Source organism: Ranitomeya imitator, chromosome 2 (assembly GCF_032444005.1).
Source record: "Ranitomeya imitator isolate aRanImi1 chromosome 2, aRanImi1.pri, whole genome shotgun sequence".
In the NCBI taxonomy this organism is placed as follows: Eukaryota; Metazoa; Chordata; class Amphibia; order Anura; family Dendrobatidae; genus Ranitomeya; species Ranitomeya imitator.
The window spans coordinates 791,178,607-791,466,964 of NC_091283.1; the positions used below are offsets into that span (position 1 = coordinate 791,178,607).

Consider the following 288,358-nt stretch of genomic DNA (forward strand, 5'->3'; position numbering starts at 1 on the left):
CACAGCATCTTTGGAACCGGACCGCCGCCTGCAGCGCCGAGGAGATCGGGACGTCAGAGAGTGAGTATATCATTATTTTTAACATTACTATTGATGCTGCATATTGCTGCATATGCAGCATCAATAGTAGGAGTAAATCCCGCAGCGGAACCCGCAACACAAACCGCAATAAATCTGCAGGGATAACCGCAGCGGGTTTGCCCTGCAGATTTATCAAATCCGCTGCGGGAAAACCCGCGGGAGAACCCGCAGCACCCTTCCTAGGTGTGAACATAGTCTTATTCTCTAAATGCTTTCTTTTCGTCACTTATTGCGCCCCTTACAGCTCTATTTAGCCATATTGGTTTCCTCCTATTTCTGGTATGTTTATTCCCATACAGTATATACTGTGCACAGGTCCTGTCTGGGATGCTAATAAACGTCTCCCATTTTCTTTGTGTATTTTTGTGTCTCAGGATATCGTCCCAGTTAATTGCACCAAGATCCTCTCTCATCCGTTGGAAATTTGCCCTCCTGAAGTTTAGTGTCCGTGTAACCCCTCTATTACACATCTTATTAAAGGATACATGAAAACTTATTATTTTGTGATCGCTATTTCCCAAGTGACCCCCCAACCCTTATATTTGATATGCAGTCTGGCCTGTTGGTTAATATTAGGTCTAGCAGTGCCCCCCTCCTTGTTGGGTCCTGAACCAATTGTGAAAGGTAATTGTCTCTCATAGTTGTCAAAAACCGATTACCTTTGCTGGAACTGCAGGTTTCTGTTCCCCAATGTATTTCAGGGTAGTTGAAGTCCCCCATAATAATGACTTCTCCTTGAGTCGCAGCTTCATCTATTTTCTTTACGAGGATATTCTCCATTGCTTCCATTATTTTTGGAGATTTATAACAAACCCCTATCAGTAATTTATTATTTTTCCCCCTCCCCTTATCTCCACCCACAGGGACTCTACATTTTCATTAGATTCACCTATATTATCACGCAGGATGGGTTTTAAGGATGATTTTACATATAGACACACCCCTCCCCCTCGCCTATCCATTCGGTCATTTCTGAACAGACTATAGCCCTGCAAGTTAACAGCCCAGTCATGGCTCTCATCCAGCCACGTTTCAGATATCCCTACCATGTCATAATTATGCTCCAACAACATTAGTTCTAATTCCTCCATTTTGTTGGCGAGGCTTCTGGCATTAGTATACTTGCACTTGATGTTCCTCTCTGTACCTCTTTCTTAAATTATTAACTATTCTAACCCCACCGCTCATGCCACCGCCACCCTCATTTTCCTTATTTGTGCCCAGGACTCTATCTGCACTATCTTCCCCTCCTATAAATTGAATACCCCCCCCCCCCAATCCCTAGTTTAAACACTCCTCCAACCTTCTAGCCATTTTCTCCCCCAGCACAGCTGCGCCTTCCCCATTGAAGTGCAGCCCGTCCCTAGCATAGAGCCCATAGCCAACTGAGAAGTCGGCCCAGTTCTGCAGGAACCCAAACCCCTCCTTCCTACACCAATTCTTGAGCCACTTATTAACCTCCCTAATCTCCCGTGGCACGTGGTACAGGCAGTGTTTCGGAAAATACCACGTTGGAGGACCTTGCTTTCAGCTTGCAGCCTAATTCCCTGAAATCATCTTTAAGGACCTTCCACCTACCTGTAACTTTGTCATTAGTGCCAATGTGCACCATGACCGCTGGGTCCTCACCAGCCCCTCCCAGTAATCTGTCCACCCGATCAGCGATGTGTCGGACTCGAGCGCCAGGAAGGCAGCACACCGTTCGACAATCCCTGTCTTTGTGACAGATTGCCCTATCTGTTCCCCTAATAATTGAGTCCCCCACTACCAGCACCTGTCTGGCCTGCCCTCCTATTTCCCTCCTTACTGGAGCAGTCACTCCTCCGGCTTTCAGAGGACATGCCTGGCTGCAGCAGTGCTACCCCTGTACTGGCACCCCCCTCATCTGCCAACTTAGCAAACTTATTGGGCTGTTCCAGACCAGGACTAGCCTCCCTGGCACTCTTCCCTCTACCCCGCTTCCTAACTGTCACCCAGCTTGCTACTTCACCGTCCTGTAGCTCCGTACCATCCCCCTCTCATCTGTCCCATTGAGCGTCTGCTCCGTGAGCAGAAGACTCCTTTCCATATTGTCTATGGATCTCAGTGCTGCCAGCTGCACATTTAGATCCAGAATCTGGGCTTCCAATTGCACAACGTGCTCACATCTCGCATAGCAGTATGCACCCTCGATCGGCTGCTCAAGGACTGCATACATGTGGCAAGATGTGCACTGGATGGCATTAACAAGAGTGGGGCACATTTCCTAATGGGGATTGCACCAGACAAAAGCTTTAAATAAAAATAAATACAAAGTATTAATAAAATACAGACAGCAATTCCTCCCTTGGAAACTCCCTGACTCCAAACTCGCTGAATCACAAGTCACACTTACCGCCGTCCACGCTTACGCTCAGGTCACACTCAGCTCGCTCACACTCGCTAAGCTGAAGATTTATAGATTATTATTTATTCTTTTTCTTTTCCCCCTCAGCTGCAATCCACCTTGCTGCTCAAAGCACTTCCAAAAAGGTGCCTCTGATTTCACAGGGGCTTTTGTTTTATTGTATTTGTATTCTGAATAAAAATCCAACCTTGGAGGTATTCTGTCATATGGCAATATAAAGTTGTCTATGTGGCTCTGTATATTTGTGGCTTGTATGTAACAACTGGTTGTTGAATTCTGTATCTGTCATTGATTTTATGTACTCATCTTTTACTGATTTTCTGCCATGTGTTCATTATTTCTATATTCACACCACAAAAGAAAGTAAACATTTGTAGTATTCTTCTCTGAAGTTCTATATCATTTATTTAGTTATTGAAATGTAACACAACTTTTTCCAAAATCTTTCTAGTATCTGCATTTGTTAGTAGAATCAACCCTTCTAAACCGTCCATACGGACATACTGGTCAAAGTAGGATGTATCAAATGATGCCCTGATAATCCGATTCTCATATACAAATAAGCTGAAAAAGATTTACTAAATAGTTAAAAGAAAGCAAAAACTATTTGCTCCCTTGACTACCATAGGTTCTTTTTAATAAACATTCTTTATTTCATTCTTTATTATTATTTTTTTTTTAAATTATTATTTTTTTTTTTTTTTAATTCTAACTTCTTTTAGGCTGCTAAGAAAGCTGGGGTGCCTGAAGACCTGGCTAAAAAACTAATGACCACAATCACCTCACCAGAAATCAAGAATAAGCTGAAGGAGACAACAGACAAAGCTTTGACATATGGGGTAATTATGATGTTGTTTTTTCCTCTTTGTAAAGATACCACAATGTCCAAATTTTAGTACCTAGTACCGTATATTCTCGAGTAGAAGCCGAAACCCCTAATTTTGCCACAAAAAACTGGGAAAACTTATTGACTCGAATATAAGCCTAGGGTGGAAAATGCAGCAGCTACTGGTAAATGTCAAAAATAAAAATAGATACCAATAAAAGTAAAATTAATTGAGACATCAGTAGGTTAAGTGTTTTTGAATATCCATATTGAATCAGGAGCCCCATGTAATGCTCCATACAGTTCATGATGGGCCCCATATAATGTTCCATACAAAATACACCCCATATAATGCTCCATACAGTTCATGATGGGCCCCATAAGATGTTCCATACAAAATACACCCCATATAATGCTCCATACAGTTTATGATGGCCCCATAAGATGCTCCATACAAAATACGCCCCATATAATGCTCCATACAGTTTATGATGGGCCCCATAAGATGTTCCATACAAAATACGCCCCATATAATGCTGCACAAATGCGGATTATGACCTCATAAGATGCTTCATACAGACATTTGCCCCATATAATGCTGCGCAAATGCGGATTATGCCCCATAAGATGCTCCATACAGATATCTGCCCCATATAATGCTGCACATGGCCCCATAAGATGCTCCATACAGATATTTGCCCCATAAGATGCTCCATACAGTCATTTGCCCCACATGCTGTTGCTGCAATAAAAAAAAAAAAAAATCACATACTCACCTCTCGTCGCTGAAGCCCCCGGCACTTGCTGTATTCACCTGCTCCGCATTCCAGAGTCGACCGCCGCTGTGTCTTCCCCGTCCTCCGCACTGACTGTTCAGGCAGGGGGCGGCGCACACTAATCGCGTCACCGCGCCCTCTGACCTGAGCGTCAGTGCAGAGGATGCAGAAGACGCAGCGGCGTCTGGCGACGGTGGAACGGGGAGCAGGTGAATATCGCGCACTGCTTATACTCACCTGCTCCTGGCGCGGTACCTGCATCCCCGGTGCTGACAGCTTCTTCCTGTATTGAGCAGTCACATGGTACCGCTCATTACAGTAATGAATATGCGGCTCCACCCCTATGGGAGTGGGGTCCATATTGATTACTGTAATGAGCGGTACCATGTAACCGCTCACTACAGGAAGAGGCTGCCAGCGCTGGGGAACCAGGGACTGCGCCAGGAGCAGGTGAGTATACTTAGACAGCCGCGACTCCACCTCCCCTGCCGACCCCTGGGTATGACTCTAGTATAAGCCGAGAGGGGCAATTTCAGCCTAAGAAAATGGGCAGAAATTTTCGGCTTATACTTGAGTATATTACGGTATTTTGATAATGTTTATATCTATGTATGGGATACTGCTATGTCTTTTTTTTTATTGTTTTTTTTTTCCCCTGTTTTTAAGCTGTATAAAATACTGTATAAAATATATGAAGAAACCACCAGCCACACACAAAGCTGTCTAAAAGTCATACATATGTGCCTACACCATGACTATACCTTGACAGAGTGTGATATGTGCCTTTGAAGTCTAGGGCCACATTTGAGGCCCCCGTACATTATTACTAGTGATGATCGAATATACTCGTTACTTGAGGTTTCTCTAGCACGCTTGGGTGTCCTCCGAGTATCTTTTAGTGCTCGGAGATTTAGTTTTTATTGCCGCAGCTGAATGATTTACAGCTATTAGCCAGCATAAGTACATGTGGGGATTCCCTAGCAACCAGGCAACCCCCACATGTACTTATGCTGGCTAACAGATGGAAATCATTCAGCTGCGGCAATAAAAACGAAAACTCCGAGCACAAAAAAATACTTGGAGGACCCCCGAGCGTGCTCGAGAAATCTTGAGTAACGAGTATATTCGCTCGCTCATCACTAATTATCACTTGTATAGAGCATGGCTTACCTTGGAGCTGCGGTGAGTCAGAACCATACTCTATACAAGTTATACTTAATATTCCTCTTACAACTTTTCAACATTTGGTTTGTTGGTTCCTTTCTGGTTTCATTGTTCGCATGAAATTCTGCTGCCTCTGTTATAAAGTCAGTGCTTTCCTTTGCTAGCCATGGCCAGATGTAAAGAACACAGACCTGATTGCATTATGTCTATATAGTATAACGTGACATTTATATTTTATCCTCCATCCATTAATGTGTTGTGTTTTTTTTCTTTCATTGCTGTGCAGGCTTTCGGAATGCCCACTATAGTGGCTCATATAAATCAAAAGCCACAATTGTTTTTTGGATCTGATCGGTATGAAATTTTAGCTCATCAGCTGGGTCAGTATAATCCGTACTAAGTATCTTTTGCTGTTTTTTTTTTTTTCATCTTGATGTAGTGAATGTACCATGTGATTAAATATATTGCACATGTATGTTTTATTGGCCGGCTTGTCACTCATTGTTCCACTGCTGTATAGCAGCTTTTTACATATTTTACAATATAAATAAACATTATTTTGCTTCAGATTACCACTATAGCCGCAAGTAAATCACTTTTAAATGTGAAGATATCCTAATAATGTCACTTGTTATAAACATACTCACATACTGTATATGCAGTGTCTGTATATAAATTGGTCATACAACTACTGCTGTAACTAGTGATGACCGAGTATACTCGTTGCTCATTTTTTCCTGAGCTCGCTCGGGGGTCCTCCGAGTATTTGTAAGTGCTCGGAGATTTAGTTTTTGTTGACGCAGCTGAATGATTTACATCTGTTAGCCAGGCTGAGAACATGTGGGGATTGCCTGGTTGCTAGGGAATCCCCACATGTAGTCAAGCTCGCTAATGGCTATAAATCATTTAGCTGCCGCGATGAAAACTAAGTCTCCGAACACTAACAAATACTCGGAGGACACCCGAACGAGCTCAGGAAATCTCGAGCGACGAGTATACTCGCTCATCACTAGCTGTAACATAAACCTAAATAAAGATGTTATATCACCCCCTACTGGCAATAAGGAAAATTACACCATAGTTAAAATTCCATTATGGCTTTTCAACATGAGTTTAATCACTGCAAGGAGAAATAATCTGTTGTGTGAACTTACCTTAACCCCTTCATGACCTTGGGATTTTTTCGTTTTTCCGTGTTCGTTTTTCACTCCCCTCCTTCCCAGAGCCATAACTTTTTTATTTTTCCGTCAATTTGGCCATGTGAGGGCTTATTTTTTGCGGGACGAGTTGTACTTTTGAACGACATCATTGGTTTTACCATGTCGTGTACTAGAAAACGGGAAAAAAATTCCAAGTGCGGTGAAATTGCAAATAAAGTGCAATTCCACACTTGTTTTTTGTTTGGCTTTTTTGCTAGGTTTACTAAATGCTAAAACTGACTTGACATTATGATTCTCCAGGTCAGTACGAGTTCATAGACACCTAACATGACTAGGTTATTTGTTACCTAAGTGGTGAAAAAAAATTCCAAACTTTGCTAAAAAAATAAAATAAAATTGCGCCATTTTCCAATACTCGTAACGTCTCCATTTTTCATGATCTGGGGTCGGTTGAGGGCTTATTTTTTGCATGCCGAGATGACGTTTTTAATGATCGCATTCTGGTGCAGATACGTTCTTTTGATCGCCTTTTATTGCATTTTAATGCAATGTCGCGGCGACCAAAAAAACGTAATTCTGGCGTTTCGAATTTTTTTCTCGCTACGCCGTTTAGCGATCAGGTTAATGCTTTTTTTTAATTGATAGATCGGGCGATTCTGAACGCGGCAATACCAAATATGTGTAGATTTGATTTTTTTTTTTATTGATTTATTTTGATTGGGGCGAAAGGGGGGTGATTTAAACTTCTATATTTTTTTTTATTTTTTTCACTTTTTTTTTTTCACTTTTTTTTTTTACTTTTGCCATGCTTCAATAGCCTCCATGGGAGGCTAGAAGCAGGCACAGCACGATCGGCTCTGCTACGTAGTAGCGATCTTATGTTCGCTGCTATGTAGCAGAAAATCAGGTGTGCTGTGAGCGCCGACCACAGGGTGGCGCTCACAGCTACCGGCGATCAGTAACCATAGAGGTCTCAAGGACCTCTATGGTTACCATTCTGAAGCATCGCCGACCTCCGATCATGTGACGGGGGCCGGCGATGCCGTCATTTCCGGACGCCCGGCCGGATGCGGTAGTTAAATGCCGCTGTCTGCATTTGACAGCGGCATTTAACTAGTTAATAGGCGCGGGCAGATCGCGATTCTGTCCGCGCCTATTACAGGCACATGTCAGCTGTTCAAAACAGCTGACATGTCCCGGCTTTGATGCGGGCTCACCACCGGAGCCTGCATCAAAGCAGGGGATCTGACCTCGGACGTACTATCCCGTCCGAGGTCAGAAAGGGGTTAACACTAGAAAACACTCAATGTCTTTTTCTTTTTTTCCCAGGTGAAAAATGGCTGGGTCCTGTGCCACCAAAATCCCACCTGTGATGACCTCTTGGATCGGAAGTAGTAAAGGCGGAGATACCAATGTTGTATTACTGGTTTCTACACATATAATGTGCTCTTATAATTCCTCTTACTGTAGTGAATGTATAAGTAAACTGTGCACAGGTTGGAGTCGCCACCAAAGCTGGATGTTGTTACAAAGATGGACCATAAAGTGTTAAGGACCTATAGCTACCACCTTTTCTGCCTTAATAAAGTCAGTCTATGTATTTGCAGTGTCATGGCTTCTCTGTGCCTGTAAAGGTCTGTAAGGTCACATCGCCTTGTTCTGCATGATGAAAATTATTAATACAGTTCATGTGGTTTTGTCATAAGTGTGTTTTCATGAAAGAAGATAATTATAATGCCGCATGTATTAAGCGGTTTGCACAGAGTCTTTCCATACTGTCCGACCTGACAACGTTTCCATGATCTGCTTCTCCAAGCTGCATATATATTGATTTCCTCTTCACCTCCACTAAGTTGGTTGAATGTATCATAAGGCTAGTTTCCCACAATGAGTTTTTTGTGGATTTTTTTTTTCTTTGTGTCGCAGCATTTATGCGCCTTAAGTTATTTGCTTTTTTTCCTCTTCATTGCATTTTCGAGTGCACATTTGATACTGCGGTTTTTGTCTCTTTTTTTGGTATGTCATGTTTATAAATTAAACAGCATCGTTGTGGAGGCTTCCTAGTATTTGGCTTTAACCCCTTTACCCCCAAGGGTGGTTTGCACGTCAGTGACCAGGCCAATTTTTACAATTCTGACCACTGTCCCTTTATGAGGTTATAACTCTGGAACGCTTCAACGGATCCTGGTGATTGTGACATGGTTTTCTTGTGACATATTGTACTTCATGCTAGTGGTAAAATTTCTTTGCTGTTACCTGCGTTTATTTGTGAAAAAAAAAACGGAAATATGGCGAAAATTTAAATCACAGAGATATGTCACACAAAATACTTAATAAGTAACATTTCCCACATGTCCCCTTTACATCAGCACAATTTTGGAACCCAAATTTTTTTTGTTAGGGAGTTATAAGGGTTCAAAGTTGGCCATCAATTTCTCATTTTTACAACACCATTTTTTTAGGGACCACATCTCATTTGAAGTCACTTTGAGGGGTCTATATGATAGAAAATACCCAAGTGTGACACCATTCTAAAAACTGCACCCCTCACTGTGCTCAAAACCACATTCAAGAAGTTTATTAACCCTTCAGGTGTTTCACAGGAATTTTTGAAATGTTTAAAAAAAAAAATGAACATTTAACTTTTTTTCACAAAAAATTTACTTCAGCTCCAATTTGTTTTATTTTACCAAGGGTAACAGGAGAAATTGGACCCCAAAAGTTGTTGTACAATTTGTCCTGAGTACGCGGATACCCCATATGTGGGGGTTTACCATTGTTTGGGCGCATGGCAGAACTCAGAAGAGAAGGAGCGCCGTTTGACTTTTCAATGTAAAATTGACTGGAATTGAGATGGACACCATGTCGCATTTGGAGAGCCCCTGATGTGCCTAAACATTGAAACCCCCCATAAGTGACACCATTTTGGAAAGTAGACCCCCTAAGGAACTTGTATAGATGTGTTGTGAGAACTTTGCACCCCCAAGTGTTTCACTACAGTTTATAAAGTGAAAATAAAAAATCTTTTTTTTTTTTTTCCACAAAAATTATTTTTTAGCCCCCAGTTTTGTATTTTCCCAAGGGTAACAGGGGAAATTGGACACCAAAAGTTGTTGTCCAATTTGTCCTGTGTACGCTGATACCTCATATGTGGGGGGGAACCATCGTTTCGGCTCATGGCAGAGCTTGGAAGGGAAGGAGCTCCGTTTGGAATGCAGACTTAGATGGATTGGTCTGCAGGCATCACATTGCGTTTGCAGAGCCCCTGATGTACCTAAACAGTAGAAACCCCCCACAAGTGACCCCATATTGGAAACTAGACCCCCCAAGGAACTTATCTAGATGTGTTGTCAGAACTTTGAACCTACAAGTATTTCACTACAGTTTATAACACAGCGCCGTGAAAATAAAAAATCTTTTTCTTTTCCACACAAGTTTTTTAGCCCCCGGTTTTGTATTTTCCCAAGGGTAACAGGAGAAATTGGACCCCAAAAGTTGTTGTCCTATTTGTCCTGAGTACGCTGATACCCCATATATTTGGGTAAACCCCTGTTTGGGCGCACGGGAGAGCTGGGAAGGGAAGGAGCACTGTTTTACTTTTTCAACGCAGAATTGGCAGGAATTTAGATCGGATGCCATGTTGCTTTCTTTATCGCCTCTCATTGGGGGACACAGGAACCATGGGTGTATGCTGCTGCCACTATGAGGCTGACACTACGCAAATAAAAAAGTTAGCTTCTCCTCTGCAGTGTACACCCCACCGACTGGCATTATACTCTTCAGTTTAGCTTAGTGTCAGTAGGAGGTGGACACGGGTCTTTCATTAGACCCTTATCTACCTCAATGTGCGTCGTTTCTTTTCAGGTTTTTCCGGAGGGATACAGGGTGAACAGTCACACCTGTAGTCCCACAAGGCGGACTATGAGTACGGCGTGTACTGCCACCCCGTATCCTCATAGATCCCTCTCCAGGACCAAGAGCCTAGCACACAAGCGTGCTCAGAAGTCCGGTCCTGGCTCCATCCCCCACCCACTTGCCCACCAGAGCCTGTCGGTTGGAGGAGACGAGGACGTCCACCACCAGCTCCCATGGACGTCTGATACCTTCCCCAAGGTTTGAGGTTAGTAACGGACAGCGTGGGATGATTTAGGTGAGTATACTTCCCGGGGGTCCCTTGTTTTCAGTTTTCCAGGCCACTTTTTTGGCCTGGTCGGCGTGCCTTAATGGGGTCCCAGTACTCAGCAGGGGTCCTCGCAGCACCTTTCCCCATTCTCTGCGCGGTGGTCCGGTCTGGCGCGGCGGTTTTTCTGCCAGCCGTGCTACCTTTCCTGCACCTAGCACCACCGCGGCCCCCCGGCGGTCGCCTTTTCTTCATAATTCAGGCCCCAGCTTCCTCCGGGGCCTACTTGCGGCGGCCGTCTTCTCTGACATCAGCCTGCGGCAGCGCCCTCTCCTCTCCCCTTTCTAGGCGGCGGCCTCGCTAGCTGCCGCACCGCTCACCTTCCAGCCGATTAGCGCTGGCACCGCGGCCTTTTCCTCCGGTCGCCGGCTCCTACCTCTACTCGGCGGGCTTTTTCCCCGCCGAACATCCCCACCTCGGCACGAGGCGTTGCTCCGCCCACCGACGCCATCTTTGTACTCCTGGCACGCACGTCCCTGAAATCGGTGTGCTGCAGGGGCTTACTGGGGGTTCGGATTTACCTGGCTGGACTGCTGCACATCCAGAAGGGAAAAGCGTTCCCTCCAACCTTCCCTGAGGGACCACGACCTGGGCTGCGTCTTCCGTCTGCCATTTCGTCAACCGTGAGTGGCTCTGCAACTGCAGACTTACCTCTGCTCCCACTGTCCCCTAACCCTCTGACATTCTCTTCAGACCTTTTCCTCAGGTCAGTTCTCTACACTCTGTCAGGCCCGATTGTTCCCACCTCCCAGGATCCCCCTGCCGATCCGCCCGAGAGTGATACCCCCATCCCTGGCTGGGCTTCCTCTCTGTCACAATCGGTGGCCAATCTAACACGGGTTTTTCAAACTCTGGTTTCTGTGCTGGATCGATTATCTCCGCAGACCCCCGCAGTAGCTAGCGGGTCGCAGGAGCCTCCGTCCGAGCCCTCCATGACAAGCCACAAAGGTCCAGACAGGAACGACGGTCTGAGTCCTCTTCCCGCTCCATCTCGCCACACGGTCCTCCTCTGCGGTCGGCGTCCTCCCGATCCTCCTCCCCTGAGTCAGGCGAGGCGTTCTCTGATGTGCCCTCGGAGGATATTTCGGAGCTGGATTCTAACCAAATCGCCACCATGAGGGATATGGTCCAGAATCTCATTGGAGCTGTAAACCAGACCTGTGGCATCAAGGATCCCTCTACGGAACCCGCAGATCAGGTGGTTTCGTTTAGACGGGCTAAATCACCTCCCAAGTTTTTTGCTCCTCATCCTGAATTTGAGGAAATCATGTCCAGAGAGAGCGAATCCGACCAGACGTTTTCAGAGGGGAAAACGCCTGGGTGTGTTATAACCTTTTTCTCCTGAACTTAGCGCCAATTGGACGGTCTCTCCCGGTGGATCCCCCTGTTTCCAGGCTGTCCACCAACATGGTGCTTCCACTGTCACACGGAGCATCACTGAAGGATTCTAACGAAAAGAGTTATAGAATCCTTTGCGAAGTCAGCCTTTGAACCGGCTGCAGCGGCTCTATGCCCAGCCTTTGCTTCCACTTGGGTTTCAAAATCCATTTCCAAATGGGCCAAAGAACTTCGCCGAGATATCCTGGACGGGGCACCTCCCGTGCAACTGGCAGAGCTTGCCAACCAGATTTCCCACGCTGATGAATATCTGCGTCTTGTGCGGCTCAGGCGTCCAGCAACGCTGTTGCCATCCGCAGGACCGTTTGGGTCAAGGCCTGGCAGGCGGACTTATCTTCCAAAAAGTCCCCTTACCAGTCTGCCCTTCCAAGGCTCTCGTCTCTTTGGTTCCAAGCTGGACCAAATAATTAAGGACGCCACCGGGGGTATAAGTTCTCTTCTCCCCCAGGCTAAACCTTGTCGCCCTCCCCCTAGACGGCAATTCCGATCCTTTCTGCCTTTTCGTCGCTTCGCGGCGTCAAACTCTCTTTCCCAGCAACAACAGAGGCCACAGGCACGTCAGGAGAAGAAAGCGTCATCCTTTAGGCCCACTCCGTCCTGGTGTCCTCGCTACTCCCAGGGTAGATCCTCCAGGCCCAGGGCTGGAAGATCCTCCTCGGCATGACTCTCGGCAAGATCCCAGCCCACCTCTCAGGTTGGGCGGCCGTCTTCTCTTCTTCAGAGACGTGTGGATCTCCGCAGTGGAGGATGCATGGGTCAGGGAAGTTGTATCCCGTGGATACAAGATACACTTTGTTTCTCGACCCCGGGATCGTTTCTTCGAATCCCGACCTCCAAGTGATCCCGCTCTAGTTTCGGGTTTCTTCACAGCCAAAGCCGGGGTAATCGTTCCCGTCCCAGAAAAAGAACGGTTCACAGGTTTCTACTCAAACCTTTTTGTGGTACCGGAAAAAGACGGCAAGGTTCGCCCCATTCTGGACCTCAAATTGCTGAACAGGAGGGTTTGTCTGAGACACTTCGGGATGGAATCCCTTTGTTCAGTAATGGCTTCCATGGAGGCTCAGGAATTTCTGTGTTCCACGGATATTCGGGACGCCTACCTCCATGTTCCGATATTCCCGGGACATCACCGATACCTGCGCTTTGCAGTGCTTCAGGAACATTTTCAGTTCGTCGCCCTGCCGTTCGGTCTACCAACCGCCCCAAGAGTTTTCACGAAGCTCATGGCGGCGCTGTTGGCAGTCTTGAGGGTCAGAGGCCTGGTTCTGTTTCCATACCTCGACGACATGCTCATCAAGGCTCCGTCTTTTTCTCAGGCCCGCCAAAGCCTGTCGATCGTTCTCGACACCCTAGCCCGCTTCGGCTGGCTGGTCAACCTGAAGAAGTCATGCCTTATTACTTCTCAGCGCATCATATTTCTGGGCATGCTCTTCGACACTCGTCACACCAAGGTCTTTCTTCCCGAAGACAAGAGATCCATCCTTCGTCGGGACATACGCATGCTCCAAGGCCTTCGGTCTCCCTCCTTCCTATCGGCCATGAAGATTTTGGGGAGGATGGTAGCAACATTGGAAGCGATTTCTTTCGCCCAGTTTCTCTCGGGACCTCTCCAGCAAGCCATCCTGTCTCACTGGGAGAGGTCTGTCTTCTACCTGGACCGCCCGATTTGACTTTCTGCCTGGGTCAAACGGTCTCTCAACTGGTGGCTCACGTCACCTCATGTCTCCCAGGGCAGGTCTTTCCTTCCAGTTCACTGGCAAGTGGTGACGACGGATGCCAGCCTGCTCGGCTGGGGCGCAGTGTTTCGCAACCTGACGGTTTAGGGCCGTTGGTCGCCGCAGGAGTCAACGTCAATCAATGTCCTCGAGATCCGGGCCATTTTTCTATTCGCCACGACAGCACCCACTAGAGAGAGGGGATCCGCCCCTAGGAACAGGAAACCTACAGAGAGATAAAAGGGGCGGCCCCCCCTCGCTCCTCAGTTGGTTTCCTCGATCTGGCCTATGCTTTCCCTCCATGGAATCTATTACCTATAGTAATAAGAAAAATAAGGGAGGAGGGCGCAAAAGTTCTTTTGATAGCCCCATTTTGGCCCATGAGGCCATGGTTCTCATGGCTGAGGGCAATGTCAGTGTCAGATCCATGGATTCTGCCTCAGTCCAAGGACCTGCTCTCTCAAGGTCCATTCCTCCATCCTCAGGCAAAGGGCATGAACTTAACTGCCTAGAGTTTGAGAGGCGGTTACTAAATCTCAGGGGGTTTTCTAATGGGTTAATCGATACTCTTATGAAGAGCAGAAAACCTTCAACTACCAGGATTTATGTTAGAATTTGGAGGAAATTCCTTCAATTTCATACTACACAATTTTCCTCTGAGATTCCTATATTTGCAATGTTAGAATTTCTACAAAAAGGGCTGGAATTAGGGCTCTCCGTGAGCACTCTGAAGGTGCAGGTTTCAGCATTAGGAGCTCTTTTTAATCATAACATTTAATACAGGAGAAAAAAAGGAGCTTACAGATATAAAGTATAAAAACTACAAAATTTTATTAAGATACTAACAAACACATACTAACAAATACACACATAGAAATAAAATAAGGACACTAAGAACCATCCCTATCCCCCATCTAATCCAAGGAGTAATGTGATATACACAAACGGTAGAGGAAAAGACCGTGTGCCTATATGGACAATGGGTCAATGTAAGCCATAAACCTCACAGAAGTACATATGAGGTACAGGATAGCAGCACAAGTAGCGCTGAATAGTACTATCCTAAAAGCGATCCAAAGTCCAGGGCATACTAACAAGAGATCTACCAGACTGCCAGTAATATAACTGCCACTGGCGTAAGGAAAGCAGTACAGATAATCTCCAGTGGTCCCTCTTACCCCGGTATAGAGATGGATAACGTTAGGCGAGACCCCCGACACACGTTTCGCTCCAGCGATCTGTTAGCTTTCTCAAGGGGAAGTGTCCGTACTCCACCACAACAAGCCTTATATCCACTGTTTCCGGTCACATGAGGAGCACGTGACCCGGAAATCAGCAGGGACTGCCAATACACGGCGCATGCGTCAATAACCCCCGGCGCCGCAACCAAAGACTTACTAAGAAAAAGGACTAAGATCTGGTGGAATCATGCTTTTCTAGATAGATATTTACAAAAGGGGTTAATCCCCAGGGGTCTTCGGGTGCAAGTGTTCCCCTCGTTCCCGGTAGAAGATGCCAGTATTAGGGAGAGATGGGAGCAATGCGCGAGTAAATGCTCTATGGGCTTCATGGAGATCCTTAAGGAGATGAATTCGGTCTCCATTAGAGAAATTGAGAGCGAAATTGATGCTCTGCAAACTTTAATTAAAAAGGATTTGTCTAGTGAAGCCCTAAGCAAATTTAATAATGAAGTGGAGGTTGAGGTCCAGAAATGGGTGGAGGATATACAGCAAATTAAGTCTAAGAAATTTCAACGAGACATCAACGACAAACAGACAAACAAGATGTATAAATGGAGAAGTGGGAATGAACGATCTCGCCCATACTACAGGAATGAGTCAAGATCAAGGTCCCGATCTACATCCTATAAATCCTCCACATCCATGGATGGTAGGCATACATCTCAAAAGGGCACCCATGGAGGGGAGAAAGAGGACCCCCAAATTAGTGTAAGAATGACTACGAGACAAAACACCAAAAAGGGCCAAATGGGCAAACAATCGGACGGTCGAGGTCATCAAGGGGGGCTTCAGGTAATAAATTTGTCAAACCATGTCCTCTCTGAGAGCCAATTGAGTGTATTAAGTAGAGGCTTATCATTTTCACCTACTAATGGGTTTAATTTTTTTACAGCCTTGAAAGATTTACACCTTTTCTCACGTAAATTGATTCTCAAAAAATTGCACTCAAGAGGTGGACAGGGATCAGACGTTCTGGACTGCACTGAGGGGGAGGCCCTCCGGGTTTTGGAGGAGCTTTTGGAGGAGCAATCGGCTCCTGGAAAAGGTGAGTTCCCACCGGCTATTCTTCCTAAATCCACGAGGTTTCCCCCTTTGTCTTTGTGCCCCGCAGTGGAGGTGTTTACTAAATTAGTGATGGAGGATTTTAGGGAGCTCTCCACAAGGAGGCGTTTTGATAATCTTACATTTAAAGAAAGGGAGGCTATCAAACAGCTTCAGTCCCTTGGTGATGTGGTATTCAAGGCCGCAGACAAAGGGGGAAACATCGTGGTGTGGCCGGTGGAGATGTACGAAAAAGAGGCCTCTAAACAACTGCGTAATGCTAGCGTTTATTCCAGGCTTTCCCATAATCCGGTGGCCTCCTTCTCGGTGCAGTTACAGGTTATCCTTGACAGGGCCTTCGAGGAGGGAACAATTAGCAAGAAGGTTTTAGATGGTTTGAAGGTCAAATTCCCAAAAGTACCGACATTTTACCTTCTTCCGAAAGTCCACAAAGACCGAGTCAACCCTCCGGGACGTCCTATTGTTTCTGGGATACAGGGGCTATGTGACCCGATATGTAAATTTGTTGATTTCTACCTTAAGAATCTGGTGGAAACACTTCCATCATTTGTCAAGGACACAACGGACGTCCTGGCGAGGGTTGACGGAGTCTCTGTGGACCAGGACGTCCTATTGGTTACAGCGGACGTAGAGGCCCTGTATACGTGCATCGATCACACCGATGGACTACGGGCGGCCCGTTTTTTCCTGGAGGCCTCCGACCTGGACGGCCCATTGTGTGAGCTTATCCTCGAGCTGCTGGAATTCGTTCTGACGCATAATTTTTTTACTTTTAAAGATTGTTTTTATCATCAGAAACGCGGCGCAGCCATGGGGGCGGCCTGTGCGCCAGCTTACGCCAACCTCTTTCTGGGGTTTTGGGAGAGGTTGGTGTTTGGTGGTGCTGGGGGGGAGGCCGCCGACCATGTGCTGTGCTGGTGGCGTTATATTGATGATGTTTTATTTTTATGGCGTGGAACGGAACAGCAGCTCGGGGATTTTATGACTGTGCTCAATACTAATACGTTTAATATCAGATTAACCTATAAGTGTGACCCCCGTGAGATTGACTTTCTGGACATACTCCTGAGGGTAGGGGATGATCAACTTATAGCGACAGAGGTTTTTCGAAAAACCACGGCGGTTAATGCTTTGGTTCATGCTACCTCAGGGCACAGTCAAGCCACAATTAGGGGCGTCCCGGTCGGACAATTCCTCCGGGTTAGGCGGATCTGCTCGGATGATCACACTTTTGAACGTCAGGCTAGTGATTTAAAAACACGTTTTGAACAGCGGGGATATAGCCATCGGTGTGTGAGATATGGGTATAACAGGGCCAAAAACACCCCACGTAATCGGTTGTTATATTCAAAAAAGGCAAAAGGGACAGATGAATCAATACGATTCATATCTGAATTCAATCACGAGTGGGACAGTATACGTACCATTTTGAATAAACATTGGCGGATTCTTAGCACTGAGCCCTCCTTGAGTCCCTTCCTGTCCGATCACCCTTTGATGACCCCGAGGAGGGCAAGAAATTTAAAAGATCTTCTGGTTAAGAGCCATTACGTGGCCCCTGTGACTTCTCCTTTCGGTTCAGTACACCGCACCTTGGGATGCTACACGTGTGGACACTGTGCTGCCTGCGCCAATATCCTGCGCAGTTCCTCATTCTCCTCAGCAGACGGCAAAAGAAATTTTGAAATTAGACATTTTATATCTTGCAGTAGCAAAAACGTTATCTATTATGCTACTTGCAGCTGTCATTTAATTTATATTGGCTTAACATCACGCGAGTTGAGAGTGAGGGTGAGGGAGCACGTGCGGGACATTGGCGCGGCCAGGACGGCAGAGGATGTCTCCCAATTAAAAACTATACCAAAACACTTTTATAAATATCATGATTGTAATCCGAGTGAGTTTATGGTAAGGGGGATAGACCTTGTCCACACGGGCATACGAGGTGGCAATATCAAACAACTTCTTGCCCAACGAGAGCTTAGATGGATTGTGACTTTGGGCACCACCAGACCAGGGGGCCTCAATGAAGCTCTTAATTTTGCCCCGTTCTTGTAGCCCATAGTTAGATCTGTTTCTCCCCTTTGTTATAAGGTGTCTGCTTCACCTTTTTTATGTTCTTTTTAAATATTGTGTGTAACTTGTGCCTTTTTCCTGTTTATTATAGTCTTCTATATGATGCCCTTCGTATCCTCTGAATACTTCAACCACACACCGGCATGCAGAAGCTTCTCCTACAGATCTATTATGTGTTCTCTATATTATTGGATACTGTGTTTATGTATATTGTCATGTGATAGCAGTTTTGGGTCTTTATACTGTCATTGTATTTGTATCGGTACTGGTATTATATGTTATGCCTTCTGCGGTGGTGGGGTTTGGGTCTGCAGTGCGCGTGCGGACTTTCCCTCCTGGCTCCGCCCCTCCTTGGTCCGGCCGCTTGGCGTCCTCGGCCGGTGACTGGGTGTCATGGTTACTCCATGCTCCCATTCACTCGGCGTTGGAGGCTGGCCGGGCGGGGTGGTTGCGGCGCCGGGGGTTATTGACGCATGCGCCGTGTATTGGCAGTCCCTGCTGATTTCCGGGTCACGTGCTCCTCATGTGACCGGAAACAGTGGATATAAGGCTTGTTGTGGTGGAGTACGGACACTTCCCCTTGAGAAAGCTAACAGATCGCTGGAGCGAAACGTGCGTCGGGGGTCTCGCCTAACGTTATCCATCTCTATACCGGGGTAAGAGGGACCACTGGAGATTATCTGTACTGCTTTCCTTACGCCAGTGGCAGTTATATTACTGGCAGTCTGGTAGATCTCTTGTTAGTATGCCCTGGACTTTGGATCGCTTTTAGGATAGTACTATTCAGCGCTACTTGTGCTGCTATCCTGTACCTCATATGTACTTCTGTGAGGTTTATGGCTTACATTGACCCATTGTCCATATAGGCACACGGTCTTTTCCTCTACCGTTTGTGTATATCACATTACTCCTTGGATTAGATGGGGGATAGGGATGGTTCTTAGTGTCCTTATTTTATTTCTATGTGTGTATTTGTTAGTATGTGTTTGTTAGTATCTTAATAAAATTTTGTAGTTTTTATACTTTATATCTGTAAGCTCCTTTTTTTCTCCTGTATTAGATATTGCCGTTTGGAGCAGGATTTGGTAGTGCTCAGGACATGGTTTCTGGACACTCTACAATATGAGCCTGGGTTTATGTATATTAATCATAACATTGCAGGAAATAAATGGATATCCCGGTTTATATCCGCTTGTGAAAGATCAAAACCAATTAACATTCCTCGGGTTCCTCAGTGGGATCTTTCGATAGTTTTAAATGCATTAACACAACCACCTTTTGAGCCTCTCCATACAGCCTCACTAAAGAATATTTCTTTGAAGACAGTTTTGTTAGTGGCGTTAGTCTCTGAGAAGAGTGAGCGATCTCCATGCATTATCTATAGATCCTCCCTTTTTAACGGTAACATCAGATAGGATACTTTTAAAAACAGATCCTTGTTATCTCCCTAAGGTGGCTTCTACCTTTCATAGATCCCAGGAGATCTTGTTACCCACCTTTTATGAGAACCACTCAACTCCAGAAGAAGAAAGACTTCACACCCTAGATGTAAAAAGGTCTGTCCTAGCCTATTTAGAGAGAACTAGGGACTGGAGGAAGAGTAGGGCTCTCTTTGTGTCTTTCCAGGGTAAAACCAAGGGTGCCGGAGTCACAAAGAACACATTATCTCGCTGGATCAGAGAGGCCATAATCTTGGCGTATAAAGCTGGAGGGAAAGATCCTCCAATGCATGTGGGAGCGCACTCTACAAGAGCCTTGTCGACTTCCTGGGCAGAAAGGGCGAATGTGCCAATAGACCTTATATGTAAGGCTGCAACTTGGTCTTCACCAAATACCTTCTATAAGCATTATAGATTAGATCTATCCTCTGCTTCTGATCTAACTTTTGGTGTATCGGTCCTTGACTCAGTAAACCCACCCAGTCTATAGTCTCTGCAATTCTCTCTAGTGGGTGCTGTCGTGGCGAATAGAAAATACCGGATTACGTACCGGTAATGCTCTTTTATAGAGCCCACGACAGCACCCGTTCACATCCCTCCCTTTTCTGTATATATTTGCACATGGTGCTTGTTTGGTGAGATGTAAATATTAGAAAGATGTAGCATGAAGTTGTAAATATGTGTATATATATAATGACATACCAGAACTGACCATATATTATGACCATATTAAAGGGAAAACTCGAAAAAGCTATAAAGAAAACATGAGAAAACCAAGAGTCTTTAAATCCTAAAGTATAAACAAATACTAATAATAATGAAAAAATGTCCAAGAAAAATAATAACTATCAAAATATCTTTAATAATACTGCAAAAACACACAAAGGACATAAAAGAGACATACAATACAATACAAAAAGATTATATAATTGGATAGGTCTAATGAACAATAATGCAAACTGGCGGAGGGTAATCAATTTCACATAAGAGGGAGAGCAAGGTACTCAAAAAAATATATATACAATCAATCCCAGCAATAATATATGTAAGCTGGAAAGCACAAGTGTGCATAGATACTGAAACAAAAGAGTGACCATACACTAACCCTCATATCATGTGGGAAAGACACACCAGGGATCACAGGGGCCACTCTATAATAGTATAAGCCATGTGGCAGGGAGATCAAACCCCCATGACTCACAGGGTACCTGTGCGGTGGGTGTTCGGCTTCTCGTGGTAAGACACATGCAACTTTGTACATATGCGTACTATTGGCACTTTTATTCGGGGAGTCATGGGGGTTTGATCTCCCTGCCACATGGCTTATACTATTATAGAGTGGCCCCTGTGATCCCTGGTGTGTCTTTCCCACATGATATGAGGGTTAGTGTATGGTCACTCTTTTGTTTCAGTATCTATGCACACTTGTGCTTTCCAGCTTACATATATTATTGCTGGGATTGATTGTATATATATTTTTTTGAGTACCTTGCTCTCCCTCTTATGTGAAATTGATTACCCTCCGCCAGTTTGCATTATTGTTCATTAGACCTATCCAATTATATAATCTTTTTGTATTGTATTGTATGTCTCTTTTATGTCCTTTGTGTGTTTTTGCAGTATTATTAAAGATATTTTGATAGTTATTATTTTTCTTGGACATTTTTTCATTATTATTAGTATTTGTTTATACTTTAGGATTTAAAGACTCTTGGTTTTCTCATGTTTTCTTCATGTGTATATATATGTATATACTTGGACCTGTTAACTAAAACTTGGCGGCGGTTCCTCCTATTCTCTGTAAAACAACTGAGGAGCGAGGGGGGGCCGCCCCTTTTATCTCTCTGTAGGTTTCCTGTTCCTAGGGGCGGATCCCCTCTCTCTAGTGGGTGCTGTCGTGGGCTCTATAAAAGAGCATTACCGGTACGTAATCCGGTATTTTTTTTTCTTTCCCTTCATCTCTGGGAAAGGATTCTCAGGGGCCTTCCAATCCGAATCCAGGCGGACAATGCCACGGTGGTGGCATATGTCAACCATCTAGGGGGGACTCGGAGTTTCTTGGCCTTGGCCGAAGTATCCAAGATCCTCCTCTGGGCAGAGTAAAACGGTTCCGGGGTTATCTGCGGTGCATATACCCGGCGTGGACAATTGGGCCGCCGACTTCCTCAGACGCAAGGGTCTCACGGCAGGGGAATGGTCCTTGCATCCGGAGGTCTTCCATCAGATTTGTCTTCGATGGGGGACTCCGGACATGGACCTCACGGCGTCTCGAATGAACAGGAAGGTTCCGCAGTTCGTCTCCAGGTCTCGCGATCCTCTTGCAGTGGGCGTCGACGCTCTGGCCATTCCTTGGTCACAGTTTGTGCTGCCCTACCTGTTCCCGCCCTTTCCGCTTTGATCTTTTTCAACAGTTTGGGAAGTAATGGAAGGGGTGCCGGTCATTCTGATCGCCCCGGTTTGGCCCAGGAGAGCTTGGTTCGCGGAGCTCGTCAATCTTCTCGCGGACGCTCCCTGGCGCCTTCCACACAGGCCCGATCTGCCACCCGAATTCTCGGTTGCTCAGTTCAACGGCGTTGCTGTTGGGACTGCAGTTCTAAGAGCGTCCGGTCTTTCGGACCGGGTGACTCACGCCATGATTCAGGCTCGGAAGCCTTCGTCTTCCAGGGCCTATTATCGTACCTGGAAGGTTTACTTCTGTTGGTGCGAGTCCAACCGCGTTTCATCTATGTCCTTTTCCCTGCCTTCCATTTTGGCCTTCCTTCAGGCAGGACTGGGTTCAGGCCTAGCTCTTAGTTCCCTGAAGGGCCAAGTCTCTGCTCTTTCCATCCTTTTTCAGAAGACTTTTGCCTCCCGACCACAGGTTAAGACCTTCCTTCAAGGAGTAGCACACGCTGTCCCTCTGTACAGGGCCCTTGTGGATTCATGGGATTTAAACCTGGTCCTGGACGTTCTGAGGGTTTCCCCCTTTGAGCCTCTCAGAACTGACATGGGAATCTCCCTATCTTGGAAGGTGGCCTTTCTTGTGGACAGTTCTTCTATCCGCCGCGTTTCCGAGTTGGCGGCCCTCTCTTGCCGTCCTCCGTTCTTGGTCATTCTCCAGGACAAGGTGGTCCTCAGGCCTCCGCCTTCCTTCCTTCCTAAGGTGGCGTTCTACCTTCTTTTTGTCCAGCTCCGACTCATCCCCTGGAGTGATCGTTGAACAAGCTGGACCTCGTCACGGCAGTGAGGATCTACCTGGATAGAACGTCCACTTTCCGGAAGACTGATTCTCTTTTCGTCATGCCTGATGGCACGCACAGAGGCCAATCGGCTTCTAAGGTGACTATTGCTCGCTGGATCAGAACGGCAATGCTGGAGGCTTAACGGGTCAAGAACAGAGTGCTCCCTCCTGGGATCAAGGCTCACTCTACCCGGGCTGTCGACGCCTCCTGGGCGGTGCACCACAGTGCTTCCGCCCTACAGCTTTGCAAAGCGGCAACCTGATCTTCCATCCACATGTTCGCCAAAATTTACAAGGTCCATACCTACGCTTCGGCGGACGCCTGCCGAGGCGGAAGGATCTTGCAGGTGGCAGTGGTCAGTCCTCTGACCTGATGGAAGTCTGTTTTTCCCGCCCTGGGGACTGCTTTGGGACGTCCCATGGTTCCTGTGTCCCCCAATGAGAGGCGATAAAGAAAACAGGATTTTTGGTTGCTTACCGTAAAATCTGTTTCTTGGAGCCTCCATTGGGGGACACAGCACCCTCCCAATGTTTCTCAGTTCCTGTTGGTTGTTGTTCTATGACTGTCCTCACGTTTACAGTTCTTAAGTTTGTGGTTATGGTTTTCAACCTTGTTATTTTTTCTCCTACTGCTTTCTCACTAACTGAAGAGTATAATGCCAGTCGGTGGGGTGTACACTGCAGAGGAGGAGCTAACTTTTTTATTTGCATAGTGTCAGCCTCCTAGTGGCAGCAGCATACACCCCATGGTTCCTGTGTCCCCCAATGGAGGCTCCAAGAATCAGATTTTACGGTAAGCAACCAAAAATCCTGTTTTTGGAGAGCCCCTGATGTGCCTAAATAGTGGAAACCCCCAATTCTAACTGAAACCCAAACACACCCCTAATCCCAACCGTAAATGTAATCCAAACCCTAACTTTAGCCTCAACCCTAATGGGAAAATGGAAATAAATACATTTTTAAAAATTTTATCTTTCCCTAACTACGGGGGTGATGAAGGGGGGTTTGATTTACCTTTTTAGCGGATTTATATGATTGGCACATGTCACACACTAAAAGACGCTTTTTATTGCAAAAAATAGTTTTTGCGTCTCAGCATTTTGATAGCTATAATTTTTCCATATTTTGGTCCACAGAGTCATGTGAGGTCTTGTTTTTTGTGGGACGAGTTGACGTTTTTATTGGTACCATTTTCGGGCACGTGACATTTTGTGATCGCTTTTTATTCCGATTTTTGTGAGGTAGAATGAACAAAAACCAGATATTCATGAATTTCTTTTGGGGGGGCGCTTATACCGTTCCACATTTTATTCTTCGGGTCAGTAGGATGACAGCAATACCTCATTTATATCATTTTTTTATGTTTTGGCACTTTTATACCATAAAAACTAGCTTATATAAAAAATTATTATTTTTGCATCGCTTTATTCTGAGGACTATAACTTTTTTATTTTTTCGTTGATGACGCTGTACAGTGGCTCGTTTTTGTGGGACAAGATGACGTTTTCAGCGGTACCATGGTTATTTATATCCGTCTTTTTGATCGTGTGTTATTCCACTTTTTGTTTGGAGGTATGATAGTAAAGCGTCGTTTTTTGCCTCGTTTTTTACGGATGTGGCGATACTAAATATGTGTACTTTTATTGTTTTGTTTTCTTTAATTAGATAAAGAAATGTATTTATTGGAGCAATATTTTTTTTTCTTTATTTAGGAATTTTTTTTTTCTTTTTACACTTGTAAATATTTTTTTTTTACATTGCCCCGGGAGGGACATCACATTAAAATGACAGATCGCTGATCTGACACTTTGCAGTGCACTGTGTCAGATCAGCGATCACACAGGCACTGCAGGGAGGCTACCCGGCGCCTGATCTGAGCAGGCGCTTGAAAGCCACCTCCCGCAGCCATTTTGCATCCGGGCCTGCAGGGAGGGGGAGGTAGGAGACCCTCGGAGCAACGCGATCACATCGCGTTGCTCCGAAGGTCTCAGGGAAGCACACAGGGAGCCCCCTCCCTGCGCGATGCTTCCCTTTGCCGCCGGAACGCTGCGATCATGTTTGATCGCAGTGTTCCGGGGGTTAATGTGCCGGGAGCTGTCCTGGATGTCTGTAATAATCAGCTGACGCCCTCACGGGGGGAGCGCGGCTGATCGCCTATGGCGTACTATCCCGTCACTGGGAATTAAGTATCAGGTCACCTCGACGGGATAGTAGTTCATAGTGGATTAAGGGGTTAACAAACCTTTATATAATTGTGCAGTTTCCCTTATTCTTGACCTGTTGTTGCATTTTTTACATGTGAATTCTCTGCATTTAATGTAATTATATGGGAAAAATCGGCACTAAAACTCAGCGCTGCCATACGAGAAATCGACATGTTGTAGATTTCAAACACATTACAGGTCAGTTTTATGGTGTGTGTGTTAAAAAAACAAACAGTGGGGTGCGAGTTCTATGAATTGGGTTCATACCAGAAACCTAGTGTCCAGTGCTGAACTCCAAACACTGTCTTTCCCAGACGTTTGTTTTCCTGTTCGGTTTGGTCCCAAATAAAGTTTGTGGAAAGGCTGCAGCCAATCAAAATGCTTTTAGGCTGTGGGCACTTCTGGAGCCATAACAGCCATGCCATGCACAACTCGTGAGCTGGCCTGTATAAACACCGGATCACAGATGATGGGCGCCATTGTGCTTTGTCTTACATAGGGACGAGGAAGCTGCTCAAGTGAGGGACAGTGTGAAAAAAATAATTTTTAAAAACGGCTTGGGGTCCCCTGTATTTTTAATAGCCTTATAAAAAATTAAAAAGAAAGCGATCAAAAAATGTTGCATGCCAGAAAATCTCGTCCCACAAATAAAAAAGCCTTCACATGACTCGGTCTGCAGAAATAGAAAAGTTATAGCTCTCAAAATATGTCAGTAAGGCTATGTTCACATTTGCGTTGTTGGGCACAGTGTCGTCGACGCAACCAACAACGCATATACACAACGCTGCGTTTTTTGACCCATGCGTTGACATAAACTAGTAATGTTCATGAATTTTGGCGCAGGGAAAACGCTACAAGTAGCATCGTCCGCGCCCTGTCTGGTGCGTCAAATTGACGCATGCGTCGTAAAACGCAATACAACGCATACCGGCGCATGTCCATGCGCCCCCATGTTAAAGATAGGGGCGCATGACGCATGCGTTGGTATGCGTCGACGCTGCGCCCAACAACGCAAATGTGAACGTGGCCTAAGGCTCGGTGCACATTTATCATGTGCTCTATGCTGAACACTTACAGTGGGGTTTCCGTGTAAATCTCTGAAATATGTGATTCAGACTGGACCCCCAACGGAATATTCTCTTTAATGATGGAGACCTATACAGTGGGTATGGGAAGTATTCAGACCCCTTTAAATTTTTCACTCTGTTTCATTGCAGCCATTTGGTAAATTCAAAAAAAGTTTTTTTTTTCTCACTAGTGTTCACTCTGCACCCCATCTTGACTGGAAAAAAAAAACAAATGTAGAAATTTTTGCAAATTTAAAAAAAAACTGAAGTATCACATGGTCATAAGTATTCAGACCCTTTGCGCAGTATTGAGTAGAAGCACCTTTTGAGCTAGTACAGCCATGAGTCTTCTTGGGAATGATGCAACACGTTTTTCACACCTGGATTTGGGGATCCTCTGCCATTCTTCCTCTCCAGTTCTGTCAGGTTGGATGGTGAATGTTGGTGGACAGCCATTTTCAGGTCTCTCCAGAGATGCTCAGTTGGGTTTAGGTCACGGCTCTGGCTGGGCCAGTCAAGAATGGTCACAGACTTGTTCTGAAGCCACTCTGTTATTATTTTAGCTGTGTGCTTAGGGTTATTGTCTTGTTGGAAGGTGAACCTTCGGCCAAGTCTGAGGTCTAGAGCACTTTGAAAGAACTTTTCATCCAGGATATCTCTGTACTTGGCCGCATTTATGTTTCCTTCAGTGGCAACCAGTCGTCCTGTCCCTGCAGCTGAAAAACACCCCCATAGCATGATGCTGCCACCACCTGAATACTTATGACCATGTGATATTTCAGTTTTTCTTTTTTAATAAATTTGCAAAAATGTTTACATTTCTCCTTCGCCACATTGGGGGACACAGGACCATGGGTGTATGCTTCTGCCAGTAGGAGGCTGATACTAAGTGAATACAAAAAAGTTAGCTCCTCCCCTGCAGTATGCACCTCCCCTGCAGTATACATCACCCACTGGCTATAGAGGGAACCAGTTCATGCTTAGTGTCCGTAGGAGGCACACGGGGTCTGCTATTCAGACTATACTTTTTATTTTATTCCTTTTAATTTTTTTCTACAAGGAAGAAGCATCGGACCCTTTCACGGGGCCGATCTCTCCCAATCAACAACAGGCAAGCACGGGGAGTGTCGCCTCCCCGTATCCTCTCCTGCAATGCAAGTCAGGCCTTCAGGGCACTGGTCTCCCCGCACAAGCAACAGATGGGAACATGGACTGTCACCTCCATGTACCCCCTTGTGAGCCAGGCTACAGCCGGATACAGCCCTGTTCCATCCTAGGGGAGCGAACCCTTAGGATGCACAGAAGCTCCTATGGTGTCCATGCTGCTCCCACTGCACCAACACTGATACAACAGCGGCGCTGCATGGAGCTGGACGGTCCCTTTCCACCTCCCCCATAGAAGGGGACGGTGGATAAGAGGGTCCCTGCACCGTCCATTTCTTACCTGCAATCCAGGCTCTGCAGTAAGCAACGCCTTCCATCCAGGCTCTGCAGTTAGTTGAGGACCCGGAGGGGGGGAAGGGGCTCCGTTAGCGCTTCGTGGGTCTGGTCGCGTTTCTTGGCAGGGCGCCGCTAATTTAGTCCCCGGCTGCGGCCTCTGCTAGGCTGCAAGCCCGGTTGGTAGCTCCACCCACAAACGTGCGAGTGCGCCGGTGGTACCGCCCACCTTCCTGGCGCTTCTTATTCTTCAGGAGAAGCGATTTTCTACTCGGCAGCCATCTTACATGGAGCTGGCAAATCACAGGAGGACAGGACTGCACCGAACGGCCTTGACTCAGTTCCACGACCTGGCATGTTCCTACCTAAGACTTCCAAAAAGGCCACCGACACACATACAGTGTTTTTCACCTCAGCTCTGCAAAACGTGATACCAAATGCGCTCAGGAGCCTCCTGCTGCTACCGATCCTGTGACTAGTCCCCCTGAGTGGGTTGCATCCTTATCACAGTCCATGGCTTCCTTAACCAAGGCCATTGAGTCCCTTCAGGATGCCTCCAGGATAGGGGACACTGATCTGCCTGTCTCAGAGGATTCCCCTACATCTCGGGAACTGTTGGCCTGCAGGGTGTCATGATCCCAATGGCAGGGGATCACTAAAGGACAAGCACAGATACAAACAAGCTCTAGGGCGATGGAACCTGAGCTGACCGCGACCCTGAACCTAACACACAAATAAAAGTAGCCGGGGAACGTGCCTACGATGATCCTAGACGTCTCGCTCCAGCCGAAGATCTAACTTCCCCTATTAGAAGAAACACAGACCTCTCTTGCCTCCAGAGAAATCCCCCACAGAAATAGCAGCCCCCCACATATAATGACGGTGAAATGAGAGGAAAGCACATACGCAGTATGAAAACAGTTTCAGCAAAATGAGGCCCGCTAAAGCTAGATAGCAGAGGATACAAAAGTGAACTGCTCGGTCAGCGAAAAACCCTTCAAAAAACCATCCTGAAATTACTTGAACTCATGTGCCAACTCATGGTACATGAGGAGCAATTTCAGCCCACTAGAGCAACCAGCAGCAAGAATCACATATCTGCAGGCTGGACTAAAAACCAAATAAAGCAAAACACCAAAACAGGAAAATCAAAACTTAGCTTGACCAGAAGGTTCTAGGAGCAGGGAGCAGAGGTAACAAGACACACTGGATACATTGATAACCGGCGAGGAAATGCCAGCAAAGCCAGGTTAAATAGGAAACTCCCATATGCTGATGGAACAGGTGGAACCCAGAAACCCAGGAAAGACAAGTCACCCAGTACCATCAGCAACCACCAGAGGGAGCCCAAAAACAGAACTCACAACAGCAGGGGCCGTCCCTGCTTAAAGCAAACACAGGCATCAAGGAAATGGATGCATAGCATGTCTCCCAGGCCCTCTGGCACCTCGTCATCCATTAGCTCCGTTTCTCGCTCTCCCTCTCCAGTGATTGATAGCGAACAAGCCTCTGAGTACGAGTCTGAAGGGCCCCTTGTCTTAGAATCTCTGGGTTACCAGACAACAATAGCTAGTGTCATAGAAGCCATCGACCAGACCTTGCAGGTTAGCGAAGAACCTGCTTCTGCACGCGCAGATGATGCGGTGTCCTTTAAAAGGGCTAAACTTCCTCATAGGGTGTTTGCCAATCACCCTGAGTTCCAGGACATAGTTCGGCGCCACAGATTGCGGCCAGACAAACGCTTTGCAGGACAGAAGTCCTTGAGGCCAGATATCCTTTCCCATCTGACCTCCGCAAACAATGTGCAGAATCCCCTCCAGTGGATCTTCCTGTGTCCCGATTGGCTCTCCAAAACTCTTCTGTCCTTGCCTGATGGATCCTCCATCAGGGATCCCACGGATCGCCTAACCGACAGCCTTGCCCGTTCTGTTTTCAAGGCATGAGGTTCTGCACTTGCTCCCTCCTTTGCAGCAACATGGGTAGTTAAAGCCATGGTATCCTGGGCAGATTCTCTGTATAAGACTATACAAAAGAGTAATCTTCCCCTGGAGATATCAGAGCTGGCAAATCAGATTTCTTTGGCCAGGGACTATGTGGTAAATGCATCCATAGATGCGGCTAAGGGCTCTTTCACACTTCCGTTGTTTGGCCACCGTCGCAATGCGTCGGATTGGAGAAAAACGCATCCTGCAAAGTTGCCCACAGAATGCGTTTTTTCCCCATAGACTTGCATTAGCGACACATTGCGCCGTATGGCCATACATTGCATGCGTCGTCCACTGGATGCATCGGGTTATGGCGGCCCGTCGTCTCGAAAAAACATTCAAGGGAACGTTTTTTCGTACGTAGCATCCTGCAATTTGGACTGCGCATGCCTGGGCGGAGATCGCTATCTCCTCCCCGGGACTTTAGAATGAGCAGCGGACGTGTTGAAAAACTGCGTCCGCTGCTCACGTTTGGCACAATTTCACCAACGTCCGTCGGTACGTCGCACCGACGCTTTGTGATGGCCGAGTACCGACGGAAGTGTGAAAGAAGCCTAATTGCGCTGCGCTTGCGGCTTCAAACGCAGTAGCTATCAGAAGAGCGCTATGGCTCAGGGACTCGCGAGCTGACTAGAGTTGCTGTCCTTTTCCTCTCTAAAGAGGCTGAACTCTTAAGAGCACAGGACTGATCTTTGCTAATCTCCTCCTATCTAGAACTCCATTTTCCAAGCAGTAGGAGCTGTATAACATCATGGTAAATACAGTCCTGGGATGTCTTTGTCTTGTTGCTTAGCAGCAGCTGATTGAAGGACATAAACCACCTCATGTGAGACTGGTCATAAAAGTCTGTCAGTTGTCAAATATAGTATAAAGAAAAGCTTACCCGTTACTAGGATCTTATTGTGAGGCTAAGATATCTTTCATGTAGCTGTACAACATCATATGAAACAGGAGTGAATACAAAAATGCACAAACACCAGCCATACAGTTGTGCTCAAAAGTTTTCCTTCCCCCGGCAGAATTTTTGCTTTCTTGGGCTTTTTTTCAGAGAATATGAATGATAACACCAAAACTTTTTCTCCACTCATGGTTAGTGGTTGGGTGAAGCCATTTATTGTCAAACTACTGTGTTTTCTCTTTTTAAATCATAACTATGAGTGGAGATAGTTTTGAATGTTATCATTGAAGTTTTGGTGCTATCATTCATATTCTCTGTATGAGTTTACGAGAATTACCTGATAAAATCAGTTTACCCCCTTGGAAAAGCATCCTTTATTTTTCTTTATTCCTATCATGAACTTGAATATTTAACATGCTAGTTGAGGCCTTTACAATCTGAGCTGGAGCTCTTGAGTTGTTTGTAATTTCTCTGAACTTTGCACGGTTTGATATTGTGAATTTGCTGGGACGTCCACTCCTGGGAAGATTGTAAAATGTCTTGAATGTTTTCCTCTTCTGAATATAATCTTTCTCACTGCAGTATGATGTTTAATCTGTCTCTATTAAGGATAAAGTAACTAAATTTCCAGAAATGGCGGAACTAGAGTCCGATGTATTCTGCTGCAAAATTTGGACCTGAGCCCTCCCCCCGGATGTTGGTTAGATGTATGAGCCCTTAGTAGCTTTCTAAATCCTATAAAGACATTCACTCCCCTCCCTTTTTCATTATGTAGTAATGGACCCCTTCCTGGTATATGTCCCACATCCTGGGTCCCTTCCTGGTATGTATGTCTCCGATCCTGGGCCCCTTTCCTGGTATATATGTTTCCCATCCTAATATAAATGTCTCTTATCTTGTGCCCATCCTGGTATACAACCTCTGGCAAAAATTCTGGAATCACCGGCCTTGGAGGATGTTCATTCAGTTGTTTTAATTTTGTGGTAAAAAAGCAGATCACAGACATGGCACAAAACTAAAGTAATTTCAAATGGCAACTTTCTGGCTTTAGGAAACACTAAAAGAAATCAAGAATAAAAAATGTGGTAGTCAGCAATGGTTACTTTTTTAACCAAGCGTAGGGGAAAAATTATGGAGTCACTCAATTCTGAGGAAAAAATTACGGAATCACCCTGTAAATTTTCATACCAAAAAAGAACACCTGCCTCAAATTAGATCTGCTCGTTAGTCTGCATCTAAAAAGCAGTGATCACACCTTGGAGAGCTGCTGCACCAAGTGGACTGACATGAATCATGGCTCCAACACGAGAGTTGTCAATTGAAACAAAAGTGAGGATTATCAAACTCTTAAAAGAGAGTAAATCATCTCGCAATGTTGCAAAAGATGTTGGTTGTTCACAGTCAGCTGTGTCAAAAATCGCGACCAAATTCAAACAACATGGGAAGGTTGTTAAAGGCAAACATACTGGTAGACCAGGGAAGACATTAAAGCGTCAAGACCGGAAACTTAAAGCAATATGTCTCCAAAACAGGAAATGCACAACAAAACAAATGAGGAACGAATGGATGGAAACTGAAGTCAACGTCTGTGACTGAACTGCAAGAAACAGCCTAAAGGAAATGGGATTTACATACAGAAAAGCTAAACGAAAGCCATCATTAACACCTAAACAGAAAAAAACAAGGTTACAATGGGCTAAGGAAAAGCAAACGTGGACTGTAGATGACTGGATGAAAGTCATATTCAGTGATGAATCACGAATCTGCATTGGACAAGGTAATGATGCTGGAACTTTTGTTTGGTGCCGTTCCAATGAGATTTATAAAGATGACTGCCTGAAGAGAACATGCAAATTTCCACAGTCATTGATGATATGGGGCTGCATGTCAGGTAAAGGCACTGGGGAGATGGCTGTCATTAGATCTTCAATAAATGCACAAGTTTATGTTGATATTTTGAACACTTTTCTTATCTAATCAATTGAAAGGATGTTTGGGGATGATTAAATCATTTTTCAAGATGATAATGCATCCTGACATAGAGCAAAAACTGTGAAAACATTCCGTGAAAAAAGACACATAAGGTCAATGTCATGGCCTGCAAATAGTCCGGATCTCAATCCAATTGAAAATCTTTGGTGGAAGTTGAAGAAAATGGTCCATGACAAGGCTCCAACCTGCAGAGCTGATCTGGCAACAGCAATCAGAGAAACTTGGAGCCAATTGATGAAGAGCACTCTATGACACTTTTTAAGTCCAGGCCTCGGAGACTGCAAGCTGTTATAAAAGTCAGAGGTGGTGCAACAAAATACTAGTGATGTTTCGGAGTGTTTTTTTGTTTTTCATGATTTCATAATTTTTTCCTCAGAACTGAGTGATTCCATAATTTTTCCCCTATGCTTGATTAAAAAAAAGTAACCATTACTGACTACCACATTTTTTGTTCTTGATTTCTTTTAGGGTTTCTTAAAGCCAGAAAGTTGCCATTTGAAATGACTTTAGTTTTGTGCCATGTCTGTGATCTGCTTTTTTCTACAAAATTAAACAATTGAATGAACATCCTCCAAGGATGATGATTCCATAATTTTTGCCAGGGGTTGTATATGTCCCTCATCCTAGTAAATATGGCTCCCATCCTGGACCCATCATGGCATATATGTCCCCCATCCTGGTATATACAGTGGGGAAAATAAGTATTTGATACACTGCAGATTTTGCAAGTTTTCCCACCCACAAAGAATGTAGAGGTCTGTAATTTTTATCGTAGGTACACTTCAACTGTGAGACAGAATCTAAAAATAAAAACTAGGAAATCACATTGTATGACTTTTACATAATTATTTCATGTACTAAAATTCAATTTAATTATTTGATCTTCTACCAACCAGCAAGAAGTCTGGCTGCACAGTCCTGTTAGTTTTTCTTTATGAAGCCCTCCTACTCAGCACTCATTACCTGTATTAATTGCACCTGTTTGAACTTAACACCTGTATAAAAGACACCTGTCCACACACACAATCAATCACACTCCAACCTCTCCACCTTGGCCAAGACCAAAGAGCTGTCTAAGGACACCAGTGACAAAATTGAACACCTGCATGTAACTGGGATGGGCTACGGGACAATAGGCAAGCATCTTGGTGAGAAAGAAACAATTGTTGGCACAATTAGAAAATGGAAGAAACACAAGATGACTGTCAATCTTCCTTGGTCTGGGTTTCCATTCAAGATCTTGCCTTGTGGGTAAGGCCTCCTTAACACGTTCTTGGGATTCATGTATATGAAAAACCATTACAGGTGAGGTTCTTGTCCTTGTGTACATATGTGATATTTGTATGACATTCGTGTATCCGTCTGTTTTCCGTGTGTCACATCCGTGTGCCATGTATCGGCACCTGGGAAAAGCAGTACAGTTCACGCTGATCCCAAGTGCCGCCTGCTGAAGGCAGCTGTCATCCCAGGGCAAGTGGGAAGAGTGAGGCTAAGCATCAGATTTTGCACATCTTATGGCTGCTCCAATTCTGGGGCGGCTGAGGTTTGATGTTGGTAGTCTTGGAGAACGCAATATCTCTGACCCCTTCACAGCCTATTAATATCAACCCACAGCTGTCTGTTTAGTCTTTGCTGGTCTGAACTTGTAGGGGGACCCTACATCATTTTTTTTCTGGGATCCCCCGTAAATTCACCAGGAAAGGCTAAGCAAACAGCTGTGAGCTGTTATTAATATATAACAATATAAAACAAATAGTAAAAATAAAATGCCCTCAGAAAGCAGCACTGTGCTTTTTTCATGCCTACAGTACTACTAATTTACTGGCCTGATCGTATAGTAATATACGGTAGTAATGATTGTATTTGAAACCATTAGGGATGCTAAGGGTATATTTACACCGAGTTTATTTTTGTGGTGGAAAAATCATCTGCTAATATTAAGCAATAAATTTATCAGCCAAATCAAAACCATTGAGATCCTAGAACAGCACAAAAACCGAAAGAAGAAAGATCCCTAAAATATAACTTAATGAATCAAGTTAAAAAATGGAATCTGTTTTGTTTTTTGACCATCCGCCATCTTGTTGTGGTTTTCTGGCTGCTGGTCTTTTTCCCCTGGTGCTGGGTTGTCTTAGGTCAGGTGATTGTATCACCCTTTATTACCCAGCACCTGCCTCCCATTCCTTGCTGGACAACAGTGTTAATCCGCTTGAGTTCTGGCTAGGTGCTTTGATAGCTTTCTGTGTTTCATATTGTGCAGTTCTGGTATCTCTGGTTCTGCTTAGAGTTGAGCGACCTTGACCTTTTTAGAGTCGAGCCGGGTTTTGCGAAACCCGACTATGTCCAAAGTCGGGTCGAGTGAAATCGGCCGATTATGACGTAAAGTCGGGATCGACCGAAACACGAAACCCAATGCAAGTCAATGGGGCAGCATAGTCGGCAGTGAGTGGGGGCCAGGAAAACACCTAGAGTGGCCATTTTAATGTCAAAACCATCCATTCTTCTTAATGAAGCTTGTCAAGCGTAATTTACCTTATAATAATTGGAAGGCATTTGAAATTGGGGGTCATTTGGCTAAAGTTGTGGGGGGTAGGGCTGGTTCAAGTAATTAGTGGGCCCAGGAAATCTGGACCACGTCACGGCAGTGGAGCAGGGAGAGGTAAGTATTTCAACTTTGCAAGTGCTGTGAACCTGAGCAAGCAGGGGGGGCCCACTCGTTGGCATTGGCACTGGCACAGGGCCCCTCAAAGTACAGCGGTGTGTTTGCACGGCGGGGGCGCCTCCCACCGGCAGCAACACTTTTGCGTACTATGAGAGGCCCTGTGCCAGTGACGTCGCCAACTAGTATTCCTCCCCCCACCTGATGAAGGAACCTGCACTTTCATCTGCACCTTCCTCTTTGTCCCCGTGTAAGGTGGTATGGTATGCGGGAAGAGCAACCTGACTTTCAGCAGGGTCACAATGTTGTTGTGTAGCGTGCACGGGGAATGTTGCGTTATGGGTCAATGTACCAGCAGACTCATCTATCACTGGCTGGGCAATGGGCACGATGAAGTGGAAACACAGATATAGGCCCAAAGAAGAAAGTGGGCTAAATGCAGTTCAAAATTGGTAACACAGGAATAACCAGGGGGCATTGCAGTGGAGGACAACTGGAATGAGAGGCTGACACAGAGAGTAGGGCCAAATCAGTAAGTAGTCGAAATGCAGTTCAAAATTGGCAACCGTAGTAAACAGGCGGCACAGCTTTGTTCAGTGGAGGAGAACAGCAAGGAGTGGCAGACACCGATAGTAGGCCCCAAACCAACTAGTACGCCAAATGCAGTTGTTCCATTTAACCACAATTTAATGAGAGCCTGAAGATAGAAGCTCAGGAAAGGCAACCTGGGGAACACCTTGGAGTGTAACACACCATCTCTCTCCACCCCATACCCATTTTGTATGGCCTAATGCAGTGTACTTTTCTACAACTACTAAACGAGAGTCGGAAGACCGAAGCAATGGCAAGGAAACCTGGGGAACACCTTAGAGTGTAACACACCCTCTCTCTACACCCCATACCCAATTTGAAGGCCTAATGCAGTGTAGTTTCCAAGAACTACTAAACGAGAGCCGGAAGATCGAAGCTCAGGAAAGGCAACCTGGGGAACACCTTGGAGTGTAACACACCCTCTCGCTACACCCCATACCCAATTTGAAGGCCTAATGCAGCGTAGTTTCCAACAACTACTAAACGAGAGCCGGAAGATCGAAGCTCAGGAAAGGCAACCTGGGGAACACCTTGGAGTGGAACACACCATCTCTCTACACCCCATACCCAATTTGAAGGCCTAATGCAGAGTAGTTTCCAAGAACTACTAAACGAGAGCCGGAAGATCGAAGCTCAGGAAAGGCAACCTGGGGAACACCTTGGAGTGTAACACAACGTCTCTCTACACGACGGAAGGGCTGATTCTTAGGAAGGAAGGCTGTTGGAAATAAGCATTGCGCGTCCGAGGGTGATTATATTCTTATTAGGTATATACTCACCCTCGGACGCGCCCTGCTTCTTTATTTGGAATGAATGTTTATTTGCAATGTGGTGTTGACTTTCTCTATTATTTTGGTAATTAATGATTTTATTATTTTCATTATTTTGCATCTTCTCGGCAATAATATAAAGAAGACGCGACAGGACAACACTCGGTGGATGCCATATGTGTGTTTTCAATTTAAAAAAACTTTCAGTTAACTACTTGCAGGAGAAAGTAATTGTAGCTGGTGGCCATTTTTAGTACTGTACCAGATTAGAGTTGTGTGTTTGTTTTTAATGTTAAAATGTCTGCATTTGATATCTCACCAGTATTTTCTTTTTTATAAGCAAAATACTTATTTTTATATTTTCTGATGTTGGTTCCAGGGGTACACGGCCAGCAGTGCCCTGGTCAGTGTAGTAGTAGTTGAAAGAATGGACCGCAGACAGGCATCGAAGGCCTAAAATAATAACACATGGCTGTAGGCAATTTTAAATTGGTTCCAGGGGTACACGGACAGCAGTGGTGTGGTCAGTGGAGGCCTAGTGGAAGGAGTGACCGCAGACAGGCATCGAAGGCCTAAAATAATAACACATGGCTGTAGGCAATTTTAAATTGGTTCCAGGGGTACACGGACAGCAGTGGTGTGGTCAGTGGAGGCCTAGTGGAAGGAGTGACCGCAGACAGGCATCGAAGGCCTAAAATAATAACACATGGCTGTAGGCAATTTTAAATTGGTTCCAGGGGTACACGGGCAGCAGTGACCTGGTCAGTGTAGTAGTAGTTGAAAGAATGGACCGCAGACAGGCATCGAAGGCCTAAAATAAAAAAATTGGGCTGGCTGTAGGCAATTTTAAATTGGTTCCAGGGGTACACGGGCAGCAGTGACCTGGTCAGTGTAGTAGTAGTTGAAAGAATGGACCGCAGACAGGCATCGAAGGCCTAAAATAAAAAAATTGGGCTGGCTGTAGGCAATTTTAAATTGGTTCCAGGGGTACACGGGCAGCAGTGGTGTGGTCAGTGGAGGCCTAGTGGAAGGAGTGACCGCAGACAGGCATCGAAGGCCTAACATAACAAACTTGGGCTGGCTGTAGGCACTTTTAAATTGGTTCCAGGGGTACACGGGCAGCAGTGGTCTGGTCAGTGGAAGTCTAGTGGAAGGAGTGACCGCAGACAGGCATCGAAGGCCTAAAATAATAACACATGGCTGTAGGCAATTTTAAATTGGTTCCAGGGGTACACGGACAGCAGTGGTGTGGTCAGTGGAGGCCTAGTGGAAGGAGTGACCGCAGACAGGCATCGAAGGCCTAAAATAATAACACATGGCTGTAGGCAATTTTAAATTGGTTCCAGGGGTACACGGACAGCAGTGGTGTGGTCAGTGGAGGCCTAGTGGAAGGAGTGACCGCAGACAGGCATCGAAGGCCTAAAATAATAACACATGGCTGTAGGCAATTTTAAATTGGTTCCAGGGGTACACGGGCAGCAGTGACCTGGTCAGTGTAGTAGTAGTTGAAAGAATGGACCGCAGACAGGCATCGAAGGCCTAAAATAAAAAAATTGGGCTGGCTGTAGGCAATTTTAAATTGGTTCCAGGGGTACACGGGCAGCAGTGGTGTGGTCAGTGGAGGCCTAGTGGAAGGAGTGACCGCAGACAGGCATCGAAGGCCTAACATAACAAACTTGGGCTGGCTGTAGGCACTTTTAAATTGGTTCCAGGGGTACACGGGCAGCAGTGGTCTGGTCAGTGGAAGTCTAGTGGAAGGAGTGACCGCAGACAGGCATCGAAGGCCTAAAATAATAACACATGGCTGTAGGCAATTTTAAATTGGTTCCAGGGGTACACGGACAGCAGTGGTGTGGTCAGTGGAGGCCTAGTGGAAGGAGTGACCGCAGACAGGCATCGAAGGCCTAAAATAATAACACATGGCTGTAGGCAATTTTAAATTGGTTCCAGGGGTACACGGACAGCAGTGGTGTGGTCAGTGGAGGCCTAGTGGAAGGAGTGACCGCAGACAGGCATCGAAGGCCTAAAATAATAACACATGGCTGTAGGCAATTTTAAATTGGTTCCAGGGGTACACGGGCAGCAGTGACCTGGTCAGTGTAGTAGTAGTTGAAAGAATGGACCGCAGACAGGCATCGAAGGCCTAAAATAAAAAAATTGGGCTGGCTGTAGGCAATTTTAAATTGGTTCCAGGGGTACACGGGCAGCAGTGACCTGGTCAGTGTAGTAGTAGTTGAAAGAATGGACCGCAGACAGGCATCGAAGGCCTAAAATAAAAAAATTGGGCTGGCTGTAGGCAATTTTAAATTGGTTCCAGGGGTACACGGGCAGCAGTGGTGTGGTCAGTGGAGGCCTAGTGGAAGGAGTGACCGCAGACAGGCATCGAAGGCCTAAAATAATAACACATGGCTGTAGGCAATTTTAAATTGGTTCCAGGGGTACACGGGCAGCAGTGACCTGGTCAGTGTAGTAGTAGTTGAAAGAATGGACCGCAGACAGGCATCGAAGGCCTAAAATAAAAAAATTGGGCTGGCTGTAGGCAATTTTAAATTGGTTCCAGGGGTACACGGGCAGCAGTGGTGTGGTCAGTGGAGGCCTAGTGGAAGGAGTGACCGCAGACAGGCATCGAAGGCCTAAAATAATAACACATGGCTGTAGGCACTTTTAAATTGGTTCCAGGGGTACACGGGCAGCAGTGGTCTGGTCAGTGGAAGTCTAGTGGAAGGAGTGACCGCAGACAGGCTTCGAAGGCCTAACATAACAAAATTGGGCTGGCTGTAGGCACTTTAAATTGGTTCCAGGGGTACATGGGCAGCAGTGTATGGTCAGTGGAAGTCTAGTGGAAGGAGTGACGGCAGACAGTCTTCGAAGGCCTAACATAACAAAATTGGGCTGACTGTAGGCACTTTTAAATTGGTTCCAGGGTAACACGGCCAGCAGTGGCCTGGTCAGTGTAGTAGTTGTAGAAAGAAGGGACCGCAGACAGGCTTCGAAGGCCTAACATAACAAAAATGTCAAAACAATGGTATTGTCAGTGCCAGGCATTGAAGGATGTCAGCGGCTAGACTACACATTGGTGAAGCTGTGAGAGATAATTTTGCTAGTGGTAGAGCACTGTTTGAGCTGGGGGGGGGAACTGTCTTGTGGCCGGCGGTACAGGCACAGGGCCCCTCATATTACAACGGTGTGTCTGACGTTGGGTGCGCACCACCACCGCCAGAGACACTTTATTGTACTATGAGGGACCCAGTGGCAGTGCCGTCGACCAAAAGCGGCCACACCCACCTCTTCAGACAAACAGCACTCTCAAGGGTCCAAGCGCAAAGTGGCGATAGCACGGCCCCGTGTGGGGAGTTTGGCCATTTCGTGAGGTGGAAACATGTCGTATGCTGGACAATCAGGTGAAGAAAATTACGAGATTGGAAAAGTCATTCAGAATAGTCCACAGGCAAGACCTTTTCATAGGAAAGCTAGGTGTCAGCCGGGCAGGGTGGGGCAAAAGATTTTGAAATCCAGTTGTGGTTCATTTTAATGAAGGTTAGATCATCTACATTTTGGGTAGCCAGACGAGTCCTTTTTTCTGTTAGTATTGAACCTGCAGCACTGAATACTCTTTCTGATAGGACACTAGCTGCCGGGCAAGCAAGCTCCTGCAATGCATATTCTGCCAATTCTGGCCAGGTGTCTAATTTGGATGCCCAGTAATCAAATGGGAATGACGGTTGAGGGAGAACGTCGATAAGGGATGAAAAATAGTTTGTAACCATACTGGACAAATGTTGTCTCCTGTCACTTTGAATTGATGCTGCAGTACCTGTCCTGTCTGCGGTCATAGAAAAATCACTCCACAACCTGGTCAGAAAACCCCTCTGTCCAACGCCACTTCTGATTTCTGCCCCTCTAACACCTCTGGTCTGCTGGCCCCTGGAGCTCGTGTGAGAACGATCACGGGCGCTGTGTGCAGGGAATGCCAGAAGCAAACGGTCAACAAGAGTTGATTGTTTTGTTGCTAATATTAGTTCCAAGTTCTCATGTGGCATAATATTTTGCAATTTGCCTTTATAGCGAGGATCAAGGAGGCAGGCCAACCAGTAATCGTCATCGTTCATCATTTTTGTAATGCGTGTGTCCCTTTTGAGGATACGCAAGGCATAATCCGCCATGTGGGCCAAAGTTCCCGTTGTCAAATCTGCGGTTGTGCTTGGTTGAGGGGCAGTTGCAGGCAAATCTACGTCACTTGTGTCCCTCAAAAAACCAGAACCCGGCCTTGCCACGCCACCAATTTCCCGTGCCCCCGGGAAAGCTTCCTCATTAAAAATATACTCATCCCCATCATCCTCCTCATCCTCCACCTCCTCTTCGCCCGGTACCTCGTCATGTACACTGCCCTGACCAGACAATCGCTGACTGTCATCAAGGCTTTCCTCTTCCTCTGGTGCAGACGCCTGATCCTTTATGTGCGTCAAACTTTGCATCAGCAGACGCATTAGGGGGATGCTCATGCTTATTATGGCGTTGTCTGCACTAACCAGCCGTGTGCATTCCTCAAAACACTGAAGGACTTGACACATGTCTTGAATCTTCGACCACTGCACACCTGACAACTCCATGTCTGCCATCCTACTGCCTGCCCGTGTATGTGTATCCTCCCACAAAAACATAACAGCCCGCCTCTGTTCGCACAGTCTCTGAAGCATGTGCAGTGTTGAGTTCCACCTTGTTGCAACGTCTATGATTAGGCGATGCTGGGGAAGGTTCAAAGAACGCTGATAGGTCTGCATACGGCTGGAGTGTACAGGCGAACGGCGGATATGTGCGCAAAGTCCACGCACTTTGAGGAGCAGGTCGGATAACCCCGGATAACTTTTCAGGAAGCACTGCACCACCAGGTTTAAGGTGTGAGCCAGGCAAGGAATGTGTTTCAGTTGGGAAAGGGAGATGGCAGCCATGAAATTCCTTCCGTTATCACTCACTACCTTGCCTGCCTCAAGATCTACAGTGCCCAGCCACGACTGCGTTTCTTGCTGCAAGAACTCGGACAGAACTTCCGCGGTGTGTCTATTGTCGCCCAAACACTTCATAGCCAATACAGCCTGCTGACGTATGCCAGTAGCTGCCCCATAATGGGAGACCTGGTGTGCAACAGTGGCAGGTGCGGATGGAGTGTTTGTGCGACTGCGGTCTGTGGACGAGCTCTTGCTTCTGCAGGAGGACGAGGAGGAGGAGGAGGAGGGGGTGCGAACGGCTACAGACAACTGTTTACTAGACCGTGGGCTAGGCAGAACTGTCCCAAACTTGCTGTCCCCTGTGGACCCTGAATCCACCACATTTACCCAGTGTGCCGTGATGGACACGTAACGTCCCTGGCCATGCCTACTGGTCCATGCATCTGTTGTCAGGTGCACCTTTGTGCTCACAGATTGCCTGAGTGCATGGACGATGCGCTCTTTAACATGCTGGTGGAGGGCTGGGATGGCTTTTCTGGAAAAAAAGTGTCGACTGGGTAGCTCGTAGCGTGGTACAGCGTAGTCCATCAGGTCTTTGAAAGCTTCGCTTTCAACTAACCGGTAGGGCATCATCTCTAACGAGATTAGTCTAGCTATGTGGGCGTTCAAACCCTGTGTACGCGGATGCGAGGCTAAGTATTTCCTTTTTCTAACCATAGTCTCATGTAGGGTGAGCTGGACTGGAGAGCTGGAGATCGTGGAACTAGCGGGGGTGCCGGTGGACATGGCAGACTGAGAGACGGTGGGAGATGGTATTGTTGCCGCCGGTGCCCTAGATGCAGTGTTTCCTACTACGAAACTGGTGATTCCCTGACCCTGACTGCTTTGGCCTGGCAAAGATACCTGCACAGATACAGCAGGTGGTGCGCTAAATGGTGGTCCTACACTGCCGGAAGGGATGTTGCGTTGATGACTAGCTTCATTGGCCGAGGGTGCAACAACCTTAAGGGACGTTTGGTAGTTAGTCCAAGCTTTCAAATGCATGGTGGTTAAATGTCTATGCATGCAACTAGTATTGAGACTTTTCAGATTCTGACCTCTGCTTAAGGAAGTAGAACATTTTTGACAGATGACTTTGCGCTGATCAATTGGATGTTGTTTAAAAAAATGCCAGACTGCACTCTTTCTAGCATCGGATACCTTTTCAGGCATTGCAGACTGAGCTTTAACCGGATGGCCACGCTGTCCTCCACCAGGTTTTGGCTTTGCCACGCGTTTTGGGCAAGATACGGGCCCGGCAGATGGAACCTGTGGCGATGTTGATGCCTGCTGCGGCCCCTCCTCCTCCTCTGCTTCAGAACTGCTGCCGCCTGCACCCTGTTCCCCCAATGGCTGCCAATCGGGGTCAAGAACTGGGTCATCTAATAACTCTTCTTGTACCTCCTGCGCAACTTCGTCTGTGTCACCGTGTCGTTCGGTGGTATAGCGTTCGTGATGGGGCAACATAGTCTCATCAGGGTCTGATTCTTGATCAGCACCCTGCGAGGGCAATGTTGTGGTCTGAGTCAAAGGACCAGCATAGTAGTCTGGCTGTGGCTGTGCGTCAGTGCACTCCATGTCAGATTCAATTTGTAATGGGCATGGACTGTTAACTGCTTCACTTTCTAAGCCAGGGACGGTATGTGTAAAGAGCTCCATGGAGTAACCCGTTGTGTCGCCTGCTGCATTCTTCTCTGTTGTTGTTTTTGCTGAAGAGGACAAGGAAGTGACTTGTCCCTGACCGTGAACATCCACTAACGACGCGCTGCTTTTACTTTTACCAGTTTCACGAGATGAGGCAAAAGAGCTAGAGGCTGAGTCAGCAAGATAAGCCAAAACTTGCTCTTGCTGCTCCGGCTTTAAAAGCGGTTTTCCTAATCCCAGAAAAGGGAGCGTTCGAGGCCTTGTGTAGCCGGACGACGAACCTGGCTCCACAGCTCCAGACTTAGGTGCAATATTTTTTCCCCCACGACCACCTGATGCTCCACCACTACCACTACCCTCATTACCAGCTGACAATGAACGCCCCCGGCCACGACCTCTTCCACTAGACTTCCTCATTGTTTTAAAAACGTAACCAAACTAACGTTATTTGTTGCAGTCACACAACTTACACGGTGAGCTATAACTTCTGTATGATTTAGCTACCCCTTTACAGGTTGGTGAGACCACAGCGAAAATCAGGCCCAATGTTACACACTCTTTTTTTGGTGGCTGCAAATTAGAGAGATGCCCCACACGCAGGACTGTCACTGAAGCACAAATGTTAATATTAATGTCACACTATTATTTTTTTTTTATTTTTATTTTTTTCAGGAACACTTTAGAAACCCCCCAAAAAAAAAAAAATAGATTTTTGCAGGGAGAATTTAGAAAACAAATGTAACAAACTATATGCTTTCTATGGGCCACTGAGTGAGAGATGACGCACACAGGAATCAGGAGTGGCACACAAGCCCAGAGGCCAATATTTTTCTACCAATGATTGATGGAGTTATTTTCTCTGGTAGATTTTGGAACCCAAATCAAGGAAAAAAAATGTAGGCTTTCTATGGACCACAATTGGAGAGAGAGAGAGAGAGAGATGGCACACCCAGGAGTCAAGACTGGCACACAAGCAGAAAGGCCAATATTAATCTCCCACTGTTTTTTTTGGTTGTTTTTTTTTTTTTTTTTTTCAGGGAGACTTTAGAAAAAAAAATAATAAAAAAAATATGATTTTATCAGGAAGAATTTAGAAACCAAATAAAATAAAATGATTTTTTCAGGGAGAATTTAGAAAACAAATAAAACCAAAAATAGGCGTTCTATGGCCCACTGACTGAGAGATGACGCACCCAGGAGTCAAGACTGGCACACAAGCAGAAAGGCCAATATTAATCTCCCACTGTTTTTTTTGGTTGTTTTTTTTTTTTTTTTTTTCAGGGAGACTTTAGAAAAAAAAATAATAAAAAAAATATGATTTTATCAGGAAGAATTTAGAAACCAAATAAAATAAAATGATTTTTTCAGGGAGAATTTAGAAAACAAATAAAACCAAAAATAGGCGTTCTATGGCCCACTGACTGAGAGATGACGCACCCAGGAGTCAAGACTGGCACACAAGCAGAAAGGCCAATATTAATCTCCCACTGTTTTTTTTGGTTGTTTTTTTTTTTTTTTTTTCAGGGAGACTTTAGAAAAAAAAATAATAAAAAAAATATGATTTTATCAGGAAGAATTTAGAAACCAAATAAAATAAAATGATTTTTTCAGGGAGAATTTATAAAACAAATAAAACCAAAAATAGGCGTTCTATGGCCCACTGACTGAGAGATGACGCACCCAGGAGTCAAGACTGGCACACAAGCAGAAAGGCCAATATTAATCTCCCACTGTTTTTTTTTTTTTTTTTCAGGGAGACTTTAGAAAAAAAAATAATAAAAAAAATATGATTTTATCAGGAAGAATTTAGAAACCAAATAAAATAAAATAATTTTTTCAGGGAGAATTTAGAAAACAAATAAAACCAAAAATAGGCGTTCTATGGCCCACTGACTGAGAGATGACGCACACAGGAGTCAGGAGTGGCACACAAACCCAGAGGCCAATATTTTTCTACCAATGATTGATGTAGTTATTTTCTCTGGTAGATTTTAGAACCCAAATCAAGGAAAAAAAATATAGGCTTTCTATGGACCACAATTGGAGAGAGAGAGAGAGAGAGAGAGAGAGAGAGAGAGAGAGAGATGGCACACCCAGGAGTCAAGACTGGCACACAAGCAGAAAGGCCAATATTAATCTCCCACTGTTTTTTTGGTTGTTTTTTTTTTTTTTTTTTTTCAGGGAGACTTTAGAAATAAAAATAATAAAAAAAATATGATTTTATCAGGAAGAATTTAGAAACCAAATAAAATAAAATGATTTTTTCAGGGAGAATTTAGAAAACAAATAAAACCAAAAATATGCGTTCTATGGCCCACTGACTGAGAGAGAGAGAGAGATGGAACGCTTAGTACTGGCACACAAGCCCAAAGGGCAATATTAATCTCCCTTTTTTTTTCCAGGGAGAATTTCTGAAACCCAAAAAAAAAATAAAATAGGCTTTCTATGGCCCACTATTTGTGAGAGAGATGGGACGCTCAGGACTGGCACAGATGGCACGCTCAGGACTGGCACAGAAGCCCAGAGGCCAATATTAATCTCCCTTTTTTTCTGGGAGAATTTATAAAACCAAAAAAATATTTAAATAGGCTTTCTATGGCCCACTATTTGTGAGAGAGATGGCACGCTCAGGACTGGCACAGATGGCACGCTCACAACTGGCACAGAAGCCCAGAGGCCAATATTAATCTCCCTTTTTTTCTGGGAGAATTTATAAAACCAAAAAAATATTTAAATAGGCTTTCTATGGCCCACTATTTGTGAGAGAGATGGCACGCTCAGGACTGGCACAGATGGCACGCTCACAACTGGCACACAAGCCCAGAGGCCAATATTAATCTCCCTTTTTTCAGGGAAAATTTATAAAACCAAAAAAAAAATTAAATAGGCTTTCTATGGCCCACTATTTGTGAGAGAGATGGCACGCTCAGGACTGGCACAGATGGCACGCTCACAACTGGCACACAAGCCCAGAGGCCAATATTAATCTCCCTTTTTTCAGGGAAAATTTATAAAACCAAAAAAAAAATTAAATAGGCTTTCTATGGCCCACTATTTGTGAGAGAGATGGGACGCTCAGGACTGGCACAGATGGCACGCTCAGGACTGGCACAGAAGCCCAGAGGCCAATATTAATCTCCCTTTTTTTCAGGGAGAATTTATAAAACCCAAAAAAAAATAAAATAGGCTTTCTATGGCCCACTATTTGTGAGAGAGATGGCACACTCAGGACTGGCACACAAGCCCAAAGGCCAATATTAATCTCCCACTGTATTTTTATCAGGGAGAATTTATACACCCCACAAAAAAAAATACAGAAAAATGAAAAGGCTTTCTATGGCCCACTATGTGAGAGAGATGGCACACACAGGGATGGCACTCTAGCAGAAATGCCAAATTGCCAATCTTAATCTCCCACCAAAAAAAAAAAAAAAAAAAAAACAGGGAATGTCCTACAATTACTATCTCCCTGCCTGCAGTAATCTCAGCCAGGTATGGCAGGCAGCTACTATCTCCCTGCCTGCAGTAATCTCAGCCAGGTATGGCAGGCAGCAATAAGGAGTGGACTGATGCACAAATGAAATAAAAAGTGTGGACAAACAAAAAAGATAGCTGTGCAGAAAGGAAGGAACAAGAGGATTTGTGCTTTGAAAAAAGCAGTTGGTTTGCACAGCGGCGTACACACAGCAATGCAGCTATCAGGGAGCCTTCTAGGGCAGCCCAATGAGCTACAGCGCTGAGGGGAAAAAAAAAAAAAAAAAAAATTCCACTGTCCCTGCACACCGAGGGTGGTGTTGGACAGTGCAAATCGCTGCAGCACAAGCGGTTTTGTGGTTAATGGACCCTGCCTAACGCTATCCCTGCTTCTGACAAAGCGGCAGCAACCTCTCCCTAAGCTCAGATCAGCAGCAGTAAGATGGCGGTCGGCGGGAACGCCTCTTTATAGCCCCTGTGACGTCGCAGACAGCAAGCCAATCACTGCAATGCCCTTCTCTAAGATGGTGGGGACCAGGACCTATGTCATCACGCTGCCCACACTCTGCGTTTACCTTCATTGGCTGAGAAATGGCGCTTTTCGCGTCATTGAAACGCGACTTTGGCGCGAAAGTCGCGTACCGCATGGCCGACCCCGCACAGGGGTCGGATCGGGTTTCATGAAACCCCGACTTAGCCAAAAGTCGGCGACTTTTGAAAATGTTCGACCCGTTTCGCTCAACCCTAGTTCTGCTATCTTTAGTTTCTGTTTTCAGTTGGTTTCTGCAGCCATCTCCAAAATTGGAGGTAAAGCAACAAATATAAATAGATTACCATAGGGAAAAATGTATCTTAATAGTGTGTCCTATTGTGCCCTGCGGGTCCACTGTACTGACCCCTGCCTGGCAGCGGAGGTTGGTACCCTAAGTTTCAGCAGTAGGCGCCCCCACTCAACGACGGCTTGCCCTAATATCCTTACAAATCCCTATGGTAACTAGAATTGTGTCCCAATACACCCATTGCCCAAAGAAAAACAAGCAAAAAATACAAAAAATTTGGAAAAACAAAAAATAATTAAATAGAGGGGATATTTGATCCTTAATATAGAGGCTATAATAGATAATTTACCTCTAAATATCCCTATTGAAACTCAAATGTCTAAATGCAGTCTGGGCAAATAGATTGTAAAAAGATGTGCATTTGTCCTAGTACTTAATAATAAAAAGAGATGGACGGGGCTCTGCAATAAACGACCCTTTAGCTATACATTATCCATAAAAGGGCTACACAGAATCACAGTTAAAGTAGCATCTGATGTGCATAGTATGGTACAATGAACTTGCATTCTTTTGAGCTATAATGGGTAACAGTTGTAGCGGAGATAGCCATCCACATAAAGTCACCGGTCAGACTCTATAAAGATTGTACTTTTCAACATCATAATACATAGTAGTGTCAAGGACAGGGCTCCGCAAAACCACAGCTCTTTAACCATGTATTGTCCATAATAGGGTTTCATACATAATCTTATAACGTATAGTAAATAGTTGTAATGATGTTTAATTCATATATATAGTGCAATGATCATATACTCATCTGTGCTGTATTGCACCACCTCCAAGGCAGAGATCACCGTCCGACCTGAGCCACCAGTGAGCTTCATATAGGAATGACAGCCCTAACAATGCCCAATGCGTACTGTCAGTCGGACTGACTGACCTTCATTTCTTAAAGTAATGATGGCCACTTGTTTTTCTTTACTTAGCAGCTTTTCTTCTTGCCATAATACAAGTTCTAACAGTCTATTCAGTAGGACTATCAGATGTGTATCCACCAGACTTCTGCACAACACAACTGATGGTCCCAACTACATTTATAAGGCAAGAAATTCCACTTATTAAACCTGACAGGGCACACCTGTGAAGTGAAAACCATTCCCGGTGACTACCTCTTGAAGCTTATCAAGAGAATGCCAAGAGTGTGCAAAGCAGTCATCAAAGCAAAAGGTGGCTACTTTGAAGAACCTAGAATATAAGACATAATTTCAGTTGTTTCACACTTTTTTGTTAAGTATATAATTCCACATGTGCTAATTCATAGTTTTGATGCCTTCAGTGTGAATGTACAGTTTTCATAGTCATGAAAATACAGAAAAATCTTCAAATGAGAAGGTGTGTTCAAACTTTAGGTCTATACTGTACATACCGATAATTTTTTTTTACTTACATTTTTTCACGTAAAAAAATAAAATATTTTTATCTTTTTTTTTAAACAATAAAAGGCCAATATTGTTTAAAAAGTAGCTGCTATTTGCTTACTACATAGAAAATAATAGTTCCCTATTGGACACAAAAAAATATGTAAAATTCAATTTAATAGAAAAATGTAAAAATTATTTGAACGTGAAAAATGGCACTGGTCATTGCAACATGAAATGTTTCCCGAGGCAAGAAAAACCCTTTAGCTAGCATTCATCTTACAAAAGATAAGATGGCAGATAAAAAAAGTTATCTGGCATGGTAGCTAATTCCAAAGTGACTTCGAAAATTGCTGTGGTGCAACATAAGACAGGAATAAATCATACTACTCAAACTGCCGGTGAGTAATCACATGGCATGTCTCTTTAAGAAAGGAGAGATGACGATGGGTGGACATTCCCCACCATATAAAAGACACTGAAGGGCCATTTTTAGGTCAGTAAGATCAGTGACAGAAAGAGAACAAGACCGATCGAGGAAAGAGATCCCTCGAACTACCATCTGCAATCCTCCCTGCCTCTCCTTCCCTCCTCTCCCAACACCATTTAGCAGGGAACAGAACAATAAGGATTCACAGTCATGAGCGAAGGAACAGCTGAAGAACCAAAGCCCAAAACTCCAGGGACTGAACCAAGTGCGGCTGCCCCTGGTGCAGGCGAAGTGGAGAGGACAGTGCTAGGTGAGTATTGTAAACTAATTCTGCAGTAGTGTGAACTCACACCGCCCTACAACATGTTGATTTTACAACAAAACAAATGAGGAACGAATGGGTGGAAACTGGAGTCAACGTCTGTGACTGAACTGCAAGAAACCGCCTAAAGCAGGGGTCTCCAACTCCAGTCCTCAAGGCCCACCAACAGGTCATGTTTTCAGGATTTCCTTAGTCTTGCCCAGGTAATAATTGCATCACCTGTGCAATGCAAAGGAAATCCTGAAAACATGACCTGTTGGTGGGCCTTGAGGACTGGAGTTGGGGACCCCTGGCCTAAAGGAAATGGGATTTACATACAGAAAAGCTAAACGAAAGCCATCATTACCACCTAAACAGAAAATAACAAGGTTACAATGGGCTAAGGAAAAGCAATCGTGGTCTGTGGATGACTGGATGAAAGTCATATTCAGTGATGAATCGTGAATCTGTATTGGGCAAGGTGATGATGCTGGAACTTTTGTTTGGTGCCGTTCCAATGAGATTTATAAAGATGACTGCCTGAAGAGAACATGCAAATGTCCACAGTCATTGATGATATGGGGCTGCATGTCAGGTAAAGGCACTGGGGAGATGGCTGTCATTACATCTTAAATAAATGCACAAGTTTATGTTGATATTTTGGACACTTTTCTTATCCAATCAATTGAAAGGATGTTTGGGGATGATTAAATCATTTTTCAAGATGATATTTCATCCTGCCATAGAACAAAAATTGTGAAAACATTCCGTGAAAAAGACACATAAGGTCAATGTCATGGCCTGCAATTAGTCCGGATCTCAATCCAATTGAAAATCTTTGGTGGAAGTTGAAGAAAATGGTCCATGACAAGGCTCCAACCTGCAAAGCTGATCTGGCAACAGCAATCAGAGAAAGTTGGAGCCAGATTGATGAAGAGTCCTGTGTGACACTCATTAAGTCCATGCCTCAGAGACTGCAAGCTGTTATAAAAGTCAGAGGTGGTGCAACAAAATACTAGTGATGTTTCGGAGTGTTTTTTTGTTTTTGTTTTTCATGATTTCATAATTTTTTCCTCAGAACTGAGTGATTCCATAATTTTTCCCCTATGCTTGATTAAAAAAAAGTAACCATTACTGACTACCACATTTTTTGTTCTTGATTTCTTTTAGGGTTTCTTAAAGCCAGAAAGTTGCCATTTGAAATGACTTTAGTTTTGTGCCATGTCTGTGATCTGCTTTTTTCTACAAAATTAAACAATTGAATGAACATCCTCCAAGGATGATGATTCCATAATTTTTGCCAGGGGTTGTATATGTCCCTCATCCTAGTAAATATGGCTCCCATCCTGGACCCATGATGGCATATATGTCTCCCATCCTGGTATATACAGTGGGGAAAATAAGTATTTGATACACTGCAGATTTTGCAAGTTTTCCCACCCACAAAGAATGTAGAGGTCTGTAATTTTTATCGTAGGTACACTTCAACTGTGAGACAGAATCTAAAAATAAAAACTAGGAAATCACATTGTATGACTTTTACATAATTATTTCATGTACTAAAATGCAATTTAATTATTTCATCTTCTACCAACCAGCAAGAAGTCTGGCTGTCACAGCCCTATTAGTTTTTCTTTATGAAGCCCTCCTATTCAGCACTCATTACCTGTATTAATTGCACCTGTTTGAACTTAACACCTGTATAAAAGACACCTGTCCACACACACAATCAATCACACTCCAACCTCTCCACCTTGGCCAAGACCGAAGAGCTGTCTAAGGACACCAGTGACAAAATTGAACACCTGCATATAACTGGGATGGGCTACGGGACAATAGGCAAGCATCTTGGTGAGAAAGCAACAATTGTTGGCACAATTAGAAAATGGAAGAAACACAAGATGACTGTCAATCTTCCTTGGTCTGGGTTTCCATTCAAGATCTTGCCTTGTGGGTAAGGCCTCCTTAACACGTTCTTGGGATTCATGTATATAAAAAACCATTACAGGTGAGGTTCTTGTCCGTGTGTACATATGTGATATTTGTATGACATTCGTGTATCCATCTGTTTTCCGTGTGTCACATCCGTGTGCCATGTTTCGCACCTGGGAAAAGCAGTACAGTTCACGCTGATCCCAAGTGCCGCCTGCTGAAGGCAGCTGTCATCCCAGGGCAAGTGGGAAGAGTGAGGCTAAGCACCAGATTTTGCACATCCTATGGCTGCTCCAATTCTGGGGCGGCTGAGGTTTGATGTTGGTAGTCTTGGAGAACGCAATATCTCTGACCCCTTCACAGCCTATTAATATCAACCCACAGCTGTCTGTTTAGTCTTTGCTGGTCTGAACTTGTAGGGGGACCCTACATCATTTTTTTTCTGGGATCCCCCGTAAATTCACCAGGAAAGGCTAAGCAAACGGCTGTGAGCTGTTATTAATATATAACAATATAAAACAAATAGTAAAAATAAAATGCCCTCAGAAAACAGCACTGTGCTTTTTTCATGCCTACAGTACTACTAATTTACTGGCCTGATCATATAGTAATATACGGTAGTAATGATTGTATTTGAAACCATTAGGGATGCTAAGGGTATATTTACACCGAGTTTATTTTTGTGGTGGAAAAATCATCTGCTAATATTAAGTAATAAATTTATCAGCCAAATCAAAACCATTGAGATCCTAGAACAGCACAAAAACCGAAAGAAGAAAGATCCCTAAAATATAACTTAATGAATCAAGTTAAAAAATGGAATCTGTTTTGTTTTTTGACCATCCGCCATCTTGTTGTGGTTTTCTGGCTGCTGGTCTTTTTCCCCTGGTGCTGGGTTGTCTTAGGTCAGGTGATTGTATCACCCTTTATTACCCAGCACCTGCCTCCCATTCCTTGCTGGACAACAGTGTTAATCCGCTTGAGTTCTGGCTAGGTGCTTTGATAGCTTTCTGTGTTTGATATTGTGCAGCTCTGTTATCTCTGGTTCTGCTATCTTTAGTTTCTGTTTTCAGTTGGTTTCTGCAGCCATCTCCAAAATTAGAGGTAAAGCAACAAATATAAATAGATTACCATAGGGAAAAATGTATCTTAATAGTGTGTCCTATTGTGCCCTGCGGGTCCACTGTACTGACCCCTGCCTGGCAGCGGAGGTTGGTACCCTAAGTTTCAGCAGTAGGCGCCCCCACTCAACGACGGCTTGCCCTAATATCCTTACAAATCCCTATGGTAACTAGAATTGTGTCCCAATACACCCATTGCCCAAAGAAAAACAAGCAAAAAATACAAAAAATTTGGAAAAACAAAAAATAATTAAATAGAGGGGATATTTGATCCTTAATATAGAGGCTATAATAGATAATTTACCTCTAAATATCCCTATTGAAACTCAAATGTCTAAATGCAGTCTGGGCAAATAGATTGTAAAAAGATGTGCATTTGTCCTAGTACTTAATAATAAAAAGAGATGGACGGGGCTCTGCAATAAACGACCCTTTAGCTATACATTATCCATAAAAGGGCTACACAGAATCACAGTTAAAGTAGCATCTGATGTGCATAGTATGGTACAATGAACTTGCATTCTTTTGAGCTATAATGGGTAACAGTTGTAGCGGAGATAGCCATCCACATAAAGTCACCGGTCAGACTCTATAAAGATTGTACTTTTCAACATCATAATACATAGTAGTGTCAAGGACAGGGCTCCGCAAAACCACAGCTCTTTAACCATGTATTGTCCATAATAGGGTTTCATACATAATCTTATAACGTATAGTAAATAGTTGTAATGATGTTTAATTCATATATATAGTGCAATGATCATATACTCATCTGTGCTGTATTGCACCACCTCCAAGGCAGAGATCACCGTCCGACCTGAGCCACCAGTGAGCTTCATATAGGAATGACAGCCCTAACAATGCCCAATGCGTACTGTCAGTCGGACTGACTGACCTTCATTTCTTAAAGTAATGATGGCCACTTGTTTTTCTTTACTTAGCAGCTTTTCTTCTTGCCATAATACAAGTTCTAACAGTCTATTCAGTAGGACTATCAGATGTGTATCCACCAGACTTCTGCACAACACAACTGATGGTCCCAACCACATTTATAAGGCAAGAAATTCCACTTATTAAACCTGACAGGGCACACCTGTGAAGTGAAAACCATTCCCGGTGACTACCTCTTGAAGCTTATCAAGAGAATGCCAAGAGTGTGCAAAGTAGTCATCAAAGCAAAAGGTGGCTACTTTGAAGAACCTAGAATATAAGACATAATTTCAGTTGTTTCACACTTTTTTGTTAAGTATATAATTCCACATGTGCTAATTCATAGTTTTGATGCCTTCAGTGTGAATGTACAGTTTTCATAGTCATGAAAATACAGAAAAATCTTCAAATGAGAAGGTGTGTTCAAACTTTAGGTCTATACTGTACATACCGATAATTTTTTTTTACTTACATTTTTTCACGTAAAAAAATAAAATATTTTTATCTTTTTTTTAAACAATAAAAGGCCAATATTGTTTAAAAAGTAGCTGCTATTTGCTTACTACATAGAAAATAATAGTTCCCTATTGGACACAAAAAAATATGTAAAATTCAATTTAATAGAAAAATGTAAAAATTATTTGAACGTGAAAAATGGCACTGGTCATTGCAACATGAAATGTTTCCCGAGGCAAGAAAAACCCTTTAGCTAGCATTCATCTTACAAAAGATAAGATGGCAGATAAAAAAAGTTATCTGGCATGGTAGCTAATTCCAAAGTGACTTCGAAAATTGCTGTGGTGCAACATAAGACAGGAATAAATCATACTACTCAAACTGCCGGTGAGTAATCACATGGCATGTCTCTTTAAGAAAGGAGAGATGACGATGGGTGGACATTCCCCACCATATAAAAGACACTGAAGGGCCATTTTTAGGTCAGTAAGATCAGTGACAGAAAGAGAACAAGACCGATCGAGGAAAGAGATCCCTCGAACTACCATCTGCAATCCTCCCTGCCTCTCCTTCCCTCCTCTCCCAACACCATTTAGCAGGGAACAGAACAATAAGGATTCACAGTCATGAGCGAAGGAACAGCTGAAGAACCAAAGCCCAAAACTCCAGGGACTGAACCAAGTGCGGCTGCCCCTGGTGCAGGCGAAGTGGAGAGGACAGTGCTAGGTGAGTATTGTGAACTAATTCTGCAGTAGTGTGAACTCACCGCCCTACAACATGTTGATTTTCCAGAATGTGCTCTCTCTATTGTGAATTAATTACCTAATGTTCCTGTTATGGGCTATTTCTGGTCTGGATGAATCCCATCTGTTCATCTACTCCCTGATAATATTTCACATGTTACCAAGCATAGTCATGAATGAGACGTGAAGAAGACCTTTTTCTATATTATATCACCATCGGTCTTGTGTTACGTTATTATACAGCTTTACCATACTTGTTAGAACATATCTGCACATTCAACCATATAATACCCTATCAATTAAAATGTACTAATATTTTAGCTGTACACATACCCACCAAACAGAAAGAGCTCTGAGCTAAAGGTATAAACATATCTTTAGATTTGGGAATACTATGGTACTATGAGTTTGAAATTACACTTTTTTTTTTCCAGCAACGAAAGTCCAAGGGACGGTTAAATGGTTCAATGTAAGGAATGGCTATGGATTCATAAATCGGTAAGCTTTCAATCAAAACTAAAATATATTTGTCTATTTCTTAGATTAATATACACATTAAAGGTTTTTTGATCGCTGGGTGTTTGACCGGTGGAGACCCCTAATCTTCCTGAGGACAGGGTTCCTCCCATCTGAATAGAGTGAAGGTCAAGCATGTCCACCTCCCCTCCATTCATTATCAATGCAAGTGGCACAGAGCTATCCCTGGCTGTCCCATTACTCTTGTACACATGAGAGCATTACAGCCTCACACAACCTGCTGTGTTACGGCGAGATCATGTCTCTTTGGTTCTACTATACCTTTGTATGACTTAGATTTCATGAGGAGGCATGCAGTGCTATGTATTCTGTCGGATTCCCTAAATAATTGGTGACATGTTTTGGACACCACATAGAGCACCATATGATAAGACTTGGAATACCTATGGCTCGGTAGTACAGAGCTGCAGGGATTTCATGTGCCTCTGTATAGCCACAATACACACGGCACAGTCCGAATGAAGCCTAAAACTTGGGTACAAAATGTTCACTTGACCGAATTGTTGGAGTATTTTCTGATCCATATTACAGCCACAATTCCCAGTCTGACCATTGGTCTACTGACCCAAACTAACTGTATCATAGGCATAAAATATTCAGTTGGTTCAGGCCATGACATCCGCATTCAAACGAGGAATTGCAGTCATAATATGGACAAAAAATGCAGTCAAACCTCTGCCGTGTGAGTCTTACCTTATCCACAAGGTAGGTCAGAGGGATATGATTGGTGCAGGTTTGACCTCCGGGACCCCATATGATCACAAGAACAAGAACTGAGGCACTAAAGTCCCCAATGTGGCATTAGAGAGCATGTGTAACCACTACTCCATTAATTGTGTGTAATGCCTATATACTCACTTATATAGCGCCAATAATTCTACAGCGCTTTACACTTATCAGTGGAGCAGAGGTCTGAAATGTTCACTAGTGCTTCATTCACACACTGGAATTTGCAGCCCTGGTACTCGCATTTAGCGGGCTTTCAGTGATCATACCCCCACCAATCATACTTTAGAAGTCTGGCCTATGAATAGGTGATACATATTATTTATAGGACAACCCCTTTAAAGAAAAATCAGATATCTTGGATCGCATAGGTTGCACATAAAGGAATATAATATAAATACAAAGAAATGTTGGGCAGATGGTCTCTAATCTTTGACCATAGTTCTGAATTAGTCAAATATCCAATTAAAGTCTAACTACTCATATAATAGTTAAGCAGAATAGTTTCAAAATATTTCCTTAATGTAATGTTTGTTGCTGCTATTGTTGAGTAAAGCGGAAAGGAAATCCGGGAATATTGGTAAATGATTCAAAAGGTGAAGGGAAGGAATTTTTTCCCCAATGTGGAGCTTAGTGTTTTCCGCATGGGTTTTTTTTTTGCCTTCCTCTGGATCAACATGTTAAGATATGGGTTGAACTAGATGGACTTAAAGTCTTCCTTCAACCTTAAATACTATGTTACGATGTTACCTTCTGCTGAGTCCAATAGTAGAGAAAACACACATCCGCACTGCTCAAAGGTCCAACTCAGTGACCGTATTATAATATCGGTCTAGCACCACAGAAAGTGATACTGGCTGTATGAATCCTTTACACCTGAATCAACGGGGTGCTGCTGCCAGGAAAAATGTGTGCAGAATCCAAATGGCAAAAAAGAAAAAGTAGGCGCGCACTTACCCTGTTGCGGTGAATATCACTTTATTAGGACATATAAACAAACAAACATATAAACAACGGGTCCCGTTGAAGTGCCGTAGAGCACGAAACGATCGTTGTCCGTGGCTGACCCTATCCCTCCCTGCTATCCGTTTGTTTATATGTCCTAATAAAGTGATATTCACCGCAACAGGGTAAGTGCGCGCCTACTTTTTCTTTTTTACCTTCTGCTGACTATGCTTATAATAACACATCTATTAGCTCAAGAAGAGTGTTTGTTGCCTCAAGAACCTGCAATTTCTTACATTCTTATCTAGGCTCTCACTGTTCATGTGGAAGGCACTGATCTGAGCTGAGCAACCTCTCTCACCATTAGGATGGTTTATCCAGAATTGCAGACACATATGGGCCCTGGGGCAAAAGAGAGAAGTGGGGTGGGAAGGTTCCATCAGATTACTAATGATGAGTGAACATGCTCTGATGATAACATCTTATCAGAGCATGCTCGGGTGTTATCCGAGCATCTGTCAGTGCTCGTATATTATGTTCAAGTCCCTGCGGTTGCATGATTTGCGGCTGTTAGACAGCCTGAACATACGTGAAGATTGCCTGTTTGTTATGCAATCCCCATAAGTGTTGAGGCTGTCTAACAGCCGCACATTATGCAGCTGCAGGGACTTGAGCATAATATATGAGCGCTGCCAGATGCTTGGATAACACCCGAGCATGCTCTGATAAGAAGTTATCTGAGCACGTTCGCTCATCACTACAGATTACCAATATTATAAAAAGACCCATGATAGTGGGTTCCCTGTTGGAGACTTTGCATTGCGGTCCACAAGCTTCAAGTTATTCCACTGCCCATCACCTTACTATTTTATCTTTACATCTCTCAATAGAACTGTGTAATATTTTTCTAATTTGCTGTTATCTTTCTAGAAATGACACCAAAGAAGATGTCTTTGTCCACCAGGTGAGATGTGAAACAATCCTTTGTAAGAGTGTGAGGGTATAACAAAGGTATTATGAAAGGTTTAAGGAAGCCGGAGGGTATGTTCACACGTAGGAAGGGGGCTGCGGGTTTCCCCGCAGCGGATTTGATAAATCTGCAGGGCAAACCCACTGCGGTTATCCCTGCAGATTTATCGCGGTTTGTGTTGCGGGTTCCGCTGCGGGTTTATCCTGCACTGGTTTTACTATTGATGCTGCATATGCAGCATCAATAGTAATGTTAAAAATAATAAAAATAATGATATACTCACCCTCTGACATCCCGATCTCCTCGGCGCTGCAGGCGGCAGTCCGGTTCCAGAGATGCTATGCGAGAAGGACCTTCGTGACGTCACGGTCATGTGACCGCGACGTCACCGCAGGTCCTGCTCGCATAGCAAACCTGAGACCGGACGGCCGCGTGCAGCGCTGGGAGGTGAGTATATCATTATCTTTTATTTTAATTCTTTTTTTTGTTTACACAAATATGGTTCCCGGGGCCTGGAGGAGAGTCTCCTCTCCTCCACCCCGGGTACCACCCACACATTATCCGCTTACTTCCCGCATGGTAGGCACAGCCCCATGTGGGAAGTAAGCGGATCAATGCATTCCTATGGGTGCAGAACCGCCGCGATTCTGCACAAAGAAGTGACATGCTGCGGGTTGTAAAACGCTGCGTTCCCGCGCGGTTTTTCCCGCAGCGGTTTGCGGTTTCCATAGGGTTTACATGTTACTGTAAACGCAATGGAAACTGCAGCGGACCCGCAGCTGCAAAATCGCCGCGGTTCCACGGTAAAAACAGCAAAATGTGAACATGGCCTAAACCTAAGCATAAGCATTTCCAGCAATCCATATTCAGGAAAGTGATCTACAACAGCCCTGTTACGGCTTGTTCAGACGACGTGTTCTGTTCCTGTTAAAATTGGATAGCACACAGACTAATATTCTGTAGGGCTGTTCAGATGACAGCTCTTTCACACAGACCAGGTATCCGTATGAAAAAAAATTGCAGCATGAACTAGTCTCTTCCTTATTTTGGATGAGACTCGCCTATTGAAGTATATATGGATCGTTCACATTGCATCTGTTATTTACTGACACATTGCAAATACTAACAAAGGAAACTGTATTTGGCCTTGCAATTTTTTTTAACTGGTGATATATAAAAACCTATGACATACAGATGTCATATAGGTGCAAAAAATGGGCAAACTGATGGCACATGGATGCAATATAGATGACAATATGGATGAAAATTATCAATTTGTTCTGGATGAAAATTCAACGATTTTTCATGCTCATCTGATCCTGACCTTAAAAACATATATATATTTTTTCATGACTTTGTCTTTGCCTAAATCCAATTACACTGGTACTATATTGTTTTTTTGTATCTTTATCTACAAATCCCCGGAATGTTCTATGGTTAGAGTAATGATTGATGTGTCGCTGACTTCATCCTTTCTGGATCGGCGTTTAGTGCTGATGAGTTAAAATAGAACACCATCCGCTGCCAGGTCTGTCAAAATGTAACTTGAGAAAGTCACTAACACTGAGAGGGCAGTGAAGGGTCAATTGGAGGAATCAATGGGACAAACTTGTCTGAATAGTAGTAAACTCACCTTTGATGGCCAGAAAGACCCCAGACAATTCATCATCATCGCGAGAGACTGTGGACCAGTGGAATGACAATGCCATTTATTTGTATGACAGCGCACTTTGCTTACCTTGGTAATGAGCAGTCTGGGTGACTGGAGGGGCTCCAACTTTCAAGTAGTGTTTCATTCCATTCGATGGCACTGAGCCTGTTATTGCTACCGTCCTATGTAGCGGCACCTGTTCCCTTCACACACTGCCTGGTGCCTAGCACAGCAAAAGCGCTGATGAGGTGAACTTCATAGTCTGAGTTTTATGATGAAGCGGGGTCATCATCTTCCCCTGTGGTGTCACTCATCTTATTTAAAACTACTTGTCTTCACACTACATTGTTCGTGAAGATTAATTATACATATGAATAGTATGAAGAAATACAATATACAGTGGTGTTCAAGGCCGGAGTATACAAGTCAATCGTCTAACGGCATCCACCAAATAGTGGACTAGTTAAATAAGATGCTCGGAGTACACATACTCCTCTCTCCCCATTGAAAACACATGGCTGAGACGAGTGTTTGTATGTATAGGGATATCACGGGAGATAGGTGTCGGGTGAATGGGCCTTCAGCTGACATATGGTATCTAAGGTTAATGGCACAAAAAGGAATTAAAATCAAATGTTCTATCTCCCGGCACTGCTAGCTAGATAACATAATCGAGCATGCTATGGTTATCTCCCAATTACCACAGGATTGTATGAAGTTAATAAAGGGAACCTGTCAGTCGAATCATGGTGCCCAAACTACGGGCAAGTATGTTTTTCTCTGAAACACTCCAGGATTTCAAAGAAAAGATAGTATGAAGAGCTGGCCGTGAATCACAGGAAAAGATTAGCCAATTTTAGCCTAGCAGCCAGACGGCTTCTCCCTGCACTGCTCTAGTTGATTGATATACCACATACTTCTTCCATACGTGTACATCAGGAAGGACTTGTCAATCATCTAAAACAGTGTGGGGAGAAGCCAACTGAGGGCAGCACTGGGCGAGTCTTGTCTTTTCTTGTGGTTCCTGGTTGACTCATCAAACTGCTTCCTCTGAATCTCCAGTGTGTTTCCGACTCTGATTCCTGCTACCCGAGGTTTGGGGAGCATGAATCGACTGACAGGTTCCCTTTGAAATTCATGCCCTAAATTAGATTGGCATTGGGTCTTGTCATCATCAGTGACATATAGTGAGAATCTAATAACCATTTATAGTTTTACGTATAAACTTTGACATTGCTAGTAGAAAAATCGCCAAATCGGTCTCAAATAATCATGACCCTCCTATAATGGTTAATGGCAGCGTAAAGTGAAGGCTACTAGTCTGAGTAGTAAGCAGTTTTTGTAACGTCTCTATGTGACCACAATGGACCTGAATGGAGGTTATTATAAGGGCTGAAGCAACATTTCATGACCTTGAATACTAGGATTTTTTTCTATTAACTCACCCATTATGTCAAATGTTTATACTCCGAGAATTGGTCTTAATTATAGTTGAGCAAAATGATTCACAGAACATTGGTCCAGTCGAGACATTGGTGTTACGTGGCTGCCAGGCCAGAGCCCTGCGAACCTCTTCTTCCCCGCTAGCATCCCCGGTGTCTCTACTGATTTAGTAGGCCTGCATGACGTTATTTCTGCGACATTGTGGATCTTTTTGCTCAACACTAGTTTTAGGCCTCATTCACACGTCATTATTTTTGATCAATATTTCATTATTGTTTGTATGTCAAAACCAGGAGTGGAACTTACAGAGAAAAACTATAATTAAAAGATTGAAACTTGTCCTGTGTTTTGGGGACACTCCTGACGTTGGTATACAAATACTAAAGAAATACTGATCAAAAATTCTGATGTGCTAATGACACATTTGTATACATTTTTGTAAAATGTCATGTGTTCTATTTTACAGACCGCAATCAAGAAAAATAATCCTCGCAAATACCTGCGGAGCGTAGGGGATGGAGAGGTGGTGGAGTTTGATGTTGTTGCTGGGGAAAAGGTAAATCACTCTGTGTGTTTGTTTTAAAAATGTGCAATATTCACAGGACATGTAACATAATCAGAGGTATAAGAAGTAGACAAAACTTTATTTTTCTAATCAAAAAGATTTTTTTCTTGATTTGTTCCGTTCAGCTGTTCAGCTGTTACAGTTTATTCCATGCAAAGATTCTTTAGGCCCTTCTTTGCTGCGCTGTTGCAGCTATGGTAGACAGGGGAACAAGTGATTGTGTGTGATCTGACATTTATAACCTCACACAGTGGCTAAGTGATAAATCTTTATGGCCACCTAAACACCCCTTTAAGTGCTGTATTAACATGATTCATAACTCCATTAATCTGCAGTATGTTTTCAAAACTAATTTTTTAGGGCGCCGAAGCAGCTAATGTAACAGGCCCAAAAGGAGCTCCTGTCCAGGGTAGTCGTTATGCTGCTGATCGCCGTAGATATCGCCGCGGTTATTATGGACGCAGAAGAGGACCTTCAAGAGAGGTATAGGTGATAATAGTTGTGTTTTTGTTTTTTATTTTATATTTTTTAATAGTGTGTGTGAATATATCCTATTTACTAGGATACACAAATGAAACCTAATTTTTTTTTCTTATAATTAACGCTTTACAATACAAATTGTTACTATATGATGCATATGTGGGCACTGCAAATATACGCTGCACTGAAATATTGATTACGGCAATGAAGTTTAGTTGTATCCCAGTTCACTATTTCCAACGTATTGGTGGTTCAGGTAATATAGTAACGGCCAAACGACAAAACAAAAAAAAACACAAATGAAGCTATAGAGTTGTCCAATATTGTAGATATTTACATGCCATTCCACTCATTAGGCCTCCTTCACAGGTCCGTATAAAACATGTGCCTAAATAAATGGTACCGGTGTCAGCAGCGTCATCATTGTTTTTCCAGAATGAATAAAGAAAGAATTACCGGTAAATTACAAAGTTTTCCTATACTTTGCAATGTTAAACACGGACAGAACATGGATGGCAGACGGAATGCTTACTGATGCCATCCGTGTCCTGTACTTGTTTTCACGGACTCATAGACTTGTATTTGGCTCTTGTCATCCGTGCTGACGGTAAAAAATAGACATGTCTTCGTGTGTTTTGCACGAACACATGGTCTGTTTAAAAACATTGACATGTGCATAGCACCGTAGGTTATGGGAATGTGTGATATCCGTGAAAAAAACAGATATGACAAATACTGGAAAGACAAACGTGTGAACGAGGCCTTAATAAATTTCTGCAAGATTTTCTCTTTCATGGCTGACTGCCCACGGTATACACCTGAGCTGCCACATATACATAATGTGAGTTAAATTAATAAACAGAACAGGTAAACTAATGGAGCTGATATAGATGTCATAGCGCTAACGTTTAAATGACTGTGAGTCGTGTCTTCTTGGAAATGAACGAGTAGATTAAAAAAATTAACCACAGCAGCTGCTGTTGTTGAAAGTCTAAATTTGTCTCAGTCTGTGTGAGAAGTAGAAACAGATGCTCCGGATTATAAGGGAAAAAAGGAGCGTGAAAGCACAGTCAACTTCAGCAACTCAGATTACAAACACACCTGTCTGTCATGCCCACAATGACTGGTCATGTTTAAAGGGCTGGGGAAGTGCTGGATGGTCAAGCCCATCTAATACTACATCCATATTTAGAAATAATTGTGGATATGAATAATCTTTCTATATATGTACTCATGTTTGACAGCTTGTCAAGTTGGATCTTCGAAGAAATTTTGATCTTTCTAGTATCAAGGAATATTGTCACGACACAGCTGTTGGGTGACCCGGGACCAGGGTCTCCTTTCCTGTCCCTAACACTAGGGGGTGCCCTAGATCACCCTGCTCCCCGGGATACTTCAGATGGCGAAGATGCCGGGGCCTTCGCCCTTGCCTTATCTCCTAAGTTAGCTCTCCATTTGTTCTCTTCCCCCACCCAGGGAAGAGGGAGCGCTACTGTGTACCACAGCACACCAACTCGACAAACAGGGCAACACAGACAAGGGTCAACAGAAAACTCCAGATATACAAACTATTCACTCACATATAACAGAGGAATCCACTGGGGTGTGCAGGAAGGGGAAAAAAAGAAAATGGAGAAGGGTAAGGAATTACCACATGTACAAACCAAGCAACAGTCACTAATAACTCCCCCCAACTCTCCTTCTCATACCAACTCTTTTTCCACTATTAGCCATACAGCAATAAAACTAACTGTCGAGGATTAGTAACAGAGCCCAGATTATATAGGAGAAAAGAAGTGGCTAACCGAGCACAGCTGAGCACAGGGATTTCCAACTTGGAACTAACCAATGTTTTGCCAGAAGAAATAAACACATTTAATATGTGCTTCTTCTCAGCGCCGGAGTAGGAGCAATCAGACGCTGCGGTCTTATTACTCCACACTGTCGCGGTAGCCCCATGACAAATATATTGATGCTAGAATGTAAACTATTTTAAAAGACCCATTCTGTGAAAACTTTTCTTCATATTCCAAACTCCATCTAGACGAAATCTGATGGCTGGCCATGACTGTTTATTGCCATAAAAAGAGGGGGATACGTGGCTGCCACACACCTTTATTGCATTTATGTCTGGTTTGAGCAAAGAATTGACAATAACAACATTGACAATCCTTGTTTCATCCAACAGAACACAGTAGGCTTCATAATAACTATGACGTTGCAGGCGAATTAGGGCAAGTGGTGACAAAATCTAACATTTATGCACAGCTGGATCAAGATTAATCGAAGTTCCAGAGAAAGAAATTAGTGCCTCCAACCCATTAACAGTGTCCTCCTCGATTAATCTTGATCCAGCTCATTTTCAGAGAAACCAGTCGTTTCAATTTTCCAATATAGTTTGGGGAATTAAATCTCAACTCCTGATATTGGTTGGATACTACAATGTTGTATTAATGAAATTATGTTATTTTCTTTTTACATAACACAATACTGTACAAATGTATAAGATAGCCTTTTACCATACTACAGGGAGGTGACGGTGAGATCAAAGACGGTGTCCTTGAAGCAAACCAAACCCAGCAACCACTTCGCCAGCCAACCAACTACAGAGCAAGGTTTCGTAGGTAGGTTCTTCAAAGTATTAATTTGTATTTTTATTATTAACTAATTATTATTATATTATAGTAATTTATTTTCTATTAAAGTGTCTGGTGTTCTGAATAAAACTCCAATGGTCATGATAGCCAAATAATATTAGCTCATTAATATTGTAATTCTCTTCCAAATACTAATTACTGAATAATGCTATATAATATTTCCATTTCCATGAGACTAGATTCTGACAATTCAGCAAATTATTAGAGTTTATTGGAGTTAATTGCATCAAATTAATAAAAGTGTGCGAGCCTCTGGTGCATTTTGGGCTAAAGAAAGTAAAATCATTTGCACAACAAATTTTCTGCATTTAGAAAATGAGAAAGTTACTGAACATGTCCCTTCACACTTTTCTCACCGTGCACCATAATTTAGAACTTTTTTACACCTGATGAAAATTGATAGACCTTTTCATCTGATGGATACCTTTAAATTATCATTCTAGTTATTTTTTAGTTCATTCTCTAATTTATACACTGTTGCCTTAGTTTGTTTTCCCTTTGAATGTTCATTAAAATGTATGTATTCCTTACATTCAATTAAGTCATGTGATTTCATTTTGATCCTCTAGGAATTATATACCTTTACGTTCTCTCAAGCGAGACACTATCTCAGTCTGGGATGAGGGATAGAAACTCCTATCCTAGTTACAGATGATGATTAGACAGCTCCTATGTAAATCTCTGTTACATTTCTAAATAAATCTTTTTACTAACGACATTGTAGATGGGATTCTAGGTAAAATATGTGTTTTAATGATCACGCATAACTTTGCAGGGCAATAAAAGCCAAACTGGATTGTATAATATTACCAAAAGACCTAAATAAGCTGGCCACTGGGCAAAAAATGTAACTGATGAATAGTAATGTTGATGAATGTAAAGTAATGCACCTTGTCCTGCATTTACACTAGATGTACGTAAACTAGTGATAACTAAATAAGTTAAGGAATTATGTATTCAGGTTACAAGTAAGATAAGCAGCAGTACTCAGCTTTAAACAGTCGCTACCGTTGAAAATAAGAGTTTATGATTACGATGTATAGAAATAAATAACAACCCAGGATACCATTGTAATATTACCCCTCTATAAATCCCTTATAAGGCCACATCTTGAATATGGGATCTAGTTGTAGACAGAAAGGATTCAAAGTCGGCAACCAGATTAATTAAGCAATATAAGAGATCTTTCTTAAAATGAGAGGTTAAAAAACCTGTCCAGGTTACCAAAAAGGCTCCTCAGAAGTGATCTCATTTAGATTTATTAATAAATATGTGGTCAATACAAAAAACGGGTATATGATTTGTTCCTGCCAAAGACCTTCCAAAAGACCAGGGGCCATTCATTATGTGTGGAGGAAAGGCAATTTAGACATCTAAACACGAGAAGGTTCTTTACAGTTAGAGCATACAGACAATGGAAAGCTCGACCACTGGAGGTAGTAATGGCAGATAATATATCAGCTGGTAAAAAAAGAGGCTGGATAATTTTCTCATAACAAATGGCATTGAGGGTTATTATAATTTAGTGATAAATGTATCATTGACCTAGAAAGGTTGCATTTGATGAATTTGTGTAGCTATGTAACAGTTCAGCCTCTCACACTGCATACTTATAATATATTAGCTTACTTAAAGCACCACTCCTATGTTTGTTTGTTTTTCGTTCACTGACAAAGTGGTTTTGCTAATGTCTGTTTCCAGCCCTTAGTAAAATACTTACAATGTTTACCCTGGTTACCATTGTAAATGTAAAAAAAAAAAAAAAACACTACATACTCACATTCCGGTGCCTGTCACGTCCACCGCCGTCAGCTTCCCGCACTGACTGTGAGCGCCGGCCGTAAAGCACAGCGGTCCTGCGCTTAGTAACCCGATGTTTACCCTGGTTACCCGGGGACTTCGGCATCGTTGGTCGCTGGAGAGCTGTCTGTGTGACAGCTCTCCAGCGACCACACAACAACTTATCAACGATCACGGCCAGGTCGTATCGCTGGTCGTGATCGTTGGAAAGTTGCTCTGTGTGAAGGTACCTTTAGGCCAAAGGGCAGATGCAATTATCCATTTGCAGGCAGCTATGCTATTGTTGATAGCACATTTCTGTTTACGTGGTGTAAAGCTGCAGTAGCATCGTACGCAGTGAAGAGGCAGTGACCCACAAATTCAAACACAAAAGTCTCTTAATGTGTTTCTTCACAGCATTAAAGTCCAATTCACATAAATGCATATAACTTCAGTGGATATTATCAGTGACCAGTTTACACCAGTTCAAAGCAATACGTATCACATGGCTTTAGATTTGTGGTCCCTAAACAGGCCAGACTTCCCTTGTCCAGTTTCCCTGGGCGACCGCACGCCATCTCACAGTCTCTCTACGTCTCCATACACACAGCCTCATATGTTGCAGACACTACACACGCCAGCCCTCCTCTGACTAGTTCTCGTGGGTGTCCTGCATCGCTGTATCACAGTCTCTTTACAGGCTCTTTACTCACACAGTCGTACACAGTTCAGGATATCCTCCGGATAGCAGCCAGGCACCATAGCCACCTGTTTGCAATCATAGCACATGCTAGTCCTCTTTGGGGTACAGGACATCCACCTCCGGGCACAGGACTGTCCACATCCGACTCATTCGGGCACAGGACAACAGATATGGTTTCTCCATGTATTTCATAGAAGGCCATTAATTTCAGTTGTCATCATTTAATACATGTATGCCTGGCCTTAATTTCCTTAGGTGAAAACCAGGATTTTTTATAGATGTCAGGCACATTAATATCACCCATCACCAGGCTGGCTTCATTATCTAAGAAAACTTTTATGGTGGAACAACCCACTGAAGCTGTTACTTAGCATTTGCACAACTAGGAAACAAAGAGCATTGCAACATCTATAAATATATTTTTGCACAGACCTATGACTCAGTCCAGATCTCTTCCACCTCCTGGAGAAAATGAGAACAAGGAAAACCAATATGAGACAGGGGCTCCAGATCAACAAAACCGACGTGGTTTCCGAAGACCATACAACTACCGGCGTCGACCGAACCAAGGGACTGCTCCAATACAGGGAACTAAGGAGGCTAAGGTATTATTTCTCTGCTCTACACTGAAGATATACTATATGTAATGTTGTGAGCTTGTTATCCCATTACCATAGTAGTTAATGATGTTTTTAATGCTGATATGAATATAATTTGTTTTATCTCTGCACTGTAGCCAACTGAGACCACAGCTGAGAAGCCCGTGCCAGTGGCTGAGAAAAGCAATGCTGTGTAATATGAGTGACCCGATCTTCCATCAAGTAAGTTATACGGTCAGTTTGAGTTACAAAATATGCATGTGCTTCTGTGCCTCTGACCAACTTAAACAGGACTATGATGATCATATGATCCAATTCAGAGGCGAACATACCATTGGTGCAACCTGCACAAACGCACAGGGGCCCAAGAAGTAAGGGGGCCACTATCGCCTCTAAAGCAGGTGGAATTGTACATTATGATGAGCTATTGGACTGCAAAGACCCATGTATTGTTCTTGCACACGGGTCTCTTCTGTCTGTGTCCCACCAGTGATCCAATGATCCAAGTTTCATCACAAAAAGGCAAAATTATATTTATTATCTTCTTATTTTGTCCACATACACCAAAAGTGGAAAGGAAGATAATAATCTGTTTTATACAGTGTTATATAAAATATTAAAGTTTGTAAATAACTGGATATATGTACCTGCATTCAGTGGTGTAGGGCTGACTACAGGCATCGTTGTCCTGGGTGCAAAATTCTTAAGAGTGCAAAATTTCAAAAGTGAAAAAAAGGTAGCTCTTTCTTTTTCTTCTTTTGAATTTTTTTGCAATAAAGATTTGATGCAATGCACATATTCCAAAATTTTGGCTGAGTGACCCAGAGCTCCGCCACTTTGAATTGTATCAGAATCATCATCACACTGATATATTTGAATCCTGTGGTAGAGCAGGGAACCGTAGCCTACCTTCACGCTCTAATCTAGGCAAATGACGTCACTTCATTGCTCCGCATGTGGTGATCCGTTCTATGTGTATAGGGGATGAGAGGACTCAATCGCCCATATTAGGAGAGTATATACTTTTGTAGGGGGTGGCATGAAGGTGTCATTATTACTTTTGGTGGAGACACTCTAGGGGCATTATTACTATTTAAGAAGGCCACTAACATAGCAATAATACTTTTTAAAGGGTCACCATTACTTTTTAAGGGAATACTAGAGTGGCAATAATACTTTCTATTGTTGAGGGTATCATTAATGGGTTAGCGGGAGCAGGCAACTCATGCTATGCCATTGCCTGGAACTGCAGCTTTGTAATGTCCATTGTTTGCTTTATTGTATGTAAAGAACCTCAAGTAATCCATGCAAACTCTATACAGCTGTTGATTTTGGTCAAATATGAACAAAAGACATTAGCGCTGCAAGGCAACAGAGCCACCATGCTGTTCATATATATCGATTACTACCCTGTAAGGGTATGTTCCCACGGTCAGTAAATGCTGCGGGTTGGACGTTGCGTACATCTGCAGCATCCAACCCGCAGCGGCCAGATGTTACGGCATAGTGGATGGGATTTCAAGAAATCTCATGTCCACTATGTGTGCACCGGCATCCGCAGCTTCCCTGCAGAGACGCACATGTGGCGCTTCTTTCCAGACTGCAGCAAGTCAATTTATCTTGCAGAGATGCTCAATCTCTGCAAGATAAATGTCCTCGTTCAATGTATTGGGCACGGTGATTCCACACAGTTCAATAAACACATGCTGAATCACCTGCGTTCAAAAGCTGGCAGCGCTTTGGACGGAGAAGACATGTGCTGCGTCCAAAGTGCTGCCGGTACCTGACCGTGGGAACATGCCCTAACATTCAATGAAATGTTTGGTCCAGTTTTGAGATGCAAAGTAATTGTGCACATTTTGATACAATTTTCTTTTTAGGTATAATGTGACCAGAAGAAAGAAGAACCTTAAATGTGGCCACTAAGTAGTACTAATGCTAGAAGTTCGAAAGTTGCCTAATAATTACGAGGGGGACACTCAGCCTGTTTGCTATTCAGCTTGCCTGCTGCAGATTTCTGCACTGAGAACAACTGGTGTTTTCCAATGTCAGAGTGCCAATGTCAGAAGTAAATATATATACCGTAATTTTGTTTTAACAATATGTGCAGAAGAGATCATGAAGACTGATTGCATTTAAAAAAAAGGAATTGTAAATGTATTGGTTAAGAAAATGAGTTTCCAGCCACTTTCCAGCTTCTGCAGCAGCTTTGAGCAACCTTTCCCCTCCTGGCTGATGCACATCTGATGACTTCATGGGCCAGATAATGACCTTGGTTCACGGATACATTTTTGACAAGCTTGTTATTTTGCACAAGCCAAAGACAAACCTTCAGACGCCTTGAAATAAAATCTATAATTTTGAAAAATTATAATGTGTTGTATTCACTGAGCTATACTAAAATACAATGCAGATTTTGGTGCTGGATTTCTCTTCATCCTATTCCTGGAGTGTAGGTTGATCATATACGCTCTGTTACAGTCTTGTTAAGTGTGTAGCAGTCCTACTTGAAAAGAAGACATCTGTAGACCAATGTTATTCAAACTGTTCATCCTTACTTTACAATTCTTCACATAGAGTGATGCAGAAATTTTCCTGATTACTATTACTTTAAGGCCACGTTCACAGGGTCAGTATTTGGTCAGTATTTTACCTCAGTATTTGTAAGCCAAAACCAGGAGTGGGTGAAAAATATAGAAGTGGTGACGTCTTTCTATTATACTCTTCCTCTGATTGTTCCACTCCTGGTTGTGTCTTACAAATACTGAGGTAAAATGCTGACCAAATACTGATAGTGTGAATGTTGCTTAACCGGCACAATACACTTGTTGGTTGCAACACTTGATGCACATTATCTTAACCGTGTCGGAACACACAAGATGTCATCCTCCAGCCTGACTAACGGTGGAGACCGCGTCTGACACATGCAAGATCCATACATTATAATTGGGTATTCAGTGAAATTCACCTGGTATTAACCATAGCTAAGTCCTCTACACATACTAAGCCTTTTGTGCTACTGTGGGTGGAATCTCACAATCCTTTTCCTATAAATCTTTAGCACATTGATGAAGGTCTAGATGACTGAAACGTTTGTGTATGTATTCATTTTTGGATCACATTAAACCACAATTTCTCAACTACCCATTGTGTGCCAAGTTATCTACACAAGATTATATGGTTAGGGAATCTACTTGTGCACCGGTCTCCATAGTTGTGCTAACGCTTTATTATTACTACGGCTATCCTCCTTGCCAAAACCCAAGAGTAAAGATGTGAGGTTTAAAGAGCATCAGTGTCCTTTTTTCTCTCAAGATATTGCTTGTGGCAAAGAACAAAAACCTATATTCTTGTATCACATAGTAGAAAAAATGAAGTAGTGGACAACCCTTTCTCAATCTGAATGTTTGGTACCGATAGAATAAAAACACTTATACTCACCTCCCATGGCAGCACCGTTCCAGCGGTGTCATCACTGGTGATCCAAAGGCCGTCTTGTGGTTGTTATGACACGTGAGCCCTGCGTCCGATCAACGCTGGCGTCACTGGTCAATGCCTTTGGACAAATCGAACATTAACAGGAAGCCAGCGCTGCTGATGCCGCTCTGACTTCCTTTTTGATGTTTGATTTGTCCAAAGATGGGGACAGTGACGCCAACTTTGATTGGACGCAGGGCTCACGTGTCATAACAACTGCATGGGAGCCCCGAGAGTGCTGACACTGCTGGAACAGCGTATAAGTGTTTTCATTTTATCGATGCCAAACTATCAGATCAAGAAGGGGTTGTCCTAGTAGTGGACAACCCCTTTAGTTGTGATCACCTATTTAATACTTTTACCTATACATTTTATGTCTGAGATGCTAAGAAGCTATGATGCAGTGTTGCACAGCTATTTCTCTGTACAGGTGTCTGATTAGCTCCACAATCAGAAATACATTTTTCATGACAGGACAGGACTCTCAGACCCAGTTTTTTTGTGCCATGTTCCCATTATTGCTTACTGTCCAGAAACCCTTGAACTGTCCATAAAAATCGAACACTTTTTCCACTGTCTGTAAAAAAAAATGTAATGCCTCCATGATTTTTTTTAAACATTGGAAAAGACCATACAAAATATTTCTATTCAAAATATTATTATCAGAATTCTATATTAGACATGCAGTACTGTTAAAACGTTTTAGGCAGGTGTGGGGAAAAATGCGAGCAGCTACAAGGAGGATATACCGTAAGTTCAATTTCTCCCTGTACTCATTGCTCCAATAAGGCAGCTAATGGGATTTTAATGCTATTTACCTGCAGATTAACCCTATATCTGCAGATCTGATAAATTGCATTTTTGAACGTGACTAGTCCCCTTTAAATTCTGTAAAGAAAATATATTTAATTTCTGTAGTTTAGCAACTAACCTGTTATTTGTAATTAACGTGATTAGGAACAATTTGCTAATCATAAAAAGTTGCACAAATAAAAAAAACATAAGTATTAAAAATATGCTATGTAAAATATGTTCGCATAAAAAAATATTTATAATGTCCTATATTACAATACTTTCTGCACAATGATGAGTTCATATAACCTGAAGTGACTGGTTACAGCATACACCTCGGCCCCATGAGCCTTAAACTTGCGAGAATAACAAAGGTAACATGACACAGAGCACCCTGTGACTGCTGTAATCATATACCTGAGTACTGGATTTGAATAGGACCGTGCTGCTGTTAAGGTAGACTGGCAGCTTCAAGTAATAATAGACGAAACACATGCAGAGCAATCTCATTTTTACATATCATTTTTACATTGCTGTTCACGTCATTCTTTTTTTTTTTTTGTGGTGCTTTTTCAGGTGGGTTGTAAGCTGAAATCGCCTGAAAAAGACATCATGCGCACATACCCTTATGTAAAGGGAATAACCATGCTAAGTTACCAATTTTTGAAAGCTACCTGGTACAATCTACATTTTGCTTTCTAGGACGATGTGGAAAAACTGAAAACAGTTAAGTAGGCAACATAATTATTAGCTATTAAAATTAAATATTAGTAAAAAGAGATAGATACATAAAGAAATAGACATGTTAAATAAAACCAATAAAAAAGTCTATGAATGCTAAATACAAAACTGCAACACTAGTTTAATTGAGTGACATTTGCAAAGTTACTCCACATGTATATGCAGATAATACTCACTGTAATACTCATACTTCAGTGGTAAGGAGAATAGTTATTTTATATATATGAGTTTCAGTGAAACTTTTGTAAGTTGGGCGTATTATCAGATCTACCTTAAGTACAGTCGTCTGCCTTGATCACATTACTAGTGGCGTGTTGCCAGAAAAAAAAAAAACACACAAGAAGATCACGGAGAAATACATTAACAGAGATGCACCACAAGCACCAAGAAGCAACAGTTTGCTGGAGTCTTAAGAAAATTTGCTTCTTTACAGAAATCCAGCGGCTGAAATCCACTCCCGGGTCCATGTGACATATTATTCCTGCTCCTAACTTGAAACCCATTTTCATCTTCCATTGCCGGAGGTCAGCAACAGCCACCTATTGGTATTAACATCAATAACGATGAGCGATAAAGATTCTGTATCCAGCCAGGATATCCCAGCTGTACTTCGAGCCCTGGGAACATTGGCTCTAGCAGCGGCCACGGCTGTAGCCATCAAATGGTTTCTTTCACATGACCAGATCGAAAAGGGAAAGGATAATTATTCAAAGCTCCACTGTAATCAAGATTCAATAGAAGATGCACAACCTCCAGGGGATGATCCTAAATCAGATGAAGAAACGGTGGAAAATGATATAAGGGAACCCCAGGTCAGTGATGAAAAAGATCTGACGGTTTTAGAGTTTGATTGTTTTTCACGTGAACTTTTGAAAAGTTCTCTAGAAATGTCCTGCCCAAATATGTATGTGGCAGAAAAAGGTGGATTTCTGACTGATCATAAAAGTTTATCAAGTGACCTGACTCCAGTTTCCTGTGAAGTGAGTATGGTGTCAGCCCCCCAAAGTGATTTGCACATCTCGGAGCAGGCCAGTGTCAGTATTTCAGGATTACCTGCTGCTTTTGTTTATGGTAAAACAAAGGATACACAGAATCAAGTATTTTCTAGCTGCTTCACACAGACCTATGATATGACATTTAATGAAAGGTCACAGGAGCAGCAGATCGACACTGAAACACTCTCAAGCAATGGTGAGTGTACTGATGTTATGAATGTAAAGTTCCCGGAGTGTAAAAGTCAGTTTATCGGTGATGACAACATGGTGTCTAGAACATATTTGCGGCACAAGACTGTAAACTTTTCTTTGGATGAAGACCTATTTAATATGGATAAATGGGAAATTAATGGAAATTTAAACTGTGACGCTGATTTAAATATTTCAAATCATACACAATCCTGTGCGGAGAATGATGACAACATGCCTGGTATAATTACTGGCCGGAATATTGAAGAAAACACCAAGAAACACATCTGTAAAAGAGACAACCATGTTAATATATGTGTCCCCTGCCTTCCTGAATCACAGGAGACAGAGGAGACAGACAATACTTTCATAAAGGCTTATAGTCCATTTAATAATGAAATTCTTACAAGATGTCACAATAGTAAGCAGCAGACAATCTATACAACATTTACAATGTTGGATATTCTTCAAACTGAAGATGCAATACAGGAGGCTAACCAGACCACTATAACCATATCCAATGAAGATACGGTACTGACAAATACATTTTGCAAACACCATTTCCAAAATAAAAAAATTAATTGTATGCAAAATAATCATTCTATGTGCTCACGGCAATCAAGTAAGGAGCAGAAAACCTATGTGAATTCTGAAGAAACACTTGAAGAACTAAATGACAACTTGACATGTTCTAATATGATCTCTGTGCCTGTACCTGAAGAGTACAAGACTGATAGAGAGAAAAATGGAAAATTATTTTCATTACTCAACACTTTGCAAACATATCACAATGGAAAACACGACAAAGAGTTTCCTTCAAGAGGACAGATGTCTTCTGATTTACACGACCATGTGGAATGGTGTTTACCTGAGTCTGGTGCAATGGATCAAAGGAAAATCAAAAATACAATTTCTAATTCTACTAACCATGTTATGCAATGGAATACTACATGTGTATTTAATTCTACAGAATATATAGATCTGATGTACCCACTGGATAATCGTGAACCTGAAAATGTGATTATTCCTGTTATCGAGAATGATGAAGGCCAAACTAATATTCAACACACTGTGTCACTTGTATCTGATAAATCGGTGCCTTTATGTTATGATGGAGAACATCAAAATTTGGATGCTGAGGTGGAAAGTTTCTTTGAAAGTTCTACATCCCACAACATACTATATGATAAACTTGTACCAACCACCATTAGAAGGAAGAACTTATGTGATCCCTCCACGCTCAACACATTCAATTCGACAACGGTCACCAACACTGAGATCCAAAGTATCAAATCTACCAGTAATAAACAAGACAATGATGAAATCTACAATGAGTACAAGCAGAATTCTACATTGCTTACCATGGACCAAAAGGAGTTCTGCACTGCCATCACTAATGGATATTTCAGTAGGTATCAAAAACAAGTAGACGCCAAAAGTTTTGGTTTGTCTTCTGAAGAATTGAAATCACAGGAGTGTAATAGTAAAAATCAACAGTCTGTCATTTCCAAACCCTTATCAAACTCTCTGCCGAACAATGTGATTCTGGCTGAAGAATCCCCTTGCCAGAGTCTCATTTACTCCAACCCCACTGCTTTGACTGATATGATGGACATATCTAAGAGTGAATTAAAATGTCAACAAATTACAAAAGAAAATGAAAAGGACCCTCATCTGTTTGTAGAAAACGTGGCTGTGAGTAGGGTGGAAGAAACATCTGATTCCTTGTGGTTTTCAGTTCAAAATCCTGAACAGAGTATTTTTGACAACCCAGACTTCAGTTCCAACGAATCATATTCTGCACAAGGCTTTATTACGTCAAGTCATTTGCATAATGAAGAACAAGATAAATCATTACAAAATAGAGATCAGGAAAGACTAGATACAATAAAATCAGATACCCAGTCATTTTCCAGGGAAAGGATAATGTCCACTATTGCTGAAACTCCAGAGCTAATTTTACCGGAATACCAGTCAGTGTTCATTTCTGAAAGAAAGATGCCCCTAATGACTAAGAGCTGTGATAACATATTTTCTGGGCCTTCATTCCAGGGATCAGCAATGAAAAGCAAAGCACAGAGCATGATATGTTTAATTACAGAATATTACACTACAAAGTTACATTCCTTGGAGTATGGGCCACTTGAAAAAGTATCAAGGGGATGTTTCATTCATATTCCGAAGGGCTTTCAGAATATACGAGAAGGTGTGAGCTTTCAGCTGACTTTGGGAAACTGCCTGGAATTGTTAAAGTTAGCCAGAAAGAACAGTGTGCCTGAACTTCTGAAGGCAGTGTACACACTTATCAGTGATAACTACCTAAATGTGCTAAAGAACTCTGCAATTTACAGTCAGCTGACAGGATTCGAGAGAGAGAAAATCCTTCAGTTAAGAATGAGGGGAAAATTGTCTCTTTGCATAATTGAAACACAAAGCATATTTGGCTTATACAAAAATATTAGTCGTTTAGAGCATATGACGTCTGATCAACCTATAAACCAGATTTACTCACTAGATATGGAGTCAAACGAATGGAAAAGAGTCACTAATATTCCAGAAGAAGCATGTCTCAAAGGTTGTAGTATCTGCTCTATGCATAACTACCTATTCATTGCAGGAGGCATCCAAAAGACCAAAAATGGCTCATTATGCTCTGACAAACTATTTTGTTATAACCCCCTGACTGACATATGGACACAGCTCACGCCAATGAACCAAGCAAGGTCCCAGCTGAAGCTTGTCCCACTTGATGGCTACCTTTACGCCATTGGAGGAGAGTGCTTGCAGACAATGGAAAGATATGATCCAAGATTAAACAAATGGACCCTTTCAGCACCCCTCCCAAAAGGCTCTTTTGCTGTGGCACATGAAGCTGCAGCCTGTGGAGGAGACATTTATATTTCAGGAGGCCATTTATTTTACCGGCTATTAAAATACAACCCAGCTCAAAATCAATGGGAAGAATGTCCTTTCAATGCCAGCAAGGGTCGTTCTTGTGACATGGTGGCGTTGGGCCATATCCTTTACAGATTTGACATGCACAAGGAATCCAGAGTCCATATTTTTAAATATAATACCACTGCCAAGGTGTGGTCTGAATATACAGCAACTTTTCCAAACAGCAAGGTTCCTTTTAGATGTGCTGTGCTGCACGGTACTATCTACTGCTTAAACAGGGAGACGACTGCCCGATTTTCAGTGGAAGGGGAAAAAGCAATGTTTGAGTCAACTATGTTCAACAAAGTCCCTACCAAGGGAGTAGGCTACCATTGTCCTGTTGTGTTAAGCCTACAAAGTCAATTGTCTCAAACATCTGTATAAACAGTTAAAACACATGTAAAAAAAATTGTTTATAGTTTTAGGCAGTGACCTAGTGTGTGTTGCCAGCGTTCATAACATGGCAAGTATTGTACCCCATAACTTAGTTATAATTCCTAGTGATTGCTCTCTTAAAATAATGTTCCCAAAGTACCCATTTAGAACAAATAATGCCCACTGAGTTCTCCTTAAAAATTAATGATTACCCCTTTGTGCACTACCCACAAAAAAAACATTAGATTGCCCTAGTTCTATTGACCCAGTCATCTTCTTGCCGGCACACAGAATGGGCTTGCACAGGCGAGGCAATACAATAACACCATTGTGCCTCTTGTGCTAGGAAGCTGATGTCTTGTTGGCTGTGGACCTACAGCAGCTTGTGCCTACAGAACGGAGAGTGGTGGGGCAGGGAACCTGTGGCTCTCTGCTCTATCACAAAATCCAATAGTATTGTCATTATTTTGACACCAATACAGTTCAAAGTGGTGCTCGTCTGGGCCTATGAGGCACCTTGCCAGATGTCCAGGGCATGCCATGCACTGCCATGGATCTTCTGTGCTTAAAGAAGCTACTATTATCCATTTTTTTTTTTTTGAATGTCTTCAAATTTAGATCCCCTAAGAATTTTTTACCTAGGCCAACTTGCCAGTCCCAACTCCTCACGCTACGATAATGGTTTAAGACCGCATTTACATAATCAAAAGATAACTTCAATAATAGGGAGAAACTTTTCTTTTAAGGAATGTTTATTTTTCGGTCTCTTTTGAGACGTATTCCTATTTAATGTCCAAATTTAATCTAAAAGTCCCAATAGTGTGAAGTGCAGAAGCCCAATCCAAAGCAGCATTGCCCCTATTTTAATGAGGTGATTAATTGCAAAGGGATGTGGTCTTGTAAGCAAGTGAGAAAGTGGAAAATGTTGCAGCCTGGCAGGCGGTTTTGTGCAAGCACTTTAATTTTATGTCTCTTTGTAATGTATTTTTATTAGAATGTTGGAGTTGTGGGGTACCGATATAGATCACATGGAATTAGGAGACCACCGCTTGGAGGAATGATTCCGTGTTTCCATGGACATCAATAGGAGGAGTGAAAGGCTCATTTCATGTTGACGTATATATCTGACTCTGCAATTCTGACTTATGTATGATGAAGACTTAGTAATTAAAACGTGCAACATAGCTCTGATTCCTTAAAGGGAAACTGTCACCAGGTTTGGCCAATACGAGTTACGGCGGCCACCGCCTTTCAGGGTTTATCGACAGCATTCTATAATGCTGCAGATAAGCCCCCGATCTGACCTGGAAGATAAGAAAAATAAGTTTTATTAGGACGATCTCATCCGAAGGGTGTCACAGGTCCGGGACTGGCGCCTCCCATCTTCTTGCTTGCTTCATGGCTCCTCGCCATTGAGCTCCTGCGCAGGTGTACTTATCTGCCCTGTTGAGGGCAGAGCAAAGTACTGCAGTGCGCAGGGGCTGAGAAAGGTCAGAGAGGCCCAGCGCCTGCGCACTGCAGTAGATAAGTGCGCCTGCACAGGAGCGCGATGCCGGGGAGCCATGAAGCAAGCAGGAGGGTGGCGATCATAAGAAGATGGGAGGCACCGGACTTGGATCTACGCCAACCAGCGGACCGGACCGTCTTGCAGGTGAGTATGATAAAAGTTATTTTGATTATCTTTCAGTCGGATCGGGGGCTTATCTGCAGCATTATAGAATGCTGTAGATAAGCCCTGAAAGGCTGAGGCCGTATCTTCTATCAGCCAAACCTGGTGACAGGGTCCCTTTAATAAAATATAATACATGCAATAACATTGGAACAAAAATAACAAATACTTTGTATTCGGAGGAATATTTAAACATCCACATTCTACAAATTGTCTCTAAACCTTTTGTAACATGTGATTTTGGATTATTTATTAACTATTTTTGTTTTAATTGCAGTACCATTGCAGTTATTTGCTGTTGTTCTGTATTTATTACTTTATGCTATAAATAATAGTGAATAATGTTGTGTGTACAGGAGTGAAATGCAATGTGGTTACTCAGGAGGTGTTTCTGCACACATCATATCAATGTCTTTTTTAGTTACCAGTTTAGATTTTTTAGTTTAGTGTTACTATAATCAAATTAGGTCTCATGACATAAGATATCACAGAGGAATCATACTGACTTTCAAGAAACACAGTAACCCACGTTCTTTCCTTAGGGACAGGATTTATAAATACACTTGGTTAAATAATTTTACAGATGATATAAAAAAGATATATTGAGTGTTTTGCCATAAATTAAGAGCACATATGTAAATATAAAATGTAATGTGTCTCAGTAGGAGATAATGGCATCTTTCTTACCTCTCTTTCTGAATGTTTCATAAAATGTCTCCAAACAGCAAACACTAAACGAACAGTAAAACTAGAGGAAGGGGAAAAGGGGCTGCAACTTCAGTATTTCTCTTGGCACCCTAACACGACTGTATAACACAGCAGAGTGCTATCTGATGTTTTATCGGATAGTACTCGGCCCAATGTTATACTATGAGGCAGTGCAGATCTTTGATTATTTTTTCATGCCAATTCAGCATAAGAAAACAATCGCAGCTTGCTGCAGGTGCATCCGATAAGTCGGATCGCACTCATCCATTCAAGTCTATGGGGGCGTGTGAAACATCGGACTGCACTTGGATGTCATTCGAGTGCAGTCCGATCTACGTACGCAGAGACAATGGAGAAATTAAGTTCTCCGTCTTTTAAGCACCTGTGCTGCGATTCCCTCATGGGAGAGAATTGCAGCACAGTAACATGACACTTGGGTCAAACTGCCGTATGACCCTGGCCTTGCTTTGTGTTTCGGATTCATATTTTGGGAAAGGAGGCAAACAGAAATAACTAATCTGATATTGACTCAGTGTAGCAAGCACAGTCCTGACATCACACCAGGAAGAGGGTTTGCTCACACTCAGGGATGTACATGAAGATATGAGTCTATAGACCCCAGCATAGGGGAAAAGACCTAAATATACAGGTTACACACAACACTGGCTGCACTATATATCGGGGAGCGCTATCTACAGTAGTCCAAGGATTAATTAGGACTTACAGTTAATTTATGGCAAAATGTATGTATAGCTGATCCCACCACCGGGTCCTGCACCTATCTCTGAAACAGCGCCCGGATAAATGTGGCTGTGAGTAGAGAGGTGGCTGTAATTCTCATTTATTTGTATTGGAATTCTGACCACCTCTGCCCTGACTGCAGCACACATGCCATGTCCTCCTTATACATGTAGGTGTTATTGTAGTACCTGCATCTGCTATACGTTTATTTCATATCCCTAGGATATTATTATTATTTATTGTTATAGCGCCATTTATTCCATGGCGCTTTACATGTAAGGAGGGGTATACATAATAAAAACAAGTATAATAATCTTAAACAATACAAGTCTTAACTGGTACAGGAGGAGAGAGGACCCTGCCCGCGAAGGCTCACAGTCTACAAGGGATGGGTGAGGATACAGTAGGTGAGGATAGAGCTGGTCATGCAGCGGTTTGGTCAATCAGTGGTTACTGCAGGTTGTAGGCTTGCCGGAAGAGGTGGGTCTTCAGGTTCTTTTTGAAGGTTTCGATGGTAGGCGAGAGTGATATGTTGGGGTAGAGGGTTCCAGAGTAGGGGTGATGCAAGAGAGAAATCTTGTATGCGATTGTGGAAAGAGGAGTTAAGAGGGGAGTAGAGAAGGAGATCTTGTGAGGATATGCCGTATGTACTAGATAGGAATACCGCTTTAAGTTGTGCTCAGAACCATTGTATGTCATAGTGAAGCGCCCCCAAGGGCTAGGGGTTACTAGGAGCCGGGCCCTTCGGTTCTCAAGGGGGATGTCACGGTGGCTGACCCGGTCCGTGGCCCTAGGTGCATCCATTGATAAAAGGGGGAAAGGTCTTTAAAGGGATAATGTTCGTGACGCCACCTGTGGTATTCGGTCAGGGTGACTGCTGCTTAGGGGTCCACTGGGGTGATGTTATGGCAGCTAGATGGTATACCTTCCCACAGGTGAAGTGTGTCCCCAGGGCTTCCCAGTGTATAGATGGTGGATGGCGCAGTAAAGAATGAGAACACAAGATTGCAGTCTCTTTACCTTTACTGGAGGCTTCAGTGTCCACAATCCAGAGCACTGGATCACAGGGCAGGCAGAGTCCGGCCGGTCTGAAGACAAATCCAGAGTTCCCTTATCCAGGTGGAAATCAGTAGCCCTCCTCTAGCGCCTGAGTGTTGTAGTCCCTCCCTGCTGAGCTTCTCGGTGAGGTCCTCACAGCTATTGTAGATGTAACGTCTCTTTCTCTCTGTCCCCCTATTGGATAGGATAGGACAAACCCATATGACTGATGGCCTGAGGCTTTTTACAGGGACACTATCATGCCCTGGCCCCCACATGTTGCCACCGTGCCTCCTGGGTATAAGGTCAGGCAGCCAACGTGGAATTAATTGTCCTGCCAGTCTCTGAAGTAAAGCGTAGAGATCCTTACTCCCTCGGTGTTCTGGCTACCGGCTTCTGCGCCTCAGAAAGGAGGCAGCCTTTTACAAGGCAGAACTCCTTCTGGTTTCCTCTCCTTTTGCTATGACTTAGTTTCTCACTCACTACAAGACAATTCCCTTCTGATGTCTCTTTCTTAGGATGCTGCCGCACGTGGGGCAGGCGCAGCTCCGTGGATCCTCGTCCTCCGCAGACCTCGGTCTGCGTCTCGCTCCCTCTCTCTCCAGCCAGCTTCTCCTTTCCTTCCTATCCAGAGTACCAGTTTTACCTAGTTGTGAGGAGTGCCCTAATAGATAGAAGCATGGCTCCCCCTGGCGGCCTGGAGTGTAAAGTGTGTTGTGTGGTTTGTGATACCTGGTAGGGTGATCTCCTTTATTGCCTTCAGACGTAACACCACTCCCCCTGGTGGAAGAGCAACATTACTGCAACGACCAGGACCCTGGGGAGCTGCAATAGTGTCAGCTATTAGCGTGTTCATTGTCTTACAAGGTCCTAGGCTTACTGATAAATTGTCATATTAATTAGTAGTAGTATCAACCCTTGTGGCACTTGCCAGGTAAGTCATATGGAGAGCCAATGACTTGCACCATAATAAAGCACAAGTTTTCTGACAGCACTAACGTTTCTATGGCTTTATGGTCAAATTTTTTTCAATGGAGATAAAAAGAAAAAGTTACATTACCTTTATTTTACTCATAAGCCATGTGAAATAGGACAAAAGTGCAAACTCGTGTTCACAATGTATGCATAATATTTTTCTGGTTTCATGTAACACTTTTATTGGTTGAGTCAACGGTAACACAAAATAAACACCAAATGATAATGTTTAGACTCACTGACAATGTACTTTCCAAAGTGTTTCATTACATATTAAGCTCTTATGGCCAGTGTTTTCTTATGGTTTGTGTTATTTTAAGATGTTTTTTTCTTCAATATGTAATCTGATATATTTACTTATTCTCCATGGAATGGTAGCAATTCTCTACTAAACATGCAAGTTAATTTAGGAACATTATGAGCTTTCACTGCCCCCTTGTGGCTGCTAGTGTTCATCACAGCAGCAAAAAAAAGCTATTCTGCATCCTCATAGTGATTCTATAGTCACCATCTTTAAGACATAAAGGGTCTCAAGGGAAATATACACCATGTATAGTATGTGATCTGAATAAAATGAAAATTGAGATCTGCTATAAATATGAAATTCCTATACAACACATGGGAAATTAAGCATTAGATGGTGCCCACTGCAAACAATGGGCTGTTTGTCCTTATAAAGTCCTAGTCGTCCGTATCTGACCATGTTCATATTTAGCGCAAATGCTGCTTTTTATCCACTCACTTGTTTTGTGCAGAAAATCCAACGCATTTAACAATTTAGGCAAAGTAATGTGATTTCATGAAGTCTGCTGCCCGCTGTGTTTTTCACGACTGTTGAAATCTGCAGTTTTGGTGCATTAACTAAAGAGTTCTATGAGGAGAATGTAAAAATGCATTTTGAAGTGCAGAATCTCAAAATTTAAAAAAAAAATGAAAATGCTGCTTCAAATCTGCACTAAAAACGCATCAAGAAAGGAGCGAAGATATAAAACCTGTAAAAATGCAATAATCAGTACAGATTCATGTTGTGTATTTTGGTGCAGAACAAATACAGAAAAAAATGCAGCTGAAAAAGAGGCATTTTTTAATTTAGGAACATGGTGGCTGATGTGTCCAGATGAGTCCAGGTGAAGATTGTGTCCAGATACATGCATTATTCATATGTGTGCTGACTGAGTCAATATCTGACAGCAGCCTTTCGGCAGGGGCGCGCGTCATTCTATGTGCCCATCGGGGCTCCCATGACACGATTGCTGGGTGCCGATGGGCTGCTACAAAAGCTGAGGGTCTGTTGAAGACCTCCATGCCTGCCATGGAGATTTTTACTATATGCAGCAATTCTGTGGTATTGTCATATAAAGTACAGGAGCTGATATGATTGCAGATTCAAGAGCAAAAAAAAATTAAAAAGTAAAAAAAAAAAGTGTTAAAAATATATAAAAAAAATAAAAGCATAAAAGTCCAAATCACACTCTTTTCCTCCACTAAAGATAAAAAAATACACAGATATGGTATCGCCACATACAGTAAAGTCCAATCTATCAAAATATAACAATAATTAACCCAATTGGTAAATACCCTAAATAGAAAAATATTACAAATTACAAAGTTGCATTTTTTTGTTCACCGCAACACAACAAAGAATGCTGTAAAAAATGGTGTCAATAGAAAACGTCAGCAAAAATAAGCAGCCATGTAGCTCTGTCAATGGAAAAATTAAAACCCTACAAGTCTCGGAAAATGGCAACACAGTCAAAAAAATGTTTTTCAATTTGATTGAATATGATTTTTTTCACTACTAAAATAATAAAAAAAACCTGGATAACTTTGGCATTGCCGTAATTGTACTGATGAGGAGAACATATTGCTAGGTCAATTTTATCTCACAATGTGCGCTGAAAAAACAATTCCCAAAACACAAAGTCAGATTTGCGTCTTTTTTTTCCAATTCCACCACACTTGGAATTTTTTTCCAATACACTATGTGGTAAAATGAATGGTGTCATTCAAAAAGTACAATTTAACCTGCATAAAACAAGCTCTCAAAAGTGTAAATGGATAAAATTAAAAAATTTAAAAAAAAAGTTGCTCTTGAAAGAAGTGAGGAAAAAAACAAAAATTAAAAAGCTGAAATTGGCCATGCCAGGAAAGGGTTAAACAGTACAACCACTACTTTTTATGTTCAACGCTCCGCAGCAACACAGTTTTTATAGACAGCCATTTTCAGTGGTGGACACAGACAGAAGAGGGTCCCTGTTCAAGAACAGTATATGGGCTCTTTACAGTCGAATTCTTCTGTCTATGACAGCATTTAACTTGCTGCTTTGGAGGTAGAAGTGACCCCCTTACCTCTTGTATCCTTCTCCAGCTGCACAGGTTGCGCCAATGATATGTCAGCTCCTGGTACTTATCTATAAATGTCCAAAACTCTTGTGATCTGTTTAGGTGTTAACAACTACCGTAAATATTTTGTCATATCAAGGAAACAGACATCAGTTTGCAGCATTTCAAGCAAGAAGAGTAGCAGAGACTCTTGCACTGTCACTCGCAGGGATAAATGTTACTTACAGAGTAGAAATAAATAAAAGGAAACATTGCTTTGAGAATAAATCGCGAACACATTTTATTGACCATTGTGGTTCTATGATGTTTGCTTGGTTTCATCTAACATATCTTTCCATTTTTTCTCAATTTCTTCTTTGCACAGTAAGAAACTTTCCTCCAGTCTTCTCATTTGATCAACCACTGCAGGATCCCTGTGTTTTATTACCATTTCATACACCATCCACGTAGTTTTAACTAATGAAATATAAAGACAGATTTTAGTTAACAGGCAAAAAGCAAATTTTTATATATATATATGTATATATATATATATATATATATATATATATATATATATACAGTATATATTTCCTTTTACATTACAACAACATGAAGGAAAAGTCACGTATGACCGCCATGAACAGAAACACAGATTCTTACAACAACATGAAGGAAAAGTCACGTATGACCGCTATGAACAGAAACACAGACTCTTACATGGTATGTTATTGATGAGATTATTGATGGTTGTCCGGTTAATGTTCTGCCACGCTGAATGCACTTGGGCACCCAAATTATCAAGATCCTCTGCTGGTAGCTCTCCTTGCAATTGTTAACGAATGATGTGCCACATTTTGATGGGAGACAAGTCTGGAGACGCTGCAGACCATGGTAGCACATTTAGGCCGAGCAGGCTTCTCACGGCAGCACAGGCAACGTGTGGCCTTGCATTTGTTGAAATACAGCTCATGGGACACTTTAGAAAAATTACCACACCACTGATACCAGAACCAGATCAATGTAACTATTGTCGCAAACCATAATCCCGAGAGTAGAACTGGATTCACGCTCCCTCACAAAGGTCACACTTTAGATAATTGGCTGACCCAAAGGTTCCACAAGCAAACAAATGTAACACTGAGCTGTTAATTTACCTGGAATAAAGTCTAAAGGAGACTGGCTATGTAATGCCACCCCAAACCATAATCCTTGGAATAGGACCAGTAGTCACATTCACTACAAAGTCGTTTTCACAGTGTTGCCCACATGGTCTCGTCAGATTCAATCAATGATGCTTAGTGATCGATTTCGTGGTGCAATTGAAATTAGACATAACATACCAAGTCTAAGACATCAAATAGTCTCTACTGTGAAAAGCATGTGTCCCAATCTTGACTAAAATTGAGCACATCTGGAACATCACTGGTCATCAATTACAACGGGAGCTGCCAGCAGCGGATCTTGATGATTTGCCCAAGTGCAGCAGCATGGCAGAACACTCTTCAATATCTCCATGTCATACTAGCACACAGTGATCCAGAGAGTCTGATATTCCAACATGACATTCATGTCATTCAGAAGAGCAGTTGAATGGCGTTGAATATTGGAGAAGAGGACAATAGGTGAGTACATTAACACATCGACACTACAGTAAAAAATGTTCATGGCAGGACTTCTTTAACAGCCTCATTGATAGCATGCCAAAGTGGGTAAGTATGTTATTTCAGCACATTGTGTTCATAGTTGATATTGAATCAATGATGATATTTTAACATTTTTGTTTCAAGTTTTTGCTCGTTTGCACATCAGTATGTGTGTCAGTCCCACAATCTCAAAATTGTATTTCTCAAACATAGACACATGGACCAAATTCATAGAAAGCCAAATAAACCTATTAATATGCCTTTGAAAGTGAGGGAAGAAGCAACACCTATCAGGGAGCATACAACCATACAATCTCCATATAGATGCTTCTATAGTTTGGTTTAATGCTGCAAGACAACAGTGCCAGCTACTGAGCCACTGGCTCTTGGGTCATTAGGCAACAGGGAAAGGAACTATTTTTTAACTTACGTAGTAGGATAGCCCTATCATCTTACATGAAAACATTCTGTCTTGCTTTTTATATCAAGAAAAGTATAGATGATATAAGGGCTATCCAATGTTTTATCGGATAGCACATGACAAAAAAATCGCAGCATGCTGCGAGTGGCTCCAATATTCAGATGACGCACACCCATACTAGTCTGTGGATGCATGTGAAACATCGGACTGCACTCGGATATCTACACAGAGATAGTGGAGGAGTGGTAGAAATAGGTTCTCCATCTTCTCCACACCTGTGCTGTGATTCTCTAGTGCGAGATAGTTGGATCACACTCATATGACACTCAACTCAATCAGGTGCGGAGAAGAGGGAGAACTTAATTTCTTCATCTCCTCCAGAGTGCCATTAGCATATTCAACCCAATTTTATTGCATGAGAAAATCTATGCCAGTGTGTGTGAGCCGTTAGTGTCATGCACTGAGATAGGGCCCCATATTAAGGTGTGGTCAGATAGGTATGCTGTTCTCTAGCCTGTACTCATTGCTACACTGGCGGACACAGATAGCAAAGGGCCCCTGTGCAAGAACAATATATAGGCCCTTTGCAGCCCAAGAGCTCCTAAAAGTGCAAAAGTGCACCTACTTTGGAGGTTGACATGGGCCCCCTTACTCCTTGGGCCCCTGTGCGGTTGCACCAATGATATGTCCGCCCCTGCATCGCTACAGACCTTGATAATTACATGATTGTGTTACATGCTTCTAACAGCATTATTGTTTAGAAAAAGCATGAGGAACAGCAAGTGTAAACTTAAAGTGATAGATAACGACCTTGTCCAATTGTGAAAGCCAATAAATCTATTACATGGCACAAAATGATAATTCTGTATTTTTTGGATTATAAGAGGCAACTTTTATGATCCCCCAAATTAGGGGGAAAATGGGGGTGCATCTTATAAACCGAACACTGTTCTTACCAATGCTGCGGGCCCGGAGCTTGGGGTGTTGTGGTCGTGCGGTGGCCCTGTGGTGTGCGGTGGTGGTACGGTGGCGAGCGGTGGTCCTGCGGTGGTGGTATGGTGGCAAGCAGTAGCCCTGCGGCGAGGCATTTGGCGGCCGCCATTCTTCTTTTGGGGTCCAGCTTCTTACTTGGCGCAGGTGCAGATGGAGGAAACCAAGATCTCCATCTGTGCCTGCCTCTATGCAATGTCTCCAGGAAAATGGCCGCAGATGCGGCACAGGTGGAGATGGAGATCTCGGCACCAAGATCTCGGGAGATGAGATCTCAGCACCAAGATCTCCACCTGCACATGCGTCGCATAGTAAATAGTGTGGGAGCTCTGGGCTTTCACAAAATGTCGGCTTAGCCCTCGCACCACCGAACACCCGCAGCGCCACTCTTGCCTCCTCCAGCAGTGACCCTGGGACTCTGCTCCACTGCGGCCTGCACCACCGAACACCAGCTTCACCGCAGCCACTACCCCCGGTAAGCAATAAGACACCTGGATTGTAAGAAGCACCACCATTTTATTAAAAAAAAATTTTTCTATTTTTCTCCTCAAAATTTGAGGTGCGTCTTATAATCCGGTGCGTCTTATAAACCGCAAAATGCAATAAAAGGAGAGATCTGCAGTAGAAACAACAGAGCTATGTACTAAGGTATAACACACGAGAATAGAATCACTGACATGTTTCTATTTTTCATTGGAAGTAATAATGTTCTCATAAAATTGTGTTTCTTGCAGCCTAATATACGTTTCCTACATTTGGATTGCTCACTCTGATCCTACCTGATAATGTTTCCATTTGCTCTAGCATTCTTTCCAGATCCATGTTAAGGTCGGTTAACATCTTGGAAACATCTTCAGATGTCTGCTTGTCTGAGTTTGCTTCTGCCATCTAGTTTAAAAACAATGTCCTTGAGAATTATTATAATACTATATTATTATATTTGTGGTATACCGGTATATTGCAGCCAGCAACAATATTATATATTATGTATATTAGAACAGTTATAGTTAGGCATAACTAACAAACTGAAATCTGGAGAATTTGTTACCATTCCATGACCTTTCTATTGTACTGAAAGAATGATTTTATAAAATCATTCTATCTCCCTAATTCATCAAGACTGGCAATCTTCAGTGTGAGGCTCCTGATTTATTAAGAGGTGCACGTAATACCTCGTAACGAATCAAGCAAGGCACAATGTGGTGTGCACCTCCACATCCCTGCTGGAGTAAGATTTGTGACAAGGTGAAAGCCTCTGCTCATCATGAATTGGACAAGCAGTGTTCTGCCCCAGGTTCACCCACTTTGTCAGAACAGTGCGAAAATGGCTTGAGAACACCAAAAGTCACACAATTTTAGAGCATCTTCAAATTGCAGCAGAATTTTGCCACTTTTCAAAGCTTTTTACTCCAGAACTCCCTATAGCTTTGTATCCAGAATATAGATCTATGCTGTGTACAAAAGTGTCTGAAAACATAAGGACATATTAAGTAGTTGCTTCCTGATGATTTTACGGACCAGGAAATTATTAGATTTCCTATTATTTGCTTTCCCATGTAAGCTGAAAAAGCTGAAGTTGAAAAGAGGCTTATACAAATGGATAATGATCCTAAACACACGTCAAAATCCATAATAGACTACTTCAAAAGGCGCAAGCTGAAGGGTTTACAATGGCCCTCACAGTCCCCTGATCTGAACATCATTGAAAATCTTTGGCTAGACCTCAAAATAGCAATGATGCAAGACGACCCAGGAATCTCACAGAAATGGAAGAATTTTCCAAGGAAGAATGGATGAAAATCCCTCAGAAATGAATTGAAAGGCTCCTGGCTGGCTACAAAAAGCTTTGATACTTGCAAAAGGGGGTACTATTAGATACTAATCATGCAGGGTGCCCAAACTTTAAAAGATGAAAGTATATATATATATATATATATATATATATATATATATATATATATATATATATTTGCCTAAAATACAAAGGAAATGTGTCATTTTGAACTTTAGGCCTTTTAGAGATCTTCAGCTTTCTTAACTGATCACAATAACAGTAATTTTGACCAGGGGTGCCCAGAACTTTTATATGCCACTGTAACATCATTAAGGAACATCTCCCATCAAAATTTACATCCTCTCAATATATTGCATTCATCATATTATATACCGGCGCTGTTCAAGTGATGTCTGTACTGCTTTTACCGACAGGTCATGTGACAGTTACGTCTTCATGTGAACGCTGCAGACAATTAGGACATGATGATCAGCAATAGCACATCAATACTATGTCAAGGCAGATGTCCACTCTGAAAATAAATGCTGCAGCCGATCAGCGGGTCAATGCTAAGAGTAGCAGCACTGACAATGATACCACTGTGGGGGGGTGGGGAGGGGTATAGACTGCTTTTATTATCTATGGAGCCCAGAAATGATTAAGCAGTGGGGTTGTCATGTAGTGGATGACCCCTTTAAGAGAACCTGCTCAGTGACTGGAAGAGAGCAGATGAACCGGGTTGTGGAGCTTGCGGCTGTACATGGAGGTAGAGATCTACTAAATAATTGTCTAAGGGTCACTTCCGTCTTTCTGTCCTCCTGCCTGTCTGTCTGTCACGTGGCAAAACAGCCACAACCAATCAGTGACGGGCACAGTCCGGAAGAAAATGGCCGCTCCTTCCTCACCGCAGTCAGTGCCCGCTCCGTACTCCCCTCCGGTCAGCGCTCACATAGGGTTAATGGCAGCGTTGACCGCGGTGTAACGCACTCGGTTAACGCTGCTATTAACCCTGTGTGACCAACTTTTTACTATTAATGCGACCTATGCTGCATGAATAGTAAAAAGATCTAATGTTAAAAATAATTAAAAAAATAAAAAATCGTTATATACTCACCGTCCGTCGGCCCCTCGGATCCACAACAAGCCTTTCCCGCTCGCGATGCTCAGGTAAACGGTCCATGCTGCGATCTCGCGAGATGATGACGTAGCGGTCTCGCGAGACTGCTACGTTATCATCTCGCGAGACCGCAATGCACTCTTCAGACCGGAGCGTGCAAGGACCATTGGTAACCGGCCGCTCTGATCGGGAGGCTCCGGAAGGTGAGTATGGTGCATACTACGTGACTGGCCAATATACTACGTGACTGGGCAGTATACTACGTGTCTGTGCTGTATACTATGTGACTGGGCAATATACTACGTGGCTGGACAATATACTATGTGGCTGGGCAATATACTACGTGGCTGGGCAATATACTATGTGGCTGGGCAATATACTACGTGGCTGGGCAATATACTATGTGGCTGGGCAATATACTATGTGGCTGGGCAATATACTATGTGGCTGGGCAATATACTAAGTGGCTGGGCAATATACTACGTGGCTGGGCAATATACTACGTGGCTGGGCAATATACTACGTGGCTGGGCAATATGCTACGTGGCTGGGCAGTATACTACGTGTCTGTGCTGTATACTACGTGACTGGGCAATATACTACGTGGCTGGACAATATACTATGTGGCTGGGCAATATACTACGTGGCTGGGCAATATACTACGTGGCTGGGCAATATACTACGTGGCTGGGCAATATACTACGTGGCTGGGCAATATACTACGTGGCTGGGCAATATACTACGTGGCTGGGCAATATACTATGTGGCTGGGCAATATACTACGTGGCTGGGCAATATACTACGTGGCTGGGCAATATACTATGTGGCTGGGCAATATACTACGTGGCTGGGCAATATACTACGTGGCTGGGCAATATACTACGTGGCTGGGCAATATACTACGTGGCTGGGCAATATACTACGTGGCTGGGCAATATACTACGTGGCTGGGCAATATACTATGTGGCTGGGCAATATACTACGTGGCTGGGCAATATACTATGTGGCTGGGCAATATACTACGTGGCTGGGCAATATACTACGTGGCTGGGCAATATACTATGTGGCTGGGCAATATACTATGTGGCTGGGCAATATACTACGTGGCTGGGCAATATACTACGTGGCTGGGCAATATACTACGTGGCTGGGCAATATACTATGTGGCTGGGCAATATACTACGTGGCTGGGCAATATACTATGTGGCTGGGCAATATACTACGTGGCTGGGCAATATAATACGTGGCTGGGCAATATACTACGTGGCTGGGCAATATACTACGTGGACATGCATATTCTAGAATACCCGATGCGTTAGAATCGGGCCACCATCTAGTTGTCAATATGGGTGCTTGTAGTATGGGGCTGTGGTTGCATATGGAAGGTTGTGGTTGTTACTATACTGTGAATGTCACTATAAGACTATGTTCACACAAAGGTTTTTGAAGCATTCGAAAAGCAGCAAGTCTTTCAAATGGAAACGACATTAGGACACATTCTTTTTATGGTGAAATTTTGCTGCAGGCTTTTGAATTGACAGTGTATTTTTGGGGTATGTGACATGCACTTTTTTTCCTTTTCCATGAGGAGTTTTTCAAAACCTCTTCAGCAAAAATAAAAATACTGAAAAACTCCTTATATGAATATCAAAATGAATTACCCATAGAAATGAATGGGAAAGGTTTTCTGAGCATATTTCTAGCAGTTTTTGAGGAGGATTTTAGAACAAATTTTCACCAAAACCCTCCTAAAAAAACTCCGTATGAACATAGCCTAAGGCTATGTGCCCACGTTCCGGATTTTTAGCATTTTTGCAGAAGTTTTCCACTGCGGAAACACTTAAAAAACGCTTATATTAAGCATTCCATTATTTTAATGCATTCTGCAATTTTTGTGCCCATGCTGCGTTTTTTACCGCAGCAGAAAAGCATTGGGGAAAAAACGCATCATGTTCATTAATTTTGCGGAAAATCTGCGGTTTTCCCGCTATAGAATTGTATTTGGACCATTGTAAAAAAAAACGCTAAAAATCCGTGAAAAAACGTGATAATTACGGGCAAAAAACGAGATTAAAACGCAAAAAGAGCTCAAGCGGATTTCCTGCGAAGGGAGTCCGGATTTTATCAGGAAAATTCTGCATACTTTCTGCATGTGGGCATATAGCCTAAGGGGACGTCCGTGTCCCGCATGTGGAAACGAAGATCTGGCGCCGGCACTTCGGAGCAGAGCGTGCGGCTCCATGTGTTGCTATGCGGCCGCACGCTCCGCTCCGGAGTGCCGGCGCCAGAACTTCGCTTCCACATGCGAGACACGGACGTGTTTCTCGCATGTGGAAACAAGCCCTTACACATGGTTGGTTAGCTGCTGAATTTTGAGCCGGTACTACATCAGAAACAAATACCCAATTTCTGCTGCGAATACACGACACAATTCATGTTTTTGTTGCACATTTGTGGCATGTTTCACCCTATGCATTGCTTAAAAATGCATAAAAGGAATTGAAATTCACGCTGCAGGTCAATTTCCTCACAGATTATTTTCTTGCAGCACGTGGAAGAAATGTCATAAATTATTGACACCTTTGTAATATATTGTGCAAATCTGGCAGCAAATACTGTACAGCACCGGTGAGCAAACTCTGACATAGACACTAAGGCCCATTTCACATGTCTGACATTCACAGCCCGAGTAAGGGGCCTATGGAGTCTATGAGTCTGACATTGCTGTTCATACTCGCACCATGAATGTCAGACGTGTGAAACCTGCACGCCTGTCCTTGCCCCGTAAGAGTTGGATGGTATAATATATTATTAAATTCTCTATTTTCATATCTATTTCCAATTATCCCATACTTTTTCCTTATAGTTTTGTTCTTTTCTCTCAGAAGCTCAGGTAAACACCTCGGCCCTCGATGCTCAGCTTCCTGCTTCACTCAGTAACTGCCACCTCACCCACCACCGTGCAGGCTGTGCTGTCATGGTAACACAATGAGGCCTGTAGTTTCCTGAGATTCACCTGACTCCTCTCATTTATCATTATGTAAAGTCCTATACTGGGCTGATAAACAAGGAGAAATGTTAAAAATCCAGAAATGTTTTTATCTCCTCCAATATTGAAATTATTTCCAGAGAGAAAACATGAGACATAATAAAATAATTTAATGATGCAAGCAAACATGGCTGTAAGAATGAGGGAGATAGCAGAGACACACCTCTCTGATATACCAATTGCTAGAGATGAACAAATTACTTCATAACAATTTGCATAAATCCAGTAAAATGGTGGCCAGCTGGATACCATTTTACTGGATTCCTTTTAGGGCCATGAAAGGGTTAAAAAGTTATTAAAAAAAAAAACCTAAGCTCACTTGTTCTTGACCTGCCCCTCACCTGTTCTGCTTCCACATCTCCCTTCTGAGTCCTCTTTTTAGGCCGGAGTCACACATGCGAGAAACACGTTCATGTCTCGCATGGGAAAACCAAGCTCTGGCGCCGGCACTCCAGAGCGGAGCGTGCGGCCGCATAGCAAGGCATGCAGCCTCACGCTCCGCTCCCAAGTGCCAGCGCCAGAGCTTGGTTTTCCCATGCGAGACACGGACGTGTTTCTCGCATGTGTGACTCCGGGCCTTAGCCTCTTTTCGTCCTCTATGCTTTTTGTACATGCATTGCACCCCATACACAACAGGCCTAATGCTGTAAGATCCTAAGAGCGAAGGGTGATCAAAGGGAGTGAGGGAGGACCATCTGTTACAGATTTTGTACTGCCATGGGCGATTCAAGTTATGTTTCAGGTTCCAGTAATATCTCATCAATAGGGTAAGTTGGTAGGTTCACACAACCGATCCACATCCGAGAAAAATGGTCCCATTATTCAGATCAGAATAGCATCAATTTTTCTCAGATGTTAATAAAAAAAACAAAAAACGTCTCCATTCTGTCAGTCCATGAAAATCGGAACGCACTCAGATGTTATCGATTTTTTTCATGGACCCATAGACTTGCTTTGGTGATTTTGATCGGACACTAGGATCAAAATTGCATGTTTCATTTTTATTTCTTTTATAACCACTTGGCCCATGGAAAGGATCGGACATGTGCAGAACCCCATAGAATATCATAGGTACGAGTGCTAATAGATTGCGTGCACGAGCCCATACAGAGATACTACATAAATGTCATTAGTCCCTAAATAACATTTTATCAATTAACTTCTATAGTCAAGAGTGACAATTATACCTAACGTTTGACAGAATGAGGGGACTTAGCCAATGACATCCCTCCTATTACTGTGAGGAAATGGGGTTCCCCTGGCAGCTGAGGGCAGGACAGATGTCACTAGATGTAATTTGGCAATACCTAAAATTACTAAAATAAATAAAAAATGATTTATATATACAGCCATGGATGAAAGTGTTGGCACCCTTGAAATTGCAAAAAATTAAGTTTTTCTCCCAGAAAAGTATTGCAATTACACGTTTTGTTATACACATGTTTATTTCCTTTATGTGTATTGGAACAACACAAAATTTATTAGCACCTTTTTCAAAATTGTGGGTAAACAACTTTGTTTCAAGTATGTGATGGTTGTTCAAAGTCACCTGTGGCAAGTAGCAGATGTGGGCAATATGAAAATCACACCTGAAACCAGATAAAAAGGGGAGAAGTTGACTCAATATTTGCATTGTGTGTCTGTGTGTGCCACATTCAGCATGGAGAATAGAAAGAATAGAAAAAACTGTTTGATAACTTGCAATCCAAAATTGTGAAAAATATCATCAGTCTCAAGGTTACAAGTCCATCTCCAGAGATCTTGATGTTCCTTTATCCATATATGCAACATAACTAAGAAGTTTACAACCCATGGCACTGTAACTAATCTCCTTGGACATGGATGGCAGAGAAAAATTTATGAAATGTTGCAATGCAGGAAAGTTCGGTTGGTGAATGAGCAGCCTCAATCAAGTTCTAAAGAAATTCAAGCTCTCCTTCCTGTGCTGTGTTCCCCCCTCATGTGCTGTCCTGTTTGAGCTGTATCCCCCTGTACTCTGTCTCTCTCACACCTGTGCGCTTTCTCTCTCCCCCATCTGCTGTTTGTGTGGTGCGTACGGCGTATACAGTGTGTGTGTGGGGGGTGTACGGCGTATACAGTGTTTGTGTGTGTGTATGGTGCATACGGTGTATACAGTGTGTGTGTGTGTGTGTGTGTGTGTGGTGCTATGGTGTTCCGCTGGTGGTACCGCACAAGAGGCTGGTACCACCAGCAGTTTCCATATTGAGACATCCATCACTTGGGTGTCCCAATATGGCGATCAGTGAACTTTCGCCGCTTGGAATTCTGGGATCCGGACACAACTGGACGGAACAGAATGCGAAGATATTACAAGGCAAGTATATATTAAGATATATATTTATATATGTGTGTATAAATCTTCTCAGCTCCTCCTATTCTATAACCGCTTCCCTCAATATATCAGTCTTTCCCTTTACCCTGTAAGAGCATATGGATTCTTGCAAAATCATCCTCATATATTGGCCCCATAAAAAAAATCTCTTCAAGTGCAAGAGAAATAGTAGCACAAGACTGTCATAAATGTCACAAGCTACATACATTGTCAAAAGGTGGAAATATTGATTTTGTGACTCATATCATACGCTGTGGAGAACACATCAGGTGATGTTTGCTAATAACAAATGTGCAAATATTGTGGAGCTATTACAGTTTTAAAAATCACATTCATATGTGATGTAATGTATTTCAACCCCCCGTTTTTGTAATGTATTCAAGCAGTTATTTTAAACTAGATGGTGGCCCGATTCTAACGCATCGGGTATTCTAGAATATGCATGTCCATGTAGTATATTGCCCAGCCCACGTATAGTCCGTATTGTATTTCCTTGTTTAAAGATATGTAGCGTGCACAGGTTGGTAATAATGTGATATTACAGCCTGCACACATATTGATTTAGGGATACTAACAGGGTGGGCCAGGTAATTTCCACTAAAATGATACCAAATTGCTGTGGTAACAGAAGTGTTTTCAATTTATGCTCATGATTTGTGAAGATCTCTATCCTGAAGCTTACACCGGTACATTATTACAGATGGACTTTCACAATCAATTGTTACGCAGAGGAAAAGAAGGTGCAAAGGTGAATCGAGAAAAGGTACGGCAGAAAGATTAAGGAAAACAGTTGTGCAGTACTGATAAAAGAGCCACTGACTCAGAGAAATGATTATTATAGCAGGATTGGAAAGGAAGAATAAAAGAAGAAATGTGTTACTTTGTTTATATGACCCTGAAAAAAGGGGAAAAGTCCACTAATCTTCCACTAAAGTTACAAGTTGATGTGGTTAGAAGTTTATTTTAAGGGGTTGTCTCATCATTTGTCTTCAGAAGCGCATCGTTCCCCTGCCTCTTTTCCTCCAGCTTGACAGGGAGCAGTGCGCTTCTGAAAATTGACAGTTCAGGGTGGTAGCACCGGTCGTCCAAACTGTGCTCTCTGAAATACTGCTAGCAAAGGCATCATGGAAAAGCTACGGGACACTGGAGCTGTTCAGATCTATCGATCTAGCAGGGTATAGAAGAAAAACAAGGAAACGTTGGGTGCTGCCGGATGCTGCAGGGGAAAAATTTCCTTTGATGTAAATTTTCTCTTTTTTTCCACCACTCTATCACATGTTGTCTCTTGTGATATCCTTAGCAATTCCTACTTCTGTTGTTTTTTTCAGCCTATACTCTGTCAATCTTCTCTCCATCCCCTTCGGTTCTGCTTCTCAAAACATCCAGGATGCATTACTACAATGAGTTTTTGGTGAGTTTTTGATGCTGCAGAATTTCTGCACCTTTTATGAAAATTAGATTACTTGTGTTTTTTTCATTGACACTGCATTTTCTGCCTCTTTTTGGTTTAAATAAAGCTACTTTCTTTTTTTCTTGGTATTTGGCTTTGACAAAACTTTGTTGATATACTTAAGTGCAGATTACATGCATTTTAGATGCATTTCTGCAGCAGAAACGCACTAAAAAGGCATGCGTATTGTTTACCTGCAGATTTTCCGCATCTGATTCAAGTCTATGGGAAAATCAGCACCGAAAACTCAGCGTACCCACAAGTGAAATTGACGCGCTGTGGATTTGAAACCCACACCACAGATCAGTTTACGCTAAGTAAAAAAAAGAAGCCCAGCGGCATGAGATTTCTATAAATCCCACACACTTTGCTGAAACCGACAGCGTCAAAAACACACAAAATGCTCATGGTGGGAATATAGCCTCATGTTACCACTATTCTGCTTCTTCCATTGACTGGTATATGAGCCACTCTTCTCTGCCGACTGTGCTGGGAGCTTCCTCATCACCATCACTATTTCCTGTGCAGCCACAGTCTAGTTTTGTTGTGCTCTGTTCTCTGCACCCACTGATCAGACACTTATCCCAGCCATCAGTTTCCTCATTTCATTCCTACAATTACTACAACACTATCAGTTGTCGAACAGCATCTTTGTTGCTGATATTTTCTTACCAAAAATACAATGATTTACCTACACCAATTATGACAATCTTTTTTTCCTTCCCAACCTCTTTGAATCCTAATTTAATATTGGTTTGTTTGAAATAGAAGATTCAAAACACTTGTCTCACTCCATTGTACCATCATTTTTTATGATTATTGATATTCTGTATTTGTCTCTATGAATGAAAAAGTTTATTATCTATTTATTTTAACTTATTCATGACCTTTGACCCATGAGGTCATATTCCTCCAATTTTTATCTTTCTCTCTCTCGCTCGCTCTCTCTATATATATATATATACACTGCTCAAAAAAATAAAGGGAACACTAAAATCCCTCATCCTGGATATCACTGAATGAAATATTCCAGTTATACATCTGTATTCATTACATAGTGGAATGTGTTGAGAACAATAAAACCTAAAATGATGAACGTAAATCACAACTAATTCCCACTGCCAAACCGGTCATGCTGAAGGATGTTGCAGGCAGCAGATCGCTCTCCACAGCGTCTCCAGACTCTGTCATGTCTGTCACATGTGCTCAGTGGGAACCTGCTTTCATCTGTGAAGAGCACAGGGCGCTACTGGCGAATTTGCCAATCCTGCTGTTCTGTGGCAAATGCCAAGCATCCTGCACCGAGTTGGGCTGTCAGCACAACCCCCATCTGTGAACGTCGGGCACTCAGACCATGCTCATGGAGTCGGTTTCTAACTGTTTGTGCAGACACATGCACATTTGTGACCTGCTGGAGATCATTTTGCAGGGCTCTGGCAGTGCTCCTCCTGTTCCTCTTTGCACAAAGGCTGAGGTAGCGGTCCTGTTGCTAGGTTGTTGCCCTCCTACGGCTCCCTCCACATCTCCTAGTGTACTGACCTGTCTCCTGTTAGCGCCTCCAGCCTCTGGACACTACGCTGACAGACACAGCAAACCTTCTTGCCACAGCTTGCATTGATGTGCCATCCTGGATGAGTGACACTAACTGAGCCACTTGTGTGGGTTGTAGAGTCCGTCTCATGCTACCACGAGTGTGAAAGCACAACCAACATTCAAAAGTGACCAAAACATCAGCCAGAAAGTATTGGTACTGAGATGTGGTCTGTGGTCCCCACCTGCAGAACCACTCCTTTATTGAGTGTGTCTTGATAATTGCCAATCATTTCCATCTGATGTCTATTCCATTTGCACAACAGCATGTGAGATTGATTGTCAAACAGTGTTGCTTCCTAAGTGGACGGTTTGATTTCACAGAAGTTTGATTTACTTGGAGTTATATTCTGTTGTTTAAGTGTACCCATTATTTTTTGAGCAGTGTATATATACAGTACAGACCAAAAGTTTGGACACACCTTCTGATTTAAAGATTTTTCTGTATTTTCATGACTATGAAAATTGTACATTCACACTGAAGGCATCAAAACTATGAATTAACACATGTGGAATTATATACTTAACAAAAATGTGAAACAACTGAAATTATGTCTTATATTCTAGGTTCTTCAAAGTAGCCACCTTTTGCTTTGATAACTGCTTTGCACACTATTGGCATTCTCTTGATGAGCTTCAAGAGGTAGTCGCCGGAAATGGTTTTCACTTTACAGGTGTGCCCTGTCAGGTTTAATAAGTGGGATTTCTTTCCTTATAAATGGGGTTGGGAACATCAGTTGTGCTGTGCAGAAGTCTGGTGGATACACAGCTGATAGTCCTACTGAATAGACTGTTAGAATTTGTATCATGGCAAGAAAAAAAGCAGCTAAGTAAATAAAAACGAGTGGCCATCATTACTTTAAGAAATGAAGGTCAGTCAGTCCGAAAAATTGGGCAAACTTTGAAAGTGTCCCCAAGTGCAGTGGCAAAAACCATCAAGCGCTACAAAGAAACTGGCTCACATGAGGGCCGCCCTAGGAAAGGAAGACCAAGAGTCACCTCTGCTTCTGAGGATAAGTTTATCCGAGTCACCAGCCTCAGAAATCGCAGGTTAACAGTATCTCAGATTAGAGACCAGGTCAATGCCACACAGAGTTCTAGCAGCAGACACATCTCTACAACAACTGTTAAGAGGAGACTTTGTGCAGCAGGCCTTCATGGTAAAATAGCTGCTAGGTAACCACTACTAAGGACAGGCAACAAGCAGAAGAGACTTGCTTGGGCTAAAGAACACAAGGAATGGACATTAGACCAGTGGAAATCTGTGCTTTGGTCTGATTAGTCCAAATTTGAGATCTTTGGTTCCAACCACCGTGTCTTTGTGCGATGCAGAAAAGGTGAACAGATGGACTCTACATGCCTGGTTCCCACCGTGAGGCATGGAGGAGGAGGTGTGATGGTGTGGGGGTGCTTTGCTGGTGACACTGTTGGGGATTTATTCAAAATTGAAGGCATACTGAACCAGCATGGCTACCACAGCATCTTGCAGCGGCATGCTATTCCATCTGGTTTGCGTTTAGTTGGACCATCATTTACTTTTCAAAAGGACAATGACCCCAAACACACCTCCAGGCTGTGTAAAGGCTATTTGACCAAGAAGGAGAGTGATGAGGTGCTACGCCAGATGACATGACCTCCACAGTCACCAGACCTGAACCCAATCGAGATGGTTTCGGGTGAGCTGGACCGCAGAGTGAAGGCAAAAGGGCCAACAAGTGCTAAGCATCTCTGGGAACTCCTTCAAGAATGCCAAGAGTGTGCAAAGCAGTCATCAAAGCAAAAGGTGGCTACTTTGAAGAACCTAGAATATAAGACATAGTTTCAGTTGTTTCACACTTTTTTGTTAAGTATATAATTCCACATGTGTTAATTTATAGTTTTGATGCCTTCAGTGTGAATGTACCATTTTAATAGTCATGAAAATACAGAAAAATCTTTAAATCAGAAGGTGTGTCCAAACTTTTGGTCTGTACTGTGTATGTGTATATATATATATATATATATATATATACATATATATATTTATGTGTGTGTGTGTCTCTATCTCTTCTTTCATATGGCCTGATGAAGGCTCCTGTATGGTGCTGAAACGCATAGCCTCAAGGAAGTGAGCGTACCTATACCCATGAGCTGTAATTTTTTCCAGCAGTGCCAATTGGATCACTGTTTTTCTTCTACTCCCTGCTACACAAATTTTTGTTGTCATTGTGTATAAACGGCATATGGTAGAGCAGCAGCTGGCCCATTCTTTACAACTCCTCAGAGATGGTTGTGTTGGTTATAAGCACATCTCGATAAGGTGAGCGGTTCTGCTTACTCTCAGGGAGCAGTCCAACAGCCGTGTTAATCGGACCAAGATCGGAACGCAGTGCATGGACTGGCCGGCATCTCTCTGTACCCTGGCATGACAGCTTCATGTATTTATATGCAGCTGTCACGCTCAAGTCAGGAGTGCCACCGACCAGTCCGTGCATTGCGTTCCGATATCAATTTATACTTCTGTCTGATTGCGCTCTCAGAGTCACTACATTTATCCCAAACCACTCCACACTATGGATTGCTGCTTTGTTGTGTTTTTCTTTTAGGACTTATTGATCTAGCCGGCTTCAGAGAATCGCTTGAAAACTCTATTGCAAGTAGCTTGGAAACAATGGTTTTTGCCTAGAGAGCATTCCACCTCTAATAATCTATGGATGTGGCTGGTAACGTAGGCAATGAGTAGTAAATTATAGAATGTAGGCAACGAGCAGTAAAATATAGAATAAATACCCTTATTTTTGAGAACAGAGAGGATTTTTAGTAAGACAGAAATTGCTAAGCTACTTATTTTTACAAGGACTTATCAATTGCACCCATATATAATGATGAGAAAACCATTCTAACTATGGTAAAATTAATGATCAATGAAGTGCTCTAATATTCTAAGAAGGGGAGAGTGCACCTCCAATGGTAAACAAAATATATATAGAAATAAGTATCAGGGTGCCACACCTTGTCTGGAATGTAATAAAGGCTAGAAGGAAGGAAAAAGACCAAAACAAAGAATGGTGTGCACACTTGATGCAATACAACAATGATATGTAAACTTTATTGGAAACCTCAGTACATCCCCTGACAAAGCTGTACTGAACAGCGATATGTGTAGGGTCTCCTCCCACACCCCAGATCCTTGGGATTTTTCGCCTATCATGGCCTCCTGCAGGAGCTTCTCTTGTGCAATTATGGTAGCTATATCTATGAATATTTCTCTGGAGCTTCATCTACTATTTCTACCAGAGCCTCATGCGTCTTCCAATTACTCCAATTACTCCATACCATCTTGCTCTTCTTTTCCCTTCCTCACCTTTTCTCCCCCTTTCTATCCCAATCCAGATCATCTGGCCTTTGAGTCTTAGGCCGGCGTCACACTAGAGAGTTTTAAGGACATATGAGAGGCGCAAAAACTACGCATTGAACACGGACCAATGAATCTCTATGGGGCAGCTTCTATCTGGCGTATATTACGCATCCGTGTTTTATTGGCTGAGAAAATCGCACCATGCTGTGTTTGTCAGCGTATTGCGCAAAAAAATCCGCCAATGAAAGTCTATGGGGGTGAGAAAAATACGGATTACACACGGACCAACAGTGTGACTTGCGAGAAATATGCAAGAGTACAGCAGGTGACAGGAAATGTGCCAAGCCCTCAATCAGGAAGCTCAGACATCCTAATTAGCTGAAAAAGCCAGCCAGACATCCCGGAAGTCTGCCGCACGCCTCCACGGAGTCGCCTGCATCATGGCCCATATTATAAATGTGGAAATGCTGCTAGTCCTGGTGCAAGAGAGGCCAGAAACTTGGGATCAGAGAGATGCCCATTACTCCAACCGGGCCAGAAAAGAGGCGGCATGGAGGAGCGTATGTGGGATCTTTTTCCCAGAATATGGGCAGCGGCCACGTGAGGTCCAGAGGCAGATAAGTAAGTACACTCATGTTTCTCACACTCTGAATAATATTGCAAACTGCATTACCAACATGAATTTGGTCCTAATGTTCTTTAAATTAAGATTAATCTCATTTATTTATATAGCACCATTAATTACATGGTGCTGGACATGAGAAAGCGGTTACGTTCATATTTTTTGAGATGTTGTTTACATTTTCAAAATTTACAATGACATACTGCTACAGAGGAGGGAGAACCCTGTCTGTATGGCCTGAAAATCTATGTTTTTTCAATTATATTGTGTTGTGCTGTTTGTGGTTACAATATTTATGTAGATGCTATTTTTAAAAAAATGCAGGTTACTAGGCCACATTAAAATCTGTTATATCACTCGCACATTGTGGTACCACTGTGCACAATGGGCTTATACATTATGTTTTTGTCTTTCATTGCAGTGAAAGATGTTATGAGACGATGGCGCAGCATACACGACCAATATAGGTGAGAAAGACAGCAGCGGGCCAGGAGTGGGTCAGCAGCGACTTAAAAAAAGGAAATATATATATTATTACCAACTTTCCTTTTTGGATCCCAGTATGGATCTGAGACTCTAAGTAAAAACATCATAAAACATAACACATATGTTTAATAAAGGTAAAATTAAAATAAAAAAAAAATCATATACTTTACTAACAGAACACAGTCCAACCTCACTGTGAGGGAGACCGGCTCAGATTTGGAGGCCCTGATAGATCCGGTTGGGGAAGGAGAAGAGATGGCTGGCCCATCTTCACATCCTTCTAGTGACATCAGTCCTGCATCTACTTCAGTTGCACCTCAAGATCCAGCAACAACTGGTGAAGAAGCTGCTCCACCACCCACAGCAGGACCACATCCAGTAAGCCAAGAAGATCAAGGAAACAGTAGCAGCCCTACTATTCCACTGGAGACATCCCCACAGCCTGCTGTCATTTCCCGCCATGGCCACAGAAGGAGAGAGCTGCAAGAATCTCGCAGGAATGTGGACATTGGAGTCCTTAATTATTTGGCCAGGGCTGCACAGGATGATGTTGAGGAGGCCTATGCGAGGAACCTGGCCCGGTACCTCCGTCCCATACCCCGTGAGGTGAGGCTACGTGTGAGAGGGTGTTTTCAAATACTTATTGATGCATGTAGCACACCAAATGAACCTTATGAATTGTTTGAGTTCATTGAGAGGTGGCAGCTGTCACCATGTAACGTCCTGCACCTTCCATCATCTCAACAGGTGCATGCTCAACAAGTATTTGAAGCACCCCCTTCACGTGTGCCTACACCTCTACCCCTTCCCACCCAAAACCCACCAAGGCCAGCACATTACCATATGCCATCATACCATTAATCTTCACAATATGGCCCCAACCTGGGTTTGGACGACATGGCCATATTTGGTGGGGGGTTATGAGGCAAGGCCTTATTTCCAACCTCATGAGGGCCATAGTCAAAACCCAAATTATTCTAGCCAATACCCAACTGCCCAATATGAGCAAGGGCATCATTTAGAGCAGGCTCATACATCATACTCACAGGATGATGTACAATTCGCCCAACAAAGGCCACCTGACCAGGACCCTGAGCTTCCACCATCACCTCCACCAACTTACAGAAATCTGTGATGCAAATTGGTTTATGAGGCTTATTTTTATATTTGTGTTTTAAAATATTTTTGTTTCTGCTGTGATAGCACTTTGGTATGTTTTTGTTACCAAATGGTTTTTTGATGTTTAAATTTTGATATAAAACCATATGTATGTAGTTTATTTATGAAGTTTTCAGAATAATGCAATTTATAAACAGGATTCGGCCCACCGGCCGCGACCAATTAGCGAAGCGTGGCTCAAATTACGCGCCAATTCGCGGGCGGACTGCGCCTGTCAGTGAAGCCAGGGCCGGTTCCAGGTTTTTGAGGCTCCGGGCGAAAGAGTCTCAGTGGGCCCTCCTCTTTAACACATACCACGATTCATGATGCACAGATATAGCAGAGAAATATAGCACAGCCAAGTAGCGTATAACATAGCCCACATAGTATATTACACAGCCCATGTAGCATATAGCACAGCCACGTAGTATATAGCACAGCCACGTAGTATATAACACAGCCACGTAGAATATTGCCCAGCCACGTAGTATATAGCACAGCCCAGGTTTTTGAGGGCCCTGGGCGAAAGAGTCTCAGTGGGCCCTCCTCTTTAACACATACCACGATTCATGATGCACAGATACAGCAGAGAAATATAGCACAACCAAGTAGAGTACAACACAGCCCACGTAGTATATAACACAACCCATGTAGTATATAGCACAGCCACGTAGTATGTAGCACAGCCACGTAGTATATAACACAGCCACGTAGTATATTGCCCAGCCACGTAGTATATAGCACAGCCCACGTAGTAAATAGCACAGACACGTAGTATATTGCCCAGCCATGTAGTATATTGCCCAGCCACGTAGTATATAGCACAGACACGTAGTATATTGCCCAGCCACATAGTATATTGCTCAGCCAAGTCATATATTGCTCAGGCACGTAGAATAATGCCCAGCCACGTAGTATATAGCACAGACACGTAGTATATAGCACAGACACGTACTATATTGCCCAGCCACGTAATATATTGCACAGCCACGTAGTATATTGCACAGCCATGTAATATATTGCACAGCCACATCGTATATAGCACAGCCATGTAGTATATAGCACAGGGACATAGTATATAACACTGCCCATGCAGTATATAACCCAGGTCACGTAGTATAGAGCACAGCAATGTAGTATATTGCCCAGCCACGTAATATATACCACAGCCACATAGTATATAGCACAGAGATGTAGTATATAACACAGCCCATGCAGTATCTAACAGCCCACATAGTATATAGCAATGTGGGCACCATATCCCTGTTAAAATAAGAATTAAAATAAAAAATAGTTATATACTCACCCTCCGCGGGCCCCCCGGATCCAGGCGAGGCATTTACAGACGCTCCTCGCGACACTCCGGTCCCAAGAGTGCATTGCGGTCTTGCGAAATGATGATGTAGCGGTCTCGCGAGACCGCTACGTCATCATCTCACGAGACCGCAAAGCATGGCCCGGATCCGAGGGGCCGACGGAGGGTGAGTATATTATGATTTTTAACATTAGATCTTTTTACTATTGATGCTGCATAGGCAGCATCAATAGTAAAAAGTTGGTCACACAGGGTTAATAGCAGCATTAACAGAGTGCATTACACCGCGGCAAAACGCGGTCCGCTAACACTGCCATTAACCCTGCGTGAGAGCTGACTGGAGGGGAGTATGGAGCGGACACTGATGGCAGGGGAGTAGGGAGAGGCCATTTTGCCGCCGGACTGTGCCCGTTGCTGATTGGTCGTGGCCATTTTGCCGCGACCAAACAGCGACTTTAGATTTCCGTGACAGACAGACAGAAAGACGGAAGTGACCCTTAGACAATTATATAGTAGATGCAAACATTACAACAAAGAAACAGCATTATCTTGCCAGGGAGTAGCTCCATGAGGGGAAACAAAATAATTTGTAAATATATCCCTAACTTTTAACCCAGAAAGGGGATGCCTCGGAGGAATGACTTGTGTTGTAGGCCTACCCACATTAGCCAAAATGCCTTCAACACAGTCAGCTGAGGAACACTCATGAATTCTTGTGAGTTGTGCAGAACAACACAAGCTTTAATTACTTCATTTACATTTTGCTCACTCAGCTGAATGGCAGACTGGAGAACACGCCATTTGGATGCCATAATGCCAAAGGCGCACTCCACCAGTCCCCGTGCCCGTGAAAGTCTGACATTAAATACACGCCGCCGGTGGTCCAGGTTGCGCCGGGGATAAGGCCTCATGACATTCCTGCTCAATTGGAAGGCCTCATCTGCCACAAGATCATATGGGACTGCTTCAGCATTGGAGCCTGGGAGTTGTCATGGTGGTGGGAGGTCCAACAGATTTTCACGTAGCCGCCGACCCATATTGGACAGATTGAAGACTCCAGAGTCTCCAGTTCGCCCATAGGCCCCAATATCTACAATTATAAACCTGTAGTTACTGTCAACTACAGCTAACAGAACTACAGAGAAAAACTGCTTATAATTATAGAATTGGGTGCCTGAATTCTGCGGCTTATGCACCCTGATATGTTTTCCATCCAGGGTTCCAATACAGTGCAGAAATTGACAACAGTCAGAAAACCCACAGGCTATTTTCAGCCAATCCTCCATTTTGGGCTCAGGCATCACAAGTACATGTAGTTTGTTCTATATTTGCACACATGTATTCCGCACAATGCCTGAAATAGTGGACCGCCCTAGTAGACAAGATCTCGGGACGAGATCTGAATCTGAGCATGCGCCGCCCCCAGCGGCCATTTTCCCGGAGGCCACCGCATCGCAGCAATGGAGCTGCCGGTGCCTTCGGGCTTTGAGGAAATGCCAGAGGAGCCCGACTCTGCATGAAGATACGCCACCGCCTCCCCACAGCACAGGACCCTGATGCTGCACAAAGAGGGGCCGCCGCTCACCAGCAGAGAAACCCCACGCTTCCACAGTGAGGTAATAGGGGGATACTCCACTCACACTTTCCTGTGAGACGCCCCCTCTCTTCGTCATCGGGACCACTTTCCCCCCAACCCACCATACACACATTGGCCTGCACCCGGCGTATAAGACGACCCCCAACTTTTAAGAAGATTTTCAGGGGTTAAAAAGTCATCTTATATGCTGGAAAATACGGTATATGTAATTGATTACCTATGGTCTGATGACCCACACCCTTATCAACGAGGTCTCTTCTTTTTAGATATCAGTGGAGCTCCACATATTATTTCATATATTGTATTTTGTCTCATATGTACATCATTCAGGGGTGTTGAATAATTATCATGTCATGCACATGTTTTTAGATGTTTTTAATGTCCATCTTTATATGTCTGAGGTTTTTAATAAAGTTTACATATAGAGTGGGCACGGAAAGTATTCAGACCCTTTACATTTTTCACTCTTTGTTTCATTGCAGCCATTTGGTAAATTCCAAAAGGTTTATTTTTTTCACATTAATGTACACTCTGCGCCCCATCTTGACTGAACAAAAACAGAAATTTAGAAATTTTTGCAAATTTAATAAAAAAGAAAAACTGAAATATCACATAGTCATAAGTATTCAAACCCTTTGCTCAGACCCTCATAGTTAAGTCACATGCTGTCCATTTCCTTGTGATCCTCCTTGAGGCCTGTCCCACACGTCCAGATAATTCCGGTACCGGAAAAATCGGTACCAGAGTTATCCGTGTCCGTGTGTCCGTGTGCTCACGTGGCACATCAGTGTGGCACATGTGTGGCAGCCGTGTGCCGACTGGGTACCACACGCACCGTGCAGGAGACGGTGCTAGAGTTAAGCGCTGTCCCCTGCTTTGGGTGCTGAATCCAGAATTCAATCCTTCCACCCCTATGGGAGGTGGAGCCACATATTCATCACTGTAATGTGCGGCACCACGTGACCGCTCATACAGGACAAGCAGCGACGCTGAGAGGAAGCATCGAGGGAGCTGGGTAAGTATTTTAATGCCAGCGGGTGGGCGCACAGGGGGAGGGAGGCGAGAGCTGACCGGGAACTTTATTTTAAACACACACAAAAAAAAAACCAAGATTTTTCATTCCTTCTCTCCAGCGAACACTGCTGGGAAGAAGGAATGAATTCTGGATTCAGCACCCAAAGCAGGGGACAGCGCTTAACTCTAGCGCTGTCTCCTGCACGCTGCGTGTGGTACCCAGTCGGCACACGGATGGCACACGGACATCATCCGTGTGCGGTACGTGTTTACACGGACTCATTGACTTTAATGGGTCCGTGTGATACGTGCGCTCCCACTAACACTGACATGTCTCCGTGTTTTTCAAACGGACACACGGTCCATGAAAACACGCTGACATGTGCAGAGACACATTGATTTTAATGTGTCTACATGAGTCAGTGTCTCCTGTTCGTGAGGAAACTGTCACCTCACGTACCGGAGCCACTGACGAGTGAAACCGGCCTGAGATGGTTCTACTCCTTCATTGGTGTTCAGTAGTGATGAGCGAGTACACTCGTTGCTCGGGTTTTCCCGAGAACGCTCAGCTGGTCTCCGAGTATTTGCGAGTGCTCGGAGATTTAGTTTTTGTCGCTGCAGCTGCATGATTTGCGGCTGCTAGACAGCTTCAATACATATGGGGATTCCCCAGCAACCAGGCAACCCCCACATGTACTCAGGCTGGCTAGCAGCTGTAAATCATGCAGCTGCGTCAACAAAAACTAAATCTCCGAGCACTCACAAATACTCGGAGACCACCCGATCGTGCTCAGGAAAACCCGAGCAATGAGTATACTCGCTCATCACTAGTGTCCAGCTGTGGTTAATTAAACTGATAGGACTTGATTTGGAATGGCACACATCTGTCTATGTAAGACCTCACAGATCACAGTGCATGTCAGACCAAATGAGAATCATGAGGTCAAAGGAACTGGCCAATGAGCTCAGAGACAGAATTGTTGCAAGGCACAGATCTGGTCAAGGTTACAAAGGAATTTCTGCAGTACTCAAGGTTCCTAAGAGCACAGTGACCTCCTTAGGCTGCTTTCACACATCAGTTTTTTGCCGTCTGTCACAATCCGGCGAATTTTGAAAAAAAGTTGCCACCGGATCCGTTTTTTTAACTCCTAGACTAGTATTAGGGACGGATTGCGGTGGATGGCCTCACATTTCATCCATTTTTCACCGGATCCGTCAAAAATTTGTTCTCTGGCAGTCGGACAAAACGGACATACTAACGTTTTTTGTGTCAGTCGAAAAAAACGGAGAGCAATGGATGCGGTGGCATCTGGCGTTTGCTACAATGGAAGCCTATGGCGCCAGATCCGTAAAATGATGAATCCGGCATCAGATTCCGTTTTTTTAAACTGAGCATGCTTAGCGGTTTCCATTCTGTTCTCTCTCTCTCCCCTTGCCCCCGATCAGCTAGTCGGATCTGGTGAAAAAACAGATCCGTCGCATCAGTTTTTCACAATTTGCGACGGAACCGTTTTTTTCAAAGTTCGCATGATTGAGCCTGACAGCAAAAGACTAATGTGTGAAAGCAGCCTAAAATGGAAGAAGTTTGGGGCCATCAGAAGTCTTCCTAGACTTGGCTTTTCAGCCAAACTGAGCAATTGTGGGAGAAGAGACTTGGTGAGAGAGGTAAAGAAGAACCCCAAGATCACGGTGGCTGAGCGCCAGAGATGTAGTAGGGAGATGGGAGAAAGTTCCACAAAGTCAACTATCACTGCAGCCTCCGACCAGTCGGGCTTTTATGGCAGAGTGGCCCGACGGAAGCCTCTCCTCAGTGCAAGACATATGAAAACTCGCATAGAATTTGCTAAAAAACACATGAAGGACTCACAGACTATGATAAATGAGATTCTCTGGTCTAATGAGACGAAGATAGACATTTTTGGTGATAATTCTAAGCAGTATGTATGCAGAAAACCAGGTACTGCACATCACCTGCCCAATACAATCCCAACAGTGAAACATGGTGGTGGCAGCATCATGCTATGGGGGTGTTTTTCAGCTGCAGGGACAGGAGGACTCGTTGTCATTGAAGGAAACATGAATGAGGACAAAGTGCAGAGATATCATGGATGAAAACCTCTTCCAGAATGCTCTGGACCTCAGACTTATGCTGGGGGGGCCTATATCAATGGCCCCTTACCAGCCTGAGGACACCAGCCCCCAGCTGTGAGCTTTAGCAAGGCTGCTTGTCAAAAATGGGAGGACTCAACACCATTTTTTTAAATTATTTATTTAAATAATTTAAAAAAACAGCGTGGGGACCCCTCTATTCTTGATAACGAACCTTGCTGAAGCTGACAGCTGAGGGTTGCAGCCCCAGCTATGAGTTTTGCCTGGTTGGTTCAAGAATATAGCGGAGAACCCACGTCGGGTTTTTCATTCATATATTTCATTATATCGCAGGCGGCGGCTGAGGAAACCCCGATCATCGGCTCCTGCTGTCACTGTGAGGGTATGTGCACACACTGCGGATTTGCCTGCAGATCCGCAACGGATTGGCCGCTGCTGATTTGCAGCAGTTTTCCACCAGATTTATAGTACCATTTAAATCTATGGAAAACAAAATCCGCTGTGCCCATGATGCGGAAAATACCGCACGGAAACGCTGAGTTGTATTTTTCGCAGCATGTCAATTCTTTGTGCAGATTCCGCAACGTTTTACACCTGCTCCTCAATAGGAATCCGCAGGTGTGAAACCACAGGTGAACTCCGCACAAAAAATTCAGGAAATCCGCGGCAGTGCGTTTTACCTGCAAATTTTTAAAAAACGGTGCAGAAAAATCCGCACACTAATCCGCTACGTGGGCACATAGCCTTATTAGCGCCAGCAGGTGTTGAATGATGGGAATAACAGTCCAAAAAGCCCCCACCTGCTGTTATTGTACGGACTTTAATATGACTCTCATCATTTTCCTCTGCTCACGCCGATCGGTGGCAGAGCAGGGTAGAATGATGAGAGCCATCTTCAGCACCTGCCGCCGGGGAACAGCGCTTACTGTAGTGCTTCTTCCCTGGTGCCGATACGTGGCACATGGAGAACATCAATGTGTGTTCTCTGTGTGCACGTGTGCGGGACGTTTTGCCATCCGTGCTGACGGTAAAAAACGGACATGTCTATACATGGTCCGTGGAAATACACTGACATGTGCACAGACCCATTCATTTGAATGAGTCTACGTGTGTCAATGTCTCCGGTACGTGTGAAAACTGTCACCACATGTACCGGAGACACGATGTGTGAAAGAGGCCTCAGTCGTATTGAAAATGCTGCATTTAAAACACGTGTTCCTTAGGTTTTGCTTCTTTTTTTTAGCATGTTTTTGCAGTTTTGTTTGGGTGCAGATTCCATGTGCATCTTTTCTACAGAACATGTTTAATAAAGTTTTATTCACCAAAATGCAAAGTTTTTTTTTAACTTTTTCATTGCTTTGTATGGATAAATAATGGTAAAAAAAAAACACTGAAAGAATTGACATGCTACAAAAATTTCAAAAACTCTGCAGTTTTCAAAATCAATTAGGCAGCAAAAATGAAGCATATGCATTAAACTTTTCATAGCTTTTGCTGGTACTGTAAAAGGAAACTTTATTTCTGCAGAAAAAAAACCTGCTGCAAAAAGTTGCATGTGAACATAGCCAAAAAGAAATAAATACCTCCAAAAAATAAATAATTTTGTCTATGAGTTCTATAGTTGCCGTGTGAATTTATTTTGTGTATACTATATGGCCACTGTATGTGACCAGCGACTTTGTATTCTGACAAAAACGGAAGAAAAAGATCCACATGGCCATATGGATGAAATAAATCTGAAACTTTATTTCACATGGTTAAAAAAGTTCTCCAGACAAATAAAAAAACATTACCCATTCTGAAATAAGTTACTGCCGGAAGCCCTTAGTCATAGAATGTGGCATGATACCAGCGGAAGCACTATATATATATATATATATATATATATATATATATATATATATATATATATATATATATATAAAGGGTTGACCTTATGTGACATCACAACATGTATTAGCATATAATACATATTCATGAAAAAAAAAACCTGAAAAATAGAAAATATACAGAACTTTATATTTACAAAACAGACACATGGAAGTTATTCAAAAAGAAGACAAGAGAAATAGCATATAAGCGACAATAGGGCATGCAGATGAATAAAATAATCATATAAATGTAACCCTACTGTGTAATGGCTGTGTCTGACCGTACAGGACCATGGTCTGATCATACCACGTCTCCTGTGCAGGGGAGGAAGGAAAAGAGAATATACAGACGTTACAGCACGGGATAGCAAATAATTATTTCTTTGAAGTAAAACATTGTTTAAAAACAAGCATGTAATGCTTTACCTCACAGAAAGAATCATCTGCGATCCCATGCTGTCCTGTCTGTATACTCCTTTGTTTCCCTTCCTGCCCATGAGATGTGTTATGATCAGACCATGTTCCTGTATGGTCAGACACGGCCATTACACAGTACACAGCAGGGGCACATTTATAAGATTATCTCAGTACAGGGACATTTTATTTACACACATCCAATTATTATTCCAAGATCTATGGATTAAAATAACTTTTGTTCCAGGGAAAATCCCTTTAAATAGAACAACAATCAGTGACTCACAGATATACAGTTCAGGTCAGCAGTCATACATACAGGTCCTTCTCAAAAAATTAGCATATAGTGTTAAATTTCATTATTTACCGTAATGTAATGATTACAATTAAACTTTCATATATTATAGATTCATTATCCACCAACTGAAATTTGTCAGGTCTTTTATTGTTTTAATACTGATGATTTTGGCATACAACTCCTGATAACCCAAAAAACCTGTCTCAATAAATTAGCATATCAAGAAAAGGTTCTCTAAACGACCTATTACCCTAATCTTCTGAATCAACTAATTAACTCTAAACACATGCAAAAGATACCTGAGGCTTTTATAAACTCCCTGTCTGGTTCATTACTCAAAACCCCCATCATGGGTAAGACTAGCGACCTGACAGATGTCAAGAAGGCCATCATTGACACCCTCAAGCAAGAGGGTAAGACCCAGAAAGAAATTTCTCAACAAATAGGCTGTTCCCAGAGTGCTGTATCAAGGCACCTCAATGGTAAGTCTGTTGGAATCAAACAATGTGGCAGAAAACGCTGTACAACGAGAAGAGGAGACCGGACCCTGAGGAAGATTGTGGAGAAGGACCGATTCCAGACCTTGGGGAACCTGAGGAAGCAGTGGACTGAGTCTGGTGTGGAAACATCCAGAGCCACCGTGCACAGGCGTGTGCAGGAAATGGGCTACAGGTGCCGCATTACCCAGGTAAAGCCACTTTTGAGCTACAGAGAAGCAGCACTGGACTGTTGCTAAGTGGTCACTCCCAAGTACTTTTTTCTGATGAAAGCAAATTTTGCATGTCATTCGGAAATCAAGGTGCCAGAGTCTGGAGGAAGACTGGGGAGAAGGAAATGCCAAAATGCCTGAAGTCCAGTGTCAAGTACCCACAGTCAGTGATGGTGTGGGGTGCCATGTCAGCTGCTGGTGTTGGTCCACTGTGTTTCATCAAGGGCAGGGTCAATGCAGCTAGCTATCAGGAGATTTTGGAGCACTTCATGCTTCCATCGGCTGAAATGCTTTATGGAGATGAAGATTTCATTTTTCAGCACGACCTGGCACCTGCTCACAGTGCCAAAACCACTGGTAAATGGTTTACTGACCATGGTATTACTGTGCTCAATTGGCCTGCCAACTCTCCTGACCTGAACCCCATAGAGAATCTGTGGGATATTGTGAAGAGAAAGTTGAGAGACGCAAGACCCAACACTCTGGATGAGCTTAAGGCCGCTATTGAAGCATCCTGGGCCTCCATAACATCTCAGCAGTGTCACAGGCTGATTGCCTCCATGCCACGCCGCATTGAAGCAGTCATTTCTGCCAAAGGATTCCCGACCAAGTATTGAGTGCATAACTGAACATTATTATTTGTTGGTTTTTTTGTTTGTTATTAAAAAACACTTTTATTTGATTGGATGGGTGAAATATGCTAATTTATTGAGACAGGTTTTTTGGGTTATCAGGAGTTGTATGCCAAAATCATCAGTATTAAAACAATAAAAGACCTGACAAATTTCAGTTGGTGGATAATGAATCTATAATATATGAAAGTTTAATTGTAATCATTACATTATGGTAAATAATGAAATTTAACACTATATGCTAATTTTTTGAGAAGGACCTGTAGCAGTGCATGCTTATATAGGTGCGGCTTCTTAGCTCATTCCACTAGACAGGTCTGACTAGATTGTTCCCTGTATATCATTAACAATAGATAACCTCACTTATGCTAATCCATATTGTGTACAAGCGTAGACTGATGGTGGGGGGCATGGTCTGCAATGAGAAGGGGCTAGGTGCATTGAGCAAGTGCTTTGGAATTTATTTACCTAATCTACAGCAATCTATTTTTCATTTAAAAAGCATTCGTCAACCTGTCAAAAAGTGACCAGATTTTGCTTTTATGTAATGTCCACTGTCCCTGAGTATTTTTTTTTCTTTAATAAACTTGCCATACATTTCCAAAAATATGGACCATTTTATAGTGCTAATTTTTGCTTTCTTAGGGCAGTCCCACACGTCCAGATAATTCCGGTACCGGAATTATCCGTGTCCGTGTGCCCGTGCGTTTCTGTGGCACATCAGTGTGGCACACGGGCGGCACACGTGTGCCACCCATGTGCCCACTGGGTACCACACGCACCGTGCAGGAGACAGCACTAAAGTTTAGCGCTGTCCCCTGCACCTGGTGCTGAAGCCGCCATTCATATCTTCTCTGCAGCAGCGTTTGCTGTAGAGAAGATATGAATATTCCTTTTTTTTTGTTTCTTGTGTTTAAAATAAAGATCCATGTCCCCACCCCCCTCCCACCCCCTGTGCGCCCGCCCGCTGTTCTTAAAATACTCACCCGGCTCCCTCGCTGGCGCTGCTTCCTGTCCTGGCCGCACCTTCTACTGTATGAGCGGTCACGTGGGGACGCTCATTTACAGTAATGAATATGCGGCTCCACCCCTATGGGAGTTGGAGCCGCATATTCATGACTGTAATCGGCGGCCCCACGTGACCGCTCATACAGTAGAAGATGCGGCCAAGACAGGAAGCAGCGCCAGCGAGGGAGCCGGGTGAGTATTTTAAGAAAAGCGGGCGGGCGCACAGGGGGTGGGAGGGGTATGGGGACATGGATCTTTATTTTAAACACAAGAAACAAAAAAAAAAGGAATATTCATATCTTCTCTACAGCAAATGCTGCTGGACAGAAGATATGAATGGCGGCTTCAGCACCAGTGGGCAGGACAGCGCTTACTGTAGCGCTGTCTCCTGCACGGCACACGGACTGCACACGGACAACGCCCGTGTGCGGTACGTGTTTTACACGGACCCATTGACTTTAATGGGTCCGTGTAATCTGTGCGCTCCCACGAACACTGACATGTCTCCGTGTTTGGCACACGGAGACACGGTCCGCAAAAAATCAATGACATCCAGCGTCGGACTGGAGCACCTTGGGCCCACCAGAGAAAATCATTCTTAGGGCCCACTATGTAGCTACATAGAAATAGATACAAGACCACCAATTGTGCGGTAAAAAGCCCTAATATCAGGGTATAATATAAGGTAGTTCACGTCTTAATAATGTAGCAAGGGTTGGGGTAGCCCTCTCACAGAATATAATGTAGCCCCCCAGGGCCGTATTTAGAGTTTCTGCTGCCCTAGGCACCTTTAGCGCTGCCTCCCCCTTTGGTGAGTATGACACTATCGGCAGTGACTTTGGCAAGAATCGCTGATGTGAAAGTCGCCTTTTGCAGCAGATCGGGCAGTTTTTCTGCATCTGCCGCGTAACAGATCACTTACAGCAACACTGCCTTCGGCCTCATTCATTCCCTATGGGATTTGCGGCACTTGCCGTGATCTGGCAAATGTGGTACCATACCTCCCAACTTTTGAAGAAGGGAAGGAGGTATAAAGTTTGCGGCGCGCGTAGTGCGCCGCGGCAAATTTTAGTCCACGCCTCTGACCAGACCCATTTCACAACTAGTCACACCCATATCCACGTCCCAACTGCAGCCATTTAGCACTGCTGATCACACTGTTTAATATACAATAATTATAAACAAACAAAAATATGGCCACACAGTGCTCCATACTGTATAATGGCCACACATGATGCTCCATACTGTATAACGGCCACACATGATGCTGCATACTGTATAATGGCCACACACAGTTCTTCATACTGTATAATGGCCACACATGATGCTCCATAGTGTATAATGGCCACACATTGCTCCATACTGTATAATGGCCACACATTGCTCCATACTGTATAATGGCCAGACAGTGCTCCATACTGTATAATGGCCACACATTGCTCCATACTGTATAATGGCCAGACAGTGCTCCATACTGTATAATGACCACCAACACATAGTGCTCCATAGTGTATAACGGCCACACAGTTCTCCATACTGTATAATGATCCCACATAATGCTCAATACTGTATAGTGACCACAAATGATGCTCCATACTGTATAACGGCCACACATGATGCTCCATACTGTATAATGTCCATTGGCCACACATGATGCTCCATACTGTATAACGGCCACACACGATGCTCAATACTGTATAATGACCCCCCCTCCTGTATGCATGGCTCATCTCCCTCCTATCCCATATACATAGCTCATATTACCCCCTCCTGTATGCATGACTCATATCTCCCCATGTATGCATGGCTCATATCCCCCCCCTGTATGAATGGCTCATATTCCGCCCCTGTATGCATGGCTTATATTCCCCCCTGTATGCAAGGCTCATAGTCCGCCCCTGTATGCATGGTTCATATTCCTGTTGTGAGTTCTGTTTTTGGGCTCCCTCTGGTGGTTACTGATGGTACTGGGTGACTTGTCTTTCCTGGGTTTCTGGGTTCCACCTGTTCCATCAGCATATGGGAGTTTCCTATTTAACCCCTTCATGACCCAGCCTATTTTGACCTTAAAGACCTTGCCGTTTTTTGCAATTCTGACCAGTGTCCCTTCATGAGGTAATAACTCAGGAACGCTTCAATGGATCCTAGCGGTTCTGAGATTGTTTTTTCGTGACATATTGGGCTTCATGTTAGTGGTAAATTTAGGTCAATAAATTCTGTGTTTATTTGTGATAAAAACGGAAATTTGGCGAAAATTTTGAAAATTTCGCAATTTTCACATTTTGAATTTTTATTCTGTTAAACCAGAGAGTTATGTGACACAAAATAGTTAATAAATAACATTTCCCACACGTCTACTTTACATCAGCACAATTTTGGAAACAAAATTTTTTTTTGCTAGGAAGTTATAAGGGTTAAAATTTGACCAGCGATTTCTCATTTTTACAACGAAATTTACAAAACCATTTTTTTTAGGGACCACCTCACATTTGAAGTCAGTTTGAGGGGTCTATATGGCTGAAAATACCCAAAAGTGACACCATTCTAAAAACTGCACCCCTCAAGGTGCACAAAACCACATTCAAGAAGTTTATTAACCCTTCAGGTGCTTCACAGCAGCAGAAGCAACATGGAAGGAAAAAATGAACATTTAACTTTTTAGTCACAAAAATGATTTTTCAGCAACAATTTTTTTATTTTCCCAATGGTAAAAGGAGAAACTGAACCACGTACGTTGTTGTCCAATTTGTCCTGAGTACGCTGATATCTCATATGTGGGGGTAAACCACTGTTTGGGCGCACGGCACGGCTTGGAAGGGAAGGAGCGCCATTTGACTTTTTGAATGAAAAATTGGCTGCACTCTTTAGCGGACACCATGTCACATTTGGAGAGCCCCCGTGTGCCTAAAAATTGGAGCTCCCCCACAAGTGACCCCATTTTGGAAACTAGACGCCCCAAGGAACTTATCTAGATGCATAGTGAGCCCTTTAAACCCCCAGGTGCTTCACAAATTGATCCGTAAAAATGAAAAAGTACTTTTTTTTCACAAAAAAATTCTTTTAGCCTCAATTTTTTCATTTTCACATGGACAACAGGATAAAATGGATCCTAAAATTTGTTTGGCAATTTCTCCTGAGTACACCGATACTTCACATGTGGGGGTAAACCACTGTTTGGGCACATGGTAAGGCTCGGAAGGGAAGGAGCGCCATTTGACTTTTTGAATGAAAAATTATCTCCATCGTTAGCGGACACCATGTCGCGTTTGGAGAGACCCTGTGTGCTTAAACATTGGAGCTCCCCCACAAGTGACCCCATTTTGGAAACTGGACCCCCCAAGGAACTTATCTAGATGCCTAGTGAGCACTTTAAACCCTCAGGTGCTTCACAAATTGATCCGTAAAAATGAAAAAGTACTTTTTTTTTCACAAATTATTTATTTTCGCCTCAATTTTTTCATTTTCACATGGGCAATAGGATAAAATGGATCCTAAAATTTGTTGAGCAATTTCTCCCGAGTACGCCGATACCTCATATGTGGGGGTAAACCACTGTTTGGGCACACGGCAGGGCTCGGAAGGGAAGGCGCGCCTTTTAACTTTTTGAATGGAAAATTAGCTCCAATTGTTAGCGGACACCATGTCGCATTTGGAGAGCCCCTGTGTGCCTATGCAATGGAGCTCCCCCACAAGTGACCCCATTTTGGAAACTAGACCCCCCAAGGAACTTATCTAGATGCATACTGAGCACTTTAAACCCCCAGGTGCTTCACAGAAGTTTATAATGCAGAGCCATGAAAATAAAAAATAATTTTTCTTTTCTCAAAAATGATTTTTTAGCCTGGAATTTCCTATTTTGCCAATGATAATAGGAGAAATTGGACCACAAATGTTGTTGTCCAGTTTGTCCTGAGTATGCAGATACCCCATATGTGGGGGTAAACCACTGTTTGGGCGCACGGCAGGGCTCAGAAGGGAAGGCACGCCATTTGGCTTTTTAAATGGAAAATTATCTCCAATCATTAGCGGACACCATGTCGCGTTTGGAGAGCCCCTGTGTGCCTAAACATTGGAGATCCCCCACAAATTACCCCATTTTGGAAACTAGACCCCCAAAGGAACTAATCTAGATGTGTAGTGAGCACTTTGAACCCTCAAGTGCTTCACAGAAGTTTATAACGCAGAGCCATGAAAAAAAAAAAAAAAATTATTTTCTCAAAAATGAATTTTAGCCCGCAATTTTTTATTTTCCCAAGGGTAACAGGAGAAATTTGACCCCAAAAGTTGTTGTCCAGTTTCTCCTGAGTACGCTGATACCCCATATGTGGGGGTAAACCACTGTATAGGCACATGCTGGGGCTCGGAAGTGAAGTAGTGACGTTTTGAAATGCAGACTTTGATGGAATGCTCTGTGGGCGTCACGTTGCGTTTGCAGAGCCCCTGATGTGGCTAAACAGTAGAAACCCCCCACAAGTGACCCCATTTTGGAAACTAGACCCCCAAAGGAACTTATCTAGATGTGTGGTAAGCACTTTCAACCCCCAAGTGCTTTACAGAAGTTTATAACGCAGAGCCGTGAAAATAATAAATACGTTTTCTTTCCTCAAAAATAATTTTTTAGCCCAGAATTTTTTATTTTCCCAAGGGTTACAGGAGAAATTGGACCACAAAAGTTGTTGTCCAGTTTCTCCTGAGTACGCTGATGCCCCATGTGTGGGGGTAAACCACTGTTTGGGCACACGTGGGGGCTCAGAAGGGAAGTAGTGACTTTTGAAATGCAGACTTTGATGGAATGGTCTGCGGGCGTCACGTTGCGTTTGCAGAGCCCCTGGTGTGCCTAAACAGTAGAAACCCCCCACAAGTGACCCCATTTTGGAAACTAGACCCCCCAAGGAACTTATCTAGATATGTGGTGAGCACTTTGAACCCCCAAGTGCTTCACAGACGTTTACAACGCAGAGCCGTGAAAATAAAAAATCATTTTTCTTTCCTCAAAAATGATGTTTTAGCAAGCAATTTTTTATTTTCTCAAGGGTAACAGGAGAAATTGGACCCCAGTAATTGTTGCGCAGTTTGTCCTGAGTATGCTGGTACCCCATATGTGGGGGTAAACCACTGTTTGGGCACACGTCGGGGTTCGGAAGTGAGGGAGCACCATTTGAATTTTTGAATACAAGATTGGCTGGAATCAATGGTGGCGCCATGTTGCGTTTGGAGACCCCCTGAAGTGCCTAAACAGTGGAAACCCCTCAATTCTACCTCCAACACACCCCTAACCCTTATCCCAACTGTAGCCGTAACCCTAATCACAACCCTAACCCCAACACACCCCTAACCACAACCCTAATTCCAACCCAACTCTAAGGCTATGTGCCAACGTTGCGGATTCGTATGAGATTTTTCAGCATCATTTTTGAAAAATCCGCGGGTAAAAGGCACTGCGTTTTACCTGTGGATTTACCGTGGATTTCCAGTGTTTTTTGTGCGGATTTCACCTGTGGATTCCTATTGAGGAACAGGTGTAAAACGCTGCGGAATCCGCACAAAGAATTGGCATGCTGCGGAAAATACAATGCAGCGTTCCCGCGTGGTATTTTCTGCACCATGGGCACAGCGGATTTGGTTTTCCATATGTTTACATGGTACTGTAAACCTGATGGAATACTGCTGCGAATCCGCAGCGGCCAATCCGCACCGTGTGCACATAGCCTAATTCTAAAGGTATGTGCACACGCTGCGGAAAACGCTGCGGATCCGCAGCAGTTTCCCATGAGTTTACAGTTCAATGTGAACCTATGGGAACCAAAAATCGCTGTACACATGCTGCGGAAAAACTGCACGGAAACGCAGCGGTTTACATTCCGCAGCATGTCACTTCTTTCTGCGGATTCCGCAGCGGTTTTACAACTGCTCCAATAGAAAATCGCAGTTGTAAAACCGCAGTGAAATGCGCAGAAAAACCGCGGTAAATCCACGATAAATCGGCAGCGGTTTAGCACTGTGGATTTTTCAAATCCGCTGCGGAAAAATCCGCATAGGACCAGAATACGTGTGCACATACCGAAACCCTAACCTTACCCCTAACCCTAACCCTAGCCCTACCCCTAACCCTAACCCTACCCCTAACCCTAGCCCTACCCCTAACCCTAACCCTACCCCTAACCCTAACCCTACCCCTAACCCTACCCCTAACCCTAACCCTAGTTCTTACCCCAACCTTAGTGAAAAAAAAAAAATTCTTTATTTTTTTTATTGTCCCTATCTATGGGGGTGACAAAGGGGGGGGGGGTCATTTACTATTTTTTTTATTTTGATCACTGAGATAGGTTATATCTCAGTGATCAAAATTCACTCTGGAACGAATCTGCCGGCCGGCAGATTCGGCGGGCGCACTGCACATGCGCCCGCCATTTTGGAAGATGGCGGCGCCCAGGAAAGAAGACGGACGGACCTCGGGCGGCCAGGTAAGTATAAGGGGGGGAGATCAGGGCACGGGGGGGGCGTCGGAGCACGGGGGGGTGGATCGGATCATGGGGGGGGGTGGATCGGAACACGGGAGGGAGGATTGGAGCACGGGGAAGGATTGGAGCACGAGGTGAGGGATCGCTGTGCGGGGGGGGGGGGATCGGAGTGCGGGGGGGTTTGATTGGAGCGCGGGGGGTGTGATTGGTGCACGGGGAAGCGGACAGGGGGACGGGGGAGCGGAGCACAGGACGGAGGGGAGCGGACCACAGATCGGGGGGCTGGGGGGGCGATCGGAGGAGTGGGGTGGGTGCACATAAGTGTTTCCAGCCATGGCCGATGATATTGCAGCATCGGCCATGGCTGGATTGTAATATTTCACCAGTTTTTTAGGTGAAATATTACAAATCGCTCTGATTGGCAGTTTCACTTTCAACAGCCAATCAGAGCGATCGTAGCCACGAGGGGGTGAAGCCACCCCCCCTGGGCTAAACTACCACTCCCCCTGTCCCTGCAGATCGGGTGAAATGGGAGTTAACCCTTTCACCCGGCCTGCAGGGACGCGATCTTTCCATGACGCATATGCTGCGTCATGGGTCGGAATGGCACCGACTTTCATGACGCAGCGTATGCGTCAAAGGTCGGGAAGGGGTTAACCTGGTTTTGCTGGCATTTCCTCGCCGGTTATCAATGTATCCAGTGTGTCTTGTTACCTCTGCTCCCTGCTCCTAGAACCTTCTGGTCAAGCTAAGTTTGGATTTTCCTGTTTTGGTGTTTTGCTTAATTTGGTTTTTAGTCCAGCCTGCAGATATGTGATTCTTGCTGCTGGTTGCTCTAGTGGGCTGAAATTGCTCCTCATGTACCATGAGTTGGCACATGAGTTCAGGTAATTTCAGGATGGTTTTTTGAAGGGTTTTTCGCTGACCGCGCAGTTCACTTTTGTATCCTCTGCTATCTAGCTTTAGCGGGCCTCATTTTGCTGAAACTGTTTTCATACTGCGTATGTGCTTTCCTCTCATTTCACCGTCATTATATGTGGGGGGCTGCTATTTCTGTGGGGGATTTCTCTGGAGGCAAGAGAGGTCTGTGTTTCTTCTAATAGGGGAAGTTAGATCTTCGGCTGGAGCGAGACGTCTAGGATCATCGTAGGCACGTTCCCCGGCTACTTTTATTTGTGTGTTAGGTTCAGGGTCGCGGTCAGCTCAGGTTCCATCGCCCTAGAGCTTGTTTGTATCTGTGCTTGTCCTATAGTGATCCCCTGCCATTGGGATCATGACAGTATAACCGGCCCACAAAGTGTTAATTGTATTGGCTGAAGTAGGAGGATAAGTAGTCTGAGGAAGTTTTTTTTTTTTTTTTTTTCTCTTTCTCTTTCTCTTTCCCTCAGAGTTTGCTGCCTAGCCTTATTGCAGCCTGGCTACTTCCTCCTCCTCTTAATCTTTGAATGGCTCTGATCCCAGCTGTTTATCATGGACGTCCAGAGTTTGGCTTCCAGCCTGAATAATCTTGCCATTAAGGTTCAAAATATACAGGATTTTGTTGTACATGCTCCTATGTCTGAACCTAGAATTCCTGTCCCAGAGTTTTTTTCTGGAGATAGATCTCGTTTTCTGAATTTTAGGAACAATTGCAAGTTGTTTCTTTCTTTGAAATCTCGCTCCTCTGGAGACCCTGCTCAGCAAGTCAAGATAATTATATCTTTCCTGCGGGGTGACCCTCAGGATTGGGCATTTGCATTGGCACCAGGGGACCCTGCGTTGCTTAATGCGGATGCGTTTTTTCTGGCATTGGGTTTGCTCTATGAGGAACCTAACCAAGAGATTCAGGCTGAAAAAGCTTTGTTGGCCCTCTCTCAGGGGCAAGATGAAGCAGAAATTTATTGTCAAAAATTTTGGAAGTGGTCGGTACTTACTCAGTGGAATGAGTGCGCTCTGGCTGCAAAGTTTAGAGATGGCCTTTCTGAGGCCATTAAAGATGTTATGGTGGGGTTCCCTGCGCCTGCTGGTCTGAATGAGTCTATGACTATGGCTGTTCAGATTGATCGGCGGTTACGGGAGCGCAAACCTGTGCATCATTTGGCGGTGTCGTCTGAACCGTCACCTGAGATAATGCAATGTGATAGAATTCAGTCCAGAAGTGAACGGCAAAAGTATAGGCGGAAAAAAGGGTTGTGCTTTTATTGTGGTGATTCAGCTCATGTTATATCAGCATGCTCTAAACGCACAAAAAAGGTTGATAAGTCTGTTGCCATTAGTACTTTACAGTCTAAGTTCATTCTGTCTGTGACTCTGATTTGTTCATTATCATCCATTTCCGTCGATGCCTATGTGGATTCAGGCGCTGCCCTGAGTCTTATGGATTGGTCATTTGCCAATCGCTGTGGGTTTAGTCTGGAGCCTCTGGAAGTCCCTATTCCTTTGAAGGGAATTGACTCTACACCTTTGGCTATGAATAAACCTCAGTACTGGACACAAGTGACCATGCGTATGACTCCCGTTCATCAGGAGGTGATTCGCTTCCTGGTACTGTATAATTTGCATGATGTTCTAGTACTTGGTCTGCCATGGTTACAAACTCATAATCCAGTCCTTGACTGGAAATCAATGTCTGTGTTAAGCTGGGGTTGTCAGGGGGTTCATGATGATGCACCTCCGATTTCTATCGCTTCATCTACTCCTTCTGAGATTCCTGTGTTTTTGTCTGACTATCGGGATGTTTTTGAGGAGCCTAAGCTCAGTTCGCTTCCTCCTCACAGGGATTGCGATTGTGCTATAAATTTAATTCCAGGCAGTAAATTTCCTAAAGGTCGTTTGTTCAATCTGTCAGTGCCAGAGCATACTGCTATGCGGGATTATGTTAAGGAGTCCTTGGAAAAGGGACATATCCGTCCATCTTTGTCCCCTTTGGGAGCAGGTTTTTTTTTCGTGGCCAAAAAAGATGGTTCCTTGAGGCCTTGTATAGATTATCGTCTTTTGAATAAGATTACCGTAAAATATCAGTATCCTTTGCCATTGTTGACTGATTTGTTTGCTCGCATTAAGGGGGCTAAATGGTTCACTAAGATTGATCTTCGGGGTGCGTATAATCTTATACGAATAAAGCAAGGTGATGAGTGGAAAACCGCATTTAATACGCCTGAGGGCCATTTTGAGTATTTGGTAATGCCTTTTGGACTTTCTAATGCTCCTTCAGTCTTCCAGTCCTTTATGCACGATATTTTCCGTGAATATCTGGATAAATTTATGATTGTGTATTTGGATGCTATTTTGGTTTTTTCTGATGACTGGGAGTCTCATGTTCAGCAGGTCAGGAAGGTGTTTCAGGTCCTGCGGGCCAATTCCTTGTTTGTAAAAGGCTCAAAGTGTCTCTTTGGAGTCCAGAAGATTTCTTTCTTGGGGTATATTTTTTCCCCTTCTACTATTGAGATGGATCCCGTCAAGGTTCAGGCTATTTGTGACTGGACGCAGCCTACATCTCTTAAGAGTCTACAGAAGTTCTTGGGCTTTGCTAATTTCTATCGTCGTTTTATAACTAATTTTTCTAGTGTTGTTAAGCCTTTGACGGATTTGACTAAGAAGGGTGCTGATGTTGCTAATTGGTCTCCTGCGGCTGTGGAGGCCTTTCAGGAACTTAAGCGCCGGTTTTCTTCTGCTCCTGTGTTGCGTCAGCCAGATGTTTCGCTCCCTTTTCAGGTTGAGGTTGATGCTTCCGAGATTGGAGCGGGGGCGGTTTTGTCACAGAGAAGCTCCGATGGCTCAGTGATGAAGCCATGCGCGTTTTTTTCTAGAAAGTTTTCGCCGGCTGAGCGGAATTATGATGTTGGTAATCGGGAACTTTTGGCCATGAAGTGGGCATTTGAGGAGTGGCGTCATTGGCTAGAGGGTGCTAGACATCGTGTGGTGGTCTTGACTGATCACAAAAATTTGATTTACCTTGAGTCTGCCAGGCGTCTGAATCCTAGACAGGCTCGGTGGTCACTGTTTTTCTCTCGTTTCGATTTTGTGGTTTCATACCTGCCGGGTTCAAAGAATGTGAAGGCGGATGCTCTTTCTAGGAGTTTTGTGCCTGACTCCCTTGGAAATTCTGAGCCCTCTGGTATCCTTAGGGATGGGGTGATTTTGTCTGCTGTCTCCCCAGACTTGCGACGTGCTTTGCAGGAGTTTCAGGCGGCTAGACCTGATCGTTGTCCGCCTGAGAGACTGTTTGTTCCGGATAATTGGACCAGTAGAGTCATCTCCGAGGTCCATTCTTCTGCGTTGGCAGGTCATCCTGGAATATTTGGTACTAGAGACTTGGTGGCCAGGTCTTTTTGGTGGCCTTCCTTGTCGAGGGATGTGCGTTCTTTTGTGCAGTCTTGTGAGGTTTGTGCTCGGGCTAAGCCTTGCTGTTCTCGGGCCAGTGGATTGTTGTCACCTTTGCCTATCCCGAAGCAGAGGCGTAGCTAGAGCTTTTGCCGCCCGGGGCTGTTCCCGAGTTTGGCGCCCCCCCCGGCTCAATACACACAAAGGTTACCAAAAACGGTTTTCCTGTTTTGTAGAACTTAAACTGGGCCTAATGGTGTCACCCCCACATGCCACACCTGTGACTTAATACCACCACACCATGACCAGGCCACATAGTGACCGAATAATACTACATACAAGGGACAAATACCACAACACCATTTCCAGACCACATATTACCACCACATAGTGACTGAATACTACAATACTGATCAGTAATAAAAAAAAAACCACAATACTATCACCATAAGTGCCAGTATTCACAGGAGATCTGTACTTAGTATGCAGTGTCTGTGTAGAGGTAATACAGAGATCACTGGTGACATTATACACAGGACCTCTATATAGTATACAGTGTATAGTGTCAGTGTATAGGTAACACTGACTCACCAGTGACGTCTCTAGGTGAAGTCCTTCATCTTTCATCCAGCACAGACCGCCATCATTCCTTCCAGCCATGACTCGTTTCTGCAGGAAATAACACAGTTATCTCGAGCTCCGCTTGCAGAACACATTACTTAATTTTTCACAACTTCTACATTACATCACATGAAGAAAAAAAGGTGATATAGTGTCACTCTGCACAGTAACAGGACCGCCCCCCCATTTAAAACAGTATACTCAAAAAATAAAATAAATACATCACTGCAGTAATAATATCCCTTAATTAGCCCCTATGGTAATAATATTCCCCACCCTGGCCCCGTTTCTCATTCCTGGCTCCAGCCATATGTTCTCGCATCCTGCCCTCATGAGTATCCATTCTACCCCATATGATCTCCACATCCTGCCCCACCAGCCTCCATCGTATCCGTCCTGCCCCATGATCCAATCCTGCCCCGTGTCTCCAATCATGCCCCGTATCTACATTCTGCCCATGCCTCAAGTCCTGCCCCCAGTGTGTCCAGCATATTACCCCCATGTTGTCCAGCAATCTGCCCCAGTGTGTCCAGCATATTACCCCCATGTTGTCCAGCAATCTGCCCCAGTGTGTCCAGCATATTACCCCCAGTGTGTCCAGCAATCTGCCCCAGTATGTCCAGCACTGCCCCCAGTGTGTCCAGCAATCTGCCCCAGTGTCCAGCCTTTCCCCAGTGTGTCCAGCAGTCTGCCCCAGTGTGTCCAGCATATTACCCCCAGTGTCCAGCATTGCCCCAGTGTGTCCAGCATATTACCCCCAGTGTGTCCAGCAATCTGCCCCAGTGTCCAGCATTGCCCCAGTGTGTCCAGAAGTCTGCCCCAGGGTCTCCAGCATTGCCTCAATGTGTCCAGAAATCTGCCCCAGGGTCTCCAGTATTGCCCCAGTGTGTCCAGAAGTCTGCCCCAGGGTCTCCAGCATTGCCTCAATGTGTCCAGAAATCTGCCCCAGGGTCTCCAGCATTGCCCCAGTGTGTCCAGAAGTCTGCCCCAGGGTCTCCAGCATTGCCCCAGTGTGTCCAGCAATCTGCCCCATGGTCTCCTGTATTGCCCCAGTGTGTCCAGCATTCTGCCCCATGGTCTCCAGTATTGCCCCGGTGTATCCAGCAATCTGCCCCATGGTCTCCTGTATTGCCCCAGTGTGTCCAGCATTCTGCCCCATGGTCTCCAGTATTGCCCCGGTGTGTCCAGCAATCTGCCCCATGGTCTCCAGTATTGCCCCAGTATGTCCAGAAGTCTGCCCAGGGTCTCCAGCATTGCCTCAATGTGTCCTGAAATCTGCCCCATGGTCTCCAGTATTCAGTGTGTCCAGCAATCTGCCCCATAGTCTCCTGTATTGCCCCAGTGTGTCCAGCATTCTGCCCCATGGTCTCCAGTATTTCCCCAGTGTGTCCAGCATTCTGCCCCATGGTCTCCAGTATTGCCCCAGTGTGTCCAGCAATCTGCCCCATGGTCTCCTGTATTGCCCCAGTGTGTCCAGCATTCTGCCACATGGTCTCCTGTATTGCCCCAGTGTGTCCAGCATTCTGCCCCATGGTCTCCAGTATTGCCCCAGTGTGTCCAGCAATCTGCCCCATGGTCTCCTGTATTGCCCCAGTGTGTCCAGCAATCTGCCCCATGGTCTCCTGTATTGCCCCAGTGTGTCCAGCATTCTGCCACATGGTCTCCTGTATTGCCCCAGTGTGTCCAGCAATCTGCCCCATGGTCTCCTGTATTGCCCCAGTGTGTCCAGCATTCTGCCACATGGTCTCCTGTATTGCCCCAGTGTGTCCAGCATTCTGCCCCATGGTCTCCAGTATTGCCCCAGTGTGTCCAGCAATCTGCCCCATGGTCTCCTGTATTGCCCCAGTGTGTCCAGCAATCTGCCCCATGGTCTCCTGTATTGCCCCAGTGTGTCCAGCATTCTGCCACATGGTCTCCTGTATTGCCCCAGTGTGTCCAGCAATCTGCCCCATGGTCTCCTGTATTGCCCCAGTGTGTCCAGCATTCTGCCACATGGTCTCCTGTATTGCCCCAGTGTGTCCAGCATTCTGCCCCATGGTCTCCAGTATTGCCCCAGTGTGTCCAGCAATCTGCCCCATGGTCTCCTGTATTGCCCCAGTGTGTCCAGCAATCTGCCCCATGGTCTCCTGTATTGCCCCAGTGTGTCCAGCAATCTGCCCCATGGTCTCCAGTATTGCCCCAGTGTGTCCAGCAATCTGCCCCATAGTCTCCTGTATTGCCCCAGTGTGTCCAGCATTCTGCCACATGGTCTCCTGTATTGCCCCAGTGTGTCCAGCAATCTGCCCCATGGTCTCCTGTATTGCCCCAGTGTGTCCAGCATTCTGCCACATGGTCTCCTGTATTGCCCCAGTGTGTCCAGCATTCTGCCCCATGGTCTCCAGTATTGCCCCAGTGTGTCCAGCAATCTGCCCCATGGTCTCCTGTATTGCCCCAGTGTGTCCAGCAATCTGCCCCATGGTCTCCTGTATTGCCCCAGTGTGTCCAGCAATCTGCCCCATAGTCTCCTGTATTGCCCCAGTGTGTCCAGCATTCTGCCCCATAGTCTCCTGTACTGCCCCAGTGTGTCCAGCAATCTGCCCCATGGTCTCATGTATTGCCCCAGTGTGTCCAGCAATCTGCCCCATGGTCTCATGTATTGCCCCAGTGTGTCCAGCATTGCCCCAGCCCCAGACAGTCAGACATAAAGAAAAAAAAAAAAAAGTAAAATCCTCACCTCTCCCGTTCCTAGCGCAGGTCCGGTGCAGTCAGCGTCTCTCCGGCTCTGCGACGCTCAGGACAGAGAGGCAGAGCGGCGCGCACAGTAGTGACGTCATCGCGCCCTCTGCTCTGAGACATCGCAGAGCCAGAGGACGCTGCAGCTGCCGGCGCCGCAGGAACCAGGAGAGGTGAGTATAGAGCGGTGGGCGGGGTCCAGTGGTGGGGGGAGCTGGCCCTGGTCGTGGCGGCGGACGGCGCCGCCCGAAGATTTAAAGGGGCGTCTTTTTTTTTTTTTTTTCTTCTCCTGCAGCGCCGGCCGCCCCCCGCATTGTGCCGCCCGGGGCGGACCGCCCCCCCCGCACACCTCTTCCTACGCCACTGTCCCGAAGAGGCCTTGGACGCACATTTCCATGGACTTTATTTCGGATCTCCCTGTCTCTCAAAAAATGTCCGTCATCTGGGTTGTGTGTGATCGCTTTTCTAAAATGGTTCATCTGGTACCCTTGCCTAAGTTGCCTTCCTCCTCTGAGTTGGTCCCTCTGTTTTTTCAGAATGGTTCGTTTGCATGGGATTCCTGAGAACATCGTTTCTGACAGGGGATCCCAGTTTGTGTCTAGATTTTGGCGGACGTTCTGTGCTAAGATGGGCATTGATTTGTCCTTTTCGTCTGCATTCCATCCTCAAACGAATGGCCAGACTGAACGAACTAATCAGACCTTGGAAACTTATTTAAGGTGTTTTGTTTCTGCTGATCAGGATGACTGGGTTACCTTTTTGCCGCTGGCCGAGTTTGCCCTTAATAATCGGGCTAGTTCTGCTACCTTGGTTTCTCCTTTCTTTTGTAATTCGGGGTTTCATCCTCGTTTTTCCTCTGGTCAGGTGGAACCTTCTGATTGTCCTGGAGTGGACATGGTGGTGGATAGGTTGCATCGGATTTGGAGTCATGTGGTGGACAATTTGAAGTTGTCCCAGGAGAAGGCTCAGCAGTTTGCTAATCGCCGTCGCCGCGTGGGTCCTCGACGTCTTGTTGGTGACTTGGTGTGGTTGTCTTCTCGTTTTGTTCCTATGAAGGTCTCTTCTCCTAAGTTCAAGCCTCGGTTCATCGGTCCCTATAGGATCTTGGAAATTCTTAACCCTGTGTCGTTTCGTTTGGATCTCCCGGCATCGTTTGCTATTCATAATGTGTTTCATCGGTCGTTGTTGCGGAAGTATGAGGTACCTGTTGTTCCTTCTCTTGAGCCTCCTGCTCCAGTGCTGGTGGAGGGAGAATTGGAGTATGTTGTGGAGAAGATCTTGGATTCTCGTGTTTCCAGACGGAAACTCCAGTATTTGGTCAAGTGGAAGGGTTATGGTCAGGAGGATAATTCTTGGGTGGTTGCCTCGGATGTTCATGCTGATGATTTGGTTCGCGCTTTTCATAGGGCTCATCCTGGTCGCCCTGGTGGTTCTCGTGAGGGTTCGGTGACCCCTCCTCAAGGGGGGGGTACTGTTGTGAGTTCTGTTTTTGGGCTCCCTCTGGTGGTTACTGATGGTACTGGGTGACTTGTCTTTCCTGGGTTTCTGGGTTCCACCTGTTCCATCAGCATATGGGAGTTTCCTATTTAACCTGGTTTTGCTGGCATTTCCTCGCCGGTTATCAATGTATCCAGTGTGTCTTGTTACCTCTGCTCCCTGCTCCTAGAACCTTCTGGTCAAGCTAAGTTTGGATTTTCCTGTTTTGGTGTTTTGCTTAATTTGGTTTTTAGTCCAGCCTGCAGATATGTGATTCTTGCTGCTGGTTGCTCTAGTGGGCTGAAATTGCTCCTCATGTACCATGAGTTGGCACATGAGTTCAGGTAATTTCAGGATGGTTTTTTGAAGGGTTTTTCGCTGACCGCGCAGTTCACTTTTGTATCCTCTGCTATCTAGCTTTAGCGGGCCTCATTTTGCTGAAACTGTTTTCATACTGCGTATGTGCTTTCCTCTCATTTCACCGTCATTATATGTGGGGGGCTGCTATTTCTGTGGGGGATTTCTCTGGAGGCAAGAGAGGTCTGTGTTTCTTCTAATAGGGGAAGTTAGATCTTCGGCTGGAGCGAGACGTCTAGGATCATCGTAGGCACGTTCCCCGGCTACTTTTATTTGTGTGTTAGGCTCAGGGTCGCGGTCAGCTCAGGTTCCATCGCCCTAGAGCTTGTTTGTATCTGTGCTTGTCCTTTAGTGATCCCCTGCCATTGGGATCATGACATATTCCCCCCTGTATGCATGGCTCACAGTCCGCCCCTGTATGCATGGCTTATATCCCCCCCTGTATGGCTCATATTCCCCCCTGCATGGCTTATATTCCCTCCTGCATGGCTCATATTCCCCCCTGTATGCATGGCTCATATTCCCCCCTGCATGGCTCATATTCCCCCCTGCATGGCTCATATTCCCCCCTGCATGGCTCATATTCCCCCCTGCATGGCTCATATTCCCCCCTGCATGGCTCATATTCCCCCCTGTATGCATGGCTCATGTTCCCCCCTGCATGGCTTATATTCCCCCCTGCATGGCTCATATTCCCCCCTGCATGGCTCATATTCCCCCCTGCATGGCTCATATTCCCCCCTGCATGGCTCATATTCCCCCCTGCATGGCTCATATTCCCCCCTGCATGGCTCATAATCCCCCCTGCATGGCTCATAATCCCCCCTGCATGGCTCATATTCCCCCCTGCATGGCTCATGTCATATTCCCCCCTGCATGGCTCCGCACCCGCTCCTGCTCCTGCTCGGCGCGCCGGCTTATGTCCTCCTTCATCCCCCGTCCCCCCATCCCCCCATCCCTCATACTCACCTGTCCCACTGCACGGCCGTGCCGACATCCCTCGCGCTCTGTCCTGACTCCAGGCGTTGGCGTCGGCGCAGCACCTTCTTCCTGCTTGCGCATATTCATGATCTTAATGAGCGGTGTCACGTGACCGCTCGTTCAGGACGAGCTGCAGTGCAGACGCCGAGACCATCGCTGGAGCAGGCAGGGTGAGTATTCAAGGCGGGGGGGGGGGGGGGGGCGGCGGTGGTGGTGGGGGCCCTGGAGCGGGGGGAGGCCCTGCCAGCAGGTGTCAGTGCCAGGGCCCACCGGAGGATCCTCCGATTCCCCGGTGGGCCAGTCCGAGCCTGATGACATCTGTACAGATGCATTGATTTCAATGTGTCTACGTGTGTCAGTGGCGCCGGTACGTGAGGAAACTGTCACCTCACGTCCCGGAGCCACTGACGTGTGAAACCGGCCTTACCAAGCGGTGTTGCTTGCATGGTTCTTTTTTTTCTTGGGGAGGTTGTCTTTAGGTAGCTCTGTATTATTACTCTATATATGCCACCCCCTTAATAAAAAAACATATAAAAATGATCACTAAATATAAATGCCAATATTTCTGGAACTATAAAATGACAAAAAAAAATAAAAAATCCTCAGTGGATCAGTGGAAATTAAATAAGAGCAAACACTGGTCATATTTGACCTGGCAACACATGCTCGTTAAAGGTAACCTGGTAGGTCCTTTAACTGTTCAAAACCCCTACTATATTATTATATACTGTATATGCCACATCCAATATTCTAGTAAGGTGGTTTAAGTGGCAGAGTAACTTTGCAATTTTATAAAAACAAACAGGAAAAAATCGGTGATTGCCGGGCGCCAGGTGAAGACAAGGGTGTATGTTCTCTGGATCTTTATTCATTCATACAACACACTTCAAAGTTGGGTTGACTCGTTCATAGTATGTTATACAAAGCCATCTCCCTTATAAAGGGGAGGGAAGAAACAACTACACAGCTTAAAACAATAAATAAGTAATTAAAACCAACAATTTATACAAGTCACATATTATTATTATTATTATTTATTATTATAGCGCCATTTATTCCATGGCGCTTTACATGTGAGGAGGGGTATGCATAATAAAACAAGTACAATAATCTTTAACAATACAAGTCACAACTGGTACAGGAGGAGAGAGGACCCTGCCCGCGAGGGCTCACAATCTACAAGGGATGGGTGAGGATACAGTAGGTGAGGGTAGAGCTGGCTGTGCAGCGGTTTGGTCAATCGGTGGTTACTGCAGGTTGTAGGCTTGTCGGAAGAGGTGGGTCTTCAGGTTCTTTTTGAAGGTTTCGATGGTAGGCGAGAGTCTGATATGTTGTGGTAGAGCATTCCAGAGTAGGGGGGATGCACGAGAGAAATCTTGTATGCGATTGTGGGAAGAGGAGATAATAGGGGAGTAGAGAAGGAGATCTTGTGAGGATCGGAGGTTGCGTGCAGGAAAGTACCGGGAGACGAGGTCGCAGATGTATGGAGGAGACAGGTTGTGGATGGCTTTGTATGTCATGGTTAGGTTTTTGTACTGGAGTCTCTGGGTGATGGGGAGCCAGTGCAGGGATTGACAGAGGGGAGAGGCCGGGGAATAGCGGGGGGACAGGTGGATTAGTCGGGCAGCAGAGTTTAGAATAGATTGGAGGGGTGCAAGAGTGTTAGAGGGGAGGCCACAGAGCAGGAGGTTACAGTAGTCAAGGCGGGAGATGATGAGGGCATGGACTAGGGTCTTTGCAGATTCTTGGTTTAGGAATGTGCGGATCCGTGAAATATTTTTGAGTTGGAGGCGGCAGGAAGTGGAAAGGGTTTGGATATGTGGTTTAAAGGAGAGATCAGTGTCAAGGATTACCCCAAGACAGCGGGCTTGTGGGACTGGGGAGAGTGGGCAGCCGTTTACTGTAATGGATAGGTTCGTTGGGGAGGTCGCGTGAGATGGGGGAAAGATGATGAATTCTGTTTTGTCCATGTTAAGTTTTAGAAATCTAGTGGAGAAGAAGGATGAAATAGCAGACAGACATTGAGGGATTCTGGTTAGTAGGGAGGTGATATCTGGTCCAGAGATGTAGATCTGTGTGTCGTCAGCATAGAGATGATACTGAAAGCCGTGAGATTCTATGAGCTGTCCCAGGCCAAAGGTGTAGATGGAGAAGAGCAGGGGTCCTAGAACTGAACCTTGCGGGACTCCAACAGATAGGGGGCGAGGTGAGGAGGTGGTGTGTGAGTGGGAGACGCTGAATGTACGGTCAGTTAGGTATGATGAGATCCAGGATAGGGCCAATTCTGTGATTCCAAGGGATGAGAGGGTCTGCAGCAGCAGGGAATGGTCCACTGTGTCAAAGGCAAAGGACAAGTCCAGGAGGAGGAGGACAGAGTAGTGTCGCTTGCTCTTGGCGGTTAATAGGTCATTGGTGACCTTAGTTAGGGCAGTTTCAGTGGAGTGGTGTGACCGGAAGCCTGATTGAAAGCGGTCGAAGAAGGAGCAGGAAGATAGATGGGAGGACAGTTCAAGATGGACATGTTGTTCCAGTAGTTTTGAGGCAAAGGGGAGAAGTGATATAGGGCGATAGCTAGATGCAGAGGATGGGTCAAGAGAGGGCTTTTTGAGGATAGGTGTGATTGAGGCATGTTTAAAGCTTGAGGGGAAAATGCCAGTTGCTAGTGATAGGTTAAAGAGATGGGTTAGGGTTGGGATGAAGACTGTGGTGAGGTTTGGGATGAAGTGGGATGGGAGTGGGTCAAGTGCACAGGTGGTGAGATGCGATCTTGAGAGTAGAGTGGAGAGTCCATCTTCTGTAATGGTGGAGAAGTTGGTTTTGGAGGTGGAGGGCTGGGTAGTTGGGAGGAAGGGTTCTGGGGGTTGTTTACTAAAATTGTCTCTGATGTTCTCAATTTTCTGCTTGAAAAATGAGGCAAAGTCTTCAGCTGAGATGAGTGGGGAGGGAGGAGGTGCTGGGGGACGGAGGAGAGAGTTGAAGGTGTTGAATAACTGTTTGGGGTTGTGAGACAGGGAGGATATGAGAGATGAGAAGTAGGTTTGTTTTGCTGTGGCGAGCGTGGTTTTGAAAGCAGTGAGGGACTGTTTGAATGCGATGAAGTGCTCGATGGAGTGGGATCTTTTCCATCTGCGCTCAGCAGCTCTGGAAGCTCGCCTCAGTTCTTTGGTCATGCTGGTGTGCCAGGGTTGTCTGTTGATTTTGCGAGCTTTGGTATGTGTGAGAGGGGCAAGAGATTCCAAAGCTGCAGCTATTGTGGTGTTATATAGAGCGGCAGCATCATCCGCATTGTGTAGGGAGCTTATGTCTGTGAGAGGGAGGAGGGATTCAGAGAGTGAGTGAAGATCAAGGTGTTTAAGATTTCTGCGAGGGTGTGAGAGTTTGTGGGGTGGGGGTTGTAGACAAGGAGTGGAAAGGGAAGAGAATGTAAGTAGGTTGTGGTCAGAAAGAGGAAGAGGTGAGTTTGAGAGGTTAGATAGGGAGCAGAGGCGGGTGAGAATGAGGTCCAGTGTGTGACCATCTTTGTGGGTGGCTGTAGAAGACCATTGAGTAAGGCCAAAGGAGGAAGTGAGGGATAGAAGTTTAGTGGCAGCTGAGAGGGAAGTGTCAATGGGGATGTTGAAGTCGCCCATGATGATAGTGGGGATGTCAGCGGCGAGGAAATGGAGTAGCCAGGTGGTGAAGTGGTCGAAGAAGGTGGTGGCTGGCCCTGGGGGACGGTAGATGACAGCCAGTTGGAGGTTGGAGGGGGAGTAGATGCGCACAGAGTGCACCTCAAAGGAAGGGAGGGTAACAGAGGGTGGCAGTGGGATTGGGGTGAAGGAGCAGTTATCTGACAGGAGAAAACCAACTCCTCCGCCATGTTTGCTGCTGGGGCGGGGTGTGTGAGAAAGGTGGAAGCCACCGTAAGAGAGTGCCGCAGGGGAGGCTGTGTCAGAAGGGGTGAGCCAGGTTTCAGTGATGCCGAGGAAGGAGAGTTTGTTATTGATAAAGAGGTCATGGATAAATGACAGTTTATTGCAGACAGAGCGTGCGTTCCATAGTGCTCCAGATAGGGAAATTGGGGGAGTGGGGGCTGGATGAATGGGTATGAGGTTACTGTGGTTGCGAGGATGTGTAGAGGATCGTGGCAGGGGATTAGAAATGAGTGTGGGGATGTGATGAGTAGGGCCAGGATTTGGGGATATGTCGCCAGCAATGAGGAGCAGCAGACAGAGCGTTAGAAGGTGTGAGCTGGATAGGTCATGATGTGGCCGTGTGTGCCTGGCGAGAAAGGATTGTATGTGGAGGAATAGTTCTGTGGAGGAGGTGAGATGACTGGGGAGGATGGAGGGAGAAATGACTAGTTCCTTACTGGGTGGAGGGACTACAGGAGTTAGGAAGAAATAAAGTAGTATGGGGGTGAATGTGAAGAGAAACCGAAACATTATAGTGGTATTCTATTTCTTTACCTTCCAGTCAATTCCAGTCGAATGTAAAATTTACAGCAAATAACCCTTTGTTGTATATAAATGTGAATTATGTTGAGTATACGTATGATGTCTTAAAATTGTAGAACAACAATAATAATAGAAAAAAATACATTTTTATTTATTGTTTATGCTGTGTAGAAGTGTCTTCCCTTCCCTATATCATGCTATCAGGCAAGTGGCTCTGTATAAAATACTAAACCTGATGAAGGAGTCAACCCTACTTCAAAACGCGTTGTATGAATGAGCAAAGATCCAGTGAACATACACCATTGTCTTCACTCTATGGCAGCGGCCGTGAATCCACCACTCTTTATCCTGTTTGGTTTTAATGTTTATTCCCACCGGCATGTGGGTCAGCGGTCGGGGGAGCAGCTGCCATTCATTCTTACAAATAAGGAGTTGTGCCGGGTCACAACCCAAGCAGGTGAGCATATAAAATCCTTTGCTCGCTGTGTCGTATATTGAGGGTAACACACTTGGAGTGCCTTTTCTCTTTTTCTTTGTTATTTTATAAAAATGAAGTTTCAATCTATTGCTTGCAATTTGAAAATGTGGCAGGAGTAGGGATGGGCGAACCCGGACTGTGAAGTTCGGGGCTGGTGCCGAACACCTAGTGTCCGTGAACAGACCCTGAACACAGACTTCTCCAGGAAGTCTGAGAGTTCTTAGTGAACATCATGATTCGGTCTTAGTCAGACAGTCCGATAATAATGCCACCACAGATCTTTTTACTCAGCGGTTTTGGTGGTCAGGATGCACGGGAGTATGCCACCGCTTGCAGTGTATGGGCGCGTCCATCTGGGTCTATCCAACCATTGGTGATTCCCAGAAGACCTTGGGCTTATTCATCGGTCGATTTTAACACTGATCTACCAGTGTCGGCAGGTAATACTATAATATTGGTGGTGGTGTACAGATTCAGTAAAATGTCACATTTCATTGCGATACCCGCTTTACTTAATGCCAAGACCTTGGTGCAAATTTTCATCAGAGAGGTCATAAAACTACATGGGATCCCTACCAATATTGTTTCTGATCAAGGGGTGCAGTTTATTTCCAAATTTTGGAGGGCGTTTTGCACTCGTTTGGGGATCCATCTGTTGTTCTCTTCAGTATTTCACCTGCAGGCTAATGGGTAAACTGAATGGGTTAACCAGAGTCTTGAGACTTATCTTAGGTGTTTTGTGTCTGAGAATCAGAAGGATTGAGTTACCTACTTACAGTATCTTTCATGAATCTGTGCTGGTTGTCATTATTTATATTATTCTCTGCAATATATCTCTGAAGGCCTTCTCTTATGATGCCCTCAAAAAACTTTCCACACTACTGATGTCAGGCTTACTGATCGGTGCTTACCTGAATCCACCTTTTTGTCACCACCCTACATTTAATTGAAAGAAAGACACAGACTTCCCATCCCTCCACTTCCCATTTATTACTGTAAAAATAACAAACCACCATATTCCTCACCTGTCCGCCTGGAATTCGTATGTGATGCTGTCCAACGAAGAGATCCAACTGCACTATATCTGGGTTGTTTGTTGAGCGGTGACATGATGCAATCTCTCAGCAAGTGAGCCAAAACACAGAACAGAGATATGAGCATGATTATGCTCCTGCAATGTGTAGCATTGACGTGACAAAGGTTACCAGAGTTCATAGCTGATGAACCCTGGTCACCTCAGTGATGTCGCTGCGTGAGAACTTTCTCATGAGCGCTGATTTCAGTGTTGTGCCCAACAGTGGAGCAAGTGGATTTGTGGGCTCACTGTGCCACAGGACCGGTACTGCCTAGGAAGGGATGTAGATAAGCAGCTACCAGGTGTTCACAGGAGCTCCTGAGGGTGGAGACAGACTGGGCAACAGGTAGCCACCAGGTCCACAAAGATTAGGGTTATGTTCAGACACACTGGTCTAGGATACATGATCAGGGACTTGTCCGCACACGGACGGGGGACAATGTTCAGGCACTGGCAACATTGGGACCAGGGGACTTCAAAAACAGGGACAGGCTGCACCGCGACCACGGGACTTCGGATTCAGGACTGGCCACTCCAGGACCGGGGACAACATTCAGGTATGCCCACACCGGGACCAGGCATAACTATGATGTTGAGACATCCGGCATGATTGTAAATGGCCCACAGAGGGAGTCTGTGCTGTAAGTCAGTATTGTTGTTCTGGGACCTGTAGTCCTACAAGTATTGTTGTCTAGCTTTATAGGGAGGCTTACAGGGTTAGTTGGAGAGCTGGGCGGGTCTGACTAAACACACACACCTCCCATCTATGGGAGTGGTTACAAGTACATAATGTGACCAGGGTTTGGTCACATGTTCTCTGTGGTAGAAAGTGTATGGACCTGAATGGTCTGTGTGTAAGATCCTGGAAGGTCTATGTGTTGCGAGATCCTAGGAGTAGGATCGGATCCCTGAAGAGCACATGGTGAGGCCTTGGATCTGAAGGCCTGTGTTGGAAGATCCTGGGAGTAGGACTTCCTGAATAGCACATCCTGTGTTGGAAGATCCTGGGAGTAGGACTTCCTGAATAGCACATCCTGTGTTGGAAGATCCTGGGAGTAGGACTTCCTGAATAGCGCATGGAGTGGCCATGTATACAGAGTCTGTGATGTCACTGCATTGGGGGAGTTACTGTCCATCTGAGGATCTGGACTGTCAGGTGGCCTGGTGAGCAAGGCCTTGTCTGGGACAGTGATCCCAGTTCAGCAGTTTCCCTGGGAGAGAGCGTCAGCGTGTGGAACAGGAGCTCCTGGAAGGTAACCCAGAGTATGGGGAACTGTGTGCAGTGACAGGGGGGTCAGGGGGTCAGTTAATGAACTGTGCGGTCACCCATGGTAACTGGACGGAGTAAGGTCCAGCATGTTTAGAGACTGCAACCTAATGTTGTGTGTTGGTGTGTTGGTAATGAACTGTTCGGCGTGTGGTCACCCATGGTAACTGGACAAAGAAGTCCAGCGTGTTTAGTGACTGCGAGTTAAAGCCATATACTATAGAGTGCTAAGGGCTATGTGTAGGCCCGTGATGTGCAATATCGCCTACGGTGTGGTTTATGATGTCTGAATAAAATAAAATACACTGTTTATGTGAAAAAAACGTGCCTGTCTACGTTTATCCCATTGCCAAGCGAGTGCCCCCAACACAAGCAGTAAGCGCTATCTTACACCATTCTTACACTTAATAAACATAATAATAATAATTCCAGCAGTCCTGGGTAGGTGCACACGATCCGGAGTTGCTGTGGGTTTGACTATTTATGCAGCATCAAACCCGCAGTATCCAGATGTTACAGCATAGTGGATGGGATTTCCAGAAATTTCATGTCCACTACGTGTCCACAGATGCCTGCGGATCACCCGCGGACACTTACATGCAGTGTGTCTTTTCAGACATATTTAATCCTCACCCTGCCTAACTGACAGCTGCAGCTGGTACTGAGCAGTGTTAGATCTCAGCATCAGGAAAAACACAGATGAGCTGTCAGTCAGGCTAGGTGGACATTGGGTTTAACTTTCATCAAGTATTATACAGGCAATCTGACATGGATTTTCAAAGTCAGTAAAACTTCATTATCTGATGAATATATATATATATATATATTTATATATATATATGATCTATTTAGTAACGTATACAGTTTGTATTGTGTAATCTGGTGACCCATTCACTTTGATGCCAATATTAGCAAAGCCTTATGCAAGTAGCTACACATGACAGAAGTAAACAGCGCTCCATTTTCCAACTTGAATTATAGTGTATTAATTATATTTTCTCCTTGCAGCTCTCGATTTCATCATGTCGTAAATTGTCAGTTTAGGAATTCTAAACATTTCTATAATAAAAACACAACGTAACAGGTTAGAGAACTTTTTATAATGTGCACTTGTTTGACTCCTAATGAGTCAGACAAGTACCTATGAGCAGCATACATCAAGATCTATAGGCAAAATCTAACAGAATAATGTATTTGTTCTCTCCAAGTACTACTGTGTGCTAATTTGTGTTTTAGGTACTTTTTGCTGCTTTATCTACCTTTTTAGTTGAATTGTAGTCAGAAAGAGATATGGGTAAGAGTTGTAAAATTACCAAACTGATTAAAGAACCACTCCCATTAAGTTTTTTTTAACTAAATCTGTGCATATGTGTTTGTATTGTAGTGTGTGAGTGTGTTAATATACTGTACACCCCAGCTGCACCTTCTTTGTCATTTCAGTGCTTATCTGCTCCTCTTCTCACCACTCTTGAGACTATTCAGATCACTTTGTGCGTGAGCCGTAAATCTCTTTTAGGGCTCAATCTCACATGCGAGAAACTCGGATTAGTCTCACACATCAATACCCGGCACTCAGGAGAGGAGCGTACAGCTGCATGTATTGCTATGCGGCCACACGCTCCGATCTGAGTGCCGGGTATTGATATGCGAGACTCATCCGAGTTTCTCGCATGTGAGTATGAGCCCTTACAATGTAAGCTTATGGAGCCGCGGACCATAGACTTAAATTGTAAAAGGTCACAAAGAGCATAGCGTGAGCCAGAGAGTCTGAAGAGCATCAATGTCACTGAGAAGAGGAGCAGAGCAGCGATGGATACAGAATTTTGTTTTTTTTAATCTGGCTGTGTAGTAGCTTTCAATTCTGATGAGATGGTAGGGTGGGCGTTCGGTAGGTGTTTCCTAATTGACCTAGCTCTTGATAGCAGTACCTTATTTTGTGCTGTAATGGCTACCATAGTACATTTTAGTTCACACATCAAGGGCTCCTGTCTCAGAGTGTATCTTCTCAACAAACAAGTTCTCCTCTGGACATGTTCACATTATGTTGCAGCAATTACTGGACTGCTATACTTCAATTCCTTTTTTTTGTCTACTTCCCTGGCTTTGTGTCTTCAGGTGGGTCCTGCTCCACTTGTTTGTCTGCCTGGCAGCATACCTTGTTGTCTTTTTTTATGTTGCTATGTTGCATCCTGTAAATCCTGCTCACTGTGCCATTGCCTGTTATGAATAGGTAATTCAGAACCACAATGGACCTTGAAGTTCAGAGCACACAAGTGACCTGACAAAAACCACAAAACATAGGACGAGCTCTGAGACGTGGGAACTCTGCTGACCGCAATCCCTAAACCTATCAAACCACACTAGAGGTAGCCGTGGATTGCGCCTAACGCTCCCTATGCAACTCGGCACAGCCTGAGAAACTAACTAGTCCTGAAGATAGAAAAATAAGCCTACCTTGCCTCAGAGAAATTCCCCAAAGGAAAAGGCAGCCCCCCACATATAATGACTGAGAGTTAAGATGAAAATACAAACACAGAGATGAAATAGATTTAGCAAAGTGAGGCCCGACTTACTGAATAGACCGAGGATAGGAAAGATAGCTTTGCGGTCAACACAAAAACCTACAAACAACCACGCAGAGGGGCAAAAAGACCCTCCGCACCGACTAACGGTACGGAGGTGCTCCCTCTGCGTCTCAGAGCTTCCAGCAAGCAAGGAAAACCAAAAAAGCAAGCTGGACAGAAAATATAGCAACAAAAGTAACACAAGCAGAACTTAGCTTATGCTGAGCAGACAGGCCACAGGAACGATCCAGGAGGAAGAAAGACCAATACTAGAACATTGACTGGAGGCCAGGATCAAAGCACTAGGTGGAGTTAAATAGAGCAGCACCTAACGACTTAACCTCATCACCTGAGGAAGGAAACTCAGAAGCCGCAGTACCACTCGTGACCACAGGAGGGAGCTTGATCACAGAATTCACAACAATTGCCTATTGCCATAATACATACATAGCCATAATAATAAAAAAAAATTTGCCACCGTATGTCACTACATAAAGTTTTACCCAATTTGATGCAATGGGAGTTGTATACTGTAAATAAACACTCAAACAGTTGTAAGGCATCTGCTTTCACGTCAGTAATGGGGCAATGACCCAAGATAGTTCAACTTAAACTTCTTTATTATGCTAACTTCTGAAAATAAATTCAAAAGGTTATCATCCAGTTAGCTGCCGGATCATCCATAACAGTTTGTTGCCCTGGGTGACTGCACCACTTGTGGGTGTGGCAATGGCTTTGCTCCCTCTGGCTCTGGTCTGTGTTCAGTCTCACACAGACAGGTATAAACTGAGGCTCCTGCTCTACTGCTTGCAAAGCCAATACTGACACACCCAACCCTTACCTGAAAGTTCAAATGGGAATCTTGGACATGGGCCACTTTCAAGACCAGTACTGGAGAGAGAGATTCGCCCCACTACATTCCTACAGATCTGTCAAAAAAAAAAATAAAAGCCAATGTCAGGTTTTCCTAAATTTGGCTTGGTCAATGGCTTGACCAAGTCGATACTCACTTTTACTTTTAAGCTGTGGCTGTAATTGCAATGCTCTCCTGCAGGGTCAGAATGTTTTTATGCAGATCCTGGGGGACGCATAATGACCCTTGTATATGATTCCCCTCACTGCCTCACACAGTATTAAATTACAATGTTACGCATTTGTCTTAACTCCAAAACTGGGCTCTGGTCCCATCCCTTATGGCCGGCGGCATTTGCTGTGCTCCAAGTCGGTTTTCACGTTCAACTGCCGGGCCGTCAATGCGACTTAGATATTCATGTGTGACTGAGAATTGTGTAAGATTTGTGCTTAGGTATTGTGTGCTTTGGAGTTTGCCACCATCCATTATTCTCAGCTGAAATATTCCCGGCAAACTCCTGTGGTTTCTACAACCTGAATCTGGCTCAGATCTGCTGAAAATCACATTGTCTGCTCTAAACATAACAAACTGTTTTCATGTCAAATGCTCCTTCATCAGAGTATCTTCTCTACACACAAGTTGGTCATCCATTTGTTTGATTATCTCTTCATCTACTATAAGCATAATGAATTCTCCTCTGGACGTGTCCACATTAGGTTGCAGCATTTTCTTGACCGTTCTTTTTTTGTCTACATTCCTGGCTTTGAATCTTCTGGTGTGTTCTGCTTTGCTTGTCTCTCTACCGGGCAGTTTATCGCGTTGTCTTGTTCCGTGTGCCATCCGGAAAGTGCTGCCCACCGTGCCATTCGGCAAGTCCTGCCCACTGTGCCATCGCCTTCAGTCTGTGTGTTCAACCTGATCTGAGGTTTAGTGAATCCAACTCACCAGGTGAGTCCTAACATGCACACGTCAATAAAAATAAAAGACTTGAGGAAATTTTACAATTCCACATCAATTTACAAAGTGTTGAACCTGAAGTACAAACATTAACAATTGTAAAAGCAGTAGAATTATGTGCTTTGGCATGGTGTGTCCTTTGTTATAAAAGTCTATTCCAGAGAATATGCAGGCAAGAGCAGAAATGGCATTTCCCATCTGTGGCGTGAATGAATCTGTGTATATACAGTATGTTTCTGACAATGCCTGTGAGATAGCATCTATGTCCGCCAAGACCAAATCTCTGCAAAGAGTACTTAATTCAGCAGCACGATAAACACTAGATGCATCCATTTTAATTCCTGTATTGCTCATGGACCAAGAAAAGCTCCAGACACTCCTTAAAATACGCCTGCCAACTGTTTCTCCTCCCAACTGAAAACAAACTTTTAGTTTTATTCCATATCCAGAGAAAACATTTACCTGGGATTGAAGCTAAAGGCTCTGGTCACCTACTTTACCTCATAACATAGCCCACAGAAGTAATTGTAATTTGTTATAGAAGACTACCGATAGTTGCAATCAATTATACTGTATTACAAAGCGTGAGATTGTGAAATGTGAGCATAAACCATAAACCCTTGTTATATCTTTACTACCAACAAGAAAGTATTGTATTTGTTTTATTGGAATCCTCAAATCATGGCTTGAAAAATATTATGCAAAGGTGGACTTTATGGGACTGACAGATGAAAGTGTGACCAGAAACAGAGTGATGGCAGACTTAAATTAACAGACAAGATTTGAGGATCAGAAGCTCATGTGAATGTGGACTTCACACAAGGAAAGGAATGGAAACAGGCCCAAAAATGGTAACCAGTAATAACTAGAAAAAAAATTGTGACGTCCCAGGGTCCTGGTCGTCACAGTGACATTGCTTTCCTCACGGGGAGAGTGATGTTACACTTGGATGCAAGGAAGGATAACTCTCACCAGGTAAACACAAGCATGCAAAATATTCACACTCCAGGCCACAAGGGAGAGATTTTGATCCTATCTCTAGGCTACTCCTCTATATATATATATTGTGGTTTGGAGGGAAAGTTAGTCAGATAGTGCCTGATAGCAGACTGGAGCAGTGTGAGGCAGGAAGAACGTATGAGGAGCCGTGCAGCCACAACAAAGTGCTGCAGCTCCTGGACAGAGATAATACCGAAAGCAGAACAGATTGCAGCGAGTGTGTAGGAGAGCTAAGTACAGAAGAGTGATATCAGGGGAGACCAGCTACGAGCAGGCTGCCTCCCTCTGAGGCACAGATAACCAGTAGCAGGAACACCGAGGTTGTAAGGGACTCTATGACTTACAGCAGAGACCGGCAGGACAGCTGAACAGCAAGGTACCTGTCCGCCTCAGTGCCCAGGAGGCACAGTGACGCATAGAGCCCCGGGTCATGATAGAGATCCTGTAAAAAGGCTCGAGTCACCTGTCATACGGGTTTGTGTCCTATCCTATATGGGGCAGAGAGAAGAACTGTGAGGACCTTATCAGAAGCCATAGGCAGTAAGGGACTACAACACCACCGCGCTAGAGGAAGGTTTTAGTTCCATCTGGATAAGAGGACTCCCAACTTACCTCCAAGTCTGCCGGACCCTGCCTGTACGTGTGATCTGGTGACCTGGACTGCGGTTGCCTGATGCCTGCAGTAAACCAGGTAAAGAGACTGCACACCTGTGTCCTCGTTCTTTACTGCGCCATTCACCATCCTCCATCTACACACCGGGAGCCCTGGGGATATAATTCACCTGTGGGAAGTTATACCATCTAGCTGCCATAACATCACCCCAGAGGACCCCTTAAAGCAGTGTCGGTCCCCAATGACCGAATACCACAGGTGGCGTCACAAACAAACTTTATTCCTCACACCCCTTTAAAGACTTTCCCTTTTACATGGGCACCCAGGGCGACGGACTGGGTCGCCACTGTGACATCCCCCTGTGAACTCCGGACCCGGTATCGGGTACCCCATGGCCCTGGCGGGCGACTCATAATCATAACCAAACTGGTGATCATGACCGGAGAGAAACCAGGACTAGAGACAAGACAGAAAACTGCATTATAAGCATTGAATGAGTCTGATTAAAGAATCAGCAGCCCAAAGACTCAATCAGAACATGCTAGATGATTACATGAGATAGCTGAGCTTGAGACAAAGAACCTGAATGGTATGGTAAGCCCAACATTTTGATAGAATCAGTTGCTGCATGGGTGGCTCTGTAGGACATCATACTGTGTGGGGACCTCATACAGTGTGGGGAGCTTTGTGGTGACATCATAATGTGTCAGGGGACGTTAGTAAGTGCAGAAGGTCTTGGAACAACATCTTACTGTGTGGGAACATCCTATTGTTTGAGGCGCATACTATGTGGGGAGCTGTGTGGGATATCATACTGTGTGTGGTGGCATCATATCATGTTGTGAGCTGTTGATAAATGTATAAAGCTCAATAACAGGAGAAAAATAACTTGCTGTTTTATATAAACTTTATGAAAAACATTAAATTACAGTATATGTTTTTTACGTGATATAGAGAACACTTTGCATGTAGTTGGGCTTCGTGGGGGCATTATAATGTGTGGGGGGCTTTGTGGGGACATCATACTGTTTGAGGTGACATACTGTTTGAGGGGCTGTATGGGGACATCATACTATGTGGGGACCTGTGTGAGGACATTATACTGAGCGTGGGTACTGTGGGAGCATCCGATTGTGTTGTGAGATGTTTATCAAGGTACAACGGCTGAATAACAGGAGCAGAATAATTTGCTGCTTTCTATAAACTTTATAAAAAGCAGTAAATTATATGTTTTTAATTAGCTTCTACAGGGAAGAATACAGGTTACAATAAGCTCTATATTAACATTAATTATGCTTGATAGTAAGTGATATTAAAATTGATATAAAACAATAAAATGAGTAGAAATAAGTTCGGCCAATTGGGGCCTCCACAAGAATCATGGTCTTTCATGTACCCCCTTTGGAAAATGAATTGCCACCCCTGTCCTTGAATATTCTATCACACCTTGTAGCTACAATTGAAGATGATGTTTGCTGTCAGATTCTTTAGTGATTCACTGTTGTCAAATGAGAAAATATTTTTGGCCTAAATGTAGTATTTTGCTTAAATGTGGTATGTCATACCAATGAATGGTAAGCTCAGTCTGCTGAAATAGACACTCTTTAGAGCCCCCCTTGTTAACAGAAAAAGGGGATCCTGAGTATAACCCACCTTCTTAGACAATATTGGGAATTTGCAACTTTGGAACTCGTATTTACATTTATTGGCAACCATGCTGGCAAGACATCATCTGTAATTGTCCTCTTGAATTCTTCTCCTTTTTCCAGGTGTGTTAGGTTATATTTAGCTCTTTATTGTTGTGTTATATAATTATATTTAGTTTAGATAATCCATTCTATGCTAATGACATGAACAGCACAACTCTCTCTCCTGTCCTGATGATTTGCTACAATGTATCACTGTAGGTGTAAGGCTGTGTGCACACGTTGCTGATTTTTCGTGTTTTTTTTTCACGTTTTTTTCACTATAAAACCGCTATAAATCCGCAAAAAAAGCATACATTATGCAACCCATCATTTAGAATAAATTCCGCAATTTTTGTGCACATGATGCGTTTTTTTCCGCGAAAAAAAAACACATCGCAGTAAAAAAAAAAACGCAGCATGTTCATTAATTTTGCGGATTTTTTGCGGATTTCCCACTATATAATGCATTGTGAAATATCTGGAAAAATCCACAAAAAAAACACACCAAAAACATGGTAAAAAAGCACAAAAAACGCATGCAGATTTCTTGCAGAAAATTTCAGATTTTTCTCAGGAAATTTCTGCAAGAAATCCTGAACGTGTGCACATGGCCTTATTGTTGTGTTATATAATTGCATTTATTGAAAGAATAATCCCCAAAACATAATATTGAAGAGATATTACCATGCATAAAAGTTCATACATATGCTAAATTGCATGTAAAAAAGGAGCGACACGACTCAACATAGATAGATTAAACAGGAGAAACTGAGTCAAAAAGCGCTAATATTTGAAAAAGTGAACAAGCTTTATTAAATCACACATATAAAAGATAAAAACCATTAAATATGTAACACACTCAATACATTGAGCAACCAATATATGGCATAATATTTATGAGGTAAATGACAAAGTTACCAGAAAAAAGTGAGTGCCGGTAAAAATGCCTGCACAAATGGGATAACATTGCATACGAGAATGCTGTGTTATCCCATTTGTGCTGGCGTCGGTCGTTCCACGCTTAGCCTGGCCGTGCTGTGGGGTAGCGCATGCGTGGTTTTTCCGTAGACTCTGCTGACTGTGCTTGTAAATAATAAGCGTACTGTTAGTAATTTTGTTAGAGCCTTATTTGCCTTGATCGTTTCTACATAATAGCTGGTGCCTTATGATACTTTACTAGTGCTTTTGAGACATGGCTTTTATATATAATGATAATAGTATATACAGCTCTGACGTATTATACTCACCGGCCGCTGTTACATCCTTGTGCGCTTGTGCGCAGCCCTGTCGTGTCTGCTTCTCCCTGCACTCTGTTGCCTCCTCTCTGATTGGCTTGCTGCATGTTGATGGCTGGCGTCGGTCACCCCACGTGGTTTTGCTATGGGGCGGAGGCATGGAAGTGCTGTGCTTTGAGCTCGCTTCAGCGATGCGCCTGCGCGGCGGGTCAGTGTGTATTTGCCTGCGTCACATCAGGTGGTCTTGCATGCCGGGTATAAAGGGAGGGATTTTGCAATGTTAAGCCACGCCCCCTGAAAAGGTGATCTCGCACCGAAACGTGCGTCGGGGAGTGGGGTCTGGAACACTTGACCTAGCACCAATATGGGTAACTAATTATCTTTATTATGTATTGCTGTGTTTAACGCTTATAATGTTGGGAAATTGTTGGACTGATGCCTGCTAGTTTTTGATAGCCTTTTGCTGTTAAAGTGGAGGATTGGTGCCGGTAGTATCTGATATCCACATGGATCTGCACTAGTTAGGCCGGCTTCACACTCAGCGTATGAAAATACGGTCCGTATATTACGGCCGTAATACGCTGAAATGTCCCGAAAATAGTGGTCCGTAGCTCCTCCGTAGGCAGGGTGTGTCAGCGTTTTTTGCGCATGGCATCCTCCGTATGTAATCCGTATGGCATCCGTACTGCGTGGTTTTCTCGCAGGCTTGCAAAACCAACATACCGCTATAGAAATGATCCATGTGTCCCAAAAAGAAAAAAATATATATATATACTGTCTATATATATATATATATATATATATATATATATATATATGTCATTAGACACATATATGTATATATATTAATATTTATTCCAGCGCTATATAGCTTGAAAGCCGGTAATTCAATTACCGGCTTTTTCTTTCTCCTTCCTAAAGCCCCCGTCACACATAGCGAGATCGCTAGCGAGATCGCTGCTGAGTCACAAGTTTTGTGACGCAACAGCGATCTCAGTAGCGATCTCGCTATGTGTGACACGTAGCAGCGACCAGGCCCCTGCTGTGAGATCGCTGGTCGTGTTGGAATTGCCTGGGCCATTTTTTGATCGTTGAGGTCCCGCTGGGTAGCACACATCGCTGTGTTTGACACCTTACCAACGACCTCGCTAACAGGACGTCCCATTGAATCATCATGAAATAGCATCGTTGTACAGGTTGCTACAGGTCGCCGCATCGCTGCTGCGTCGTTGGTGAGATCTCACTGTTTGACATCTCACCAGCGACCACATAGCGACGCAGCAACGATCCCTGACAGGTCATATCGTTTTCGGAATCGCTCAAGCGTCGCTATGAGTGACGGGGCCTTAAAACCCGACATGATTTGAGACATGGTTTACATACAGTAAACCATGTCTTCTCTCCATTTTTTTTGCAGATTCCACACTACTAATGTCAGTAGTGTGTATCTGCAAAATTTGGCCGTTCTAGCTCTTAAAATAAAGGGTTAAATGGCGGAAAAAATTGGCGTGGGCTCCCGCGCAATTTTCTCCGCCAGAGTAGTAAAGCCAGTGACTGAGGGCAGATATTAATAGCCTGGAGAGGGTCCATGGTTATTGGCCCCCCCCTGGCTAAAAATATCTGCCCCCAGCCACCCCAGAAAAGGCACATCTGGAAGATGCGCCTATTCTGGCACTTGGCCACTCTCTTCCCATTCCCGTGTAGCGGTGGGATATGGGGTAATGAAGGGTTAATGCCACCTTGCTATTGTAAGGTGACATTACCGTAGAAAGCCGTATAAGGGCTCATCTCCACTTGTGTGAGAAAAAAACGGTCCGATTTACGGACCGAAAAAACTGATGTAACGTGTGCGATTGTCATGCGAGTGTCATGCGATTTTTAATCGCATCATCCGTTTTTACATCCGTATGACATCCGTATGCAATCCGTTTTTTTCTCTGCAAATATTTTTATACAATCATTTACAGGACTATTTACAGTGTTCTGTGCCACAGAATGGTAAGGTATCCCTAAAAAACGGATGGAATACGGATGGTCCGTATTCCATGCGTTTTTTTTCTCGCACCCATTGACTTGCATTGGCGAGTCTCGTCCGAGAATCTCAGCAATACGCAGCATGCTGCGATTTTTTTCTCAGCCGACACAGATTTTTCTCAGTCCGATTTTGGCTGGGAAAAAAATCGCAAATGGAGTGTCACCTATTGATTAACATTGGTCCGAGTGCAATCCGATTTTTTATCGGATTGCACTCGTCCGTTTTCCTCACAAGTGGAGATGAGCCCTAATACTGATCAGTAAAATACGGCAGATAGGAGCAGGGGCATAGAGAATAATTGTGCCATATTTTTTGCGAGTTTTACGGACGTAGTTTCTGCGCTCTTACGTCCATAAAACTCGCAAGTGTGACGCCGGCCTTAGGGCCCCTTTCCACTTGTGTGAGAAAAAAACGGTCCGATTTACGGACCGAAAAAACGGATGTAACGTGTGCGATTGTCATGCGAGTGTCATGCGAGTGTAATGCGATTTTTTAATCGCATCATCCGTTTTTACATCCGTATGCAATCCGTTTTTTTTCTCTGCAACTATTTTTATACAGTCATTTACAGGACTATTTACAGTGTTCTGTGCCACAGAATGGTAAGGTATCCGTAAAAAACGGATGGAATACGGATGGTCCGTATTCCATGCGTTTTTTTTCTCGCACCCATTGACTTGCATTGGCGAGTCTCGTCCGAGAATCTCAGCAATACGCAGCATGCTGCGATTTTTTTCTCAGCCGACACAGATTTTTCTCAGTCCGATTTCGGCTGGGAAAAAAAATCGCAAATGGAATGTCACCTATTGAAAAACATTGGTCCGAGTGCAATCCGATTTTTTATCGGATTGCACTCGTCCGTTTTTCACACAAGTGGAAAGGGGCCCTTATAGTGGTATACGTCACCACTTCATTTAACAGCTCTTACTCTTTATACATTCTGTGACATTTAGTTTTGTACTTTCTCTAACACAGCATTCTCGTATGCAATGTTATCCCATTTGTGCAGGCATTTTTACCGGCACTCACTTTTTTCTGGTAACTTTGTCATTTACCTCATAAATATTATGCCATATATTGGTTGCTCAATGTATTGTGTGCGTTACATATTTAATGGTTTTTATCTTTTATATGTGTGATTTAATAAAGCTTGTTCACTTTTTCAAATATTAGCGTTTTTTGACTCAGTTTCTCCTTTTTAATATATAATTGCATCTAGTTTAGATGATTTTTTTTCTATCCATAAACATAATACATTTTTCTCCTGTCCCTATAGTTTGCTGCAATGTATCAGTGTAGGTTTAGTAGTAACTCACAGTTTTTTTCTGATGGAAAATCTGCCTCTGAAGTTCACCTAAATCCTTTTTTTTTTATGTGTTTGACACTTTTTGTGCATGGGTTTTTCTCTGCTTCTAATTTCACTATTCAATGTCCGCATTTTGAGGTTCTTTTCAAGCAGAAATGCCTCCAGAATTTATATCTAGCTTTTTTGAGAAATACAGGTGGAGAAAACATCACCATTTGCACAACAATTACGTGAATTTTCTTGTTTAAATCAATAGGAAGCGCTAAGAGTTTTTACTCCACTGGTTTAGCCGGTGGCATATTTGCCTATGAGAAATGTTAGAAAATAAGAGGTAAGGCTTCTCCTTGTGGAGAGTGACATACCAGCTCTGGCATGTCAAGATAAGGAGTCTTATTCACCATGCAATGCTCCTCTGGGAAATTTAATATGCAAATTGCCTCTTCAGAGAGAAAGTGGACTTGAACTCTATAGCGCCACCTATTGGATGTAGCGATCCTACAGGTCACAATCAACCCTTTAACGAGCCTTGTAATATGACTTAGGATAAGAGCCAAATCAGAATTACAATTTGCAGACACGGTGTTCCGGGTTATTGGCCTTCGTCAGTGTGAAGTATGAGAACTGATTTGGCTAGGTGAGAGCCTCTGGACTGGGAGTCTGTCACGTTATCTAAGGCTATTAACCTGCAGATAGGGGGCTAGTCAGTCAGATTGCCATATAACACAGATGACTATCACAGCGCACTCTCAGACTGGCCGACAGCTCCTGACCTGTCTTTGATTGCACATATTTCCGGGGGCGGACATATAGCCGATGCACTGGGGCCAAGAGGTTGGGGGGAGGTGCCTTGCAGGGCGATAATACTGAGGGTAGTCTGGCCTGTTGCCCTCATCATATGCAGCAAGCAGGGAATGATCCAGCTGCTATGCTGCCTACAGGAGAAAATATCAGAGCTGCAGGAATCTGTCCTGTTTCTTGTCCAGTGCTTTCCCAGTGACACAGATGTGCGCAGCTTGATGACCTCTGCAAATGCCTGTGTGTCATTTAGGCTACGTTCACATTTGCGTTGTGCGCCACTGCATCGGCGACGCAACGCACAACGCAAATAAAAACGCACCAAAACGCACGCAAAAATGCTGCGTTTTGCGACGCATGCGTCCTTTTTTGCCGAAATTTGGACGCAAGAAAAATGCAACTTATTGCGTTTTCTGCGCCCGACGCTTGCGGCAAAAAAAACGCATGCGTCGCACAGCGCAGCACAACGCATGTCCATGCGTCCCCCATGTTAAATATAGGGGCGCATGACGCATGCGTCGCCGCAGCGTCGCCCGACGCAAACACGCAAAACGCTAATGTGCACGTAGCCTTAGAAAGTTGCCGGTGAAGAAGAAAGAAGCAGCGATGCCTCAGATAAATGAATGGAGAGGTGTTTTTTTTCTTTCAATGCAATGAGGAGTGGACAATGATGGATGTGGGGAGAGGTCAATGATGGGATGTGGAGGAGAGGACAATGATGGGATGTGGAGGTGTGGACAATGATGGAATGTGGAGAAGAGGACAATGATGGGATGTGGAGAAGTGTACAATAATGAGATGTGGAGAAGAGGACAATGATGGGATGTGGAGGAGAGGACAATGAAGGAATGTGGAGAAGAGGATAATGATGGGATGTGGGGGAGAGGACAATGATGGAAGGTGGAGAAGAGGACAATGATGGGATGTGGAGGAGGACAATGATTGGATGTGGAGGAGTGGACAATGATGAAATGTGGGGAAGAGGACAATGATGGATGTGGAGAAGAGGCCAATGATGTGATGTGGAGGAGTGGACAATGATGGAATGTGGAGAAGAGGACAATGATGGGATGTGGGGGAGAGGACAATGATGGGATGTGGAGAAGAGGACAATGATGGTATGTGGAGGAGTGGACAATGATGGGACATGGGAAGAGGACAATGATGGATGTGTGGAAGAGGTCATTGATGGGATGTGGGGGAAAGGACAATGATGGGATGTGGGTGAGAGGACAAAGATGGGATGTGGGGAAGAGGACAATGATGGAATGTAGAAAAGAGGACAATGATAGTATGTGGGGGAGAGGACAATGATGGGATGTGGGGGAGAAGACAATGATGTGATGTGGGGGTAAACAATGAGGAGGGTGTTAGAGAGAACAATGAAGAATGTGGGGGGACAATAAGGGGGTCGAGGAGAGGACAATGAAGGGGATGGGGGAGGACAATGAGGGATGTGGAGGTGAGGACAAAATGGTGGTGGGGAGACAACAATGGGGGAGAGGACAATAGGGTTGTGGAATGGGATGGGAGTAAAAGGGACTTATAATGGACTTATGAATAGGGGGAGGATGACATTAGATATGGATATAAAATTAATTGGAGGAGGGTGCTAAGTCCCTGATAGTGTTCTCCCTCATCCTATAATTCATTATGATGCTATCAAGGACTTAAAATTTATTGGAGTGTAGGAAAGGAGGGGGTAAGGTACATAAGACACTTTGTAATGAATTGAAAGGTGGAAGAAGACGCTATCAGAGACTTGTATCGAATTGGGAGGAGGCAGAGGATGCTTAGTACCTGATAATGTCTTCTCCCATCCCCCAAATTCACTATGATACTATCAAGTTCTTATAATGAACTAGATGGTGGCCCGATTCTAACACATCGGGTATTCTAGAATATGCATGTCCATGTAGTATATTGCCCAGCCACGTAGTATATTGCACAGCCCATGTAGTATAATGCCCAGCCACGTAGTATATTGCCCAGTCACGTAGTATATTGCCCAGCCACGTAGTATATTGCTCAGTCCACGTAGTATATTGCCCAGCCACATAGTATATTGCCCAGTCACGTAGTATATTGCCCAGCCACATAGTATATTGCCCAGCCACGTAGTATATTGCCCAGCCACGTAGTATATTGCCCAGGCATGTAGTATATTGCCCAGTGACGTAGTATATTGCCCAGTGATGTAGTATATTGGCCAGTGACATAGTATACAGCACAGAGCCACGTAGTATACAGCACAGAGCCACGTAGTATATTGCCCAGCCACGTAGTATATTGGCCAGTCACGTAGTATATTGCCCAGCCACGTATGTCACAGGTTAAAAAATAAACATATACTCACCTTCCAAGGGCCCCTTGTAGTTCGGTCACATGACCGTGACGTCATGGCAGGTCCTTCTCGTGCAGGCGCGCAGGACCTGTGATGACGGCGTGGTCACATGACCGTGACGTCATGGCAGGTCCTTCTCCCATGCAATCCTTGGCGCCGGAACCTGCCGGAGCGTTGCGAAAGGTGAGTATACAATGACATTTTATTTTTTTTAATCATTTTTAACATTGGATGTTTTTACTATTGACGCTGCATAGGCAGCATCAATAGTAAAAACTTGGTCACACAGGGTTAATAGCGGCAGTAAGGGAGTGAGTTACCCGCGGCATAACGCGGTCCGTTACCGCTGGCATTAACCCTGTGTTAGCGGTGACTGCAGGGAGCATGGAGCGGGCGCCGGGCGATGACTGCAGGGGAGGGACTAATCGGACTGGGGCCGTTGCTGATTGGTCACGGCAGCCATGACAGGCAGCTGGCGAGACCAATCAGCGACTTAGATTCCATGACAGACAGAGGCCGCGACCAATGAATATCCATGACAGATAGAAAGACACAAGGACAGAAAGATGGAAGTGACCCTTGGACAATTATATAGTAGACTAGATTGTGGCCCGATTCTAACACATCGGGTATTCTAGAATATGCATGTCCCCGTAGTATATGGACAATGATTATTCCAGAATTCGCGGCAGACTGTGCCGGTCGCTGATTGGTCGAGGCAACCTTTATGACATCATCGTCGCCATGGCAACCATTATGACATCTACGTCGATACTGTGCCCGTCGCTGAACCAATCAGAGACGCGGGATTTCTACATTGATGCTGTGCCCGTCGCTGATTGGTCGAGGCCGCCAGGCCTCGACCAATCAGAGACGCGGGATTTCCAGGACAGACAGACAGAAAGACAGACAGACAGAAAGACAGACGGAAAAACCCTTAGACAATTATATATATAGATAGATGGGGAGGACACAGGACACTGATTAAGGCTATGTGTAGATCTTCAGGACTTGCAGCAGAAAATTCTGCTGCATATCCTTATGTGTTGGCAGAAAGAACACTGCCTAAATAATTTTTGCCACGTTTTTTACATCCTTTGCTGCGCATTTTCCACACTGATATCATGGGTGAAATACGCTGCAAGAATTAACATTATGCATATTTTAGTCTGTCAGTCAAAGTGCTGCGCAGTACTGTGCTCTGTGACTGTAACTGCACTGGCACACCTGTATGACTGAAAGACGGCGGCTCTTGGGAGGAATATAGTTCATTTTTTCCAGGGAGCCAGCCTTTCAATACGTCATCCGGGCGCCTTTCTAACACTATTTACCTACAGAATAACCCTGTAGGTAAATAGAATTTTGTTGACGTGACAGGTTCCCTTGATGTGAGTTCATGTCTTATTCTAATCTAATACTTGACCATCTAATTCTATGGAGATTCAGATGAACTGAAGATATCTGTTTTTTCCATTTGTCTTTAACTCACACATTTCTAGGAGTTAAAGGGAATCTGTCACCGCAAAAAATGGACTATAAACTAAGGCCACCGGCATCAGGGGCTTATCTACAGCATTCTGTAATGCTGTGAATAAGCCCCCGATGTATCCTGAAAGATAAGAAAAACAGGTTATATTATACTCACCCAGGGGCGGTCCGATGGGCGTCGTGGTCCGCATCCGGCGCCTCCCATCTTCATACGATCACGTCCTCTTCTTGTCTTCTTGCCGCGGCTCCTGTGCAGGCGTACTTTGTCTGGCCTGTTGAGGGCAGAGCAAAGTACTGCAGTGCGCAGGCACCGGGAAAGGTCAGAGAGGCCCAGCGCCTGCTCACTTCAGTACTTTGCCTGCGCAGGAGCTGTGACAAGAAGACAAGAAGAAGATGTGATGGTATGAACATGGGAGGCACCGGACCCGGACCACGACGCCCATCGGACCGGACTGCAGAGGGACCTCCCCTGGGTGAGTATAATATAACCTCTTTTTCTTATCTTTCAGGATACATCGGGGGCTTATCTACAGCATTACAGAATGCTGTAGATAAGCCCCTGATGCCCGTGGCCTTAGTTTATAGGCCATTTTTGGTGTGACAGATTCCCTTTAATGGAAAATAAAAGTTTAGGCCTCTTACCTTCTTGCTTCATTTGTAAAAATGGATGAGATAAAAAAAAAAATTTCAAAGCAGTGGCAAAAGAGAGGAAAAAGGATGACACGAATGTAAAAACAGAAATGGATGGGTGAATGTCTCCTTACTCAACTGAATTCATAAATTTCTAAACGTCAGTATTTGTAAACTCTTTCCTAAACCTTTGGGTATGTTACAAGTGCTTTATATACGTAGATTGCTTTCAGCCAACCTTGTTACATTCCATAACGTCACATGTAGCAGTATGGACAGCAGAGCGGAATATGGCGATATGTGGTGTCCTTCTTGTCAGTCATCCCGCTCTACGTCGCTGGCAGGTGCTATGTATTGCTTGTGTGTCCGTCATACATGTTGCTACATTGCAGCTGCACCCTGTGTGCTCAGGAGATTGCCTGCCCTACTACACTGAGCAGGGGTGGGGATTCATTCAGTACACATCAGAGCCAGAAAGACCCGTCAGACAGGTGTGAAGTCAGTGGAAATCTGATCACAGACGTGTATCCCGAGACCTTCCTGTCTGTCTGAAGAGTTGTACTGTTGAGAGAGTCACAGAAGAAGATACACAGAAATCATTTAGGGGCAATCGCTGGGATGTAGGGGATATCCAGCGAAACATGTACACAAGGAAATGATAAAGGACAAAGGCTACAAAAAAGTAAGTGACTGGTCTGTATCAAAAAATCGTATGTAGCTCAAAGAAAGTACAATATAGCTTAGAAAAGACCAGATACTGTATTTGCCATAGCTTTTATGGATCACAACAGTGAATACAATACCGTTTATAAGTGACCGCGACAATCTAAAGACTTTATTTTATAACTTATAGTCTGTTTTTATCATATCAGTATTTGTCCTGCTTTATAGTTTTTCTTATATTTTGAAACTCGTCGTTTTTAACTTTGCTTAGCTTTTTATAATTGTAGTTACTAATCCGTTTTCATCTGATATTTTGTATCAAATGATTGGAGAAGTGTAATTCTTGGGCTCGTTTTTAAAGATCAAGGAGTTGTCATAGGTCTGATAACCAGACACCATTATACAAAATAGTCAAATGTTCAAAGGAGCTTTAGAAGTTTTGTGTTATAATCCATTATTTATGAAGGAAGTCAGATCAGTCTTTCATCTAGGGAACAAGACAAACACCAAAGATAGAATAAAGTAAAATAAAATAAAAAAAAATATATTGTCAATTGGAAAAAGTCTATAAAAACAGTTTTCATTCTGCTTTTGTCCATAATGATAATTATAAAGTTACACCAGACCTAAAAAGAGAAGCACGTGGCTCTGGTACCTTGTGTAATGTGGATATCTATGCTAATAAGAGATTTATTCATGTGCATCACCTTGAATGAATGTTTTATATGTGTCTAACCAACTCCTATGAATACATGCGCAAAAAATATATTTGACTGATATGTAACGATGTAAGAACTTTAATTGTTATGATAATGCAGCTAATAATAGAAGAGGCTTGTGTATAACTTTACATATTTAGCTCTATATTACAACTAGCTATTGAACCCGTTCTACGCCCGGGTAGTGAGCATTTATATTGGTATGTGGTCTCCATCCTGGTATGTGCTGCTTTCATCCTGCGCCCTAACCTTGCAATGTGCTGCTACCATCTTGTGCCCCCTTCCTGTCATGTGCAGCCCCCATCCTACGCCCAATTCCTGTCATGTGCAGCCCCATCCTACACCCTCATCCTGTTTTGTGCACTTCCATCTTGTCATGTGCTTCTCTCTTCCTGTGCCATCATCCTGTCATGTGCTCCCATCCTGTGCCCCAATTCTGGTATGTGCTGCCCCATCCTGGTATGTGCTACTCCAATTCTGCGACCCCATCCTGTCATGTGGTGCTCTCATCCTGCGTTCCCATCCTGTCATGTGGTGCTCTCATCCTGCGTCACCATCCTGTCATGCTGCTCCCATCTTGTGCCCCCATTCTGTCATGTGCTGCTACCATCCTGCACCCCCATTCTGTCATGTGCTGCTACCATCCTGCACCCCCATTCTGTCATGTGTTGCACCCATTCTGTGCCCCCATTCTGTCAACTCTATAGCATAAGGCAACCCCCATAGGCAGACTCTGTAGTATAAAGCAGCCCCCTACAGGCAGACTCTATAGTATAAGGAAGCACCCCATAGGCAGACCCTGTAGTATAAGGCAGCACCCCATAGGCAGACTCTGTAGTATAAGACAGCACCCCATAGGTAGACCCTGTAGTATAAGACAGCACCCCATAGGCAGAGTCTGTAGTATAGGGCAGCACCCCATAGGCAGACTCTGCAGTTGTTGTGAATTCCGCTCTTGGGCTCCCTCCGGTGGTTGTAAGTGGCACTTTTGTGAGTTCTGCTCTTGGGCTCCCTCCGGTGGTTTTAAGTGGTATGGCTGCTCCTTGGATTTAGCAGTCTGCTGCTGCTTCCACTGATTGTCTTTCTGCTCAGCTATTTATGCCTGGCTCTTCCCTTCAGCCAGTGCCACTTGTCAATGGTTCCTGGTTGGATTCACATCTCTCTTGGATTTCCCTGTTATCCTGACCAGTTCAGCAAAGTTAAGTCCTTGCTTGCTCCTTTCTGTCCACAGGTTGTTGACTTATCCGTTCTGTGCTTTCTATGTTTTGTCCAGCTTGTCAGTATGGATTAATTCAGTGAAGCTGGAAGCTCTGGGAAGCAGATTTACCCTCCACACCTTTAGTCAGGTGTGGAGATTTTTGTAAACTCTGTGTGGATTTTTTGTAGTTTTTATACTGACCGCACAGTATTCCATCCTGTCCTATCTATCTAGCTAGACTGGCCTCCTGTGCTACATCCTGGTTTCATTCTGTGTATGTCTTTTCCCTCTCCACTCACAGTCATTACTTGTGGGGGGCTATCTATCCTTTGGGGATTTTCTCTGAGGCAAGATAGTTTTCCTGTTTCTATCTTTAGGGGTAGTTAGTTCTCAGGCTGTGACGAGGTGCCTAGGGAGTGTCAGGAGCATCCCACGGCTACTTCTAGTGTTGTGTTGAGCTTAGGGACTGCGGTCAGTACAGGTACCACTTCCTTCAGAGCTCGTCCCATGTTGCTCCTAAACCACCAGTTCATAACAGTAGTATAAGGCAGCCCCCACAGGCAGACTCTATAGTATATGGCAGCATCCCATAGACAGACCCAGTAATATAAGGCAGCACCCTGTAGGCAGACTCTGTAGTATAAGACAGCACCCCATAGGCAGACCTTGTAGTGTAAGACAGCACCCCATAGGCAGACTCTCTAGTATATGACAGCACCCCATAGGCAAACTCTGTAGCATAATGCAACACACCCATAGGCAGACTCTATAGCATAAGGCAGCCCCATAGGCAGACTCTGTAGTATAAGGCAGCACCCCCCCACAGGCAGACACTGTAGTATAAGGCAGCACCCCCCCACAGGCAGATTCTGTACTATAAGGCAGCAGCCCCCACAGGCAGACTCTGTAGTATAAGGCTGCACCCCCCACAGGCAGATTCTGTACTATAAGGCAGCACCCCCCACAGGCAGACTCTGTAGTATAAGGCTGCACCCCCCACAGGCAGATTCTGTACTATAAGGCAGCACCCCCACAGGCAGACACTGTAGTATAAGGCAGCACCCCCCACAGGCAGACGCTGTAGTATAAGGCAGCACTCCCCACAGGCAGACTCTGTAGTATAAGGCAGAACCCCCCCATAGGCAGACTCTGCAGTATAAAGCAGCCCCCCACCCACAGTCAGACCCTGTAATATAAAGCAGCCCCATAAAGAAAAACAATAAATTCTCACCTCTCTTCTTCCTGGTCCCTAAGCTGCTCCCTGCTCCCACTCACCACCAGGCCGCAGGCACCGTGCAGTGATGTCATCACTCCCCCTGTCAGTATCAGCATCAGTGATGTCAGACGCTGACAGGGGGATGATGGGAGAAGGAGCATAATGCTCCTTTACTCATCAATGCGGTCAGCTGCATCGGGTAGATGCCGATACAGCTGACCCTGCGATGACAGGTGGGAGGCCAACTGCTGGCACCGACCCCCCGCCTGCTCAGGGGCCCATAGCGGCCGGGAGGCAGAGCAGGGAGATCGATTCTCCCTGCTCTGCCACAGAATGTAACTGTATCAGCGCTGTGCACGCTAATACAGTTACAGTAGCGTAGCTCTGGGTTAGCCCCCTCTGAGCACCGGGCCCGGGGCGATGGCCCCCTCTGCCCCCCCGGTAGCTATGCTACTGCTGGATGCATAACTGTGGGGTCCAGACTGCATAAGAGTGTCACGCTTGCTCAGTCTATAAAGGCTTCAGACATTATAGCATTATATTATAGACTAGCTGAAGAGCCCGGCGTTGCCTGGGCATAGTAAATATCTGTGGTTAGTTATAGCACGTCACTTCTCTTATTTTCCCATCACGCCTCTCATTTTCCCAATCACATCTTTAATTTTCCCCCTCACATCTCTCATTTTCTCCCTCACACCTCTCATTTTCTCCCTCACTCCTCTCATTCCCGCCTAACACTTGTCATTTCGACCTCACATCTGTCATTTTCCGATCACTACACTATTTTCCCTCACTCCTCTCATTTTGCACTCACACCTTTTCATTTTCACCTCACACCTCTCATTTTCACCTCAGTATATACATGTTTGTCATCTCCCTTATATATAGTATACACCTGTATGTCATCTCCTGTATATAGTATATACCTGTATGTCATCTCCCCTGTATATAGTATATACCTGCTGTGTGTCATCTCCCCTGTATATAGTATATACCTGTATGTCATCTCCTATATATAGTATATACCTGTATGTCATCTCCTCCTATATATAGTATATACCTGTATGTCATCTCCTCCTATATATAGTATATACCTGTATGTCATCTCCTTCTATATATAGTATATACCTGTATGTCATCTCCTCCTGTATATAGTATATACCTGTGTGTCATCTCCCCTGTATATAGTATATATCTGTGTGTCATCTCCTCCTGTATATAGTATATACCTGTATGTCATCTTCTATATATAGCATATACCTGTATGTCATCTCCTCCTGTATATAGTATATACCTGTAGGTAATCTGCTCCTGTATATAGTATATACCTGTGTGTCATCTCCTCCTGTATATAGTATATACCTGTATGTCATCTCCTCCTGTATATAGTATGTACCTGTATGTCATCTCCTCCTTTATGTAGTATATACCTGTGTGTCATCTCTCCTGTATATAGTATATATCTGTGTGTCATCTCCCCTGTATATAGTATATACCTGTGTGATCTCCTGTATTAGACCTCGTTAACACGTTATTTGCTCAGTTTACCTCAGTATTTGTAAGATAAATTAGCAGCCTGATAAATCCCCAGCCAACAGGAAGCCCTCCCCCTGGCAGTATATATTAGCTCACACATACACATAATAGACAGGTCATGTGACTGACAGCTGCCGTATTTCCTATATGGTACATTTGTTGCTCTTGTAGTTTGTCTGCTTATTAATCAGATTTTTATTTTTGAAGGCTAATACCAGACTTGTGTGTGTTTTAGGGCGAGTTTCGTTTGTCAAGTTGTGTGTGTTGAGTTGCATGTGGCGACATGCATGTAGCGACTTTTGTGAGATGAGTTTTGTGTGGCAACATGCGTGTAGCAACTTTTTGTGTGTCGAGTTGCATGTGACAGGTTAGTGTAGCAAGTTGTGTGCAGCAAGTTTTGCGCATGGCGAGTTTTGCGCATGGTGAGTTTTATGTCTGGTGCCTTTTGAGTATGTGCAAGTTTTGTGTGAGGCAACTTTTGCATGTGTTGCAAATTTTGTGCATGTGGCAATTTTTCCGCATGTGCAAGTTTTGCGTGTGGCGAGTTTTCCATGAGGTGAGTTTTGCACTTGTGGCGAGTTTTGCGTGAGCCTATTTTTTGCATGTGGCGAGTTTTGCGCGTGGTGAGTTTTGAGCGGCGACTTTTGTGTTTCGACTTTTATGTGGCGAGGTTGGTGTATGTGTGGTGAAATGTGTGCTGAGGGTGGTATATGTGTTCAAGCACGTGGTAGTGTGTGGCGCATTTTGTGTGTGTGTTCATATCCCCGTGTGTGGTGAGTATCCCATGTCGGGGTCCCACCTTAGCAACTGTACGGTATATACTCTTTGGCGCCATCGCTCTCACTCTTTAAGTCCCCCTTGTTCACATCTGGCAGCTGTCAATTTGCCTCCAACACTTTTCCTTTCACTTTTCCCCATTATGTAGATAGGGGAAAAATAGTTTGGTGAATTGGAAAGCGCGGAGTTAAAATTTAACCTCACAACATAGCCTATGACGCTCTCAGGGACCAGACGTGTGACTGTGCAAAATTTTGTTTCTGTAGCTGCGACGCCTCCAACACTTTTCCTTTCACTTTTTTCCCCATTATGTAGATAGGGGCAAAATTGTTTGGTGAATTGGAAAGCGCAGGGTTAAAATTTCACCTCACAACGTAGCCTATGACGCTCTCAGGGTCCAGACGTGTGACTGTGCAAAATTTTGTTGCTGTAGCTGCGACGCTTCCAACACTTTTCCTTTCACTTTTTTCCCCATTATGTAGATAGGGGCAAAATTGTTTGGTGAATTGGAACGCGCGGGGTTAAAATTTAGCCTCACAATATAGCCTATGACGCTCTCGGGGTCCAGACGTGTGACTGTGCAAAATGTTGTGGCTGTAGCTGCGACGGTGCAGATGCCAATCCCGGACATACACACATACATACACACACATATACACACACACACACACATTCAGCTTTATATAGTAGATATCTCAACATGATGGTGTATAATAACAGAATGATGTAGGATTTTGTTATTTTTGGTTTAGTTCTTAGGTTTCATTATTACATTTTAGAGGACTCTCATGAACTTGTAGATGACGATGTTCATGTGATAATGAAGTGTATAATGAGCTGCTTCTTCTATATCCCCTGTGTATGGTAACCTGTGCGCAGTTGACTTTATTAAGTCACATTTAATCTTTTGCGTCAAACGCAATGTTTAATTTTCAAGGTGTTGTCTGGAACTAGAGTATAGAGCTCCTTATCCTCATTGAAGGGTTAAAACTCTTCATAACGTCCTATGTAGGGCAAGAGCTCATGGTTCTGATTAGATAAACATTTGTCGAATAGACGTAAGTGTGAAAACATTGGAATATACAGGGTGACCGTAAAGGGTCAAACTGGGCTACCTCAGATCCACTACCAGTTTGGACTTTAATAGTCCCTGTAATGGTCTCCAAACCAACTTTAAATGAGGTTGTGTTCATCTTACTCTTTGACCCTGGCTTCTTGAGAAACTAGCATTAACTGTAGAGAAAACAAGACAAGGACTGCACATCCAAAACTCATAGTGTACATTGGTATATTGCGGCTAAGCAAAAATGATGTATGGAAACCATTGCCACATCAGGGCAAACCTATTAGTGGGTCCCTAACTTTAAAAGTGTGATGACCAGCGGGATGGAAGGGAGGTTGGAAGGGACCAAGATGGCCTATAACACCCATGCTGTAAGGTAAAGCACCCAGGGCTCTGGGTCAGACCAGCCCACAGGCCCAGCACCACATCAATAATGGCCACCACACTGCACCAACACCTAGTGAAAGGAGCTTATAAAACTCACCTTCCATATGGTCTCAGACTGAAAACTGAGAGCAAAATAGGTGGTATCCCAACACCCCTTGAAATTTCTTGTTCTTTCCAGAACATTTGGGCCAAGTGAAAAATTAGTGTTAAGACCTAACAAGATCTGGAGAGTACAGTATTGAAGTATATAGCACAAGCAATAAAATGTTTGTAGTTTCAAATTTCCTAGGCGGGACTAAAAAATAAAACGTAAGTTGAAAAAATGTTTACAAAAATATTAAATAAAAAAATCTTAAAGTTTCAATGACTCTTCTTTTTACAATTAAAAAAAATCTAATTAGGTAGTATCATGTCCATAAAAGCCCCTTCTGTCATAAAATGAAATTATTTGAACAATACGGTTAATGATTTAAAAAAAGAAATAATAAAATCAAGCTGCTAGAACTGTTGTTTTTCAGTAACAGCACATTACATGTTGTATGTACCCTAAAATGGTAGCAATTAATAACTGAAGTTAGGTACACGTCGCTCCATTGATAAAATTAAAAAGTATGGATGTTGGAAAATTGTGAAAATTTAAGTCAGCCACTAATTTAATAAGGAAAAAGTATGTTTGGTATTGACGTAATTGTATGCTTCTGGAGAATCATGCTGCCTGACTATTTTTATAGCAAAATGAACGTAAAAAAAAAACATGTCAGACTTGTGTTTTTTTTTTCCTTTATTTCATCCAACTTGGAATTTTGTTTCCAATTTTTCAGTACATTAAATTGTAAAATGAGGAATGTCATTAAAATCTACACTTTGTTCTGAAAAAAAAAACAAGTCCTCACGTGGCTATGTCTACAGAAATGTTAAAAAATATGTCTTTGAAAGAAATGGAGGAAATAACAAATATGAAAATTGAATGAGTTCTTCAGAGATTACAGAATTCATTTTGTTGGCAGAACATCCCCTGTTTACATGGGTTAATGTGCTGCTGACAACAATGGATTGTTCATGCCGGCATAAAGATCAATCAGCCGATGAAAGAGCACTCGTCGGTTGGTTGGCCACATGTTTACAAGAGCCAATGATCGGGAAAGTGAACTCATGAAGATTCATTTGCCGAATATCTGCCCATGTAAATGGACCTTTGGCTCTACAATACAAAACAATACATACAATAATGCAGTCAGGGAGCGAGAGCCTCCTCCAATTATACACCTGCCATAAGGCTCACCTAAAACTGTGCAGTTATAAATATCTCCCATCCCCAATGACTTGAATAAAAAGTGCTATAAGCGTTTAAGGCCATTCAGACCGATTTTCATCAGTGTTTTGGATCAGATTTTAATTAGCGCATTGGATCAAATTTTTATCATCGTTCCATCAGGGTGTCAAATTTTACTCTCAGTGTTTCCTCTGTGGCATCAGTAATTTTCTCAAATGGAAAAAAAAATTGCAAAATAAAAAATTGACAGCACGCAGATTGCACGTGGATGGCCTCCCTGTGATGTCCATGATATTCACGGACACTCAGGGCCCTATTCATCTTTTGCGATTTATTGCAATAATTTTTTTTTTTAGGTCTTGTGATATTTACTGACATATCTTGTTCGTCAAAATGGTGTATGGAGTTCATGAATTTTGTGACATATCCATAAATGCTCCTTAAATTCTTTTTCCAGTGTTTATGACTTCTTAGCACCAAAAGTCACAAATCTTTAAAAATTCATAAAAAAAAATGCAAAATTGAAAACCCTTCTAGGAACCTTACACCAGGCAAGGACAGGAGTGAGAGGCACAATCCCAACCCCCCCCCCCCCCCCCCCAAAAAAAAAAAAAAACAAAAACAACAAATATGCAAAATTGAGTAAAAGAAAGCTGACTAAAATATCTGGATAATCAAAGTTGACAAGGAAAAATAAGAAAAAGGGAGACAGTAGTGCAGAATGTATAGAGAACAAGGTGCAAATACAAAAACTATTAAAGAGGAGGAGATTTCTCAAGAAAAGTGGAAAGACAGCAGTGATGAATCAGAGAAAAAAACTTGTTTGAGGGATTTTTTCTGTGACTCAGATAAAAACAGACATATCTCTATATTTTGTTGCTTTTTTTGGTAAATTAATCAATTAATTAATCATTACAGCACATTAAAATATTGACAAGGGGCATCGAAGGTGAATATATTCAGACCATCTATAAAACTTTGACTATCTATAGTTATACGTAAATGTAAATTATTTTCATACAAGTATTTTTAATGATTGCTTCCTGCAGAATGGCTATGTATGTATTTTTCTGCGGAATATAATCTGAGTCTTTGGCATGTGCACTAAATTCCTGCCGAAGAATCTTGCTAGTCCTGTCCTCAAATAATTGTCACGTGTTATTACGAACCGGTCATGTACTGTCATTTCGAAATGATTTCCAGCTTTTACAAGCATTATGAAACAAATACGTGTGAAATATTTTTGTGTTGAGGCATGTGGATGTCATAGAAGTGGGTCACCGAGAACAGAGAGCAGCCCCCTGAACCGGTGGAATCGGCTTTTTCATTTAATTGCTTGCTGTGTAAGGCTATGTTCCCACAATGGGTTTCTGGTGAGTCTTTTTTTACACTATTATAGAAAAAATGCAAGTTACCTATAGTATTTTACTTAAAGGGGGTAGAAACAGTGCAGAAACTCTGCAACTTAAAAAAAAGACTCGGAGAGCCTAACATTATCTTTTCCCAGGTTAAATGTTCAGCGAGATGTAGCTTTCCCCATCTTATGTGTCAGACAGAGACTTACCTCTTTTAGGCCACGTTCACAAGTTCAATATTCAGTCAGTATTTTACATCAGTATTTGTAAGCCAAAACCAGGAGTGGAACAATCAGAGGGAAAGTATAATAGAAAAATATACACCACTTTTGCATTTATCACCCTTTCCTGGTTTTGGCTTACAAATACTGATGTAAAATACTGACCAAATACTGAATGTGTAACCAGTCAGAAAATTTTTACATATTGAAGTGATATAGCAGTATTGGTACTTGTACCCTAACAAAAATGACACATTCTTTTTAGAGATCTGATGTACAAGTCATGAGAAATTTAGCAAACAAGCCATATGCAAATCAAGCTGGAAGTGCTTTGGGGCGTGTCAATAAACTCAGAAGAAGCTGTGCAAGATCAATGACACACCCCCAGTGCACGTCCAGCCTAATTTGCATCTTGCCCACAACTAAGGGCACTTCACAGCCGTAGAGTTTTCACAGAGAAACTATTGGTACTTTCACTTGTTTCATCGCTACAAAGAAATTAAACATTTACTACCAGGTTTTAATAATCCTACTGCAAGATCTGATAGAGAAGTTGTTATAAATTCATAGTATCACGTCTGAAATGCAACATGATGAAAAAACTATTTAAAAAGAAGTATGTATTGTTCCTTTACAAAAAAAAGAAGACTATAAATTACTCTTGAAGCAAAAAATAATAGTAAACAACCATATATATGATATATATATATATAATGTATTAAGCACAAAGAAGCGAATAACACACAATTACTAATAATTTTTTTTAAAACATACCGTACTCATAAAAACCCAAAAGGGAATGTCATCAATGGTAAATCCCACTATTGCAGACTGTAGTATAAGTTATGAAAGTATAGCCTATATCAATAAAGCAGTAAGGGTACATTAAGGAGGGACAATTTAAACAGACTTGATACAAAAATGTAACAATCTATGATTATAATTAATCTTAATAAACATGATAGAACTATTTTTTTTATAAAGATCCATGATTATAATATAAACAGATGAATTTTGTAATAAGAAGCTACCCCAAAAGTGGTCAAACACATAAGTAGCACATTTGCCATAGACACACCAAATAAAGAATACCATTATAATACCCACTGATTGCCATAACAAGTGGAACATGTGATTCACACTGCCCAGTACCCCGACGCGCGTTTCACATATACATTCATCAGGGAATACTTTTCAAAAGACTTTCATATGTAGGTATATTCGGAAATCCGTCAGTGAGTAAGTCTTTATATATTTGCCACCTTAATTATTGGTCTCTAGCATGTGTTTAAGTAAATTATATATGCTAATCATGAATGAATATTTGCACTAATAGTCAACTCAAGTTGTAAAGTTTTGGAAAGAGAAGCAGGGTATGAGATGGAACAGAAGTCCCAGACAATGTGACTTGACTTTGCACTACACAACAACTTTTGCTATATAATTTATGCATTATCGATCTCTTTATAGAAGGGTAAGTAGCTTTAACAGTACACAACTGGTTCAGCAGGTTTCTGAGTTATAGTTAGCCGTGTTGGATACACTACTTATGAAATTGCAGAACATTACACACCTACAAAAAACGTTCCATCAAATTTCTTCAAGTTGTCTTAAATACCAACTAGAATTTCTTCCTTCGCGCTTTTGTCCATGAAAAAGTTTTAATTGTTTCACTGAAGTCGACAGATCTTGTTAAATCTGATTGAACACATGGTTTGCACTGAGTGAGCGAGAGAGAGATAGCAAATGCTTTTTGTCTGTGACCAACAGCGCGAACTGTAAAGAAGGACAATGTACATGTACTGCTCCACTTATTTTGTTTATGTGAATTATTTATGTAAATTTAAAAAGCGCCATTTTATATGGCCTTTTCAATATAATACTGAAAAATTAGTAAATTTTGGGTGCTATTTCTTCTGTACATACACCCTCTGACTGTTCCTCCGTAGGCCATGGTCTAAGTGGCCTTATGGAAAATCCGATCCTACTTCCACTGCAGCCTGATCATGACCATCACTCCAGCGTCAATTTATCCACAGTTTTTCTGGTGGGGAGACTGCAAACTCTTGGTACACCTCTGCTGCTGGTCATTAGCTCGAGGCTGCACTTTAGCCAGCTACCTGGACAGGAGCGGGCCTGTTACATCAGGCTGACACATTTGACCTTTGGTGCAACCTCTGTTCCTCATGGCGCAGCAGCCATCTCTTCTACAAAGCCTAGCCCAAACTCACCCAGTAGAAGAGTGCACACCACACAAGCTGGGCCTGCTAAATTTAAAAATTGCGCCACCAGCATTTTATTTTGGTTCCTCTTATTGTCAAATGGTAATGTGCAAATCGTGTCATTGCTTGGCGAAATGTTGTCTCCTGACAGCTTGGAGCAGCAGTGCTACTTGATCCTTTACTTACATGATCGTTTCCAATATCATCTTTTCTTCCTCAACCGCAATGGTTCTTGGAGCTTTATGGGCACTTTGGTCGATACCATGGTGTTTCTACCAATTAGAAGGTGCTAGATGTGGTATTTAGATGTACTTCTGGTATTTTCAGTGTAGTGATGGGATCTGGATACATTATATACACATGCATACTGATGGCCACTTACTCGTTCTGGACAAAATCAAGAAAATAAGGCATCCCTGTGTGGTTGTGTTCTCTATGTAATCTATCGTTTCATCTAATATATTTTGCTTTGTCAAAATGTTAAAAAAAAAAGCACAAACAATTTTAAAAGAATTACCATAAAAGCATGAGTTAAGTATCTGCAAGGACTGTATATTACTCTTTTGCTGTGTAAAAAATGGAATAAATAATATAAAGTAAAAGTCTAGGAACCAAAAGTGACAGACTTAAAAAATGGTATGTAGATTAGGGTAAATGCCAACTCACTTGTAGCGGTTCAGTACGTTGGACCAGACGTAGAAACAATCAAAGAAGGTAAAAATGGTACTGCTGTCACCAGTGATATGAAACAGTATGTCATCCGTGTATTCGTTTTTACCGTCAGCGTCATCAGAGTTTTTCACAGATGGATAAATAAATAAATTACAAAACTTCTCCTATCCTTTGCAATATTAAATACGGACAGCATATAGATGACATACGCGGTTTTCACGGACCCATAAACCTGTAATGACACTTTTCATCCGTGGTTCCGGAGAAAAACAGACATGTCTCCATGAGTTTTACATAGGCGACTGGTCAGTAAAAAAATATGGACATGTGAATTGCACTTTAGATTTTAAAGGGTACGTGTTGTATCCGTGATTAAAAAAAAAGGATAAAACTCATAAACTGTGCAACACAGGCGTCTGAATAAGGCTTTAATGGAAGTATTGCTGACAAGTCCAAGCTCCCTAGCCTACTGTATTAATATATAATCTTGTGTTTAGGAGCGCAAATAAACAACGCCCATTCAGATCTATTGGTATTATGTTCTCAGGACACTGTGTGTGATCATGTGCAGAATAATTGAGCTCAGTTCATAGATCGTAATTAGAACACAAAAAAGTAATGTTATGTTATACTTATTCACAAAAAGACAATGTGATTGCTGGATATTGCACAATTTATAGAGGATTGTGCCAAGATTAAGGACATTATGTGCCTGAATTCCTGTAAAGGAAGATGATATTAGCGCTGCTTTGCCCATGGTATTTAGATACAGGGCTAGGGCAGCAAACTGCATCCTTGTCATGGTGGAAAACTTCACACTTGGCATGACACTGCTGGACTTTGCAGAAACATAAAGCTAATGAAACTTTCTATTCCAATATTAGCTGTTCCATGAGGAACTCAGGAGCCAATAAGAGTATGTGCCCACAATCAGTAATTGCTGCAGGTTTGATGCTGCGTATTTATGTACCGTCAAACCCGCAGCGGCCAGATGTTACAGCATAGTGGATGGGATTTCAAGAAATCCACTATGCGTCCACAAGTACCCGCAGAGACGGACATATGGCGCTTCTTTCCAGACCGCAGCATGTCAATTCCTCTCGCAGAGACACTAGTCTCAAGAAGAGAAATTACATCAATAGAATGTACTGGACGCCATGAATCCGCACGGTTCAGTGATCACATGTTGATTTACCTGCGTTCAATACAAGGCAGCGCTTTGGATGCAGCGAACATGCACTACATCCAAAGGGCTGCTACTTCCGGAACGTGGGCACCCGGCCTAAGAGTATAGGGTAAGGGATAGCTTAAACTTTACGATCAGAACTTGCCATCTATATTAGTATCTATACTAATGGTGTCTGAAATACTAATATACTGTATGTGAACATTTGAAATAAATTCACAGGCTTTTCAGATATGATACAATCATCTATCATCATGTATTGCATGGGTGAGCATATTTTATGAATAACTTTTTGAAGGTGCCTCTCAATGGTTGAAAGAAACTGCAGTCTCACGGCACCTGATCACTGACCCAGCCTACTTTTGTGACTTCCTTGACACTGCCTTTGCAGAGATCTGCAATCCTAGTGCATTGCCAACAGATATCAATTGCAGCAAAAATGTTAAATAGCTTTCAATCAACCCCAAAGTCATCAAGCATTCTTTCCTTTGTCCAAAATCTACAGTGTGAATAAGGTCCTGGCTTGTATATGCCTTCTTATAGGTCCAATACATCACTGTTCTTTCCTAAGTAGGACATCGAGGACAAGCAGGAGAACTGATTTCTAGAAAGACTTTCTTATAGGCTACATTCCCACCGTGAGTATTTTGTGAGTTTTTGATGTTCCACTTTTCCTGCAGCATTTCTACACCTATAAGGGTATATTTCCACTTTCAATATTTGCTGGAGATTGGATGCTGTGTACAGCCGGAGCATCCAATCCGCAGCGGCCAGATGTTACAGCATAGTGGAGGGGATTTTATGAAATCCCATCTCCACTATGCGTTCAAAGACGCAGGTGGCAGATCTGCGTATACGCACATGACGTGCGTCTTTAGCACCGTCCAATGTATAGGATGCGGTGATTCCGCATGTGGACTGAGAGGGTATCTGCTGCGTCCAAACTCAAAGCACTGTCTTTACGGAATGTGGAAACATACCCTGAAGTAAATTAGGTCTCTTGCATTTTTTCATTACTCTTGTGTATGTTTTTTTACTTGTGTTTTTATTGTGGTTTTGATATTGCATTTTTGTTTAATCTCTTCTTGGAATGTCATGTTTTAGATAAAGCTGCTTTGTTTTTGATACTTCCTGGTACTTGGCTTTGACAAAACTTTCTTGATACAGTCAGCTAAACATGGGTTTTAACGCTTTTCCACAGTGGACATGGATTTTACCATTTTATGCAATTCTGTGGGGAAAATTAATGCAAAAAACTCAATGAGAGAAATTGACATGTTGGGGATTTGAACCACGCACCACAGGTCACTTTATGCAACATTAAAAATAACACAGTGGGCAAGTGATTTCTTTAAATCTCATCCCCTTTTTTGGGACTGTAAGACGCGGCGTCTTTTGGGCAGCGAAAATATGCAGCATCAAATACTCATCATGTGAACTTATAATATAAAAAAAGAGTAGCACAATGACCACCAAATAATAAAATATATAATTAACTTTTAATAAATAGTCAGACACAATCAAACAAGACATGATACATCAACAAATAAAGGGGAAGAAGGAGACATGCAGGTAACCAAAAGGGAGACTGTGGGTCAAAAATTGGACTTGGGCAAGCAGAAAGGAAAAACAATCACAATAAGGTGCTCAAAGGTGCACAAAGATAGCACTAACGTGGATGCTGTAAATAGTTATCCGGTATACCTATATTTCATCCAGATGTAAAGTACTAAAATAGAAGAACTACTTACCCATCATAGATCCAGACATTTAAACAGCCTTCCTGCAACCCCTGACGCGCATTTTGCATGCTCTCTTTATCAAAGGGGAATAAACCGAGCATGCGAAACGCGTGTCAGGGGTCGTAGGAAGGCTGTTTAACGGTCTGGACTTTTGAGCACCATATTGTAATTATTTCTCCTTTCTGCTTGCCCAAGTCCTATTTTTGACCCACAGTCTCCCTTTTGGTTCTCTGCATGTCTCCTCCTTCCCCTTTATTTCTTGATGTATCATGTCTTGTTTGATTGTGTATGACTATTTAATAAAAGGTAGTTATTTATTTCATTATTTGGTGGTCTTTGGGCTACTCTTTTTCTATGTAATAAAAAGTTTTGTTGGGAGTACTCCACCGCAATAACTATACGATTATCATATATAGGGAGAGCTCGACATTACCATGCTCTCAGCCTTAATATGTAAACTGGGCTTTTTGATTATTGTTTTTGTTTATCATGTGAACTTAGCCTAAATGTCTTGACTAGCTTGAACTATGGGACCTGTGTGCCCAATATACTATATATTTCTTGTGTGGTGGAGAAATCACAGTAACATAGTGCTGGCTATTATAGGCTAGCTTGTATTCTGAATACCTAAGAGGCAGAGCGAAAATGGAGATAAGACAGGAGCTAAAGATGCCTCTTAAGGCCCCGTCACACATAGCGACGCTTAAGCGATCCCGACAACGATACGACCTGTCAGGGATCGTTGCTGCGTCGCTATGTGGTCGCTGGTGAGATGTCAAACTGTGAGATCTCCCCAACGACGCAGCAGCGATGCGGCGACCTGTAGCGACCTGTACAACGATGCTATTTCATGACGATTCAATGGGACGTCCTGTCAACGAGGTCGTTGGTAAGGTGTCAAACACAGCGATGTGTGCTACCCAGCGGGACCTCAACGATCAAAAAACGGTCCAGGCCATTCCGACACGACCAGCGATCTCACAGCAGGGGCCTGGTTGCTGCTACGTGTCACACATAATGAGATCGCTACTGAGGTCGCTGTTGCGTCAAAAAACTTGTGACTCAGCAGCGATCTCGCTAGCGATCTCGCTATGTGTGACGGGGGCTTTACCATTTTAATCTATCAGCCACCTTTTATATCACCTGACTAAAATAGAGAAAAGACGTTTGAACCTGAAGGCTTAATAATTAGCAATTTATTAGCTTATTTTAACCAGAATATTAGTATTAAGCCTCATTCATTCTCACATACACAAAAAATGGCTGAAGTGTCATCAGTGTTCCGAAGTTGATCAGTGTTTGAAAGTCAGTGTGTCAGCTTTTACCATCAATCATTTTAATTTATGAAAAATAAATAGATAAATTACAAAGCTTCTCCTATCAATTGCAATTGTTAATCACGGACAGCACACGGGCTGCAAATTGTGTGATTTTGAAAAAAAACAGAGACCTGATCAGCTTTGTAGATTGAAAAACACATTTTTTTCATTGATGAAAACCATGGATAGAACATGTACGTTAAAAACGGACTAACCCAAATCCTCAGTATTGAATGAGAAAAAACAATTTTGAAGCCACAACATTTCATTTTAATTATGCCAGACTTATATTTTCACTAAGCCAGGAGGCATAGACTATTGTTCACATGAGTGTGAACGTTGAAACTTGATTTGATGTGTTTTTTTTTTTCGGTGGGTCAAGAGACATTGCTCATATGAGCCTAAACGTTGACTCTGGAATTGATTATTGTGTTGCCATCCCTGGACTACAGGAACGTAGGTCATTGAACAATTTATGTTTGCTAATATGTTGATTACCCCTTGTATAAATCCATGTAGCTTGTTGATCTGCAAACAGTGAATAAAAAACTATGCAGATTGATTAAATACTCAAACAATGAGATTTAATCTTATCTCACTGCTGGGTCGGTGGGTGCTCTCGTTCCTTGGCCCGGCTGTCTTTCTTAAGACGAGAGCACCCACTGACACTCGTGTCCCCACAACAATGTATTATAATATAAGAGGGTCATGAAACAGTGAGAAGTGCTCGTTTTGGACAGCGGACCAGTCACATGTAAATACCAAGAAGATGTTTAATAGCGTTATATATGATTGTCACAAATGTCATAAAGATCCCAGCATGAACAACTCTATGGAGGAGAGTTTGGAATAGAAGAGAGCAGGGGATTGGAGTTGAGCAGTAATTAAGTTTAATAAGGATGTAACATGTAATTAGTGTTTATTCAGTCTTCAACCATTTCTCATAATGTTGCAGTCCTGGAGTAGAAACAAGTGCTGTATTATTGTTTTGTTTTTCTAGATTATTAAATTAGAGTTTAAAGGGAACATGTCACCATGAAAATGCAGTCCTATCTACAGGAACAATGTTATGGAGCTGAGCAAGCTGAGCAGATTGATATATAGTTTAGTGAGAAAAGAGTCAATATGGCCTGTGTTTTAATCATTTAAAGGGGTTTTCCCACAAAGTACATTTCAATTAATAGATCTTGGAAGAAGAAAAGTGCCACAATTGGATGTATTAAATAAAATGTTCCTGTACTGAGATAATCTTATAAATGTGAACCTGCTCTTTACTGTGTAATGGCTGTGTCTGATCTTGCAGGAACATGATCTGATCATACCACAGCTTCAGGGGCAGGTAGGAAGCAAAAGAGTATACAGACATTACAGCACGGGATCACAGTTGATTCTTTTTGTGAAGTATAACAGTTCAATGCCTGTTTTTAAACAATGTTTTACCTCAAAGAAAGTATCATCTGTGATCGTATGCTGTAATGTATGTATACTTTCCATTGCTTCCTCCCCTGCCCAGGAGCTGTGCTATGATCAGATCATGTCCCTGCATGGTCAGACACAGCCATTACACAGTACACAGCAGGGGCACATTTATAAGATTATCTCAGCACAGGGACATTATTTTTAAACACATCCAATTGTGGAACTTATTATTATGCAAAGATCTATTAATTAAAATGCTGATTAAAATAAAATTTGTGTGTGGGAAAACCCCTTTAAACCTCTCTTCTTTTTGAGATTTTTGGTCTGGTGTGTGATCCTATCAGTGGGTGGTCCAATCAGTGACTGACAGTCATCTGGGTGTACACACTTGCTTTATATATATATATATATAATATGGAGAAAGCAGAGTCAAATATATACAAAGAAATGCCAAAAAATGTATCAAAGAACAAATAAATGACCAATCTAGATCATGTACAAATAATACTGATAAATACAAACAATTGCTACATGGGTTCCTTCATAGTGGATAAGTGATTAAATCCATGGTTGTTAAAAACGGCCAAAGAAATGGTCAGGATATCCTGAAAAATTGCAAACAGAAAAAGTGAGAATATATATATATATATATATATATATATATAAATGAAAATATCTCATTTCCCCAATATTGGGTGCATGTGCCTTTAAGTATATTAAACTAGCATAAAGTGCATGAATATTTTTCAAGACACAGTACCACCACTGTAGTCATCACTACATCACTCTGTGTGCATACCATTCCTAAACAAACATCATTTTAGAGAAGCAGGGAATAATTACCCATCTCCGTGATTTGTCCCACCTTGACCTCGGCCACGTACCCCGACGCGCGTTTTGCATTCAAATAGTATCGCTTCCTCATGCCCCCTGAGGAACCCATGTAACAATTCTTTGTATTTATCAAAATTATTTGTACATGATCTAGATTGGTCATTTATTTGTTCTTTAATAAAAAATTTGTATTTTTTGGTAGATTTTTTACTTTGCTTTCTCCATATTATGTATTGATCTGTGAGTCACCATTTACATGGGTACATGCTAGAATACTAACATGAACAGTGAGCAGAGAAAGTAACTGTCAGTAGTAGATGAGGTATGAGCAGTATATGTAGCTATAGGGCCTTTGTGCTGAGAAGGGAATAGCTCTGCCCAAGCGCAGACCATAGAAGTTTAGGCTATGGATACAGACAAATATGGCTGAGCTACACTGTGTCTACAGCTCCCATTCTTTTGTATGGAAGTCACTGAAACCGAGTAGCTCAGCCATGCTCTTCTGTTTCTGTAGCTCAAAATAGTGTGGTCAGCGGAGTTCAAAAACACGAGCAAAGTCATAAATAATAAATGTAAATAAGTATTCAGGGAACCCACTGAGTTATTTGATCAGATCAGAGAAATAAAATGTATAATTTGTGATATAATTTATGAGAGCTCATTGACGAAGACACCTGAACAGCTACATCGGGGGCGGTTGGTAGAAGAACTTTTCCTTTATTCCTTTATTGGCTTCCATACATTTAAATATGAGAAATGTATCACAGAAGGATAAAATGTAAAATAGCCAATCTGATTTCCATTGGATTAGCATACATAGATAACTATGACATTGCAACTAGTTAGATTGATTAACCTTGTAACATGGTGTAAACTGATCGGCTCCTGGACACGCTACCTACGCAGTGAATTAAACATAACCAGTGATGGAAGGACTTATTAGATTGTTGTCTGTTCTTGTCTACACGGTGACTTACATCTTGAATGGTCACATGGACACATGAGCTGTTTATAATGTAACACGAGCCCGGCTAGTCATTAGTCAGGAGTCCACACCTATACAGTCTTCTTAATTTATGGCTCCAAGTGAGATATCATTACACGTGGGCGAGGTCTTCTAACCGTAGTTATAATGTTACTTGTTACATTTCTTCTATTTTTAAAAAGCAGCTTTATTTTTTAAGCCCCTAAAGGGATTGTCCGAAACTAACAGTGAATTTCAACTACAGTATGTGTCTAACTATTTACATAAATAATCTAACCACTTTTCTAATGTACATCAACTAAAAATTTCCTATTGTTCCTTCTCTACTCTAACTTCCTGTTTTTTTCTCTTACTTCTGATAAAAGTTAATTTGGGTCTGCCAGCATGCACTGCGGACTCTCAGAATGGATGTCATCAGTGGTTTGGGGCTGCTGTCACTCCCACTACTTCATTTTCATCCTAAAGCAAAGTGTCATCAGGGGGCGGCACTGCAGTCACTGATCACAGCTTATTTCACCACCACCTTCTATAACGCCACTTCTGTCCCCACCGGCCCATATCTTCAGTCCCCACCGGCCCGTATCTTCAGTCCCCACCGGCCCGTATCTTCAGTCTCCACCGGCCTGTATCTTCAGTCTCCACCGGCCTGTATCTTCAGTCTCCACCGGCCCGTATCTTCAGTCCCCACCGGCCCGTATCTTCAGTCCCCACTGGCCTGTATCTTCAGTCCCCACCGGTCCGTATCTTCAGTCCCCACCGGCCCGTATCTTCAGTCCCCACCGGCCCGTATCTTCAGTCCCCACCGGCCCGTATCTTCAGTCCCCACCGGCCCGTATCTTCAGTCCCCACCGGCCCATATCTTCAGTCCCCACCGGCCCGTATCTTCAGACCCCACCGGCCCGTATCTTCAGTCCCCACCGGCCCGTATCTTCAGTCCCCACCGGCCCGTATCTTCAGTCCCCACCGGCCCGTATCTTCAGTCCCCACCGGCCCGTATCTTCAGTCCCCACCGGCCCGTATCTTCAGACCCCACCGGCCCGTATCTTCAGTCCCCACCGGCCCGTATCTTCAGTCCCCACCGGCCCGTATCTTCAGTCCACACTGTCACACTACTGTCCCAGTTACCTCGTTCACTGAAATGAGACGTCATTAAAGGGTGGTGATAGAAACAGGGAGAGTGACAGCAGCATTACCCCCTGATGACGAGTGGTTTCAATCACCATCGGGGCGGCGCTGTGGGGCAGCGCATCTGTCACACTGCTTTTATCACCATTCTTTGATGACGTCTTATTTGAGCGAGAGATGCAGTGGACACAGAAATAAATTTAGACATATAATATGAAATTCACTGTTAGTTTTGGACAAACCTTTTAACCCTTCTCCTCTGTAGCAAGTTTATGTTTTTATATTTATTTTTCCCTCCTCTTTTTCTAAGAGTCGTAACCTTTTCATTTTTTGGAATGACACCATTCAATTTACTATAGTAAGTACTAAAAACATTGGAAAAGAATCCAAATGCGAGGAAATGGTGAAAAAAATACAATTTTCTATTGTTTTTTTGAGGGGGTTATTTTTTATGGTGTTCATTATGTGTTAAAAATGACCTGGAAACATGGTTCTTTAGGGCAGTAATATGAGGATAATACCAAACTTACTCATTTTTTTATTTTATTAGTTTGTTTATTTTTAATGGGGAAATGTGGGAGATTCAGATCTTTATATACTGTATATTGTTGTTTTTTTTAAAAATGTAAAAACTTTTTTAAACCCCTAAAAGGGGTACTACTCGGACAAGCATCCTGTATCCCTGTTTCCGCCCAGTAAAATAACAGGACTTATACTCACCTCCGTTGCTGGTGACATCTAGCTGTGTCGGCAACAGCTCTCCCATTGTAACAAGCCATAGCTTACCTTGAGTCCAGACTGTACCTGGGGTTAAAGTGGCCTAGACTTGATTATACCCCAGTCTATCATGGCCTATGTCAATTTATACTCCAATTGTGGACTCCTATGAAACTCAGCCTGTGGTTGAGCTTTATAGAAGTACGGGCAGCACGGTGGCTCAGTGGATAGCACTGCAGCCTTGCAGCGCTGGGGTCCTGGGTTCTAATCCCCCAAGGACAACATCTGCAAAGAGTTTGTATGTTCTCTCCGTGTTTGCGTGGGTTTCCTCCGGGTTCTCCGGTTTCCTCCCACACTCCAAAGACATACTGATAGGGAATTTAGACAGTGATGATGATGTGTGCAAACTGTAAAGCGCTGCCGAATATGTTAGCGCTATATAAAAATAAAGATTGTTCTTATTACCTAAGATGGAGGCATTCAGCACGCCCCAAGCAACCTTAGTAATCCATTGATTGCATTGTGGGGATGGATGGGAACCGATGCACAACCGCTTCATTTAAATTTCACTGTCAGAGATAGACAATGGCATTTAAATGATTAACAGCAGTGATCAGAGCTCAGGCCCAGCCGCTGCCTTTAGACACAGATAATGGCTGTTTAATATAGCCTTAAATGGAATCCGTTAGCAGGTTTTTGCTCTGTAATCTGAAGACAGCATGACATGGAGGCTGAAACACAAAATTCAGGGATGTGTCACTTATCAAAGTGCGTACCTTTGTTTACTAACTGTGAAGGATTTAGCAGTAAGAAATTACACTAGTCCAGCAACGCCCCCTCCTGTTATAAGCACCTCACTGTCTATGAACTTTGTATATACACAGCCTGGTGTGGGCGGGGCTAGCTTGCTCAGCTCTGCTTCATTCTAAATCCAACAGCTCTGACTGTGTCAGAACTGCTGCACCCAGTAATCTAAGTGATACATTGTTGGATTCAGCTTCTCTTTACCTACATTATGCTATTCTCAGATGAGGTAGCAAAAACCTGCTGACAGATTCCCTTAAATCTACCGCATGTGGAAAGAGCTCAGCTCCTGAAGCCCAGCAAACATGTGAACTAAAGCCCTGGCAAACAAGTGATTGTGTGCTACGGGGTTAAATAGTATCTATAGCTTTAATTTTTATTTCATAAATCAATAGTACATAAAATATATTAAAAAGTTGCTTATTATAATATGAATTATATTAGAGAAATCTGTTTTGTTTTTCTTCTCCTGGGCTTATGTTTTACTCTTAACTCATGAGTAAAATCTGTAAAATGTGTGTTTAGTGAAGACAGATTGTCCCACGACTGAGATAGAAGGCGACGGTTGCTGCTCATAATGTTCTATGGAGACGAGAGGCAGAAGGAGGATGGAAAAGCTAGCCGCAGACACAGACATTCTGCTGCCGGTTCACCTAAAAAGACCATTAATACCCTGTAGATCATTGGGTCTGAGACCCCCACAATGTCTCAAAAAAATAATCTGTTCACCATCTAAGAACTAGAAGACGAATTGAAAAAGATGTTGATGGTGTGTTATGGCGTCAGATGGTGCATAACTGCATGTATTTGTCATACGAAATGCAACCTTTGCTCACACTGTGTTTGCATATGGTGCTGTGTACACAAGGTGCCTGCCTCACTATAGCAGCCATGCTTTGTGTGAGAACTACAGTAGTCACACATAAGTTTGAGTGTCTACAATTACAATATCCTGGAAGTATGCAATTTGCATATTTAGCCATTTATAGATTTACTTAGAATAAGGGTTGACTTAGAACATGATTTGGATAAGTATGCTAACCCGTAACAAAAAAGAAAAATAGCTTACTATAGTAGCTTTTACAGCTAGAAAAAAACAGTCTCACATTTAGGGAAAGCTCATATATTGTTCATTTTAAAAATATTCAAAAATGACATTACCAAATTCTAATTCCCCCACCGTTTGAATGATCATCGCAGCCTTTACCATGGATTTTTGGAATACTATTGTAAGAAGCATAGTCACACCGTTATTATTTAGCCAACACTAAATTGTCAAATTGCATTGGTTAAAAGTTTCATACAAAATTGTGGAAATAAAAATGTTTGCACTGTTATTTGTATCATTTAAAATTTTGGACAAGTGTACATCTAAAAAAAAATTATGTAAATTACAAATGTCTAATCGTTGGACTATATGCCAAATTGATCATAGAGACAGGCTGTTAAGTTAAATCTGCCACCAGACTCACCAGCTGGGACACCGCTCCCTGAAGCCCATATTAGAAGACCAAGTTGATGGCCCTATTGGAGATATTGCATTGGAGTCCACGAGCTTTAAGTTATACTACCGGAAATACATAATGAAGCAAATCTAATAATAGTCAAACAATGTTGTGTGTATCATAATGATTCTTTAACTGGTGCTAAATCTGTGCATTATGTTTTCCTATACAGACTGTGAGAAGTAACCCAAATATTTAATGATGGATGACCAACGTGTCCGACTACCTGCACGTACTCTCCTGGACTGCAGTAGCACTGACCGGCTCTGCGGTAAGTAGAACCAAGGTCATTTAGCGAATATTGAGTTTACATTGAACTCTATCTGATTTTCATAAAAAATCAGTATAGCAGCTATGTAGTGTTGAGCATCTTGCCTCTTACGGTAAATTTCCTGGCGGTGGACAGAAGAGCAGAAGCTTAGAAGCAGTAACAGTCATTCTGTGCCTTACTCTCTTATGGAGGTAATCTTACTGCTACAAAGATATATTATGGAATTTATCACCATGGAACGCTGTTAACCTGCAGATATAGGGCTATTTTGTAGGTTAATAGCATTACAAAGCTGTTTGATCGGCATTCAGAAAGTGCGGCTACCAGGAGAAAACAAACTTTATGTCTCCCAGGAGCCACTGACTTTCAGTTATAGAAGAGTGCCAGTGCTTCTACAGTCACTATTCAGTAAATAGTGAGTGGCAGCTCTCAGCACACCCCGGCACTTTAATATGACAGTTCACTCTGTACAAATGCTTACACTGATTGTCACTATGTTGTATAGAAAATGAAAAACCATCTTATTGTACTAACATTGAAGAAACACCTGTCTGTATCCTCAGGAGTGCCATTCTGATACTGCTGACCAACAGAAATGTCCAACGAAAAAAGAGAAAATAAATAGACACATCCAAATATTAACCCTTTCACGACATGCGCCGTACATGTACTGCGCATGCCGTGAATCCCCCTTTGATGTGGGCTCCGGCGGTGAGCCCGCATCAAAGTCGCGACATGTCAGCTGTTTTGTACAGCTGACATGTGCGTGCAATAGCGGTGGGTGAAATCGCTATTCACCCGCCGCTATTAATCTGTTAAATGCTGCTGTCAAACACAGACAGCGGCATTTAACTACCGCATCCGGCCGGGCGGCCGGAAATGACGTCATCGCCGACCCCTATCACATGATCGGGGGTCGGCGATGCATCAGGAAGGTAACCATAGAGGTCCTTGAGACCTCTATGGTTACTGATGCCGGCCTGCTGTGAGCGCCACCCTGTGGTCGGCGCTCACAGCACACCTGCATTTCAGCTACATAGCAGCGATCTGATGATCGCTGCTATGTAGCAGAGCCGATCAGGCTATGCCAGCTTCTAGCCTCCCATGGAGGCTATTGAAGCATGGCACAAGTAAAAAAAAAATGTTTTTAAAAATATGAAAAAAATATAAAAAATATAAAAGTTTAAATCACCCCCCTTTCGCCCCATCCTAAATAAAACAATAAAAAAATCAAACATACACATATTTGGTATCGCCGCGTTCAGAATCGCCCGATCTATCAATTAAAAAAAGCATTAACCTGATCGCTAAATGGCGTAGCGAGAAAAATATCCGAAACGCCAGAATTACGTTTTTTTGGTCGCCGTGACATTGCATTAAAATGCAATAACGGGCGATCAAAAGAACGTATCTGCGCAAAAATGGTATCATTAAAAACATCAGCTCGGCACGCAAAAAATAAGCCCTCACCCGATCCCAGATCACGAAAAATGGAGACGCTACGGGTATCGGAAAATGGCACTTTTTTTTTTTTTTAAGCAAAGTTTCGAATTTTTTTTCACCACTTGGATAAAAAATAACCTAGTCATGTTTGGTGTCTATGAACTCGTAATGACCTAGAGAATCATAATGTCAGGTTAGTTTTAGCATTTTGTGAACCTAGCAAAAAAGCCAAACAAAAAACAAGTGTGGGATTGCACTTTTTTTGCAATTTCACCGCACTTGGAATTTTTTTCCCGTTTTCTAGTAAAAGACATGGTAAAACTAATGGTGTCTTTCAAAAGTATAACTTGTCCCGCAAAAAATAAGCCTTCACATGACCATATTGACGGAAAAATAAAAAAGTTATGGCTCAGGGAAGGAGGAGAGTGAAAAACGAAAACGCAAAAATGAAAAAGGGCCGCGACTTGAAGACTTCAGACTTTATGCACAGAATTAAAAATCCCCATGGAAATGGTGCGGCAACAGAGACCGCTCTGCTGCGTTTCTGGTGCCCATTGCTCCCTTAGTGATAGAGCACCTCTGTTACCTCATCAGTCCAATGTGAAGTTTTAATTCTATGCTTCTTTAATAATGTCTGAAGATTTTTTTTTATATTTGAATGTGCCTATCCATTTTTTTGTTGAGTGACGCTGTGTATTGATTGGTGACTGTAGCCATTCCGTGCACACTTCTGTGTGGCTCCCAGGAAGAGTAAAGTTTTTTTTTCCCAGTAGCCGTGCTTTCAGTACAGGGGCCGGACTGCTTTGTAATGCGATTAAACTGCAGAAATATCCTTTATTTGCAGGTTAATAGTGTTTGGGAACATGACAGGTTCCCTTTAAAGATGGGAATTCACCTTTCGGAGATATTTGATTGAAATTGGCCGGTTACATTTTCTTGATCGATACTTGATCAATAAAACACTAATTTAAAGATGATACTTAAGACAAATTAGCCAAGTGGCTAAACTGTCAGCAAGTACTGATTGATACTAGGCACTCGAGAATACACTTGTGCAAAATGAATTCCATTTTATTGCTCATTTTTCTTTTACAGAGGTTCGGACGTATCAGTATGAGGTGATTGTGATCCCTGTCCTCCTCGTAGGAGTTACTCTAATTCTAGTTGCCATTATTCTTTGGCTACGATTTCGAGGATTAAAATCAAGCAAAAAAAGAGCAAAAGGTAAATGTAAAGCTTAGAAAATTAAATAAACATGTGGCAAAAGAATGTCCAAATATCTGTCATATATTATTATCCTCGCAGTCTGATGTTTTAAGTGCTGTGTCCCTTTAACTGCTGTCATTTTTTTCACCTTCAAGAACAAATTTTGATTTTGGAATTTAACTCTTTGGGGACTTGTTCCAATAATGACATTTGTTGGCAGGCAGAATTGACATAATTTGTCGTAGCTGTGTGGCACTTTTTTGAATGGTGAGCCCCTTATTTGGCTGGGACCCTTGATGGTTCTATACACTGGCGGACACAGCCCCTGTGTAAAAAATTATATATGGGCCCTTTATAGTCCTAAAGCTCACCGTAATGCACAATTCCACCTGCTTTGGAGTTGGTAGTGTCCACCTTACCGCATGGGCCCCTGAGGTTGCACCAATTATCAATCAAACCCCTGATTTGATGCACTATATTACACTGATCATAACACTATTGACTAAGACTTTATAGGTTCAACAGAACCTGACCGTCCAATCTACATCTTCTAAATCATGGATCATTTACTTATTGGACTTCCAATTATTTAGTTTTCGAAGGAAGACATTTTTTTAAAGGGCTTCAAGAAAATAAAAGAAGTGATACTCACCCAGTTATCCTCATCGATTCCCAGCAGTTCCTGTTCCAAAGCTTAGCTGTCCCCCACAGGTCTCTCCTGGTGACCCTCTTCAGCCAGAACACAGCTTAGCATGGATTTCTGGCTCTACAGTCAGTCTGTATCAGCCGTGACACCGCACGGCGCTGTTTTCGTTAACAGATAGCCCCCTACATCAATTCACTGCCACATAGATTGGGGGGATGTCTCCGCCTGTGCACTAATTTAACTTTAGGTTCTTCAATATGTAAGACCCTATTTTTCTATTTAAGAACCCACAACAGAGTCTTAAATAGTAATAATAAAAAGATAAGACACCTCATTTCTCTACGTTGCCACACGAGATTCTCCTGAAGTTTCCCCGTGTACTCGGGATTTTTTCGTGTATGATTTCCAGGTGCTTTCCTCTGGTTACAAGCACTTATTTGATGCATTTGCACCACTCCACTTCCTTTGATGTAGGGCAATCTGTAACATTTTCAGAATTGAAGTACAGATGTCACCTGTGCTCTGTGTGGAGCCAATATCGTAGGTAATAATGTATCCACCTCAGAGAAATAATAGCTTATTTAAAATAATAGTCAATGCAATCCAAACATCAATATATTGTAAAAGAGTTGTATATTCCTCCCCTAGTGCAACAAAAAAACAAGTGGAAACCACTCAATTAGTACCAATCACCAGAACCATGGAACGATGTAAGGCTGGTTTCACACTTGCGTCCGGCAGGGCCGCGGACAGCAGCCTTCTTCCTCTGCTAAGCCCCGCCCACTGCCACACCTCTTCCTTCAGCTCCGCCTATCTCTAACATTGGGTACGCAGGCCGTGCGGATGTATGCGGATGCCTCCGCATGCGTCGTTTGGACTATATGAATATGTTGCATTTTGTTGCAGTCGGCACAGCATCAAAACCACTCTTTGCACAAGTTAATAGATGAATGCCCTAATGAATGATCCCCCCTATAAACTCAGAATGCGCTAAAATGGTACTGAGGGTATTGGTAGATGCATTCCTTTTGTTATCCAGAGCTGTTATCTTATTACATTTAATACTGCAGCAAGACAGACATAAATAACAAATTAAAAACGTGACTTTTTTTTTTAAATACAATTTTAATTTTAGGAAAATGTGTTAAAAAGGACAATTAAAGGGAACCTGTTAAGTTTTTTTTCCTATATGATCTAAGAGCAGTATGATGTAGGTGCAGAGACACAGATTCCAGTGATGTAACACTTAGCTTATGGAGTGCAGCAGTTGTTTTACAATCACTGCTTTCTCTGCTGCAGATCTAGCAGTGCTCTGAATGTTGAGCTCTGTATAACCCCGCCCCCAACACCGATTGACATCTTTCCATGTACACTGTACATTGATAGAAATCAGTGGTGGGGCATGGTCACACAGAAAAGATGACTAGGAAGCTGGAGACACCTAATCCTGTAGTGATAATCTCCTGCTGATAAAACATTGATTTTATTGAAACAACACACAGCCTAGTAAATGACACATTAATGGAATCAGGATTTCAGCTCCTACAAAATGCTGCTCTTGGATTATACAACAAAAAGCTGCTGACAGTTCCCTATAATGAGTCATCTGGCTTTATATACATGGCAGTAATTGTATTCTTACAGTTCCTGGTGTTATGTTTATTTTCAGCAGAGTATTACTTCCAGGAGAGCCACAGGAAAGTGAATTCAGTGATCAATTTAGAAGATCTATCACTGGACTCTGTCCTGAGGACACGAGATCCCAGCCTTTTAACACTAGAGATCCCATGTGAGAGGATCAGTAAACCCTTAAAGTTGATGGGTGAAGGAAGGTTTGGTCCAATCTACAGGACGGTTTTAAAAGATACCGATGGAAGGAAAGACAGGGATATTGTTGTCAAGCAACTGAAAGGTATGTATTTGTATAATGAGTGTATAATGTATGCGTATGTATATATGGCGGGTGGAGGAGGGAGCAGCCGGGTCAGAGGTTGAAGAGGGAATGATAAATGCAGGGACAAGAGACTTCCTATTTCTACATAGAGCAGAAAAAAAGGGAATAATTTACAGTGTAGAAAGGCAAAAAGAGCAATTGTAAGTACACAGTGCTATATAATATGATGACTACAATATATTCAAAGGATAAAAACTTTGATGGGAGGAGGAGTGCTTCATGAGGAAAAAATGTGTAATTGTTATTCAGATCCAGCAGGACAGATGCCAGCTACACTATATTACCGATTAATCACATGGAGTCCAGCACTGCTGCTGACACCTTTTCCATCTCTCTTCTCCCTTTTTGAATGAATCCAGTGTTTTAGAGTTTTGTCTTCCTATCTTTTTTTGCTGATGTTCTCAAGATCTTCAATCACTTTAAAATGGCTGCTTTATTCCCTGCCTCGGCTTTTATCCAGGCTATGATCATTTTCTCTCATAATTGGCTGTGCTATACCATGTGATAAGATAACTGCAAGTCATTATGGGGAAACCTGTGCAGTCACGCCTAGGGTCAAATGAGCCTTTTGTGGCTGATGCAAACACAGACCTGCAAATCTCATACAATTTGACACAAATTCAAAGCGAATTGATTTACTCGTCTATGCTGTCTATACACATGGCTTACAAAACTGAAGCTCCAACCCTTATTATAATATATTCATGAACTAATCAATAACAAACATTTTTACATTAATATTTTTGTGATTTTACCACTATAATGTAACAATTAAGTAAATATAATGTAAGGTAAATAACCTCTTGAAAATGAAAAAAATCCTTATTTTGTATAGTACATATGTATTTTATCCTTTTTTGTCACCACTTTTTCCTTACAGCTTGTAAGCTCTTGGGTACAAAACCCTCACTTATCTTGATGAATTGTTAATTAGTTTATTATTCTTTAATATCAGATTGTTCATGTACTATCTAAATTATAAAGTGCTGTGGAATATATTTGCACAATATCGATAAGAATTATAATTATTATATTATTATTTTTATATGATATTATAATAAGATATTTATAATCTAACTCATAACACTATTTTAATAGTTATATCTTTTTGGCATTTATTTTATATTTTTATTTCCTTCTTCCAACTTCTCTTCTGAAGGAACGGCCGAGCCCTGTGAGGTCCGTGCTTTCCTGCAGAGGGCAGCATTTCAAGCATGGTTGGGCACTCACTCTAATTTGGTGGAAATTTTGGGGTGCTGCACTGAAACAAAGCCATTTTGCACGGTGTCGGAGTGCGTAGAGCCGGGGTCGCTCTTAAAGTTTCTCTGGGACTGTCGCAGAGTAAGTACAAGCAAAGTGTGCACAGAACATCCTATTACCACTGGCATTTACATTTAACACATCTCTGTGTGTGTAGTACTTTAATAATATGTTCTGAGCATAATTTTATAATCTGACTGTTTAATGTTGCTTACTGTTGAATTTAAAGCAGATCTCTTGCCACATTTCACAATACAAAATGCATACATTATTAAAGGGAATCTGTCACCAGGTTTTTGCTACCTCATCTGAGAGCACCATAATGTAGGAAAAGAGACCCAGATTCCAGTGATGTATCACGTAGTTTACCGGGTGCAGCAGTTGTAACACAATCCGTGTTTTTAGATGCAGCATGTAGCAGAGCTGAGAAAGCTAACCCCGCCCACACCAGACCACCTATGTATATTGTTTATTGACATTGAGCTGCTCATCATGTGAGGGGATGTGGTCGAACCAGAGCTCACGCGCTACTGTAGTCCAGCATTGATTATCTTCTAGTGATAAAACCTTCATTGTAAGTAAACAGCACACAGCCTAATAAGTGACACAGCTGAAATCTGTGTTTCAGCCCCTATCTAATGCGGTCTTCAGATTACATAGCAAAATCCTCCTGACAGATTTCCTTTTAATAAATCTTTTAGGCCTGATGGTTAACTAACTTTGGAAATTTATTTCAAAAGAACAAAAGAATGACTGAATATTCCTTTTTGAAAGTTGCATTTCCATCTGTGCCCATCTAGCCTGATTGACATCTCCCCAGTGGCCCTCCTCCCCGCTGCTGCTAATGTAATAGTATGCAGGTACTGAGTATGTCACCACGGAACAGACAGACCAACAGTTGAGGGGTTTATTAACAGGAATCAGGTTCTCCTCGCAAGGAGGAAGCAAAGGAAAATAACTGGCAATAAAACAGTGCAAAAATATGGGAGTCAAACAGTGTAACAGAAGTAAGCAAGATTTCTTTAGAAAAGAACACTTATCAGTCTGATGAGGACTTGCTTGAAGGGTCATCTTCTCCAACGTAGGCGGCGAGAAACAGCGGCACTTGTCGGCCCTTCTGTTGTCCGTGGGCTGAGTAGTCTCTAGGAGCACGCTGCCTGGGGTTTCGGGAGTTAATGTGATATGCACAGGCTCTGAGTCTTCAGCTTTTACAGCACAGCCTATCCCGGGAAAACGATGTTCAGTCTATTAATAAGTCTCTCACTAGGAATCAAGGGCTCTGCACTATTAAGTTTCTCACCAGGAATCAGGGGCTCTGCACTGCTAAGTCTCTCACCAGGAATCACAGTCTCTGTACTGATACCGCGGGTACCAGGGGGTCGCAGTCTCTGCACCGGCCAATGTCTCTACACGGGTCTCAAAGCGCCGCTCTCCAGTCACAGCAGAGTCCGCTTTCATGTACTTACAAGATGCAGTCTTTCTGGGCAATCTTCCTGTATTTGTCCTCTGACCGAGAGCTCTCTCTCTCTCCCGGAGCCCAGCTGCACCCTGCTCTGACCGCTGCTCACGCTGCTCTGTTCCTTGCGCGCAAGCATTCCCCGCTCTCTGCCTGGCTTCCTTCCTGTCCCAGTCGCTAAGTCTGCCCTCTGGGGAACCAGTAGCACAGCTCGATGGTTCCAGGCACAGAGCCGAGAAGGTAACCCACCACTCTTCTTGTGCTTCACCTCCTTACACTAACATCTCTCACTGCTCAGCACAAGTTGCAGCCGTCACTCAGTCTAGGTGGGTTAAGACTGAATGCACTAGGAATCAAGTGCTCTCTCTTTATAGCTGGACAGATAACTTGCTCATTATAACATCAGGATTATACAGTCATTCTTACATAGATTTACATGATAAGTACACCAGGCTCATCAGTTCTAAGAGATCTATTTAATATTATATACAGTTTGCATTGGGAAAACTAGGACAAATCTGCTTTAATTTAATAGATCTCTAGACACAGAATATCTTTCGTGGAATATAAAATCTTACTGAAACATCTGTGGAGACACCCAAGCCTTTCTGCTTTTTATGTCTATATTATTCAATTCTGCAATAAAGAAAATAATATATTATTATTTATTCAGGTGCCAGGTTTGCCAACTTGTGTTGGTTTTCTAGGTTTGCTCCATTTTATATACACTATAAAGACATGTAGCAATAAAGACGAACTTAATATGGAATCGATGGAGTCAAAGTAAATATAGTTCTTGTTTTACACAAGAATAAAGTTTTTATTATAATCAAGGATCCTTGTACCGTGCCCCATGTCGTGCCGCAAAACCGGTGTTTTTTGTGTGATATCACTGTATGTGATCAGATATAAAACAGGATACGTTTTTTTTCCATCTTTCACAGCAGGTTTATTAGATTAATTTAAAAAAGTGAAACTATTTACCTCCTTATCAGAGAACAGCATCAGCACATATTTACCCCGCAGCGAAACCCTTGCAGAAGTCTTCAGAGTGCAAAAAAATATCAACAGAATAACCGGATGTACAAGGAAGCTCGTCATTAGTGGGAAATACCCTTCTATACGCAGTTCACAATGTTATACTTGTATACTTCTGTCTTGGTGCGGCGTCTTCTATTAATTACACAAATGTATAATTTAATTACCAGGATTTCGTGCCAATGGATGGAATAGTTTACGACATCACCGAGTGCCAAATTTACACAATAGCCCTACAGACCCTGACAGCTCTGGTATGTTTGGGATGTTCAGAAATGTTTTTCTTTTAATGTGTCTGCATGACGTATTGTAAATTATCCACCATCAAATGAGGCTTTGTTCACACTGATATTATGGCTGTCATTTATAGGGTCAATAACTAATATGCCGGATCCCACTGACTTATGTAAGAATCTAGACTGGTGCATTAGATGACGCTATACCATAGGAACCTCATGCAAAGAAACCTAAATGCCAGTGTCACCAAAGTCTAAACTTGATGACTTTCATATAAAATTGTATTTCTCTCCATAGCAAATTATTATGAGCTTCCAATTAGCACTTGAGGCCACTATCTCCATATGGCTAATTTAAATGGCTCCCAACTGTCCACATGCCCGATCCATATGGAGAGTCACTGGCTCATAATCAACCTGTATGATTCACGGTGTAGAACAAAGAGCATCTTCCACTTTGACAGATCCAACTTGTCCATGTATGTCATGGTTAAATGTCACATTATTTCTCTATGGTCTCGTAAAGACTCCATATCCATTAATTGAATGTTAGAAGAACCTGCAGATTTCAGTTGGCCCAATCAAACATCTTATGGTGGTCTCCAGACTTTTTCCTGACAAATGGTAATTGGAGAGAAAAGGATGGGGTAGTTAAAATGTAATCGGCCAATCTTTTTGGTTTTCAGAGGAGATGAGACTCATAAGGGCAACGGATTTCTTCTCTCTCTTGATTGAAAAAAAGGCTGAGCAGAATGCGCATTTGTACTGGGGAATTTAGTGAGCTAGTGGCGGTCACAAAGACAGCTATCTCATGATGCCCAGCTTCAAGCAGCATTCATACTGTAAGATAATTGTCAATGAGCATTGTTATCATTATCTTGCCGTGTAATCAGGCTCTCGATAATAATAATCTTTATTTTTATGTAGCGCTAGCATATTTCGCAGTGCTTTAAAGTTTGCACACATTCTCATCGCTGTCCCAGATGGGGCTCACAATCTAAATTCCCTATCAGTATGTCTTTGGAATGTGGGAGGAAACCAGAGGAAACCCACGCAAACACGGAGAGAACATGCAAACTCTTTGCAGATGTTGTCCTTGGTCTCGATCACCCGATGTATGAGCAAATGCTCGATCAATGGGTGAAATGATCTTTTATGAAGCATAAAAGATCATCAGTTCTCAGTGCTTCGTTCTATATAAAGAGGACTCGCAACGCCAAGAACAAAGGCAAAATGGCAGCTTGTGCACTTGGTGATCTAGTATAGATCATTCAGTGCACATGGTTTACTTTAGTTTCCCTGTGTAAACAATCATTCAGAAGACCGTCAATCAGTAAAAGTTTACCGATCGTGTCGTGTGTAAATGGACCCTCCTAAGTGTCTGACTGCACACAAAGGCTTATTGTTCACTATAACTAACATGACCCTATAGGATTACTACTGAATATCACAGCACGGACAATATATGTAGCCTGAATATTTAATATTGCAGCTTTTACAATTACTATAAATATGGCTACAAAGGTTGTTGGTTATTCACTCTTCAAAGTGATTCCAAGATTTCATTTATAGTTCCTGGCGAGTAGGACTCTAAAGATGGCCAATCGCAGCGAGATCATTGCTTTTTTTCGAAAGGTTTAGTTATTTCCCCTATATTGTAGAAGACAAAGTTTATGGACGCTCTATAGTGAGTAATTGCTGTTGCCTTCTGATACAGGATTTCCTACATGAGCGGAAACTAGTGCATGGAGACGTCGCAGCCCGAAATGTTCTCATCCAGCGCGATTTCACCATAAAACTGACTGGACTGGGTGGAGCATGTGATATGTATACAAGAGGGAACTTTCCTGCTCGACGTCCTGCGCCATTGAAATGGATGTCTCCCGAACGTCTCCTTCACTTACCTATCACAGAGAAGTCTGATGTGTAAGTTCACCTCAATATCTGTTATGCCACACATGCCATCTAAAGAAAAAAAAACTTTAAAAAATGAAGTTGGCCTCTTGATCAACAAATTGCTGTAAGCCTAGTTTCCAAAACTCTTTGCGATCATATCGTATTGTCAGGGAAGCTGTACATATATGCTAGCCACCTTAGGGAGAGACTCAAGTTGGGCTAAATGTAGCGGGACGAAAGAGACCGAAAAGCCCTCTACTTAAAGGAAATACATAGTGGATGCTTTCCTGAAACGGAAAGTACTTGAAAGCAGCATAATACAAAGAATAGCAGGTTTACACAGAATCCTTTGCAGTAGGCGGAGCTATGCAAATCATCTCTTTCCACCCCAGTCGAGATGATTTTCAAAGCTCCGCCTACTGCAAAGGATTCTGGGTAAACCTGCTATTCTTTGTATTATGCTGCTTGCAAATACTTTCCGTTTCAGGAAAGCATCCACTATGTATTTCCTTTAAGTAGAGGGCTTTTCGGTCTCTTTCGTCCCGCTACATTTAGCCCAACTTGGGTCTCTCCCTAAGGTGGCTAGCATATATGTATCGCTTGCTCACCGAGCCCCACTCCATACAGCCAACCAATTCCAGCCCTGTGCTGATGAGGGCCTAAAGCCCGAAACACGTGTCCACAGGTAGGAATTGGTTGGCTGTGTAAATTTAGAAACTAATCCGCAGCATTGCACGCTTGGCGGTTCCAAGCGCTGTGGATTAGACTGGGGTGGAAAGAGATGATTTGCATAGCTCCGCCTACTGCAAAGGATTCTGGGTAAACCTGCTATTCTTTGTATTATGCTGCTTGCAAGTACTTTCCGTTTCAGGAAAGCATCCACTATGTATTTCCTTTAAGTAGAGGGCTTTTCGGTCTCTTTCGTCCCGCTACATTTTGCCCAACTTGGGTCTCTCCCTAAGGTGGCTAGCATATATGTATCGCTTGCTCACCGAGCCCCACTCCATACAGCCAACCAATTCCAGCCCTGTGCTGATGAGGGCCTAAAGCCCGAAACACGTGTCCACAGGTAGGAATTGGTTGGCTGTGTAAATTTAGAAACTAATCTGCAGCATTGCACGCTTGGCGGTTCCAAGCGCTGTGGATTAGACTGGGGTGGAAAGAGATGATTTGCATAGCTCCGCCTACTGCAAAGGATTCTGGGTAAACCTGCTATTCTTTGTATTATGCTGCTTGCAAGTACTTTCCGTTTCAGGAAAGCATCCACCAGGGAAGCTGTAGGCACCCAAAGAATTACATGCCAGTCATTTTAATTAATAGATGACCATGTAATATGTGGACAGTCCATGTCTGACATGGCAAGAGCTTTATTTTCTCAGTGGTTCTCCACTCTGGCCAAGACAGTCAGGGTGCTGATTGGGGGTACTTGTTCACTATAACCTTTCTTTCAGTGTAAATGCACCTTTAGAATGCAAAGATACATTTTTACCTGGAAGGAGACTGATAATCGGTAACCAAAACTGGACTCAAAGACTTGTACTAAAAATGCCAAAAATTGTAAGCACTTTATTGGCATCCTCAAGCACTAAATTAGACTTATAAATGACTCACCCAAAAAAAGTTCTAATAATATATAAATAGATACAAAAATATTATACATAAATAAATATAAACAATATTAATTATAATTGATTATGTAAATAAGTATTAGAAGAAAAAAAAATTAAAACACCCCATAAAACCAAATAAAAGAAAAAAAGGCAGTGTTGTCAGTGGTATATAACACCATGATAAATAACAAAAACAATAAATTAATTTAAAAAAAAAGAAGGGATGTTACAGTGCCTGCACAAACATATAATCAAAACACAGAGCTTCTAATAGCCTGCTGGGGTAAGTGACGGAGTCAGCAACTTTGTGCTCCATCACAACTGTTAACAGTATGGGAGTCTTGAGAACATTGATTCTGCTAACAACGTAGCAGACAAGGCGGCCCATGACCAGACAGGCCCTTCTGGCATTTGCCAGAATTGCCCAATGGCCAGTCCGGCCCCGGCACCGTTACAGATAATGTCTTACCGCTGATGATGGAAAATCTGGCACAGACAGACATGACAACTTCTTCTACCCTGAACTCGTCTGCAGAGAATACAACAAAGACACATTTCACTTCATGTTCACACACTCATATTCCAGCCCCATCACCATCTATTCCCAACCTGCACAAACGCCTCATCCTGCTGATACCCCAATACTGAGCCGCTGTTGCTGTATGTGTCCCTATTACTGCACCTGCTGAGTGGTTGTCTGTGCCTTCTAAATTTTAAAGCACCCCTCTATAACATAGTTATGCCGGGTGCAAGTGCCCTAGAAAACAGTGCCCACATTTTGCTCCCTAGAAAGTAATAATGCCATGTGTGCCCCTTTGATAGTCACAGTAACCTGAGATCCCCTATAACAAGAAGTGCCCACTTTACATTTAATAATGTCTCGAGTCTGCCCTCTTGTACAGCTCCCCTATACACAGTATAATTCCCCCTCACTCTATAGTAACATCCACACAGAATACTGACCCCTTAGTAGCCCCCAAACTGTTTGATGGCTCCAACACTGTATAATGGCCCCTTCACTGTAATCTCCACACTGTATGATGGCCCACTAGACGGCCTCCATATAGTATAATGCACCAGATCATCCTAAACATAGTATAATGCACTCCCCATAGGTCTCCATATAGTATAATGCACTCCCAATAAGCCTCCATATAGTATAATTCACTATCCATAGGTCTCCGTATAGCATAATGCACTCCCTATAGGACTACATATAGTATAATGCACTCCCCATAGGCCTACTCTATAGCACAAGACAGCACCCCCATAGGCAGACCCTGTAGTATAAGACAGCACCCCATAGGTAGACCCTGTAGTAAAAGACAGCACCCCATAGGCAGACCCTGTAGTATAAGGCAGCACCTCATAGGCAGATCCTGTAGTATAAGGCAGCACCCCATAGGCAGATTCTAAAGTATAAGGCAGCACCCAAATAGGCAGACCCTGTAGTATAAGGCAGCTCCCCATAGGCAGACTCTAGTAAAAGGCAGCACCCCATAGGCAGACCCTGTAGTACAAGGTAGCACCCCATAGGCAGACTCTGTAGTAAAAGGCAGTTCCCCCATAGGCAGATTCTGAAGTATGAGGCAGCACCCATATAGGCAGATCCTGAAGTATAAGGTAGCCCCCCATAGGCAGATCCTGAAGTATAAGGCAGCCCCCCTATAGGCAGATCCTGAAATATAAGGCAGCCCCCCTATAGGCAGATCCTCCTGAAGTATAAGGCAGCCCCTCTTTAGACAGATCCTGAAGTATAAGGCAGCCCCCTATAGGCAGATCCTGAAGTATAAGGCAGCCCCCTTATAGGCAGATCCTGAAGTATAAGGCAGCACCCCTATAGGCAGATCCTGAAGTATAAGGCAGCACCCCTATAGGCAGATCCTGAAGTCTAAGGCAGCACCCCTATAGGCAGATCCTGAAGTATAAGGCAGCCCCCCTATAGGCAGATCCTGACATTTAAGGCAGCTCCTCTATAGGCAGATCCTGAAGTATAAGGCAGCCCCTCTATAGACAGATCCTGAAGTATAAGGCAGCCCCCTTATAGGCAGATCCTGAAGTATAAGGCAATACCCCTATAGGCAGATCCTGAAGTATAAGGCAGCCCCACTATAGGCAGATCCTGAAGTATAAGGCAGCACCCCTATAGGCAGATCCTGAAGTATAAGGCAGCCCCCCCATAGGCAGATCCTGAAGTTTAAGGCAGCTCCTCTATAGGCAGATCCTGAAGTATAAGGCAGCCCCCCTATAGGCAGATCCTGACGTTTAAGGCAGCACCCATAAAAAAAAACAATAAATAAATACTCACCTCTCTTTCTCCTTGTTCCAGCGGTGCTCCAACCTCCCGCTCACCTTCTGACAGCGGGCGCCGGGTGGTGACGTCATCGCGCCCACTGTCAGCATCGGCAGCGCTCCTTCCCTCATCAGTGCAGTGACGGGCGGGGAGCCCACTACTGGCATCGGGCCCCTCGGCATAGTGTGCTGATACACTTACAGTAGCGTAGCTCCGCGTGGGCCCCCTCTGAGCACTGGGCCCGGGGCCATGGCCCCCTCTGCCCCTCTGGTAGCTACGCTACTGCCTGTGACACATGAGAGGAGCCAGTGAACACATTTTGTGTGCTGAACTTGGTGAGGTGTCGCTCCACCTCCTGTCAGATCAAGTGTGGTGCGACGGCGGTGACCGGGTCAACCGAAGGTGGGATGATATGATTTTATACGTTTTAGGTGCAGAGGATGGAGGCTTAAATCAAAGTGTCTGGACTGTTGTCCTCCAGGGCAGATGGTTCAGGGGGTACTTTTCTGGTGTGGGGTGGTCATGCAGGAGAGTAATTATGGTGGAGGTGATGGATGTTAAAGTTACCAGCGTGTCAGATGTATTCATTGGGAGGTTCTATTCTTAAGGGGGGAAGCATTGCTGGGGCTGCCTGCCTGTGAGAAAAATTTTCAGGGGGGTAAGTTGGATGTTAAAGTTATCTGGTCGCTAGTCTTTTAGGGAAGAGTGTTATTATGTTACCTAATGGCGGGTTTACACGACAGGATCCAACTCCCAATTGGCTATATACAAGCTCATCTGCGTTTTTTTTAATGTCAATCACTCATCTATTCACACAAAATCATCATTAATAACATTTTCTGTACCCATAAAACATCACATTATGGGAAAGACATCACCTGTTTACAGAAGATGATGTGCTGCCGAAAGAGATGATTGCTAAGCAAGCTTGAAAATCATCGCACCCGACAAGCAAGTGCTTTGCGCGTTTGTTGGGTGTTTGCTGGCCTGTTTAGATGGGCCAATAGTTGGCCTGTCAAAACAGCTCAAATCCCGAATATTGGCTCCTTTAAATAAGTCATAGCTTATGACAATATGACTGCAAATTTTCAACGGAGGATTTTGTTGTATCATCATGTGTTGCATGTGGATCTTTGAGACGTTTGCAGCAGATTTTACGGATAAATAAAAAAGTAAAATGCGTTATGAAAATCCATTGAATCAATTGATATGTGAATTTATACTCTGCACTGCAGAGTAATATGCAGATTTTTTCTGCAGTGTGTGGATAAGATATGGTAACATTTCATTCACTTTAACGGTCGTATTTCTCGTGTGAGCATCGCCCATTGCAGTGCACGGACTGGCACCTCTCCTGACCTGAGCATGACAGAGCCGATGGTCAGTCAGAGGATCCAATCCTCACACGACAAATATGGCTGCCTGTCTGCGCCCTAACTGCAAAACACTGCAGATTTGCTCACAACAAATCCAGACGGAAAGTCCATCACATACAGTATCTGCCACAGGTGACCATAACCCAATAGATATTTGTACTAGTAATTGGATAAACAAATAGTTTTTGCCGCCATTCGTGATTATTTTTGTTTATTTTCATATTTTTATATTCACATTTCCATCTAAAACTCCATACAGACTGCACTATTCTGCGATAATAATGTCTTTTAATTTCTTTCAGGTGGTCCTTTGGAATTCTGCTTTATGAGATGATCACTTTGGGTAAGGATGTCTCTTCTGCTTAGGTCATTTTTACACATGTGACAGTCACGCTCCGAGAATGGACTGTGATGTCCTGATTTAGCTGCAGGTCTTCTGATGTTCAACTGTTCGCGGACTGTAAAATTTAGACTTGTAAGACCGGTCCTACTCCATTTCCTGCAAGTTCGTAAAAAAAAACCTAAAAGCACACATTTGTTTTGTTTTTTCCTTGTATGCCCCTCAAAAAATCCAAATTTCATCAGTGTGTTATATCTGATTTTTATCTGTTTTTAGTCTGTTTGCCCATTTTTACTGGACTGCCCCAATTAGGCAGCGGAGAGCCGGCTGTCAATCAGCATGACACCAGTAGTTCCGCCCTGTCAGCAGGAAGAGAAACTACTGCTCTGTTGACAGGGAGAAGCTGAATCTCTGGCAGGAGTGGTCAATGACCGGCGCCGGGTACAGGCAGGTTGTTGCCTCTGTTTACATGCCTTTTTTTTTTTAAGTCCCCGATATTCCTTTGAAACAGACGTGTGAATGAGGCCCAAGTCTAAACCGTCATTTTTATTTATTTATGTATAAAATTTATAGTGCTTAGTGTAAACAGTAATTTTCTCTGTTCTAGGTGCTCCTCCTTACCCCGAAGTTCCTCCCTCCAGTATCCTGCAGCACTTACAACGGGGCAACATCATGAAGAGACCACCCAACTGCAAGCAGCATTTGTAAGTAACAATACGGTATCTTTATCCGTCGCCTTCATCTTCTGGACCATGCCAAATACTGTACAATTGCATTGGGCTAAATTCACACCTGTGTTGATGCGTAATGGAAATTTCCACTACTATAAAAAGTTAAAGAGTAAATAAACGTTACATCTTTTTATATTTTTTGCCCATCGTGGAAAGTTATGAAACTTTTTCAAATCACTTTAAATCACTTTATTAAGGGATTGGCCTCCATTCCTGTAAAAAAATGCATGTAATTGGCTTCCGAATGCTCTACTTTTCCACAGTCTACTGGCCTGCCATTAGCTGAATTGATATCAGTATATTCTGATTTAGAGTACAGATGCGTCCTTACCGGAGAGTCACTAGTCAGGGTACATTAAGGAGACAATCAGGAACTAGTTATTCCCCCGCTGCCATCACGTGCCTTGTTCCTGATTGTCTCCTCAATGTACCCTGGTTAGTGTACTGGCCAGCAAGAACGCTAGCCTCATTACTGCATATCTGCATATAGTAAAACACAGGGGAAGAGACAAACACAGGACAAAGAAAAATGGACAAAATACTCATCTTCAGCCTCTGCTGCTAAGCTCCAAAGCAGCATAGCACCAGGAGTCTGAACTCCAGCAGCAGAAACACCACCGATACACGAGAGCTCCTCACTCCAGGATGATCTGCATAGAATAACTCTATTATTGACCATCAGCTGATGGGTCATGTGACTACTTACAGGGAGGTGGGAGTGGTTACCAACAAACATCAGCTGACCAACCTAAAAGCAGCTGCTTGCAAGAGACTGACATTAACTCTTGTCCGACCAAGAGAAAAAAAAAAAACATTTAAATTACAGCAGAACCAGAGCTGCCATGAATGCAATATTGAATCATGACACATGCCCTTTTTTTTTTAAAGTCCCGGATATCCCATTTAATAACCAGTATGGGGGTCATGTGACCCCAGCAGCCACCCAGTGGCTACTGCTGGGCTGCACCCTTTGCAATCCATCTGAACGGTTGTTTTCTGTGGTCGTGTGTACCCCACTCTAGATGTTGATGCCAAGAGACCAGCGGAGAACAGAACACAGAGGACAGATGATCTGCTTTTGTCTGTTAGGTCACTGTCTGTTTTTTGTTTTTTACATCACACTGGACCCATTAAGTTTCCATTTTACAGTAGTGGAAGCCTCCTATGAGGTTGTTTTGATCCTTCATAAGGCAGAGTAACAAAACTGAAGGCATGTCGGAGTCATTGCACATCAGACACCTTATTACCCAGTAAGATGTACTTACAAAAATGAAGGTTCTTAGCGCATAAATTGGCCATTTCATGTATGCCCATCAACCACGGCAAGGTGACGTCCCTTTTCTTTATATCTATATATCATCTATCTGCCTCTTTATCTAATTACCTATCTAATTATCTATATATCCCATATCCATCATCTATCTATCTGTCTGTCTATCTAATTCTCTATATATCTATATTTGCTAAAAAAAAAATTGAAGCACTCTTACTTTGAAAAGGAGGAAAAATAGTATTTATTCCTAGCCTATGTGTACCATGGAGCCGACTGTTGTTGCATACACCCAGGGCCGGCTCCAGGATTTTGTGGGCCCCGGGCAAAAGAGTCTCAGTGGGCCCACATACCACGATTCATGATGCACAGATACGGAGGAGAAATATAGATATACTACACAGGGCCTAGCCTTCCCCCTCATCCTTCACATAGGCAGATATGCACACACACAATACGCAGACATACACACACACACACATCTACAGTACGCAGACATGCGCACTCACACACACACACATGCACACACACAAATACGCAGACATGCACTCACACACACACACACACATGCACACACACAATACGCAGACATACACATACAGTACGCAGGCATGCTGCACACACATACAGTACTCAGACATGCACACACACAATACGCAGACATACACATACAGTACGCAGGCATGCTGCACACACATACAGTACTCAGACATGCACACACAATACACAGACATGCGCGCACACACACAGACAATACGCAGACATACACATACAGTACGCAGACATGCTGCACACACATACAGTACTCAGACATGCACACACAATACGCAGACATGCGCGCACACACACAGACAATACGCAGACATACACATACAGTACGCAGACATGCTGCACACACATACAGTACTCAGACATGCACACACACACACACACACACAGCACTCAGACATGCACACACACACAATACGCAGACATGCACACACACACAATACGCAGACATATACACATATTGCCAAAGCTTGTGGGATGGTCGACCCTCTTGCTCCATTTTTGACTTTTGCTATGGAAGCGTTTCTTATCTGGGAACATTCACAGTTCTCTACCTTAATTTATTGATTATGGGCCAAATCTCAAGTCAGTGTTTTATCCATCCAGACACACCAGGAAAATGATCATTCAGCAGACTGCTCCCGTATCTCTCCAGACTCCCCCCTCCTCTGGCATGTGGCTGTGGAGGGAGCGCTGCTTGATCGATGGCCGTCACTTAAACAGACATGGCCACCCACAGTGCACGCTGCAGCTGTGTCTGTTACTAATGATGCGGTCAGGCAGACACTGTGCCTTTAACTTTGCTTGTGTGTCCGCCCGGCCGCGTCATTACTAGCAGAAGCAGAGACATCGCTGCAGCAGCGTGCACTGTGCGCGGCCATGTTTATTTAAGTGACGGCTCAGCTCAAGTAGTGGCGAAGCTGCTGAGGGAGCAGCCCAGGCTCCCTGGTATCCTGGCCACGAGTGGGCCCCCCATTTGTTCAGGGCCCCGGCATTTGCCCCGGTACGCCGGGTGCTGACGCCGGCCCTGCATACACCAGTCTTAAAGGAGTTGTCTGGTCTAGACAGGCCGTACTGGGGCCAAGGTATTGTGGGAACATAGTGAGCTAGTAGGGTTATGGATTAAATGGGGTTAATAATTTTAGTTTAGGTGGAGCTGAGGGTTGAATGATGGGAGGGAGGTAGGGTCAGAGGGGGGTCAAGAGTCCAGTATAAAAGGGTCAGTGATCATATAGTGAGGAACCATTTTAGGTACCTTTTTACTTGGAAACAAGAAGCTTCCACCCACCCATTTTTAGTTTGTAAATGAGGTTTGAGGGTTTGTTATTTTATTTGGGTTCTATAATAATGTTTATTATTATTTATTTATATAGCGCCATTAATTCCATGGTGCTGTACATGAGAAAGGGGTTATGTACAGAGTTATAGATATACAGTAAACATGTTTACAATGACAGACTGGTACAGAGAGAAGAGGACCCTGTCCTTGAGGACTTACATTACTATCCAATAGTAATAAAGGGTTAATAAAACAAGCACACGTTAGGAAAAAAGTATTTTAATATTCTTCATTTAACCATACTTACCATACTTCAGCGCCTGCAAAAAAACGTAAAATAATAAACCGTATACTACCTGTCCGCTGTAGTCCAATTAATAACGAGTGTCCCACGACGATCTCCCCTATAGAGGGGAGAGGACCCTGTCCTTGTGGACTTACATTCTATTATTGTCATTCTGTTTATTTTTGGTGTACATCGAATTGTTTTAGAAATTTCATGGCAGCGTGGCATGGGGGGGAAGGTCCTCAAAGTTGGTGGAATTAGGGTATGGAGGAGGGGATCGCAAGATGTCCTGGACTCCCCCTGGGTGAATTTAAGTGGTTGGGATTAAATAATCCCACGGAAGGGATGGATAAGAGACCCATCACGGGGTTCTTGTCTTGGCTTGGCCAGGTTTGGTTGTTATCTGCCTCCGAGCTGGTACGTAGTGGCTGTGGGTAAGACCTAACCTGGGGCCGATGTGCAATTTTTAGATATTGGTGGTTGTTTTATCTTTGGGGCTTCGAGGACCACCCCTTCTGGGAATTTATTGTTTAATATGTTTGTATTTAATGTTAATAAAGGCTGCTGTGGCCATTTAATCCAATTTAAGTCTATTGTGGTTATTGTTTTAGTAGTAAAGATGATAAAGGGGAGGTTATAGAGTTAAAAATTTGGGAGTTTTAGAAGCTCATGTGAGTCACGAGTACCCCTTTTGTCATGAGCTATAAGTCTGTTGTCAGTCTGTGACTGCAGACTTGTGAATAGTCACATCACAGGCTGCGGTGTCAGCTCCGGGAGAGGATTTGGTGTGACTGCGAGTATGCAATTTGCATACATGAGGTCATGTGCTGACTAGACTGTATTCGGCCTCACTGAATGCAAGTGTATTGAGCGAGACTGGATACACGCTAGTTGGACTGTGGCCGAAAGTATGCACATCGCATGATCACTCACTAGCTGAGAATCCTCACAGCAATGCAAGTTCTGTGAGGATTCACAATTCTCCAGTCACATAGAGTGACCGCAGACTTGTAGTTTTAGACCGGAAAACCCCTTTAATGAGGAGCTCCTTAGAGTTGGATGCATTGAATTCATTAAGATGTGCACACCACTTAATGAATTTGGTGCATCTTCTGAATGGTGTGCGCTTCCGTGATCTGGACCAGAAATGCCACTCCAGTCAAGGACTTGGAGTAACATTTTTGGCCTATAAAGTTTTAACGGGTACCATCTTGCCTCGGCTGCATCCATTTCGATGATTCAAACTGGCGTGAAAATGCCAAAAGTCGCAACATTCTTGTGCAACTCCTCACTATCTTTTTATTTATAAACCTAATCTGTGCATTCATCTATCAGTTATTATCTATCTAGAAGAAAAAAATGGAACAGTGCCGTATAGATGAATTCAGGACGCAAGGCCCTCCAAACAAATAACCATTTGCATAAATAACACAAAAGAAACAAGGAGGCAGCACTACAATAAATGATGAAAAAAATGGACTTTATTATCCCATATGATGTGGCAACGCTGCCTCCTTGCTTCTTTTTTATCAATCTATCTATCTATCTATCCATCTATCAATCATCTATCTAATATTTATCTATTATCTATCTAGCTATCATATATCTATCATCTATGTATTTATTTATTATCTATCTAATATCTATTTATCTATTATCTATCTATCTATCTATCTATCATCTATCTATCTATCTATCTATCTATCAATCATCTATCTAATATTTATCTATTATCTATCTAGCTATCATCTATCTATCTATTATCTATCTAATATCTATTTATTTATTTATCTATCTAATATATATATTTATATATTATCTATCTATCTATCTATCTATCTATCTATCTATCTATCTATCTATCTATCTATCTATCCATCTATCCATCATCTATCTAATATTTATCTATTATCTATCTAGCTATCATCTATCTATTATCTATCTATCTATCTAATATCTATTTATCTATCTATCTATCTATCTATCTATCTATCATGATGATAATAAGAGATGTTGATATTCCATATACTGTATTACTAGGACATACAAATACTACAACAAATCTCTCTTTACAGATACAATATTATGAAGGTTTGCTGGATCTGGAAAGCATCAGACCGGATTTCTGTTCCAGAAGTGCAAAGAAAACTTCAATCTGGCAAGAAATCTTCTAACGACAGGACAGTGGTGCAAATCCCTGAGCTGATAGTACCAGATCTGTACGAGGGAGTGGCAGGGACAGAGGTTGTGAAATTGGAGTCTGATTACACTGTCCTCTAACGGAAAAGCCATAGAAAATTGATTAGTAACTTTAATATTTATTTATGAAGACCAAGGAAGACGTCTATTTACATGAAGGATTTGTCTCAAAAAAGGTCAAACTATAAGAGACAAGTATAGAAGAACAATGATCCGAGCATGGGAATGTTATATTAACATTTTCTTTACCTTGCCAATGGTCCAACTGACAGTGAAGGAGTCAGAAAACACCATCTTGTGCATCAATACTAGCTGTCCAATGGCTTCACTGTCACATTTCGCATTGAATTTCTATATGTAGTTTACATTTTGTATGTTTTTTTTCTTAATCAAACATTCTGAATTGCCCTCTGAAAAAATCATCTATATTATCTATATTCTACGGTCTGCTAAAGGGTTATCCTCAAGTTCTCTCTTGAACAGCTCAGGGCTATTCAGTCTCATTACATCCCGATTGCTAGCAGGGTGGGGCATCCTCCTTGAGTGGCAGTTATGGTAAGAAGCAAAGCTGTAGCATTAGTAGAATGATAAAGCTCAGCACATGTTCTGCTGTAACACATTTAGTTTGTTCTGGAGCCTACACTGTTATCACTATATTTAAATAAAGAAATAACGGCACACGAGCAAGCACACAGGCATGACAACCAAGAGCTGTGATTAGTAGACCTGTTGCCAGCTTTGGATTTTGAAAAAGTTATAACAGCAGCTTGTCAGGAGCTGAGAAGGAGTGGGAGGGTTGAGCTGCTAACTGTTACATATGAACCAATGGGCTGGAAAGAGATGGCTGATATGTTAAGAGATAACTTCTCTACTGGAATGTAGCTACTGTGCACTTTTTTTGGGGGGCCAGAGACTGGGCAGGCACTAATGGTCAAACTCCATGGAAATGAATTGTATGCTATAATAAATAAAAGCTCTCATTGCAGGAGAATGAAAGCAGATGAAAAAAAGCAAATCGATTGCAAACGTATTTATTTTCATGTGGTCAAACTAATTAGAGCAATGTAATAATTTTAGAATACCCTTTTAATATAAGGAGTTAAATTTGCAACTTACTAATAACCTTCACATCTAAAAAGGTTACAAGATCTTTAGCTCCACATCCACGGGTTCTTTTCTGGTTTGTCTCAGACACAGGACATAATTTCTTATGTTAGCAAATAGCCAGACCTGTGTAGAAAGGGGGCTTGCTGAAAGCTCACTTCAGTAGATGAGATAGCCCCATTAGGATGACTGTTTGGGAGAAATATGATAATACCCCTTTTACCTATAGTGATGTTACCCAGCCCATTCCCAAATGTATGCATAACTTTAAAGAGATCCACTGAGTTTCCATACAGATGACCCCTTTCTGGATGGCTGCATGTTCTGCAGGGGCCGTCCTAAGCTACCTCTGCTCGTCATCTGAATGACTAATCCAGCTACCGGTATGAAGACCTTTATGCATTTTAGAAGTGGGGTGAGCCCTTTTTGTCAGTGGCAGCTTGTTCAGCTTTTTCCCAGAAGGTCTTTTCAATATTTGCCTGTATACCTTATAGCTCTTTTTCTGTTGTTTTATTTTTTGTTTTTTAACCATGAATACGGTACTTTGGTTTCAAAGTGTTATAGCTGTAGAATTTATTGTACAATGAATTGTCCCTTTCAATTTTAAATGACCCCTGCACTGCTATTATTGAAGCGTAAGATATTTCTTACCATCATTTCTGCATTTGTTTGGTTATAAGGCTCTCCATTATTTATTTAAGGACAGGAATTTACATAGTAAAATTAGGTCAGAAGTTTGCATCTTCCTCTGAGTTACTTTGTGCCTTCAAAGCATTAGATGATTATGGCTACAGTCAGCCCTCCCTTTCTCATTAGGAGAAAAACTGTGAATAAATAGTTATAGTCTCGTTCCTAAGAATATCTAGAGTATATTACTAAAATAAAGGCACCAGCCATTTCTAGGTGAGCTTATTTGCTAAATTTGTTCATATCTTAAAATACTATTGAACAGCTTTTTTCCACTTTCCTATAAAATTATTCTTTGTAACTTAAAGGGAACCAATCAGCACATTTGCATGTATAGAATTACTGGTATAGCTATACAGGTTTTTGTTCTGCAATCTAAATGATATCTTTTTTGTAGAGATCTCATGGGTCCTTCATGAGAAATCTAGCGTGGAAGCCATATGCAAATACCGCTCAAAGACTAGTAGGGGTGTGTCAAAGTACTTGCACTGCTTCTTCCAATACACTGACACGCCCCTTAAGCACTTCCAACCTGATTTGCATATGACTCATAGGAATAATTTTTTTTATAAGGGGACAACTACCTATAAAGCCATACTATTTCCATCTGTAAAACCATGCGGAGAGGTTCCCTTTAAGTAAGTTTCAATTAATTCCAAAGCTCTTATATGGATCCAAAGTTACCGCTTGTATGGCTCCTATATCCCCACACCTCAGTATGCACTAAGCTTCTATACTCCCCCTAGTGGTGACGGCAGGCAGCCAACTTTTTTTTATCTGTTCAACTTTACATAATAGAAAATGCAACTTAGTCTCTAAAAAGATGTTAGGATCAGTTTCAGATCAGTAATTGAATATTTTAAATGATTCAATGTTTTAAGCAGATAAATTCTATAATAATTTTCAAATGTGGACATACAGTGTGTACGGAAAGTATTCAGACCCTTTAAAATTTTTCACTCCTTGTTTCATTGCAGCCATTAAGTAAATTCAAAAAAGTTAATTTTTTTCTCATTAATGTACACTCTGCACCACATCTTGACTGAAAAAAAACCAGAAATGTAGAAATTTTTGAAAATTTAATAAATAAGAAAAATTGAAATATCACATCGTCATAAGTATTCATACCCTTTGCTCAGACACTCATATTTAAGCCACATGTTGTCCATTTCCTTGTGATCCTCCTTGTGATAGTTCTACTCCTTCATTGGAGTCCAGCTGTGTTTAATTAAATTGATAGGACTTGATTTGGAAAAGCGCACACCTGTCTATATAAGACCTCACAGCTCACAGTGCATGTCAGACCAAATGAGAATCATGAGGTCAAAGAAACTGGCCAAGAAGCTCAGAGACAGAATTGTGGCAAGGCACAGATCTGGCCAAGGTTACAACAGAATTTCTGCAGTACTCAAGGTTACTAAGATCACGGTGGCTTCCATAATCCTTAAAAGGAAGAAGTTTGGGACCACCAGAAGTCTTCCTAGACCTGGCTATCCAGTCAAACTGAGCAATCGTGGGAGAAGAGCCTTGGTGAGAGAGGTGGAAAAGAACCCCAAGATCACCATGGCTAAGCTCCACAGATGCAGTAGGGAGAGGGGAGAAAGTTCCACAAAGTCAACTATCACTGCAGCCCGATGGAAACCTCTCCTCAGTGCAAGACATATGAAAGCCCGCAGAGAGTTTGCTAAAAAAAAGGACTCCCAGACTATGAGAAATAAGATTCTATGGTCTGATGAGACGAAGATAGACCTTTTTAGTGATAATTCTAAGCGGTATGTGTGGAGAAAACCAGGCACTGCTCTTAACCTACCCAATACAATCCCAACAGTGAAACATGGTGGTGGCAGCATCCTGCTATGGGGGTGTTTTTCAGCTGCAGGGAAAGAATGACTGGTTGTCATTGAAGAAAACATGAATGCGGCCAATTACAGAGAAATCCTGGATGAAAACCTCTTCCAGAATGCTCTGGACCTCAGACTTGGCAGAAGGTTCACCTTCCAAGAAGACAATGACCCTAAGCACACAGCTAAGATAACAAAGGCATGGCTTCAGAACAACTCTGTGACCATTCCTGACTGGCCCAGCCAGAGCCCTGACCTAAACCCAATTGAGCATCACTGGAGAGACCTGAAAATGGCTGTCCCCCAATGTTCACCATCCAACCTGATGGTACTGGAGAGGATCTGCAAGGAAGAATGGCAGAGGATCCCCAAATCCAGGTGTGAAAAACTTGTTGCATCATTCCCAAGAAGACTCGTAGCTGTACTAGCTCAAAAGGGAACATCTACTCAATACGGAGTTAAGGGTCTGAATACTCTTGACCACGTGATAATTCAGTTATTCATTTTTAATAAATTTGCAAAAATTACTACATTTCTCTTTTTTTCAGTCAAGATGGGGTGCAGAGTGTACATTAATGAGAAAAAATAAACTTTTATGAATTTTAACGAATAGCTGCAATGAAACAAAGAGTGAAACATTTAACCCCTTTCTGACCTCGGACAGGATAGTACGTCCGAGGTCAGAAGCCCCGCTTTGATGCAGGGCTCCGGCGGTGAGCCCGCACCAAAGCCGGGACATGTCAGCTGTTTTGAACAGCTGACATGTGCCCGTAATAGGCGCGGGCAGAATCGCGATCTGCCCGCGCCTATTAACTAGTTAAATGCCGCTGTCAAACGCAGACAGCGGCATTTAACTACCGCTTCCGGCCGGGCGGCCGGAAATGACGTCATCGCCGACCCCGTCACATGATTGGGGGTCGGCGATGCGTCAGGATGGTAACCATAGAGGTCCTAGAGACCTCTATGGTTACTGATCACCGGTGGCTGTGAGCGCCACCCTGTGGTCGGCGCTCACAGCACACCTGCAATTCTGCTACATAGCAGCGATCTGATGATCGCTGCTATGTAGCAGAGCCGATCGTGCTATGCCAGCTTCTAGCCTCTCATGGAGGCTATAGAAGCATGGCAAAAGTAAAAAAAAAATTAAAAAAAATGTGAAAAAAATAAAAAATATATAAAAGTTTAAATCACCCCCTTTCGCCCCAATCAAAATAAATCAATAAAAAAAAATCAAATCTACACATATTTGGTATCGCCGCGCTCAGAATCGCCCGATCTATCAAATAAAAAAAGCATTAACCTGATCGCTAAACGGCGTAGCGAGAAAAAAATTTGAAACGCCAGAATTACGTTTTTTAGGTTGCCGCAACATTGCATTAAAATGCAATAACGGGCGATCAAAAGAACGTATCTGCACCAAAATGCTATCATTAAAAACGTAATCTCGGCATGCAAAAAATAAGCCCTCAACCGACCCCAGATCACGAACAATGGAGACGCTACGAGTATCGGAAAATGGTGCAATTTTTTTTTTTTTTAGCAAAGTTTGGAATTTTTTTTCAACATTTAGGTAAAAAATAACCTAGTCATGTTAGGTGTCTATGAACTCGTACTGACCTGGAGAATCATAATGGCAGGTCAGTTTTAGCATTTAGTGAACCTAGCAAAAAAGCCAAACAAAAAACAAGTGTAGGATTGCACTTTTTTTGCAATTTCACCGCACTTGGAATTTTTTTCCCGTTTTCTAGTACACGACATGCTAAAACCAATGATGTCTTTCAAAAGTACAACTCGTCCCGCAAAAAATAAGCCCTCACATGGCCAAATTGACGGAAAAATAAAAAAGTTATGGTTCTGGGAAGGAGGGGAGTGAAAAACGAACATGGAAAAGCGAAAAATCCCAAGGTCATCCAGGGGTTAAAGGGGTCTGATGATATACTTTCTGTACCCACCGTACCCTTTTATTATTCCTGGGTATCCAGTGTCATTATCTTTACATTTATGGGTAGTTTTACAAACTGAATTTTTGGACATTTTACAATTTTTTTAATTACCCGATGTTACTATGTTACTTTACAGTTTGTTTCTGGATATTTTTCTGGATGTGTTTTTTTGTCTTCCACGAAGACACATATTCCAGGTATAACATGTTTTTTTTTTTTTTTCCTTCACATTTTACTCATAGGGTTTTCTATAGGAATTAAAGAATGGAAAAAATGCATGTTTAAAGTATATAAAAAAAACCATTACCACTAAAAATACTTGAAAGAAAAAATAAAACAAAAACGCTGGTAAAAATGGATATAAAAAATGATAACAATCTATGTGCGAGGAAAACCTTAGACACAACTGTATTCTTAAGTCTTTGTTATCCTTCAACAGCAAGGTTGAAGGATTATAACTAATATATCAGGGAGTAAATTGCAATTCGTTTATATTAGAAGCCTCTCAGGACACATTATATATTTATATATATGTGCATATGTATATGATTATAGTGATAATGTTACAAACTTATGTTGCAACATACATACCTCCATTTTTGTCATGACGGGAACATTTTGATATCAAAGCTCCTTAAAGGGGTTACCCAAATATTACTTAAAGCACGGAGCGGTCAAATACTAGCCAATCGAAAACATAGGTTTTGTAAGATCACTGGAGCATCAGTGCTGGATACTCTGAAGAGAGAAGAGCTGAGTGATGATTCTTTTTTTCTCATTTTTTAACCTTTGAAAATGTGTTCATATTTTTTTTTTAGCTTGGTTGAAATTCCCTTAATGAGCTCTAGATAAGGATCATTTTGCAAAAAAAAAACAAAAAACTTTTTATGACTTTAACATATAATTCTCAGGTTAATGCACATGTTGAATGTGCATGTCAAGAAGAAATTTGCACCTTCCTATGTATGAAAATATGTAATATACTGTATTTAATAAAATATTTTTGTTTAATAAGGTTTACTCTTGTTAGTTTTTATTTTTCATATTTTTATTTTAAGTTGCAATAAAAGTAGCATTTGGACAACGTATGGATGAATTTTTAACTTAAAGTGAACCTGTCAGCAAGATTGTGCACAGTAACCTACAGACAGTGTCAGGTTGGTGCCGTTATACTGATTAAAATTATACCTTGGTTGATGAAATCCGTCTTGTGGTTGTTGTTTAATCGTTATTTTCAGTTTTCAGGGTCTTCATGTGGTGCTCTGCTTATATATTCATATATATGGCTTATGAGAGGTCACTGATCCCTCAGTGACCTGCCCCCTATTTTACATACTGAATATAATATGTGTTGAAAAAAAAATCACATTCAGCAGGCAGGTGCCAGCAGCGGCGCCTGCACTGCAGCATAATCACATCTACAATGTGCATCTAATTATTTTATTTAGGGATATACATTTATTCTGATAAAAAAAAAGTGGTGCATATGTTTCTATTATACTTTTGCTCTGATTGTTCCACTCCTGATTTTGGCTTACAATAACTGATGTAAAACACTGAACGTGATAATGTGGTAAGTTATTGATTGTTGGGGGTTTGACTGCTGGGACACGGCTGATTGGTAGAATATGGAACTTTTATCCCCATTAGAATTGAGCGGCATGTACAACCCGACCACAGATCATTCATTCCCTCAGTGGCAGCATGCTGCACTTGGCTTTTTCTGGAAGACCCAAAGCGGATGAATGGAGTTGTGGTGAGACAAAAATGCGCTGTCAGGTATAAAAGTTCCCTGTTCTTCTGATTGATGTGGTTTCCAATGGTCAGATTCCACCAATCAATAAGTTAATACCTACCTAAATTGTGAATCGTTCATAATATGTTTTCAACAAAGAACACCTTTAAAGGAGAGGTCGGTGCCCAGCAAAACCCCCCTCAGCGTGGGCGGAGACCGGCTTGGCAATGGGTTGGAGAGAGGTGGGGGTTATCATCTAGAGAGGGGTGGGCCCAGATTGGGGGAATTACAAGGACAGGGAGGGGTCCAGCATTATCCCACTCTCAGAGGTCAGTAACATTCCCCCTGTATCCCACCAGAACACACCTCAGGATGGCTCTATTACCCAACTCCTAGAGAACTTGAAGGCTGTAGCTGAGTCTCACACCTGGCTGGCTCGAGATGCAGGCTGCAGGCATCATTCGTGATGGCAACATCATCGCTACCTGAGCGGTAATCCCTGTCATTTGCGGCCTCCAACAAGGCTGTTGCCAGGCATAGCTACCCAGACTCAGTGCCGGGGCTTGGCAGGACACGTGTGAGTAAGCCCCAGCCTGAGAGGAATCCATCAGCCAGGCTGAGTCCAGCTGCGGTTAGCTGGCCTCTGCCTGCGATGGGGATGGAGCTTGCACATGCCAGGGCTGCTCGTACTAGTGATGTCATGGCGGCTCAACATGGCAATGTTCCTGTCAGTCGACCTGCCCCTTCTTCTCCTGATGTCAGCCGTATGTCCCTGGATGGCCAGCAAACGGGCGGTAGTTTTTTCCCTGGATGGGTAACTGGCCAATATGGAAAACCCTCCTACAGCTTCTCCTCATACAGCTTCCCATCTTTAATGCCAGTTCCTGTCAGCATTTTGCAGATTCCCCGAGCAGGGAGAATATCAGTCAATGAGTTGTTCACTACTGGGTCATCCGTCAGGCTGCAGCACATCCCCAGCGTTCAGACCTCAGGCAGCTGAGGTTTCAGCAAGAAGATTCGGAGAGGCAGACAGGCACTTTGATTCAGGATTTTCGGCTGGAGGGATCCCAGTTCCTTCGCAGTCCAGTGAGTACTATTCAGTGTCATGTCTATTTCTTCCTAATATTATGTTTTCAGGAGTAGTGGATGGTCATGGGGTAGGCTCGTCAGCATCAGGTCAGGTAGTTGAGGGTCAGTCAGATTTGATTACTGTTGGAGTTATGGACGAGGGCAGGGCAACTGCGGGGTACCTAGCCTCGTGGGTCAGTCCTCAAGCTAGCAGGCAGAGTGGGTCTTCTAGTGGGATCGGGCTCTCGAGTCGAGTTTCTGATCAAGTGTTGATGTCCGTGCAGACCAAAAAGGAGAAGGATTGTAGGATTTATCTTGATGGTAAGGTGCATGGGGAAGTTTGCGCTTGTTTCGAAGGTCCCCTGGGAGCCCATCTTATAAAAACAACTAAGAGAAAAAATTTGGAAAGATGAGTACGTCAACATTTTTTACCTATGACTATTGGAAAAGTTTAATCTAGATAAAAGTAAAAAGGAGGATAGCAAGAAGGAGGATGATGAGAAACGGAGATGGTGCTGGATTCTTCAAACATTTGTATACTGGCTTCAGGAGGTTGACATTTTGGCTAGTGTTAGAGGTGAAAAAGGCCCAGAGAACTGCTCTCCCCGATATTGCTATATGGACTCCATTGGTGAGTCCCATATGATTTATGGGGACAAATGTGGCTACATGATGATGAGCAGTTCAGTTAACGGAAAGCTATTTGTCCCGCCATATGGTGGGATCAAAAGGACATTGGCCTTTAGTTACGGGTGATGGCACCAACTATATACAGTCATTCCTTTTACGGGAGATAGGAGGGTGCTGCCGGCCAATCCGCTAGTCAGTCAGGAACGTAAGAGACTGGTGGCCAGTCAGGGCAGCCGGCACTACAAAAGCCGGATTTATGCTGGCAATTCAATGAAAACCAGTGTAAATTTGGGGTTAACTGCAAATTCAAGCATCTCTGCTTCCTGTGCTGTGGTTTCTCCCATGGTGCTGCAAGATGCTTCAAAAAATTAAGGCTAAGTCAGTTCCTAGTAATACACACGGGGGACACACCAGTGAAACTAACCGTGATGCTCCCTTATCTAAATAGATTTCCTGATTGAGAAATGGCTGTGCTGTTGTGTGGTTTTGAGGATGGTTTTAAGATTCCTTCTATGTTTAAAATTCCCCGTGTTCTCAAGAATCTTAAATTGGCGGACCAGTATGCGGCTGTGGTTTCCAAAAAGTTGGGCAAAGAAGTTGCTTTGGGGAATATATCAGGGCCGTTTAAGGAACCTCCTTTTACTGACCTCATGGTTTCTCCCTTGGCGATTGTATCTAAGAAAGAGCCAAATAAGTTATGGCTCGGCCAACATCTTTCTTACCCTTGGGGGATGTTAATAAACAATGGTATTGATCTGGAACTTTGTTCTGTATTCTATACTTCATTTGACAAAGCAGCGCGTTGGATAACTTAGGAGTTGTGGGAAGGGAACTTTGATGGGTAAGACGGATGTCGAGTCTGCGTTTCAGTTATTGCCAGTGCATCCAGATAGTGTTTTCTTGTTGGGTTGTTACTGGGGGTAGGGTGGGGGATTTTTGTGGATTGATGTTTATGCATGGGCTGTTCTTTGTCATGCGTGCTATTTGAAGCATTCAGTTATTTTTTAGAGTGAGTTGTTTGTGATGTTTCGGGTCTGTCTCTCATCCATTACTTGGATGACTTTTTATGTATCAAGTAATTCTTGTTGTGAAACCATTCTTAGGACAATTGCATGTGTTGTGGCATATTTTGGCATCCCCTTAGCACCTGGTAAAACTGAGGATCTGACTATGAGTATATGTTTTTTGGGAATTATTATTGACTGAACAAAATGTGAATTTTGAATGCCTTAAGAGAAAGTTGTACCTTTGAGGGAGGAGGAAGCCAGGGCACAGCATGTTATAAAAATTGACGTTGAGGTCAGGAAGTACAGTCGCTTCTTGGAAACTTCAATTTCCCTTGCCGCATCATCCCTATGGGTAGAGTTTTTTTCTTGAAGGTTGGCAAATACTACCGCTGGAGTGCGGGCACCCAATCATTATGTTCGGTTGTCTATCGAACACAAAGCAAATATGGTAGTGTGGGGAAGTTTTTTAAAGCAATATAACACACAATCGTTGCTAATAGATGAAGTGGTGGATAATTGTGAGCTTGATTTTTTTGACAGTTTCAATTTCAGGGTATACTTCAAGGGTCAGTGGTGTGCAGGTAGGTGGCCAAAGATGTGGTTTAGATTGGGCCTGGTAAAAAATATTGATTTGCTTGAAATTTTTTCCATATTGGTGGCAGTTCAGTAATGGAGACGGAGACTTCAGAATAGGAGGGTACTTTTCAACTGTGATAATATAGGGGCTGTGCGTGCAATTAATAGTATTATTGTATCTTCACCTCTGGTGATTCACTTACTTTGTCAGTTAGTGTTGACATGTCTCTCAATAAATTCTTATGTTATGGCGTCTTATGCGCCAGGTGTGCTTAATTTGATTTGCTGATTCACTCTCTCATTTTCAGAAGGAGTGCTTTCGGCTGTTGGCACCGGAGGCGTAGGACAAGGGGTTGGATTGCCCTTTGGACCTTTGAAGCGTGGTCTCTGAGCCGGGAATCATTGATTAGGTCTTCCCTGGCCACTGGCACATTGGCTGCTTATCAGTCGTTATGGTGCTTAAGGGAGAATTGTTTGGCCCTCTTGATCATAGGTTGTATAACGATGATCAGGTAGGTGTGCTGTTGATGTGGCTAAGTCAATGAGCATATGAGGGCAGGACATTGGCAAAGGTTTCCCGGGTGATCGCTGATCTAGCTTTCGGCATCAAGTTGCGCAATCAGAGGGATTTGACAAAATGTTTCTTAATTAAACGGACATTCAAGGGTTTTCATAGGGGTAGTGGTCATTTCGTTTTGGGTCCAGGAATAGTTAGGAGGGTATTCTCAGCTATTTGTAGGTCGGAGTTTGAGGTATGTCTTTCTTTTGGTTTTTTTTCTTGCTTTCTCCAGTGCCTTAAGAGTGGGGAAGATTGTGTCTCCTAGCAAGATAGTGATTGGTGGACTTTTGCAAGCAGATGTTGATGCCACAATGTGGGGGATAGAATTCTGGATTCGAAAATCGAAAATAGATCAGGTAGGAAAGGGTAAACATGTTATTATGTGAGCGGTTCCAGAAACTGCTATGTGTCCTTTATGTTGTTTGTAGCTTTTTAATGCTTTTGGGCCTAATCTGGATGGACCTTTGTTGTGTCATGCAGACGATTCCTTCTTGTCAAACTGCATTCCTCGAGGGCCGCAAATCATGCGTGTTTTCAAGATTTCCTTAGCATTGCACAAGGTGCTGCAATCATTATGTGTGTAGGTGATTAAATTATCACCTGTGCAGTACAAGGAAATCCTGAAAACATGACCTGTTTGCAGCCCTCGAGGAATGCAGTTTGACACCCCTGCTATATACCAGTGTTTGAGAATTTTGGGTTTAGATTCATTACATTTTAAGCTACACTTATTTTGTATCGGGATGGCGACAGAGGCAGTGGTGTTTGGTCTTCCTGCTGAAATGGTACAGCACATAGGGCGATGGGAGCCCAAGCGTTATTGGGATTACTTTAGGCCTCAGGGATTAGTCGATAGGTTACCTCATTAGGTAATGGACGTGGTTTGACTTAAGTGTTCATTTAGTTTTGTTTAAAGCTTGATTGTGATTTGTTTGTGTTTCTTTACAGGTTTCCATCTGGTGGATATGGATACTGGGCCGTTCATAAGTCTATTGGGGGGCGCTGTTGGCTGATGTGAGGAAAGAGGGTAGACAGCTTGGTTTTTCCAGGAACTCAACGGTGATCAGGTGGCTTAGCTTTAGATGTTTGGGTTGGAGCAGAGTTTTGCAAGAAATGCATTGTAGCACTCGCCCGGTTAGGGCACTGGATATTTTGGTGTTACATGTGGGAGGTAATGACCTCGGAATTCACCCTTTTAGAGATTTGATTAAGGATATTAAACATGACTTGTGCCTTTGGATGTCCTTTTCTAGGATAGTAACTGTTTGGTCTGAAATCATTCTTCAAAAGTGTTGGCTGAACATTGGGTTAGCCAAGAATGTTAATAAGATGAGTATAAACATGAATAGTGCAGTGTCTAATTTTGTTACCCGGAATGAGGGCATTCCTGTCCACCATTTTGATTTTGAAAATGGGGGGATGATTTTTGGATGGCTGACAGGGTGCATTTAAATGCGGAAGGCATTGGGTTTGTGAGAGGGGATTGAAAGGGCCATAGCATTATGATGTAGGGGGTTTCGGGCATTTGAGGGTTCAAAGTGTCCTTGGGTAGGCCTTGAAGTTGTTTCGAAATTGGTCTTAGGATATGGATTCCTCAATTGGAAAAAGATGTTTTTTGGTCTGCGAAGTTGGGGGGACTTATGGCAATGGAATGTCGGGTCCCTGGAAGTTTAAATTTCCAATGGAACCCATTGGGTTATGGTGCGCCCAAGCCAGTGGGATCACAAATGGAAGTTTTATAGCTTATGGTTTTTGTTTTTGGTAATCACCATTTTGGAGCTTCAAGGACCCTACCATTATTATTATATCAAACTTGAATTTTATTATCTAATTGTTTAAATAAAGGCTACTGTGGCTAAAATTATCCAAACTACATTGTCATGGTTTTATTGGAAAATTGTAGTGGGGGTTTTTGGGGTGGGGGACAATAAGGGCTGATAATGCAGTAACTTCACCGGAGGATAAACAATACCATTGTCAGGGAGAAGCCGGAGCCCAGCCACCCCCAGAGTGGGTGGAGGTCGGCAATGGGTTGGAGGGGGTGGGGGTTATCATTTAGAGAGAGGCAGGCCCAAATTTGGGGATTTATAGGGACAGGAAGAGGAGGGGTCCAGCTCTCAGGGGTGAATGACAGAAACAACCAACCACCCTCCCTTAGGTTCTAACATTGGGGATTGATTGTATTCTGGGACAATTTTGGGTTATGGTGGTGATTGGCAGTTGGCGGGTCCTTGAAGTTGGTTCAAAATTGGTCTGAGGGATCCATTAGAATATGGATTCCTCAATTGGTAAAAGATGGTTCTTGGTCTGATGATTTTGGGGGGACTTATGGCAATGTCAGATCCCTGAAAGTATAAATGTCCAATAGAACGCTTTGGGTTAGGTACTCCTGAGCCAATGGGGTAACAGCTGGGGGTAATCATGATTTATGGTTTCTGTTTCTGGTAATCAACAGATTTTGGAGCTACCCTACCATTATTATATCAAACTTGAATTTTATTATCTGTTTGTTTAAGTAAAGGCTGCTGTGGCCAAAATGATCCAAACTACAGTGTTGTGGTTTTATTGGTAAATTGTAGTGGGAGGGTTTTGGAGTGGGGGGACAATAAGGGCTGATAATGCAGTTATTTCATCGGAGGATCAAAAATACCTTGTCATGTAAACTACCGTAATTGTACATCCTATTTACTGTATAGTATGTGCACAGTAGATGTTCAGGAGCCTCCTGTGTTTTACAGTCGACGCTCCACTATAACAGGGTTAATGGCTAACAGATATTTGCATATAGCTGTAAAGTGGGCCCCTAAAGTCAATTACTTCGGTGTACCCCAGACACCCCAGTCTGACTCTGGATGGATTGATTTCTTGCAGAAGTTCTTGTTTTTTTTTCTTGTTCCGTGATTCCATCAGCGCTTTTGAAGCCAACCTACAATTTAGGGCTTGCCCACAAGAACATTTAACTCGGATGAGTGTTATGTGATGTTTTATCGGAAAACACTCGGATTATTGTTATATTATATTTTTTTCATGCCAATTCGGCATGAGAAAAAAAAATGCATGCGGCGAGAAGATCTGAAAACTGTATGATATGCACCAATACAAATCTTTTGGTGTGTGTAAGACTCTGCAGATTCAAACAGTGGCGAATGGAGAAATTATATTTTTTCATGTGAAAGACTAGGAACACACTAAACTGACACTTGGCTCAAAGTGGGAGAGTTTGAATATAAGATCTTGAGGCCATGTGCACACGTTCAGTATTTTTCGCGGTTTTTCGCTATAAAAACGTGATAAAAAAGCAAAAAAAAAAAGCTTACATATGCCTCCTATTAATTACAGTGTATTCCGCATTTCTGGTGCAAATGTTGCTTTTTTTTTCCGCGAAAAAAATCGCATTGCGGAAAAAAAAGCAACATGTTCATTAAAAATGCGGAATTGCGGGGATTCCGCACACCTAGGAGTGCATTGATCTGCTTACTTTCCGCATTGGGCTGTGCACACCATGCGGGAAGTAAGCAGATTATGTGCGGTTGGTACCCAGGGTGGAGGAGAGGAGACTCTCCTCCACGGACTGGGCACCATATAATTGGTAAAAAAAAAAGAATTAAAATAAAAAATAGTCATATACTTCCCCTCTGATGGCCCCGGTGTCTTCCCGCCTCTCAGCGGTGCATGCTGCCGCTTCTGTTCCCATAGATGGTCTGTGTGAAGGACCTGCGATGACATCGCGGTCCTGTGATTGGTCGCGTGACCGCTCACGTGACCGCGACGTCATCGAAGGTCCTGCACACACACACCATCTATAGGAATGGATGCCGCTGAGGAGATCGGCTGTCTGCAGGTAAGTATAACCATTTTTTTATTTTTTTTAATTATTTTTAAACATTCTATCTTTTACTATAGATGCGGCATAGGCAGCATCTATAGTAAAAAGTTGGTCACACTTGTCAAACACTATGTTTGACAAGTGTGACCAACCTGTCAGTCAGTTTTCCAAGCGATGCTACAGATCGCTTGGAAAACTTTAGCATTCTGCAAGCTAATTACGCTTGCAAAATGCTAAAAAAAAAACGCCAAAAAAAATGCGGATTTCTTGCAGAAAATCTCCGGTTTTCTTCAGGAAATTTCTACAAGAAATCCTGACGTGTGCACATACCCTGAGACCCCGGCCTTACGCCAAGTTCACATGTTCAGTATCTCATGCCGAATACAGCTGAGAAAAAATACGCTGATCTGCACTGCCTAATTGAATAACATTGGTCTGAGTGCAATCCCTTTTTTAACCATATTGTACTGGTCCGATTTATACAGTAGTGTGAGCGAGTCCTTAGTTTAGTAAAAACGCTCATTTAATATTCTGACAAGTTTGGATTACAAATCTTCCAAGTTGCTAATTAACTTGTTAGTGTGCCAGTTCTGGGTTATTAGTCAACTAGAATCCATAAAAATGATTTATATGCCAAAACTTGTCGAGGGTCTTAACATGAAACCAACTCTAGTTTTAGTGTCTGGAAAAGTATCAAACATGAAATTTCCAGCTGCAATAGAAAATATGACACAATATGGGAAAGTCTTAAAATATTTATTCTCCGTACTAAAAAATGTTATTAACCCATAAAAATAACAAAATTAAATATAAATACTTATGGTTTAAAGGAACATTAAATATAAAAATGTACAAAAAAAATCATTCCTTCTTTAGGGCAATCAAGTGGTGTTCTGGCGAATATATTTAAAATTACAAAGTGTTTCTGTAACTTCCATAGCAAAGTTTATGCCATAAGGGATAACTATCAAATCTCCATTGACTAATGTACTTTTCATCATTTTTTAACTCTTTACCTTGCAATAACAAAAAAAAAAATACCAAGTTTAATAGATTTGATTCTTTTAGTGATATGGTTGAATAGATATGTGACTGACAAATCTCCAGCACAAATTGAATTAATTGTGCCTTTTAGTCCAAGACCCGTCGTTTCACACGTCACATTCGAGATTCATGAGTACTTGTTAAAACAAGAAAGGTGTGAGATGCATTAAGCACAAGCATTAGTCCCATATAGGAATGAAGTGGCACGAATGCTTTACTTAGGAGATGGAATGAACCTGAATTAATTAGGGAGGGACTGGTAGGGAACAGGGTTGGATTTTCCTGACCATAAAACTCATAAGACACCATTTCCAGAAGTTTCGATGACATTCTCTTGGTTTCGTCTTGCTGTGTTGTTCCAAACTGTGCGCAGTCATCTTTATTCTTTTAACACGAGAATTTTATACCTTTGATTACCATTTTCATTGGTTACATCATTCTCTACCATTGAAAGCTTTTGATCTAGTCAAAAGATGCCTCACATGGCTTCTGAGATTATTGCCTTTGTACTGGCCGTGTCTGGCTGGGTTTTGGTTAGTTCCACGCTACCCACCGATTACTGGAAGGTGTCTAGTATTGATGGCACAGTTATCACCACTGCAACCTTTTGGTCAAACCTTTGGAAGACATGTGTTACTGACTCAACTGGGGTGTCCAACTGCAAGGACTTTCCTTCTATGTTGGCCTTAGAAGGTAAGGAAAAAGCCGGAGTTAAGAAATTTAAAAATTATAGTTTAATAAATGTACATTTTACTGGGGCTGTTTAATTACGGTACTTTGTCTCATGGTTTTCTTGATTGACATAATGCTTTTAGTGTTATCACATTGGCTTCCCGTCATTGGTATTGGCTATTGATTTTAATGGTCTTTTTCTGTATGTTGTGTCCTATTTGCAGGAAAATAAATTTGGGAGTAATGGAAAAGGTGTCTGAGTACTCTACAGATTTTTAATTCTGGATACCAGTGGTAGTTTGAGTGGTGGTTCTGGCATGTATCTATGACCATGGAGATGTTCAACCATAAAGTGCCTTTATGTAATTTTTTGTCTTTATTATTTGGTAAAGAAATCCATATTGGATGATTACAGAGGAACAGGATGGTCCCATAATTTTCTAGCAGTGTTGTAATGTTTTTGTCTAACATTATGAAACACTAATATAACTGTGTGTTTTAGCAAATATAGTAAGAGAAACTTGTCTCTTAACTTCATTAATTTCAATAGCTGAAAATGGGGGCTATCATTGCCCTTCAAGAGACCCTGTCATGACCCCAAGCACTCTGCAGATATAGTGTTAATCTGAAGGTTTATAGTGTTCTAAAGCTGCCCAGCCAATCAACTGACAGCACAACTACCCGGAGGAAATTAACTTTATTTCTCCTGGCAGCCACCGGCTTTAAATCATAGAGGCATACTGGCATCAGTATACCGAGAGCGGGGTCTATAAGCACACCCTGCCAAACTGACTGACAGGCGATGCCTGTACATGGGCCGGCCACGCCTCTATGACTGAAAGCTGGAGGCTATCAGAAGGAATAAAGTTAATTTTGTCCCGGCAGCATGGCAATCAGTGCCGGGATGGTCAGCTTTAAAATGCTATTAACTTGCAGATTAACCCTATATCTACAGGTTAAGGGTTCATACTCACCTGTGCGAAACTCAGATGAGTCTCACATGGCAATACCCGGCACTGCACCTGGCACAGAGGAGCGGAGCGTGTGGCAGCAGCGCCGGGTATTGCCATGCGAGACTCATCCGAATTTCGCTCAAATGAGTATGAGCCCTTAATAGTGTTTGGGGACATGACAGGTTCTCTCCCTTTAATAGTTGTAGCGACTAAGCTTTGCACTATACGCTATATATATATATATATATAAGCTCGTAACATGATGGATCTTAATTTTTAATCACATGAACTCCAAAATGTTGTTTTTATATTTTTTCAGTAAAAGTTATGTTTTAACTTTTCCTTTTTTTTTTTATACTGTTGCTGGAGATTGTCCTTACTGATCTTTCCAAGTGACAATGTTAAAGTGGTTTAAAAAATAATATCAATTTATGTGTAGCACGCCCCATTTGAGCAAATATAGTTTAAATCTGAATGCATTGGTTGCATAGCAATCTGTAACAGTGGCCGAGTGTGCTCAGTAAAACTCTTTCTCAAGAGAATTCATAACCCCTGAAGTGTCGCTTTGAATCAAATGTATACCATTCAATAGGTTACAGAGGATGGAGACACTTTACATTAGATTCTTATCAGGTCACGTTCAACCACTCGGCCTCTTTTTGTCCTAGTAGACAAAGAACTGCCATAAGAAAAATGTTTGAGATCTAAATGTCATCTGCAGAGATCAAGAGAGTAATTATAGTCTGATTCCTCCCATGTCCTTGCTCTGTGTTTGATTCTGGGCCCCCAGGAAAAATCTGTAACAGGGTCTCTGTCCTATAAGGTGATGTTTCTACCACCTACATAATACAGGACTAACGAGAGCATAGGGGAACATTCTGAGTTAGCAAATTCTGCTACTTAGAAAAATTTTATTTGAGATGATATTCACAAGGGTTAAAAGTATTTAAAAATGTACTAAACAGCCAAGATGAGCAACATACTAATGTGCTGTTCTTGTACGTGGACCTACTTCTGTCAATATCCACATAGGTGCAGCACGGTGGCTCAGTAGTTAGCACTGCAGCCTTGCAGCACTGGGGTCCTGGGTTCTAATCCCACCAAGGATTAACATCTGCAAGGAGTTTGTATGTTCTCCCCATGTCTGCGTGGGTTTTCTCCGGATTGTGAGCCCCATCGGGGACAGTGATGATAATATGTGCAAACTGTAAAGAGCTGCGGAATATGTTAGCGCTATATAAAAATAAAGATTATATTATTATTCATGGAGGCTACATACAATGGTAGACTGTAAGCCCTTAGAGCAGTGCGCTTTCCACTCTCTCATTACGCTCATGTGTACTTTACTTATTGCTTTTATTGTCTCATGTTATGAATCCTTTTTTATTTCATTCTGTATGTAACAAACCCCAGAATTTATAGGAATTAAGTTAATGCTAAATAGTTACGCTGATTTAGTTTTTAAGAAATAGTTTACCAAACAATGCTATCTGTAATCAGGGGCATACATACAGTTGTGGCCAAAAGTATTGACACCCCTGCAATTCCGTCAGATAATACTCAGTTTCTTCCTGAAAATGATTGCAATCACAAATTCTTTGGTATTATTATGTTCATTTAATTTGTCTTAAATGAAAAAACACAAAAGAGAATGAAGCAAAAAGAAAAACATTGATCATTTCACACAAAACTCCAAAAATGGGCCAGACAAAAGTATTGGCACCCTCAGCCTAATACTTGGTTGCACAACCTTTAACCAAAATAACTGCGACCAACCGCTTCCGGTAACCATCAATGAGTTTCTTACAATGCTCTACTGGAATTTAGACCATTCTTCTTTGGAAAACTGCTCCAGGTCCCTGATATTTGAAGGGCGCCTTCTCCAAACTGCCATTTTTAGATCTCTCCACAGATGTTCTATGGGATTCAGGTCTGGACTCATTGCTGGCCACCTTAGAAGTCTCCAGTGCTTTCTCTCAAACCATTTTCTAGTGCTTTTTGAAGTGTGTTTTGGGTCATCGTCCTGCTGGAAGACCCATGACCTCTGAGAGAGACCCAGCTTTCTCACACTGGGCCCTACATTATGCTGCAAAATTTGTTGGTAGTCTTCAGACTTCATAATGCCATGCGCACTGTCAAGCAGTCCAGTGCCAGAGGCAGCAAAGCAACCCCAAAACATCAGGGAACCTCCACCATGTTTGACTGTAGGGACTGTGTTCTTTTCTTTGAATGCCTCTTATTTTCTCCTGTAAACTCTATGTTGATGCCTTTGCCCAAAAAGCTCTACTTTTGTCTCATCTGACCAGAGAACATTCTTCCAAAACGTTTTAGGTTTTTTCAGGTAAGTTTTGGCAAACTCCAGCCTGGCTTTTTATGTCTCAGGGTAAGAAGTGGGGTCTTCCTGGGTCTCCTACCATACAGTCCCTTTTCATTCAGACGCGGACGGATAGTATGGGTTGACACTGTTGTACCCTCGGACTGCAGGGCACCTTGAACTTGTTTGGATGTTAGTTGAGGTTCTTTATCCAGCATCCGCACAATCTTGCGTTGAAATCTCTTGTCAATTTTTCTTTTCCGTCCACATCTAGGGAGGTTAGCCACAGTGCCATGGGCTTTAAACTTCTTGATGACACTGCGCACGGTAGACACAGGAACATTCAGTTCTTTGGAGATGGACTTGTAGCCTTGAGATTGATCATGCTTCCTCACAATTTGGTTTCTCAAGTCCTCAGACAGTTCTTTGGTCTTCTTTCTTTTCTCCATGCTCAATGTGGTACACACAAGGACACAGGACAGAGGTTGAGTCAACTTTAATCCATGTCAACTGGCTGCAAGTGTGATTTAGTTATTGCCAACACCTGTTAGGTGCCACAGGTAAGTTACAGGTGCTATTAATTACACAAATTAGAGGAGCATCACATGGTTTTTTGAACAGTGACAATACTTTTGTCCACCCTCTTTTTTATGTTTTGTGTGGAATTATATCCAATTTGGCTTTAGGGCAATTTTTTTGTGTTTTTTCATTTACGACAAATTAAATGAAGATAATAATAACAAAGAATTTGTGTTTGCAATCATTTTCAGGAAGAAACTGAGTATTATCTGACAGAATTGCAGGGGTGTCAATATTTTTGGCCACAACTGTAGAAATCATGGAGCTCTGTAGAAAAAGTCCTAATTGGGCCAACTATCTACAGCCTCTCTCCTGTCCCCACACACCACCTCCCACCAGAAAAAACTTGGTGGAGTAGATGGGTCGTACATAGAAATCATGGGGACCTGTAGCAAAATCCCTAATGGGGCCAGCCACCTACACCCCCTGTCCTGCCTCTCCTTCCCCCTAAAAAATATATATTTGGTGGAGTAGGTGGTGTGATGGTGCATAGGTGCAATCATAGAAGAAACGCAATAATTGTGCACCTACTGAAGTCCTTTAGTTCTTACCCACTACAAAACCCTTTTCCTTGCCCCATGGAGTATTATTATTCACCCCAAAAGGACGCCCGCAGAAACACAATTTGATACCACCACAGTGGATTCCCCTACTATTCCCACTAAACACACAATATCACGACAACTCTACACATGCAAAAGAATGTAGTGCGTCAAGGTGTCCCCAACACAGTACAATGCCGCCTAAAGACTGAATGGTGAAACTAGAGGCAGATACCACTAAAACTGAGACGCCAAGTAGTGTTGGTCGACAGTAGGTTCCCATGGTTACTCATGGGTTCCATAGCAGCCGAGCAGTGTGCCAAAGCTAACAGCTGCCACTGTCTGCAATGTGTTTGGTTTTTTATTGCACACGGTTTGCCTGTTAATATTTATCTTGCATAAGCAGATCTCTATATCAAATTGATTTCTATGGTTGAGTATAATCAATGGCATCTCCAGTGATCATGCACAGACAGCTGCATTGACCTTGTCTTTGCTAATTCTATGATATGTGATCTTTCCCTGGTGGACAGCACTTATCCTGACTGTTTGGCTGACATGCCACCATCAGATGAGTATGCCCTGGGAAATTGGAGGACAGGACTCACTTTGAGGTGCACTACAAAGCAAGCCCCTTAATGACGGAGCCAAATTTTTTAAATCTGACCCATGTCAATTTATGCGGTAATAACTCTGGAACGCTTCAACAAATCCCAGTGATTTTGAGTTTGTTTTTTCAGGACACATTATACTTTATGATAATGGTAAATTTAGGTCAATATGTTTTGTGTTTATTCATAAAAAATATCAGAAATTTGAGAAGAATGTAAAAAAAATTGGCAATTTTCAAACTTTGAATGATTATCCCTTTAATCCAGATGGTCATTCCATAGCAAAACATTAATAAATAACATTTCCTACATGTCGGCTTTACATCAGCACCATTTATAAAATGTTCTTTTATTTTGTTAGCATTTTAAGGGGTTTAAAAATGTAGCAGAAATTTTTCATTTTTTCAAGGAAATTTTTAGAAAATTAATTTTTTACGGACTTATCCATGTTTGAAGTGACTTTAGGGGTCCCATATATTGGGAAACACCCAAAAATGATACCATTTTAGATACAGAACCCCCTGACATATTGAAAACTGCTGTCAGGTAGTTTATTAACCCTTCAGGTGCTTTTCAGGAATTAATGCAAAGTGGTATGACTGAAATGAAAATGTGCATTTTACCACCTAAATGCCTCTAACTTCTGAACAGATTACTACAGCCGTCAAATTCTAAGGCCGCTATTTGGTCATGAATTGCCATGGCAAACATCAGGACCGCAAAATAATGATCTCAGGGCACCGACTGGGATAAAGAGGAAGACCCCACACTCTGTTAACCATTTATAATGATGTAGTCACTATTTACAGCAGCATCTAAGGGGTTAAACAGAGTTGGACGGTGCAAACACTGATCGTGGCTGATGCAGCAAGTTGTCAACTATAGCGTACAGCCGACAGCTGCTGGATTGTCACCTGTATGGGGAGGCTATTCTCTTATATCTCAGGTCAGTTAAAAGACGTATTGGCTGTCATTAAGGGGTTAAGTTGTGAACTGGAAGTGATTGGTATCAATGGGGACATCAGCGAAGTGAAAATGTAGAAAATTCAGTAATATTATTCAGGGATAGGATTGTTTAAACACGCCCATATTAGTGGAAAACCTCTTTCTACAAAACCAGAAAAAAACAGAGTAGATTTTCATGCCAGAAGTAACATCCTAGTTGTAGTATTAAAGGGAACCCGTCACCAGAAAAAATGCTATTAATCTGCAGGTATGGGGTTAATTTGCAGGCTAATAGCATTATTAACATGCCTGGTGCCGGCACTTAGCTGAACACTGCGAGGAGAAAATTAATTTTATTCCTTCTGGCAGCGTTCAGGTTTTAGCTACCGGGGCGGCACCGGTGCTGGTTCTGGCACCATTCTGAGTGTAGATAGTGGCGGCTGTAACTTCACTCCCGACCCTGGCTGACACTTGCTCTTCATTGGGGCCTGCTGTCAATCACTGCTGAGGGTGCGGTTACAGCCGTCGCTCTGTATTCTCAGAGTCATGACTGAACATGAAGTTCATTTTCTCCCGCAGCATTCGGCTACATGCGGGCGCCGGGCAGGTTAGTAACATTATTGACCTGCAGATTAACCCCATACCTGCAGGTTAATAGTGTTTTATTTCTGGTGACAGGTTCCCTTTAAATACGATAAGTTTCTCTGACAAATATAACCACTTCCAGTCACTGCTACAGAGCTTCAGCAAAGAGGTGGACAAATGGTGCAGCTGCACAGTGGCCAAGGGAGGAGGGCGCTCTTTCCAATGAGCTAGGTAACTTATGATCCCAGGATGTTAAAGTGTTTGACAAAGGGATAACTTCTTGATTATTGGGGATCTGCTCAATTGGACGCATTACAATCCCTAGGAGGGGGCTCCCAGTGTCCTCCCCTGCTACAGCGTAATATTTATGTATCAGCTGTGCTTTGTTCGTATAATGATAAGTGGAGATTTCCAATAAAATATAGAAATAGGAACGTAGTGTAGACCAAAAGCCAAATTTTGCTTTTCCTAATTTTAGATGTCCAAGTGACCTCAAAGATTTTCTACAGCTATTATTTAACGGGTTGCCCAGGTTAGGCACAAACGTCTCCACTCACTCTAGGTCACTGCAGAGTCATGAATCCTTACAGCGCGCAAGCGATACATACATGCTAGCCACCTTAGGGAGAGACCCAAGTTGGGCTAAATGTAGCGGGACGAAAGAGACCGAAAAGCCCTCTACTCAAAGGAAATACATAGTGGATGCTTTCCTGAAACGGAAAGTACTTGCAAGCAGTATAATACAAAGAATAGCTGCTATTCTTTGTATTATGCTGCTTGCAAGTACTTTCCGTTTCAGGAAAGCATCCACTATGTACAGCGCGCAAAGCATCCTTACCGCGTGAGAATGATTACAGGGTGCATAGCGTCACTTACAGCATGTCAGCGCAGAGAGCGAGTGGTCTGACCGCAAGTAAGTGAGATGCATAATCTCATCCACATTCTCACTAGACATGCACGGCCTTGCTCAATACAAGTGAATTCTGCGAGTGCGCGCACGTCTAGTCGGAATGTGACTTGAAGTAGGCAAATTACGTACTTGCATTCTTACGACCTCCTGGTCTCACCACTGACATTGGAAAATCCTGACAGTGCATGCTGTGAGGATTCATATATCTGGAGTCATGTAGAGTGACTGCAGATTTCCTTGTCAAACCTGGACATCCTCTTTAAATATGGAATGTTATGCTGGTCATGGGGAATGTATCAGCAACAGCAGTCGATTAACCATTTGCCCATCCATAGGTGGCACAACCATTGTTATTCAAGCGGTCAATTTTAATTGTCATGGAAAGAAGCATCAGCATTCTTCATCTGTGCATCTTAAATTTGGTTGAGTTTGGAACAAATGTTTCATTACGAACAATTTGACATTTGGACAAAGCAAATAAATTATAATTAATCTATACAGAAATGTTAGGATCAAGCCACCACATGATCAAACATTAGGTATTATTTGGAATTGTTAATTAAAGGGATCTTACAAATATTCTGCAAAAGCAATTTCTGTAAGCCATGGTCCTGTTCTAGAGACCTAAAAGTTAATGAGCCAGTATAAGAGCTTGTTAATGGCTAACTCCTAAATACATTCCTGTTTGTTTTATCTGACTACTGTTTGAACCTTTACATGAATGCTGGAGCCATAATCTCTTCAAGGCAAAAAATAAAAATAAAAAAATAAAAATATGTCTTTAACGTTTCTTCTATAAACTGGAAATTTAAATTGCATCTAAGTAAAAAATGTCTATCTCTCCTGGTTTATACCTGCACCAGTTATTTAGACCTGGGTTACATTATGACTTTAGTCAATTTTTGCTACTTCATGAAAGGTAGATGCATTAAAATGTTCTATTTACAGCTATAACAAACTTTTTTTTGTAGTTGAAAAGTATTGTACCATCAAATTTAAAGGAAACTTGTCACAATAAAAATGCAATCTAAGCTGCAGGCACCATGTTATAGAGCAGGAGGAGCTGAGTAAACTGATTTATAATTTTATGAGAAAAGATATATTATAACTTGCGATTTATTCATTTTCACCTCTGCCCCTTCTGAGATTTTCAGTGTAGTGGGCGGATCTATTATATGGAAGCTAAAACATTTATTAAAAGGAATCTGTATGCAGGATTCTCCCCCCAACTATTGGTTTGTACATGGGTCCTTAACAGCATGTTACTTGACGTGACCCCCCCCTTTTGAAGTGGACCCATGCATAACAGAGAGAGGGACCACATGGCCTTTGACTAGCTTTTATCCCCTTTGGGTCACTCCCCTCCTGACCTCTGGGCTAAACCTAAACCCTGTCCCCTTATCTCTAGCAGCTAAAAACTCTAAAACTTAAGATGGCTCATAACTCCCTAATAGACTGTCATAGGGAGGAGGTTTTGGCACCATAAGATCCAGCGGGCCCCTGCTGCGAGTTGAAGCCAAACATATCTTTGTTTTCTGGTTCCTACTAGCCATTCTACGTATCACACCACCCTGTGGTGCTAGAATGGATTGAAACTCGGGAAGGCGTTCGGTCCAGTCCAGAGATCTCGAAAATGTAACCGCTGTGTGACCAGGACGCACAATAAGTCCATATTCTCCTTAAAATCATAGATGCTGGAACAAACAAATTAGACCACATGGCACCCACATGACAAACAAGACTTTTGTTCTGAGTTTAGTTGGCTCAAGGTGGGAGATTTGTCACCCAGCCTTTTGAGGCTTGACTGACCCCCCCCCCCCCCCCGCTGAGCTAGGTGTTCTCATACAGCTGAACGCTGAAGGGGGTTTAATAATCCTATGCTAGATAGGATACAAATGATTGACATGAAATTATATCTCCCATATTCTTCACACTGAGAAATCGGCATTTGAGTTGATATGCAAATGAGGTTGAAGAGCTTTTTGTAGATCTGAAGTCTCCATCACACCAGCTCTATACCCTGTGCCCAGCGTTGCCTCCTCCAGCCTTAAGGTACCTTCACACTAAACGACGCTGCAGCGATCCAGACAACGATCCGGATCGCTGCAGCGTCGCTGTTTGGTCGCTGGAGAGCTGTCACACAGACAGCTCTCCAGCGACCAACTATGCCGGTAACCAGGGTAAACATCGGGTTACTAAGCGCAGGGCCGCGCTTAGTAACCCGATGTTTACCCTGGTTACCATCCTAAAAGTAAAAAAACAAACGCTTCATACTTACCTTCCGCTGTCTGTCCTTGGCACTCTGCTTCTCTGTACTGGCTGTGAGCACAGCGGCCGGAAAGCAGAGCGGTGACGTCACCGCTCTGCTTTCCGGCCGCTGTGCTCACAGTGAGTGCAGGAAAGCACAGCGCCGGAGGACAGACAGCGGAAGGTAAGTATGAAGCGTTTGTTTTTTTTACTTTTAGGATGGTAACCAGGGTAAACATCGGTTTACTAAGCGCGGCCTGCGCTTAGTAACCCGATGTTTACCCTAGTTACCAGCGAAGACATCGCTGAATCGGTGTCACACACGCCGATTCAGCGATGTCAGCGGGAGAGCCAGCGACCAAATAAAGTTCTGGCCTTCTAGCCCCTACCAACGAAATCACAGTAGGATTCTGATCGCTGCTGCGTGTCAAACTGAACGATATCGCTAGCAAGGACGCTGCAACGTCACCGATCGCTAGCGATATCGTTTAGTGTGAAGGTACCTTTACTGACAGAGGCCAATGTTGTGTGACTTTAGGCAAAAGAGCCATCGGTAAAGCAAGAGGAGGCGATGCTGGGTGGGGAATAGAGCTGGAGCGACAGAGGCTTCAGATCTCACCTGCACATCTATGCCAATGAAGACTTCTCAGTAATTGAGGAATGTTCTGGCCATGTAAATGTATTGCTGCACTTGTCTATGGAAGAGTTACATGCACATTGCACATATAAACAGCTTGCAGTGTGAAATCCTGCTGACAGATCCCTTTTAAAGATTTTATTCACTATAACCACTTTTTATATGCCCCATCTGTATTTGCCAGAGAATAGAGTCACTAATTAAAGGGAACCTGTCGCCTGAATTTGGCGGGACTGGTTTTGGGTCATATGGGCGGAGTTTTCGGGTGTTTGATTCACCCTTTCCTTACCCGCTGGCTGCATGCTGGCTGCAATATTGGATTGAAGTTCATTCTCTGTCCTCCATAGTACATGCCTGCACAAGGCAAGATTGCTTTGTGCATGTGTGTACTATGGAGGACAGAGAATGAACTTCAATCCAATATTGCAGCCAGCATGCAGCCAGCGGGTAAGGAAAGGGTGAATCAAACACCCGAAAACTCCGCCCATATGACCCAAAACCAGTCCCGCCAAATTCAGGTGACAGAGTCCCTTTAAGAGTATCTCTAGTTGTGGTAAACCAAGTAATTCCAAGTATTAAATGATGGGATATTTAAGTAGACAACATGAAACACTATATTTCTCATATACTATAAGTTAAAAAAATTCCCATCACCAATTGACAAAATCAATTGTAATCCAATAGTTTTCTCAAGTGGAATTTTTTTTTACAGCTGTGTGCCAGGTCACCTCCAATTTAATGAGGGTCGTTTTATAAAGAAATGGGCAAATATTTTATGTATTTTTGAAAAGTTTTAGATTTGTAAATGTCTTCAATGCATAACAGTAGCTTGCATATTTTGTGCACGTCACTCAAATTCTACTAACCAGTAAAAATCTTTGTTTCCCAATAATCTTTGATTTCAGGGTACATCCAAGCTTGCCGGGGTTTGCTAATAGCTGCTGTTAGTCTGGGTTTTTTTGGCTCCATTTTTGCACTTGTTGGAATGAAGTGCACTAAGATTGGAGGCTCAGAGGACACTAAAGCAAAACTCACCACTTTCTCTGGCTTGCTGTTTATCATGAGTGGTAAGTGTGCTTGCATCCAAAATCCTGCTATCAGTTATAACATGTTACACAGATTCCAAAATTAAAGTGAACCTATCACCAGGTTTGACCAATAAGAGATACGGCCATCACTTTTTAGGGCTGATACTCAGCATTCTGTAATGCAGTCTATCTGCCCCCAACCTGACCTGTAAGAGAAGAACAATTATATATATATATATATATATATATATATATATATATATATATATATATATTTTAGATATCTACTATATAATTGTATAACGGTCACTTCCGTCTTTCTGTCTATCCTTCTGTCTGTCTGTCACGGATATTCATTGGTCGCAGCCTCTGTCTGTCATGGAATCCAAGTCGCTGATTGGTCATGGCAAAACGCTCATGTGGCACCCCTAGGGGTATTTGCCACAAAAATAGTTACTGATACTAAATACAAATGCTAAAATAGCAAGACTGCACTACCACCTCCGGCCAGAAGGGGGAGCTCCAGAGACTCCCCTTGATCCATTCTGGTCTGAGAGAAGTACTGGCAGTTGGGCTAAGGAGCTGATAGTGAGAGGTCATACAGCTGAATTTCTAACAGCCCTATGACGGTTTCCAGGCCCAAATCACCGGCCTGAGGAGAAGAGGGACAGAGAAAAGGGACATTGTGAGAACCGGGTAGCATTAATCACTACCCAGAACAGGCGCAAAGACTGATACCGGATCCGTGGCTGTATTCATTATATATAATACAGCAACCGGAAAAACGTGAGGTGATATCAGCTTCACTAGGGCCGGACGCAGCAACAGACACAGAGTTCAGCGGTACTCCCGGAGGGGGTAAGCCGATAAAAGGACTCAGGTTGCCCGTCGAACCAGGACCCGGAGGGGACAGATTGGGCCGGCAGCCAGTTCACATACAGCAGCAGGGCCACACAGAAATTGCGCACAATAAGAGGCGAAGACCCCGGCAGGGTCAAAGTAACTCAGAGTTCCCATACAGACTCCGGTGACAGGACTGGTTGTAAATCCTTTTATGTTAAAGTAAACTGGTTAAACGTTTCATTGCCTCAGTCTTTCATTTGGACAATAGCCATCTATCCAGGATCGGGATCGTCACCGCTGGGAGAACCTGCTGCTGATCAAGTAAGTGCCTGTCCCCTCACAATACCCTTTACACTGTGCATTGCCTGAGGCCACAGCACCGGGTCAAGCCACCCGTGACATCCCCCTCAAGAGACAGACCCCATTGGCCGGTGCTGGGTATCCCGGTCTCCTGGGCGTCACACTCACAACCATTGCCACGACCAATCAGTGACGGCCACAGTCCGGCGGCAGTATGGCTGCTCTTTCCTCCCCGCAGTCAGTACCCGCTCCATACTCCCCTCCAGTCATCCAGTCAGCCCTCACACAGGGTTAATGCCAGCGTTACCGGAGCGCTGTGTAACGCACTCCGGTTACGCAGCTATTAACCCTGTGTGACCAACTTTGTATGCAGCATCAATAGTAAAAAGATCTAATGTTACAAATAAGAATAATTAAAAAAAAAGTTATTCTCACCCTCCGACGTGGCGCGGTATCCTCGGCACTGCAAGCGGCAGGTTCCGGTGCTAAGGATGCTATGCAAGAAGGACCTGCCATGACATCACTGTCATGTGACCGCGACATCATCACAGGTCCTGCGCTCATACCAACCCTGGGACCGGAAGCTGCTGCGTGCACCGCACACAGGCGACAGGACTACATGGGGCCCTCGGAAGGAGAGTATATGTTTATTTTTTATTATTTAACCTGGTACATACATGGCTGGGCAATATACTATGTAGCTGGGCAATATACTACGTGACTGGGCAATATACTACGTGACTGGGCAATATACTACGTGGCTGGACAATATACTGCGTGACTGGGCAATATACTACGTGGCTGGGCAATATACTACGTCACTGGGCAATATACTACGTGTCTGTGCTGTATACTACGTGGCTCTGTGCTGTATACTATGTGGGTGGGCAATATACTATGTCACTGGGCAATATACTACGTGACTAGCCAATATACTACGTAGCTGGGATATATACTACGTGGCTGGGCAATATACTACGTGGCTGGGCAATATACTACGTGACTGGCCAATATACCACGTAGCTGGGAAATATACTACGTGGCTGGGCAATAAACTACGTCACTGAGCAATATACTACGTGACTGGGCAATATACTACGTAGCTGGGAAATAAACTATGTCACTGGGCAATATACTACGTGACTGGGCAATATACTATGTGACTGGGCAATGTACTACGTGACTGGGCAATATACTACATGACTGGGCAATATACTACGTGACTGGGCCCAGTATATATATACACATGTACACATGCATACACTACCGTTCAAAAGTTTAGGATCACCCAAACAATTTTGTGTTTTCCATAAAAACTCATACTTTTATAGATAAAATGAGTTGCCAGATGAATGGATAATCTAGTCCAGACATTGACAATGTTTGAAAAAAAGATTTTTATTTGAAATAATAATTTTCTCCTTCAAACTTCGCTTTTGTCAAAGAATGTTCCCTGTGCAGCAATTACAGCATTGCAGACCTTTGGCATTCTAGCAGTTAATTTGCTGAGGTAATCTGGAGAAAACCCCTCCCACAAGTTGGTTTGGCTTGATGGCCACTTTTTGCGTACCATACGGTCAAGCTGCTCCCACAACAGCTCAATGGGGTTGAGATCTGGTGACTGCACTGGCCACTCCATTATAGATAGAATACCAGCTGCCGGCTTCTTCCCTAAATAGTTCTTGCATAATTGGGAGGTGTGCTTTGGGTCATTGTCATGTTGTAGGATGAAATTGGCTCCAATCAAGCGCTGTCCACAGGGTATGGCATGGCGTTGCAAAGTGATAGCCTTTCTTATTCAAAATCCCTGTTACCTTGTACAAATCTCCCACTTTACCAGCACCAAAGCAACCCCAGACCATCACATTACCTCCACTATGCTTGACAGATGGCGTCAGACACTCTTCCAGCATCTTTCAGTTGTTCTCCGTCTCACAAATGTTCTTCTGTATGATCCAAACACCTCAAACTTGGATTTGTCTGTCCATAACACTTTTTTCCAATCTTCCTCTGTCCAATGTCTGTGTTCTTTTGCCCATATTAATCTTTTCCTTTTATTAGCCAGTCTCAGATATGGCTTTTTATTTGCCACTCTGCCCTGAAGGCCAGGATCCCGGAGTCACCTCTTCACTGTAGACGTTGACACTGGCGTTTTGCCTGTACTATTTAATGAAGCTGCCAGTTGAGGACCTGTGAGGCGTCGATTTCTCAAACTACAGACTCTAATGTGCTTGTCTTGTTGCTCAGTTGTGCAGCGGAGGCCTCCCACTTCTCTTTCTACTCTGGTTAGAGCCTGTTTGCGCTCTCCTCTGAAGGGAGTAGTACACACCATTGTAGGAAATCTTCAGTTTCTTGGCAGTTTCTCGCATGGAATAGCCTTCATTTCTAAGAACAAGAATAGACTGTCGAGTTTCACATGAAAGTTCTTTTTTTCTGGCCATTATGAGAGTTTAATGGAACCAACAAATTTAATGCTCCAGATTCTCAACTGGCTCAAAGGAAGGTCCAGTTTATAGGTTCTCTAATCAGCCAAACTGTTTTCAGCTGTGCTAACATACTTGCACAAGGGTTTTCAAGGGTAGTCTAACCATTCATTAGCCTTCTTACACAGTTAGCAAGCAGAGAGTACCATAAGAACACTGGAGTGATGGTTGTTGGAAATGGGCCTCTATACACCTATGATGATAATGCATTACAAGCCAGACAATTGCAGCTAAAATAGTCATTTACCACATTAACAATGTATAGAGTGTATTTCTGAATCATTTAATGTTAGCTTCATTGGAAAAAAAACTGTGCTTTTCTTTAAAAAATAAGGAAATTTCTAAGTGACCCTAAACTTTTGAATGTTAGTGTATGTATATATATATATATATATATATATATATATATACTCACCTGCAGGGCGGTCTGGTCCGAGGGGTGTCACTCTTCTTGGTATGGCACCTCCCATCTGTTTACAGTGCCGCCCTTCTACTTGCTTCGTGTGGATGATGTGTCGCTGCATCATCCACACAGTGACCACGGCACAGTGCTGCTGCTCAAGGGTACTTCTCTGCCCTGTGGATGGCAGAGAAAAGTACTGCAGTGTGCATGTGTCGGGGCTCTTTGAGCCTTCCTGACACCTGCGCACTGCAGTACTTTGCTTTGCTCTCAACAGGGCAGAGAAGTGCTCCTGCGCAGGAGTGCGGTGCCGAGGAGGCGCGTCATCCACACAAAGCAAGCAGGTGGGCGGCATTGGAGGAAGAAGGGAGGCACCAGACCAAGAAGAGCGACACCCATCAGACCCGACCGCCCCGCAGGTGAGTATAATAAAAGTTATTTTTCTTCTCTTGCAGGTCGGGTTGGGAGCATTATAGAATGCTGCATATCAGCACTGAATGGTGATGGCCATATGTCTTATTGGCCAAACATGGTGACAGGTTCCCTTTAAGCATTACTTTATACTGTAGAATGCACGTATAGTGCAGTATGGGACATGGAAGAAACAGACACACATCCAGGATGCTATACAGGACCTGGATACTCAGACTGAGTGATCCTGGTTTTCTAGACTAAATTTAGCTCAGCAAGAAGATTATTATTATTTTAAAAAAATTCATTTCCCACTTCGGCAGAACTGCCAATCCAGTGGTCTCCGCTGGGACCCAAAGTGATGCTGTCCCATTCGGTAGTCACCTGACCTTGCAGCTGACTGATGAATGGGATTTCATCAATTCAAGTCCAAGTGGAGACCACCAAAGCAGCGGTGCTGAAGTGATGGGAAATTTGAATGGTAAGTAACATTTATTTCTTTATTTTCTAATGATCCATTTTTTGGGAAAAAGTTTGAAAGTTTTTAACTTTTTCTGTTCCTGTGTTACAGCTTGAATTGCAGTAGAACAGAGCTGTATTTCTCATTTTGCAGATTTCAGAGCTGAACTATGATTGCAGCTCTGGTCTACAATTCAGACTGTAAGTCAAGTCGTTTAAGATTTTTTTTGTTATGATGACCACTCTAAAAGTGCTCTTCTTTAAATCATGATATGAATAAATATAGGCTTAAAAGTTGCACCTAAGATACTTTATTTACAATGACAATATTTCTCCAGTTTTGTGACTGATGTATCCAGTGAACAGAGCCTTTTATTCTGCCTTGCTGATTAATGGAGAGGCAAAATAGACAAAAATTGACCTTCCTTTTCATATCTGTTGTAGGTCTTTGTGCCATGTCTGGAGTGTCCCTCTATGCGCACAAAATAACATCTGAATTCTTTGATCCAACATTCGTGGAGCAAAAGTAAGTTAGGAAATAATATAACTGATAAAAAAGGCAGGCGCATGGTGGAAGACATGTCTGAATCACTCTTCTATGACAGGTACGAGCTGGGAGCAGCGCTGTTTATCGGATGGGCAGGATCATCTCTTACCGTCATCGGAGGTGCTATTCTCTGCCTGTCTTTGAATGATGCTATCAAAAAAGAGAGGTATGAAAAACAATGCCATGTAATCTGAATGTCCTAATGATTCTTATACACTGTTAAAGTATCTCAAGAAAACAACTAATAAATTCAACAATCAAGGTTTATTACTTCATTAAGGCCGGGGTCAGACGAGCATATGGAAAATCGTCCGATTGTCATCTAGAAATCTCGGCCGATTTTCACCCATATTGGCATCCGTGTGGCATCTGTGTGCCCGGTTTTTCCATCCATGTGACAACCATGTGGTATTATGTGACATTATACATCCCCATTTTAAAATGTACACAATCACATACAGTTTCCTAGGATAATAATGGCAATGTACATGTAAAAATCAGATGCAATGTGGATGTTCCGTATGGGATCAGATTTTTTTTATTGCGCACCCATAGACTTGAATAGGTGAGTAGGAAGGAAGTAGTTCATTGTATGGAAACAACGGAACACAACCTCATAAGTGACACATTGCTGGAATCTTAAGTACGAAAGGAAAGGGGAGCGCACATGAACGGTACCAGTAGGATATGGGCAAATAAGGCGGTCAAGGACCTACTCATTAATGGAGGTTATGCTAAGCAAGCATACCTTTGTTGAAAAGCATGGAGGTGAGCAGAAAGAATGTTGGATTGTCTGGTGGATGCGGTGGAAGGCGATCCGGGGACGTGGAACCAACCTGTCCAGACTAAAGAACAGATGAGAGCTGGTGGTGTCCAGGGCAGTCTCAGCGTGTCAGGGACACCAAGCGGTGAGACACCACGTGATCGTAGGAACCCGGTCACGTGGTGTAAGGTCCTAGGATGGAGAAAGTAAAGGTGGCTTGTCTGCTGCAGCTCCCGCCGCGTACCCTCTGCAGAGGGATGAAATCTGTCTCAGCCCCTACCTCATGCCGTACTCAGATTAAATAGCAAAAACCTGCTGACAGATCCCCAGCCAAAAATCTAGGAGTGTCTAAACATGCCTCTGACAGCTGATGTCGGGGAGGGAAGGACGATCAGGAATTTTGAAGTCCAATATGATTTTTTTTTACCATCTCCTTATGCAAACCACATGTATGCACATCTGACCAGCAATAATGAATTAGGTTATGTTTTTTTCTTTTGGCAAAAAATAGAAATCTCATTGTACAACTACAAGGAGTCTTATAACTCACCTCCGAAAATCTCTAAACTTCTTATGCTTTAGTTTCTGAAGCCATAGGAGATGTACATGAGTCGCCCGCCAGGGCCGTGGGGTACTCGGTACCGGGTCCTGCGTTCACAGGGGGATGTCACAGTGGTGACCTGGTTCATGGCCCTGGGCGCCCATGTAAAAGGGGAAGGTCTTTAAAGGGAATAAAGTTTTTGTTTGTGACGCCACCTGTGGTTTTCGGTCAGGGTGACCGATGCTGCTTTAAGGGGTCCTCTGGGGTGATGTTATGGCAGCTAGATGGTATACCTTCCCACATGTGAAGTATATCCCCAGGGCTCCCGTTGTGTAGATGGAAGATGGTGAGAAGGGCAGTGAAGAACAAGGACATAGGTTTGCAGTCTCTTTACCTTACAAACTGAAGACTTCAGCAGTCACAGTCCAGAGCACCAGATCACAGAGCAGGCAGGCTCCGGCCGGCTTGGAGGCAAGTTAGGAGTCCTCTTATCCAGGTGGTAATCAAAGCCTTCTTCTAGTGCCGTGGTGTTGTAGTCCCTTACTGCCTATGGCTTCACATAAGGTCCTCACAGATGTTCTCTTTCTGTCCCCCGTATAGTATAGGACACAACCCGTATGACTGGTGACTTGAGCCTGTTTATAGGGACTCTAGCACGCCCCGGCTCTAAGGGTGTCACCGTGCCTCCTGGGTATTAAGGTGGACAGGTAACTTGGAGTTCAGCTGTCCTGCCGGTCTCTGATGTAAGTCGTAGACGTCCCTTACAACCTCGGTGTTCCGACTACCGGTCTCTGTGCCTCAGGAGGAGGCAACCTGCTCGTGGCTGGTCTCCCACTGGTGTTCCTCTCATGTGCTTCGCTCTCCTGCACGCTCACTGTAATATATTCGGCTTTCTCAATGTCTCTTTCCAGGAGCTGCAGCACTGTGGCTGCACAGCTCTTCTGCCTCAGAGTGGTCCAGTCTGCTTCCTGGCAAGAACTGACTGACTTTCCCTACAGACTACCATATATATGGGGAGTCACCTAGTGAAAAAGATCAAAGCCTCCCCCTGGTGGCCTGGAGTGTGAATGTGTTGCATGCTTGTGTTTACCTGGTGCCAGTTATCCCTTCTTGCCTCCAAACGTAACATTACTCTCCCCGTGAGGAAAGCAAAGCCACTATGACGACCAGGACCCTGGGGCGCCACATACAGAGCAAGCAATGTCATCCATAATACCGGTCACATGGCTACTTCTACCATCTGATAACCCAGAGCACTCCTGTACCACCTCAGGTCTCCATGACTGTCGAAAATGATGGGAAAGGCTGAGCTGCTCCTCATCATTCTTACTGACTTGACATATCTCATTGCTATGAATCTTCATATATTTTGCTTAGTTTGCATTTCCATTAATTTTATGACATTTTTGTCTTTTTTTCAGATTGAATTATCCTTACAATGGAGCAAAGTCAATGAGATCTGCCCATACAAGCCACCAAGATCAGAACAACAACCGCAATGGACAGAGAGGAATACCAAGACATTTTGACAAGAATGCCTATGTGTGACCGATACCACGTATAGGACAATAGCCCTGCGTCTATCAGACATTAAGTATGTCATGCACTATCCTGGCTTTTCACAAAGAAAAGAAGATTTAAAAAAAAAAATAAAATCTGAAACCCCTTGTACAGTGATGGGACATTACACCAATAAGGAGCTGCTCCACCAGAAAAGTACAAATCATACAAAATATATGAAATATCTAAAATCCTCACTGATATACAGAAGACAAAATCATAAGTGGCATCAGGAATAAGGAGAAAGAAATACTTGTACAGTATAACAATATGCAAAGATTATTCTGGGACTCATAGATTGCATGTTTTCAATGTGAACATTAAGATGAATTTTCATTAAGTCTGGATTCTAAACAGAATATAATCCGACACATATGGAAGACATTGGTGAAATTCTGCATCTAACATCTAGTTGTTGGGTCTCCACAATGACTGTGGCCATGACATATGTCATCGTTGGCCAAAGATTACTGCCACATCACACCGTAATGAAAGTCGCCTGGAATTTTGAGCCCTGTGAAAGTGTGTCACTGGTCGCAAACATTTTGATCATGGTGTGATGTAGTCTGTTAACCTGTTAAATGCCAGTGTTGACAGCATGTCGGTAATTCTATGTGCCCAGCAATACCCCTGTGCTGTCATCTGAAGGCACAGATGTGTTGGTATTAGCGATGAGTGAACGTGCTTAGATAAGGTGTTATCTGAGCATGCTCGGGTGCTAACAGAGTGTATTTGGCGTGCTTGAAAAATATGTTCGAGTCACCGCGGCTGCATGTCTCTCGGCTGTTCGACAGCAGCAACACATGCAGAGATTGCCTAACAAACAGCCAATCCATGCATGTGCTGCGGCTGCTGAACAGACATGAGACATGCAGCCAAGGGGACTCGAACATATTTTTTGGAGCACGCCGAAGGCATTAGCACGTGAGCATGCTCGTTGCTGCGATTTCTGTATCACAGAGAGAAGGAAAAGAGGTTGTGTCTTATATGCATGGATCCTCCATATTATACCACATTATGAGACAAATTTAAAGCCAGAGAAAAAGCAAGTAAATAAGTAAAAATGTAATATAGATTACCAAAAGTATGATGCTAAAATATATTCAATTTTATTAGATCAAACACACACGAGATTAAAACCTCTTACAACACACCAACGTGTATCAAAAGAAACAAAGTCACTCCATTGCAGATAAATTACCATTTGTTTTTTTTTTTTGGAGCACAGTATTTGAAATCTTTGCTTGCAGTCCAACTGGGCGTCACTTCACAGTCTTCTCTGGGGTCGTGTGCTTTCACCCCTCCTTCCCAAATTCTGTCAATCACATCTCAGCAGTGTCTGAGACTGCTAGATCAGCGTCCGACAGTGTCTGGGAAAGAAGGAGGAATGTAAGTGCACTCCCCCAGAAAAACGCCTGGTTGCAATTCAAGCAGAGATTTCACACACTCCACTCTAGGGGTAACAAATGTGAATATTTCTGCAATGGAGTGGCATAGCGCAAATTGGAAGTAAAGATTCAGAATCATGGCAGCGTAGGGATTTTTCAGTAATTTTTTTGAGAAAGTGACAGGTACTCATAAAGCAAAAAAGAAAGCAGGGATGCACGTATTTGTCAAGTGGAGATGAGAAGGCAATTGACAATGTTAATGGAATACAATAATATAGAAGGTGCAAAGTGGGTGCATTAGGGGGGCAAATATTGGCCACTCAACATTTTTGCATCATACTTTCTGTTATCTACTGTATGTAAGATATTTATATCTTCAATTCCTTTTCTCTACCTGTCAATTTTTTCTCATCATGTGGTATTAAATGGAGGATCCTTGCAACCTCTTCTTTCGTTTTTGCCTAGTTTATAGACTTGTGTTAATGATTCACATATCGTCCCTATTAGTATTATTATGATATCTACAGTACTTTTGTATTCCGTTTATATAGACCAACTCCCCATTAAAGCTCTTATATGAGATTAATATCTTTATGATGGTCTAGTTATATTTAGTCTGCATTTCTGGAAGGAAAAAGTAATGCTGAGAACTACAAGTCCAGCAACAACAGCATCATAATCTGATCTAAATGTCTTCAATGGTTATGAAGAGAGTTGTTAGTAAATTCGGCAGGAATGTAATTGTACCGTAGTTGCTGCTTACACATTGCAAAAAACAACTGCGAGACCAGCAGTGAACTATATAGCAAAAGGCTTACAATTTTTAAGAATTATGTAAACACCAAACTAATGCATATCATCAGTGTATCCTATGTATCCAAAGCTAACTGGTAAAAGTCTGGTTTGTGATGGGGTGGGTGCATTGTGATTAGCAGGTGGACTTGGCACATTTCCCATCTGAGTCCAATAGTTTTACACTACACCCTAGTCCAGTGTTCCCCAACTCCAGTCCTCAAGAGCCACCAACAGGTCATGTTTTCAGGATTTCCTTAGTATTGCACAGGTGATGGAAGTATTGCCTGTGCAGGTGATGCAATTATCACCTGTGCAATACTAAGGAAATCCTGAAAACATGACCTGTTGGTGGCTCTTGAGGACCGGAGTTGGGGAACACTGCCCTAGTCCCTAATGTTCTGAAATGAAAAATAGATTTTCACATTATTGATTTTCACAAGTTAATCAGTATGGGGTCCTAGCTGCTGAATTTTGAGAAGGTCATGGTGTCTATACTGGAAATCTTACCAGTCTTTGCTTATATAGTGGGATTTACAGTAACAAATAAATAGGAATGAATGATTACAAAATAACTAAATGTTATTTCCATTTTTTTTATATATATTACAAGTACATGTCTCTAAACCCAGATCCAGCTGAACAGCTCCAGATTTGGGGAGCAGTCCCGCTGTCCCGGGAGGTCAGTGGCAGGTCTCACTTTCAACTGGATCTATGATTTTAGGACCATCTGTGCCATTTGAGGCACAGAGTGGAGATCTGGCCACTCAGAATGGGAAAGGGCTTAGACAAGTATTTTTTTTCCACCAGTCTAGTAGAGGGGCATCATTCTAGGTTGGAAGGGGGCACTATATTGTGTGTGTGGAGGTACTGAAGGGAGTTCATAATTGGTGAGAGTGGGGGTTCTGTAGAAGCATTAAATTGTGGCATCATGGTACATGACTTTTGGGTTTTCATTGGCTGTAAACCATAATCATCATTAACAGGAATAAACACTTAAAATAGATCACTCTGCTTGTAATGGCTCTATATAATATATGAGTTTCACTTTTTGTATTGAAGAACTGAAATAAATTAACTTTTTGAAGATATTCTAATTTTGTGAGAAGTACCTGTACCGATCCACATTTGTTTGCAGGACAATCGGTCTGCTCTTATCCCCATGCTTTTGCAGCCCCCTAGCCTTTACTATGACCATTTTACAGCCATTTTAAAGCACCAAACTTCCTGTCCCCATTGACTTCTATTGGGTTTAGGGTCAAGCTCGTATATCGAACCGAACTTTGAACTACAGTTCGGCCAAACCCGAAATTAAAAAGGTCTCCTCATCCCTAGTTACTTACTGTATAAGAACTAATTTGCACATGTGTTACAGGTGCCAACCACTAGGTGGAAGTAGTATCCTTCCAAGTACCAAAAAAAGAATATGAGCAATAGCCTTAAAAGGGAACCTGCCAGGTCCCCCTTACCCCTCAACCCAGCAGTATTCACCTCTGTATGAGCAAATCCGCTACCTAACCAGCCCTGTATAATGTTATTGAGTGAAAACACGGTTTAAAAAAAGCATTTATAATGTCCCCGTTTGCTATGATAATGAGGGCAATGACTAGTAGATGGTATGTTAGCGTCCCCATACTAGTCAGTTCTCCTCCTATCTGACCGTGCAGGAACATGGTCTGATCATACCACATCTCTTGGGCTGGGACGGAAGGAAAAGAGTATACAGACAGCACAGCAGGGGATTACAGCGGATTCTTTTTGTGAGTTAGGCTGGGTTCACACTGCGTCTGTGGCGTCCGTTAGACGGACTACGTTACACCGCGGTGTAACGCAGTCTGTTAACGCCGCCATTATGTCCTATGTCGGACGCATCGCTAGTGCACGCCCACAATGGGCGTGCGCTAGCGATGTGCCGTCATTGAGTGACGGACCCTGAGACGCGGGCTGCAGCGTTTCCGGGTTCCTCCACGCTAGCTCTATCTGCGCTAGCGTGATGACACATCGGCACTTGCGTTAACAGCAGCCCGTTAACGAATGTATTGAACGGGCTGCTGTTAACGCAACGTGAACCCGGCCTAAAACATTTCCTTGCCTGTTTTTAAGCAACACATGAAAGAAAGAATAGTTTGCCAATTGCAATCCCTGGCTGAACTGCCTGTATGTTTTTTGCTTCCTCCTTTGCCCATGAGCTGTTGTACCTGCAGACCATGTTCCTGCACGGCCAGACACTACACAGTAGACAGCGGGGACACATTTACAAGATTATCTCAGCACAGAAACATATTTTCAAACGCATCCAATTGTGGATTAAAATGTACGTTGCTCATGGGCATACCCCTTGAAGGATGTTGTCCACTGTGGAAGATCTCTGCAACATGTAGTTTAACAGTGCTAAAGAATGGTCAGACACAGAACTGATGACAAAATTATTTGCCATTTTATTTTACATCTACATTCACAAGGCCCCTTCACTTTAGCATTGCAATAACTATTTTACAAGTCCACAGGGAAGTCTCTCATTCCAGCTGCTCAGGCATTTCTAACTTCACTTTTGACACAGCACCTCCTCTGGATCTTCTCACCTACTCACCTTGCTTCAGACATCAGACTTTCTCATTCGGTCACAGCTTATTTTAGGCTTCCACTCATTGCAGTAGACATCCTTATTCTCCTCCAAGGACATCGTCTTCAGAGGTGGTACAATTTGACACGTGTAATGCGTTCCTCCTAGGTGGGGATTTGGCTCAGCTGCTCTTTGGCTCTTAAAGCAGAAGTCATGCATCACATTCTTGGCAACAACACCTCACTTACTCTCGGGTGTCTGGTTCACCTCGCCCGCCCCCATAGCTCTGTCCCTATCACCCAGATATCATGGCACACCTCTACACATTTCCAACTCTTACCACAGACGTTTTTTCTCAACAGGGTGGCTTCTTTCTTCACTCCTTATGGGCAGATCCAAACCCTTCTGCTTACAACAGTTATAGAGGCAATCAACCCTCCATACCATGCCCTAGCGGGGAGAAGCTATATTGGACTAATGTACCTGTCTCCCACCTATAAGTCACGGGCAATTCAGGGTTTGAAGCTTTAACCTGCAGATTGTGCCCTCTACAGCTGACAACAGGTGGTGAGAATCTGGTCCTTAACCCCTTCATGACCTTGGGATTTTCCGTTTTTCCATGTTCGTTTTTCGCTCCCCTCCTTCCCAGAGCCATAACTTTTTATTTTTCCATCAATATGGCCATGTGAGGGCTTATTTTTTGCGGGGTGAGTTGTACTTTTGAACGACGTCATTGGTTTTAGCATGTCGTGTACTAGAAAACGGGAAAAAAAATTCCAAGTGCGGTGAAATTGCAAAAAAAAGTGCAATCCCACACTTGTTTTTGTTTGGCTTTTTTGCTAGGTTCACTAAATGCTAAAACTGACCTGCCATTATGATTCTCCAGGTCAGTCCGAGTTCATAGACACCAAACATGTCTAGGTTATTTTTTATCTAAGCGGTGAAAAAAAATTCCAAACTTTGCTAAAAAGAAAAAAAAAATGGCGCCACTTTCCAATACCCGTAGCGTCTCAATTTTTCATGATCTGGGGTCGGTTGAGGGCTTATTGTTGGCGTGGCCGAGCTGGCGTTTTTAATTATACAATTTTGGTGCAGATACGTTCTTTTGATAGCCCGTTATTGCATTTTAATGCAATATCACGGCGACCAAAAAAACGTAATTCTGGAGTTTCAAATTTTTTTCTCGCTACGCTGTTTAGCGATCAGGTTAATCTTTTTTTATTGATAGATTGGGCGATTCTGAACGCGGCGATACCAAATATGTGTAGGTTTGATTTTTTTAATTGATTTATTTTGACTGGGGTGAAAGGGGGGTGATTTAAACTTTTACATATATTTTTTTTTTACTTTTGCCATGCTTCAATAGCCTCCATGGGAGGCTGAGAGCTGGCACAACTCGATCGCCTCTACTACGTAGCAGCGATCATCAGATCGCTACTATGCAGCAGAAATGCAGGCTTGCTATGAGCGCCGACCACAGGCTGGCGCTCACAGCTAGCCAGGATCAGTAACCATAGAGGTCTCAAGGACCTTTATGGTTACCATTCTGATGCATCGGTGACCCCCAATCATGTGACGGGGGTCGGCGATGCGCTCATTTCCGGCCGGATGGACGGAAGCCCTGGTTAAATGCCGCTGACAGCGTTTGGCAGAGGCATTTAACTAGTTAATAGCGGCCGGTGAATTGCGATTTCACCCGCCGTTATTGCGGGCACATGTCAGCTGTTCAAAACAGCTGACATGTCCCGGCTTTGGTGCGGGCTCACCGCCGGAATCCACATCAAAGCAGGGGATCTGACATCGGACGTACTATCCCATCCGAGGTCAGAAAGGGGTTAAAGGGATTTTCTCGTAACAAAATTAATTTTAAAGCGGATTTTAATCAATACATCTTGAAATAATAATAACTTCCACATTTGGATGTGTATTAAAAAAATGTCCCTGTGCTGAGATAATCTTATAAATGTGCCCCTGCTGTGTACTGTGTAATGGCCGTGTCTGACCGTACAGGACCATCGTCTGATCATACCACAGATCCTGGGCAGGGGAGGAAACAAAAGAGTATACAGACAGGACAGCACGAGATCCCAGCTGATTCTTTTTGTGAGATAAGGCATTTCCCTGCTTTAGAAAATGCTTTGCCTCAAAGAAAGAATTATTTGCGATCCCGTACTGTAATATCTATATACTTTTTTTTTCCTTCATCCCCTGCCCAGGAGATGTGTTATGATCAGACCATCTTACTGTACGGTCAAACACGGCCATTACACAGCACACAGCAGGGGAACATTTATAAGATTATCCCAGCACAGGGACATCTTTTTTAAACACGTCCTATTGTGGAATATATTATTATTCCAAGATCTAATGATTAAAATGTACTTTGTTCATGGGAAAACCTCTTTAAGTAACCTCTGTTACTGCTACAGTGCATACCTTCCCTTACCCCCTCGCACATGTCTCCACCCATCACACTTGGAGCATGACTGCTCTTACTAGTCCTGTCCCAGTGCCCGCCTGTTCACCTAAGCATTTACAACATACAGTCCAAACCATTTAAATATTTTAGATAAATTATACAAGGGTTTGACCATGCAACAATTGATACCATGAACAGCAATACATAAGCACTAAACACAGCACAGTGGAGGGTCATCAAACGGGCAACATTAACGAACAGTCCTGTGTAAGAAAGTTATCAATCATAGTCCATTTTCCACTGTCTTACGCTATACATTGATGACAGAGGCGTAGCTTCTGACTGGGCCCCTAACCAGGTAACCTTGATTACGACTCGGTGACGCCCCCTAATAGTGGAGGAGAACCTCAGCAGATGACAGCGCTGTTACTGATGATAATCTCTATATGAAGACCAATATGGATATTACCGCCATATGATCAGTGGTAGATACCAGCCCTACAGAGCATATAAGAGATCACAGCACAGTTACAGATAATGACTTACCATTGACATTCTTTATGATGGAATCGTCACTTTTCCCGTCTTTTCCATCTGGCACAGACCGACATGACAACTTCTTCCAGCTACAACTCGTCTGCAGAGAAAACAACAAAGACACATTTCACTTCTCACATTCCAGCCATCACCATCTATTCCCAACCTGCACAAACCCCTCATCCTGCTGATACCCCAATACTGAGCCGCTGCTGCCCTATGTGTCCATATTACTGCCCCTGATACCCCAATACTGAGCATCTGCTGCCGTATGTGTCCCTATTACTGCACCTGATACCCCAATACTGAGCTGCTGCTGCCGTATGTGTCCCTATTACTACACCTGATACCCCAATACTGAGCCGCTGCTGCCCTATGTGTCCATATTACTGCCCCTGATACCCCAATACTGAGCAGCTGCTGCCGTATGTGTCCCTATTACTGCACCTGATACCCCAATACTGAGCCGCTACTGCCATATGTGTCCCTATTACTGCCCCTGATACCCCGATACTGAGCCGCTGCTGGCGTATTTGTCCCCATTACTACACCTGATACCCCAATACTGAGCCGCTGCTGCTTTATGTGTCCATATTACTGCCCCTGATACCCCAATACTGAGCCGCTACTGCCATATGTGTCCATATTACTGCACCTGATACCCCAATACTGAGCCGCTGCTGCCCTATGTGTCCATATTACTGCCCCTGATACCCCAATACTGAGCCGCTACTGCCATATGTGTCCTTATTACTGCACCTGATACCCCAATACTGAGCCGCTGCTGGCGTATTTGTCCCCATTACTACACCTGATACCCCAATACTGAGCCGCTGCTGCCGTATGTGTCCCTATTACTGCACCTGATACCCCAATACTGTGCCGCTGCTGCCGTATGTGTCCCTATTACTACACCTGATACCCCAATACTGAGCCGCTGCTGGCATATGTGTCCCTATTACTACACCTGATACCCCAATACTGAGCCGCTGCTGGCATATGTGTCCCTATTACTGCCCCTGATACCCCAGTACTGAGCCGCTGCTGCCGTATGTGTCCCTATTATTGCACCTGATACCCCAATACCGAGCCTCTGCTGCCGTATGTGTCCCTATTATTGCACCTGATACCCCAGTACTGAGCCACTGCTGCTGTGTGTCCCTATTACTACACCTGATACCCCAATACTGGGCCGCTGCTGTCGTATGTGTCCCTATTATTGCACGTGATACCCCAATACTGAGCAGCTGCTGGCGTATGTGTCCCTATTACTGCCCCTAATACCCCAGTACTGAGCCGCTGCTGCCGTATGTGTCCCTATTACTACACCTGATACCCCAATACTGAGCCGCTGCTGCCGTATGTGTCCCTATTACTGCCCCTAATACCCCAGAACTGAGCCGCTGCTGCCGTATGTGTCCCTATTACTGCCCCTAATACCCCAGAACTGAGCCGCTGCTGCCGTATGTCTCCCTATTACTACACCTGATACCCCAATACTGAGCCGCTGCTGCCGTATGTGACCCTATTACTGCTCCTGATACCTGAATACTGAGCTGCTGCTGCCGTATGTGTCCCTATTACTGCACCTGATACCCGAATACTGAGCTGCTGCTGCCGTATGTGACCCTATTACTGCACCTGATGCCCGAATACTGAGCTGCTGCTGCCGTATGTGTCCCTATTACTGCACCTGATAACCGAATACTGAACTGCTGCTGCCGTATGTGTCCCTATTACTGCCCCTGATACCCCAGTACTGAGCCGCTGCTGCCGTATGTGTCCCTATTACTGCACCTGATACCCCAATACCGAGCCTCTGCTGCCGTATGTGTCCCTATTATTGCACCTGATACCCCAGTACTGGGCCGCTGCTGCCGTATGTGTCCCTATTACTACACCTGATACCCCAATACTGAGCAGCTGCTGGCGTATGTGTCCCTATTACTGCCCCTAATACCCCAGTACTGAGCCGCTACTGCCGTATGTGTCCCTATTACTACACCTGATACCCCAATACTGAGCCGCTGCTGCCGTATGTGTCCCTATTACTGCCCCTAATACCCCAGAACTGAGCCGCTGCTGCCGTATGTGTCCCTATTACTGCCCCTGATACCCCAGTACTGAGCCGCTGCTGCCGTATGTGTCCCTATTACTGCACCTGATACCCCAATACTGAGCCGCTGCTGCCGTATGTGTCCCTATTACTGCCCCTAATACCCCAGAACTGAGCCGCTGCTGCCGTATGTGTCCCTATTACTACACCTGATACCCCAATACTGAGCCACTGCTGCCGTATGTGACCCTATTACTGCTCCTGATACCTGAATACTGAGCTGCTGCTGCCGTATGTGTCCCTATTACTGCACCTGATACCCGAATACTGAGCTGCTGCTGCCGTATGTGACCCTATTACTGCACCTGATACCCGAATACTGAGCTGCTGCTGCCGTATGTGTCCCTATTACTGCACCTGATACCCGAATACTGAGCTGCTGCTGCCGTATGTGTCCCTATTACTGCCCCTGATAACCCAGTACTGAGCCGCTGCTGCCGTATGTGTCCCTATTACTATACCTGATACCCCAATACTGAGCCGCTGCTGCCGTATGTGTCCTTATTACTGCACCTGAAACCCCAATACTGAGCCGCTGCTGCCGTATGTGTCCCTATTACTGCACCTGATACCCCAATACTGAGCAGCTGCTGGCGTATGTGTCCCTATTACTACACCTGATACCCCAATACTGAGCCGCTGCTGGCATATGTGTCCCTATTACTGCCCCTAATACCCCAGTACTGAGCCGCTGCTGCCGTATGTGTCCCTATTACTACACCTGATACCCCAATACTGAGCCGCTGCTGCCGTATGTGTCCCTATTACTGCCCCTAATACCCCAGAACTGAGCCGCTGCTGCCGTATGTGTCCCTATTACTGCCCCTGATACCCCAGTACTGAGCCGCTGCTGCCGTATGTGTCCCTATTACTGCACCTGATACCCCAATACTGAGCCGCTGCTGCCGTATGTGTCCCTATTACTGCCCCTAATACCCCAGAACTGAGCCGCTGCTGCCGTATGTGTCCCTATTACTACACCTGATACCCCAATACTGAGCCGCTGCTGCCGTATGTGACCCTATTACTGCTCCTGATACCTGAATACTGAGCTGCTGCTGCCGTATGTGTCCCTATTACTGCACCTGATACCCGAATACTGAGCTGCTGCTGCCGTATGTGACCCTATTACTGCACCTGATACCCGAATACTGAGCTGCTGCTGCCGTATGTGTCCCTATTACTGCACCTGATACCCGAATACTGAGCTGCTGCTGCCGTATGTGTCCCTATTACTGCCCCTGATACCCCAGTACTGAGCCGCTGCTGCCGTATGTGTCCCTATTACTACACCTGATACCCCAATACTGAGCCGCTCCTGCCGTATGTGTCCCTATTACTGCACCTGATACCCCAATACTGAGCCGCTGCTGGCGTATGTGTCCCTATTACTACACCTGATACCCCAATACTGAGCAGCTGCTGGCGTATGTGTCCCTATTACTGCCCCTGATACCCCAATACTGAGCCGCTGCTGCCGTATGTGTCCCTATTACTACACCTGATACCCCAATACTGAGCCGCTGCTGCCGTGTGTGTCCCTATTATTGCAATTGATACCCCAATACTGAGCCGCTGCTGCCGTATGTGTCCCTATTACTACACCTGATACCCTAATACTGAGCCGCTGCTGCCCTGTGTGTCCCTATTATTGCAACTGATACCCCAATACTGAGCCGCTGCTGCCGTATGTGTCCCTATTACTACACCTGATACCCTAATACTGAGCCGCTGCTGCCGTGTGTGTCCCTATTATTGCAACTGATACCCCAATACTGAGCCGCTGCTGCCGTATGTGTCCCTATTACTGCCCCTGATACCCCAGTACTGAGCCGCTGCTGGCGTATGTGTCCCTATTACTAAACCTGATACCCCAATACTGAGCCGCTGCTGGCGTATGTGTCCCTATTACTACACCTGATACCCCAATACTGAGCCGCTGCTGGCGTATGTGTCCCTATTACTGCCCCTGATACCCCAATACTGAGCCGCTGCTGGCGTATGTGTCCCTATTACTACACCTGATACCCCAATACTGAGCCGCTGCTGGCGTATGTGTCCCTATTACCGCCCCTGATACCCCAGTACTGAGCCTCTGCTGCCATATGTGTCCCTATTACTACACCTGATACCCCAATACTGAGCAGCTGCTGGCGTATGTGTCCCTATTACTGCCCCTGATACCCCAATACTGAGCCACTGCTGCCGTATGTGTCCCTATTACTACACCTGATACCCCAATACTGAGCCGCTGCTGCCGTGTGTGTCCCTATTATTGCAATTGATACCCCAATACTGAGCCGCTGCTGCCGTATGTGTCCCTATTACTACACCTGATACCCTAATACTGAGCCGCTGCTGCCGTGTGTGTCCCTATTATTGCAACTGATACCCCAATACTGAGCCGCTGCTGGCGTATGTGTCCCTATTACCGCCCCTGATACCCCAGTACTGAGCCGCTGCTGCCATATGTGTCCCTATTACTACACCTGATACCCCAATACTGAGCCGCTGCTGGCGTATGTGTCCCTATTACTGCCCCTGATACCCCAATACTGAGCCACTGCTGCCGTATGTGTCCCTATTACTGCACCTGATACCCCAATACTGAGCCGCTGCTGCCGTATGTGTCCCTATTACTGCCCCTGAAACCCCAGTACTGAGCCGCTGCTGCCGTATGTGTCCCTATTACTGCACCTGATACCCCAATACTGAGCCGCTGCTGGCGTATGTGTCCCTATTACTGCCCCTGATACCCAATACTGAGCCGCTGCTGCCGTATGTGTCCTTATTACTGCACCTGAAACCCCAATACTGAGCCGCTGCTGCCGTATGTGTCCCTATTACTGCACCTGATACCCCAATACTGAGCAGCTGCTGCCGTATGTGTCCCTATTACTACACCTGATACCCCAATACTGAGCCGCTGCTGGCGTATGTGTCCCTATTACTGCACCTGATACCCCAATACTGAGCCGCTGCTGGCGTATGTGTCCCTATTACTACACCTGATACCCCAATACTGAGCAGCTGCTGGCGTATGTGTCCCTATTACTGCCCCTGATACCCCAATACTGAGCCGCTGCTGCCGTATGTGTCCCTATTACTACACCTGATACCCCAATACTGAGCCGCTGCTGCTGTGTGTGTCCCTATTATTGCAACTGATACCCCAATACTGAGCCGCTGCTGGCGTATGTGTCCCTATTACTGCACCTGATACCCGAATACTGAGCTGCTGCTGCAATACGTGTCCCTATTACTGCCCCTGATACCCCGATACTGAGCCGCTGCTGGCGTACGTGTCCTTATTACTGCACCTGATACCCCAATACTGAGCCGCTGCTGCCGTATGTGTCCCTATTACTGCCCGATACCAAAATACTGAGCCGCTGCTGCCGTATGTGTCCCTATTACTCCACCTGATACCCCGATACTGAGCCTATGCTGCCGTATGTGACCCTATTACTGCACCTACTCTGTGGTTCTCTGTACCCTCTAAATTCTAAAGCACCCCTCTATAATATAGTAATGCGGGGTGCAAGTGCCCCAGAAAACAGAGCCCACATTTTGCCCCCTAGAAAGTAATAATGCCCTCTGTGTGCCCTTTTGATAGTCATAGTAACCTGAGTTCCCCTATTACAATAAGTGCCCACTTAACATTTAATAATGTCCCAAGTCTCCCCCCCGTACAGCTCCCCTTTACACAGTATAATGCCCCATAACTGTATAGTACCACCCACACAGTATACTGACCCCTTAGTAGCCTTCAAACTGTTTGATGGCTCCAACACTGTAATCCCCACACTGTATGATGACCCCATAGATAACCGCCATATAGTATAATGTGCCAGATAGTCATCAAAATAGCACAAGGCAGCACCCCTATAGGCATACCCTGTAGTTTAAAGCACCCCCATAGGCAGATCCTGTAGAATAAGGCAGCATCCCCCCATACGCAGATCCTGCAGAATAAGGCAGCACTCCCCCCCATAGGCAGATCCTGTAGAATAAGGCAGCACTCCACTCAATAGGCAGATCCTCTATATAAGACAGCACCCCCCCCCCCCATAGGCAGATCCTGTAGAATAAGGCAGCACTCCCCCCTATAGGCAGATCTTGTATATAAGGCAGCACTCCCCCATAGGCAGATCCTGTAGAATAAGGCAGCACTCCCCCCTATAGGCAGATCTTGTATATAAGGCAGCACTCCCCCATAGGCAGATCCTGTAGAATAAGGCAGCACTCCCCCCTATAGGCAGATCCTGTATATAAGGCAGCATTCTCCCCATAGACAGATCCTGTAGAATAAGGCAGGACTCCCCCTATAGGCAGATCCTGTATATAAGGCAGCACTCCCCCCCTATAGGCAGATCCTGTATATAAGGCAGCACTCCCTCCCCTATAGGCAGATCCTGTATATAAGGCAGCACTCCCTTCCCTATAGGCAGATCCTGTATATAAGGCAGCACTCCCCCTATAGGCAGATACTGTAGAATAAGGCAGCCTCCATAAAAACACAGTAAATAAATTAAATACTCACCTCTCTAACTCCTTGTTCCAGCGGTGCTTCCTGCTCCTGCTCATCTGACAGAGGGTGCTGGGCGGTGACGTCACACCATGCGATGACGGGCGGGGGGCCCACTGCTGGCACCGCCCCCCCACCTGCTCAGGGGCCCCATAGCGGCAGAGCAGGGAGATCGATTCTCCCTGCTCTGCCGCAGAATGTAGACTGTGCAAAGCAGTCATCAAAGCAAAAGGTGGCTACTTTGAAGAACCTAGAATATAAGACATAATTTCATTTGTTTCACACTTTTTTGTTAAGTATATAATTCCACATGTGTTAATTCATAGTTTTGATGCCTTCAGTGTGAATGTACAATTTTCATAGTCATGAAAATACAGAAAAATCTTTAAATGAGAAGGTGTGTCCAAACTTTTGATCTGTACTGTAGTTAAAATCCACTAGTGATGTCACATCAGATAACACAAATGAAATTCACTGGTGACATCACAGCAGTCACCTGATTAAGAATCACTTATGAAGTCATTGAAGGCTAACTCACTAAAACCCAGTGTTGATCTGACAATAACTTACCTGATTGACACCAACATGTGATGTCATAGTTGCGTACCTGTGTAAGGGCTTCCTCACACCACCATGTAAATTGGATGAGTGCTATTGGATCGGATAGCACTTTGGCCAGTGTTATTCAATGGGGCAGTGCTGATGACCATTGTATTTTACTGACAGATTCGGTCTGTGAAAAAAATCACAGCATGCTGCAACTTCCACTCCAAAATCGGATGGGTGCAAAAAAAAAAAAAAACGGACTCCATACGGAGCCACAGTATACCACCGGATTTTTTCGGATGTGTTACAGATGTGTAGCAAAGGAGACTGTAAATGGTTTTGTAAATTACTAATAGCCGCTGTAAAAAAACGGATTGCAAATGGATGACAAGTGAGAAAAAATACATTCATGTGACCCTAACCTAAGGGCTTGCTCACACTTGAGGATAAATCGGACAAGTGCAATCCGATAAAAAAAATTGGACATCACTCAGGCAATGTTAAACTATGGGTCAGCTCACATCTGCGATTTTTTTCTCATGTTGATTCGGCATGCAAAAACAAATGCAACATGCTGCAAATGGCTGCAAGAATCAGATCACACGCACTCATACAAATCTTTGAGTGCGGGTGAAACATTGGAACGCTCCCGATAATCAGCTGTTCTGAGCCGCAGCCGCATGTGTCGCGGTTGTGTGACAGTCACAACACACAGGCTCTCCATGGATGTGTTGCGAGTGTCACTCAGCCACGACAAATGCAGCTGCAGCTCAGAACAGCTGATTATCGGGAGCGCTCCGGGTTCCCAATGAAGCTTATACCTTGCCGAATAATGAGGGAGCCGAACATGTTCGCTCATCTCTATTCTTAACAGCCAGGAGTCTGAACACAGCTCTGGAGTAGATTGTGTTGGTGGAGGAAACGGATGGCTGCTGAAGATCTGAAGGGCAGCTCTGTGGGACCATTGATGATGAAACAGGCAGAGAAAGCTGCAGTCTTTGGGGCTGATTATTATCCCTGGTTGCGCCTGTGCCTCATAGCATAGTGCCAACATAATATATCTCTCCGATAAAAATTGACTGGTCATCAATGACTGGCGGCAGCAGACTGCAGGGTGGAGCTGCAGCATGAGGCTAAGGCGGATATAGAGCCTAGAGGACTGCCAGTATGAGAGTGTTAGGAAAATTACAGATTAAACTCCAGAATAATATTCCCTGGTGCAGGTTGCAATGAGCAATTTTGCAAAATACAGTCCAGTAGTGAAGCATTCATTGCTATTTAGACTCATGTCCAAGTTGCAGTTTATATTCACCAGACACTTAAATATCCGACATCGATTTGTGTATCTAAAGACAAATTTGAACACTTTGGTGGTTCATTTGCTTCCTAAATTCAAAAACAACAAGTTCATCTTCATTGAACATTTCCTGGTATTTTGTTGCTGTAGAGTCTGTGTAGCGCCGTCACGTTGTGGTTGTCCATGGCCATCTCACGTCTCCTGTCAGCACCTCCACTGACATCCGCCATACAGGGCACATATCCCTTCAGACTCCCTCCTAGCTGTATCAATGTGTTATATGACAGTTGTTACATTGTTAAAGGGGTTGTCCAAGATTAGAAAACCATGGCTGCTTTATTTCAAAAATATGCCCATGGGTTGTGTCTGGTTTTGCAATTTGACCCCATTGAATTGAATGGAGCTGATGTCACGGGTGTGTCAGAGTCTGCGGACAGTCGCACAGCATCTGGCTGCAGAAGGTCTCTGTGGTTGGCTTTGCAGACGCTTTCTTGGTTCTTTTGACTCTTTGACCCAGTGGCAACCCCCCCCCCCCCCGGCTCTAATTAACACACCTGGACTGGGTGTTATAGACTTCCAGCCTGCTGCTGGGAGTTGCTGGTGATATTTCCATTCCCCAAATTGAGGCATGGAGCGATAGCAGTTGGCCATCTTCCTCTTTGGTGCTACTGGAGGACGTCTGCGTTACCTCTCCTAGTCTACTCAAGCTAAGTGTTCCCCTGGTTTGTCTATCCCAGCTGTATTTAGTTGTAGTGGGGATTGACTTGTGTTACCCTGTCATTCCCTAAGCAGGGCTTATTGCCAGGGTCAGGCAGGGACTATGGGTTCCTGCTCGGCGATAGGTGCAGAGCCTATAACCCCTGGCAAAAATTATGATTATGGAATCACAGGCCTTGCAGGATGTTCATTCAGTTAATTTTGTAGAAAAAAAGCAGATCAAAGCATGGCACAAAACTAAAGTCATTTCAAATGACAACTTTCTGGCTTTAAGAAACACTAAAAGAAATCAAGAACAAAAAATGTGGTAGTCAGTAATGGTTACTTTTTTAACCAAGTGGAGCACCCCATGGCTGGGTACTCGGTACTGGGTCCTGCTGTTCACAGGGGGATGTCATGGTGGCGACCCAGTCCGTGGCCCTGGGCACCAACGTTAAAGGGGAAAGGTCTTTAAAGGGAATAAAGTTTATGTTCGTGACGCCACCTGTGGTGTTCGGTCAGTGGGGACCGACGCTGCTTTAAGGGGTCCGCTGGGGTGATGTTATGGCAGCTGGATGGTATAACTTCCCACAGGTGAAGTATATCCCCAGGGCTCCCGGTGTGTAGATGGAAGATGGTGAAAGGCACAGTAAAGAATGAGGACACAGGGTTGCAGTCTCTTTACCTTGGTTTACTGAAGACGTCAGCATCCACAGTCCAGAGCACCAGATCACAGGGCAGGCAGGGTCCAGTCAGCTTTAAGGCAAATTAGGAGTCCCCTTACTCAGGTGGAAATCAAAAACCTTCCTCTAGCGCCGTGGTGGTGTAGGCACCGGCCTCGGAGGGGTGCCACCGTGCCTCCTGGGTGTTAGGTCGGATAGGTAACGTAAAGTTCAGCTGTCCTGTCAGTCTCTGATGTAAGTCGTAGAGGGCCTTACGATCCTCAGTGTTCCGGCTACCGGTCCGGCGCCTCAGAAGGAGGCAGCCTGCTCAGGGCTGGTCTCCCTATGATTTCTTCTGTGCTTTGCTCTCCTGCACGCTCTCTACAATCAATTCAGCTTTCTCAATGTCTTTTTCCAGGAACTGCTGCACTGGGGCTACACTGGGTGAAACCTTCTGCTTTGCCTCAGACTGATCCAGTCTGTTTCGTGGCAAGTACTGACTGTTCAATGTTCTTTCCTTCTCAGTTTCCTCTTTCTGCCAAGAGCTGCAGATCCCCACGTCTGCTCAGCTATTCTCCTATCGTACCAGCTCCGCCTCAGCTGATGTTCCACGACAAGCTCCCTTCTAACAATCTCTCTAGCACATCTTTCTGCTTCCTTCCTTTCTGTCTCTCTGACAGGAACTGACTGAAACTAACTTTCCCCACTGACTACCAGTTATATATACTGTATATGGGGAGTCACCTAGCAAGTAGGATAAAGCTCCCCCTGGTGGCCTGGAGTGTGAATGTGCTGCATGTTTGTGGTACCAGGTTGCAGTTATCCCTTCTTGCCTTCAAGCGTAACATCACTCTCCCCATGAGGAAAGCAATGCTACTGTGACGCACAGGACCCTGGGGCGCCACACTAGCATAGGGCAAAAATTATGAAATCACCCTGTAAATTTTCATACCCAAAAGTAACACCTGCATCAAATTACATCTGATCGTTAGTCTGCATCTAAAAAGGAGTGATCACACCCAGTGGACTCAGATGAATCATGGTTCCAACATGAGAGATGTCAATTGAAACAAAGGAGAGGATTAGCAAACTTTTTAAAGGGGGTAAATCATCACCCAATGTTCCAAAAGATGTTGGTTGTTCACAGTCAGCTGTGTCTAAAATCTGAACCAAATACAAACAACATGGGAAGTTTGTTAAAGGCAAACATACTGGTAGACCAAGGAAGACATCAAAGTGTCAAGATCGGAAACTTAAAGCAATATGTCTCCAAAACAGGAAATGCACAACAAAACAAATGAGGAACGAATCGGCGGAAAATGGAGTCACCGTCTGTGACCCAAATAGTAACATAGTAACATAGTAAGGCCGAAAAAAGACATTTGTCCATCCAGTTCAGCCTATATTCCATCATAATAAATCCCCAGATCTACGTCCTTCTACAGAACCTAATAATTGTATGTTACAATATTGTTCTGCTCCAGGAAGACATCCAGGCCTCTCTTGAACCCCTCGACTGAGTTCGCCATCACCACCTCCTCAGGCAAGCAATTCCAGATTCTCACTGCCCTAACAAATGTAAGAAACCGCCTAATGGAGATCGGGTTTACATACAGAAAAGCTAAACAAATGCCATCATTAACACCTAACCAGAAAAAGGTTACAATGGGCTATGGAAAAGCAATCGTGGACTGTGGATGACTGGATGAAAGTCATATTCAATGATGAATCACGAATCTGCATTGGACAAGGTAATGATGCTGGAACGTTTGTTTGGTGCCGTTCCAATGAGATTTATAAAGATGACTGCCTGAAGAGAACATGCAAATTTCCACAGTCATTGATGATATGGGGCTGCATGTCAGGTAAAGGCACTGGGGAGATGGCCGTCATTACATCTTCAATAAATGCACAAGTTTTTGTTGATATTGTGGACACTTTTCTTATCCCATCAATTGAAAGGATGTTTGGGGATGATGAAATTTTTCAAGATGATAATGCATCCTGCCATAGAGCAAAAACATTCCTTGAAAAAAAAAAGACACATCAGGTCAATGTCATGGCCTGCAAATAGTCCGGATCTCAATCCAATTGAAAATCTTCGGTGGAAATTGAAGAAAATGGTCCATGACAAGACTCCAACCTGCAAAGCTGATCTGGCAACAGCAATCAGAGAAAGTTGGAGCCAGATTGATGAAGAGTCATGTGTGACACTCATTAAGTCCATGCCTCAGAGACTGCAAGCTGTAATAAAAGCCAGAGGTGGTGCAACAAAATACTAGTGATGTTTTGGAGTGTCTTTTGTATGTTTGTTTTTCATGATTCCATGATTTTTTCCTCAGAATTGAGTGACTCCATAATTTTTGCCCTATGCTTGGTTAAAAAAAAAAGTAACCATTCCTGACTACCACATTTTTTGTTCTTGATTTCTTTTAGGCTATGTGCGCACGTAGGAAAAGAGGTGCAGAATTATCTGCACAAAATCAGCATCTCCTGGCAGAATCCGCAGTCGCGGATTTGCCGTGGTTTTTATGCGTTTTTTATGCGGAATTGATGCTTATTTTTGCCATTTGAAATGACTTTAGCTTTGTGCCATGTCTGTGATCTGCTTTTTTCTACAAAATTAAACAACTGAATGAACATCGTCCAAGGCCGGTGATTCCATAATTTTTGCCAGGGGTTGTATATAAGGATGTTTAGAGCAGACAGGGTGACGTTAGATCTGCCTAGGGATCCCCGCTCCCCTCTTCCCTAGTGTTGGGCTCCCTTCCCTTTGTATTGCACTTAGTCTTTCCAACACTATGCGTGACAGCTGAGCTGCAATACCATGCACAGCAATTGGTCAGGGATGGTGCTGTTTCCGTCTAGTTCTGGGCAATTGCCTTAAATCCATTCAATGTGTACTAAGATAGCACCTATTTATAGGATAGGTGATAACTCATCGATCACTGGAGGTCCAACTATACAGAGCGCCGCCAATCCTGAGAACCAATCTAGCATGCGTTCTGCTGGTCCTTTCATTATCCATGGAACTGCCGTTGATATGGGAGCACTGTAATCGACTATTTCCACTAGTCTCATACAAGGAATGGAGGCGTGTTTCACCTGCTCGATGACCACTCTTCATTCAGACAGAGCACTGCAGTAGTGCCCAGTTCTGGTTATAAGTGGGTCCGGCCATAAGCTATAAGTCTGCAGTCACTCTAAGTGAATCCTCACCTTGTGTGCACTGCGTTCTGTGAGGATTCTCTGGTGCCTAGAGAGACTGGAATGTGATCACAAGAGTGTGATTTGCATACTTGTGGTTATGTGCCGACTAGACGTGCGTGGCCTCACTCAATGCATGGCTCCGCTCAAAGCCGTACTGAACGAGGCCGGACCCAGTCTAGTCGACATGTGATCGGAAGTATGCAAATCGCACACTTGCAGTCATATGAGCACCCGCTCTAGGTACCAGAGAATCCTTACAGAGCAGTGCGCGAGCAGCGAGGATTCACAAGTCTGCAGTCACGACTGCAGACTTGTAGCCTATGGCTGAACAACCTGGTTAACACCTTGACGGAAAAAAGAGTGAATATAGCAAATGGCGTCATCAAAATCATCACGACTCGTCACGTTCTAAAGTGTTTACAGTTTTATTTAAATATAGGGATAAGATCAAATCATGTAATGCAACAAAAAAAAAAAATCAGATATAAACTGGAAAATCATAATAAAATATTATAAACAAGATAACATGACAAAAAGTAAATTCAGTTGGTCATGATGAAAACATAGCAACATATGGTACAGAGAATACATCACAATAACCAAGACTGGCATATACTGTTCATATAACTTCCGTAGAGAAAATAGAGAGATCTTTGTCGTCGTACATCCAGTTAGTCCGAGGCCTAAACTCCTGGTCCCCTGAAACAGAATCTGTAACTGGGCCCCCAAACCAGTATGTACTATTACTAATGTGCTCTTATGTTGCCGAGGACCAATGGGGGGATACCTCTGTCACCTTTATCCTTAACTTACTCTATAATAACTACAACAAATGAAGCTTTATATTTTTCCAGCATTGTCGGCCCAAGTCTCAGAACATAGATACAAGCTACAAAAATGCTGTAAAATGCTGGATGGAGTTAGTGTTGTGTGGCCTGGCCAATACTGACCCCTCTACAAACCAATCTCCGCACATCAATTACCAATGGTTTCAGCCATTGTAAAGATGCATTTTGGCCTCTTTAGCCAGGTCTTCGATCACCTTTTTGTTTATAGATAAAAATCCTTGATTTTCTAAATGAAAATATTTGAATTCTGGTGTTTTGTAAGAGATTCTTTAAATTAAAAAAAAAAAGAAAAATGAATAAAAATTAAAAATCTTAGGCCTGGACAAAAAGCAGTTTAATTTGACATCCACCAACATGCTGTTCTCCTCTGTTGTCAGTTCAAAGCCATTTTAGGTTTGGGGAGAACAGCTGGGAAGTCCTGGGACGGGTGGGTTACTAGGAATATATTGCAGATTTTTTTTTTTTATATAACCCGTCTGACATTGATCACTTTGGTCTGTGGGACTAGTCCAAGTTGGCACTTATCTGCACACTATGCAGCTTTGTTTTTTTTTCGTTTAAGTGAATGTTTTACTTTCAGTACTAAAAGACTTGAGCCTGTTTCACACCTCGTTTTGCAAGTTTTATCCTTAGGTAAAAATAAAATAAAATAAAACAGGTGCATCGTAAAACTGATGCATACAGATGCATTTTAAAGTAAGCATATCTGTTTTTTCAGCATTTGCATTCTTTTATTAATTTTTAACCAATGTGTTTTTTTTTTTTTAATAAGGAATCTGTCAGCATGTTTTTGCTAGGTAATCTGAGGGCAGCATGAGGCAGAGGCTTAGACATAGATTACAGCTATGTGTCACTTATTAGGCTGTGTGCTGTTTCAACACAATGAATATTTTATTACCAGGAGATTATCACTGCCTGGACTATAGCTCCAATGAGCCCTGGTCCGACCACGCCCCCTCCTGTGATAAGCAGCTCACTGTCCATAGACAATGTACACAGAGAGCCTGGTGTGGGCGGGGTTACCTTTCTGAGCACTGCTACATCTAAAAACTCTGATAGTTTACTGGGCACAGCACTTGTGAAACAAAGTGTTACATTGTTGGGTTCAGGGCCTCTATCACTACATTGTGCTGCTCTAAGTTGAGGTAGCAAAAAACTTGGTGACAGATTCCATTTAAATGACAGAGGGAGAGTGTCAAGAGCTTATGTCACATGGTTTCTGGAAAAAAGTATTGAAAAAATTTATGAAAACACAGAAATAATGGTATGAAATATGATTGGATCCACCTTCCATCGACTGCATTGTAATTAAATACATCAGTTTTTCATCTCTTTTTATAAAAAAAAATGAATTGGGCAGAAGACTGTAAAAAAAAAAAAAAAAAAAAAAGATATTTGCACAAACTTATTCAACAATACCACTTTGACATATGGCTTTCTTTTTTTTTTTTTTTTTTTTATAGCAATACAAATGCATCCTGTCGAACTTCTTTTTTAACAATACAGATACGTCATGTAAACCCCAAAATCGTGGTGTGAAACAATTCTTAATGCCAGAACTACTTCATATATTTTTGCATCCATGTCAGTTTGTAACGCAGAAGGCAAACATTTTTTTACTGTTCGCTGCAAAAACAAAAAGAGTGTGTGTGTGTGTATGGTGTGTGTGTATATATATATAAATATATATATCACACACACAGCAGTATATGTTTTTGCTAGGATAGAAAATCACTGCCAGCTGCCCTTTATTTTCCTGTAAAACAAAAAAAAAAAAAAAAAAAAAAAAAAACAGTTTTTTCACTAGTTTTCTGTTGCAAATTTTGACCCTCGTCATTTTTTGCAACTTTATTTTTAGTTCTATTTTGCTCTTAACACTTTTTTTTTTTTTAAACTGGGCATGTTATAAAACGGGCCAATCGGTACGGTAAAAAGTGGTCCTATATGCGTCTATGATCAAAGCTGCTTTGGAGGTAGTGACCACCCCCTTATTTCTTTGGCTCCTAATAGCATGTCCGTCCTGTTGCAAATTGCCCCAACTTTATTGAGAGGTGCATCTTACTTCAGCGGACTTTTGAATGCTAATTAATAATGAGCGAACGTGCTTGGGTAAGGTGTTATCTGAGCATGCTCGGGGGCTAATTGAGTGACTTCGGCGTGCTCGAAAAATATGTTTGAGTCCCCGCTGCTGAATGTCTCGTGACTGTTTGACAGCTGCAACACATGCAGGGATTTGCCTAACAAACAAGCAATCCCTCCATGTGTTGCAACTGCCGAAAAGAAGTGAGACATGCAGCTGCGGGGACTCGACCATATTTTTCGAACACACCGAAGTCACTCGGTTAGCACATAAGCATGCTCAGATAACACCTTATCCCAGCACGTTCACTCATCACTAATGCTAATCTTAAAGAGTTTGTCCAGTAATTGATTTTTTTTTTTTTTTATATTTTATGCAGAAATTTGGGGAATTGATAAGGGAATTTTTAGTAGCAAACAATCCCTTTAATCCTCTTTGCAGTGAGCAGTTTAAAGGTATGTTTCAGCTGTAAGTAATGGCATGGATAACAGTCTTTCTGCATCACAGAACGCTCCATAATGCACTAATGACAGTATTATCCTACTAATGTATTACTTTATTTTATGTCATCAGGAAAAGTCACATAGGCAAGTGATCTGTGCGAAAATGGCCTTACTGCTATTATAATGCAGTTTATTCACAATTTAAATGGAGAACCTCTTCAACAAAAAACTGAGACGTCTCAGATCGTGTACTCTAACACCAGAATCCGTTACTGACAAACATCGTCCCTTAAAACACATCATATCCTTACCAAAATAAATAATGACTAAAACAGAACAAAAACAGGAAACACGAAATTAGAATCAGCTGAATCATGGTTAAAAAAAATATGTCCATTTTACTTTACCCACACTGCCACCTAAAGGACACTTGCTGTATAGCATTCAAAAAGGTGCACTCCAAATAAATAATCCAGTTACGATTTTATGAAACATGAAAGTCACAATTCTTTTGATACTACTAGCACGTCACTAATTTGTCTGTAGATGTTGCTTATCTGAAGTGTTTCTATATTTTTTTTAAGCTTATTTATTTTAGAATGTAGTATGAAATCACCACACTTAAAGGGGTTGTGCAGAATTAGAAAAACATGGACGATTTCATTAAAAAAAAAAAATCGTACCGCACATGTCCGCCGGTTGTGTGAGGTATTTAGCTTAGTTCTATTTACTTTAATTGAGCTAAACTGCAATATCAGACACAACCTATTGGCAGGTGTGGTGCTGTTTCAGGGAAAAAGATAGCCATGTTCTTTTAATCCTGCAAAACTTCAAGAAGCTTAACAAGTGTGGAAATGATAAGAACTGTAGTGAAGGGTCAACGTCTCTAATATAACCTCCAGACAAGGCAGGTGAAACAGGTGAACATTCATTACGGGCCCAAAAAAGAACATTAAATTCCCTGTATTTTATTAGGAGGGGGGGGGGGTCGTCTACTGCACAGACATGAGAGAATTATAGATGGAGGTGGAGGTTTGGTTTATTGGAGAATATTTGTGAGAGAAGGAGTAGATCTGTCATTTGTATGTGTACACATATGGACATGTGAGACAGTAACCAGGCTATGCTCTTCTTAATATGGCAGGAGCAGCATCATGGAACTTCATAGCCCCTGAATTACCGTTCATGTGCCCTGAGTTGCTGGGTCAAAATGATTCAATACGCAACGCTGTACATTTCTAATCCTCGGGGTGTTAAACATTTTAAGCCAAGTCCTGCCCAGCCCTAACAGTTGTGAATTATTACCCCTACCCATTGTACCCTCCCAAACTTGCCAAGACAATCAGCCATATAACCAGGGTCCATGCGCTGTGCAGTCCTAGAGGTTGGGTGATCGGTGAGATGGTCGGTGAGGGTGGTGATGGTGTTAGTTGGAATTTTCCATCCATTGTGGTGTCACTTGCCATACACACTCTCATCGCTGTAGGCCACGTACAGAAAACAATCCTCCTCATGGTTATCCTGAAATAAACGTAACATGAAGACAACGTAAATGTGCAATGCTTAGAAATACTGTACGGACGAGCTGTGGAAAAGATGGAGGCAGGGGACCACACTGTTCCTCAGTTAGAATCAAACAGCAGGATGAATGCTCATATATGCTCTATGGGGCTGCCGAAATGGCCAAACTCAGCACTCAGAAACTCCATATCAAAATAATGGAGCAGTGGTCCATTCTAAGGGCTCGTGTTCACGACCGTATTTTCAGTCTGGTGCCATCTGTGAAACAAAACATGCACAAGTACAGTATTCGGTCAGTATTTTACATCAGTATTTGTAAGCCAAAACCAGGAGTGGAACAAACAAAGGAAAAGCATAATAGAAACACGTCACCACTTCTGTATTTTTCACCCACTCCTGGTTTTGGCTTCCAAATACTGAGGTAAAAAAACTGACCAAATATTCAACATGTGCACGTGGCCTAATATTGCTCATTTTAATGTTACTTTAAGGCCACATGCACAAGTTGAGCAATTTGTGACTTTTTTACCTCAGTTTTTGTAAACCAAAACCAGGAGTGGGTGATAAATACAGAAGTGGTGACGTGTTTCTATTATACTTTTCCTCTGTTCCAATCCTGATTTTGGCTTACAACTACCGATGTAAAATACTGACCAAATACTGACCGTGTGCACGTGGCCTAAGGGTGCGGCCGAAGCTCTGCCCACTCGCACAATTGTAAATCAACCATGGGGCGTATAAGATTTTATTCACTCCTGTGGAATTGGAGAATGATGCCTAAATAGATAAACTAACTTTCCAAACACAGGGAATTCTTCTTACGATGAACTACAAAAACACCACCCTAACTGCAATGACAACGTCTTATAGAATTTTCCAGAACATAATTCCAGGAATCTCCCCATACACAGACTTCCCCCGATTTCTTACTTCATATAGTTGTCCCATGGTAGCACTAGTGGGGGGAATGGTGTTGTTGACAAAGAAGAAGAGCGCATCCTCGGGGCGAAGGTGAATCCGCTTCCTGATGAGGAAGTAAAACTGTCCAACTGGAAGATGTCAAGAGAAAACACTTAAATTCATGTATACAAATAATAACTCATCATACTGAGTCTAAAAACTAAAACTGTGGAGTATTTCTATGAATATACAGTACATGCTCATTGGCCCAAACTCAAGATGGTAACGCTAACCTTCAGGATCCCTGAAGATGTCTAAGGCGACGTTCACATTTGCGTTGTGCCCGTTTGCGTCGGGCGACGCAGCGGCGACGCATGCGTCCCTATATTTAACATGGGGGACGCATGGACATGCGTTGTGCTGCATTGTGCGACGCAAGCGTTTTTTTTTTTCCGCAAGCGTCGGGCGCAGAAAACGCAACAAGTTGCATTTTTCTGGCGTCCGATTTTCGTCAAAAAACGACGCATGCGTCGCAAAACGCAGCGTTTTTGCGTGCGTTTTTATTTGCGTTGTGCGTTGCGTCGCCGACGCAGCGGCACACAACGCAAATGTGAACGTAGCCTAAAGGTACCTTCACACATAACGATATTGTTAACGATATCGTTGCTTTTTGTGACGTAGCAACGATATCGTTAATAAAATTGTTATGTGTGACAGCGACCAACGATCAGGCCCCTGCTGGGAGATCGTTGGTCGCTGAAGAAAGTCCAGAACTTTATTTCGTCGCTGGATCTCCCGTGGACATCGCTGGATCGGCGTGTGTGACACCGATCCAGCGATGTCTTCACTGGTAACCAGGGTAAACATCGAGTAACTAAGCGCAGGGCCGCGCTTAGTAACCCGATGTTTACCCTGGTTACCATCCTAAAAGTAAAAAAAACAAACAGTACATACTTACCTACCGCTGTCTGTCCTCCAGCGCTGTGCTCTGCTCTCCTCCTGTACTGGCTGTGAGCGTCGGTCAGCCGGAAAGCAGAGCGGTGACGTCACCGCTCTGCTTTCCGGCCGCTGTGCTCACACAGACAGTACAGGAGGAGTGCAGAGCACAGCGCTGGAGGACAGACAGTGTTAGGTAAGTATGTACTGTTTGTTTTTTTTACTTTTAGGAAGGTAACCAGGGTAAACATCGGGTTACTAAGCGCGGCCCTGCGCTTAGTTACCCAATGTTTACCCTGGTTACCGGCATCGTTGGTCGCTGGAGAGCGGTCTGTGTGACAGCTCTCCAGCGACCAAACAGCGACGCTGCAGCGATCCGGATCGTTGTCGGTATCGCTGCAGCGTCGCTTAATGTGAAGGGGCCTTAAGAGCTGAGTCAGCGTGAGTAGACAGAAAGTAAACAGACATATATAATCGATCCAACTGCTATGTCCAGCTATCACCCAATATCACTGCTCCCATTCGCTTCCAAACTCCTGGAGCAGCACGTCCACTTTGAACTTTCCTCCCACCTCTCATCTAACTTGCTCTTTGACAATCTACAATCTGGTTTCCGCCCCCATCACTCAACTGAGACAGCCCTGACCAAAATAACTAACGACCTACTTACCGCCAAAGCTAATGGACAATACTCTGTACTCCTCCTTCTAGACCTGTCCTCTGCTTTCGACACAGTTGACCACTGCCTCCTACTACAGATCCTCTCCTCCTTTGGCATCAAAGACCTCGCCCTATCCTGGATCTCCTCGTACCTTTCCAACCGCACATTCAGCGTCTCCCACTCCCACACTACCTCCTCATCCCATCCTCTCTCTGCTGGAGTTCCCCAAGGCTCTGTTCTAGGACCCCTACTCTTCTCAATCTATACACTTGGCTTGGGACAACTCATAAAGTCCCATGGATTCCAGTACCACCTCTATGCTGATGACACTCAGATCTACCTCTCTTGCCCAGACATCACCGTTCTGCTGTCCAGAATCCCAGAGTGCCTATCAGCCATATCCTCCTTTTTCACCTCTCGCTTCCTCAAACTCAATGTGGACAAATCTGAACTCATCATCTTTCCTCCATCCCATAGATCTTCCTTACCTGACCTATCTATCGCAATCAATTACATCATGCTTTCCCCCGTGCCGGAAGTCCACTGCCTCGGAGTAACCTTCGACTCTGCACTGTCCTTCAAACCGCACATCCAAGCTGTTTCCACCTCCTGTCGCCTCCAGCTCAAAAACATCTCCAGAATCCGTCCTTTCCTCAACCGTCAATCTACTAAAATGCTTGTGCATGCCCTCATCATCTCCCGCCTTGACTACTGCAACATCCATTTCTGCGGCCTCCCTGCTAACACCCTTGCACCTCTCCAGTCCATCCTTAACTCTGCTGCCCGACTAATTCATCTCTCTCCTCACTACTCCTCTGCTTCCCCCCTCTGCAAATCTCTTCACTGGCTCCCATTCCCTCAGCGTATCCAGTTCAAATGACTAATACTGACCTACAAAGCCATCCATAACCTGTCTCCATATATCTCTGAACTAATCTCCCGATATCTTCCCTCACGTAATCTCCGGTCCTCCCAAGACCTCCTTCTCTGCTCTACACTCCTCCGCTCCTCAGCCAACCACCTCCAAGACTTCTCCAGAATATCCCCATCCTCTAGAATTCTTTGCCCCAACACGTCCGACTATCAACCACATTCGGATCCTTCAGACGGAACCTAAAAACCCATCTCTTCAGGAAAGCCTACAGCCTGCACTGACCCCGCTGCCGCCTCATCACTACCGGAGCTACTGCCTCACCAACACCGGAGCTCCTGCAACCCTCAACCTACTGTCTCCTTCCCCACCATCCTGTAGAATGTAAGCCCGCAAGGGCAGGGTCCTCGCCCCTCTGTATCAGTCCGTCATTGTTAGTATGTTTACTGTATGTGATATTTGTAACTTGTATGTAACCCCTTCTCATGTACTGCACCATGGAATCAATGGTGCTATATAAATAATAATAGTATAAGAGGCGTCAGAAGTTACATACCAGTGAGGTCTGATGGCACTAAGTATTTCCTTTTGTCTAAATCTGGGACTCGAGCTTTAGGGGCTTTTTCTACGATGACCTGAAAAAAAAAAAAAAAAGATTTTTGAGATATTCATATAAAAATCTCAGGTTATCCACATATTCATAATAACATCTATATTCAGGGCAATGTAATAAATACGTTTTATATAAAAATAATGAATAGATTTAATATAATGAAGCACTAAGTAACCTTAGTTTTCCTAAAATTAAAGAGGTTTCCCAATTAAATACAAGTATCCTGAGACTAGGTGATGAATCCGTGATCACTAGCATCTGATTGCTGGGATCTCCAGTAGTGATGAGCGAATATACTCGTTACTCAAGATTTCTCGAGCACGCTCGGGGGTCCTCCGAGTATTTTTTAGTGCTCGGAGATTTAGTTTTTCTTGCCGCAGCTGAATCATTTACATCTGATAGCCAGCATAAGTACATGTGGGGGTTGCCTGGTTGCTAGGGAATCCTCACATGTACTTATGCTGGCTAACAGATGTAAATCATTCAGCTGCGGCAAGAAAAACTAAATCTCCGAGCACTAAAAAATACTCGGAGGACCCCCGAGCGTGCTCGAGAAATCTCGAGCAACGAGTATATTTCGCTCATCACTAATCTCCAGTGATCTTGAGAACAGAGAACCCAAGGACCTCTGTGTGAATAGTGTGTTAATGTACATGAGCTTTAATAGAAGTGATTGAAGCGGCAGCCATTAGCTATGCGAGTGCACTACTGCGCCTTTATCTCGGTAGGACCCCGTTTTCAGAACCACTGGACTCCCAGAGACTTATATGGTGGCATTCTCGGCATCATCATGGAGTTCTAGCCTCGAAGTTCTACATTTTAGAGGGACCATGGGATGAAATTCACGCTGCCTAAACCACAGGCCTCATGAGTGAGACACTGGCTCTGTTACTGGAGTCATCTACGGTATGTTGCACTCTGAAACGTTGCAACGATGCAACTCGGATGGCTTCTCCAAGATGGGTCCTCGGTGACCCCCTACACTCAAGTCTCTCCCTATGCCCACACATAAGTAGAAATGATAGAGCACGTGTGCACAACTGCAACTGGTGCAATGGTAGGCTCCCACACCTTGGAGTATATAAAGAAAAAACCTTGCACTCAACTTAGATGCTCTGGTGAAATTTTAATGTAGTACTCATAAATGTTTTGGTCCAACAAAACAGGACCTTCATCAGTAATGTACTGTAAAGAAAATAGGAGAGACAACCGTGTCTCTGAGCACACTGAACGCAGCGTCTTAGAAAGCGTAGGACAACGTAAAACCAGGGACCTAATCCCAACTGGTGAGATGAGAGGAGATGTGTGCCGGGAAGCAGACGCGGAATCCTCCGCTCGTCTCAGGATTCCGCGTCTGCTTCCCGGCACACATCTCCTCATCTCACCAGTTGGGATTAGGTCCCTGGTTTTACGTTGTCCTACGCTTTCTAAGACGCTGCGTTCAGTGTGCTCAGAGACACGGTTGTCTCTCCTATTTTCTTTACAGTACATTACTGATGAAGGTCCTGTTTTGTTGGACCGAAACGTTTATGAGTACTACATTAAAATTTCACCAGAGCATCTAAGTTGAGTGCAAGGTTTTTTCTTTATACACACATAAGTAGAGACCTGTCAGTCAACTACAGTGGGTGGGGGAAGCCGCTGGGAACCGGTCTCAGAGCAGACACACCAACCAGGCCGACTTCAGAAAGTACGTATTCTCCGAAACACCGTAAAACAGACACGGAGCCGGTGTCTGATTCCTGATGCCCTTGATTCAAGCAGCATGACTCCGCTGACAGGTTCCCTTTAATACCACCACCAATATAGTCCAGACATGTAAAATTCATCACATCTGTAATATATTTTCATTACTTTTGTTGCTGCCTGTTAAACAAAAACGGTGAAATAGTTGTGTAATTATTGAATAAGCGCTTACTAAGCAGCAATGCAAGGATATTAAGGATTTCAGAACTGTCACTGCTAAATGGAAACAAATAGAATATAGATCCACCAAAAGCAACTTGCTGATGGTTTCCAGGCAACAAAATATTTCTTCCTGAACTGTAAAATGTAAATATGAACTAATAAATATGGCTGCTGCATCTTAACATCCCTTATATATATAGATATCATGCGAATAAGAGCTGGAGCTTCATTTTAATCCTGTGAAAATTACAAACCTGCCTAGTAAAAGCCAAAAGAGCTTCATCTGAATTCTTGGTAATGTTATTTTTTTGTTAAACACACTGTATTTCCTTGTAATCCGGCCCTAAACATAAAACATTTTTACATGGATTACATGTAGCTTTTGGAAACATTTGAACGGTCTGAAAGCCACATAGATCCAGTGACATCACATCATGGCCACTGCCCTGCACAGAGGTGCCCAGATGTTGGTGGTTCAGAGGATGCGGCATCTGCTTCCATTTCTGTATTTGTGCCAAGGTGACCGCGTAGAATAGAGGTAGGCCCTGATCATGCCGATAATAGGAGTTTTCTAAGGCCCGATCATCCAAGAATATTTACATTCAGTTTCATTCTTACAGCGATAATTCCATATGTGATCCTCATAGCCACCCACGAGTCACATAGAAAGCTATAAATGTAATTCCATTAACATATATATATATATATATATATATATATATATATATATATATTCTGCAGTGCTACATGCTGCGACCTATACACATATACACATCGATAGGGACTAAACCTACATAAATATATCCAAACAATCTGCGTTTCGCCTCCGACCCTGTTAAAATCATTGCATGCAATAACACTGCAAGGGTTAAAGGCGGCACAAGCACCAGATGCGCCCTCCCCTCTCATTGCAGTGCTAAGGGAGGAGGAAAAGTGTGGGCACCATCTTTCTCCAGGGCACAGATACAGGTAGGGGGGTGCACCGCCTGCCCCCTACAGAGCCATAGAATATTGGCATGTATCTTTACGATCAATATATCTACTTATAAATCAGTGATATGTAGAGTCGACTGTAATAACATCACAGCAGAAAAAGCAAGGTATAACAACAAGTGACACGAAAATGGAATCCATGTTTGACTGTTCTGTAAACCTCTCTTTGGATAGAGACAAGGGGGGGTTGTATGGCTGCTGGGTGTAGGATCATCCCTGTGAAAAGCAATGGAATTTCACTGACAAAGACATAGACCCCCTGCTATTAGGGAAGTGACCATCCCCCATCTTAGTGGGTAGGTGACAATGACTGTGCAGAACTTAGAATGTGATGGCTGGGGGTCCTCTACAATGCAGTGGCCTGTGATTTTATATATATATTATACACATGATTTATAGGTTAATAATGCAGGAAAAGGCCAAATGACATGCAGACTGGTCGGATACTTACAGGGACCCTGTCTGGATATTTCTTCCTGATCTTCTCTCCCTCCTTCTTCCTATATTCATAGGGATGATCCTCTTTGTATTGAAATTTCATGGCTGCTCTGTTCCAGGGATGTGTGCAGAACAGCAGATCCTGAGTCTCTAGAGCAGTGTCTGCTACAAAGCAAGAAAAGCAGCAGGGTATGGTGACATCAGAGGACACTCCTCTGGGCAGTGCCAGAGGAACCAAACAAAGGGCAGATCAGGTTAACCCCTTCTCACCTGCCTAATGCTGCCCAGCTGCTGTGCAACTGAAAAGATAAACACATACCCACCTATGGGACATGCGGCTCTACCCATATGATTTAGGCTGCCGTCACACTGTCAGTATTTGGTCAGTATTTTACATCAGTATTTGTAAGCCAAAACCAGGAGTGGAACAAATAGAGGAAAAGTATAACAGAAACACATGCACCACTTCTGTATTTATCACCCACTCCTGGTTTTGGCTTACAAATACTGAGGTAAAATACTCACCAAATACATAGTGTGCTCGTGGCCTAAGGCTGCCATCACACTATCAGTATTTGGTCAGTATTTTACATCAGTATTTGTAGCCAAAACCAGGAGTGGAACAATTAGAGGAAGAGTATAATAGAAACATAGGCACCACTTCTGTATTTATCACCCACTCCTGGTTTTGGCTACAAATACTGAGGTAAAATACTCACCAAATACTGACCGTGTGACGGCAGCCTAAGGTCTTATGTAGAGGACATCGCTTGTTTTCAAGTTTCCCTGCTGCCTTTTTTGCAATGCATGACTGTAAGACAATGACACCATTACAGACACCAGGCACTGCATGCCGGCAGGGAAAGCGTTAACATGGTGTGTTTTTTTCCATATGTGGTTTGGGGGAGGAGATGAGCTGTGTTGCTGCTGTGCTAATCAGTCTTGTGACTGATCACATGAATGTAGGGGAAGGTAAACAGGTGACTCAGCCAGAACAGGTGCACCTTCCTCTCTATGCACCTTCTATAGAAACAACGTCACTTCTAAAATAAATGCATAACAAATGCGGAAAACATCAAATATTTTCCAGCAGCACAATCAATTTACTAAACATGTAATGATTTTCTTAAAGCTTTGCTCCCATCCTGTACACCCCATTCAGACGTATGAATTTCTCATCTGTGTCCTAGCCATGATATTCACTGATAAAACACATACCGGTACCTGTTATAGTCTATGGGACTGTGTTTTTTTTTTTGTTGTTTTTGCAGACCGAGAATCCACAAGAAAAAAAAAATGGCATGTCTGTTTTTAACCCCTTAACCCCAGAGGTATTTTCGTTTTCGCGTTTTCGTTTTTTGCTCCTCTTCTTCCCAGAGCCATACGTTTTTTTTTGTTTTGTTTTTTTTTGTCAAAATGGCCATGTGAGGGCTTGTTTTTTTGCGGGAGTTGTACTTTTGAAAGACACCATTTGTTTTAACATATCATGTTCTGGAAAACAGAGTAAAAAATTCAAAGTGCGGTGAAATTGCAAAAAAAAGTGCAATCCCACTTTTTGTTTTGCTTTTTTACTATGTGCACTAAATGCTAAAACTGACCTGCCATTATGATTATCCAGGCCAAAACGAGTTTATAGACGCCAAAAAATATCTAGGTTCTTTTTAAAGTGGTGAAAAAAAATTCCAAACTTTGTTAAAAAAAAATTGTGCCATAATCCGATACCCGTAGCCTCTCCATTTCTCGTGATCTCATGTTGGGTGAGGGCTTATTTTTTGTGTGCCGAGCTGACGTTTTTAATGATACCATTTTGGTGCAGATATGATCTTTTGATCACCCGTTATAGCATTTTTATGCAATGTTGTGGTGAACAAAAAACCGTAATTCTGGAGTTTTTACTTTTTTTCTCGCTATGCTTTTTTCATTGATAGATCGGGCGATTCTGAACGTGGCGATACCAAATATGTGTATGTTAGATTTTTTTTTTATTGTTTTATTTTGAATGGGGTGAAAGAGGGGTGATTTGAACTTTTATATATATTTTATTTTTTTATATTTTTGAAAACCTTTTTTTTTACTTTTGCTTCAATAGTTTCTTCGGGAGACTAGAAGCTGCTATAAGGCTACGTTCACATTTGCGTTGTGCGATGTTGCGTTGGAGACGCAACGCACAACGCAAACAAAAACGCAACAAAACGCACGCTAAAACGCAGCGTTTTGCGACGCATGCATCCTTTTTTGCCGAAATTGGGACGCAAAAAAAATGCAACTTGCTGCGTTTTCTGCGCCCCACGCTTGCGGCAAAAAAACCACATGCGTCGCAAAACGCAGCACAACGCATGTCCATGCGCCCCCCATGTTAAATATAGGGGCGCATGATGCATGCGTCGCCGCGGCTGCGCCCGACGCAACCACGCAAAACGCTAATGTGAACGTAGCCTAACCTGATCGGCTCTGCTGCATACAGGCGATGCTCCAATCGCCTGTATGTAGCAGAATAACTCATTTTCTTTGAGAGCCGACCACTGGGTGGCGCTCATAGCAATTCGGCAGTGACAACCATAGAGGTCTGCAGGAGACCTCTGGTTGTCATGCCAACCTATCGGTGACAGAAGCAATCAAACTTTGCGGACATTGAGCATGAGCTAGATGCTATTCACATTCAATTTCCTAAGGAGCCATCCATAGTTTTTGTGGAGATGATACTGTATGGGATCCATATTCATGTAAAAAATAAAGAATAAAAAATATGGATATACTCACCCCTTCGGCTGACCCTGGCTGTCACCGCTGCAAGTGTCTGCCTCCGTTCCTGAGAATGCAGAGAGTGAAGGACCTTCGATGACGTCGCGGTCAGGTGACCGGTCACCTGACCGCTCACGTGACCGCGACGTCATCGAAGGTCCTTCACTCACTGCATTCTCAGGAACGGAGGTGGACGCTTGCAGCGGTGACAGCCAGGGTTCGTCGGAGGGGTAAGTATATCCATATTTTTAATTTTTATTCTTTATTTTTTACATGAATATGGATCCAAGGGCCTGAAGGAGAGTTTCCTCTCCTCCAGACCCTGGGAACCATACGCACCGCACACGCTGAAGATGACTGGGAACTTATAGGAACTTCCGATTCCGATTTCCGATATCACAAAAATATCGGAACTCGGTATCGGAATTCCGATACAGCAAATATCGGCCGATACCCGATACTTGCAGTATCAGAATGCTCAACACTAGTGCCAACATATAGTTTTCATTACATTCCGTGTCCATGGGGCCTTGAGACTGACCAATCTATAATCATCCCATAAAGCCACCAATGGATCATGTAGCAATATGGGCATTTCAGATGCAGTAACAATATTATATTAACTTTTTATTGTAGTATTTCAAGAGACTCCCAATAAGTGCTTTACTGAATGAAAATGTTATATATGGGGCAAAACTTCTGTGAAATCAAACTGTCCACATAGGAAGCAATACTGGTTAACAATCAATTCCACATGCTGTTGTGCATATGGAATAGACAACAGATGGAAATTATTGGCAATTATCAAGACACACTCAATAAAGGAGTAGTTCTGCAGGTGGGGACCACAGACCACATCTCAGTACCAGTGCTTTCTGGCTGATGTTTTGGTCACTTTTGAATGTTGGTTGTGCTTTCACACTCGTGGTAGCATGAGACGGACTCTACAACCCACACAAGTGGCTCAGGTAGTGCAGCTCATCCAGTATGGCACATCAATGCAAGCTGTGGCAAGAAAATTTGCTGTGTCTGTCAGCCTAGTGTTCAGAGGCTGGAGGCGCTACCAGAAGACAGGCCAGTACACCAGGAGACGTGGAGGGGGCTGTAGGAGGGCAACAATCCAGCAGCAGAACCACTACCTCAGCCTTTGTGCAAGGCAGAACAGCAGGAGCACTTCCAGTTGCCTGCAAAATGACCTCCAGCAGGCGACAAATGTGCATGTGTCTGCACAAACAGTTAGAAACCAATTCCATGAGGATGGTCTGAGTGCCCGACGTCCACAAATGAGTGTTGTGCTCACAGCCCAACACCGTGCAGGACTCTTGGCATTTGCCACAGAACACCATTATTGGCAAATTCGCCACTGGCACCCTGTGCTCTTCACAGATGAAAGCAAGTTTACACTGAGCACATGTGACAGATGTGACTGAGTCTGGAGACTCCGTGGAGAGCGATGTGCTGCCTGCAACATCCTTCAGCATGACCGCCAGAGGTAGCCTGACTGCCATTAGGTACCGAGATGAGATCCTCAGACCCCTTGTGAGACCATATGGTGGTGCAGTTGGCCCCGGGTTCCTCCTAATGCAGGACAATGCCAGACCTCATGTGGCTGGAGTGTCAGCAGTTCCTGCAAGATGAAGGCATTGATGCTATGGACTGGCCCGCCTGTTCCCCAGACCTGAATCCGATTGAACACATCTGGGACATCATGTCATGCACCATCCACCAACTTATCGTTGTACCACAGACTGTCCAGGAGTTGGCAGATGCTTTAGCGCAGGTCTGGGAGGAGATCCCTCAGGAGACCATCCACCGCCTCATCAAGAGCATGCCCAGGCATTGTAGAGAAGTTATACAGACATGTGGAGGCCACACATACTACTGAGCATCATTTCCTCGTCTTGAGGCATTTCCACTGAAATTGAATCAGCCTGTAAATTCATTTTCCACTTTGATTTTGAGCATCATTCCAACTCCAGACCTCCGTGGGATATTAGTTGTGATTTACATAGACAATGTTTAGGTTTTATTGTTCTCAACACATTCCACTATGTAATTAATAAAGATATACAACTGGAATATTTCATTCAGTGATATCTAGGATGTGGGATTTTAGTGTTCCCTTTATTTTTTCTGAGCAGTGTATTTATATTTCATATAGAGTTAGATAGCAGAATAGCCAGTAATTAAACTGTCGGGTTCTGTAAAATCATTACTGAACCCGACAGGATATGAGACATGGTTTACATACAGTAAACCATTGCATATCTGTTAGATTTTTATATGATATATATATATATATATATATATATATATATATATATATAAATCAGCAAGAGAAGGTAGCACTCCAAGTCCTTTTGAAGGTGAAAAAATGTGACGTTTGTTGAACCCACATCCCTGTGCGACGTTTCGGCTCACACTGAGCCTTTTTCAAGCCAGGCTTGAAAAAGGCTCAGTGTGAGCCAAAACGTCGCACAGGGATGTGGGTTCAATAAACGTCACATTTTTTCACCTTATAAAGGACTTGGAGTGCTGCCTTCTCTTGCTGATTTTTGTATACATGTGGGCAGATGAGTGGACCATTGTGCCCAGGAGGCCAGGCACCCACCGGTGAGCATTGTGCTGTTCCAATTTATATATATATATATATATATATATATATATATTTATTTATTTTCTTATATCACAAATAATGTTAATAATGTGTGTGTGTAAAATTTTGGAGCTGTAGGTGTTAAATTAAAGGATTAATTCACGGAGAAAACTGGCATGGGCTCCTGTGCAATTTTCTTCGCCAGAGAGTGAAAGCCAGTGTCTGAGGGCAGATATTAATAGACTAGAGAGGGACCATGATTATTTGACCCCCCTGGCTAAAAACATCTGCCCCCAGCCACCCCAGAGAAGACTCATTTGTAAGATGCGTCTATTCCGTCACTTAGCCTCTCTCTTCCCACTGCCCAGTAGAGGTGGCATATGGGGTAAAAAGGGGTTAATGTCACCTTGCTACTGTAAGGTGACATTAAGCCTGGTTAACCCCTTCCCGACCTTTGACGCATACGCTGCGTCATGAAAGTCGGTGCCATTCCGACCCATGACGCAGCATATGCGTCATGGAAAGATCGCGTCCCTGCAGGCCGGGTGAAAGGGTTAACTCCCATTTCACCCGATCTGCAGGGACAGGGGGAGTGGTAGTTTAGCCCAGGGGGGGTGGCTTCACCCCCTCGTGGCTACGATCGCTCTGATTGGCTGTTGAAAGTGAAACTGCCAATCAGAGCGATTTGTAATATTTCACCTAAAAAACTGGTGAAATATTACAATCCAGCCATGGCCGATGCTGCAATATCATCGGCCATGGCTGGAAACACTTATGTGCACCCACCCCACTCCTCCGATCGCCCCCCCAGCCCCCCGATCTGTGGTCCGCTCCCCTCCGTCCTGTGCTCCGCTCCCCCGTCCTCCTGTCCGCTTGCCCGTGCACCAATCACACCCCCCGCGCTCCAATCAAACCCCCCCGCACTCCGATCCCCCCCCCCGCACACAGCGACCCCCCCGTGCTCCGATCCACCCCCCCCGCACAGCGATCCCTCACCCCGTGCTCCAATCCTTCCCCGTGCTCCAATCCTCCCTCCCGTGTTCCGATCCACCCCCCCCCATGATCCGATCCACCCCCCCGTGCTCCGACGCCCCCCCGTGCCCTGATCTCCCCCCCCCCTTATACTTACCTGGCCGCCCGAGGTCCGTCCGTCTTCTTTCCTGGGCGCCGCCATCTTCCAAAATGGCGGGCGCATGTGCAGTGCGCCCGCCGAATCTGCCGGCCGGCAGATTCGTTCCAGAGTGAATTTTGATCACTGAGATAGGTTATATCTCAGTGATCAAAATAAAAAAAATAGTAAATGACCTCCCCCTTTGTCACCCCCATAGATAGGGACAATAAAAAAAAAATAAAGATTTTTTTTTTTTTCACTAAGGTTGGGGTAAGAACTAGGGTTAGGGTTAGGGGTAGGGTTAGGGGTAGGGTTAGGGTTAGGGGTAGGGTTAGGGTTAGGGTTAGGGCTAGGGTTAGGGTTAGGGTTAGGGCTAGGGTTAGGGCTAGGGTTAGGGTTTCGGTATGTGCACACGTATTCTGGTCCTATGCGGATTTTTCCGCAGCAGATTTGAAAAATCCACAGTGCTAAACCGCTGCCGATTTATCGTGGATTTACCGCGGTTTTTCTGCGCATTTCACTGCGGTTTTACAACAGCGATTTTCTATTTGAGCAGTTGTAAAACCGCTGCGGAATCCGCAGAAAGAAGTGACATGCTGCGGAATGTAAACCGCTGCGTTTCCGTGCAGTTTTTCCGCAGCATGTGTACAGCGATTTTTGGTTCCCATAGGTTCACATTGAACTGTAAACTCATGGGAAACTGCTGCGGATCCGCAGCGTTTTCCGCAGCGTGTGCACATACCTTTAGAATTAGGCTATGTGCACACGGTGCGGATTGGCCGCTGCGGATCCGCATTAGAGTTCCATCAGGTTTACAGTACCATGTAAACATATGGAAAACCAAATCCGCTGTGCCCATGGTGCAGAAAATACCGCGCGGGAACGCTGCGTTGTATTTTCCGCAGCATGCCAATTCTTTGTGCGGATTCCGCAGCGTTTTACACCTGTTCCTCAATAGGAATCCACAGGTGAAATCCGCACAAAAAACACTGGAAATCCACGGTAAATCCACAGGTAAAACGCAGTGCCTTTTACCCGCGTATTTTTCAAAAATGGTGCTGAAAAATCTCATACGAATCCGCAACGTGGGCACATAGCCTTAGGGTTAGGGTTGGAATTAGGGTTGTGGTTAGGGTTAGGGGTGTGTTGGGGTTAGGGTTGTGGTTAGGGGTGTGTTGGGGTTAGGGTTGTGATTAGGGTTACGGCTACAGTTGGGATAAGGGTTAGGGGTGTGTTGGAGGTAGAATTGAGGGGTTTCCACTGTTTAGGCACTTCAGGGGGTCTCCAAACGCAACATGGCGCCACCATTGATTCCAGCCAATCTTGTATTCAAAAATTCAAATGGTGCTCCCTCACTTCCGAACCCCGACGTGTGCCCAAACAGTGGTTTACCCCCACATATGGGGTACCAGCATACTCAGGACAAACTGCGCAACAATTACTGGGGTCCAATTTCTCCTGTTACCCTTGAGAAAATAAAAAATTCTTGCTAAAACATCATTTTTGAGGAAAGAAAAATGATTTTTTATTTTCACGGCTCTGCGTTGTAAACGTCTGTGAAGCACTTGGGGGTTCAAAGTGCTCACCACATATCTAGATAAGTTCCTTGGGGGGTCTAGTTTCCAAAATGGGGTCACTTGTGGGGGGTTTGTACTGTTTAGGCACACCAGGGGCTCTGCAAACGCAACGTGACGCCCGCAGACCATTCCATCAAAGTCTGCATTTCAAAAGTCACTACTTCCCTTCTGAGCCCCCACGTGTGCCCAAACAGTGGTTTACCCCCACACATGGGGCATCAGTGTACTCAGGAGAAACTGGACAACAACTTTTGTGGTCCAATTTCTCCTGTAACCCTTGGGAAAATAAAAAATTCTGGGCTAAAAAATTATTTTTGAGGAAAGAAAACGTATTTATTATTTTCACTGCTCTGTGTTATGAACTTCCGTGAAGCACTTGGGGGTTCAAAGTGCTCACCTCACATCTAGATAAGTTCCTTTCGGGGTCTAGTTTCCAAAATGGGGTCACTTGTGGGGGGTTTCTACTGTTTAGCCACATCAGGGGCTCTGCAAACGCAACGTGACGCCCACAGAGCATTCCATCAAAGTCTGCATTTCAAAACGTCACTACTTCACTTCCGAGCCCCAGCATGTGCCTAAACAGTGGTTTACCCCCACATATGGGGTATCAGCGTACTCAGGAGAAACTGGACAACAACTTTTGGGGTCAAATTTCTCCTGTTACCCTTGGGAAAATAAAAAATTGCGGGCTAAAATTCATTTTTGAGAAAATAATTTTTTTTTTTTATTTTCATGGCTCTGCGTTATAAACTTCTGTGAAGCACTTGAGGGTTCAAAGTGCTCACTACACATCTAGATTAGTTCCTTTGGGGGTCTAGTTTCCAAAATGGGGTAATTTGTGGGGGATCTCCAATGTTTAGGCACACAGGGGCTCTCCAAACGCGACATGGTGTCCGCTAATGATTGGAGATAATTTTCCATTTAAAAAGCCAAATGGCGTGCCTTCCCTTCTGAGCCCTGCCGTGCGCCCAAACAGTGGTTTACCCCCACATATGGGGTATCTGCATACTCAGGACAAACTGGACAACAACATTTGTGGTCCAATTTCTCCTATTACCATTGGCAAAATAGGAAATTCCAGGCTAAAAAATCATTTTTGAGAAAAGAAAAATTATTTTTTATTTTCATGGCTCTGCATTATAAACTTCTGTGAAGCACCTGGGGGTTTAAAGTGCTCAGTATGCATCTAGATAAGTTCCTTGGGGGGTCTAGTTTCCAAAATGGGGTCACTTGTGGGGGAGCTCCATTGCATAGGCACACAGGGGCTCTCCAAATGCGACATGGTGTCCGCTAACAATTGGAGCTAATTTTCCATTCAAAAAGTTAAAAGGCGCGCCTTCCCTTCCGAGCCCTGCCGTGTGCCCAAACAGTGGTTTACCCCCACATATGAGGTATCGGCGTACTCGGGAGAAATTGCTCAACAAATTTTAGGATCCATTTTATCCTATTGCCCATGTGAAAATGAAAAAATTGAGGCGAAAATAAATTTTTTGTGAAAAAAAAGTACTTTTTCATTTTTACGGATCAATTTGTGAAGCACCTGAGGGTTTAAAGTGCTCACTAGGCATCTAGATAAGTTCCTTGGGGGGTCCAGTTTCCAAAATGGGGTCACTTGTGGGGGAGCTCCAATGTTTAAGCACACAGGGTCTCTCCAAACGCGACATGGTGTCCGCTAACGATGGAGATAATTTTTCATTCAAAAAGTCAAATGGCGCTCCTTCCCTTCCGAGCCTTACCATGTGCCCAAACAGTGGTTTACCCCCACATGTGAAGTATCGGTGTACTCAGGAGAAATTGCCAAACAAATTTTAGGATCCATTTTATCCTGTTGTCCATGTGAAAATGAAAAAATTGAGGCTAAAAGAATTTTTTTGTGAAAAAAAAGTACTTTTTCATTTTTACGGATCAATTTGTGAAGCACCTGGGGGTTTAAAGGGCTCACTATGCATCTAGATAAGTTCCTTGGGGCGTCTAGTTTCCAAAATGGGGTCACTTGTGGGGGAGCTCCAATTTTTAGGCACACTGGGGCTCTCCAAATGTGACATGGTGTCCGCTAAAGAGTGCAGCCAATTTTTCATTCAAAAAGTCAAATGGCGCTCCTTCCCTTCCAAGCCCTGCCGTGCGCCCAAACAGTGGTTTACCCCCACATATGAGGTATCAGCGTACTCAGGACAAATTGGACAACAACGTACGTGGTTCAGTTTCTCCTTTTACCATTGGGAAAATAAAAAAATTGTTGCTGAAAAATAATTTTTGTGACTAAAAAGTTAAATGTTCATTTTTTCCTTCCATGTTGCTTCTGCTGCTGTGAAGCACCTGAAGGGTTAATAAACTTCTTGAATGTGGTTTTGTGCACCTTGAGGGGTGCAGTTTTTAGAATGGTGTCACTTTTGGGTATTTTCAGCCATATAGACCCCTCAAACTGACTTCAAATGTGAGGTGGTCCCTAAAAAAAATGGTTTTGTAAATTTTGTTGTAAAAATGAGAAATCGCTGGTCAAATTTTAACCCTTATAACTTCCTAGCAAAAAAAAATTTTGTTTCCAAAATTGTGCTGATGTAAAGTAGACGTGTGGGAAATGTTATTTATTAACTATTTTGTGTCACATAACTCTCTGGTTTAACAGAATAAAAATTCAAAATGTGAAAATTGCGAAATTTTCAAAATTTTCGCCAAATTTCCGTTTTTATCACAAATAAACACAGAATTTATTGACCTAAATTTACCACTAACATGAAGCCCAATATGTCACGAAAAAACAATCTCAGAACCGCTAGGATCCATTGAAGCGTTCCTGAGTTATTACCTCATGAAGGGACACTGGTCAGAATTGCAAAAAACGGCAAGGTCTTTAAGGTCAAAATAGGCTGGGTCATGAAGGGGTTAATAATGGAGAGGTGTCAAAAAGACACCTATCCATTATTAATCCAATAGTATGAAAGGGTTAAAAATACACACACATTTAAAATAAATTCTTTTAATGAAATAATGAAACACGCAGGTTTAACTTCTTTATTGCAGTCTCAATCCAAGCAAAGCCCTCGTTCTTCTGTAAAAAAAATCCAAAATAAAAAAGCAACATTAGCCCATACCTGTCCGCCGTACAGTCAAGTCCCACGCTGCAATCTATCTCAAGGGGTTAAAGGGAACCTGTCACCCCCAAAATCGAAGATGAGTTAAGTCCACCGGCATCAGAGGCTTATCTACAGCATTTTGTAATGTTGTAGATAAGCCCCCGATGTATCCTGAAAGATGAGAAAAAGAGGTTAGCGAGACCGCTAAGTATTCTGTGTAATTCCGCAATGCATCTATGGGAACGGAAGAAGGCGGAGGCCGCGCGCGGCTCAGCGGACAACGGAGGGTGAATATAGCAGGTTTTTTGTTTTTTTATTATTTTTAACATTACATTTTTTTACTATTGATGCTGCATAGGCAGAATCAATAGTAAAAACTTGGTCACACAGGGTTAATAGCGGCGGTAACGGAGTGAGTTACCCGCGGCATAGCGCAGTCCGTTACCGCTGGCATTAACCCTGTGTGAGTGGTGACCGGAGGGGAGTATGCGGGCGCCAGGCACTGGGCACTGATTGCAGGGAGGAAGGAGCGGCCATTTTTTTTCCGGACTGTGCCCGTTGCTGATTGGTCGCGGCAAAACAGCCACGACCAATCAGCGACGTGGATTTCCATGACAGACAGAGTCCGCGACCAATGAATATCCGTGACAGACAGAAGGACAGGCAGACAGACAGAAATACAGAATTGACCCTTAGACAATTATATGGTAGATATATATATATAAATAAAAAAAAGAAAACAGCACAAAAAACTGAAAAAAATTGGACTTTATTGCCCAAACGGCGTGGCAACATTTCGGATGTGATATCCTTTCTCATGTGCTGTTTTCCTTTTTTTATTTCTATTTTGAAAGCCATTTGATTATTGGTTGGGAAAGCTTTGCACGACAATCAAGGTAGTATCTGATGCTGTTCCAATTTTATTCTCTTTATATATACAGTATACTGTATATATATATATATATGTATATATATATATACATATATATATATATATACAATATATACCTATACAATGTGTAGACATTTATTTTATCTATCAGAGTCAAGACAGAATAAAGTCAAAACCGCACCCTTTTTTTTTTAAAGGGACTCTGTCACCTGAATTTGGCGGGACTGGTTTTGGGTCATATGGGCGGAGTTTTTGGGTGTTTGATTCACCCTTTCCTTACCCGCTGACTGCATGCTGGCTGCAATATTGGATTGAAGTTCATTCTCTGTCCTCCGTAGTACATGCCTGCACAAGGTGCAATCTTGCCTTGTGCAGGCGTCTACTATGGAGGACAGAGAATGAACTTCAATCCAATATTGCAGCCAGCATGCAGCCAGCGGGTAAGGAAAGGGTGAATCAAACACCTGAAAACTCCGCCCATATGACCCAAAACCAGTCCCGCCAAATTCAGATGACAGGTTCCCTTTAAGGTCTCAGTGGACACAGGGGCGCATGTCCAGAGCCAGGGAGCCCATCCCGGACAACGTACCAAGACTTCAGAGAAAAAAGACAGCGCCACAATGGATGGTGAAAAAATAGAGACTCACATTTATTCTGCCTTCTGTAGCGACGTTTCGGTCAACAGACCTTAATAAAGGTCTGTTGACCGAAATGTCGCTACAGATGGCAGAATAAATGTGAGTCTCTATTTATTCTATCTATTCTATTTTAACCTGTCAGTGTGATTTTACATTACACCGCACTGAATTGCCGGCTTTCCTAAAGGACACCGTTGCGTATTTCTCGCAAGTCACACTCATGATCTGTGTGTTGTGCGCGTCTTTCTTGCACCCATGGACTTGCATTGGCATTTTTCGGGCGTAATACGGTGACAATCGCAGCATGCTGCGATTTCTCTCGCACATATAATAAGGCCGATAAAACAACAGATGATAGGAGCTGCCCCATAGATTAACATTCGTCTGAGTGCTATGCGATTTTTTTTATAGCACTCGTCTGTATTTTCCCTAGTGTGACTCCGGCCTATCCGACATGCTACAGGTTTGTAGAGCTGGTCATATGGTCTGTTGTGTCCTCATCGCTCCCCATGTGACAGAGTTATGGAGTCACGTGGGTGTGATGCTGCGCGGGCAGGACATACAGATTATAATCCAGCTCTATGAGATAATAACTATTACTATTTGCTCATGATATTAGTCAGTGGTTGCAGGCTACAGACACGTGGACACGGCCCTCGTTCTTCCTGTTCTGTCTCTGACTCAGCATCTCTGTGCGGTCCCCAGATTCTTCACAGCATATCACACTTGTCTCTGTCATGACAGACAGGCCGTGGTATGAAGGATTCATTGTCATGAGTTTACTCCTGATACTGTATCTTTCATTCATTTTCCTCAGTATCTTGTTTCTTTTTTATTATCCAAGTTTTAACATTTCCGAAATTATGTGAAAAGATCCTTGAACTGAAGCTACACATGTATCAGTGCTGAATATTTCAATTCCAGGATCATATTCTGCTTATTTGGTGA

At 43.3% G+C, this 288,358-nt stretch overlaps 7 protein-coding genes across 12 annotated transcripts in view; 5 read left to right on the forward strand and 2 right to left on the reverse strand.

The window, feature by feature from the left end:
* Positions 1-7,993, forward strand: part of LOC138665802 (glutathione S-transferase kappa 1-like) — a 26,841-nt gene extending 18,848 nt beyond the window's left edge. Inside the window, exons 6-8 of the mRNA XM_069753646.1 lie at positions 3,190-3,306; positions 5,520-5,613; positions 7,723-7,993. Coding sequence (XP_069609747.1) covers positions 3,190-3,306; positions 5,520-5,613; positions 7,723-7,766 — 255 coding nt within the window. The 3' untranslated portion in view covers positions 7,767-7,993. The remainder of the gene's footprint in view (positions 1-3,189; positions 3,307-5,519; positions 5,614-7,722) is intronic.
* Positions 7,994-54,283: 46,290 nt separating this feature from the next.
* LOC138665801 (Y-box-binding protein 3-like) lies at positions 54,284-69,969 on the forward strand. 2 transcript variants are annotated; one of them, XM_069753645.1, is made up of 9 exons: positions 54,284-54,523; positions 54,975-55,038; positions 57,679-57,712; positions 61,279-61,368; positions 61,738-61,860; positions 64,387-64,481; positions 67,427-67,601; positions 67,733-67,829; positions 69,476-69,969. In XM_069753645.1, exons 1-8 carry the CDS (start codon positions 54,424-54,426, stop codon positions 67,790-67,792), a joined length of 741 nt encoding a protein of 246 aa, XP_069609746.1. In that variant the 5' UTR covers positions 54,284-54,423; the 3' UTR covers positions 67,793-67,829; positions 69,476-69,969. The 2 variants fall into 2 exon arrangements, with proteins under 2 accessions (XP_069609746.1, XP_069609745.1); XM_069753644.1 differs by having other exon boundaries at positions 67,733-67,817.
* Positions 69,970-72,958: 2,989 nt separating this feature from the next.
* On the forward strand, positions 72,959-82,477 carry LOC138665803 (uncharacterized). The gene has a single exon (XM_069753647.1). It carries the CDS (start codon positions 73,169-73,171, stop codon positions 77,108-77,110), a length of 3,942 nt encoding a protein of 1,313 aa, XP_069609748.1. The 5' UTR covers positions 72,959-73,168; the 3' UTR covers positions 77,111-82,477.
* A 2,383-nt stretch (positions 82,478-84,860) lies between these two features.
* SYCE3 (synaptonemal complex central element protein 3) lies at positions 84,861-157,331 on the reverse strand. Of its 4 annotated transcripts, none has more exons than XM_069755877.1 (4): positions 157,200-157,331; positions 143,086-143,173; positions 88,391-88,499; positions 84,861-85,031 (listed from the first exon to the last, which is right to left on the reverse strand). In XM_069755877.1, the coding sequence occupies exons 3-4, from the start codon at positions 88,497-88,499 to the stop codon at positions 84,874-84,876; spliced, it is 267 nt and encodes an 88-aa protein (XP_069611978.1). In that variant the 5' UTR covers positions 143,086-143,173; positions 157,200-157,331; the 3' UTR covers positions 84,861-84,873. The 4 variants fall into 4 exon arrangements, with proteins under 4 accessions (XP_069611978.1, XP_069611976.1, XP_069611980.1 ...); XM_069755875.1 differs by lacking the exons at positions 143,086-143,173; positions 157,200-157,331 and adding exons at positions 112,714-112,768; positions 112,880-112,921; XM_069755879.1 differs by lacking the exon at positions 143,086-143,173 and having other exon boundaries at positions 157,200-157,322.
* Positions 157,332-157,695: 364 nt separating this feature from the next.
* On the forward strand, positions 157,696-212,055 carry STYK1 (serine/threonine/tyrosine kinase 1). Of its 2 annotated transcripts, none has more exons than XM_069753648.1 (10): positions 157,696-157,869; positions 182,298-182,396; positions 184,935-185,063; positions 187,361-187,603; positions 188,805-188,986; positions 191,570-191,653; positions 193,353-193,561; positions 199,113-199,153; positions 199,758-199,854; positions 205,341-212,055. In XM_069753648.1, the coding sequence occupies exons 2-10, from the start codon at positions 182,324-182,326 to the stop codon at positions 205,543-205,545; spliced, it is 1,263 nt and encodes a 420-aa protein (XP_069609749.1). In that variant the 5' UTR covers positions 157,696-157,869; positions 182,298-182,323; the 3' UTR covers positions 205,546-212,055. The 2 variants fall into 2 exon arrangements, with proteins under 2 accessions (XP_069609749.1, XP_069609750.1); XM_069753649.1 differs by having other exon boundaries at positions 187,364-187,603.
* A 9,421-nt stretch (positions 212,056-221,476) lies between these two features.
* Positions 221,477-241,929, forward strand: LOC138665805 (claudin-10-like). The gene is made up of 5 exons (XM_069753650.1): positions 221,477-222,177; positions 233,385-233,546; positions 238,848-238,929; positions 239,009-239,116; positions 241,676-241,929. The coding sequence occupies exons 1-5, from the start codon at positions 221,958-221,960 to the stop codon at positions 241,800-241,802; spliced, it is 699 nt and encodes a 232-aa protein (XP_069609751.1). The 5' UTR covers positions 221,477-221,957; the 3' UTR covers positions 241,803-241,929.
* Positions 241,930-265,222: 23,293 nt separating this feature from the next.
* Positions 265,223-275,154, reverse strand: GABARAPL1 (GABA type A receptor associated protein like 1). The gene is made up of 4 exons (XM_069753652.1): positions 274,794-275,154; positions 271,385-271,463; positions 268,391-268,509; positions 265,223-267,460 (listed from the first exon to the last, which is right to left on the reverse strand). The coding sequence occupies exons 1-4, from the start codon at positions 274,881-274,883 to the stop codon at positions 267,395-267,397; spliced, it is 354 nt and encodes a 117-aa protein (XP_069609753.1). The 5' UTR covers positions 274,884-275,154; the 3' UTR covers positions 265,223-267,394.
* Positions 275,155-288,358: the final 13,204 nt, after the last annotated feature.

What these genes read in the sequence shown, in the direction of transcription:
- LOC138665801 (XM_069753645.1), top strand. Translation starts at nt 54,424, where the DNA reads ATGAGCGAAGGAACAGCTGAAGAACCAAAGCCCAAAACTCCAGGGACT. An exon ending in AGTGGAGAGGACAGTGCTAG is followed by an intron (nt 54,524 to 54,974) that starts GTGAGTATTGTG and finishes TTTTTTTTCCAG; the next exon opens with CAACGAAAGTCCAAGGGACG. An exon ending in AGGGAACTAAGGAGGCTAAG is followed by an intron (nt 67,602 to 67,732) that starts GTATTATTTCTC and finishes TCTGCACTGTAG; the next exon opens with CCAACTGAGACCACAGCTGA.
- LOC138665803 (XM_069753647.1), top strand. Translation starts at nt 73,169, where the DNA reads ATGAGCGATAAAGATTCTGTATCCAGCCAGGATATCCCAGCTGTACTT.
- SYCE3 (XM_069755875.1), bottom strand. Translation starts at nt 112,908, where the DNA reads ATGGGATCGCAGATGATTCTTTCTGTGAG. An exon ending in TCAGACACAGCCATTACACA is followed by an intron (nt 88,500 to 112,713) that starts GTAGGGTTACAT and finishes TTTTTAAACTAG; the next exon opens with ATGGCAGAAGCAAACTCAGA. An exon ending in GCAAATGGAAACATTATCAG is followed by an intron (nt 85,032 to 88,390) that starts GTAGGATCAGAG and finishes ATATTTCATTAG; the next exon opens with TTAAAACTACGTGGATGGTG.
- STYK1 (XM_069753648.1), top strand. Translation starts at nt 182,324, where the DNA reads ATGATGGATGACCAACGTGTCCGACTACCTGCACGTACTCTCCTGGAC. An exon ending in TACAGACCCTGACAGCTCTG is followed by an intron (nt 191,654 to 193,352) that starts GTATGTTTGGGA and finishes CTTCTGATACAG; the next exon opens with GATTTCCTACATGAGCGGAA. An exon ending in ATCACAGAGAAGTCTGATGT is followed by an intron (nt 193,562 to 199,112) that starts GTAAGTTCACCT and finishes AATTTCTTTCAG; the next exon opens with GTGGTCCTTTGGAATTCTGC.
- LOC138665805 (XM_069753650.1), top strand. Translation starts at nt 221,958, where the DNA reads ATGCCTCACATGGCTTCTGAGATTATTGCCTTTGTACTGGCCGTGTCT. An exon ending in CCAACATTCGTGGAGCAAAA is followed by an intron (nt 238,930 to 239,008) that starts GTAAGTTAGGAA and finishes CTTCTATGACAG; the next exon opens with GTACGAGCTGGGAGCAGCGC. An exon ending in GATGCTATCAAAAAAGAGAG is followed by an intron (nt 239,117 to 241,675) that starts GTATGAAAAACA and finishes TCTTTTTTTCAG; the next exon opens with ATTGAATTATCCTTACAATG.
- GABARAPL1 (XM_069753652.1), bottom strand. Translation starts at nt 274,883, where the DNA reads ATGAAATTTCAATACAAAGAGGATCATCCCTATGAATATAGGAAGAAG. An exon ending in AATATCCAGACAGGGTCCCT is followed by an intron (nt 271,464 to 274,793) that starts GTAAGTATCCGA and finishes TTTTTTTTTCAG; the next exon opens with GTCATCGTAGAAAAAGCCCC. An exon ending in CCATGGGACAACTATATGAA is followed by an intron (nt 267,461 to 268,390) that starts GTAAGAAATCGG and finishes CGTTTATTTCAG; the next exon opens with GATAACCATGAGGAGGATTG.